The sequence below is a fragment of the Prosopis cineraria genome, unplaced genomic scaffold (assembly GCF_029017545.1).
Source record: "Prosopis cineraria cultivar Desert tree isolate PC_DT_omini unplaced genomic scaffold, ASM2901754v1 PC4, whole genome shotgun sequence".
Classification (NCBI taxonomy): Eukaryota; Viridiplantae; Streptophyta; class Magnoliopsida; order Fabales; family Fabaceae; genus Prosopis; species Prosopis cineraria.
Window position 1 is genome coordinate 39,371,964 of NW_026555335.1, and position 288,358 is coordinate 39,660,321.

Below are 288,358 nucleotides of genomic sequence, written 5' to 3' on the forward strand. Positions count from 1 at the left end.
TCGTGTATTATAAATAGATGGATGCGTAAATTTCTATTTTCTAGTAATAAATTTATTTATACTCACATGATGATTTTCTTATATATCTATATATATAATAGAAGAATAACAAGCACATTTCTATAAATGAAAAGTGCTATTTTTATTTTCAAATACTATAATTTCAAAAAACCACATAAGATTTTACGTACAACATTATTTTTAATTTATGAATATAATTTATTTTTATTCTATTATTTTAATAACTTTTTAATCCATTATCTAATAATTTTTTAATTTCACGATTCCTCTTTTAAATATGGTTAGTTATTTAATATTTTATTATTTTATAACTTTCTTGCTTTACAATTTAGTTTGTAATTTTTTAATTCATGCATATAATTAAATTTAAATATGGATAGTTATTTAGATTATTTATTTCAGTAACTTCTTAACCTATGATCTAATAATTTTCTAACCCTACAATTTCTCTTTTAAATATGGTTAGTTATTTAGTATTCTATCATTCTAATAACTTTCTTATTCTACGATTTAGTTTGTGATTTTTTTAATTCATACATATAATTAAATTTAAATATGAATAGTTATTTAAATTATTCTATCATTTTAATAACTTTTTAGATCCATGATTCACGTAAAATTTGGTGAGAATATAGATATAGATATATATATATATATAAATAATAGATAAATGAAAAATAATTTTTTAAGTTTAACATGTATCAATTTTTTTTAAAATATTACAATTCTATGCTATCCATATCATTATTAATTTTTAAAAATATTTTTTTAATTTATAAGATTGTAATTTGAAAATGTAACTTCTCTCCCATGATCTCAAAATCTCAAATATAATTTTTCAACTAATTTATAATTTAAAATTTTATTTTTAAAAACTTTATCCTTGATATTCTCTCTCATAATCTCAAATATTACTTCTCAAATATTGCCATTCCGTAAATAATTTTGAATTGATATAATAATTTTATGAATAATAATTTTATTACAAATTAAGTCATATAAATGAACAAATAAAAATTGATCACTTTTGTACTAATTTTGGTAACATTATTAGTATTTTTGCTCTTAGCTAATGACTTTGTGAATATTTTTACCCTTTTATTAATTCATATCAGTAAAGACTGACACGTGACATGCACAGTTAATATTAATGGTGTTAGGTCAACGTTAACGGTTTGGTCACTTTTGCACCCACTCATATAATGTTATGAGTATTTTTGTCCTTTTTCTTATTTTAAAATACTCAGTACCCTTAGCAAACCACTTTATGAGTATTTTTGTCACTTTATTCATTATATTATATTATTAAAAAATGGTTTACTATTGTGTCAAGCTGAAGTGAGAATGAAAACTGCGGGAATTAATAATGATAGTATGTTGTGGCATTGGTGAATAAAAATGCTGATTACTTACACACTCGCATCATTAATTATTTTGAGCATATAAGTATAACTTTATCCCGTTCATTTGATTTATAAAGGCATTGATTCATACATAAGCTAAAGCCTATTGACTGAGGAAGAGTTCAATCTGCAAGGAAAGCACGTAAGCTTGTGCTTTTTTAGGATCAGAATTATTTTTGCTGGTTCAATAGAGAAAATCAAACAAAATCTTTCTCACTTTCTTCCAATTCCCCATTCTCCAAATCCATAAGTTGGAGCTGATGCTATCACGCTAGCTTTCGCTTTATTCTCTGCAACCTACATTTTTGGCTGCTTCACTCACCTACACAAAGTAATTTTAAATAGCTTAATAACTTGCAGATTTGGGGAGGTCAACTTCTTGGACAGTGAAATTTATTCTCCCCCAATTTAAAAATGAGTTAAGGGTCAAATATAATTCTCAACGAAATAAAAAAGGTTAGGATTGTCTCTAAACTAAAGAAAGGATCATTTATATTCCTTAATTGTTAAAATTTTTAATTACATTACCCTGTTATTTATTTTATTAAATTTTACTATTAGTATGGCTTACATTTAATTTTTTTTAAATATTTTTATTGGGGTTCATCATTTTTATAAGGTTAAGAGTCTAAAATACTGCTTAACTAAGTGGAAAGAGTCAAGATTGCCCCTAAAGTTAAGAGATGATCATTTATATTCTTCAACTGCTAAAACTTTTTATTCTATCATCTTGTCGTTTATTCCATCAAATTTCACCTTTAATAAGGCTCATATTTAATTTTTTAAATATTTTTAGCGAGTCTTATCATTTTTTTTATATTTTTACTAGGTTTCCTTAGGGCTTAGGCTACACCTTTCAGTGAGTCACTATTCATACTTGTAAAAATTTAAACTTAATGATACAGCTTTTCAATGGCTTTGAACATGATTTTTCTACCATAATTCTTAACATTACCCTCAAATCTGTCATTCCTAAATAGTGTTAGAACTCCACCAACCTTTGCTAGAACATGCTTCAAATGTACTCTTCAGCCTAGCCATTCGCAACGATAACAAGACTATAATCGGTGTGCTAGGAGCTCTATCGCCGCTACTCCACTTGCTTCAATTCAAAAACAAGTGAATGAGAGTGGGAATGAAGGGGGGACAGAGAGAGAAGAGAGGGAGAATAGGGAGAAGAGAGAGGGTTTTTTTTTTTAAATTATAAAAAACATTAAAAATGATGGGACCCATTAAAAATATTTTAAAAAAAATAAATGTGGGCTCCACTAGCTAAGAAAATGGAAAGAATAGACAGGAAGGTGATTAAATTGAAAATCTTAGCAATTGAGAGATAGAAATGATCCTCTCTTAACTATAGCGGTAACTTTGACTCTTTTCGTTTAGATAAGAGGCACTTTAAATCTTTAACCTCAAAAAATATTAAGTGAATCCCACTATTATATTTTATTATTAAAAGAATTGTTTAAAAATTTCACGTGGGCCTCAATAATGTATAATTAACGCTAAGGGCATAGAGGATATAAAATTTTAAGGTTGAGGGATATAATTGACCCTAAGTTAAGTTTAAAGTTATTTGTGAATCTTCATATATAGCTTAGGAACAAAAATTACCCTTCACCCTTTAAAAATCAAGCCCTTGTCATAATCTATATCAATATGTTAAAAATATAAAACTTACAGAAAAATTTTATATGCAAGTCTGAAAATATGTGATTATTTTGCCATCTTTGAAGTACTTTTTATTTTTAAATTTTTCTCTGCACTTATCATTGGAGTTTATATAATTTTTTATTCTTTTAATATCTTTTCTACATGTTTTATTAGTATATATTCTTTAAGAATTCAAATTATCTATCATTATGCATTGCATGAAAAATATATTTTCAACTATACTTGTATAAAACTCAAGACATTTCAACCATACGTTAATTTTCCAGACAGGGTCATGCAAGCACTTTGAATTTGGTTGAAAGATTCTGATAGTACTGCTACCTACGAAGGGGGTGCTGAAGAGACCATCATTTGAAACAAATGCCTTTTTTTTTTTTGAGGGTTCAAAAAGTGTGCTTTCTGTTCCGAATGTAATGAATAAGCTAGGTCATATGTTCATTCTATGTTCGCATTTGAGGGCAGCTTGGTTTGGATCACCGTTAAACACTAAAATGGCAAGCACACCTTAATACTGAGAGTTCATCTGCACCTAAATAGAATCTCTTCTCCCTATAGTACAAGATGCTGTCGTATTGTACTCTTCACCGTAAGGTTTCATAATTTTAAGAAAATTTTCCTTCCCATGAAAACAAAAAATAAAGAATAAAAACGGTGCATTGTTACCACATGCACAGTTCTCAACCCAACTATACAACCAGCGAATTTTACTTCAGCTACGCAATGTACAGACGATAAAGCATTAATCCTCAAAAATACCCTCATCAGACATTCTATAGGATTCAGTTCCATTAACATGAAGCTGATCCGATAGATTTATGCCAAGATTGCTTAGAACGCTAAAGTCAAGGTCATCGTCATCGTCACCATCCTCATCATCGTCTTCACCACTGAGTTGTGTTTTATCTTCATCGTCAGCTTTCTCCCATTGTTCTTGGGGCTGGGCTTCTCTTTTCATCTGTTGCTTGATGCAATCATCATATGACATTTCATACCACACAGTACCCTTTCCCACAATGGATTTGTTATGGGTATCTGTCATCCTCTCTTGCTTGCTCTTCTCAGAGTTCTTGGGTTCTCCCCAGTAATCATATCGATAAAGGGGACTTGAAGGATCATATTGGTCTTTGCCAAAAAAGCTAGCATCCACGTACCTTCCGGGCTCTTCCAATGGCAGACCAAGGGATTTACGACTGCGCAAAGTGGTAACGAGAAAATATCAGGCCATGATATAATGAAAGGATTTAAAGTGACAATATTAAAATAACCGTACCAGCTGATGTCTCTAAGTAGGGCTTCTCTTTCCTCAAATGACCTACGCCAATGCATTAAGTCATACTCATCCATCTCAATATTGCGCCTCAATTTTGTAACTTTGTATTTTTCTCCTTTCTCCATTGCTTCCTTCCTCAGTTTATTATGGTACTGCATCCGAACATGGAATACTTGAATATCCAAAGACTCGTTCCAATTGCAAAATATGGATTAATAAAAAATCTCAACTGTTCACAACGTAAAATCGAATTGAAGAAATATCAACATTCGGAATGTTGATGGATCAAAAAGGATCTGAATGTTGATATTCTGGAAGAGGGTGCTATTTTATTGTGCCTTTCCATGCATTACAGAATATTTATATTCATCCTTCAATTATTCTCCCAAAGACATGCACAAGGTAGGTCAGCTAATCATCAGTCCATATTGAAATAAAGAAAAGACAACGAAAGAAAAAGCTGACCTCACGCTCAGCAAGTGCTGCCTCCAGGTCAAGCTCTTTGACACTTGTTTTCTGCCAAATATTCAAACAGCATGTGAACAAAACAAGCAGATGAGAGCAATTTTAAAGTAATAGTACTCACCAGGATCACTTTTGGTAGTAATGTTTTCTTATAATAAGCTTCTGTATACTCTACAGAGTTTTCTTCGTCAAAGTCATCACTATCAGTCAAGTCTGACAGCCTTTTACCTTCGTATTTTCCAGGATTAATCTCCATATCATCCAAAATCATTTGCTCAGCAACATTGATTTGCCACAACTGCAAAAAATAAATAAATAAATAAATAAATGAATGAAGCTGTAGCTAACGATGATAGCAAGAAATGATATAGCAAGCAACATTGAATGGATGCTCAATGCTGATTATAATAGATTTAGGCCCCATGACAAAATAAAAAATACAAGGCAACTTGCTGCGATGGAGAATAATGTCACATCAAACAGAATTTCATCTGTAATGAATATGTTTGAATTATACAGGGTGAAATTTATTAAAGGAGGTTTCCACTTGAAACATGCAAAGGAATTTACTGATTCTAGGTGGCTGATCAATTAAACAAATGCATATACTTATGAGGAAGTCCAATGGGTAACGACATCATAGATTGAGAACTTGCATCCAGAAAAAAAGGACCTTCGGCTGTTTTTAAAGTATTGAAACCATCTTTGTTTTGAACAATAATGAACAAACCATACTCTAAGCACACATGGGATATCAATGCAGATTGCAGAGTAATACACAACCGAAGACTAGTAGATTTTAAATGAGAATGTTGATATCACTTTCCCAGTCCTATAATAATATATGAACTTGGACTGACATTTTTAAACAACGGAATTTAAAAGTCAAACAGAGGAGTATCCCATGCACAAACTAATCACTCCACCACAATTGTGTCTTGCAACAAAGTCACAAAATATAAATGTTACAAAAATTCACCTTATCAACATATGGGTGATTTGACAAGAGAGGCTCTTCCTCTGGTTTGTCCCCTGGATCTTTTCTAGGAATGGGAGGTCGTCCAGCATCACGCTACAAATTTAAAAAACCTTCTATGAAAGGAATGAATTGACAACCATGACGATGACTTTGACTTTAAGTACATGCTATTTGTCAATTTTTTATTTTAACTTGAAATGAATAACATTTAATAATAAAAGAAACTATAGCTCTATAATAAATTACACCTTGATTGCTACCACCTTCAAAAGCAGAAATTTAAACGGTAAACCTTCTCATAGGAAAAAAAAAAAATAGTAAACATTATGAACCTGGTCATAATCTACAAAGTTAACATTCAGAAAGAATAAAATGCTTCGCATAAGAAACTGAATAACAGCCCAGAGATTTTATATGATGACCCAAGAGCATCAGTATCTGATTATAGACACTGCGTTAAATCATTTGTGGCAGCATTATGGAAACAATCATCTACCTAAGTCTAACCTTGTGAAGATTTGAGAATATATTACAGCAATAAGCCTTATTCCACTAAGTGGGGTTAGCTACATGGATTGCATGACGCCATTATACTCTAGCATTTATCAAGTTTTTAAAAATATTGTTAATTAAGAGGTATCAGTTAACAATTTCTATAAGTATTCTCCTTGGCTTTTCTCTACCTCTCTTAACAAGGTTCAAAATTATCCATTCCAATATATTAATGAAATAAAATTTGCTACAGATGAATTGTAACAGTTACGCTTGACCAAATAGTCATCCATTGAGATTAGTCAGTTTTGATATAAAAATAAAATTTGCTACAGATGAATTCTAACAGTTACACTTGACCCAATTGTCATCCATTGAGGCTAGTCAGTTTCGATATAAAGCATGTGTGTGTGTATTCACATCAAGGATGAGATGATTTGAAGTGTTAAGAAAGAATGCACAAACCCGCATTTCATCTGGGTTATCATCATCATCACGGTGAAATATTGGTGAAAAGTCAAATCTGTTGAAGCTGAAATGTGAAACAGATGTTAATATGAATGCAACACGCAAATGAAGATTGGCCTATTTATAAAGAAAGCTAAATAAAGTATAACATCAGAAAAACAGAATTTCATACATCAGATGATCTATATTTGGATGGACAAAACGAAGTTCAATAGGAAATCGGAAGCGGTAAGGATCACGCTTTGCCTGAAATGTTAAAAGGTACAAGAATCAATAAATAAACATAAACATAAAAAAATTTCACAATGAACCAGAATTTTAGGAACAAAATACAGACTTGGCAGAAATCCGCAATCTACAATATAATGACAAAATTCCACGCGGTAACATTCAGATTTGGTCACTTAATAGTCATGTAACCATGCACATCTCAAGTTTCAAGTAAGATATGAACAAGAGCAGCACAAAACGAAGATATGGCCGCAAAACACAAAAAGTATCATACAAGCAGGCACATGGTTTGACTTTAATCATGAACAAGAATCACCCCTTTACAATTGCGAACAGGTTTCAAACTTTTATTCAAATGACAAAGGACGTGGACAAATTAAAAGGAAGAAAGGGCACAAAACCCGTACACACATTAGGGTGACAGTGGCAGCAACCTAACTTTTTACTATACATATACATATACATACATATATATATTGATGATGCAGCAGAGATCTATGAAGGATCTTGCATTCTCCTCCATGTTCAGTCAAAAATTTCCAATTCACTCCTATGAAAAGTAATAAAGGCTAAATGTTTGATCTCCAGTAATAATATCTGCGAATACTCATAAAAATCTCATAACGTATATTAAGACAATATTGTGTGACAAGAAGGAAAAAGGTGCACAACACTCACCGTAATTTCAACCATGACATGCATACCCACTTTTATATGATGGCGGATCCAATACCAATCATTATTCTTTATAGGAACCCACCTAAAGCACATCAAGGCATAATAATCATGAGGGAGAACACTTTAAGATAAATTAGAAGAACAAACCCAGTAGCTATCGAATAAGCTAATCCAAATCACAGAAAATATAGCCTCCAATTTATGCCTCCTAATTATTGTTGATAGCATAATAAATTTGTCATTAAAACAGCTACAGGTGTCAAATAAAATAATAAATAGTTTAATGTACAGAGCAAAACTATTTTTTTATGTTTCTCGCTTCAGAAAGTAGTGTTGCCATGTTTTCACTAATTTAGACATCCAAGTGATAATGAGGAGACAAGAAAGTTGCCTTCTTTTGTAACCTCGTAAATAAAATACTAAGCCTGTTTTCCAACAAAAACGGGGCAGGCAGAGTGCATAACTGCTTCGGTTTTTAAAGATACTCATAAAGGTATTTTCCTACCTATCAGTATAAGGGAAGGAACTCATTATTACTTGTATGAACAATCCTTCATCAAAACATATCAACCAAGGAAAGTAGCACCTAATAAGAACGAATTTCAGGAACGCAAAAAGAACAACTTTGGGAAATGGATATTTACCCATCATATACCCCACCAATGTCAACAAATGCCCCTTGATAGAGGTGCAAAGTTGTCACCTTCCCTTCACAAATCTGCACAAAAGATTTTTTTTTAACTAGTTCATATGCTATTTATGATAAGAAATTGCATCTGCAGAATGAAAGCCAATCGTTCAAGTGGCATGGCAAAAGGTAACAATTTGTGAGAAGCAGTATGGTTAAGACAGCACACGCTTAGTGCAGACAACTGTAGGCACTCTTGCAATAGGAACAAGAAGTGCAGTTTAAAGGCAACAACAGAATGCTCCATAAAGAGAATAACATGAAATCAATGACTTACTTGGCCAGGATAATAGAACGGAAGCTCGTACTGCACAAGACAGTGAAGAACACATATAATGAGGGCATTGCAACATTGAATTCATTAGCCCAAGAATAATAAATAAATGAACAAATGCAACGTATCTGACCATGCCCTCCTTGTAGTCCTTGCCTCTTTTCCTCCTACCAGGATGGTAGTCTTGATCATACTGTTAGATTCAAAATACATGAACATATTAGTAGCCTAAATAAGCAAGAAAAGGGACAGAAAGCCCAAGCATTCGTCCGAAACCTTGTAAGATTCCTCCTCCAGTTTGTCCCTATTTGCTTCCACCCACTCGGTGTATTGCTTGACAAACATCTTATACCTGTCCAAGCACAAATCATCCGTTTCCGTGCTAACGTCAGCTTCCAACTCCTCCAAAGTGATTCTGTCTCCCTGCAACTTATGTGCCTCGCGTATAAACGCCAATTCCTTTCTATCGACCTCCCACCCTCTAGGTGGCCAATCCCTCGGCGGCACGAGTCGCATAACCATTGGACCAGCCCAATAAGTCTCTAGAGGAGGCGGTATCTCTCCCTTCATCTCAAATTGCTTACGGTAATAGTCGTCTTCAGTCAGCCCCATCTCCTCCATCTTCTTCTTCCTATACTTGGGGCTCAGCATTTTGAACGCCTCGATAGCTTCGGGAGATTGAAGAGGAACCTCTTCGCCTTCATTCAAGCTCTTGCGCGCGAAATCAGCTTCCGGAGTGAGTACCTCCTCCCACGGAGCCCAGCCACGCTCGATCCAATTGCGCCTCCGAGCTTCATCTTCGGTTTCTTTGTCTTTGGGACCGAAGTTCTCCAAGAATGTCTCATCGACGGGGAATTCATCGGAGCTAAAGGACTTGGCTACGAAGTTGATGGAAAGTGGTTGGTTTCCGACAAGTAGAGAACGACGTTGAGAGTGGAAATGGTGAGAGGAAGGGTTTAGGGTTTTAGGGAAACAGAAGGGATAAGAGGTTTGGAGAGTTTGCATTGCTGCAAGTGGAACGTACCACAAGCAAGCCGAAGAGAGTGAAGCATGAGAGTAACGAGTCCCACCTGAAAGCTTCTATTTAGCGGATAGAGCTTATGCTTTAAAATCCTTTTTCTTTTCTTTATCAGAATCAAAATTTCTACTCTTTTATTTACCATCTCCAAATTTCTACTTATGGCACCTTGACATTCACATTAATTATTAATTGTTAATTAATTAAATATATAATCAATATCAATATGAAACTTTCAGAAATATAAATAACTAAACTTTTTTTATCAAAATTTAAATAACTAAACTTATTCAATCAAATTAAAACAGATATTTTTTAATTGGCAGTTATTCTCTTATTTATTTTTTTAATATAAGAAGTAGGTTCTGTGAACAATAAAAATTAGAGAGAATATTAGTTAAGGATCACAGTAGCAACTTAATTACATGTGAACCTAAAAAAAATTTAAAAATTTAAGTTCAATTTAAGGGATAAAAGTCAAAAAAATTTTGACAATAAAAAGATTAAAATACCCTTAACTTGTTATGCAGAATCACTAGTTTTTAATTTTGAGAGAATGACAGTTAGGTCTCAAATAAATGAATTAATGACAATTAAATTTTTGATAAATTTTTTTACAAAATAAATTATAAACATCAATTCAAATAATTAGAAACAGAAATTTCTATTACAATTTAAAATTTATATTTGATATTTAAATATTTATTTATAATTCCTAAATTTGTAATAATTTGGATCAATATTTTCAACTTATTTCTCAAAAACACTTGTTAGGGACTTAACTAGTATTAATTCAGTGTTTTGAGACCTAATTGTTATTCTTCCTTTAATTTTCTTACTTCACTTGTTAATTTATTAATATGAGTTGTAAATTACATGAATCGACATGTCAATAATTATATGAAACTTGACATCAATTGTTTAATCATAAGTAACAATATCAGTTGTTAAATTACTAACTTTACTTATTAATTTATTAACATCATCACAAGACTTGTCAGTAATTTACAAATAATGTTAGTAAATATTTGTAAACTATTGACAGGTCTTACAATGATGTTAGTAAATAAATAAGTAAAGTTAGTAAGTTAATAATTAATATTATTGATTATTTAACAAATGAATGTAATTTACAAGTTATATTGATAAATTAACAAATAAAGTAAAAAAATTAACAATGAGTGATTTTATATAACAAGTGAAGGATATTTTAATTTTTTAACTGTCAAAATTTTTTTGATTTTTTTTCATTAAACTAAATTAAAGTTTTAAAAATTTTTTAAATTCACGCATAATTAAGTAGCTATTATGGCCCTTAACTATAATTCTTTCTAAAAAATATCTTTTTCAAGATAGTGAAATTTCATGACACATTTCCCCCAAGTCCCAACTAAATATTAATTAATAAGTTCAATTCAAGTATTGGATGATACTAAAGATAATAAATGATTTGATGCGTACTTATTTATATGGCAAGACTAGGTGGAAGTGGAAATATGATTTCTTTTAGCAATGTTGTATTGCTTGTGTATTTCTTGTTTGTGTGTGTGTGTGTGTGTTTTTTTTTTTTTTTTTTTTTAAGACAAAAGTCGCCAGCGCTGCAAAATGTGGCCTTGCGTGGCCCGCAGAATCCCCAAGCTGTAACATGCTAAGCTCTTGATGAGGAGTAGCTAGGTGTGAAGTGAAATCCAGCGTCCTAACTATGAACCTTTTTTTTTTTTTTTAATGCAAAGCCAAATCAGATTAGAATTAAAAAAAAGTCCTGCATCCTAGAGACATGCTCATCTACTTCTCTTTATAAATTATTTCTATCAATATCATTAATACTAATATAAAAAAAGTAAAAAGAATAAAAATATAAAATTTTAAATATGCCCCCTATATGACAAATATTAAAAATTATGTCATGTTATTTTTTTCTCTCATAAAAAATAATTTTAAAAATATCTTTTAAATATTAACTAAAAAGTTATACCTTGACTTATAAATAAGATTAAATAGATATTCTAAAATATGCTTTACAAATAAAATGCAGGGAGTATAATATAAAATTGTTGTGTTGATAGTTTCATGATCAACATCACTAGCAAGCCCATCAATGCAACTATTAGTTTTCTTTTTTTTTTTTATCGGGCGATTAAAAGTAGATCTTACATTAATAAATCTCTAATCTTTTTAATGGGACTGTTAAGAGGATGCTATAGGGAGAATTAGTTATGGATGAACATTAAGGTTTCCATCAAATTAGTGAACACAATAATTTTAGAATTATTTTGGCTTCAACAAAGTGTTAACCCTTATAAGATACCTAAAAGTCCTAATGTCGTGCATGCTTAAAATCCAATGCATGTTTTGAAACTCTTTAACTAATTTCTATGTTGGAGACCACCATAAATCCTACCTTCATTAGGAGAGTAAGAGCCATTAATGTCTAACCTAACCCGTCTTTATTATGGCTGAAGTTAGCCAACCAATCACTGATTGCTCCCCATGCATACATGCCGATTCCGTGCTCTGCATGAAATGGTCCATGTATAACTCGTTTGTTTTTTCAGATAAACTCTTGACCATAGAAAGTGAATTACTTCCGAGCTATAGTTATGGATCAACTCCTTACGAATTCATACCCAAAAAATGTATACTTTTTTATTTAAAAATTATACCTTGTTCTTTCTGTCTAGCAAACCATTCCTCACAGAATTACAGTCCAAAAGATTTAAAAACCGATTTAGGATGTTCACAAAGAGAGAGAGAGAGAGAGATTTAAGATGATATGATTTATTAATATGTAATAGCAGTTAGAGAGAGAGAGAGATTTAAGATGATATGATTTATTAATATGTAATAGCAGTTTTAGTTCTAAATTCTGACTGATGAGCAAATAATGCCTATCAACATGATATCTTACTAATACTATGCATATATATATATATATATTGCTAACAGCGAATTAAGCTTATCTGTACATGTAAATTCAGAAACAGAAGGCTAAAATAATCTTAAATTACATAACAGGAGACTGCCTGAATCAATTCTTTGCCGCTGCCTCCACCTCTCAATGAGAAGATCTTCACTTTTTTTGAGTTCAAGGTACTCATCCATATCATAATTCAGTCCTTTAGATGATGCAGTAGACAATGGCTGGCTTTCATAGGATTCGCCAAACTTACTGCTTAAATTCTTCCCCGAGTACTCTGCAATACCTTTAGGGCTCCAGCTTCCATGGCTACTGACAGAATGATTGCTTTGATCCTGTGATTGGGTGATTCCCTATGACAAAAAAAAGGGCAACAATCGTTGGCATGTCGTTGATTTTTCCCCCATCATCCAAAACAAAGGATGTTAAATGTCTTTGATACCTTGAATAGTTAAATTTACTGTTGCACGACACTAAGAATCTGTCATTTGGCGTGGAAGATATTGCACATGCATAACATTATGCAGACATTGTTCTTATTCAAACAAGCACAGAACGTTAATGAAAAATGCAACAGATATGCATCAAATGTATGGCCACATGCTAATGTCCAGATTTTAGGATATGGGTGTGCTGGCCACCTTGTAACTATGTCAACACATTAACATGCATGCATATGATTGTGTGCGTGACTTATGTTTGCTGGACAATCAATGAAAGTGTACTTGACAACTAAATTAAATAAAGTCAATATGAAAAGGCATTCATATGATGCATGATCATGGTGTGATATGCGTAAGCTAGGAAAAAGACAACAACCAACAATTCGATGATAACCTGAATGAAACTGGCAATTTTTGGCGTTACTGGCATCACTGTCTTGTTCAGGTTTGTTGCAGGGGTAGCATCATTACTCGTCTCCCACTGCAACCATGGCAACATGACCCCATCCATTTCAACTGGAAGAGATCTTGCTATTGATGGGCTATTAAATGATTCTGGTTTTATTAGTCCTCCAATGGATGAGCTAGTGTCACTTCTTTCTCCATCAAGTGATGAAATATCAGTATCTTCGACATTTGAAATAAAATCCTCAATATATCTCTCAGCTTCCTCAGTCAAGCGCTTAGACATCCGGTTCCTGTCATTACTTCTCTGGAAAATAAAACAAAAATATTGTTTGAATGATCAGCCAAATATCTCAAGAGCTTCTATTTCATAAAGGAACAATGTAATAGACTTATATGTCCAGTATGTTATAGAAAACTTGTGCTCCTGCACCTGCAGAGGACATAGGACAAAAATACATACACACCTTTCTGGCTCTTAACGGTTTCTGTATAGCATCGTTCTTTTTGTCTGGGAGAAATTCTTTGACAATTTTAGAAAGTTCTCTGCCTCGCTGTTTCTCCAGCACTATTTCAGCCAATAAGTCTTGTTTACGCTTCTCTGACTGTCAGTTAAAAAAAATACAAAACACAAAGAAACATGGTAATTGCCTCTATCAATTAGAAAATGTTCACCAATCAAAAGCATCTGAAATACCAATACTATGCAAAGAAATAAAATAAAATAACAGAAGTTTCACAAGGCATTTTCTCCATCCATCAAGAAGGGAACAATGTAGCTGGTTTCAATTTTAGAATGTTTTAAGAGGACCTTACCCATTGCATTGTTCAAAAAATAGCAGTGTAAGAGTACAAATGATAGAAAATAAAAACAATCGGTTTCCTTATACTAGAATGAAACATTATCAAATACATGCACCAATACTAAAATAAAATAAAATAAAATAAAAGGAAGCCTAAAAAGATGAGTTGGGACAGTTGCATTACATGATTATCAAGCCAGCAATCACTACTCATCAGAAAATTAAGCAAGATACCACGTGCACTTTTAATATTTTTTCACTTCCAAATTCTGATACCTGTTCCAGTTCTGTTTCATAGTTCCTCCTGATACAAGACATGGCATGAAGAACATCAGAATTGTTTGACAGCACGCGATCAACAGTAGCTAGAGTGGAGGCCCTCGGTTTCACCCCAACCTGATTTAGAAGGTGCACGATAAACCAGAAAAATTTTCAGCAGAGATCAGTCAACGCAGCAAATCAGAGCATGCATAAGAAAGAATATTGAATTATAAAAAATTCACACTCAGACTTTTTCATTTTTCATTTTGAAGTCATCCGCAGAATGTCTTAATTCCTTTTGTGTAGCTTTGTGGAATCCACCGTCCATGCCAGAATTCCCTGCCTGAAGAATTGTAAGAGGATGAACATTATAGGTTTTATAATGAAGCAACACTCCTTTCACAAACTGTAACTTCAAAGAAAGTATATCAACCTTCTTCTGTGCATAAATAGTCTGGATATTCTCAGTCGCATTTTTATTGAGCTGAGCACCAGCCCCTTCCTCATCAGTAAGAACTGAAGATTGACTCTGAAAATCCAGAAACAATCTTTCAGATTCAGTCAGCTGGGTTCGGAATATAAGGCAAGAGCATGAGATATGAAAGATGTTGGTACTGTCTTCTGAAAGATAGATACCTAGCTTCAATCAACAGGTCAGAAATTTAGGGTAATTAACCTATTATCAAGCTTCAAGCCTCTTGACAGGAAAATTGCTCATAAAGGCTTTCAGAACAGAGCGATGAATAAGCATCTCAAGAAAAAGAATTCAGGAATTAATCTCACTTACAGAGTAACCATCATATGACCTCATATCTTTTTGGCTAAGGGACCTCCTCAGCACTGGTCTTTGATCAGAAGCAATCGTTTTACGTGTCGGTTTATTTGCAACATCAGTACTTCTGATATTCACGCGACTTTTAGAATTCTGAGAATGGTCCAGATCACTCTGTACGATGCATTATATGAATATGCATAAATATATCAAGTACAAGTGTCTAATAAAAAGTGGTAAAGTGAATCATACCAAATATAGTTTACCCAAATATTACAAGGCATGCTTCAATACAGGCAATGTTTTCAAATAACAAGTTCCGCATTTATAAATAGTTACAAATTAATCACTATTCAGGTCATGCGAGTGAGGATCAAATTGAAGAGAAAGTATTACCTATCAATTTGCCCAAAAACTCTCCCAGGATGAAAATGGGCAAAGGGGGAAATCATAGAACAATGCATGAACAAGAGATTTTCCTTTATCAAATAAAAATATAAAAATCTTCAATTCACCCACTTCATTTAAAATCTTTATAAGGAAATAACAAACTGCATTAAATTAAACAAGACAAAGGGAAGAAGTATTGTAGGAACATCATTAAGTAAGATGTGAATAAACAAACATAATCAACCTATGACGAACTTAGTACTTATTACAAGGATTTGTTAGCCCAAAAAAAAAAATTACTACAAGGATTTCGGTTAAAAAAAAAATGAAATTCAATAATCAAGTGAAACACTGGACGAAAAGTAAAGTCTTCTGGTGCACTTGGCAATATATGATCGTGTTAGTAGTCGGCAAATTCATACAATAAGCAGGGGCAAAATACAGCTAATATTTTCTAACTATCCAGTTCTGAATTTCCTTCTAAGCAAAACTATACTTGAACAGTGAACTCTAAACAAGCAGCTGCAGAACAAGGTAGATCAAGCGAAGAACGAACTTTCCAGTTTGAGACACCACCTGACCCTAAAACTCATATTGGTCCATGTTGCTCTGTCGAAACATACATGCTTGAAAAACACATAACTCGAAGGAGAACGCTTCTTTGTTAGATTTGATGTGGTCCATATTGCTCTATATGGCCTAAGTCGTATTCCCGCATTACATGCTTAGTATCATTCTAAACAGGGGAAACTCCTAGTCAGAATCGGTAAGAGAATATAGGATATATTCCTTGCATTTTTAACATATGATACGATATATGCATCCCTTTGAAGTATGCAAGCAGATAATTACGTCAAATTGACACTTCTATACAAACAAGGCAATGCATCCGAGTCGAAGGAACCAACTCTACGAAGACGAAGCAAATGATTCTCACCTCAGAATCACTAATCTGGTACCGTACCACCGAAAGCGATCTCCTCCTTCTCGCATGATCATCCGACCGTCCACCTCTGTTAGCACTATTATCAGCATTTCCCCTTCCATCATTGCTCACTACAGAGTTCTTCCTCGAAACAGACCTCCCTCGTCTCTGTGACGTAGTGGCTCCATTCGCAGGACTGGGCTCATAGTGTCTCGAAGCGACGCGACCTCGATTCGCAGATTCGAAGAATTCAATGGCAAGATCATCAAGACTGATCTCCGGAAACCCAGAACCCCTAACAGTGTTAACGAATCTCCCTCTTGGCACAGGGAATTCATCAAGGTCATTGACCGAGTCCTGAGGAGTGAGCCGGCGGGGGGCTCGGCTGAGACTTCGAGCACGACGGTAAGCGGAAGAGTTGCGGTTAGAGGAACTGGAATCATCGGTGGAAGAAGCCGATGAAGCTCCTATGGGAGTTCTCTTGGTCGTAGATTTGAATGCAGCCGTCGCCATTGTAGGAAATGAATTATTTACGGAGAGAAATGTCGGATAAGATTGAAACAATTTAGGGTTTGAACATTCAACAAAGAAGATAGTCTACAACGTCGTTGGAAGGAACGAAAGTTGTAAAACTACAAGCGATTCTTGTGAACTTATGGTAGGTGTAACTGTGTAAGAGAGCGTAGAGAAGGAAGGAGAAGGACACTGTTCCGTACTTTGATTATTGTTATTATTGTTTTTCTAGTGTCAGCTGGGCCGCCTGGGCGGAGTGGTCGAAAGGGTACGAGATTCAAATGATGCAGCTGTTGATCGAAGAGGGAACTGGTGATTTTTAAAATTTTTTAATTATATATATTTTTTGGCTGAATTATATATTTGTGGACTGTGTATTTAAATTTGAAGTAATAGTTAGTGAATATTATCATCCAATCAATTTTTTCCGAATGATTCAAAATTCTTGTTATTACATCACATTATAAAGTGCGATGTATCTTTTTTTTTTTTTTAATACACAGTGCGATGTATCTTCTTTAGGCTGAAGTTCTAGGAAGATTGTCTCTTTTTCCCTTGTTAACAACTTTCCAAAGCCTTTTTGTGTGAAAATGATAGTGGTCGGACAAATCCATGTTCTCATGAAATGTTAAAAAATCTGCTCTTTGACTAAAACAATAAAAAGTAAAACACCGTTTAACACAAAAATGAAAAAATCATGGTCACCTTTTTGCGACTTACAATTAATGGATGGGATAAAATAAAAGAATTAAAAAATAAAAATATTTTTATAAATTAATTTTTATTCTTACAAACCAAAGTATCTTAGAACATCCTCCTTTCACTTGGCCATCTTCGTATTTGTTGTCTTTAGATGTCAATTCTTTTACTTACTAGCCAAATTATTAAAAGATCAATTAGTAATGACTTAGCACAACGTGCTCTTCTCAATCTTATTTATAAATATCAGTTTTAATACAAATTTTTTTATAAAATTTAATGAAATATTGATAACAAAGTTTAATTTTTTTTTTTCACTTTTAGTTTTCCATCTTCTTCTCTATCCAGTCTCCCTCAATTGATTGATGAGTTGTTTTGATAAGTTATTAAATTCTTTTATATTTAGCTATTTTTAACGAATTTTATTAATCTCATAAACCTTGTTAACTGTGTTATATAAAATTAAAAAGGACTGAAAGGAAGAGTTTTACTTACCGTGCAAATCATTCAAGAAGATAATTGTGATTATGTCTACGTTTTCATCATTACCAAGTGAAACACGGCGCATTAAAAATATTTTTTTTAGGATGACGATCAGGTCCCAAATAAATGAATGACTAACAATTAAATTTCTGACAATGTTTTTTAAAAAAATAAGTTAAAACTATCAATCTAAATTATTATAAATTTAAGAGTATAAGGATTTAAATATTAAACATAACTCTTAAAATATAACAAAAATGTTTGTTTATAATTGAATTGATATTTATAATTCATTTTTTTTAAAAATTTTTATTAGGGATCAAACTGTTATTAATTTTTTATTTTTAAACGTATCTGTTATCAAATCATCCAAAAAGATAATTGTGATTTTGTCTACGTTTTCATCATTAGCGGGTGAACATGATGCATTAAAAGAATTTTTTTTCTTTTATTTTTTTCCCCCGACATTAGAAGGATCATTTCGTATCGTTCAAATGGCAGAACAGAAACCTCGTATATCTGATTTTAGCATACCGCGAAATAGAGAGATTGAACAAATGATACGGTGAGATTGAACGTTTAATATTTTAACTCATTATAAAGATTATGACAGCAAAATCAACATTAATTCGTGATACGTTTCAAACGGCAAAAAATCCCAAAATAATTGCATCAAGAATAAATAAGAATGACATGAATAAATAAGAACGATGAACTCTCCCCCTGTGATATCAAGAATTTAAGATATTAAAGGCAAAGTTCAGATTTGCTCTCACAGGTTTTTTCCGCAATTTTTTTTCCCCCAATGATCAGTTTTGGTAATTTTGAAAAAAAAAAAAAACGCACGCACGCACACACACACTCTTCAAACGATTGACAGTGTCAAATAGAAAACTTCTAAGCAGTGTACTGTATCAGGACAAGCAAGCAACGTTGAACATTACAATTTATAGTTTATAATATTTGTTCTTGCTTTTGATAGCTGCCTATAGTTTATAACATTAAACATGATTCACTTATTTTCTTTTCACAATTTAATTATTTAATTATTTTATTTTTTTTAATTTATTTTATTCTATTTATTTTTTTTTAACAACCAAACACATTTTTAGAGTGTCCAAGCACCGTGCTTGAAGAATTCAATATATTATTCTTCTCTTAAGAGGCGGTCGAGTGTATTGTTGCAACTAAACCTCTAAAAAAGAAGGGATGTGGAGATGCCCTAGAGCCTAGAAGCATTCTAGCAATTGAGGGTTGTTTATTGAGTTGACTAATAATTAGATTAGAGGGTGGATTGGACAATTCAATTTGGATGAAGATTTGAAGATGACTTACTCATGAACTGATTCTTGTAGAAAGTAAAAACAAAAAACAAAAAAGTTTGGTGGAAAAAACTCATGAAAAGATCAAGGGCTTTTTGTAGAAAGTAGCTTAGGATAGATGGCAAATGAGGTTTCATCACTACTCTCAGCGAAAGTCAGGATTACCATTGCCCTTTTAATTGTAGATAGTGAGAGTCTACCTTACTTATAATCAAAGATTGTTTGAAAGCCAAAAAGTTATATATTAACTTAGTTAAAATTAAATGTTTATGCTCTCTACTCTCACATGATTAGATGTTATGGAATGTGAATACAAAAGCCAGGAGCGAGGAGAGAAGGATGCTATGTTGGAAAAGAATTTATGTGCAGACTTGTTAGTTACTATGGAATAACAAATATAGCAAAAATATTTGACTGATGACCATGAAGAAAGGATAACATGTTCTTAACAACTCAAATCATTGTTGAGAATGTTAGACTCAAAAGGCATAATTAGATGTTGGTTGTGGAAAGTTCATATTGGGGATAAAATGAGTCAGAGAAAATGAAACACAAGTTTGGGTTGGATTAAATGTTGACGGCTCAATTAATCTCAAGGGAGAGGCTTCCTGTGATGAACTTATATGAGATAAATGCAACATTTGGAGAGGTGGATCTATAAGGAAATTAAGTTACTTTCCTAACACGATGGCAAAAGTGATAAGCATTAGAAAAAGTTTAAATCTTTGTTGGAATTTAGGTTTTAGAAAAAGTTAAGTTATATTTAAATATTCAACGAAAGTGACTAAACATTTAAAAGATTCATGAAAAAACACACCTCATCTTTGGAATTGCGGAAGATATAAGAAAAATGCTTATGCAAAACTAGGTATTCTATGATCACACATTTTCAAAGAAGCTAATACTTATGCTTACAAGCTTGCATGTAATGTGCTGTGTGCATATGTCTAAGTCTAACCACGAGAATGAGTTACTGTGGAACCTCAAAAATGTTTAGTTATAATGAGCTATGGGCTGAGCAATGAGCCAATAAATTTGGGTTGATCTCTTGTTTTTCACTCTCCAGGCTTTTTTCCTCTTGTTTTGTTTTAAAGGATTAAAACAAACCCCATCCGTCTGTAATTATCATGTATGCGTTAAAAATTAATAATCATGACTGGATTGCTTTTTAAATTTTTTGATGAATTGTCCCTACTAGTTCAATCAAGGTCCTGAATTTGCCATTGCAGCTACTAAGGAGTAAATGTTATAAATTGGCTTCTTCTCGAGCAATATGGATGAACCTTTGAATAATCTTGAATACATACCATCAGGAAAATCACCTTTCAACGAAGCATTCACTACATTTCTGTGGTTGCTTTGTTGAGTGCCATGTAGCACATTCACAATCACCTGTGTCGTTTGCTTGGTACACATGCTGTGCCTACATTGTACCCTTCGTGTGCTAATAGCAACAAAAATATTTTTTTTAATTTTATTTATAAGTTATTTTCAACATATTTCATCAAAATTAAAAAAAATTTAAACTTGATTAGCTCTATTTTAAAATTTAGTACGTTTATACCTGTACCCTCTAATAAAGATAAAAATAATTATTTTTAATAATTTTTTCTAACATTCAATAAGAGTTAAAAAGAAAAAATGAATACAGAAAACAATAAAGTGCCGTATAAATAAGGTCAAAATTAATATTTTTTTTATCTTATAAATAAGATCAGATGAGTATATAGGAACATTATTGGAAAGTGAAAGAGACAAATAAGTTATATTTTTTTAGGTGAGTTACATGAGCAGCATGTGACCTGTTAGAGTTACAACAATCACCTCTCTTTCTTTTTAAATACATGGTTACAGAAACCTGTGTAGTAAGAAAAAATTATCAAGACATATTAGGGTATATGCTATATCTAGTGGGTGATTCATTGAAGATTATTGTCAATATTATCATTAGATGCATGGTGAGCTAGCACATTGACAATTTGTTTGCTTTCCTGGACACATTGTCGGAAATAATTGCTTAATCTCTTGTAACAAATTCCCTAATATTCTTAACAAATTCTGGGTAACGATATTAGGAGAAATTGTGTTAGATTAACGATTAGTCTCTCTGAATAAACAATGATTGGAATCTTCCATTGATGATAGCTAATAAAGACAATGAAGCCATAAGAGTTCCAGTTACCTCTTGTTTGTACCTGATGGCTAATTGAGCCAATGAAAAAATAACGAGGACATATTTCCTATACCATTGTACCATTGTTCTACCAGTGTAAGGAACAAGTTTGTGAGAGTGAAGTTTTTTTTTTTTTTCTTGGCTACCCTATTTTTTTCATAAATATAAGCACTTCTTTCGATAGAAATTCAAAACTTAATTTCCTACATTGATTCTAATATTCATAAGAAGTAATTGAAAGTAATGATATTCGAGAGTTGAGACATGACCGGGTATTAAATGCAATGAACACCTTTTACAATGTGAATGTAAGCTTTGATTTACCACATTATAAGGAAATAGCTTTATGCTAAATTCGATATCTATCATTTTTTTTTTAACTTATCGATATCCTTCTATTAAAGGCAGTAACTGTTTGAGGTGTTGTCAAGCACTAAATGTGAATATATATCCCAACAAAAATTTAAATCTTAGTTTATAGAAACTAATCTTTCTACTAAATTCAATACTCATTAATCATCCGTTAGTTGATTTTGGATATAATTGTACAAAGGAGCACCCTTGATGTTAAAAGAGCTCTGGGCTTAACGATGCACACATGGCCTCTTCAGAGCCAACGTCAAAAGGCACATGGGCTGAGCTTCCGTGGGCTGCCATGTCACGTGAAGGCCAGTATTGGATTCTTAAAGTACAATGACGAAACAGACAAAAACCTTCGCCACTTTCATTTGCTACCGTTGTTGATTTTTTTTAACATTTATTGTCCTAGTTTTAAACAAATTTAAAAAAAAAATGACTTCATCATGTTTTGAATTAAATGGACTTTAGCAACAGAGGAGGGCATTAGGAATGATGTTGATAACACGTCTCGCTCAGTGTCAGTCTACGAAGCAATTACTGTGCCAGATCACGCGTGTGAGCATATTACTCGTATTTTGTTTTGTTTTGTTCCGCTGGGGATATTGACGCTCATTTAATACTTCCATATTAACTACGTTTTCCATGTTCCCGTATAATGCTCTCAACGTCCATGATAATTAAATGGGAGATCAATACTTCCAAAAATGATTAATTGAACTGTGTACATGAAGTGAGGCAATGAATATTGCAAAGTGAGGCATAGATGCATTTGAGATAAGTGAGGCAAAGTGAGGCTGAGAGAAGGCGTTAGAAGTTACGGTGTGACATTTCTCCCCATTTAAAATGTAGAACATTTTAAACTAACAATAAAAGCATTTAGAAAAGTAGTTTAAAATAATTTTTATCATTGTTAAAATAGTACAAATTTATCACTACTCAATTATCATTTCTTTTTATATCTGTGAAAGAATAGAATTTCATGTTATAGAGTGTCTCACATTTTAAACTAACACTAGCTATATATTATGAAATGTTTAATATTTTAGACCACCAATAGTAATAGATATTTAATTTTATCAAATCATTTAAGAATTCACAATGTGTTGTTGTTAGAATGCCCGACATCCCATTCTCCAAAACTCTCGGTCGGACGATTAATATAATTTGGATGTTTTATGATCACAGTTCACAAATACACTTCCCCCAATTTACAACATAAGACATTTTTACAAGTTATTATTGGCAAAAAAAAATGTAGGATATTTTGTAGTTTTTAAAAAATAACTTTCCTTTTTACCCCATGTTAGTTAATGTGCATTTTATGCATAAAAAAATTGTGAGTATTAGTTTACGGACAAGATTAAAATATAAAATAATAAATCATTTTTTTATAAGATTTTTAAAAAATTGAAAATGAAGGGAGTATGTAGTTAAATATTTATAAAAATATAATTAAATTTCTCGTATATGTTGACATTTGACATGAATAATTATCTATTAGAATAAATAACAAGAATAATTAGTTGAAAAGAATCAGATTTAGTACTTATGAGAGTTCTCAAGTTGAGACTTGAAGACGAAGAAAATACAAGTTGAGTGAGAACTTCTCTTCAATTAGAGTTTGCCTTTCAAATTTAAATCAAATAGGATTATTTGACATTGGATGATTTGTTAGAATGAAAAAAAAAGCATAAATAAATATGATTATAATTGAAGCATAATAATTTAGTTGTGAGAGATTCACCGATTCCTCTCTAACACTTCGAAAGAGCTATATATTCTTTGTTGTTAGTGCAGTCCGTTCCTTTATCCTTATACTTACAAAAAGAATGAATTGTACTCACTTGTTTTCTTTTAATTTTAATCCAATTTAGTATATACCACCATTTATATATAAAAAGATTACATTTTTTTTTTTGAAAAAAAACTTCTATGCATTCTCATGTCTTTAGCATTGTCTTCTTTCTATAATATATATGTCCGTCAATTCTATCGGTGTCGTGGTCATTTAGTTACTTATCGTCCGTTTGAATAAACCCAAGAAACATTTGAGTTATAAATGTTGTCTCCTCTCATTTTCAATGTCTTGAACCACATTTTGTTCCCGGCCCTCAAATAGGATTTCTTTTTTCATTTTTTAAATTGAAGAACTATTATAGACAAGTAACAAAATAGTTACAATCGGTCAATTAATTTATACTTCTTTCATCATCACCCACCTCTAACATAAATTAAAGGATAAAAGAGCTGTTATCAAAGATAAATAAATAAATAAATAAAAGGTAAAAGAGCAGATTGACCCCTAAACTATAGGTTTGATAACGTGTAAGACTTTAAATTCATTTTTATTGTAATAATTTTATTTAATTTTTAAAATTATGCAATCAGATCTTTATCGTTAACGAAAGTTAATTTCAACCATTATTTGACTAAAAAATGAAATAAAAAATTATAAAAAGTACTAGTAATATTTTCTTAATCATTATCTATAATTTTTTATATCATTATCTATAATTTTTGAGTCATTTACTGTAGTTTTTTAGTCTTCTTTTGTACATGTTAGACATACAAAGTGTATGGACGAATCTAGCTGGTAGATTAACAGTGTATATGTTAGACATACAAAGTGTATGGATGAAAAGTACTAATTCAAAATTTTTTTTTTGAGACATATATGTCCATTCGCACGCCCACTATTATTTGTTTACCCGAAACTCCAATTCGCAGCCTTCCTTTCAAGGAGGTATATTGGTGCTACTAGGCCAAAAAAATTCTTAGCCAATGATTCCTCGTTTGATTCAACTAAAAAAGAGAGAATGGTAGAGATTTTGGTTTTAGTATAACTAAACTACAATCTTTCCTTCAAAAGCCTAATTTTGAGGAGACTCTAATTAAACCTAGTTGTTTTTGCTTTAGCTTAGATATCTTAGGTCCTTTATTCAAACTAATCTGATCCGGAGCTTGCAAGCATATTTTTGGAGATATACTTCTTACCAAGCATTTAATTGCTACTACATACACACATTGGCTTGCACCCCTCATTTTAAAAAAAAATTACAAGTAAAAAATTAAGTAAAATTTACAACTTTGCACCTCCCATTCTTGATATTTTGTATCCTTTGAATTAAGTAAAAAATATTTAAGCTTAAAAACTTATTAGATATATAATATTTTGATAATTTAAATAAGATATGAAGAGTATATTTACAATAAAAGATTATATTAATCTATTCAATATAATTTTTTAAAATAAAAAATGATGATAAAACCATATATATTATTATAATTTTAGTTTTAACATAATTATTATTTTTTTAAAAATATTTCACACCTTTTAACTTGGGATCTTAGATTTGCGATTGACTATATACACAAGACTTGAATTTAAGACATCTGGTTAAGCTAGATTAATTTCTTAACCAATTGATCCAAGCAATCAAGCACTTGATGATTATAAATAATAAGTTCAAGAATGATGGATTATATTATTAGATGAGCGCACACCATAGTCATATAAAAAATTTACTTAATGCAAATATGCTTTAGCACCATTTACATGAACATCCATTTTGAATTTCATTCGAACAGTTAATTCAAATTTAGACTATAAAGAATAACAGCTTATAACTTATTACATGTTATCATATTTGAAAAATGAAAGAGAAGCGTTGGGCCAGTGAATGAGAGAAGAGGAGAAGAAGACGAGGAGGGCACATGATCACATGGGTTGGCACATGAAGATCACTCATAATGACGAGACCTTAATTCCACAATGCGACATCTTTGAGAGGCATAAACTTCCATATATTCACTACGTCTTCACATTATTTTATTTCTTCTAATCATTTCTATTTTGACTCTATAGCTACCGTTGTATTTCTTTTATCTGTCATGTGACATATGCTGGTTGTTCAGGATTTTATATTATTTTACGCCTGTTCATCGTCAGCTTTAATATTAATTATATACTTTATTAACTATTAACTAGATCACGAGTATCCTTCTTAAAATTTGATTCCATATGATTAGGCATTAAGAACAAGCTCCTGATGTTCTAATAATGCTGTAAACAAGAAAAAGAAAATTCCTTCGACTGCACCTTCTTCAATTATGATAATCAATTAATCATTGTGAACCAGGATCAAAACAACTACTTAAGAAATAATGATAATTTTTTTTAAACATGCAGGTTTCCTCTTTTTAAAAATAATTTTATTTGAGACATGGTTAAACAGTAAATATTTTTATGGCATTCAAATGTTAGCAAATTTTAACAAACTCGTATAGTTTAAAAAAATTGACTAAATATAATAATTATTTATAAAATTTAAAAGTTGAACTCAAATACCCTTGTAATTAATATTTAGCATGTAAAGGAAAGAAACTCTAACTTTAAGAGGGGCAACTTGAAAAAAGAAGGAAGGAGAAGCAATAAATACTTCTTGAATTTTGTAATTTTATTCATAAAAAATAATAAAATATATGGCAGTTCCTTCAATAATAATAATAAAAAACAGAGGAAGAAAATTGTAAAAGTGTTTTTTTCTTTCCTTTTTCTTTTCTTTTTTCACATAAAGAGAGTTTGAAGTATTCTCTCTCATTCTTTATAAGTCACTTTTAAAAAAAATTGATAATTTTTCTTTTAGGTTAAAATATATAAAAAAATTTTAAATTTTGAGACAATTACATATAACCTTCCTCATTTTTAAAAGTTTAAACTTAACCCCCTCATCTTTAATTTTGTTTTCCAAACCCTCCATTATTAATATGTTATTTTTTATGAGAGTTAAAATGTCATTCAACTAAAAAATATTATTAAATAAAAATATTATATCGTGTAACTATTTATAATAAATTTTTTATATTTTTTGGATAGTTGAGGCATTGATAACAAAAAAATATTTGTTATCACTGTATAAAATTTTAAATATTTATGTTTATATTAGTTTTATCCATTTTTTTGTTATTAATTGTGCATGATTTTATTGTTTTAAAAGATAAATTTTTATTTATATTTTCATGTTAGATTAATGTAATGCACATGCTAAAATATTTAAAATTTTAAATATTATCATGTTAGATTAATTTATCTTTTAATACTAGAAAACTATGCACTATTGATAATAAGAAAAATAAATAAAACTAACACAAAAGTAAATATTTAAAATTTTATATGATGATAATAACATTTATTTTTGCTATTATCAATACCTCAACTATTCAAATAATATAAAAAATTAATTAGTCATAGTTCTATAATATAATATCATGTTTAATAATATTTTTTAGTTGAATGGCAATTTAACCTTTATGAAAAAATAATATAATTAATAATAGGGGTTTTGAAAAATAAAATTAAAAATTAGGGAGGTTAATTTTAAATTTTTAAAGGGTGAGGAGAGTTATATACAACTATCTCAAAATTAATCAGAGTTTTATATATTTTAGTCTTTCTTTAATTAACCCCCTGATATAAAAAATAAATCATTAATTGCTTTTATTTATTTATTGCTAGAATGTTGTTATCTACGACTCTACCCCACTCCAGCTAGATAGAAAGGGTGATGTGGCTACAAACGTTGAGTCATTAATGATGATTTTCACTCTAAACAAAGACTATTATTCCAACCAGGGAAGGGGGCCAAGTCGCAACAAATAGGGAATGAAGGGTTACGTGGCAGAAAGGAATGAACTGAGCCAATTGAACTCTATAAAAGCCGGAGGTGCATGTTCGAGTTTCCCATACATGCACCCTTCTCTGTCTCTGATTTGGAATTTGGTGTTATCAGTTAGAGAGAGAGAGAGAGAGAGAGAGAGAGAGAGAGATGGCGTCAGGAGCAGAAGAAACAACGAAGAAGAAGAAGAGCCAGCAGCAGAAACTACAGCAGATGATGACGATGACGATGATGCAAAGCAACAAAGGCAAGTTCAAGAGAAGCAGCTCTCATCTTCAAGAAGATGGAGCCTCCTCTGCTATCCTCTTCCTTGCTTGCATTGCCTGTGCTCCTCTTTCTTACGCCTAAGCCTTAGCCTGCCATATGTATGCATGTCTGAATCTTAATTATATGTAAAGACTTTTCTCATCTCTTCTTCTTCTTCTTCCCCCCAACATTCTTATTCTATATGCACATCACTCTCTCGTGCTTCACCAACTCACTGCCATTCATTCATGCATTCCATGTAAATGTATGTTCCTCTTACTGATTTATTATATCTCCATCCTATTTATAAGTCCTAACATATTTCAGCAAAATCTTAAAACTTATCAACCCAATCTAAACATTTAATAAATTTTTAACCATACCTCTATTAAATATTCATATAATATATTTTCTCTCACTAACATTTTATAAGATAAAAGAAAAAAATTGTGATATAAATTAACAACATGCCTTGTAGTCAAGACAACAACAACAAAAAATCTTATCAATAAATGGAATAGGAGGGAGTAAATATTATGATTTTAAAAAACATTCACATACATATATACTCACAAATTATCTATTAATGATACCCTCGCATGGCAAATAAAATTGATAGCTATGACATTTTGGACTTTATTAAAGCTGGTTCTGTAGTGTATGATGGGTATAGTTTTTTTTTTTTTATCCTTTAATGAAGACTTGTCAATATTTCCACATTTATAAGTCACAATCATGTGAGACACATTAAAGGGGAAAATATATGATCATGTGAGGGTGCAGTACTGCATGGAACAAAGAGACAAGCTATGGGAATAGTCATTGCTTAAGCTTAAGACCTCATTGGCGGAATGGATCGAGGAAGGGCCCCTCTTCACATGCTGCAAAAGCATCCCACTACCAAAATATGAGACATTTTAGGGACAAGACAGAAAGCACTCCGCTTCGTAATTAATTAAGTTAATATGCCCTCTCACTAGATCCAAGCTTTGGTTTTTTTTAAACGTACAATTAAGAATATACTCTCTCTAATTCTGTACATAACATGTCTTCTAAAAAAATAAAATTAATCTAATTTATAAGATACTATGCAAAATATCAAACGATTTTCCTTTTTTTGTTCATAGAACGTTAATGTACATATATATAGCGGTCTTAGAATTTGAATCAAGATTTTATAATCTCTTTTACGAATATGTTTTTTTTTTCGGGTAAGCATCAAGAGTACCTCTGCCGACAATAAAAAATTTCCTCCCAAATATTAAGAGTGATTGGTAAATCTCTCACAATTAAATTGTTATATATACAAGGTCTAAAATTCAAACTAATGATAACTTACTTAGGAGAAGATGGATCGGAATATAATCGAGATTTTATAATCTCTTTTACAAATAATGATTTTCTTTGTTTTTTTTTTTTTGTGTAAGCATCAAGAGTACCTCTGCCAACAACAAAAAATTTGAGAGCAATTGGTAAACCTCTCCCAATTAAATTGTTTCATATACAAGGACTAAAACTCAAAACTTATGATCCCTTATTTTGGGGAAGATGGATAGGAATATAATCAAGATTTTATAACCTCTCAATAAGAATATGCAACCTCTGCAAAATCCAACCACGACTGACAAACCATCGGAGACTATTGATGAGTTTGGTTGGTGAAATTTTTTTTGATCTGCGTGAAAATGTCTAAAACATTTCATGGGAATATAATTTGAATCAAGATTTTTTGATCTTTTTTACAAAGAACGAAGAAGACGGCTAAGATCTAATATTATTTTATTTTTAAATTTCCAATAATTTATATTTTAAATAATTGCAATAAGTTGACAGGAAATCAAGTATCTAGAAAGTAAAAACTTCCGGTTTTGAAGTTAAAAAAATTATATATATATATATATATATATACAGATTTACATATACCGTTCCACAAGGTAATGCAAATAATCCCCCGTTTTTTTTTTTATCTAACCAAATTACAAGTTAGTTTTCACCAGTCACTCAATTAGGAATCTGGAACCCAAATAATTGAGCCCATTTGGGTATTGACCCCCAGATTATAGCTTCCAATACATTCGTAATGGCGCGCAACCTCGACATTTTTGAAATTCTTTCCATGGGCTAAACAGCCATAATTTGAGAGAAAAAATGGTCAGAATTCAGAAAGACGAAAACCGTCCCATATCATAACAAGAAAGTCAAGTACAGCTATAAAGATTCAGAATCGCCATTTCCTCCACAAAAGAGGCACCCAAAACGACAAAGGCCTTAGAAACAAACGCTTCACACTGCAACACCGGGGATGCAGCAGAAAACCATTTATTCGGGACTCGCAGTTTCCTTGAAAGGAAGCTAGACTAGGCAAAATATATAAGGAAAGCACTGAGCAGGCTACTTGCAGGACCGTCTTAACGAGTTTTAGCCATGTGAGCAATCAAGTCCACAACGCGCGTGCTGCAGCATTACAGACACAGCAAGCATTAGCTATCTATATCTTATAATTAGATATAAATTGGATTGTTGATTTTCCAGATAAAACGCCCCTTAAACCCTGACAACCTTTAAAGATGCTGCTACCACGCATAGTGAGAAATCATATGCCAAAAAGAAACAGAGAACGAAAACAAGAAAGGCGAATTACCTGTAACCCCACTCGTTGTCATACCAAGCAACAAGCTTCACGAAGTTTTCATTCAAGGCAATACCTGCCTTAGCATCAAAAATACTTGACCTGCAGCAAGGAACATTTAAAAATAAAGAGAAGATCGAAAGAATTATCATACAACTCCTAAATCCCAAGGACAAATAGGAGAATATATGGATCTAAAGACAAGCAGGGAAGCTGATGCATCTAACAACTTCCAATAAGATGATAATCCACACCTGTTGTCCCCAACGAAGTCAGTGGAGACCACATCTTCTTCAACGTAACCAAGGATTCCCTTCAACTTGCCCTCGGACTCCTCCCTGAAAGACAGTACTATTGAATCAAACAAGATACAAGCACAGCAATCCCAGAAGCCTTCCAGCTAAAATTGAAGAGTTCAGTGAATCCGAGTCCTCCCAACCTCAACAATCAAATAAAAGTTAAAATCTTACTTGATGGCAGCTTTAATTTGGTCGTAGGAGGCCGGCTTTTCCAGCCTCACAGTAAGATCAACAACAGACACATCCACAGTAGGAACACGGAATGCCATCCCAGTCAATTTTCCATTCAAAGCAGGAAGCACTTTTCCAACAGCCTTGATGCAAAGAGCGTATTAGTGATGGAAACCTGATAAAGGAAACAGTAATAGATAAGTGCAAATTATTCACCTTAGCAGCTCCAGTGCTGCTGGGAATGATGTTGAATGAGGCAGCTCTTCCACCCCTCCAGTCTTTACTGGATGGCCCATCAACAGTCTTCTGGGTAGCTGAGAAGAAATATAGCACAAAGTCATAATCACGCTTAACACACTTAAATGAGGAACAGTAGATGTTACAGTTAATCATACCCACCAGTGATGGAGTGAACAGTGGTCATTAGCCCCTCGACAATGCCAAACCTATCATGAATAACCTACAATTGACAAAAAAAGATTAACAGAACAGAACAACTTAGCATCACAAGTGCAGTGCAATTATCTGAAGGCCTGATAACCTTTGCAAGTGGAGCAAGGCAGTTGGTCGTGCAGCTAGCATTAGAAACAATGTCAAGCTCTGGCTTGTATTCGTGCTCATTAACACCTACAACAAACATGGGAGCATCTTTACTCGGGGCAGATATGACAACCTTCTTTGCACCACCCTGGCTCAAGCAAAACAAAACAGACACGTTATTATTACACAAACCCTCAGAAAACTAAACCATGACAACATAACATCGAAGAAGAAATACTAAGCAAAGTTTTTGTCAGGCGGCATTTTATAGCGTGCTAATAGCTAAGCTACAAGACCCAGTGCAAATCAACCCAAGAGATGTTCTACATGAAAAGATAGCGGTGAAAGCAATATTATTGCGCAGACGTTTAAAATAAAGTTTTCAGACAATATGAGATCGTTAAGAAAAGCAAGCGACTAAGAATAAAGTCACGAGAAGGGGTAGCGCACAAAGGCAAACCTTCAAATGGGCAGCAGCCTTCTCCTTGTCTGTGAAGACACCGGTGGACTCAACAATATACTCAGCTCCAGTCTCAGCCCATGGGATCTCTTCTGGGTTCCTGATGCATGAAGTTACAAGGTCGATAGATAATATCTTCACCTTCGAGACGTAGTGTTAACAATTACAAGCACAACCATGAGAAAATTTCAGGAAAAATACCTGTGTGAAAACACAGTGACTTCCTTGTCACCAAAAAGAAGGGTTTTAGAGTCCTTGACCTTGACATCGTGATGTTTCCACTGCCCGTGAACACTATCGTACTTGAACATGTAGGTCTGCCATGCACCGATAACCAGTTCAGATAAAATTAAAAGAAAAATCTTAGGCCAAGTTCGGAATTGTATTCGTATTTCGTACAGCACAAAACATGTTGAACAAGTCAACAACTAAGACTATCAACTTAAACTGAACACGCATCAAATCTATAGAAAGGCTGAAAGAGAGAACTAGAATCCGATAAGAGAGCCAAGCACAGCTGATCCACTACAAATCTACAAATGCAGTGATGGGACATGAACATAGATAAAAGTAGTTTATACCATGTAATCGGTAGTAATGAAAGGGTCATTGATAGCGCGGATTTCAATATCGTCTCTCTGCAGAGCCACTCTCGCCACCAAGCGACCAATCCTTCCAAATCCTGGAAGCCAAAAAACAAACGCAATGAGGAACTCGAGTTCCTTCCGAAAATAATTGACCACGGGGAAGAAAAAGGCAAACGATCCGATCTGAGCGAACAATCAGTAAAAGAAACAGGAGGATGTAGATCGTAGCAAAAGATCATTTACCATTGATTCCGATCTTGATCTTTACTGATCTCATGCACAAAAAAAAAAAAAGGAAATCAGATCAAAGTAGAGAAAGAAAAATCGTGAGTGAAAAGAAAGTAAAATCCATGAAATAGTTGAGATTACCCATAGTTGGGGAAGGTGGAGGAAGTACTAGGCGGAACCGATAAGGAGAGTAGAGTAGAAATGAGAGAGCAGCGGAAGACAGGAAAGAAAAATAGTGTTAGGGTTGATTAATTTAGGGACCGTAATGACCGGTGCTGGTTGGGGCAGTGCAGAGAGGCCCTCTAGAATCTCCCTCGCACTTATTATTACGCTAAAAAACCGGCGCCTGACCCATGACACTGTCTCGTGATTTTTCGCCGCTTGATTTTCTATTATTTTATTGACTGTTTGCTTAAAAATATAAAATATTTTTAATTAAATTTTAATTTTAATAATATAATTATTTATTTTATTATAAAAAATAATTATTTATTTTTAAATTAACTCTATTTTTTATATTTATTTTTATTAAATATTTTAAAAAATAAAATAATATATTTAATAGGAACATCTTTATTAAAATATTTTATATTTTTTAATTTTTAACTTTTAAAAAATATATTTTTATATTTTTAAATGAAGAGTATAATAATTATTGTAGAGTTTGAAATCTCTGTCTTTTTTAATCTTTTGAAAAATAAAATAAACTTTTTATATAGCACCACATCTATGTGTTATTTTTTTTTAAAGTATTGTTACTTTATTGTTTGATAATTAGATAATCTAAATAATTGTTCTCATTGAAATGTATCAAACTCATATATAAAAAAATCCGTGTGGTTACAAAAATAACTAAAAATGAAAATGCATGTTAGGATAAATATAAGGGAAGAATATAAGTATAGAATTAGATTTGTATTTTTTTATTTAAAAATGTAAGATTTTTTTAATCGAATCTCACTTCTCAATAAAATAGTTACCTACTTTTCAACTAACCTATTTTTCTATATTTACTCCTATTAAATATTTTATAATAAATATAAAGTCATTATCAATAAGAGTATTTTAAAAAAATAATGATTATATTTTAAAAAATTAAAATATTTTATATTTTTAAATATTTAACTTTTTAAAAAATATTTTATATTTTTAAATAAAGAGTATAATAATTATTGTAGAGTTTGAAATCTCTGTCTTTTTTAATCTTTTAAAAAATAAAATAAATTTTTTATATAGCACCACATCTATGTGTTATTTTTTTCAAAAGTATTGTTACTTTATTGTTTGATAATTAGATAATCTAAATAATTGTTCTCATTGAAATGTATCAAACTCATATATAAAAAATCCGTGTGGTTACAAAAATAACTAAAAATGAAAATGCATGTTAGGATAAATATAAGAGAAGAATATAAGTATAGAATTAGATTTGTATTTTTTTATTTAAAAATATAAGATTTTTTTAATCGAATCTCACTTCTTAATAAAATAGTTACCTACTTTTTAACTAACCCTATCTTTTTATATTTATTCCTATTAAATATTTTATAATAAATATAAAGTTATTATCAATAAGAATATTTTAAAAAAATAATGATTATATTTTAAAAAATTAAACTATTTTATATTTTTAAATATTTAATTTTTTAAAAAATATTTTATATTTTTAAATAAAGAAAAATATATTGTTTTGAATTGTTAAAAAAAAATGAAGAGAAGGTGAGAAGGACCTGGAGAATAAGAAATAAAGAAAATGATGATGGGGGGGTGGGGGGAAGGGAGAGAAAGAGGGAATATTCGGTGGACACGTCACGTAGTGGAGACCTGGAGGCTCGTATTGGAAGACACGTTGCCATCGACTTTTAAAAACTTTAGGGGGTTTGAATTCGAAGCAAAAGACATTGGCTAGTTGGCTGTGAGGTCAACAACAAAACCAACCCACAAGTACGAAAAACCGGAATATCGTGGGGTTTATGTTTATGTTTATCCCCGCAATCTGGAATGTTGGATATCAACCATCCATTTATTTTATTGTTAATTGTTAATGCTAATATATCTACTTGCTTCCCTTCAAAATAAATAAATAAATGAAATTTGCTATCACTTTTATACGGGTGTAATTAATCGATAGATTTGCTAATACGTAAAAAGGCAATAGAACTGGTGGTTCTCCTAAGGTCCGTGAACATAAATGCAAGAAACATGCAGAAAGGTCAGATGGCGCTTCAAAGGATGTCCGTGAGCAACAACGCGCCTTGCTCTTTTAATTTCTCATTACATTATTTTGTTAAAGTATTCTTTTCCTTAATAAATTAGTGTTTGAGATCCAACTATCCCTTTAATTTTATGCTCCTAGTTTAGTTCATTTTTTTCAATCGACACCAAATGACCAAAAATATATATCCTTTACTTATATATACTTGAATTGAACCTTACCTTGGTGAGAGTCAGCCTTACACGCACTTCTGGTTGTATTTACTGTAAAACTTGGCACGCTTAGCCATATCAATTCATAATGTTGGATTTCACCATAAATTTAACGCAACTTTGCAAAACAGTTTTTGGTTTGGGGGCACTGATATATAATTATATTAGTGCACTATCGTCCCATGGGCTGGATTTCAGCGGAGGCCCATATTCTGTATACCGCCACATGGCATCAGGCTGGGCCACCAAACTGTAGCTTTATTTTTTTGTTTATCTATCTTGTTCCAACTTTCAACTATAGCCTTTGCTTTTGAAAAAGGAAAAAGAAAAAAAGAAACCTCACAACTATAGCTAAGATCCGAAATCTTAAAAAACAAGGGAAAACGCATGAAAATTTATCCATTGATATCAGGAGGCTCATGGTATAGGATTAAAATCCCAAGTTGGATGGTATTTATTTAGAAGTTAATAAATCCGCTAATTGATTGGTTAAAATGCTCGTAATATTTAAGCAGAATTTTTCACCTTTATTGTCATGCTCGTAAAGTGATAATTAAGATATACAAGTGAGTTTATTTAAGAAAAAGCCCAACTTACAACATTTTAATAGTCAATTTTCTTTTTCATTTTTTTAATACAAAGACGAAACCTCCTAAGCTTTATTCTAAATCTTTTACAAGGTGTAATAAGTTTAAATGGCCATCAAAATTCAATTATTAACTCTTAATTATCTCAATTAACTAATTAAACTACTTAATCAATTAATTTAATCTTCAAATTTATTTGGGGATGTTTAAATCCATAGCCTCAGCTGAATTAGTCTCGAGCTTGATCATGTGGAATCCTGCATCCCACACAAGTCGCAAGCCATGAACACAAACCCATAACTTAGCTGTCAGGAATCACCACCATACAAGAACCTACTATTAGCGTCCCACAGAAGGCCTCCACAAGCCACGTGCAAATTCTGTTGAGAGTAGGCACCATCGACATTGCACTTAATCCAATCAAGTTCAGGTGCTTTCCAGATGTCCTTCCTGAACTGAATCTTGTGATTCCTTTGACCTTTTGCAAGTTTTTGACTAGGCAAACCTCAAGCTGCAAACCATTGCATTTGCACTTGCCAAGGCAGTCTCGTTATTGGTTTTACTACTCTCAAGTCTCAAATGGCAGGAGCTTCCTACGTTTCCAAGTCCACCAACAAACTACCATGAACAGAGAACCCCAATCACCATGATTCATGCACACATTATGAGAAATGCTCAGACATACTTGTTCATTGAATACTCTCTCACTAGTCCCATCCTCTTTGTTCTCTTTTTAAAATTAAGAAAACTTAGGTCATGTTTGATTAATAGATTAAAAAAAATTAAGACAAAAATGAACTAAATTACTCTTAATAAATATAATAAAACTTACTAATCATACTATTCAAAAATCTCATAAATTATGACTCTCAATTTTATGAACTAAATTAATTCTCCCTCTATAAATATGCCCATCTATCTCCTTTGATCATTTTTTTATTTTTTAATCCATTTCATTTCATTTTATGCAATTGTGACCTTAGTAGTTTGTAAATATTGCACTCCTTGAGGTGATTAGAATTTTTACATGTGTCCATAATATCCCTATAGCTAACAATTTCAATCGTACACTTATAACCAACATCCTGTGATTATTTTGACTTATTCGTGTGATACTTTTAGCATCTTAACTAAGCAAACCATGCGAGGCATTGGAACCCTTTTTTTTGGGGGGGGGGGGGGTGAGGGAGAACAGAGAGTGAGAAAGGCACTGTTCCTATATTGCAAGAAAAAGAGGCAGTTATTTTGATATTATCCCATCACTACATGGCGAGCTAGTTAATTTCGATGTACTAAGAATCAAAGAAAATTCCCCCCCTCAATCACATGCTAAAATCCATCGCAAGCCAAACAGTGATGTATAGAAATTCCCTCGCCAACTTGATCCTTAATTTATAATTCATTTTCTACTCTTTGTGCACATAGTGCCCGTCACTATATTTTCAATTAATTGCAAGGGATTTCTCTTATTTTATTAATTAAATTAATTATTTATAATGGGATATATCTTCCAAGATCCATATTAATCAACTGTCAATCTGATTTAATTTAGTAATTATGTACTTATCAAACTCATCTTAAATCATAAAATATGATTATTTATAACCATTTATATTGATATAAAATTTTAAATATATTTTTCAATAAACTACTACTGAAAAAGAAAGAAAGAAAGAAAGCGAGCTGAAATTCACGGAATGAAATATTAATTCGGAATATTCGAGGCTGGCTCAGATGCATTACTAATTGATTCATTCATTTTTTATTTTTTGGACTCTCTTAGATTAGGCAAGACCCAATAAATGAAAGGAAGCCCTCGGACTGATATTAATTGCTTTATCATAGTAGCAATATTTGTGTAATAATGTATCCCATCCAACAAAAATTAAGTGTAATATCAAATATTATTAATCATTAATATTAATATTAATTATTAATTATTAATTCGTAATGTGAACAGAAAACGGCTAGCTATTTTTATCAAACTCCAGCTCAAGGCATGTAAACAAGGCACCTGCAGTCCAGAACGTTTTCCTAGTGTAGTGTTGACATCGAACAAGTCTTTGTATACAATTATTTAATATATACCACTATCTCATTGAAATATTGTCCACATTTGGTGATGAGGACAAAAATAAAAGGTTATAATTTATTATAATTATATATTATTTTTCATATATTATTCTATCATGACAAACAAATAAAAAGGTAGGAAAATGACAAAAAATCCCTCTAGAATATGCAAATAATAATTAGAAACTATAAAATGTGATAAGTCTTCTCAAATTTTGAAGGACCTTTTTAACATTTTTTTTTGGGTATGTCATGACTATATTGTCCGTATTTTAAAGTAAATAATTAACTAGTGGTGACTCTTGTTTTTTTATATTATTTCCCTCTTTATCCCACAGCTTCCTCACCGTATTAATTTAAGTTAGGACCATTATAGTCATTTTATAAAAAGAATTAATGTTGAAAAGATCCCTAAGAGTTTGAGAAGAATTATCACATTTTATGATATTTAATTGTCATTTGTATATTTTATGGGGAGTTTTATGTCATTCTCCCAATAAATTCTTATCTAAAAATAACATTTCATATTCATAGTAATACTATCATATAAACAAAATATATTATCTCTTTTTTTGGACAAAAAATATATTATCTAATTTACGGATGATGGTTAAGTCGAGACAGAGGGGATTAATACTTATTGTCAAGCAAGATTAAGAAGTAAAAATATTGTGTCAAAAATTATAATCTATTTGAGTCTAAAATATTTAAATGTGGATTAATTGTTAGTATCAAATACAGTGCTATATAACTGCATAAATATTATATTCCTTCCGTACAAAAATGTAAGACATTTATAACCGAATCTCACCTCCCAATGAAGTAATTACCTACTTTTCAACTAATACTATCTTTTCATATTTATCTCTATTAAATACCTTATAATAAATACAAAGTCATTATTAATAGGGGCACTTTTAGAAAAAAGGCAATTATTACACCTTGAAATACTAAAATGCTTTACATTTTTTGAACATTCAATTTTTTAAAAAATGTCTTACATTTTTTAACAAAAGGAGTATCTTATATAATTTTCAATTTTAAATAATGGGTTAATGAGCAAAATAGACCCTAAATTTTTACTTGAGAAATGTCCTAAACCTTAAACTTTTAAAATGTGTAAAATAAACCCTAAACTTTTAAATTCATGGCAAATCAAATCCTACCATTATATTTTTTAACATCATTACAATTCACATGGGCTCCAGTTAATTAGCACCACATATTCTAAACTATTATATGAGTGACCTCCTGGATCTTGAACTTTAAAATTTTGAGCAAATTATCTCTATCATTTATGTATAAAATATTGACTATTATGTATATGAAATTAACCTTAGCGTGGTTCACCGAGGTGAATGCATCATTGACCATAGCAAACAATCCATAATGTTGTGAAATGATATTTTTTCCTTTTGTTGCAATATTTTTTAAATGATCGATATCTTATACTTTTGTATAATCTACAAGTCTGATTTAGTCTTATTTTGAATAATGTTTATTTATTTAATGTGAAAATTTGAGACCTCATTTAAAAAAAAGTTTAAGTATCATAGAATTTTATAGACAATAAATGCAAAAATCGACGATTTCATTAACGAATTTAAAACTTAAATTAACTGGTTAATTAAAATTCTCCAATATTTAAACTTTTTTTCAATGGGATCCTAAAATTTCATCATTAAATAAATGAATATTATTTAAATAAGACTAAATCAAAGTTATAGAGCATATGAAAGCATGAGATATCAATCGTTTGAAAAACATTGCAAAAAAGAAGGGGCAAAAAATGTCACTTTACAAAATTATGGGTTGTTCACCGCGGCCAATGATGCATTTATCACGACGAATTAAATTGAGGCTAATTTAGTCTACATAATGGTCGACATTCTATACATAAATGACGGGGATAATTTGCTTGAGATTTTAAAGTTTAGAGTCCAGGATGCTACTCGCATAATAGTTTAGGGTCTATGGTACTAATTAACTGAGACCTATGATGAACAGTAATGACGTTAAAAAAAGATAACGGTAAGGTTTAATTTGCTACAAATTTAAAAGTTTAAAATTTATTTTATATATTTTAAAAATTCAAGGTCTAAGGCATTTTTTGAGCAAGAATTTAAAGTCTATTTTGCTCATTAATCCTAAAATAATATACAATAATTTGGTAAAACTTAGAAGAGCAAAGAAAAAACATTATTTAATTATCACATATTCTCATTTTTAGAATTCGTATTATCTTGAACTCTTATTTTCCTTTCTTTTGCTTCAATTCCTTCTCTTAACTCCTTTTTATTTAATAAAATTTAAGTAAGTTAGGTCTTGAGAGTTTATCAAAGCAGATCTTTGTGTTCAAAAAATATTTACAGAGATAATTACACATCGCTCATTAGAAAATATTCATATTAATAACAAGATTTGAATTCACAATCTCATGAATTACAAACCAAGTGCTTATTGGACCAATCTTTGTTGCTAATCCCTCTCCTTAACTCTTAAACATATCTTAAGAGAACAAAGATTTATTTCAAAATATTCATCTCATGTAACCTTTTTTATTGAAACTTTTTTTTTTTTGTGCATATGTCCTCCTATTAAAAAAATTATATTTGAAGCATTGTTAGACACCAAATATAAGCACACAGGGATTGTAAATGAATTAAAAAATTAAAAGCATATTCTCTCATATCATTAGCATTAATTATGGAAATTTTATTTAAATTCACTTGTTAATCCGTGAGATTCATGCACCATTCATTTCACTGCTATCATAGTTCCCATCTTTTTGTAAGTTCTATGGGTAATTCAAAATTGACTGTTTAGGCGATTCTTGTTAATTCCCAACAATGCAGCGCCCCATAAAAGGATCTGGCCAAGAATAAAATTCCAAGAGGAACTAGACAACAAGAAACAAACACCTAGTACAAGGTTATTCTATTTCATCAACGAAGCAAACATTTTCTTGTGTTTAATCCACCAATTAATGAATGTATGTCCCCCGAGAAACAACTGTGAATCAAGAATTATTCTGCAGAATCACACATCGTTACGTACCTAGGCCACAAAACATAGGAATCATCGAACGCTGGTTTATAAAAAAACCAATCCTTTGTAGTAACAGTCTTTCAGAGCCTTGTTGAAAATCTTTAGAAGAAAAGGCTCAAGATTGTCCACAATGGCTCCTCCGTATAGAGCCCTCACAGGCCATTTAAGTGATAATAATGATCATAATCCTATGATAGGCCTTGGCTTTTATAATTCCTCTGTTGGCTGCGTTGCCTATCCTCATTTACTCCCTGTTTTTGAAACCAGAACTTCTCCTCCGCCTTGGACCCTTCCATTTTCTGATAAAACCAATGGAAACAATAAGAGGTTGAAGAAATCTCCAAGCATCCCAGAAGTTCTTGGAGATTATAGAAGCATTTCTTCAAGCAGTGGAAGTGAAGATTGTTATAGCAGTCTCAGCAGAAGCAACAGTGTGATTAGCCTTCCAAAGCTCCATTTCAGAGACCACATATGGACTATTACTCAGAGATATCTTGCTTCTGAAGAGGCAGCACAGAAAGACATGACCTATCCTGAGGCAACTGAAGCTGAAGAACGAGATGGGAATTGTGCTGATGGGATGAGACTTGTTCAGCTTCTTGTTCATTGTGCTGAAGGTGTGGCTTGTCGTGACAAGTCACATTCTTCAATTTTACTATCTGAACTGAGATCAAATGCATTGGTCTTTGGCTCACCCTTTCAGCGAGTGGCTTCTTGTTTTGTCCAAGGGCTAGCTGATCGGCTCGCAATGGTTGAATCGATTGGGGCTGTGGGGAATATGGAACCGATGATGAATATTATGGACATAGCCTCAGAAGAAACGGAAGAAGCACTTAAATTGGTTTTTGAGATTTGCCCACACATTAAGTTTGGTCACTTTGTAGCTAATGCCACAATATTGGAAGCCTTTGACAACCACAGTTTTGTGCATGTGGTGGACCTTGGGATGACTCTTGGTCTTCCCCATGGTCACCAATGGAGGGGACTAATTCAGAGCCTGGCTAACCGCCCGGGCCAGCCTATTCGGCACCTTCGAATTACAGGGGTTGGCCTTTGTGTTGAGAAACTCAAACTGATTGGTGAGGAACTTGAACTTTATGCTCATAACTTGGGGATTAACCTGGAGTTCTCAGTGGTGGGAAAGAACTTAGAAAAATTGCAAATTGATGACATCAAGGTGAATGATGAGGAGGTTGTTGTGGTTAATAGCATTCTTCAGTTGCATTGTGTTGTAAAAGAGAGTCGTGGGGCTTTAAACTCTGTGCTTCAGATGATTCATAAGCTCTCACCAAAAGTTTTGGTTATGGTTGAGCAGGACTCAAGCCATAATGGACCCTTTTTCCTTGGGAGGTTCATGGAAGCACTTCATTATTACTCTGCCATTTTTGACTCTCTGGATGCTATGTTGCCTAAGTATGACACTAAGAGAGCAAAAATAGAACAGTTCTATTTTGCAGAGGAGATAAAGAACATTGTCAGTTGCGAGGGACCAGCGAGGGTGGAGAGGCACGAGAGGTTAGACCAGTGGCGACGGAGGATGAGTAGGGCTGGGTTTCAAGGTGCACCTGTGAAGATGGTGAGTCAAGCCAAGCAGTGGCTTCAGAAGAATCAGGTTTGTGATGGCTACACTGTTGTGGAGGAGAAAGGTTGCTTGGTCCTTGGGTGGCAATCAAAGCCAATTGTTGCAGCTTCTTGCTGGAAATGCTGAATCTTTTGGTGCCTGATTTGCTAGATATTTGGTGTTAATAACAAGACCAGCTTCGCATATAGGAAGTTTGATGCATGTGTTTCTTGTTTTTGTTTGACTCTACTTCATGTATGATAACCTATGTTTAGTGAACTCAAGCACTGCAAACATGGGTTGAGAATAAGTATCAATAATTTTCCATGTTTGGCTGGTCTTTCAGTATCAATCAGATGAAATAAAGAGGATTTCTGCTGGTTTGGTGTGCATATACACGTGTGGCTATAACTTTGAAGGTAGATTCTAAGACTTTTCAAGATTTTTATACAAAACTAACAGTAATTTTAGCCTATTCTTATTGTAGCCATAAATAAGAAACAAGTGAAATTTGATGATGTATATAATTGTGGTCAATATTCAATAATGCAAAATGACTCATTTCCTTTCTCTCATAAGATTTTCACAGGGGGAAAAAAACAAAGATCTAATACATTGATGAGGTAGACTTAGAGCAGGAAATATAGGCTAACTCAAACCATATGAATTTACCCATATAAATTAGGTTGGGTTCAATTTATTTTCATATGGATTGAAAAATTAAAACCCAACCCAGTTCTCAAGGGTTGGTAAATTAAATGAACTAACCCATCAAATTATTTAATTTTTTTATATGTTCTTTTATATCTAAATAACAAGTTTTAATATGATATTTCATGCAATTGCAAAAAAATTCACATCATATATGTATGAGATTAATCCATTCTATCCTGATTCATTCTAAACATACTTGTCATGTGGGGTTATGATGCCAAAACTCCCTCCATTTTCTATTTCTAAGTTTTTTAATAAAATAATATTGATTAAATGCGTCAATCCTAACCTATCAAAATTGGTCCATTTGGTTCATGAGTTACTTGGTTTGGCTTAGAAAAGGTTCATTTTTATTGGGATAGCTTTTTTTCAACATATCCTGATTCTTATAACAAATTATTCAAACCAACTCAAATAAACTAACTCACGATCGCTGCTCTAGGTAGAGTTATAAGAATGGGGAATATAGTGAATAAAGCTCCTTAAACAGTTGAACAAGCAGCATGTACAAGCGGTCGAGTTAAGCGTCATGAAGTTTAAGATACAATATCGAAGGGCTGTAAGATGTCAAACTACGTATTCTGAAAATTTTACAACATAGAAAGAGAATTGATTCTTGTCCTAACTCAAAACAACATCACGAGGGCAGTAAGAAGTGGCAATCAGGCAGATGTATATATAAACAAAAATGCTTTTGAAATTGTACCTATTCAAAAGATGTATTCGGGATACACCAACAAAGTCACTGTTAATCTTCCAAGAGGCCTAGATTCTCTTCTAGTGGCCATCAATGTCAAATTCATGTACCGTATACAAGAGATAAATGAATTCCCATAGAAATATAAACAAAGAATAGACAAGTTTCTCAACAAACCAGAACAGGCAGGTTGATGCCTCCCCTTTGTCAAGTGTGAAGTTATTAGTCTCTCCTAAACAATCTTTTTAAGAAACCACGTCTTCGTCTTTTGGGCTTAACATCCTTACCTGTGAAAGGATAGCACGTAAAAAAATTGAGCGATTTAGATATAGCTGTTCTAACAGGATAAAGATACACCAAGGTGGATCAGACACAAAAAAGGTATTCATCATGATATGAAGATCAGAAATGATCTGTAAATGTATGGGAGAAGAAAATATGCAGGAATGCTCTTACACACAGGTGATGTTGAGAATCATAATCCATCTGAAGGCTTATATTCCATCTATTTTAATAAGCCTAGAGTTATACTTATACCTTTAAGTCTGCCAGCTTGATACAAAACTTCCTCAGCAATGGGTCTCCACTGTTCTGCACATGAATAGTTGATTCCGAGACCAACACTAAGTCCCCTCAGAAGATGCACTGTTCTAAGTACCGAAAAGAGTTCTTCAGGAAAAGCCTATAACAGACCAGCACAGGAACAGTACAAAGTCAGGGAACGAAAAGTAGCAGTGTGGACAACTCATATGATGCTTGTTCCATCAACAAAAATATCCCTTCTAAAAGAAAACATTTCCATTGTTTGATAACAATTTTCCTCTCCTCAAAGTCAAGCTATTATCACCATATTGAATGCCTGCTCAGATTCTTAAACATACCTTAACAGCAATTTTTTTAATGGAAGAGTCCTCTGAGAAAGGCTGCAGCATTGCCACCCCAGGAGGAAGTTTTGTATCAAACATCGTCTCTGCTAGTTTAAACAGTTCCTGTTGCTCATTTTCACAATTGCTCAAGGTATCTATACCAAGCTCCCTTTAAAATGGAGTAAAACAATTAAATATTCAGATTTGAAAACAGCACCAGTAGAATGAGGATCTTCAATTCACAGTTATGAAGAAAAATAAATCATTCTGGCTGACCATTGATAACAGGAACATCAGAATAAAGATTTATATAAGGAGAGAGTAACAAGTGGATCAAGGAATATACTAACTACTAAGAGAATAATAAGATTTTATGATGTTTACTGAAGTTTTCAATATTTGGTTCATAAAGCTTATATATCAATTCATGGCCCAGTCTTTCATTTTTATTGAAAATGAATTGAGATTCAAGTCAGGGCTTCAGCCTCCAGGTTTCTGGCAAATTAGGATTCATCTGTTAATTTAGGTACCCTTGGACAAGAGGTCTATGAAAAGAAATTGAATGGTTGAGAATTTTCCTCTCCTTCCAAGCTCCACCCTTCCCTTTATGCCCTTCCCCACTCTCTTGCATCTTGCCTATGTCTCTTACCATATACTCCATTACCAGAACTCCTTAACTTCTATTCATTGTTTTTGTTACCGATACCCAGAAGTGCTGAATATGCAGTTAGTTGCCCAGCCTTAACTTTGAATTTTTCTTCCGAGTCTCAACAAATAAGCAAAGAAGTTTTAAATATATAAGACTGTAATGCAGACTTCATAACCTAAAGCTCTCTGATGCTCTTATAGGGTCACCATCAGCAATTGCAAGAACAAGTTTAGCATAACCAAGCTTCAAATTTTCTGGGAGATCCTTCACCTGTCCATAGTCTAGCAAGGCAACCTGACTAGAGGCAAGAAACCAAGATTAGGGTGGTGAAAACAACATACTAAGCATCAAGAGCGAAAGTTAATGTTCAATATTTTGCCTCAGAATTATTTATTCATGAGTAGTGGATCAAACAGCAAAAGTTAAATTCCAACTGCATTTGCTGGTGATTAAAATGTCTTCTTTACAAAGAGGATATTCATAGAATAAAGAAAATGATCAAATTAAAGACTTGCCTCTGAGCCTTTACAAATCAGAATGTTTCCTGGGTGAGGATCTGCATGAAAGAATCCACTCTTCAAAATCATTTGACCATATGCTAGAGTCAAGCTTTCAAGAATTTTCCTGCACTTTTATAAGACAATTAATATTGTAATTTTCACGAGCATACATACAACTGAGCATTTAAGAAGATTCTTATTTTGTACAAGATTTTCAGAAACCTTAAGATGACTCTTGGTAAAGCTAAATATTTCAAGAGACAAGTGAGAGGAATTGAGATACAGAGACAGCTCTATAATTGATAGAACGTCAACAGGAGAGTGTTAGGTGATAATATAATTGTTATGGGCACTGTAATAAACAAATTTATCATGATTGGACCAAACATGTGGAGCTTGACTAGATAATCAAGAAGTTAGACTTCAAAATCATTAATCTTATGTACACTCCCACATAGTTCCAGGTCACCGACAACTTGACCAAGGCTTTATCTAGAGTGAATTTTGAAGACTTAATGACAAGTTGGGACAGAACAATATCCATCTCACCAACCTTAGAGGGTGGTGGTGCCCACGTAATACTGGCTTATGATTTCTGCGATGATTGTGTCTCATGTTTTAGATCCCAGATTTTTGTTTATCTTCGTCATTTATAAGTTTTTATTAGTTGAGCCATGACGCTTGTATCAAGGGACTTGAGATCATATAATCATGGATCTCTCATCTCTCTTCTCATTTATGCTGTTTTGTCGGCCTTACTTAATATATGAAACCAAAAAAAAAAAGACAAAACCAGAGTTATTCAGAAACTCTGGAAATTTCAGAATTTTACAGTTAACAACACCCTGCTTTGAGGGGGAATTTTTTGGCGTAAACATGAAAAGGAAGAAGACTGAGAGAATGAATGGAAAATATGGAAGTAAAAGTAAAAAATACTCCTTAAAGAAGACACTGAACAAGCATAAGATTGTATTGAAGATTCGTAATGGACCAGAGAGTATAAGAGTGTGCTGAAAATCAGAATTTTGTCAATATGTAATTCATTGAATTTAAGAGAGAGGCACCAGTGACATGTGTATCTAACAGCAAGTCTTCTGGTCCAAAAATTCAAAGAATACCTAATACTAAAAGTCTAATACCCTCATTACTCTTGCCAAATTTCCAGTGTATGACACTTCTTCAAAACCAAAAATCCAAGGTTGGACATGGACGCCTAAAAAATATCAAAGCGGTTCAGGAGCTTACTGCTTTGCTGCTGCTGCTATCTTACCACGAGGATCAATGCCTCTTTTTGCTATCTCATCACCAAGGTTCATAATCGGAATCCCGTCAATATATTCCATAACTAGGACTCTCCTGTAATAGAAAAGTACTTGAAAACTAATCACTTAACATTTGAATATAGCAAACAAATTCCTTACCAAACAAAATACATGTCAAACATTTTTATTTTTATTTTTATAAACTTTTTACTTGTTATTATCAATTATAGTGCTTTCCATCACATATTGTGGTTGTTATAACATGAAAAAGATGACCTTAACATGATCCTAGATTTTTACAGTACAGAATTTTAGTCATAGACGGTAACTATGTGCCCAAAGTTGACTGCTCACATTCAAGCTCCGCAAGCATTTCACTGTTTGGTATTTTGTCTGAATAAATATCAGCCGAACTACTGAATTTACAAAACTTTTTCTCAGAAAAAATGGGGGAAAAAAACCCTACAGGATAGCCATAAAGAGATTAGTAAAGCTAGCGCAGAGAAGAATTTAACATTTGGTTTTTGGAGACAAAAGTCAATTTAATTCTCAAATAACCATGCAATCCAAGTCAACCAAACAAATGCCTGCAACTCCAAGGTTAAATTTTGTACTCTAGTCCAAAATTAATGTTGTCATCCAGACAATATAAAGATGCAGTGTTGTATAACATACCTAGAAACCAAGTTTTGTACTACTCGTGGCACCAGAACAGGAGTCCTTTTATTGTTTTCATACAGGAACTTCCTAATCCTTTCCATAGCACTTGCCTCCCTCATGAAATCAAATTCATATCCAATCTGGAATGCCAAAATGACAGAATACTATCAACCGGAAGTTCAAAACCAGCCATGGTATTTAGCCAGAAGGATCCCAATATTAACTTGACCAGTAATGCTACTTACACTGTTGTAACTACTTTCACAGACTGCACAAACAGCTGGTGTGAGTGAATTCAAATACAAAGTTGCCAAACTTAAACTTAACTTAGATGCAGTCACATCAGCATTTTGTGCAGAGCAAGTAAATATTATGTAAGAAGCATTACTCTAACATAATAATATTATTGTTAGCATAAAAAGTAAGGCTAATTCACAAAAATTGTAAGGCAAAAAAGGAAATATACATATAACATTTCTATTAAGAATTGCATTCCAATCCCACCATCCGTCATGTACTCTGTATATAATAAAGTTATACTTCATTGTTGACAATAGGACTTACGCTTGAATCTGTAATTAAAAACCAGACTGAGCAATTATCCCACATATTTGTCCAACTTTGCTTAGGGCACTACAATCAGGTCAGAGCTTAATAAAAAGACCCACAACACAGGAAAACAAGAGAATAAGACATGCAGAATACTAGAACTCAGTAAATAGCCTAGAACAGCACTACTACTTACCTGTTTTTCCATTTCCTTTGTCACTGAATATAGATCAAATTTGATATCGGTCTTTTGCATATATAAAGCAAAAGCTTGCAAATTATGGATATCAGTCATCATAAGATCCTGAACTCCAGGATGTTGAACCTATTAATGCAAACAAAATCAGAAGCTTACATATGTTGTAGACCCCAAGTGCTTGTCAGAAACACTCACCTTGACAACAACGTCATTCTTATCACCTTTCAGTTTTGCTTTATGCACCTAAGACAAGCACATGACATATGTCAACTACTTGGAACGAGGTTCTAATAATCATAATATGACTGTTACGAATCACACTAATGAAGACTTAAACATAATAGGAACATCAATATGAACTGCAGTAAGGGTGATTTATGTATGTAATTTTTTAATAAAAACATAATTCCATTGAATTTTTAAAACTTGAGGACTAAATTATTCTGTTGCCCGATTAAATTACATAAGAATAATAAACAAAATATAAAGCGCAGTAAACGCCCTAAGTAACTTGACATCAACATGAATTACACACTTCAAGAAAATGCGCCCTGATGAGCCAAAAACTTGATCCTTTAGCCAATTTGGCTTCCAATGTAACCATCCACTCTTAATCAGAAATGTACAGGCAAAGAAGCTCTATTGTGCTTCAAATCCATCAGTGACTGCATTAATAATTGTTTGATGCCAAGAACCGAAAAATCATCTTTCAGTAGTGCTCTAGCATACCGGGGAAAGTATTCAATCCATAAATTGAAAAAAAAAAAAAACATAAACATGTGTTCTAAAGAGAGAACAGAAATGCTGCAACTGAAATGATTGGCATGCCTTGTGGGAGTGATTAAATAGCAGGTCAGTTTCACTCAGATGGAAGTACCTGAGCAATTGAAGCAGATCCAAGGGGTTCCACATCAAACATTTCAAACACATCATCAATACTCCGACCCAACTCCTTCTCCAGCACTAGTTTAACAGTGTGAAACGGGGTTGCAGGAGCCTGATCGCAAAGGGTAACAAGTCTTCTCACCCATGCCGCTGGGGCCAAGTCAGGCTTCCCTACAATTTGGGCGACCTGTTTTCATACGACGTCCCAGATATAATATCAGCAATAACAAAAAAGATCAAAACCATGAGTAAAATGGGCAGCAGGGAAATAAAGAAAACTCCAACGGCCACAAAATTGCCTTAAAAATCAAAGTCAGTATAATTTTCTATATAAAGTAGAATGAACACAAGCCACAGAAGTCAGGCCACTTCATCCGCTTGTTCCAAAAAGTAATAATCCAATATAACTATTTTATATACATTAAAAAAAAAAGTAAAACATAAGGGAAAAGAAATCCGTACTTAATTTGGGAGAGGAATAACGATAATCGAAGCAACCATGTCAAGAAATGAAATGGGGCAAGCAAACCCCGTTCCAATTATCTCTAGCTCACTCAGAATCGACATTTACGAGCAAAAGAATAAAACTTCATGACAAGATTCAGGAGGGGAAAATCGAATACCTTGAGAAAGAAACCTCCAAGGTCGGTGCACATAGAGTATATCTTATCCGCAGCAACCTCATGCTGTTTTTCCCACAATGCTTCGTGTTTCAGCTCATCCTTCTCAAAGCTCACTTTAAGTTGGAACACCTACAAGAAATTCCGAAAGAATACCAAATTTCAACTTTCAAGGCGAAGCCAAAACATGCAAAGACAAAGTTGATTGATCTGAAACCTTATATCCAGTGTAAATATCAATGGCCCGAACCCAGAACTGATAGGATCGATGCCAAGGTCTGAAATGGGAGGAGAGCTTCTCCTTAATGTCGTTAACATCGAGACGAGGCAGAGGCAGCATAGCTACTAGTGGCTAATGCTCTGACTCGCTGGAGAGACAAAATCTTAGCTACGTCGTAGGATACGGCATATCATAGAATCATGCCCAAGAAATTGTGGCTCCTGAAGTGTCATTCTCTGCTCTTTTTACTTCAGGTTTAATTTAAGGTTGATGAGTACAGAACCAGTGGCATATATATTAAAAAAAAAATAAAAGAGCATAATCATCGCTTTTTTAGTTTTATTGAATTTTATTTTTAATTTTGATATTTTTTATTATTTTCAATTTCTATAATTTTAAAAAGAATGTGTGATCTTTATTTCTTATATCTCTATATTTTTTTTCAGTATTTTTAGTCTTTATAAGAACTAAAAATGCTAAAAAAAATTATAGAAACCAAAGATTATGTTTTTTTCCAAAAAAAAAAAAACAGAAGAAGAAGAAGAAGGGGAAGAGGAATGAGTGGCATATTTATGTAAGATTCATAATCTTTGTTTGGAAACCCAAAACTGACATGGCTAAGTTAATCTATTAACCAGTGAATCAGTTATTTAGTCAGTCCAATTGATTAAAGAAATCGATCACCTTAGACTCAGCTTCAACCTGGCTAACCCAATGAGTTAATGAGTTGACCTGAATCAGATTTTATTATTTTGTATTTTTCTTTGTTTTTTTATCCTTTCTTGAACCCTAAACGAAATATAAATTTCTTAATTAATAATTTTAATGTTGTTGTGTTTTATTATTGTCAAAAACTTACAATTATTATTTCTATAAAGCATGTATAAGATTTTATGGATAAATTTTTCATTTACTCAAGAATTAAATACTTTTATTTAAATATTATTGTCCTTTACATGAATATTTTTATATCTTTAATCAAATTATATTATTTTAATCGTGAATGGTCTGATTCTTAGTTGATCCCTGATTAGATCACCAATCCTTAAATCACTATCTTGACTAGTTTAATTTTCAATATCTTATTTGTAATTGTTATGCTAATAGTGATAATATCTACCAAGGATATATTATTTAAAGAATTGAAGGTTATTTTTATCCCTAAACTGTATACAAAAAGTCACAAATATATCTAAACTTAACTATAGGTCAATTACATTTCTCAACTTTAAAAATTCCATCTATTATCACCCTAACATTAAAAACACTTAACAATTATTAATCATTAGTGGATCTCACTATTTTTTAATATTTTTTTATCAGGTTAATGGTCATTTTTGCACCTCAGCTTCTATTTGAATGGTCATTTTTGCCCATCAACTCAAATATTTTATAATAAAAAAATATTCAAAATATAATATGGGGCTCACTAACAGTGAGAAAATGACGTGGTAATGAAGAAAGAAATTTTTAAAATTAAGAGACAGAATTGACCCATAATTAAGTTTAGAAGCATTTGTAACCTTTTGCATACAGTTCAGAAACAAAAATGACCTTTAACCCTTATTTAAATGGCTTTAAATTTTTTATATTTATTTCTTAAAATTTTAATTAAAAAATCAGCTTGAGTTCATGTACTTTAATTATTCAAAAATTAATGAACAAATTGTATTATTCCAACTTATGTTGCAGTGGTAAAAAAGCCACGTTTATAAAATTTAATATTGTAATAAATAGATGAAATGATATATAATGACTTCAAACATCTGTTTGATATGTTGGTAAAAAAAAAACACTTGTTAGATATATTTCATTACAAAATTTTAAAATAATTATCACAATTAGAATATTCCTTACATTTCTAAAAGTTTAAAATTTAATATTTTTTAAATATCATATACCAAGATCTCTTATAATTATTTGATTAAATCAAACGGCAAATATCGTGCCACATAGAATACTCATTTGGTGATTGGTTTTGTGGTACTCATTAGATTCAAATATCAGAAGAAGTGATTGACCCCAAAGAAGAAAAAGAAAAAGGTAGCAAGTTATCTTAAGTGAGATACATGATGCACTGAGGAAAGAAATAAAGAATGACGGTAATATAACGATACAGTGCTTAGCACTTTCGAATTCCTCTGATTGATCATTTAATCTTACTCTTTTCTAAATTAATCATATAGATGTTCTATTAAGTAATCCATAGAATAAATAGTAACTTGTCTGCTACTTTTTTTTTTAGGAAGAGTTTATTGATTTGAATAAAACATTAGATGAAAATTTTAAAACTGAAATAAAATGATTAAAAAGTATTTAAATAGTGGATATCAAATCAAAACAATAGTAGCAGTGTGGAAGAAGAAAGAGAGGCGTGGAAGGGAAGAGAGGAAATAATAGGCCATTTGAGTGGGGTAGTGGTATTGGAAGATACTGGCAATTGTTTCTTTTCTTGATTGTCGGGAAAAGTTGTGGTGCCTCTTTAGCCATTTCCCACGTCCTTCTTTTATTTGTGGCTGTTGTTAGTTGTTACACGTTAGTACTTTTGTGGAAAGCTGTTGGTTAAGAGCACTCACTCGTTACCCATTACCATTAGTATACCAATACCAAGGAGAACAACTCTCATTTTTTTTTTTTTTGGGTAAAGCTAAGGCACCCATTATATTGAACAAGTGAGAAGAAAAAGAGAGAAAAATAGAGAGAGAGAGAAAAAACTAGGAAGAAAAGAATTTTTTTTCCTAGTGTTTTTTATCCTCCTATACAAAAATTAATGTTGTGCTTGGCTCAAAAGTCACAAGGGAGAATAGCAAAGAGAGAATGAAAAAGAAGAAAAAAAGTGAAGGGATACAATTTTTTTCTTATTATGTTTGGCTGAGTAAGAAAATAAGAAGGAAAGAAAAGTTGTCAATTTTATATGGACAATAATAACCTTATTATTATAACAAATATTTATATATGATAAAATTTAATATTTTAACATATTATATATACAATAATTTCTATCATATATTATTGATTGAATAAAAACATGCTACAAATTATTTTATCCAATACTGACCAGAAAATTATTTTATCCCATTTATAATTTTATTTATTAAATTTTTAAATATATAATAAATTTAAAATGTTGAAACTACAATCAAATATAAAGAATTTAATTAAAAATTTAGAATTAACATTTTTTAATTAATTTAAAAATTAAATATATAGCTTCTTTAACAAAAGTTTATGATCAAAATATAACTACACTACAAATATAAAATTTAAAATTTCATAGTAAATTTGAAAATGAAATTTTCTATCCAAAACTTCTCCATATTAGGGGAAAAAAGTTGGAGGTAAAAACATGTAAATTTTATATGTTATTTTCCTCTCATTTTTCTCTCCACAGCCAAGCAAGAGAAATATTATTTTCCCCTCACTTTTATCTTTTACCAAGCATAGCACAGAGGTGGCTTGACAAGGACCTAAACTAATTTGTAAAGGGGAATAATCAACTTTTTTTCCCTTCATGTTCGGTGGTGGAGGATTATTATGGTTTTGATCTGAATTTAGACTACTCTCCTATTCCCATCGCGAGGCGTTTACAATATTTTCACACATTGAGAACATGTCAAATTTTTAGAAGGAAAAAAAAAAACAAGGCATTCAAAAGATTTCAGGAAAATTTAATCAGGAGCATGCATCTCACAACACGTCAAACAAGAATAGATGTCAACACCCGACAAGAAAATTGTTTGACATTGAGAGCTCTGCGTCTAAATGAAGAGCTTAGTGAGCAATCCAATCAACATAATTATTTGCTTCTTAAAACATGTGGTTAGAAGTGATAGACCAATCTCGCATATTTAGAATTTTTATCTTAGTGACCATATTAACTAACAAATGTTTAGGAGAGAATTATCTTTACAATTTACATCAAATCAAGTCCTCCACAAAATCAGTACGCTTTAACTTTTCTATAATCCTAGTCCCACTAGAGCTTCAGGCCATCAAGTATACTCGTCAACCCAATTTCCATTATCATCATGAAAAAGGTTTTCCCTATATGATCCATGCGTAAGTCCACGTCAAGTCAAATCCACATATCTTTCAATTTAGTTCGAAAGATAAATTGGAAACTGGATTGAAAAAGCTGAGACCCAGCAAGTTAAACTGTCTACTAGTTAGTAAAACACACAGAATGTAGCGAGTCATGTCCCCTAGTAAAATGCATTAAACAGAAAATCCTCAAATTTATCGGTATCTCTCTTCCTTTTCCACAATTTTTTTGGCTATAACGTTGAATTGCAAATGATGACTTAGCTTCAAAGATCAATCACACGGGACAACTTTTGAATCCGGTTCAATAGGAAGTCCCCTTGCTTGATAGTTGCTTGGTAAAGAGCATTCTTAGCATCAGGGCGGTTAGTCTCAAGAACTCCTGCAACCTTATCAATCTTACAATGAAGTTTCCCAGCTGCAATAAAACGTGAAAGCTCCCTGGAAGCAAATAAATTAAACGAGTTATCAAGGTCAACAGAACGGACAACACAAAAGATTTTTAAATATTTCCAAAAATAAATTAGGGTAACATTTAATCTGTCATAGTTGATCAACTTACAGATCAATGAAATCCACAGTCACACCAAATGCTTTTGCCATCGCCTCAATTGTAACGCTCTTGTAAGACTCCAAAAACTGTGAATAAACAACAGTTCTGACCTCCCTCATGTAATATCGAAAGTGTGGATGCAAATAGCGGTCCAACTTAATTTGTTCCGTTAACCCAGCTGACATAAATTTCAATTGGAACAAAATAAGAACATGAATTCTAATCGTAGATGGAAGAGCAGAAATCGACTACATCCTAGCAATTAGCAACCCTAGCTGAGTGTGCCAGATGATACTTTCAGAATATATTAAGAGGAATGAGATATGGCCGGCATCTACTCACCAAATGCAGAGAAAAATGACTTGTACCGACAATCATATAGGGAGTTTAAGAATTCTGAAAGATAGGGAACTTTGCCAATCACAGTCAAGATCTCAGGAGCATCCACTACCTGATTCAGATTAACTAAAATTAACAATATGGGATATGCAGAACATTTGCCAGGAAACAAATTCTAAAGTAGAATGGAATGGAAAGGCAGACAAAAAAATGGTCCCTGTAAAAATCAGTCACCTTCTGCCTCAGGGAAACCCTATCCAATGATATAATGCCAGTCAAAACTGTGTAAAATATAAAGGTGTCATAGGGGAAAAGTTCGTAAGTTGTAAAAGTAGAGATAGAATCCAAAAACAAATTGGCGGCCTTCTTGAAATTCCGCGTGGACATGCAGTACAGGCCTTCATACACCTTCAACCGATTCTTCCTTTCCCAATCACCACCTTCCTCAAACAAGCTGCCATCATGGTGTAAACAGTTGGAAATACAAGACTGAAATAAAAAATAAAGGAGGGAAGAACTGCAGAGGTGTTTGCAATTCATTACTTTTTAGCTTTGTCAATGCTTTTGGAAATGAGATCAAAATCCATGTCAAAAAACCCTAGCTGCAATGTATGAAACACCAGGTCCATCTTCTGGCCAACTGCAACTGTCTTGCCCTCTGTTAACTTGAGATGTTCCAAGGCTTTCTCCTGGTTTATATAGAGAAATACTGTGAAAAAATTCATTACAGCACCATCCGTCTGGAATGAAGCTGTAAGTTATCATAGGCATATACCTTGTCACCGATCTTGATAAAGAACAAGGATTTTGCCAGGTGAGCCTCTCGAACTTCACTCTCACCTAAGTTTTCTTCAGCATCGGCAATTCTAATATTAAGCAACCATACAGAATATCATAAGTACGAGTACTGCTAAATTTGAAACTTTCCACATAACAGTCAAACAAAGAGAATGCAGTAATTATGAATGTATGATCCATCTGGCCCAGTGGTGAGTTTGCACCTCTTTACTTGGATGAAGAAGCTCTATAGATATAGAGTATACACTATAAAAGGCTATCAGGCATCAACCTAGATGTGCGATTATGAATTTCTACTAGACAACAGGTACAACCACGGTCTAATTTTCAAAAAGCCAAATTTTAAGTTGGGGATGGAAGGAAAGAATACAAAATTGATTTATTCCGTCTTAAATTAGAAAAATAAATAGGCATGAATTATAATCTCAAGATATTTCCTTGATATGACTAAGAAAGAAAGTTCCACAATATAAATATATAATCTATTTTTTACTATTCATTACTCTTTCTCATGTCCCGTCCATCTATAATGTCGAGAAACAATACTTATTTATTTACTTTTTTCTACTCTATTCAATAATATATATATGTATGTATGTATGTATGTATAATAGGAAGATATTGGCACTGTTCATTCCTGTATATTATTGTTCTCGTGGTCAGTTGAAGCAACAATCCTTTTATAGTGTTGTCATTTTTTTTTTTACTTTATTACAGTAAGTTCAATCTCCAAATTTTTGGGCAGGTCATTATTGTTACAGACCGATAAGCCAAATGCATCATTGCTTATAGTCTTATATAACCCAAATCAGTCCCAAGGTCAGATGCAACCACCATATCATTAAACCCATCATTTTTATATTCTATTCAATATAAGCACTTAAAAGGAGCAAGAATAACTTTAGCTTTAACATGACATTAGAGAAATTCCAATCACATAGACCATATGAATGAGCATAGGGATGATTCTAGAGACTCTTAAGTAGGCGGAAAAGAATTCACAGATTCAAACACCATGAAGAGCGAGGCATTTTATTTCCACTTTTCATTTGGCTATTTTCTTTCTTAATAAACCACATAAGGAAAGAATGGCAATATTTAAGCCTATTATATTAAGCTCTAAAAATTTTGGTGCGAGATTAAATATCTCATTATTTCAAAAAAATTCAGCCCTACACCATCCCAATATACTACCAACCATAATACTGACGATCATGATAAAAACCTATTATCATGTAACAAAAAGTAATAATAAGCTTCAGTTGAAAATAGAAGAAGTAATAACAAATTAACAACAGAACAAGAATCAGCTAGGGGCTTAGCCATGGCACTGAATATAAATATTCAAGAACGAAAAAAGCTACAAATGAAATTTAATAATTTAAAAAGTGAATCTCAATAAAATAGTTAGTTGGAAAATAAACTTGAATGAGATGGTATGCTGTTGCCATGGATGTATTAGCATCCTAAATGACATAAATCTCCTTTGCTTTCATTCAATACCGTGTAGATTGCTCATAGAATAAGCAATTAGTAGATCTGAGGCTCTAAAACTAGAACATAAAAAAAAAAAACTTGTAGTAATAAGTAGCACTTCTCCCACATACAAAGATGTGCATGCATTGCAATCAACTTTTCTCCCTTCACAATGGCAATAGCGTCAATAGATAAATAAAAAAAAAAAGAAAGCAATCTAACCCTCTCCATGCATTTGATCTTACACGGCTTACTTTAACATACACCTTTCCCCCTAACTTGTTAGCTTTGTATCATATGCTAGTCAGGATTCTGTATGGTAGCGACCACGCATATCTTACATTTGATTTAAGTGTGGTTGGCATAATAATGAAAGATATTAAGAATCGTCGACATCACATTAGGATAAAGCACCAGCCAGTGGCAGAAACATCCAAGTTTGATCCCTACATTTCCACAAATACTCCAGACATTTTTGCGCCTTTAAGAAAAAGTAGCAAACTTGAAATGATGCAACTGTACAGTACTTGAAATATGCAACCATTTAAAACAGCAAGAATTCCACCAGGGCTGCTGTGGGTAATGTAAACACAAGTGCCAGATGTCAATCCCACTTAATCTCACAGAAGGCGCCGGGCCAAAAAACTTAATGGCTTTTAAATCTCAAACTTCAGGATGTATGAAATTCAATAACCTAAAGCTCTGATCAAAACGCCTAATAGGATTATTTCTATTTTCTGTTAATATATCATCAAAATTCAGTCATTAAAAAGAAATTAACTCACTTTTCGTCAAGCTTCTTTAGCTCCTCATCTATCTTAGCACGCATCAGATCCAAAACGCTTTGGTCCATGTCCAAAACTGAATCAGCGACTAGGGTTTCGTATAAAGGGACCATATCTTCCCATAACAAAAAAAGGATATTTTAGTGAGACGGCAAGAGAACAATGAAGAGTTGAAATTGGAGTGAATAATAAGGAGAATTAAGAGGCTGCGGAGTTACCATTTTCTTTGACATACGTAAACACCTCATCTTTAAGCCGGACCTTCTCAATGTCTAGGACATCACCATGTCTGAGAAGGAAGAGCTTGTGGGCTAGCACCAGCTGTGGCTGCTGAGTCCCCTCTTCTGCTTCCATGGCCGCTTTGTTCTTTGTTCACTGTGGTACGCTTCTGAGCATTCCTTGGCTCGGTGAACGAGCAGCTGCGAAATGCACCTTCGTAATTCGCTTTGGCTGATTTTTTTTTTAAAAATTATTGTTATTCTTTTTTATTTCTCCTGAATAAGTCGCCGGCCTTTTTTTTTTTTTTTTTTTTGGGTTTCTTCGTTCCTTCACAATCACAACCTGCGGTCTGCAATCGAATCATGATTGAGAAAATTTGAGCAAGAACTTTTGATCCAATTTAATTACAATAAAAACTTTTAAAATTTTAAAATTTCATTACACATATAAAAATTAAAATAAAATTAAAAATTTGACTGAAATAATCTTATCATTCAAAATAAATAAATAAATAATATATAAAAAATGAATAAATAATATATGAAAAACGAACCATTAATATGGATAGAATTTGTAATTTTATTAACAAGATAATATTACTATAAATAATTAAATGTGTATGAACGATTTATGTAAAAAAATTAAATAATTAATATATAAAAAATGAACAATAAATGTAGGTGGAACAAAAATTATAAATTCATAACAGTGTTATATTATTAATGACGGTTGTAAATTCTGCTTATATGAGTTATTCATTTTTAACACATCATTATTTATTTTCTTTACACATCAATATTTATTTTTTCTACACAAGTTGTTTATATATTTAGTTTTATCATTGACAATAAAATTATTTTAATCAACTTTTTAATTTCATTTCAATATTCTATATGTACAGTAAAATTTTAAAATACTAAGAGCTTTGACTGAAATTATGTTAAAGGAAGGATATGTCAACTTGGTTTTTCATGTTATAAAGGCAAGTGGGAGTATCCTCAGCGCAATATTAGACACAGATGCAAATTTTATTCATTACGTTAAAAGGTTTTTTTCATGATATGCATAAAATAGTACATAAATTATTTATTAAAAATGCCAAACAATATACTTAAAAATAATTAAAATGAAATTTACTGCTATTTTTCCCCAAAAAATTATTGTTGTTTATCTATTTTTGTTCCATTCCTTTAATAATCAATATTGATATATCAATCAATTTAATATATAATATAAAATCTTTATATGAACGGTGTGACTTATTTTTTAGTTCCAATTTCAATAATGCAATTTACTTCAATTATTTTAAAGGTCCTCTTCTCGTTCAGAGTTTAGAAACTATATTAGAAAAATGCATTAGCGGAAAATCATAATTAATTATGAAAGTACTGCAGTTCTTAATGTGACCTAGCCATAATAGCACTAATACTTAGGGTTTATTTGGTTTCTGTTATTATTTTTTATTTTTAAAAGCTACTTTGTAATACAGTTTTCAAACTTGTTTTAAAATAAAAATCTGTTTGATTATATTAATTAAAAAATAAATTGATAGTAATGATTATAAACAGTTAATGACAGTGATTAATAATAAAAATTAGTTAAGATAATTATAATTTTTAATAATTAAATGTAATGTATTTTAAAAAAAATTAAATAAAATAAAAACAACTTACAGTTGTTTCTATTTTTTTGTTTTTAAAGATAAGAAATAAAAATAGTTTTGAAAACAACTAAATAAAAAATTATTCAAAAAAATTTCAAAAATAAAAAATAGTTTTTAAAACAAGAAACAAACAGCCCTTAATCGTTCATAATTATTTGATTTTTTTTCAAAATATATAGATAATTCAACTCAAATCAAAATTAAAGGACACAGTATGTATAACCCTCTTTACCAATGAGCACGAATGTAAACTGACATAGGGTTATGCTCACTTAATCAATAATTTCAAATTCAAGTCTTGGATATATAGTTACATAAAATATTGGTTGAGAAAACTTCGTCATTAATATGATTCAACCTCACTTGACTTATGAATAATGAATAATTGATCTAAAAATATATATAACCCTCTCCACATGGATAAACACATTGATATTTTAAAATATTTAACTGTAAATACTGGATTGAATTATTTATAATTTTTCTCATTAATTAATAATAAAATATGAGTTGAGATAGGTGTGACATTAATGGCATGCAAAATGAAAATAGATATTAAAATCTAAAATCTCAATGGAAAACGACATAGTTTCAGAGCTGGGTCTAGGACATAAAATGCATGACGGGTTAACGACCTCGTCCTCCATGTTCACACGCGCGTATACATTGGTCTTATGGGCGATATGAGTCCCTTCGATTTTCTCGCACATGAACTTTAACTACCTTCGTTATTCTAGAGCCAACATGTTCAAATCTACCTTCAATCCCATTTTCTGGGAGCTTTTCCCCATCCCCAAATCTCCCAAACTGATACCCCACCATGCAATCACCAACACACTTGCCAGAAGCACACCACATGTTCGACAAAATGTCCCTACGAAATACGCAATCGATATCGCTCCTCACCTAGCTCCCCCTACTTCTGCTTATATTCACCTCCCTTTCTGCCGCAAGCGTTGCCACTATTGTGACTTCCCAATTGTTGCTCTCGGCTCTGCTTCAACCCAAATCGACGATGACCCAGGAGTGAGTAACTACATACAACTGCTCTGCAGAGAAATCAATGCAATGAAGGTGGACATTGATGCTAAAACGCCTCTAGAGACTGTGTTTTTCGGCGGAGGGACACCGTCTCTCGTGCCAGCACGGATGGTTTCGTTGGTCTTGGAAGCGTTGGGTGGGAAATTTGGTGTGTGTGAGGATGCTGAGATTTCAATGGAAATGGATCCTGGGACATTTGATGCTAGGAAGATGGAAGAGATGATGGCGTTAGGAGTGAATAGAGTATCATTGGGAGTTCAAGCATTTCAAGAGAAGTTGTTGAGAGCTTGTGGAAGGGCACATGGGTTGGAAGAGGTTTATGAATCTATTGACACTGTCAAGTCATGTGGGGTTGAGAATTGGAGTATTGATCTTATATCTTCACTGCCTCATCAGACAACTGATATGTGGGAGGAGACTCTGAGGCTTGCTATTGAGGCACAGCCCACTCACGCTTCAGTATATGATTTGCAAATTGAACAGGGCACCAAATTTGGAACACTGTAAGTATTATTCTCATAAGCCAAGTTGTGACTTTATGAACTGTCGTATAACATGTTTACTATTTTAAAGACTAAATTGTGTGTTTACTAATTTTTTGGATCTACAACTGAATGGGTTAAAGCCACAATTCTAAATTTGGAAATCTGTGAGTATTATTATTCTCACAAGCAGTAGTAATAGTTTAGTACCTCAAAATTAGTGAATGCATGAATTAGGCTCTAGCAATAATAAACTAAGCAAGAGTTAGTCCTTTTAGAATCTGTGTTATATGGCGAAAGAACTAGAATAAACTAACAATTTGATTCTCAATTCTCAAAGTGTCTGAGTTCAAAATTAACGAATGCACAAGTTGATTTTTGAAAATATTGAATTTGTTTTTTGAAGAAACAACGTTGAGTTTGTTACTACTTACAAGTGAGTCCTTTTCGCATTTTTGGGTTGCTTGATAGAAGAACTAGTATACACTACAACAAACAAGTTTATTGTTTTTAGATATTAATTCGTCGACTTAGTAATTTTGGGAAAGTAAAACGAAACGAGTCAAACATAATTCAAGCCAAATTGTGACTTCATGAACTAATTTATAACATGTTTACTATTTTAAAGGCTAACTTGTGTGTTTACTAATTTTTTTGATACAACTGAATGGGTTAAATAATTCAAAGATGGAACTATTAGTTATAGCTAATATGAAAATGAAGATTAAAATGCTTGCAGGTATACTCCAGGGGAATTTCCCCTTCCTTCTGAGACTCAATCAGCAGAGTTCTATAAAATGGCTTCAAGAATGCTTTCTGATGCAAATTACAACCACTATGAAATCAGCAGTTATTGCAAGAGTGGATATGAGTGCAAACACAATTATACCTATTGGAAGAACAAACCTTTCTATGGATTCGGTCTCGGCTCTGCAAGTTTCGTAGGTGGATTAAGGTTTTCAAGACCAAAGAAAGTCAATAAGTACGTGACATTCGTGCAGGATCTAGAAAATGGACTGTTAAATTGCTCTTGCAGTGATCAGATTCATGTCAAGGACACGGCCATGGATGTTGTGATGCTGTCCCTGAGAACTTCATTGGGTTTAGACTTAAAGAGTTTTGAAGAATCATTTGGTGGCTCCCTTGTGTTGTCTATTTTGGAGACTTATAGACCTTATGTTGAGAGTGGACACGTCATCTGCTTGGATGAGAATAGAAGAGTCATTGGAGAAGAAGACCTTAGCACTTGTTTGTTCCGTGAGAATAAGAAGGAAAAAAAGGTGGCTTGTCTACGGTTGAGTGACCCACAAGGTTTCCTTTTATCAAATGAACTAATATCTCTTGCTTTTGAGGTCATGGATTCTTATGACTTTTGTTCTCCACACCAAGAGGCTGCTTGAGAGAGTGACCTTTTATCTGTTAAATAATTTGTAATGGGCATAATAATTTTTTTTTGTAATTATTTTGTGATATTTTTTTATTTTTTGCATTATTCTCAAGCAATGGGTTGTGGTATATACGAGTGATTATCTTTCTTCCTCTCAATTCACATGTGACCGTTTCTCTCCGTGTAAACTGATAGCAAGAATATAACTAAAGAAATGATAACAGTAGGAATGAATGATATTATTATTGAACTATTGTTTTAATCGGTTCAATATTTAGTCTAATGATCAAACATTGAAGATAATATGTATTCATACATAGTCCATTAAAAGTGCATCTAAAAAATTAGGGGGAAAGTATTCTAATAAATCATGTCTTTACATGTTATTTATTCCAACTTAAATTAAATACTTATTATTTTCTATGACATACCAAATGTTCTTATTTTATTCCATCAAACCTTATTCATATTCTATTCATACCCTCATTCTCATTAACATTCACATTCTTATTTCCATTCTCTCAAAAACATTCTTTCAACCAACATTGTATATCTTTAACCATGTCACAAATTTTTGAGAAATTCTTAAATGAACTCGATGCACCACATCTTCTGTGATTCATCTAATAAAATTATACCAATTCAATAAAATAAAAATTTATGTATGATTATTTTAAATAAATTTATTTTTATAACAGAAAGCCCATTTAATTTATGGCATTTTCTCTCTATTATTATTAATGTAAAAATTAATTTATATTTAATGTTATCTAAATATCATATTTTTATTAGATGGACCATGAATTAAGTGGTGTACCAGGTACATCGAAGAATTTATCAGTAATTTTCATTATAATTTTATTTTTCAGTTGGATTTTTGGACTAAATACGTTAGTTGCTGCAATATTCTGTAAAATATGACATCAAAGACTATAATTTTTTTAAAACATGCCTTATGATATGTAAGAGAGGTAATACTTTTCTTAATATATCACTACTAATTCTGATAAATCTACTTTGCCAAATTCAATCAACAGCTTTCAATAAAAATCCTGAAATTTAAGAATAATTTGTAATTAATATTTACATATATGATAAACCGTGACCGATCAACAAATAACCAAAGTATAGGATCACATTTGCACTTGCATGATTGATGAAACAATTATGATTTTTGCATGATAACATCATATAGAATATAATTCCTACAATAAACAGTTTTTTTTTTTAATCCACAAAGATGAATATACCATGTTTTTAATTACCTGAATAATATATAATATTCATTTCATCCCATGTCTTATATTGCCTGTATGATAAGCTTTAATAAATAAAGAGTTAACAATTTGTTGTCTATGTATGTCCCTAGGTGAAAAGTAACACAAGGTATGACCACTTCTTCCTCACTAAACGGCTATTTGTGTGCAAACAAGATATAACGTGATTATGGATGACCTCGATTCTGTTGAATATTTTTAAATGACACCTCCAGGTGGTCTTCTAAATATAAAATACAATTGAAAGTTGGCGCAGTACTGATTTTGCTACTTACAAATATTAATAATCAATGAATTATTAGGTTTATGTAATGTTGTGTTCAATCATTTTGATGATTTAAAAGCTCGCTATCAAACTAATGGTTGTCTCAGATACGAACGGTGGAATGAAGGCTTTTATCTGATTAAAGCTAATAGCTTTCAATATGGAAAGAAGGTAAATTTTGTGTTATACTATTATTTGATATAACTGTAAATAATAGATAGGGTCAAACTTCAAATTATATACAATAAGGCACTTTTATCGTTTACATGTAATATGAAAACATTGAATAATTAGATTATATTTTTCATAAAATTTAGGCTAAAATGTATGTAACCTCTCAAATTAAGATCAATTGCACGTAATCTTTTTTATCTTTAAAAGTTTAAATCTCAAACCCTTTATCTTATAGATTTTGACCATAAATCTCTAATGGTTAAAATGATAATTAAAGTTAATAAAATTTATGCCAAATCAGTCTAATCAAGAGTCCTTGATAAATAAGATGGAATTTTGAGATTTCATCAGGGGAGAATCTCATTTAAGGCCTTGAAGCATGAAAATTTTCAATTAGAATTCATTACAAATTAAAAATTCTCTGCAAGCTCAAGAGCCTTCAATAAAAATATATTTGATAGAAATAAGATGCATTTGCCCCCCTCTCTTTATGAATGCACAACATAATATATATAAATTCTTAATACAATATCTTGTAATGTAGAGTTGGTTTAGTAGAAATGATTAAGCCTAAAATTTACAAATTGCACGGGATAAAAGAACAATAGATGTTCATAAATATAGAACACAATATCCTATAATATATTATGTCCATAAATACATAATACAATATTTATAAATTCTCAACACAATGTCATGCAATTGACTGCAAAATATCTATGGACAAATGTGTCCTTTCTCATTAAAACATATTTTTACTTAAAACTCTTTGACATGTGGAGAGATTTTATATTATACTGGGCTATAAATGCAAAATTTTGTGCTACGAAGCCCTAAATGAGATTTTTCCTTTCATCAATTTATTTAAACTCAAAGCACACAGCTTCCTTTTGCAACATCGCTTCTTTTTCTCCTCTATGTTTTAATGTTTTCTATAATTTCTCAAGAGGTCATATTCTTCCTTCAAAATCTCCTCTATATTTTGGAGCTTTTTACCATCAATCCTCTCATATAATATAGGTACGGTGGATCGTAAAATGTAGTAAGTCCTTGATTTTGTACCTTTTGTACCGTGTTTTATTTATAGAACTTATTTTGAGTTCTCACAAAGTATTAAAGTAACATTTTTTTTATAATATTGAAGCTCTTATTTGTATTCAGAATTGAATTTTTGGTTCTCCATGGCTTTGTGGTATAATATTAATATTTTCTCATTTATCTGCTACACTTCTAAATATTAATTTTATTTTCAAGTTTTATTATGTTTTATTTTTTTGTTTGTGGCAAATGAAGCTTTGAAAATGTAACACCCTCAAATTTACAAACCGATTTTTCGCAAGTTATTAATTCAAGAAATCATTTTTTTTTTTCATTGAACCCTTATCATACCCTTATCATGGTAGAAAAATTTCTACCATGATACATCCAAGACAATATACCACAGGTCTTAAAATATCTCAAAAAGCAATTAGAACCATGAGGGACAGACATGATCCTCATAGCATGTTATTTAAATTAGGTCATGAATCAAAAGGGACAGACATAATCCTCTTGGACATATAAATGCATTTAATAAAAAGGATTAGAGTTTACATGCTCCATAGACAAGATATGTCCTAAGTTGGCACAAGATACATTGTATAATCCAAAATAAGAGGCAACGTAAAAGATGGTGTCTCATACACCATAATTACACCTCTGGTGCTTTCTCGGCCGGATTCGCTCCTGTAAAAATATTAACCACGGGGAATGAGACTTAAAAGTCTCAGTAACCAAAAATTAATATGTAATGATGCATGCGGATGTAACTAATCATGCGATTGCTAAGTGGGCACACAAAACATTTAACCGAACAATATTTTCAAACAAACCGAACAAGTATTTAATTGCATGACTGCACCTTATATCCTCCTTTCACCATGCTCGGACGCCAAATCACCCGGCCAAAGGTGAGTTGGACCAAGCGACACGCCACTCATTGGGTCCAATGAGGGCTTACCACGTGGTAATAATTAACCGAACAGAAATTCCCATTAACACCATACATTAAAATACCCTGACAAGTCATGCATCATTCAAATATCCAAACAGGAATATATCCGAACAATAATATCTCATCATGATAAACAAAAATAAATTTTTAACCCACTTGGCAATAATTTCAAACAAGTATATACAGTATTTATTTTCAATAATTCATAATTTTTCCAAACAACAAAACAACACATAACCATTCACAAACACACTCATCACAACACATTAATAATGGTTACCTTGTGTCTTGAATAACAAGTTCCCCTTCACAACTCCTTTTTCACCACTATCTTTGTCAATATAATCTACATAATTATTTCACAATACTATATATTAATTTTACATTAAAATAAATAACTCTAATTTAAAGAGTTAGAAAGTCTTAAATCTATAGTCCATATTAACACTAATTTAAGATTTATGCCTTATTTAACTTCCCAAATTCTTTTCTAAAATTCTCGTACCCTAATGAACTATTTTTTTTTATCCTCAATTCACTTCTAGTATCGCAATTTCATCCTTCTACATTCTAAAAATTCATCTAAAAATAAATTAAAAATTTTAGAATTATCCTGAAGCCTCAAATCACCTTTCTATAACCTCAAAAATACCTATTCATACTTAAATAAATATTTAATAATCATAGATTTATCCCTACATCTCAGATTCCACATAAATTCAACCATATAGATCTAGATTTTAACTCAAAAATTCTTAAACATGAGTTTCAACCTTAAGAAAATATTCTATAATATTTACTATATCCCTAAGAATTTTAACCTATATTTTTAATCCATCATATCATCAGATTAACTATCCTATAGAAAAATCCTAATCAAAATATTTACTCTATCCTACAAAATAATCATATCACTAGAAAGCTAATATTATTTAGAAAATAACTATAAAATTAATTTTGTAATTAAATAAATTTTTAAATGCTAATCTAAACAGGAAAGTTAGAACATACCTGAAGAAAAAAGAAAATAATCCCCCCTTGCGAGAAAACGCCGAGCAACGTGAGAGGAAGAGAGAAAAATAATATAAAAATGGGATTGTGAGTCCCAAAATTATATTAAAAAAAAACTATAGGTTTGAATTTAATTATTCAAACCTTTGGGCCCAAAGTTGCAATTTTCTCTAAATTGCATCTTAGCCTCTCATGCTTCCTAATGCACACACCCCCTCCTTTTTATACATGAAGGCACCTCTTCTCTTCCCTCATCTAACCAATGTGGGACTTAGAAACAACAACCTTCCACCCCCCCTTTTTTTTGTTCCTTCTACCTTCTTTTTTTTTTTTAACACACACATAAAAAAAATTATTTATGTATTATATCTTAACTAAATATTGCTTATGTGATTTTAAATTTAAATTTTTAAATTCATAATTAAATACCTAATCATAATATTATTTCTAAATAACCTCAAATAATATAAATTCCTATTATTATCATTTTTTTTTCTCAAAACCTAAATTCCACAATTTCTTTATTATATAAAAATCAGGATGTTACAATTCTCCCCTCCTTTTAGAAATTTTGTCCTCAAAATTTAATAGATAAGCTTAGAAACTATGTACCTAAGCAAATAAATGTGGATAATCTCGCCTCATACTCTCCTCGGTCTCCCAAGTAGCATCACCTAGGGCTCCACCCTTCCAAATCACCTTCACGAGTCGGATGGTCTTATTGCGTAGTTGTTTGTCCTTAAAGTCCTCAATTCGCTCCGGTTCGGATCTAAAGGTCAAATTCTCCCTCAATTCTACTTCTTCAGGTTCAATAACATGGGAGGGATCCGGGTTGTACTTCTTCAACTGTGATACGTGGAACACATTATGGATACCTGCAATCTGTGGAGGTAATGCAACTCTATATGCAGTAGATCCAATTCGCTCCAAGATCTCATACGGGCCCATAAATCTAGGTGTCAATTTCTTTGCCTTAATGGATCTACCAATGCCTGTCACTGGAGAAACCTTCAAAAATACATGATCTCCTACTTCAAACTCTAACGGCCGTCTCCTCTTATCAGCATAGCTCTTCTGTCGGCTCTGAGCGGTTAGCAATTTTTGCTTAATCATTGCAATCTTCTGGGTGGTTTGCTCTACAATTTCTGGACCAATGATACTCCTCTCACTTAATTCTGTCCAACATAAAGGCGATCTACACTTCCTTCCATACAAGGCCTCATAAGGCGCCATCCCAATACTAGAATGATAGCTGTTATTATAAGCAAATTCAGCTAATGGCAAATGATTATCCCAACTACCTGGTAGTTCAATGGCACAAGCTCTCAACATGTCCTCCAAAGTCTGGATCGTCCTCTCTGTTTGTCCATCTGTTTGGGGGTGGTATGCGGTGCTAAAACTCAGTCTGGTACCCATAGCCTTCTGTAGCGCACCCCAAAAGTTTGAAGTGAACCTTGGGTCACGATCTGACACAATTCTAGAGGGTATACCATGAAGTCTAACTATCTCCTTAATGTATATCTCAGCAAATTTCTCTAATGTAGAGGTAAACTTGATCGCCAAAAAGTGAGCTGATTTGGTGAGTCGGTCTACTATCACCCAAATAGCATCCTTACTCGAGGGTGTTCTTGGCAGTCCAGTGATGAAATCCATAGAAATATCATCCCATTTCCACTTTGGAATATCTAACGGTTGCAGTGTTCCAGCTGGCTTCTGATGTTCTATCTTTATCTTCTGACACGTTAAACATCTAGAAACAAATTCAGTTACATCTTTCTTCATTCCTGGCCACCACCAACCTCGCTTCAAATCATGGTACATTTTAGTTATACCGGGATGAATTGTATATTTGCTCCTATGAGCTTCTTCTAAAAGGATATTCCTCAATCTTGGATCATTAGGTACACAAACTCTACCTTTATACTTCATCACTGTGTCCTCAAAGATGGTAAAATTTGGGGCCTTACCTACCACTATCTCCTTCCTTATATTCCTTAAGTAGTCATCACTTTGCTGTGAGACTCTGAGATCTTCCCAGAATTTGCTCTCAAAGTCTGCTACCTGGAGTGCGGCCATTTGATGTTCAATCACATCTACTGGAACATCATGAAAACTGTTCCATAAATGATATTCATGAACCATCAAATGTGCAGCATGAATAGTCTTTCTACTTAAGGCATCAGCTACCACGTTAGCCTTACCCGGATGGTAATGTAATTCAAAGTCATAATCCTTTAGAAATTCCATCCATCGTCGCTGCCTCATATTAAGCTCTTTTTGATCAAATAAATACTTCAGGCTCTTATGGTCACTGAAGATTTGAAACTTAGATCCATACAAGTAGTGTCTCCATATCTTTAGAGCAAACACAACTGCAGCTAACTCCAAATCATGAGTAGGGTAATTTTCCTCGTGTGGTCTCAACTGTCTGGAGGAATAGGCAACCACTCGGTCATTTTGCATCAAAACACATCCTAAACCCTTTAAAGAAGCATCAGTGTACAGAGTGTACGGCACCACAGGGTCAGGAATAGTCAATACTGGAGTAGTGGTTAACCTCTTTTTCAATTCTTGGAAAGCAGCTTCACATTTGTCAGTCCAAATAAATGGGGCATCCTTCTTAGTTAGCTTAGTTAAGGGCATCGCAATTTGCGAAAATCCCTTAATAAAGCGACGATAATAACCTGCTAGACCTAAAAAGCTTCGTATCTCTGTAACAGATTTTGGCTGTTCCCACTTCATCACTGCATCAATCTTACTAGGATCCACCGCAACTCCATCTCTGGACACAACATGGCCCAAAAACTTTACTTCTTGGAGCCAAAATTCACACTTGCTTAATTTGGCATAAAGCTTATGTTCCCTCAAAACTTGCAAGACGATTCTTAAATGTTCACCATGAGCCTCCTCATCCTTTGAATAAATAAGAATGTCATCAATAAACACTACTACAAACTTATCTAAATAGGGTCGAAAGATCCTATTCATGTAATCCATGAATACCGCAGGAGCATTCGTAAGTCCAAACGGCATCACCATGAATTCATAATGCCCATATCTCGTCCGAAATGCTGTCTTAGGTATATCCTCTGCTCTCACTCTCAATTGGTGGTACCCTGACCTTAAGTCAATCTTTGAGAAAACTGCGGATCCCACAAGCTGATCCAGCAAATCATCGATTCTCGGAAGTGGATATTTGTTCTTGATGGTTACTTTGTTCAATTGTCTATAATCAATGCACAATCGGAGGCTTCCGTCCTTCTTCTTTACAAAAAGGACTGGAGATCCCCAAGGTGAAACACTCGGTCTGATGAAACCCTTCTCAAGTAGCTCTTCGATTTGCCTTTTCAGTTCCGCTAACTCTGAAGGGGACATCCGATAAGGAGCCTTAGAAATTGGCCCTGTACCGGGTACCAATTCAATTGAGAACTCTACCTCGCGCTTTGGGGGTAAACCGGAGACTTCGTCTGGAAATACATCCGCAAATTCTTTGACAATTGGGATATTCTTCACGCCTTCATCAATCTCAGCTTGGATAGAGAAGAAAACCATGTAGGCCTGGCAACCCTTCTTCATACATCTATCAACTTGCGCCGCCGACAAGAAAACATGATCTTGAGTCTCGACTGGGGTCACCGACAAAGAAGATAAAGACACACTCCTCTCTCTACAATCTAGGATAGCACCATTTGCAGCCATCCAATTCATTCCCACAATTACATCCATACCTCTCAGTGGTAGGATAATTAAGTCCATAGTTGTTTTCCTATTTTTAAACTCGACTACTAGGTTAAGGCATGCCTTAGCGGTCCTCACAGATTCTCCCGCAGGAGTAGACACATTCATATCAAACGGTAAAATACACACAGGCAAATCAAGGTTCTTTACACAAGTTTCAGAAATAAAAGAGTGTGTAGCACCCGAATCAAATAGTGCAACAATATCATGATGAAGGATTTTGATGTTACCTCTAATGGCATCTGGGGAGTTCATGGTGTCCTGAGTAAGAGCAAACACACGACCAGAGACAGTAGGATGTTGGGAAGGGTTCTTCATATTTGAGCCCTGGTTGTCCCCACAAAACTTTGCAATGTGACCGGGTTTCCCACAAATGTAACAGATCCAGCACTGTCCGAAATGACGACGCCCGCATTTAGTGCACTGTTGAGAGCTCGCTGTACTCGGGGCAGGGGTAGATACTGTTGGGCTCCTCTGTGACCCGTAATAACTACTATGATAGCTCCTCTGTCCTTGGCCCCTTTGAAATGGACCCTTCTGCCTTCCTTGGTTCCATGAGCTACTCGAACCCTGATGGTTTTTCTTCATAATGCCTCCGGTGGGTCGAGGGTAGGTTGGGGGTCTACTATATGAATAACCCCTCTTCTCTCTCTCAACCTCCTTCTTACTGCGAGCTACTACTTGTAGTTTTATGCACATTTCATCATAATCTCGGATATCTAGATGAGCCAATTGTTCCCTCAATTCTGGTCTAGCCTTCTCCAATAAGCGCTTAGCCTTCCATTCGGAATCATCCCTATACTGCAGGTACGTGGAGTATCTAGATAACTCCTGAAACTTAGCAATGAATGTGTCCTCATCGAGGTTCCCTTGCTTAAAGGCATGGAATTCCGCTTCCTTCTCAGACCTTAACTCTGATGGAAAGTAATGCCTAAATAATTTTTCCTTGAATTCCTCCCAGGTGAGTGTAGAATCATCCCTGGGCCCTGCTGTCTCCCACCAATCTCTTGCTCCTTTCACTAGGAGCACTAATGCTACTTGTACTTTTTGATTGCTGGTGCATGTGACTACTCGAAAGATGGATTCGAGTCTCTTCACCCATTCCTCTACCACGGATGGTTTAAGGTTACCATCAAACGTAGGAGGGTTAAACTTCCTAACAGTTTCCCACACATCAGTAATGGTCGGTGGGGCTCTCTGTTCCTCCTGCCTAATTTCTTTCCTTCTAGACTCATGATCTCTCAGAGTGGCAGGATGTGAGGAACTGCCTTCCCCCACATGACTCTCAACATGAGCCCTATCTCCATTTTCAGTTACCTTTTGCCTCTTTAGCTCCGTCAACTCTTGTTCGTATCCTTGAACCTTGTCTGTTAATGTTTTTACAAGCATTCTTAATTCCGCCAAGTCAGGCTCCTCATTTGGCAGTGGCGGTGGCAGGTGCTCATGTTGGAATCCTGAGTTACCACGAGTAACAGGCATTTTCTCTCCCCTCCTAAAGGATACAAGATATAAATAATAAAATTAGCCTAGCTATATCATGGCCATACAATGAGAAGCACCATAACAATGTATATTGCCAACCGACTATATGCTCTGATACCAATATGTAACACCCTCAAATTTACAAACCGATTTTTCGCAAGTTATTAATTCAAGAAATCATTTTTTTTTTTCATTGAACCCTTATCATACCCTTATCATGGTAGAAAAATTTCTACCATGATACATCCAAGACAATATACCACAGGTCTTAAAATATCTCAAAAAGCAATTAGAACCATGAGGGACAGACATGATCCTCATAGCATGTTATTTAAATTAGGTCATGAATCAAAAGGGACAGACATAATCCTCTTGGACATATAAATGCATTTAATAAAAAGGATTAGAGTTTACATGCTCCATAGACAAGATATGTCCTAAGTTGGCACAAGATACATTGTATAATCCAAAATAAGAGGCAACGTAAAAGATGGTGTCTCATACACCATAATTACACCTCTGGTGCTTTCTCGGCCGGATTCGCTCCTGTAAAAATATTAACCACGGGGAATGAGACTTAAAAGTCTCAGTAACCAAAAATTAATATGTAATGATGCATGCGGATGTAACTAATCATGCGATTGCTAAGTGGGCACACAAAACATTTAACCGAACAATATTTTCAAACAAACCGAACAAGTATTTAATTGCATGACTGCACCTTATATCCTCCTTTCACCATGCTCGGACGCCAAATCACCCGGCCAAAGGTGAGTTGGACCAAGCGACACGCCACTCATTGGGTCCAATGAGGGCTTACCACGTGGTAATAATTAACCGAACAGAAATTCCCATTAACACCATACATTAAAATACCCTGACTAGTCATGCATCATTCAAATATCCAAACAGGAATATATCCGAACAATAATATCTCATCATGATAAACAAAAATAAATTTTTAACCCACTTGGCAATAATTTCAAACAAGTATATACAGTATTTATTTTCAATAATTCATAATTTTTCCAAACAACAAAACAACACATAACCATTCACAAACACACTCATCACAACACATTAATAATGGTTACCTTGTGTCTTGAATAACAAGTTCCCCTTCACAACTCCTTTTTCACCACTATCTTTGTCAATATAATCTACATAATTATTTCACAATACTATATATTAATTTTACATTAAAATAAATAACTCTAATTTAAAGAGTTAGAAAGTCTTAAATCTATAGTCCATATTAACACTAATTTAAGATTTATGCCTTATTTAACTTCCCAAATTCTTTTCTAAAATTCTCGTACCCTAATGAACTATTTTTTTTTATCCTCAATTCACTTCTAGTATCGCAATTTCATCCTTCTACATTCTAAAAATTCATCTAAAAATAAATTAAAAATTTTAGAATTATCCTGAAGCCTCAAATCACCTTTCTATAACCTCAAAAATACCTATTCATACTTAAATAAATATTTAATAATCATAGATTTATCCCTACATCTCAGATTCCACATAAATTCAACCATATAGATCTAGATTTTAACTCAAAAATTCTTAAACATGAGTTTCAACCTTAAGAAAATATTCTATAATATTTACTATATCCCTAAGAATTTTAACCTATATTTTTAATCCATCATATCATCAGATTAACTATCCTATAGAAAAATCCTAATCAAAATATTTACTCTATCCTACAAAATAATCATATCACTAGAAAGCTAATATTATTTAGAAAATAACTATAAAATTAATTTTATAATTAAATAAATTTTTAAATGCTAATCTAAACAGGAAAGTTAGAACATACCTGAAGAAAAAAGAAAATAATCCCCCCTTGCGAGAAAACGCCGAGCAACGTGAGAGGAAGAGAGAAAAATAATATAAAAATGGGATTGTGAGTCCCAAAATTATATTAAAAAAAAACTATAGGTTTGAATTTAATTATTCAAACCTTTGGGCTCAAAGTTGCAATTTTCTCTAAATTGCATCTTAGCCTCTCATGCTTCCTAATGCACACAACCCCTCCTTTTTATACATGAAGGCACCTCTTCTCTTCCCTCATCTAACCAATGTGGGACTTAGAAACAACAACCTTCCACCCCCCCTTTTTTTTGTTCCTTCTACCTTCTTTTTTTTTTTAACACACACATAAAAAAAATTATTTATGTATTATATCTTAACTAAATATTGCTTATGTGATTTTAAATTTAAATTTTTAAATTCATAATTAAATATCTAATCATAATATTATTTCTAAATAACCTCAAATAATATAAATTCCTATTATTATCATTTTTTTTTCTCAAAACCTAAATTCCACAATTTCTTTATTATATAAAAATCAGGATGTTACAGAAAAAATATACTCAAATTAATATTATTGTAACTTCTAATGAAACTTCTAACATTGTGATTGATTAGAAAAAAATTTCAAGGTTTAGGTTGTATTAATATATTTTAATCTTTTAACTTTTTACTTGTTTGTTTGTGATGGATATATTTATTTTAGATTGTATTAATGTATTTTAAAATTTGCATTGTATTTTTTTAATGATTTAAAAAGAGTTTTATTATTATTTGGATGATTAGCTTTTAGGAAGAAAATATAATTTTTTATCCAAACAAAAATGAAAAGGGGTGAATTTGTAATTTTAAAATTAAAAAAATATTATAAAAAATATTTTTTTACTGGTGAGTTAGCTGTTAACTCAATGCGGGTTGGCGGTTAATAGAAATATCACACATGCAGAATGTAAGTTATTTATGTCAATCCATCACACCAAGCTCACAACACACAACGGGTCAGCTCACTACCCATGAGCTAGCCCATACACAAGCACTATATGTATGGGTACCACATTTTCATCCAAAATGTCTCTCATATGTAACCTCTCCCTTGGATACTCACAGTGCCCAGTTTGATTAAACGGTTTTGGCCTTCTGATTATATTCCAGTATCATGCTCATCTTTTATTCAATTTTATCATGTAATAAAAATTGAAAGCAATTCATGTGGTGAAGCAGTAAGATCCAACGATAAAATTTTAAATAAAAAAGTTGATTGCTTAATTCCATCAAAGGAGCGTTCATCATGTGTAGAAGAGAATGACAAAAAAAGCCTGGATTGATTGATTGATGCATAAAACAGAAATTTCTTTAAAAAAAATTTATTACTAACAGGTTTCAAGGGGAAAAACAAATAATGAGGATGGTATGCATAGACATAAAATTTGGAAGGAGGATGAATTTACGACAACTTATAAGTAGATGTTGCAGAAAAGAGAGGAAATCTGGATCGAGATGCCAAAAGGTGCAAGGCAAATACATTATAGATGTTACAAAAAAAAAAAAATGGGGGAATTGGGAATTGTAAGATGACTAAGGCCTATGTAGTTTTTTTTTTTTTACTTATATTTTGCAATATAATTTTTAAAGCTGTATTTTAAAAGAAAATATATTTAGCTGCGTTAATTGGAAAATTAATTTTATAATTAAAAATTAGTTAATAGTAATGGTCGCTAATAATTAATGGTGGTAGCTTGTAATAATAATTGGTATTGTTGTTTTTAATAATTAAATATAATATATTTTGAAAATAAAAAAATAAAATGAAAATAGCTTTAAGATATTTTAATATTTGTTTTTTTTAAAGAGAAAACACTTAAATTTAAAAGGCTTATCTAAATGAGTTTTAAATTTTTTTGGTTTCTAAAAATAAAAATCTGTTTTAAAAAAATAGAAACCGAACAAGCCCAAAATTACCCTTCTAGTAAATTTGTGTTTTTAAGTAAGGTGAAAATAATATAATATTCAAAATTCCATCTCATTTAACAAATACTCTTGATTAGGTTGATGTGGAACAAATTTTGTTAAATTTAACTATCATTTTAATGGAAAAGGTATTTGGTCATGAGGGTATGAGATTTAAATTTTTAAAACTGAAAAATAAAAAATACATGCAATTGACCTTAAGTTGTGAGTGATTACGTGTATTTCAACCTAACATTTACTTAGAGTGTAACTTATTATCGATAAATTAAACGACAAGAAGAATGTCCCATGACCGGTATATTACTAGTTACTAGACAGATTACAAAAAGACACAAAATGAAGTTTACTTTTCTTCTTTTTGTTCATTATTCTTCTCGCTGTTCTACAAATGTACATTTAACACTTACTTTCGTGGAATTAACACAATCCACGAACATCCGGATTACTGATGCGGCATACCTGATACTGACACGCACAAATCACGGACACGACAAAAAGACCTTGATCGGTACTAAAGTCCAGGATTTCACAGTGTATATCGGTCTATCCTATGACTTATATGTCTTTTTTTCTTTTTTTCTTTTTACCAACGTATAGTTGCTTATATGTCATTTCAGTAAATACCAAATCTCATTTATTTAGTGTGAGTGTGTGCGCACATGATAGTGTGTTTATAAACTATGGAGCTTAATTAGAGCTTTTCAACTTTATAAACAGTTCAAATTCAAATGAGTTTGTGAAGACGCTTCGATAATAGAGAAGCAAACATGGGTAGAGGCACGTAAAAAGAAGAGCCTCAAACCCTATATCTTGCTTTTGTCAGACCTTTTTTGGGCAACTCGGTGGCTCCATAAAGCGCTTTTGGGTTGGCGTTTTGACTCACAAAATGGGTTAGAAAATTCAATCTAAATTATTTTTTAATAGATTTGGCTAACCCGTGAAAATATTTCAAAAAAAAATTTATTCTTAAAATAATTTAAAATTTATATAACATAAATATGTGTATTTAGACTATACTTCATGACATATCAACAATTAAAGAACTTATAAATAAATAAAATAAATATAAAATTTAATCCATCAAAGGAAAAATAATGCTGTGAAGAATGAGAGTGTGGGTGTGCGAATGAAGATGAAGAGAGAGTTTGGATGCATTAGTAATAACACCATCATATGTGAGCAAGGCAATGAGCAACTCAACCTTAATACAAAAATAAAAAAGGTAAAAATAAAGAAGAAGTCGGGCTTGACGGGCTGCTCGTTTAAACTCGTTTTAATAAGAGTTTGGGTTTAAAAATTTTGTATTTTTTGGGGTGACTGAGCTTCAAAGCCCAACCCTTTTAAGCCCTAAAAAAAGGGCTCGGGCCCAGGCGGCCTGTGAAGCTCATTTTACTTTTTTTTTCCTTGGCTAACTTAAAATGCATCATATGAAGCACAGACCAAGAAAATTTATAACATTTAGCGTTAGCTCTCATGTTCTCACAAAGTATCATTTTCGCCTCTTTTCAAATAATGTACAAACATTGATTTGTACTCGCAATTGGTTGAATTGTTTTGTGCCATTTTATGGTAATTTTTATATTTTATCTTGTAATATATGTATAGATATATATTTGATAATAACACAATTTAATCGATAATTATTGTAGGTGATGATGAAGAAATTGCAGAAATAATTGATATTGAGCCTTCGCCTCCATCTTTCACAAGTGGACCTATATTTGAGGGTTTTAATATTTTATTTGTGGATGATGATGAGGGGGATCTTAATTAGGATTGATGATGATGTTTGCCTTCATCTTATTTGAACTTTTAAATTTTTTATTTATTTTTTAGATTAAGTGAGACTTTAGTTTGGTGTATGTTAAATTTTAAAATATTGTAAATAAATTTTAATGTTAAATTTTATTTTATTTTATTTTTATCTGGGCTTACGGGCTTAGCCTTGAACCCTTTGAATAAGGGTCGAGTTTTAATTTTAGGATAAAATTGAGGTAATCAGGTTTTAAGGCCTAGGCCTATATGGGTTAGGTCTGCCTGTTTACCAACTTTAGGTGGACTGCCCGTTTAACCCCATAAATTTTTACGGTTTAAACCAACTCAATTTATTTTACAAATGAGCTCATTTTACTGGCTTAACTTGCCAAAATTGGTGGGCTAACTCATTAAGCTAAGCCCATTTGCCTGACTCTACTTTCGTGGACTCACTCTCACCCTTCAAATTTAAGAAAAACTGCTATAAAAATCAACAAGCTTAGATATCTAAACATAAGTCCCAAAATAAGAAATAAAAGTTATAAAAGACTATAGTCCTTAAATGACAATATATTTTTCAATGAAATTATCAAAAACTTTTCTATTTTTCTAAGGCATTCCACCATTTAAATATAAAGTATTTATAATTAAATTTTACTCCTAATAAAAAAGTCACTTATATCAAAAATGATAACATCTTTTTATATTTATCGTTATTTAATAGAGTGTTTTACTTTAATATAAATATAAAGTAATTTATTCATTAAGGATTTTGGAGTACTTTAAAAGAAAAGACAATAATTACACGTTAAAATAATAAAAATGTCTTATATTTTTTAGCATTCAATCGTCTATTATTGAAGATTTATAGATAACTTCAACACATCAATGCAAAAAAAAAAAAAGGATACTTTGTTATTAAAAACAAATTATATCATCACCAAAAAACCATGATTCATTGTTAGCTTTATTTTTGCATTTGGGACTCATGCCCAGATATTTGGGCATTGTGGTCAATTTGACTTGAATTCAATTCAGAATGAAATTTTATAAGTGAACTTACTTTTATATTTATTAAAATGGATAATTCTATCTTACAGTTGTTAAAAAAATATGTAACTGTTAAATTTCAACATTTTTTATAATTCATAATTATAATAAATTATTATCTGAAAATTTAAACAATAATAGAAATGAATAAGGGATAAATTGAAAAAAATATATTAATTACTATAACTTTGTCTTATATTATTAAAGACTAAAAAACTTTTAAAATTTATCTTATATTAAAGATAGGAGGTATATTGTTCTTTATTTTTAAAATTACAGACATTGCATTTACTTCTACATTCTTTTTTTTTTTGGGTAAAATATTTACTTCTACAATCTAATCACTTCCATACATGTACTCACTAGTTTTCATACTCAATTTTTTATAGAACAATAATGTCAAGCCAATAGATTAAAGATGTGAATGATTAATTGAGAACTAGCAAAAGGCAATGATAGAGCCAGGATTTCAAGCCAACGAGTGTGAAATAACTTAATAAAAATTAATATTTAAAAAAAACTCTCTGATCTTATTTATAAAATATTTTTTAAAAGTAATATTTAGTCTAAAATATAAGATATTTTATAATAATTAAATTATTTATTTTAATTTTATTTTTTTATCAGCATAAATGTATTCAATGTAATTGTATTATTATTTAAAGATAAAGGTAGAAAAGGGGAATGAAAATATACTAATCAAAAGTGCAGATAACAATTGAAAATATACACCCCTCCGGTTTCATAATAAGTGTAATTTTCGTATTTCAAGAAGAAATCGAATGTTTTAACTTTTTTTGTCTTTTATTAATGCACCCCAAGTGCCTAAATGATATTTATTTGTTTATATTTTACAAAAATTTAGATTATTTAATAATTGTCTTTATCTACATAAAAAATATTTTCATGACACTTTTTGTGAAATGGAGGGAGCAGGTAATTTGAATGGATTATATTCCTGCTGCTCTTATATACATACAGAAGCCAGAGAAAATAACAAAAATATCTGCTTGAAATCAAATGACAATGAGATGCTACAAAATATAATAATTCTTCACAAGTCTCGTTAGACTTTTTTGATATCAATATCATTTGTGAAGTGACTGTAACATCTTTAATTTAAAATAAAAAAAACACTCATTAATTACTTTAATTTAAGTAATAACTAATTTATTTTAATAATGACTAAAGTAGGATAGTAAATGATAAACTTCACTTTATAAAATTTTTAATTACTGAAATTCAAGTATTGTAAATATTAATAATAACTTTAGTTTAAATAATAACTATTTTTATTCTAGCAATGATTAAAAACAGGATGATAAATAATAAGTTCCACCCATCGTTTATTTTAAATTGAAAGCATTTTAGTTACTTAACAAAAAATATTAAGGTAAAAATGGTTTCAATGGACTTAAAAGAAATTATCATATTTTGTAGAATTTTATTATCATTTATATATTTCAATAAATTTTTTATTTTTTTAAACCTAACTGAAAATTTTATTTTTATTTCAAATGAAAGATCTCGATCTCAAAATCTCATTTGTCTTTTATATTTATTATTGAAAAAATTAATTTTTTTAATCCTTTAACTTTTAATTTACTTGTAACTCAGTCTCTCAATTATAACTCGTTGCGACTCAGTCCCTCAACTTTTGATTTACTTATAATTTGATCCTTATTTTTTAATTTTTTTAAAATTTCTTATCAAATAAGAGGGATAAAAAATGTTCATATATTATTCTAAAATATCCTCCTTTTGCTCATTGATATGAGATATAAGCTAACATGAAAAAAATTAAGAAAAGTTCAAAGACTAATTTATATGTGATTCAAAAGTTGAAGGATTGAATCATAAGTAAGTCATAATTGAGGGACTGAGTTCCAGCGAGTCATAATTAAATGACTGAGTTATAAGTAAATTAAAAGTTGAAAGATTAAAACATCAATTTTTTCTTTATTATTTTACTTTCAAACTACCCAATATCTGTAATCAACAGTAATAGTAATTGTCAATATAAATAATTTAAAAATGATATTTCTACAGATAAGTAATTCACATAATATTTTTAATTTATATAAATTAATTATTTAACTTATTTTCTTCTTTCTAAAATATAATATATTTTTAATTTTTTAAATTATAATTTGTAAAATTTATAAAAATATTTTTAATAAATAAATCATTCAACCCTTTAAAAATAAAATATTTTATTAAATACAAAAATATTAAAAAAATAATGTTAATTTAAAAATAATTAAATTAAAGTGTGGTAGCAAGTGCCAAAATTCAAAGCAGCGTTGCAAAACCGCCTCTTTGGCAGACAAACGTATCTCAAAAGAAGAACCCACCGCAGTTTCAACTTTCAGCATTATCAAGAGTCAAGTCATCACCATCCTTAAAAGCTTATAATCAAAATATAATAATTTAATTTCTTTCACTTTCTCGCATGCATTGCCTACAGTTTTTCCTTACTAAAGCTGCTTAGCTTGTATTAAGAATGTTTTAATTTCTTTCACTCTAATATATTAATATCAATATATATATAAAAAAATGTTTTTAAGTTTAGCCATCACCAGCACGCGCAGCTACCTTGTGTCCCTACCCATGGCCACATGCTAAGTTGAAACAAAATCAAAAACACATATTCTATTTTATTATATTTACATACACACACATTTCAAATTTAAGCATTTATCAAATTTAATTCAAATGATTTTTTTAATATGTATTTTATTCGCTATATTTAAAGAGAATCTGAATCTCTTTTATTTTTTAAAAAACAGCAAACATACTCTATATTTATACTTGTCTTTTTTTAATCAATTTTTAAATAATTACTTGTATAATTATAGATGTAAAAAATTATAAAGTTAACGACAAAAAAAGAAATATCTCGCCATTTATAAATAAGACCGGTTGAGCATATACTATAAGAGATAGTTTATGTAAAAGAGGGCCTAGAGGCTGCACATTCTCGAAATGTTATTTGCTATGGTGGAATCTCACAAGTAACAATAAAGAATATCAGCTTTTGCACTTATTCGAGAGGGAGATATCTATCTTGAATTGAGATTAATTACATTTGAACTCGCTTGATTGACCAGATGGATTATTAATGACTAAAACTGCTTCTGCTTCTGCTTGTTAAAAGCAAGTCCGTGTCATAGACCAAGACCATTGTTCATTATTTTCATACAAAATAAAGAAGAAATAGACAGTGAAATATAATTCAGTTTGTTGAGAAACGAGATTTATAGCCATTAAGAAGAAAGGGAAAGAAATGCTTTGTATAATCCCAAAAATCAAATACTTGATCAAGACAAAAATTAATTATCAGAGTTGATTTCCATAAATAGGCTTCATCCTAGAATTTTGTTCGAATTAGATCCTATTTCCAACATTTTAATGTAGTGTCTTTTTAAATATATATATATATATATATATAATTTTTTATACACATTGTTAAATTTTATAATCAAAACATAAACATATAATTTTTTAATAATAGTATTTTAACTGATAAATTGTATATTTATTATGTTTTTAATTAAATAACTTAATAACAAGGATCTTAAAAAATTGTATACTATATAAGTTTGGTCAATTGTATTCTGTACGCCTCGAACCAATTAGATGAGTTTAATCACACAAATTAAAAAATGCTATCTGATTCTTGAAAATTATGTTCTTTTGGAAACATTCAATTCAAATCTAATAATTATCTACTTATTAGATTGGTCTGTTTTATATCTTCCAATTATTCTTTTTGCACGGGGATATGCCCACTTGATGTAATAATTTTTTTTAGAGTGGAATATATACTCTCCTTCACCTTTCTTCAAAAAATAATTATTGTATAATAATCTTCAAAACATACACTTGTCTTATTTTTGGATAAATTTGGCTCACTTAATACTGCCAAAATAACAAGTGTTTTAAAGATTAAATTGTACATTTTTCACATTTTATGAGCAAACATTAATTGCGGGCGCATGTGCGATGGATAAAAGTTAGTCCTTTAATCTTAGAATTAAGTTTATAAATAGCAGTCCGTAGGTTCTGCCCTTTAAGATAGTTGGGACAAAATTACACATCTATTAATAAAGTTTATTAAATATACTTTATAATTTTTTTTAAAATATAAATATAAAATTTTAAAAATATTTTTATTTAATAACCTTAGAGAACATAAAATAAAAGGAAAATAATAATATTGAAAAAGTAATTTAATAAAACAATCGAACATTGTCTCATATTACCACCTTTAAAATTATCTTATAAATTAAGATGGTGAGAGCAAATACATCAGTTTGGGCAATATCAAAGTACCAAACACAGAATTGTTTAGCATGAGAAGCTTTCCCTTCCTTCCTTCCTCATGAGATCTATTAACATCACATGAATTGAGGAATTCAATTAAAATTAGTATCAATTATTTAAATTTTTTAAAATTACTCCCAGTCAAGCTCTCATCAATTAGCTAGAAGATTTTGTTTTGTCAATTACAAGGCTGTTTAGTTATTAGTCGGGAAACATCAAACCAAATGATATATAGAAAAAAAACTAATACTTTAATCTACACAAATAATATGTGCATGCATATATATTAGGGGAAGGGCCCATACTACGTAGTCTGAATCATAAATTAATAAAAGTCGTGTCAAGACAACTTCATAAGATTCCCATGTAAATGGAGTTATGAACCTCAAAAATTGTATAAGATATTCATATCATCCAAAGTTTTTGGTTTTGGATCTTCCAGGCTATCTATTTCATGGTTGTTAGTAAATGCCTAACAAATCCAACGAAGAATCGTTCAAGCTGGTGGAGTATTTTATTTTTTAAGTGGCTCTAATATTTGTAGGTCTTACACTAAATTTCTTTTAGAATTTTTTCATTGCGTGCCAGCGTTGTTTTAATAATTAGTAAAGATAAATTTGTTTTAGACACGGTGAATATTAAAATCACCGTTTCCCACAGCAACATTTAAACTTGTGTATGTCATAAGGTGAGAAAGCAGTACGTACATTACCCAATTCTTGTTGGTTCTTCTAAAATTTCCTCCAGGCAAGATCGTATTTGAGGAAAATGGACTACATACTATAATTACATATATACGGTCATCACCTATATTTTTTATATATGCAAAAGAGACATCGTTCCAGTTTTAAATTAGATACTTTTGTGTTATGTATCGGATTAAATATACAACAATTTGAAAAAAGTCTCAAACAAGTTGATGGCCATGGCTTTTGATAATATTTTTTTTATGAAGTCCGACGGTTTTATCTAATAAAATATTAAATCACGTACGTTATAATGAGCTTCCCATTTCTCTCCATTTGATAAACAAAATTTAATTGATTGTCTGTATTTTTTGTTTAAACATTTATTATAACTGTTAAAGGCGGTCAATATCTCATGTTTATACATTACAAAACCAGTTTGAAAAGGTTAATCTATCATATAAATTCTGTAGGAGACAACAGCCACTATGACAATGTTACACAACTCAAACTTGGCAAGGAAGCCCACGATTTAGCAAATAAAAATATTAATTAATTTTGGTTTCATGAATATTGTAGTGCGATTTGTGTATAATAATTTTTCGAACTTTTCATTAATTACCTTAATCAGATTTGGTTCGAAATTAATTAAGAATTTAATTACGTTTTTCACCTGCATGGCTTCCATTTGTTCCCAAAGTTATTTTATATTTAATATTAGGGAATAATTATTAAACTGGACAACTATATATATATATATCCGTCTTGCTATATATAGTCATTCTCGTTCCAACAGAGACTCAGAAAGACAATGGGAGGAGATTTGTGTGCAGGAATAAGAGGTGGTAGCTCATGGAAACGCTTCAACGATGCCGTATCAAAAAGCTTCATCGGAAGGTACTTCAAGTTAGAAGCTAGAAAGACCTGTTTCACACAAGAACTTCGTGCCGCAACCGCCACCTTCGTCACCATGGCCTACATCATCTCCGTCAACGCCACCATCCTCACCGCCTCCGGCGGAACCTGCTCCGTCGCAGACTGCTCCCCTCCAGCCACCTCAGACTGCGTCCTCCTGCCAAACGTCGGCTACCAAACCTGCCTTTCCCAGACCAAAAATGATTTCGTTGTGGCCACTATTTTATCAGCCATGATTGGGTCCATGGCTATGGGAGTCTTAGCCAACTTGCCTTTCGGCTTGGCTCCAGGTATGGGACCCAACGCTTATGTTGCTTTTAACTTAGTGGGCTTTCACGGAACGGGACCGTTATCCTACAAAACGGTGTTAGCCGGCGTTTGTGTTGAGGGATGTTCGTTTCTGTTAGCTTCGGCTCTCGGCTTGAGAGGGAAGCTGGCTAAGCTCATACCCCATTCGATTCGGCTCGCTTGTGGGGTTGGGATTGGGCTTTTCATCGCCTTCGTGGGCTTGCAGGCCAACCAAGGTGTTGGGCTTGTTGGGCCGGATCCGTCTACTTTAGTGACTGTCACAGCTTGTGCCAGCACAAACCCAGATACGGGGGAATGCATGGGAGGGAAGATGCAAAACCCAAAATTCTGGCTTGGGCTTGTTGGGTTTCTTATTACGAGTTTTGGGTTAATGAAGAATGTCAAGGGTAGCATGATTTATGGTATTTTGTTTGTGACTTTTGTTTCATGGTTTAGGGGTACTAAACTGTCATATTTTCCTAATACTCAACTGGGTGATGAGAATTACAATTATTTCAAGAAAGTGGTTGATTTTCATAGGATTGAATCCACATTAGGAGTTCTCAGCTTCAATGGTTTTCATAGAAGTGAAGTTTGGGTGGCCATAGCCACACTGTTCTATGTGGACGTGCTTGCCAGCACAGGAACTATATACACCATGGCAGAACTTGGGGGCTTTGTAGATGATGGTGGACACTTTGAAGGTGAATACTTTGCTTACTTGGTTGATGGGGCTGGAACCATTGTGAATTCTGCTTTGGGTGTTACAACCATGGCAACATTTGTTGAATCGTCGGCCGGAATGAGAGAAGGAGGCCGAACCGGGTTAACGGCTGTGATCATTGGTTTGTTCTTTTTCATTTCACTGTTTTTCACTCCTCTGTTGTCCAGTGTTCCTCCGTGGGCTATAGGACCTTCATTGGTCATGGTTGGAGTGATGATGATGAAGATGGTGAAGGAGATAGATTGGAGCAATACAAAAGAGGCGGTCCCTGCTTTTGCCACAATGCTCCTGATGCCTCTTACTTATTCTATAGCAAATGGGATAATTGCTGGGATTGGGCTCTATATTGCTCTTGGTCTGTATGATTATGCTGTTTGTGCAATAAGGTGGTTGATGAAGATGAGAAAAATGGTGGTGGAGGAACACAACCAAGTGTCTGCAACAAATATTGCAGATTCAGCAGTTGAAATCATATGATGTTTTAGTGTGGGATTTTGTCATTTGTTAGTTGTGACAATAGGGAACAACCTGCCATTGAGGCATACATGTAATCTTCATAGTTTAATCCTATATTTAGCATTAATACACATAATTATGCTGCTTTCTCTCCTTTTTTTTTTTAATCTGGCCTAGGAAATTAAAATCTTTAAAAAATGTAAAGCCAAAGAATAGAAGCAACAAGCTAAGAGAACCAACGAACAGGAACAGGACTGATATATTAATTCCACAAAGCTGATGGGAAGAGAAGCATTCATTTTCTCAAAAAGGTTTTGTCCTGCTTTTGAGATACCATGTGTAGATCTAACAAAAGGCTATATACAACACTGATAATATTTTCACAATTTCAGCGCAACAAAATGGTATTTTGCCCCAAAAGAAAACACCCCCATCTACAGCTACACCAAATATGCACAAGAACTCTTTCTTTTGCCCAAAAGTGATCACATCTCCTAGTTGAAAATTACTTGCATGCTGAAAGCTTTACATCAACTTGTCCAGATTTTTTAAGGTAAAGGATTGGCCATTGTCCCCTCCCTGGATCCTGAAGGTGCACCACCAGTTGCATTGTCATCACTGTTTGTCTGTGAGATGATGCAAGCATTCGGGTTCATAGAAGAGTGAATGACAAAATAGCAGAACAAAACTTTCCCATTAAATCAGAGGGTTCGGTTATGTTATGCACAAAAGAGATTTAAATTTCTTCGCTATCTTCATAGAATACGCGTGTGTAATATTTCAGTTTTGTTATGCTTCTGCAAAAAACTTTTATGCAGTTTGTAGAGTAAAATTAATGTACAGTCAATATAGCTATAGTTACTTCAGTCCACAGATGGTTCAGCTTTCACTGAATTGAGACTGCTGCCTTGATCTCCAATGATTGACTGGAGCTGATCATTGTGACTACGCACATCTGGAGTCATGTCCGGAAGGTCTTTTTGAACCATTCTCCCCATTTCCGCTGTAACCATAGTTACAAAGATTAATTAATCAAGGCATATAAATAAAGTTGTCTCCAATCCAAATATTTAGACGCATGCAAATAGAAGAAACACGTGCCATGGCAGATAGGAGCATCCAGGGCCACATGGAACCCAACCATCATGTCTTCTCTGCTTTGACAATTGCCAATGTGCCAAGGATATTCTTCTTTCGATATCGATTGATCGGTCCCTGATAAAGAACCAGATATATATTAACTGCATAGAGCAAACTCAACTTTACATTATTTGATACTTGATAACACATCATCTGAGGAAGACAAAATGAAGCTTCTTCATATGACAGTGTTACCTGAGTTCTCAGCAAATTGGCACTTTTGGTCTTCCCGGTAGGGCTTAATGGCATTGTTCTCTTTGATTTCTTCATGTTTCATGGTATATGCAATCAAAAGATTCTCAGGAATCTTTCTTCCACAATAATGTCTCTCATGGGAGAGTGTACTCTTGTCTAGCTCTTCAAGAAAATGACTTCTAGTTAATTCAACTTCAAATGGATCTTGAGTTGCTCCAATACCCAACATCTCTTCAAGCAAAGGATCTTTGGTATAGATGCTTGCATCAACTATCTCATTGCTGCTTGTAAATTTGCCAGTCGTGTGAATACCTGAATTGTTCACTATTTCATACCTCAACGCATCAAACACGTGACTCCTCTCCTCTCTTTCTTTGTCTCCAAAGTCTCGGTCTGTCAAGTAACAAGGGTCTTCATAGTTATTGACCTCGTATAAAGATCGGATCCTCCCATTACTATTACTGTTCCCTGAAGTGTTCCCTTCGTTAATTTCTGCACTGTTCACTCCGACAACCTCGACATGGCTTTGCATTTTTTCCGTGCCTGACTCCGAGGATAAACCTTGTCTATTCAACAATTCCTCACTACCGTCAAGGTCAATCAGGCAAGTTTTTCTCTTCTTCTGCTTTCTCTGATAGGGAAAATCAATCTTTTCACACCCAGATTTATCAAAAATCTTAACAACAAAGTGCGATCTTCCAATATAATGGAACACCAAAAAGCTTCCAATTTCAAGCCCATGCTTCGACGAAAAACTCTTCCATCCCTCCTGAAAAGCATAAGAATTGTTAACAATTGATACTCGAACCGTCCATTCATGTCCACTTGAATCCTCAATAATGGCTTCTTTATCAACCAAGGCCGAAGCTGTAGGACCAAACTTAGGAGGCAGATACTGCAATTCCACAGCATGTTCAAAGAACAAATCCATGCATGTCAGAACGATATCCTTAAAGATCAAAGAAGCAGAAGAAAAGTAAAATAATGGGGCAGGAGCAGAATGTGAACGACTCGAATCCCTGTAACTACCAGGTAATTTTAATCAATACTCCCTCCGGTCTCATTTATAAATCCAATTTTAGAAGGTGTATTTGGTCTCATTTATAAGTAACGGTGCGTCTTTTTAGGTAATATTTGAGAGGTATTTCCAAAATTACCCTTCATGAGAGAGAAAAAGTAACAGGACATTACTTTTTAGATTTGTTATATAGGGGCATGTTTGGAATTTTACTTACTTTTATTCCTTGTACTTTTATTGTATTGGTATTGATGAGGTTAGTAGAAATGACTTATAAATAGGACCGGAGGGAGTATGTTCCTAGCTTCAAGGTAAGCAATTATTTTTCTCAAATGTCATTACAGAAGCAGAAAAGGCATGCCAAATACAGAATGAAGTTCCTTATAATGCAGTTCAAAGCACAAACTACAGATCAAAGCAATGTATTGTGCGCACGAAGGTTACAACAAAATGAAAAGCATTTTTAAAAATATCCATACAGCAAATGCAATTGTGATAACACCGAACAAGGCAATTAAACTTCTTTTTTGGTGACTACAGCATAACGTTGAGACTCTAAATCATACACGTCTGGTAATCGAGAAATAATCTAAATAATACACATGAAAGGAAGTGGATTACGAAGGCCTTAACTCTGACCACATGCAACGAAAAAACTAATTTGTAAATTACAAATCAAGTGAGAGTCGTACCAAAACTCTAGAAAAATCGCCGCCAATCATGACCTTGAAGAAGGAAGAAGGAACATTTGAATATGTTTTCTCCTTTCCGTGAATCGAAAGACATTTCTGGGCACAGTCCACACACGCTTCTCTCATCCCTGCTTATGCCCCCAGCCAATATCGCAAATCACTTCTGTCAGTGTGTGACAAAAGAAAACCAAAAACAACGAAAAAATGAGGAGGGGGGGTGGGGAAGGGCGCGGAAGATGAACACAGCCTAGTTTGCAAATTGCAGGACTGTATCTCTTCAAAGCATTGGCCGGGATTCAAAGCGCCTTGAGAAGATGGGAAGTCCTTAATGCTTACTGGCTTTAACTCTCTCTTGTTGATATTGAAGAAAGCCTATATGTCATGCAGGAGGCGTCAAATCAAATCAAAAATATTAAGGGAGAATCACAAGGTGTCAGAAAGCCAAGTCGTAAATCTGTAGCTCCCTCTTTTCATTAGATACGTTAGGTAGACCTGATTCGTCATCATTTCTGAGGAGAAGAATTAGCTCACATTTCCTGGGCCAGTAGTAGTTAAATTTCAGAAAAAAATTAATCGTTTTATAGACTTACTTCAATTATAACTTCGTCTTTAAATTTCAATTTATTATAATTTAATTTTTATAATTTTAATTTAATTATAACTCAATTTTTTAATTTAAACTCTTATAATTTAATTTTTATAATTTTAATTATTTAAATATTAGTCTTTATATTTTAAAAAATAAAATTATAAAAATTAAAATTATTTTAAAATGTTAAAAATTAAAAACATTTAGTAATTTAAAATATTAGTCCTAAATTGTAATATAATTTTATTTTTTTAAACACAAGGATTAACATATACATAATTAAAATTATAGAAATTGAGTTGTAAAAGTCAAAGTTAAAAAAAATTGAATTACAATTAAGTTAAAATTATAAAGATTAAATAAAGTTTAAGAATTAAATTATAACTAATTCATAATTTTAAAGATCAAATGATTAATTTTTTTTAAATTTTTATATAAAAATGCATTGTTTTTGTGAGTATAAGACTGTAATACGTCTTATATATAAATGATTTCTAATTTTTAAATTTTAAATAACTCATTAAAATGAAGTAGGACTAGTTAAATGAAAGAGTGAAATTATTGATATCGTTCGAGAAAAAAATTATTAATTTATTATTATTAAACATATTATTTTTAAAAAAACATTTTTCTCTTGTATATTATTTTATTGAGAAAATTAATTCGTTAGTCCTTATAATTTGTGTTGATTTTCAGTGTCTCTATTTTATTTTCTTTTCATTAGATATAGTTTGATTGTTATACAACGCTGTTAATTTTGATAGTTTGGAGGTTGGCCGAATCATAAACATGGATATATGTGTGTGTGTAAACTGATTGCATTCATTTTTAATTCACGTGAGCACATGGAAGTATGGAACAAAACAGCAATTCTAGGAAAGAGCTCTGAACACAATCAATAGCTATGCAACCGAATTCAGTATTCGCTTTGGGGGGGGGGGGGGGGGGTGTTTGTTTCTCTTGTTTTTTTTAAATTTTTTGGGGCCTACGTGGATAACATACATCTCTGGTCACATTCCTTGTTTGGTGTTGAGATCAGAGAGCTTAAATGACAGCAACCCATCATCTTCCTTCTGCCTCAACGTTAATGCCCTCAACTTTGGAGGGTTCAAGCTCACATAAAATCCACTGTCTTTCGTTTGCTTCGACTCTCCTGCGTGAATAAAGATCATGTCATCTCTAAGCTGGAGACTCAAAACTCAAAAGGCTCAGAGAGCAAGACGGCAAGAACAAGAACATGTAATTGGATGACAGATATGGATCGTGATATATGACTACGATTTCATGATTGTTCTGTTGATTTTTGGTTTCAAATTCTTTTCTTTTTATTTTTTCGTGTCCACCCTCTGTGAAGTCCTGTTCTAATCTAGTATAGCATTGTAAAACATCAATTTAAGGTGCAATTATATTTGCTATCTATGGCGTGAGGAAGGAAGAAGACAGGTTCCTTTATGTCACATATAGTGTTGTGAATGCCTGGGAATATGGCTTCTTAGTTGCAGTTGCAGTAGTTTATTTTGTGTATGTTTGGTTTTCAATTTGTAAAAAATTTATTTATTGAAAGTTTATTTAACAAAAATTAATTTAATAAAAATAAGTTATTATAATAAAATTTGTGTTTGGATACGTTTTTTCAAAAGTCAGTTTAATAAACTGAAAGTTACTTTGATTAATAATGATTTATACTTTTAAAATGTATTTTTAAATATACAATAACCAAAAAAGACATTAATTATGATAATTTATAATTTTTGTTACACAAATTAATATATTAAAAATGTTTAAAAATGTGAAAAAAATTTAAAATAACATAAAATTTAATATGTTAAATAATAAGAATAAAAGATATAAATTTTAATATTGGAAAAATTATATAATAAATATTTCAACATTCATTAATATTAAATGATTACATGATTAATAGTTTGATTTATAATGTACAATCTAATCTCTAATAAAATCGTAACCATTGTTTATTTGTCTATCAAAAACCGCACTTGAAATTACACTTAAAAATGATGATGAAAATACATGCTTGTTGATGTCTGACTTGTGGTTTACATTGCACTGAAGGGTAACATGATCAATGATAAAATGAGTTTCAATGCCTTTTTTAAAGCGCTTTTCAAAAGCTTTCAAATTGTAAGTGGCCAAATCCACATTCAATACTTTTTTCAAAGTTTTTTTAAAAAGTTTATTTACACCTATTAAAAGCTACCCAAATAATATCTAGCATTTCAAAAGTGGGGAAGAACTTTTAAAATGTGAAATGTAACAAAACCAAAAAGGCCTGAATCTTGAGCTATGAAATTTCAACCTTTATGGTCATCATCTCGATAGAAGAAGAACAGAGCACAATAATGCTACTAGAAAGAAAACTCCACTTGACCGTCAATTGAATAAGAACAGAGCATAGTAAGATAGATGGCGACAAGATTGACTGTTTAAGAAACTTTGAAAATATGGTGGGAAAGGGAAGATGCCCCCAATAGGTGATGGCACCAGGCAAGGAAGGTCATCAGATATGTATGTGGGGAGCCAAGGCTTTTAATTATAGGAGGCCGAAATCACAAAGTATACACTGTAATTATAGAAAATATGTACACACACACACACACACATAACTAACTAAACATAAATATTTTAACATGCATATTATATTCAATTTCATAATATAGGATTAAAATAAATATGTGCTTTTATTTTTTAAGTTTCGCTCGTCGATTTCTCATAACATAAAAAATCATATATTATCATGCCTACGATAAACTTTTTAGCAATCTCTTGCTGTTTTTTCTTAGACATCGATCTTTCATTCCTAGAAAATATGGATTGTAAAATATGTTATGTAAAATATTGAAGGGAATAAAAAATATAAAAAATCATAACAAAAATTGGACAATATATTAAATACATAAGGCATTGCAAATCATAAAACAAACTGTATAATAAAATAATAAATAGCGAAAAAGCAAGGTTTATTTCTGGCAAAAAAAAAAGCAAGGTATATGGAAATTGGAGTGGCTTACCTTAGCACTGTCTTTTATATTTGCATAATTGATATACCATCAAGGTCATGAGATTACAATCAATGTCATTGATTTAACGGGAAGGAGATAAAAAAAAAAAAAGGAAACCCAAAGACCAAACCATAATTTGATTGATTTATTGATTCACAAATCCAGCCAAGATTATTTCTTAATTGATAATGGGATCATGAGATTGCTTGAATATTTGATAATAAGCGATGGCAATTTGAATTCTCATATGCAGCATATTACATGGCATGTATTCTTCAACTCAAACGAGGGAAACTTACTTGATATAATTTAATATATTTTATTTATATATAAAGAGAAACATAATTGTTTATATATTAATTTTGTCAATTTTTTATATATTAGTTTATATTTACTAAAAAGAAAGTAAATCCTATGTTTAGTGTCAAATACATACAAATATATTTTGGTAGGGTCAAAAATATATGAATCATACATTTTGCTAAGAAAAAATTAAAGGACTTGGGGTTCCACATCTCTGCCTATCTTAATGCCTGTTTGGATAGGATGAAAATTTTATTTCTTGGGCCATAATCACATTTTAAATGAAAATTATCCAAACAGCACCAAATTTTGTTAATCGCTTGATAAGCCTAGAATCACGTTTTAAAATAAGTTGAAAGAGGTAGCTTCTGAATTCAATTTTACTATTATTAATATTAAATATTTGTCAATCAATCTTTCACCCACCTATATTAAGTGTCGCTTCTGAAGGTTAATGTTGTTTGTCTCCAATCTGTTTGAGTGAAGCATCAGTTGGTTAAGCCTCTTGTAAGGTAAATTATGTTCTCTAACCATTATTTTGAAAGATGCAGTGACTCTGTTTTGCTGTGTACAAATTTTTTTGGCTGGCTTACAAATTTTTCTAGTAACCATGTCAAGACTCTGTTTCTAGTTTTTTGTGGTTGCTTGAGACTTTGTTTGGGATAGAAATTAGGCTTCTAGAATCGCCTATTTGCGTTTGGTTGCTTCTGTTAAAAGAGATTTCGTATATTTTGTACATGGTGCATACCATGCTTTTGTTAGTTGTTTAGTGTCGTGCATTGGAGATATTACGTCCATTCATCATTAAAGTTATTCCCTCCCATGCTTTAGTTTTAGACATATTATTTGGAGACATACTATCTGTAATCTCCCTTAGATTAAATCACAATTGACTCCAAATCATGGCAATCTAGGATTTAACCCTCAAATGATTACTAAATTTTAAAATTTTATAGAAGGAATTTTTCAAAATTCTTTCAAAGAAATCCCAATCTCAACAATCAAATCTCAAACATGATTTAATAAGTCTAAATTAGAGTTTTGAAAGGAAAGCAGAAGCTTGAAAATTAATTGAGACCCAACATAATGAGTTTTAAAACTCAAAAATAGATTTTGTGTACAAAGTGTCACGTGCGCCGCGGCTTATGGCATGTGATCCAAAGCGCATTACATGAAATTTGATAGCATCAGTGTTGTCATTTGACAGCATAAGGCACAAACTTTCGGCGTGTTTCAAATCTCCGTCCGACATCCGATTGAGGTGATTTTGGTATCTACACAGAGCTTTCTCCTAGCTCTAGCTAATGGCATCGATTTCATACTCAAACTTATTTTCTATAAAAAGTTAGACACCAAAACCTGTTTTGATCACTTTTTTATAATATAAAATCTCATAAAATGAGGTGTCCCAACTCAACTACACGTGCCAATAGCTTACACCAACCATCCGATCACACTTAATGGACTCTTGCAGACTCGTGCAACATATCACACACAATCAAACATACTTATCTCATAAAATTATCACTCAACCCCAATTTTCACAAAACAAAAAGGGGAAGAAAATGTTGTACAAAATCAACAATTTCGTTCCAAATTTCTCAATACATATGTTTCTACTTGCACAAGTATTTCAGCCCTATCCACAGGCTCACAACCAAAACTCACTAACTGGGGCACAAAATACACTAGTTATACACAAAATCATGCAAGTAGTACATAAATCATGTCAAACAATCCTAGTTGGTAATTACATTAACAAATACACATGACAATAACAAAAGGGAGGCATATAGAGGATTACTCCGCAAATCCTAGGCCTCTGTATGTTTTTCACAACTAAAATCCGATGAGCTAGGTCCTAAAAATATTAAGAATTGCAACCACCAGTAATCAAGTTTCACTTTATCATGTTATTTGATAAAAACATAATACAGGGTTGCAAAAATAATAACCATGCACCCTCAACACATGACAAACCACAAAACTAACAATGATGTGGTTAGACTTATATGCATGATCATATGCCAACCTTATATCCTCCTGTTATCTCCGACACAAAACCAGTGGCTATCATGTGGCTATGTCCTTTACGAACTAACCCAGCCTTTCACTTATAAGGAGCTACAGGGCTAGGATGAACTCACTCATTTATGTAATATGATTTCCCCCAATACTAACAACTATAAGGTATCGTACCCTAATCTAGCCTCCTCATGAATTAGTGGAGACTAATTAGGTTCGAGTCCCTCATAAAACAAGTAAAATAGTCCTGAATCAACCATAGGATAAGGGCCACCTCCCAATTCTAACGGTCACTGCCCATACTACGTGGATTTCAACTAATCTACTCCTCTCGCTAGGCGAACTCCCACCAATGATCATGCTATGCGCATTTCTCACATAATATACATTTGAACAATCAATTCATAATACATGAACTCATATAACTTAATACTCCACAATTCAACACATAATATATCATAATTCTCCACCCATAATAATAAATCATAATCAATTTTATAAAACACCAAGAGTGAAAAAATCAAGGTTTTCTTTCTAAAAAGCATTTCACAAATCAAACACTTTGTCAATATGCATCATTAATTTAACTCATAATTCACATTTCACAAATGCAATTAATATTCAACTATAAATATTAAGTTTCCCCCAGTTATCTTAAACCTTTGAGAGGTTAAAGGTTTAGCCCTCACTATACCAACTTCCCAAAGCTTTAACAAGCTTGAATGGTGCTAAAAATGAAACTCACTACATCTATATCACAAGAATATTATCATTGCCTAATTCTTGAAACTTTATCAACATATAACTCCACACAGTCTACTTTTATCAACTCATAATCACTACCCGTTCATACCCAATGGGTTCATTAAATTTCATTTATGCACATTATCACTAATAATACCTCAAACCATTATTAATGTACATAAACATCTCCCAACTATCATATTTATGATAATTTTCAGATAATAAATGCTTCCATGGACCAACCACTTTCAAAATTATTAATGTGGTGTTTAAACAACTCCCATTATACTTATTTTAACCAATAGAATCATAATCATACTCTTATGGACTGAAAATCCATCTCCCAACTCAAACCTTACCATAAATCATCATTAATGAGGGAGAGAAAGGAAGAAGAAGGCACCATAATCTTACCTTAGGTATTTGGGAGCTTTAAAATGTCAACAATGGAAGCCAATGCCGTGCTTAGCAGAGCCTAAGTTGAGCTCTTCGTTTTCCTTTCCTCCTCTTCTTCTGTTTTTGCACGCAGAACACAACTGATACATCAGAATTTTGGCCGTGCACCGTGGCACACGCTGCCCTCCACCGCGATGCATGGCATAGAGGAGCTTGTTATTCAAATTTATCTCTGTGCACCGTGGCGGACCAACTATGCACTGTGGCATGTGGCACAGAGAACAATGCTTCACTTTTTCTTCCTCTTTCCTTATACGAGTGGTCCGCCATCAATTCGAACCTACTTCTAGGGCTGAAATCACAATGATTATGCCAGGTTAAATCCCTCTGTCCAAACACCTCATTAACTCACTAATTACCCTCATTAGGTTAATAAACTAGGGTTAAATTTCCCCAGATGTTACATTATCTGATGAGCTTTACCATATGAGACTCCCTATCATGCTTAAATATGATTAGAGAGCTCTAACATGTTAATGTGGCTTTATCTTCTATTTTACCTTTCTTATCTTTTACGAGGATGTTCTGTATATCTACTAGAAAGCTAATTCTAATGAGCCGTAAATTAAGTGATCACAGTGCAAAAAAGATAGTATATAAAATTCTTAACAAACAAAATTGAATTTTTGAAAATAAATCATGCCATCTTTTGTTTTTTTTATAGAAGAGAAAGAAGAAATAAGTTGAAGTGAAGAAACCATTATGTTTTAAAATAGGCTTTTAATTATTTGAGAAATTAGAATATTGACATTCAAATGCCACCTTTTTTCAATATGATGTTTTTCTTAACAAGAGTGTTAATCTTTTTGTCAAGACATCATCACACAACTTTCTACTTCTTTCTTAATTTACAGTTGTAAGTCACTCTAAGTTTAAAAAATTTATTTTCTATATAAATGAGGTTATCGAAACTGGAGATTTTCTCTTTATGTTTTTTTTGCCTAATATATATGTACATGCTTCTATCCATTCATATAGACATGCTTCTGTCCATTCATATATAATTATATATTTACAATAAAAAGTAAAGTTGCATTTATTTTCTGGCAGCACAATAAGGTAATGGATAGAACTAACAGTCTAATTTACAATTGACCCAGACATCCTTAGAAATCATAGGGCATTTGAAGTGCTTTGGACCATATAAGAATCTTACGACAATAGGAACTTTAAAATGTTTTGTTAGCTTTAGTTTAAGCCTTATTGTCATTGATTGAGATTTAAGTGACAAATTTTTTGTCTGCTTTCATGAAATATCTATTTGTATAAGAACTTTTAAATATTTTCAATGTGTCGGCCTTTGAAATTGGTACTTGTGATTTTATATTCATCAATATATTCAATCCAAATCTAGAGTTACTATTGATTTTTATACTCTCATACAATTGATTTTTATATAGCATAATGAATAATGATAAGTCAAAAGCTTTATGGGACCTGAGAAATACTAGAATGTTTATTAACATATGTTTGGAACGAGCATGAAAATTACAAATAAATGGGGGTAGATTCACCAAAGCATGATGGCAAAATATAATTTATGGCTTTAATGAAAAGATAGGAAAAATTATGGCAAGTAGTAATTCAAAAAACAAATGAGATAATATGAGAAAAGAATGGCTGTTTTGGGATAACTTGGTTTCGAACGAGATAAGATTGGGATGGGATTATGCAGAGAATACGGTGTATGCTCCAGATAATCGATGGAAGAAAATTTGGTATGATGTTATTATGTGAGGCTATACACTTATGTTATTTTTTTGTGTATTCTGTAATATTATTGGTAATCTATGTGCAAGACAATCTATTATACAAAAAATTCAGAAATAAAGGACTACCCTTTGTCGATGAATTAACCGAATTGTTTAAAGGTACCACAATCGATAGATCTAGAATATGGGCACCTTTAAGTGGAGTCTTGCCTAATTTTTACAATATGAATGTAGGTCAAGACGAAGATGGATATTGTTCAAGTATGGCAAATGAGGGTATTGATGTGGAAGAAGGTTTAGGAGATAGTTAACAATAAGATTTTAGGAACTACTATTGGAGTAAGCAGTGAATTCAATAGAGTAGTTCTAAATATTTCTAAAGGAACCTTAAGTAGAGGCAGTGGTAAGAGGAAGAGTGGTGAAAGCAGTAGTAGTAGGAAAAAGAACAAGGCACTTAGTACAAGTTATATAACAGATGCAATGAGTGTGATAGTTTAAACAACACATGAAGAATCTCAAGAGGCCAAGGAAACATCAATTCCTCAAGTTATGTCTATAATCAAACAAATGGAGGAAGTTGTAATTGACAAATGTTGGCTTTCACAGTACATGTTACTCTTCATGTCCTGAGAGTCAAGGGTGATGTTTTTGACCATGAAGGATGATAGAGAGACTGTGTTAGAGTGGTTGAGATATGAGTGCTATAAAAATGGTTGATTATGAGGAGTTTTAAAACTTGGTATGAACCTATTATCTTACTTGAAGATTAGTTTGACATATTTTATATTATATTGTTAAATTTGACTTATGTAACTTTTTAAACTATTTATGTAATATCTAGAAAAATTTAATCTTAGCTTATTAACCTAATGAAAGTAATTAGTGAGTTAATAAGGTGTGTGACCAGAGGGATCTAATTAGTGTAATTATTATTACGATTTCAGCCGTAAAAGTGGGTCCAGATTGATGGCGGGCCACCCGGGCAAGAAAGAGAAAGAAAAAGTAGAGATTTGATCTCTGTGCCATATGTCGCGGTGCGTGGTCAATCCGCTGCGGTGCACAGAGGCAGATTTAAATGTAACGGACTCCTTTATGCCATGCACCACGACGCACGACAAAAAATATGATATATGAGATTCGTATTAGTGCAAGAAAAATAGAAAAGAAGAAGAGGAAAACTGAAGAACTTGATTTTGGCTTTGTTAAGACTTGTTATTAGAGCATATTGGTGATAGATTGAAATTCCCAAACGCCAAAGTAAGTAAACTAAGCCTTATTCTTCCTTTCTCTCCCTCATTTATGATGATTTATGATAGGGTTTGAGTTGGAGAGTCCATTTTCAGTCCATAAGATTATGGGTTTGATCCTATTGATTAAAATGAGTATAAAGGGAATGGTTTAAGATAGATAAAACCTACATTGATGGTTTTATCAAGAGTTTGTTGGGTAGAGCAATTAATATCTAAAAATCTACATAAATATGATAGTTAGGAGAGATTTATGTTCATTAATAGTGGTTTGAGGTGTTATTAATGATAATGTGCATTAATAAAACCTAAAAAGCCAATTAGATATGAATAGGTAGTGATTTATGGGTTGATAGAATAGTATTTATGGAAATTATATGGTAAAATCCTCCAAATGGGATAATAATGATAATATCATGCTATGATTGTAGTGTGGTTCATTTTGGTACTATTCAAGCTTGTTGAAGCTTTAGAAAATGGTATAGTGAGAGGTAAACTTTTGACTTCTTAAAGGTTTAAGGCAATCAGGGAAAACCTAATTTTTATAGTTGAATGTTAATTGTGTTTATGAAATGTATTGATGTTTTAAATTAATGATGCATGTTGGCAATGTACTTGATTTTTGTAAATTGATTTTGGGATAGGAAAACATTAACTATGCCACCTACTCGCAATTTACGAATTTACTTGTGGCATGTTGTTGTAAAAGTGAAGAATTATGATATGTGATATATTGCATGTGTGGAGTGACTGAATATGAGATTATTTGTTATAAATTAATCTTTAAAATGCATATTATGAGAGAAATGTATATAGTATAATTATTGGTGGGAGTTCACTTAGGGAGAGGAGTAGATTGTTTTAAATCCACGTGGTATTGGCAATGATCATTGGAATTAGGAACTTGCCTTGGTATCGACCGTTGGAATTGAGAGGTAACCCTTGCCCCATGATTGATTCGGGACTATGCTACTTGTTCTACGAGGGACTCGAACCTAACTAGTATCTATCAGTTCATAAGAGACTAAATTAAGGGTACGATACCCTATGGTTGTTAGTATTAGGGGAAACCAGATTACATAAGTGAGTGAGTTTACCCTGGCCCAGTAGCTTCTCATGAGTGAAAGGCAGGATTAGTCCGTGAAGGATGTAGCCACGGGATAGCCACTAGTTTTGTGTCGGAGATAATAGGAGGGTATAAGGTTGGCATATAATCATGCATATAAGTCCAGCCATATAGTTATTAGTTTTGTAGTCCAGCATATGTCAAGGGCGTATGATTGTTATTATTGTGACCTCGTGTTGTGCTTTGCAAAATAACATAATATTATGAGTTGTGGATCCGTTCACATGGTTGTTAGTTTTGTAAGCCATGGCTAAGTATTCATATGTGTTATATATGTATTTGCCTATTTGCATCTATCCATTTACAATTGATATAAAACTATATAGGTTAAGTGAAACTTGGTTACTGAGTGGTTATATTCACCTCTCAATTGTCAATATTTTTAGGACCTAGCTCATCAAATTCGAGTCAAGGAAAAACACATTGAGGCCTATGATTGTGGAATAGTCCTCTATATGCCTCCTTTTTGAGGTTCTATGTGTATATGTTATTGTATTTGCCAACTAGGATCCTTTGACATGATTTATGTACTACTTGCATTATTTTATATATAACTTGTGTATTCTGTGCCTTGGGTTAGTGAGTTTTAGTTGTAAACCGATGGACAGGGCTAAAATACTTGTGTAAGTAGAAATATATATATTTTGAAAGATTTGAAATGAAAGTGATGAATTTGTACAACATTTCTTCTCCCTTTATGTTTTGTGAAAATCAGGATTGAGTGATGATTTTTTGATATAAGTGTTTTTGATTGTATGTGGTACATTGCACGAGTTCGCGAAAGTCCATTAAGTGTAGTCGGATGGTCGGTGTAGGCTATTGGCACATGTGATTAAGTTAAGACACCTTATTTGTGAAATTTTGTAAAAAAAGGTCAAAATGGGTTTTAGTGTTCAACTTTTATAGAGTAAGAGTTTGAGTATGAAATTAGTGTCATTAACTAGAGTTAGGGAAAGCTTTATGTAGACACTGAAACTACCTCAATTGGAGGTCGGACAGAGATTTAGTACCCATTGGACATTCGCTCCCTATGCTGTCAAATGACAGCACTAATGTTGTTAAATTCGTGCAATGCGCCGCGACGCATGGTGTAAAGAAGGCGCATGCATCATTTTTTGCATAAAAATCTATTTTTGAGTCTTAAAACTCATGGTTTTAGGTTTCATTTGATTTTTAAGCTTTCACATGGTTTTCAAACTCTAATTTGAACTTATTAACTAATATTTGAGATTTGAAATGTTAAATTTGGAATTCCCTTCTAAAAGGATTTAAGAAATTTCCTTTATATGATTTTACCAACTTTGGTAACCTTAGAAAATTAATCTCTTGATTACCCCGATTTTGGAGCTAGATTTGGTTAAGTAAGGAGACCTTACAATTTATGTGCTTTTTATATATCCTATTGAAGTATTTTAATATTGTGGAGAAGTTATTGATATTCGCATAGTTAAATTATTTAGAAATATTTATAATTGAAATTAAATGCACATATTATTTATGTGTTTGGGTACAAGTAATAAAGAGTATGGAAGGATCATATAAAAAAAGTTTAAAGAGAGCTCAAAAAGTTATTGCGTTAATTAGGTTGTATGCAGCAAAACATTTGTGTAAAGAGCCATAAAGAAATAGTGAATGCACAGGTCATTTGTAGGTAAATGAAATCTTAGAAAGATACCCATTTCTTTACTATAAAATGTTTAGAATGGAACCATGTGTTTTTCATCAATTATGCAGTCAATTGGTATGGCGTGGACTGAAGGATACTAGGCAAATGAGAGTGCAGAAAGTGCTTGCAATATTTTTAAATACAATTGAACATGGGTTAAGAAATAGGATGGCACAAGAAAGATTTCAACACTCAAGAAAGACTGTTCACATATAATTTCATGAAGTTTTAATGGCTTACTCTAAACGTGCAATAGAATATATCAAACTAAAAGACAAGTCCTTTCGTCACCTATCAAACAAAATACAAAATGATAAGCAATATTGGCCATTTTTTAAAAATGCAATTGGAGCAATTGATAGTACACATATTCCATGTGTAGTCCTAACTAGTGAAAAATCAAAATATACTGAAAGAAAATGAATCCCAACGCAAAATGTAATCACTGTGTGTGAGTGGGATATGTGTTTTACTTTTGTGTTGGCTGTGCGTTAGGGTATTACATATGATGCTCGCATTTTTGAATGTGCTTTAACAACTCGGTCGATGAACTTTCTATATCCGCCTTCAAGTATATTTGTTGGTTTAATTTATTTATGTTAGACTTTTCAACTTATAAACATTGATAATAATCTCTTTTTTACAAGGTAAATATTATTTGGTGGATGCTGGCTATCTAACACCAAATGGATATCTTGGACTGTATAGATGGGAACGCTATCACACTAGTACAAAAGGTAACTTTCACAATAGTTAAGAAGCTATTTTCACAACATAAGAAAGAGTGCAATAGAAGAGAGTGTAGTAGTAAATACAGAGTTTTTGTGACAGTTGATAATGGAACTATCATGAAAAGTCACTAATTATGGTGACAGTTCAAGCTTTGAACTATCGCCGTAATTATTAATTACGATAATAGTTCCCCATTTGAATTGTAGCCGTAGTTGGATTTTTTTTAAAAAAATAATTTGTTATATAATATTAACCTTTGATTTAAAAATTAAAATTTTTATTCTAATTTAAAATGCTTTACACAAAAATGGTAAACAATATATTAATGCTTAATTGAAAATGACATGCAAAAATAATAGGTAAAAATGTATAAAATCTCTCTAAACTTTAAGACAATTGCATGTAACTCCATTCACTTATAAAAGTTTAAAATTAACCCCTTAATCTTTAATTTTGTTTTCAAAACTTCCTATTATTAATTATGTTTTTTTTTATTAGGGATAAAATATCATTCAATTAAAAAATATTATTAAAAATATTATATTGTATAACTATTTATAATAAATTTTTATATTTTTTGGATAGTTGAGGCATTGATAACAAAAAAAATTATTATCACTATATAAAATTTTAAATATTTATGTTTATATTAGTTTATCCATTTTTTTATTATTAATGGTGCATGATTTTATTGTTTTAAAAGATAAATTTTTATTTATATTTTCATGTTAGATTAATGTAATGCACATCGCTAAAATATTTTAAATTTTAAATTTTACCATGTTAGATTAATTTATCTTTTAATGTTAGAAAAATATGCACCATTGATAATAAAAATAGATAAAAATAAAACAAAAGTAAATATTTAAAATTTTATATAATGATAATTACATTTGTTTTAGGCTTTTGGCTATTATCAATGCTTTAACTATTCAAAAAATATAAAAAATTAATTAGCCATAGTTCTACAATATAATATCTTGTTTAATAACATTTTTTAGTTGAATGACTATTTAACCCTCATGAAAAAATAACATAATTAATAATAGAGGGTTTTAAAAAATGAAATTAAAGGTTATGGGGTTAATTTTAAACTTGTAAAGATGAGGGGGTTATATGCAATTGTCTCAAATTTCAATGAGGTTTTATGTATTTTAGCCAAAATAATTTAATTAAAAAACATAACATCCACAAGTTTTGAACAACAAACACGCATATAAGAAAATAAATCACCCTATACAAATTATGAACCTCCCTAAAATAATACTACTGAATTATCATCAGTCATTAGGAATTGTCATCCTTTAGTTATCTAGAGCCTTTGAGTGTAGTTTGAACCCATTAAAACACACAAGGTTTTGTTTGAGCTCAAACAATCAACACGCAAATCAACATGATTCTAAAGCCATTGGGAGATATAGTTGCATAACTTAATTGGATTCCTTTCGAAGAAATTTCTTTGGATAATGAAAAAAAAGAGAAAAAGGAAAGAGAGAGAGAGAGAGAGAATAGGAAAAGTTAGCAATCAAATCTTTTGGACGGTGGAAAATCTAAGAACTGTGATGTTCACTCTCAAATATCGTACCATTCAATTGTCCATACTTGCGTATGTGCGTTCATTACATTATTACTCCTCTATTTTAAGATACATAATTTCATTAGAAGAGAAATTAATTTTGATTTTGATTTCATGCGTGATGAAAGAAAAGATCAAATAAAGCATGAAAATTAGAAAAATCATCATCATAATGATAAATATTTATTCTTACCATCATCCATAATATCTTCATCAGATATGATTCATATCCGTAATTTTATTAGAAATTAACTTGTATATTATCATCTTCATTAGTTGTTATAAAATTGATGTTTGATATTTAATAATTAAATTTTTTTATTTTATTAAATTTATTTAAACTAAGATATATTGAGTTATTTATTTACGTAAATTAAATTATTAATATTAATATAATTTAAATAAAATATTTCACTTCTTAAATAAAATTTATCAAATTTAATAATATTATATACAAATTTATTAATACTTTAGTTTTGAAAAGCAATGTCTTTTATAATAATTTATACAACTAAAATTAATTCTAACTAAATTATTTAAATACCTTCAATTTTGTTAAAATTAATTTCAAAAAAATAATATCTAAACATATTGCATTATAATATAATTAATTATAATTAAAATTAATTATATTAATTACATTAATTATACCCAATTGAAATTCAAATAGGCTTTTAGTGTGCGTTTGGATTAAAAAAATTTCAATTAAGGATGACACTCAATTGAGTTAGGAGAAAAGAAGGTAAATGTAAAGTAATTTATAGTTGGATATTTTTTTTTTGAAGTCGGTTGGACAAACTCAAATTTATTTTGATGATTTGAATTCAAAAGATAGTTTAGATGTAGAATAAAAGAAAAGATATGAATTTAATGATATACTCCCCCTGATTCTATTTATAAGCCACTTTTAACATTTTCGTCGAAATCAAGAAAAATATTAAACCTCATCAACCCTGTCTAAATTTTTCAATAAATTTTTAACTTTATCCTATTAAATATACTTACTCTAAAAATAAAATAATCTAACATTTAATAATATTCCCAATATTGAATACGGATAAAAGAGTAAAGATGTACATAATAATCATTGAGATGCTATATAAAATAGGACTAAAGAAAATTTTCTCTCTTTACCTCATAAATATGACTAAAAGAATATATATTTTGACTCATTTGATATTTTTAGAAAAAAATAGTAACCTTTAAATTATAATTTTTATTAAAAAAAGTTAGAATGAAATGATAAGTTACACAATATTTAATTATTGTGAATACTATATTTTATCTGTATATTTAACAAAAAATAAATAAATATTTTTTTGTTTTTTTAAATAGCCTTTACTTTTAAAGGTATTTGTTTTTATTAAAAAATCTAAAAAATTAATTAAATATAAAAATGAGATTTAATTATTTTTCAAGAATTAATTTAAAAAAAGAGAAAACATAAAAATGAAATATTAATTCTAGCTAATAATTATATTTTAAAAAAATATAATAAATATAAAAAATGAAATACTAATTCTGGTTAAGAATTATATTTCACAAAAAATCTAATGAATATAAAAAATGAAATATTAATTTTGATTAACAATTATATTTCAAAAAATATAATAAATATAAAAAATGAAATATTAATTTTTTTAAGAATTATATTCCAAAAAAATCTAATAAATATGAAAAAACAAAATTAATCCTTTTAAGGATTATTTTTCCAAAAAAATAAATAATAAAGATGATAAATGAATTTAATCTCTCTTCAAAATTAATTTTAAAAATGGATGAAAAAATCATGCTTAAATATTTTAAAATCTCCCTAATAAATTATCTCAATAATTAAAAATTAAGGGAATTAACTTTTTTTAAAAACCTAAATCTTTTAGTTTTTTTTAAATCTGGTTATTTTCCCTATATTTATATATATTCTTGATCTACAAGCATATTTCCTTTCTCAATTTTCTAAAATTAATATTAAAAAAATCCATCAATAAATAAATATTAAAAATATATAATAAAATGGGTTGATTGAAACGCTGAATTATATAAAGAGGTATATTAAAAATATATACCTCTTCAGCATTTCAATTAGCCCTAAAAACACCCCTACCTTAAATCATCCTGGGCCTAAAAAACAAAGGAGCACGCAGAAAGTGTCGCACGCACAAAAGAGAAGAGATGCCGTATAAAAAAGATGAACACGTATAAGAGGAGCAGGGCGACAAGCAAGTGAGAATTGATGAAGGGTTAGGCAAGTGGAGTGATAAAGAAGCCCTTATGGTTAGTGATTCGAGAACAAGAAGGAAAAAGAAGGCTGTCATGTAGATACGTGTGGCAGTAGAGAAGCAGTTGGGCGATGAGTTATTATGATTTTTAAAAATCTACCCCCTCTTCTTCCTATATAAGAGTGACAAAGCATTGAGCGTGGGGGACAAGAGATCATTTTTGGGAGAGATTGAGGGCTAGAGGAAAGCGATTTGGCATTTACAAAAGCAGAGCACGATGCAGCTGAAGAGGTAGGCCAAATATTGAAAGGAAAGAGGACTAATTGAAGACACCTATCTCTATTAAATGGTTTGAAGCTAATTTTGAATTTGATTTAATATAGATTTTGATTTCTATATAGCTTCCATATTCTACTTCTAGACTTTTAATTAGTTTTAGGACATATGAAACTGAACTATAGACATATGGTTTAACTGGAAAAAATTGCTCTCTTTACCTATGAGGTTGATGGCTGTCTTAGTAAAGGTTCAAATAGTATATTTTACTATTAGGTTTTGTTAATATTGTGACGGATTTTGTATATGCCTATATGATATTATAATAGGTTGCTCACTAGGTTTATTTTATACACGAAGAGTATTTGTTTTGCCTTGGTAATTTATGCATGTTTAAAGCTTTTTATATGCATGGAGATGTATTGGCAATGTATTTCTTTTCTTAAAAAATTTTGATTACCGTTTCCATTATGAGGGTATCTAAAATAAGATCTTTAAAAATAAGAACATACTCTCTGCTTTGGAACTTTCAGATAAAAGGTCATGGTTTCAATCATATTTTTTTCCCTTTTCTTTCTAAGCTTTTATGTGGTTGACATATGTTGGTATGGGTCACTAACTTTTTACCTATCAAATCCCACGTGATATTGTGCCTTTTAGTAGTTAAAAGGATAGTTCTGTCAAATTTTAGATACTTGAGAATCAAACACTAGGGTTGCATCCTAAGATCGCATCTTTTGCTTACTTGTGAAGGGTGTTTGTATAAATATACTTAGCATCTCTTGTTGATTGAGACATCACATGCACATGGGTATATATCAAACTTTGATTTCTTGTTCTCATTGTAATCTTAATAGTCTTGAATTCAATTGGATGCTCACTTAATTTTGGTCCTTGTATTAACACAGGTAGCGCATGACTATTTATAATAAGATATTGACTTAAATATTGTGGTTGAGTGGTTTTGGCAAATAGCAATTGCGTAAGCATGGAAGAAGATAACAAAAGATAAAGAATTGTATTTAGGAATAATGTTGCTTTTCAAATACACTTTAAATCATTGATTAAATCCAAAATATATAATGATGATGATGATCTCATACTGTGTGAAATTTCAATAATAATAATAATGATAAGAGATGATATATTTGTATTTTATTTATTGCATGAGGTTTTAAGAATCTTTGTAAGTATTTAGAATGATCTCATATTGTGTAAATCAATAAGATTTTGTAGGTATGGGGGTCAAACTTGTATATATTAAAAATAGGTTTTAATGGCCCATCATTAAAATTAACTCTTTTTTTATAATTTAAATTGATAAAATATTTAAGTCTCATGTGAGATTTTAAAAATTTTTATAAAGACTTAAATTAAGCGCATTATCATGCGAGATAATAAGTCCTCGCAAATGTTACAATATAGATGAATTTTGTAAGCAATAATATACTAAACTTTTTTAATAAAATTAATTAAATTAGTGTATTTAAATTGTAATCACATTCACTAATTAGATCTTTTGGTCATGTTAGATTTTTGAATCTCCATAGACTTCTAAAAGAATCGTATTACCATGTGAGTTAATAAAGCTCCTCGGATATAACAATTAGGATTTTTTATAAAAATATAAATTATACATGTACATGCATAACAAATCAATTAAATTAAAAATATATAAACATTATTTAATCCTTTTGTTATGTAGATTTTTGAATCTTTGCAGACATTTATAATAATTATAATACCGTGTAATGAATAAGATTTTGTATAATACACATTTAAAAATTTAAAAATATATATAAATATATACAGTTAAAGAATTAATAAAGTAAATAAATTAAGCCATTTGATTTTTTTGTCGTGTGAGGTTTTAGATCTCCACAAACATTTTAAATAATCGTATTACTATGTGAGTTAATAAGGCTCTGTAGGTATGACGATTAAAATTTCAAAAATGTTGAAAAAAATGAAACAAATTCTTTTAATCTTTTTCCTTATTTCAAGAATTCAAAAATTGAGAAAATAATTAAGATTAAGTAACTTTTTTACAATTTAAAATATGCATATCCAAATTTTAGATAATTATTTTATTTGCAAAACAGTAATTTATTTTTTAATTAATTTCTCTTCAAAAAATAATAAAATACTAACAAAAAATTTACAACCCCGAATTTCGTGGACTTTGACCCCTACAGTAAGGTATGTAAGCCTTAAGCTTTCATCTTAGGTCAAGTCTGCCTTGTAAATAAATAATAATTTTTATTTTATATTTAAATTTAATTTTCAATTCTCCTTTTTAGGTTTATTTTATTTGGAAAATAATAAAAGAGTAGTTAAAATAATTTTAAAAGGCCATACTAATTACACAATTAACTAAGGTAACTGTTTTATAGAATCGGTGTGTGGGGTGTGTAAAATCTTCCCCACTCACAATCAACTCCTGAACTTATCTCTAGTTATGAAAACTATCTTTATCACTTTTAGTTGGTTTTTCAAGATTTTTCTTCAAAATCTCAGTGGCGAGTCCTTACTCTTGGGACCAGCTCTCGCCCATTGAAAGCTGGCTTCCTTCCTTTTTCCCCTTACAATGAACGACCGACTGCGACGCATGGTAGGCGCGACAATTATAAAAAGCTAAAATAAATTTATAAATTACAAAATATTCAATTCCAAAAGATAAAATAAATTTATGAATTATCTTAATTCAAATTTATACATAAAATTTTAAAAATTATAATATTGCCAATGAATTAATCTAGTCAAATTTAATTGAAAAATAAATTATAATATTTCAAAATAAAGCATATAACTCACCTCTAGTTTCATGTACTTATGGAGGAAAAAAAAGTGCTCTTACGTTGAGAAATGAGCTCCCTTTTTAACATTGTAAAAAAAATTAGGTTAATAAAATTGCGTAACTTAAAATAAAATAAAAAACTCTAATTAATGTATAACATTATCATCTTTATGACTTTCTCTTTCTTCTCTCCTGGTTTTTTTCGACCTTCGCATTTCAAAAGCTATTTTTTATGGTTTCACATCAAAGATCAAACTAGCGTTTGCCTTTTAATGTTGGTTACAATTTTTTTTTATCCAAACAATATTTTTTGGGTTTTAAATATCCAACCTTGGGAAGGGTTGGTGATGTTATCCAAACATATGCTCATCCATGTAGGCCAAACTCAAAGTCATTGACTCTATCCAAAGCATACATAAGAATGTTAAGAATAGGCATTAGATGTGCGTATAGTTGGGACAAACACATAATTCAAATCCATCTAAAGATGCTCGGAAAAAAACACATTGATAGTTTGAAAGGAAGAAGGTCAAGCAATGTTTCTTGTCAATATTGTCCATTGACATTATTTATTTTTAATATCTATCTTGTTTTTTTTTTAAATTTATCTTTAACCTGGCCTTTTTCTATAGGAGAAGGAAATACATACACATTTACGTGCACACAAACATATTAATATTGGGTTTAAACTCATGACCTCTTTCAAGAAAGAAAGGTGACGTTGTTATTAGGACAACTGACCATTGATTAATATCTATCTTGTTATAAGCAACAATTAGATTGATAATACATAGTAATTATTATGAATTTTTATTATAGTAGAAAAATTAGCATGACGTTTTGTTATTCTGAGAAGGAAGTGCATTTTTTTTTTTGGGGAATTTTTTATGTCAGGAGTAACACATTTTCGGGTGAGATTAGAATTGTATTTTTGAGAAAACGCGTAACACATCTTTGTTTACCGTTTAGAATCTCAATCAAAAGGGCGAATTTGTAAATGAAAGTGCGAAATATGATCTGGGACATCGTAAAGCTTAGAGCTTAAGTAATACCAGTAACAACACTCCATTTGGAACATACACAAACACATCCGGTATGAATAAGCTGCTTGGTGAATAAGGAACGTGCTTTTTAGCCAGATGTTCAAGCGAATATATGCATTTTCTTATTTACGGCATGGAGTCTCAAAATGAACGATACAATTCAGTTCATATAAACTTCGCAAACTTTAACCATAAATAAATAAAATAAATGAATGAAAAAAAATTAATTACTTGGTCCATATAATTTTAACTTAATTGTAATTTAATTCCTTAAGGTTGACTCGTTATAATCCAATTCCTAAAGTTTTGACTCGGTTATAAATCAATTTCTGAACTTTATCTCTCATAATTTAATCCTTAAAGTTTCAGCCTTTTAAATATTGATCCATATATTTTAAGAAATGTATTTTTAACTTTATAATTTTATTTTTTAAAATATAGAGATCAATATTTAATAGGTTGAAACTATTAAATTGTAAGAGACAAAGTTCAATAATTGATTTACAACCAAGTCAAAATTTCAAGGATTGGGTTATAATGAGTCAAAATCTAAGAATTGAGTTATAACTAGATCAAAATTATAATGATTAAATGATTAATTTTTTCTAAATAAATTTATAAATTCTATTATATGTACAGTAACTTGTGAAGATAAACTAGCACATAGGAATGGAAACATTACTTTTAGCCTCACGCAATAAAATGCATGTAAATATATAAAAAAACAATGTATATAAATACATAGCTATGGTCCATATCATAAGATATATTTAACCACTCTACTCGAATTAAGAAAATGTGGCTAACTCATTAATTTTATATGCAAATAAAGTAAACTTTTGATTTTACCTATACTAAAATCAGAGATTTTTATACACTATTTGTTCAAAAATATAAGATATTTTACAAGGTAAGATGTTAAGAAATATGAAATATTTGGGATAGTTTAAGGCTAAATTAATGAGGTGTTTTCTAAAATATCTTTAATTAAGGGTGTAATTAATAAGACTTTTTAATTGAGATACCTTATTAAATATGAGTAAATATGAAAATATTGTGTAATTTTAAAGATAATTAATTAATTTATTAAGGTATGTTTTGATCACAAAATATGTTATAATATTAAATGAAGAGAGTATTTACATTAAATTTTTTGTTATAATTAATAATTAATATTCTACCATAATAAGGTTGTTCATGTTCTCTAAAAAGTGCTCCAGCGAATGACTTTGAATAATAAGGACATGAAGTATATTTTATACTCCTTTCATTTAAAAATATAAGATATTTTTAACCGAATTCTACCTCTAATAAAGTAGTTATTTACTTTTAAACTAACCTTATTTTTTTATATTTATTTCTATTAAACACCTTATAATAAATATAAAAGTCACTGTTAATATGGGTACTTTTTTAAAAAAGGCAATGATTACACCTTAAAATACTAAAAATATTTTATATTTTTTAACATCCAACTCCTTAAAAAATGTTATTTATCTTTTAATGGAGAGAGTATCCGGTAACAAGGACATATGAGGGAATATAAATTTATGTGTTATGAATAAACGTCTATTAGTATTCATTGCCATTATTTATTACTCATAAATTTACAGATTATAAATTATAAAGGTTAAATTATACTCTTTTCATTCAAAAATATAAAATATTTTTAACCGAATCTTACCTTTAATAAAATAGTTATCTACTTTCAAATTAATTTTATTTTTTCATATTTATTTCTGTTAAACATCCTACAATAAATATAAAATCATTCATTAATAAGGATACTTTTAAAAAAAAGATAATGATTATACCTAAAAAAACTAAAATTATTTTATATTTTTAAATATTTAACTTATAAAAATATCTTATATTTTTGAATAAAGGGAATACATTTAGTTTTTTAATTCTATACAAGATTTTATTTTAATTTCTTAATTTTATAAAATATTATTTTAGTCTAACTCGAACAGTTTTAGTTTCATTTCATCAATTTTTTATATTAAATTTTTAAATATTAATAAAATATTTTTAAATTCTGACATATTAAATTTATTTTTTTTAAAATAATAGTAATTGATGTAAAAATAATTATTTCAAACTAATAATGTTAGAATTAAAGAATTAAAAAATATTTTATAAAATTAAAAAATTAAATTCAAAATTTATATAAAGTTAAAAAGTTAGAAGGATACTTTAGCTAATTATAATTATAAATTATAGAAATGATGTGATATTAAATAACTTTTAATTTAATTTTAATTTTGATTTTTATATGAGGAGCCATGCCCATGTTTATGACTTCGATTACCATGGGTTTCTAAGATTTTTTATATAAATGTACCGTTTTTGCCGGAAATCTCAGTGCGATTCATTTCATCTCTCCCATGATTTAAGAAACGAGTGGATGAGTGGATTTAGTGCGTTGGTAATGGCATTTCAAAGTAGTTATGTTCACAGGATTCAAACTCCTGTAAGAAAACGGTAGCGGCATATACGAACTAGTCACTGTTCTTCTGACGGAGCAGCGGTGAAATTGTGAAAAAAGGAATTGCCGCGTTTTGGCCGATCTCTGTCACTGCGTTTCTGGCGATACGCGTCTCTTCAATTGTTAACCTTTGCTAAACCTCACCATTTTTCAAGTCCAGTTTTACACGGTCGGGCTAAACTCTCAGCTCGCTTTTCGTTGGAGGGGGAATTGGAAATCCAATTCTGGATCGAGTTCGGGCTTTTAGAAACCACTTTGGGCACCGGTTGCTTCGATCGGTACTGGAGGCAACATGGCTAGGGTTCGTGACAACTGGGAGAGACTGGTTCGAGCGACGTTGAAGAGAGAGCAGCTGAGAACCGCCGGCCAAGGTCATGGGAGAACCTCAAGTGGGATAGCCGGAGCTGTTCCACCTTCCCTTGGGACGACAAATATAGAGGCGATCTTGCAGGCTGCTGATGAGATTCAATCAGTGGACCCAAATGTCGCCCGCATTTGTGAGTGCATTTATTTCATATATCAATTTCTAACCATTTTGGTTTCTGAATTTTTGCTGTTCAGTGGTGGAGCAGCTGATGTTGTTTCTAGTATAAACTCTAGATAGAGAGGACTTAATAGAATTAAGTTGTAAGAGTTTGTGGTGCTATATGCCTTTCCTTTTCGCATGAAATAGTAGTTTAATGGGCGAGGCGTCCTTTTGTCAAGGGAAAGCTCAATGTTCGAGCCCCGCTCAACCAAAGGGATACAGATCCAATACAGTGATTACGATTACTGCCCTCTAGAAGTGGAATTACTGCAGATGTTGCGTGCATAGTCTGAAACTCTTCTCTCTAATTTAGTGTTTGTATTTGGAGGTCCTTTTATGCCACTTACATGTGGTCTATGTGTTGCAGGCTTGGTACGAAGAACTATATTTCTTCAAGAAATGGAAGCATATAAGAATTTCGTTGTTTATGTGCAAAATTCTCAATTCTTTTCCTCCTCATTTTCCCTTTTGCTTTGGTTCTTTGATTTCTATATGACTTTGTATCGTTTGTCCATGAAATGCTTTTTTTGACCCTCGGAAATTTGGAGTTTCACTGGCTTTGAGCCTTCGATATAAAATTATGTGTTTTCAAGTGTTTCAATAGATCATCTACTGACTTAATTTTTCCGATGCTATGTTTGGGGGCACCGGGCACATCTTTTATGCTTTCAACCTTGCATTATTTTTTTGATGAGTGCATTGATAAACCATTTTATTTGAGTGCTTGTTCATTGAATTATCAAAACATCACTTCTTTCGGTATGCTAATATATTTTAATAGGGACCATGTGGGAGACCTTGCGTTATTTTTTCCCCTTTACTAATATATACCAATAAACCTTGTGCTTTTAACTTTAGTGTGCGAGCAAGCGTATAGCATGGCCCAAAATCTTGATCCCAACAGTGGTGGTAGGGGAGTTCTCCAGTTCAAGACCGGTTTAATGTCTGTAATTAAGGTATCAAATTTGAATTCTGAGTGATACGTGATGAATAATTAAGAACCTTATGGTGGCATATGGTTTTCTAACTTCTCTTTCAATTAATATTTTATTGGTCAATAAATTTCACTCTTTTGATTTTGATTTCTCTGTTTTATTAGCAAAAACTTGCTAAAAAGGATGGTGGCCGCATTGATCGCAATCGTGATATTGAAAACCTGTGGGAGTTTTACCAACACTACAAGAGACGCTACAGGGTGGATGACATACAAAGAGAGGAGCAGAGACTGCAAGAATCTGGAACATTCAGCTCTAATGTTGGAGAGTATGTATAACTTACGAGTTGCGATATTGTTATTACCAGTATATATAGATACGTAGTTTCATCATCACTGAGATGGATAAACAATGGATTATCTTTTCCGGTTTCCCCTGCCTAGAAAGGCCTGTTGCTTTATTTAAAAGCATGATCTTGAGTTAGTTTATGGACATGAGGAAATTTTTTGTCAAAAGAAGTTGCTTATGTGTCATCACAATCTGAAGGCTTGGTCTAGCTGCATGGTGTTTTTTTTTTTTTTTTTTTAATCCAACCAAAACCATTGAGTAAGCCTGTGCGCCTTGGTGCCCTTGAATGGCTTTGAACCCATGGAAATTATTCTAAGCCTCATTAGCTGCTAAAGCTGATTGAAGTATATGTGCTTGCCTTTCTGTTTATCCATAATGTTTACTCAGTTTCACAAGTTATTGCATGGTGGAGGTAAATTAAAACGAAGCTCCTGAGAAAAGCTAATAACCTATAATCTGGATACTTTGAATTTTTTTTGTTATAAATTTCTTACACAATTGGTGAGAGATAAACACATGTCGATGGTCCCATATTTTGAAAACAAGCTTCTTTATTTAGAAACTTTTACTCTATCTCCAATCTTATTGGAATTGATGCATCTAAACTTTATGAGGATTCAAAAGGAATAAACTGAGCCCTAAAAGCGAGCCTCTTAGTCATGAAACTGCCCCATTTAATTTTCTCAGTTATCATCAATTGAAATTCAAAAGAAGGTTTTCAGGGAAGTTAATGAAATCCTGAGTGGTATAGCCACTATTTTTTACCCTTATAGAACTGGGCTTAAGACATGCAGGAAAACTGTCTCATTTACTCTTCTTTTGATTAAACCAAAAGTTTATTTTATAAGGTTCATATTTTGCTCTATTCTGAATAATTGTGAATTATTTTGTTGTTGTAGTTTGGAATTGAGATCATCGGGAATGAGAAAGGTAATTGCTACTTTGAGAGCCTTGGTGGAGGTCATGGAGGCACTAAGTAAGGATGCTGATCCTGATGGTGTTGGAGGGCTTATAATGGAGGAGGTACTTGTTTTATATTATTTTTATAATGACTTTAGAGAGGAAAAGTAGCTTCTCTAATTATGATCTAATTACATGTCTTTTGCTATTTACTTTCTCTTCTGTGTTAAATATTGTTTTGGTAATGTTGTTATTAACAACTAAGCCCATCTATCACTCTTTTTGAGACAGTTGACATCTGGTCATGAGAGCTAATAAATCTTACCTTCGAGTTTTCATCTGGATCTTTGAACATTCCATTTGAATTTGGCAAACTTGGAAGCATTCCTTGCATCAAACTGATTATGAATAATTCTTCTTACTCTTCTTTTTTGACCTAGTTGAGGAAAATCAAACAGTCGGGTGCAACATTAGCTGCAGAACTGATACCTTACAACATTGTTCCCTTGGAAGCGCCATCATTGACCAATCCTATCAGAATTTTCCCAGAAGTAAGTTGATGTCCTCAGAAATTAGTGGTGTCACTGATCTGTCATATCCTTTACAGTTTATTAAGTTGCAATATCATTGGTTTGTTAGTTGGTTGCTCCCATGATTACTGTAAGATTATTCTGGAATTGGTACTGTGCTTGAATATTATTATAACTTGTGAGGGTTTATTCTTAATATCAGGTTAAAGGAGCGATAGCTGCAATTAGATATACTGAACAGTTCCCTAGACTTCCAGCTGGCTTTAACATATCTGGACAAAGGGATGCAGACATGTTTGACCTTTTAGAATTTGTCTTTGGTTTCCAGGTTTGCTGTAGTTGCAATGTTCTGTTCATTTTTGGCATTCATCATGGATAATTGTATGGTTGTATACTATCACTTAGTCATTTAGTTTTTGAGTGGTGTCATTGTATTTCATTGTTTCTTGAGCTGATGCATCCCCCCACCCCCAATCTTCATCAATCTTTGGGTCATAGGTGTCTTTTGCCTTATGGATTCGTGCTTGCACGCAGACACATGCGTTATTGTGCATGGACTAGTGAATGTGTTTGTGCTTTTATGCGCCAAGATACTCCTAATAAAATATTTATGCATGGATAAGTTAGCAATGTGCCGAGTTCTTAAAAACTATGTAAAAAGGGTGCTATGCAGGGAATGCTTAGGGCTTGTTTTTTATGCTGTTAGGATTTTTTGAAGGAATGGGAATTGAAAAGAGAAAACAAGTTGGTCCAATGCTATGTTTTGTATGCAAAGGAAAGTAAATGGAATAATGTAAAATTTATTGAAAATTGAAGCTTACATCAAGTGACCAAGAATTTTAAGAGAGAGATAGAGGAGGAGTAGAAGGAAAGGGGAGAGGGGAGAGGGGAGAGGGGAGTGAGGATAGATGATAGAGTGGCACATTAGGGATAAGGGCAAAATGGTCATTGACACTTAGGTTTTATGGGAAGGTTTCTGATTCGTTAGGGGGTTAGGGAGGAAAGAAGATTCCATTAGTTTGGTTGAATTCCACTTCCATAGGAATCAAAATTCTTGCACACTAAACATTGCAACGTATGACTTCCCTTCCCTTTTCATTTTCTAGAGCAAGTTTCCATCATACTAAGGGGGTTTTAAATTCTCTGCTGTTATGATTGAACAACACTGTTTTTTGAATTTTTCCTCCATGTAAGATATTCTGAAGTACACGTTAAAAATTCTTGGCAAGTAATCTAAATTTTTCCTTGTGCAGAAAGACAACGTAAGGAATCAGCGTGAAAATGTTGTTTTGATGATAGCAAATGCACAATCACGACTTGGTATACCTACTGACGCTGATCCAGTGAGTGCTTCTGTCAATGCAAGTTATTGTACTTCTGCTATCTATAGCTTAGCTTTTGGGTTCTAGGTTTTTCTGCTATCTATAGTTATGCCTTTAACAAGATAGTTCAATTAATTTGATTGTTTAACTGGTATGAAAGTGGGCTGTGATATAACTTTAGTAAAAGATCGTCAAAAAAGTGTTGAAGAATCTTTTTTGTTTGCGGTCATTCACTGAAGTTTGTCTAAAATTTGCAATATTATTTATCATCAAAGCCACATATTTTAAGTGGATGTCTTTTTCGTCCATCATTTGTTAAGCATACAATCCGTTTTCCATGTTATAATTGGGATTTCAACTCTTACTTTATTGAGACTTTTATCTGTTTTCTTATATGATTGGGTGGACTTTAGGGAAGGTTAAATTAAAAGGATTGTTTTGGTTGACGGCAGGCTGTTGTAGGTTTAAGTGGTCTATTGCTTTAAAGGTTAGCTTTTTCATAGAAGTGGAAAATCAGTTAGAGACGCAGAAAAGTGTTTTGCACTAATAACTTAGTTTCTTTTAGGGGGTCAACATTGCTTGCTGAAGATATTCACTCATCTTGTAGCTCTTCCTTTAAGGGCCATTTTATTGGTTACTCAACTGTTTAAATTTTGGTGGTCATGTTTGGCATGTGGGCGGGAGACTTTGGAAAGGGCAATGAAGAGGTACTTTCGTTGGTGTCATGTTCGGTATGCATGGATGAGTCTTCTTGTCAACGTTTGGTCCCTTTAAAAGGTGAAATCAGACTTCCATCACTAGCCTGATGGAAAATCCTGATTCCTAAGAAGCCAAAATTTATGATGGTTTTATCCTTGGTGGAAAAAGTAATTGACAAATTTGCCCTATTAGGACCCTGGAGTAGGGAACTGCTTTTCAAGCCTCCATCAGATTATGTTCTTTGTGTATCCTCTTCCATTTTGCAATCACCATCACATCCCCACCATTGCCATTATCACCACTTGTTCCATCTTCTTTGCAGATTCTCTTCTTCTTAGCCATCTTCACACATCTTGACATCTATTTTAGCCGCCATTGCCACCTTCTTGTTCTTGATTTGCTGCCATCGCTATCACTGTTATGTGGTCAAGGTTGCTACATCCCTGTCATTGAAGACTTGGACCATCACCATTTGCTCGTGCTCATGTTGTTTCCTCATCTCCATTATCGAAGCCTCAGCCTGTGCCACCATTGCTGTTGGCTCATGACCGGAGAGAGAAAATTCTTCTATATTTCATCACTGAACCCTTTGAGGGATTATTTACGTTTACAGAGAATCAAAAGCAGTAAAGATAGGCCATAAATCATGGGATAGGCCGAGTTACAGGGAAGATAATGATACAAATGAATCTGGCCAGCTAATAACCTATTTACAATAAATAAATAATATTTACTAATAAATGCGAGGATATCTGCAGCTCGTCTCCACCACCATTACTTTTGTGTCATTTTGAGTAGGCTTTATTTTGTTCTTAATCTTCAAAAGTTTTATTGTTCTCAAATTGCCATTGGCTTATCCTTGGCAAGGAGGATGAACCAAGAACCTATTTTCCTTTTTCCTTTTTTAATTTTTTTTTTAACAATGTGCTTTTGTGTCATTTGAATTTCTTTAATGTTTTCATTATGTTCAAACATTTTTATGTCTTCATTCATACCAGACATAAAAATTGGATCTCTGGTAGGCCCAATTTCTATTTCCATTCTCATTCTTGTTCTCATTCCCATTCCATTAAACAAAGGAGCTACTACCAAACATGACCTTAGTTTCTTTTAGCAGGTGAATGTTTGCCTGCACAAGATATTCACTCTTCCTTCAAGGCCCAGTTTAATGGGCAACGCATCTGTTTAGATTTTAGTGGGCTTTTTAAGAATCCACGTTCTGTATGCAGTTGTCCTGTACAAGGAACAGTGGCTACATTATGAGTATGAAGTAAGGAGATTGTAGCGTTATATGATGAATGCAATGGTAGACTTTCTGCGTGCGTGCATGATTGTCAGCCCTGACATTCTTGCATCAGAACTCTGCTGAATTTCTTATGGACCAGCCAATAGACCCTTCTTTGGCACTTATTCTTTTGTTTGGCGGAATTGTACAGAAAATAGATGAGAAAGCAATCAATGAAGTCTTCTTGAAGGTGCTAGATAACTATATCAAATGGTGCAGATATTTGCGAATCCGACTTGCATGGAACAGGTCATGACTTAGACTATCTCATACAGTGAACAACTTTTCTGTATTGTACTCTGGTTTACTTGATTTTATTTATTCTATGCAGTTTAGAGGCCATTAACAGGGACAGAAAGCTGTTTTTGGTTTCCCTGTACTTTCTTATATGGGGTGAAGCTGCAAATGTCCGTTTTCTTCCGGAATGCATTTGCTATATTTTCCACAATGTGAGTCTCCTATTATGCTTTTTCTAATTTTCTAATTTTTGGTGATGATTACATGTAGTGGCATTATTGATTCAATGTATATTAAGAGCATGCAATCAGGTTGCAATATATTTTTTGTTTGGGGTGGATTTGTTGTCCTCTTATTTTTAGCATCATTATCTCTTTTCTTCAATGTCTTTCTTCATAAAAAATAAAAAGAGACGCACTCTTTTTTTATTTTTAAATATAACGTAATATGCTGGATCTTGAAAGTTGAAATGTAATTTTGTTTGAATTGATGATTGTTCCCCGTACTAGGTTTTTTCATTTATTATTGTTGTATTGTTGTTTTCTTCATTAATGTTATGCTCTCAACTGTGTTGGAGACTAACTTACAACTTAATAGATTGTTGGGGGTCTTTTATGATAATTGCACACTTCTGTGGGATTTTAAGAGGTTTATTTTCTATAAGTTGAAAGTGTTGGCAGAACCAAATGCAAAACTTATTGTAGTTGTTTCCTTGTATTGGAAACTTGCAATTTAATTATTTTTAACTCTCAAAAGACATGCAGCTTAATAAGCGGCCGTTCCAGCCATTTTTTGTATTCTACAAAAAAGTTTTGGGAACAGTCACTATGGTTCTTTCGAAGTATACCGTTTCTTTGTTTTGAATGCAAAAGAGAAGACAGATGAATTATGTAAATTTATTTCTTTTTCAATCTTAATTTATTTTTTTGATGAACTTATTTTTTAATGAAAGGACAGTACAAGAGCTATCTTGCTTTTCAAGTGTACTTGGGCTGCATCAGTTTTGTCCTTTAAAATGTTTGCCTTTTAAAATGCTAAAACCTAATATGCTGAAAGGTAGTTTATTTCATTTCTTTTGCGAAGATGTCATAACTGATTTAATGGTTATCCAGATGGCAAAAGAGTTGGACGCTATTTTGGATCATGGAGAAGCTAGTCCTGCTGTAAGCTGCACCAGCAGTGGTTCTGTTTCCTTTCTTGAGCAAATTATCTGTCCTATGTATGAGATTATGTTGGCGGTTAGTTGGTTTCCCCCCTTTCTATAGTTTTGTTGTTTGCATTTGTTTTTTGTTAGCATCTTTCAAATAAATTTTGCATCTTATCTGCTGGTCTTCTCTAAAGCCATCAAAATGTGTTGTGCCTGTTGGCCCGTTTAACCCACTAATTTGGCAAGTTGAGCTGAGGCTTGCTTTGGAGATATATATATATATATATATATATTTTTGACTATGATCAAATAAACTAGAGATTTTTTTTTTCTTGGAAATTTTTTTTAATCCACTAATTTGGTGGATTAAATGAGCCAACCCAAGAGTTAGATGGGTTGGCCCATTTAACTCACTATATAGTATTAAAATGAAAAAAGCAATTTGATGAGACCCTACTGCTAAACAGATAAATATGCAGAAATAATAGAGATTAATGACCAACAAATCAAGGGAAATGCTGAGGTTTGATAATAATAATTCCAAAAGGCTGAATCAATGTTACAAAAGACACTTCATTGATTTAGAACAAACCTTATTCCCTAGTTACAGCCGGAACACTCAAACAACAACTATGGAACCAGAACATATGCAATGCTATCTAAGCATGCCTTCTGGTTTTTGAGAGCTAGTCTCTCCCTTCAACAAAACCCAAAAGTAATGACCACACCCCAAAATGAAACTAACGGCTACTATAATCCAACAGCAAAGTGCACAGTCTCCCACACCACGTTCTGCTAAAGCAGACCTAAAACCACCTTGAGTCAATACCAGGTTTGACTAGCTTTCTCCTTAAGAGTAAGGAGAGCAAGGTCAACGTTCTGCCCCTTAGAAAGATGCTTTCCCTTTTCTTGTATTTTTCTGAATCTCATCTTGTAGGTTTTTCCAGCAAAACAGAGTCTATCACAATTTAAAGCTCTCTCAAAATCCAAATTAATATATCATAATATTGAATAATTTATTGTAATTAATATCTTAAAAAAACCCTAATGTTTGCCCATCCTTCATCCTTCTCTTGGTCAACATTTTGTGTGCAGCATGCCTTGTGTTCTACATAGTTCATTGGTTCTGCATTCCACTTTGTCTACGTTCTTAATTTGCTTTTTTGTAAGCAAGTTCACTCTCTCCATGTGTCCTGACCTTGTGAAATATATTTTCATAGGACCTTTGCATTTTTGGAAAATTATTTCAGATGACATTGTTATTGATAGCGATACTATATCTAGAAGGCAATTTATATGTTGAAGCTTGAGGTTTTATAATAACATAAGATATTTGAAGATTTTCTTTCTTTCTTTCTTTCTTTTCTTTTGTCATTCTTGTTTTTTATGGTGATGGACATTAGAAGGTTTATTGCTGAAGGATGTATAAAAATTATCTTGGTGGGTTAAGTGCACGGGTTCACTCATTTAACCCACCTAGTGAGCTGGGTTCAATTTTCAACCTACCAAATTAATATATGTTAAATGATGTAGCCTGTTTATCCTGCAACTTGGGAAAGGTTGGCTTGTTTAACTTATTTAACCTGTTTTGATGGCTTCACTCTTCTCCTTTAAATATTATTAGGGATAGGTCCTTTGCCATTATTTATGTAAAGAATTGAAAACGTTATGAGGCATATTAAGGTCAGTATTATGTGGAAAGATGAAGGGTAGGAACTTGATTGGAGCTTATTAGGGATTTATGAAGGTAAGCTTGGGTTTAAAGCAGTCTTGGTTTTGAAGAATGAAATAGCGGTTAAACTTGATGGCTGAACCATTACCCAATGGATCAATATTTTATTGTAGATGGATTCCATGCACATTCTAGAAAGAAACAACTAAGCTAATTTTAATGCTTTCAAGAAATGTAATTGAGTAGAAGTTGAAAATATAAAGAAAATTTGACCTCACATTTTGGATTTTACTGCGTATATCACACTATTAGCAAGAGAACATCCTTGTTGAATAAGTTGGGCCTGGTCGTTGTACAAAAGAAACAATTGCCTATGACTTGTTCTTGAATTTGTAATCATGAAATTGTATCATGAAGCATTTAGTGCTCTTGCCTGTTTAGTTCACTTTAGACAAGCTTCAATAATCTTGTATAATTGCATTGGTAAGAAGGAGATATGTATTTATTTGTTCTAGTGTACCTTTTTCTTTATTTTACATAGCCACAATCCAATAAACAATGCAGGAAGCTTCTAATAACGATAATGGGAAAGCTGCACATTCAGCGTGGAGAAATTATGACGACTTCAATGAATACTTTTGGTTAGTATCATAAATGAGAATTTGGCCAGTGTTTTCTTGTTCAATCTAACCTTGATTTCTATGCAGGTCACCTACTTGTTTTGATTTAGGTTGGCCAATAAAGAGAGAGTCATCATTCTTGTTAAAGCCAAAGAAGTCAAAACGGGTTTGTTTTGTTGCTTTATTCACTCATCCTTCACTTTCAATGGATGATACTTTTCTGGAGTCCTAATTGTTCATGTTTTCTTTTTTAATATGTAAAATATTTCTGAAGCCATTTCGTTAATGTTGGGTATTGTTTATCCTACTCTGTTTTCTCTTTCCCTCTGTACTATTTTCCCCCTCTATTAGTTACTTTTTATTTAATTGCACTACTAAGAAACACTGAGATGTGCTTTTTCCCTGCTTTTAAAAGGTTCTGCTGTGGTTCTCTTTTATTTAATCTTCCATGTCAGAGAAAAATAACAAAAAATACGTAATTGACCTTCTATGCTTGTAACTGAAATAGTTAAAATCCTTCTCCGCTCTTGTAATCCAGATGAAGTTTATGGAGGCTATACTAGCACTTACTATACTTGAGTTTGCCTAGAGCGTTTCTGGCCTAGGTGTGAGAATTGTTATTCCATGGATGTTAGGGATCAGTTAGTTAAGAGACTCTCTGCATGGGAATTAGTATAAATAGAAGGAAGTGTAGATGTAATGATATGAAGAATGAATTGATTTTCTTGTGCCTTCTATTATGCCTAGGATGCAAAAATTGTTAAATAGTTTGAATGATGGAAAAAAGTGGGATGGGGAAGTGGTGGCCAATCATATTCTTGTTCATGCATAAGTTTGTATATTCACTTTATGTGACCACTGTTTTCCCCATTTTTGTTTGGACGTGTGGTGGCAGACTGGTAAAAGCAGTTTTGTTGAGCATAGAACTTTTCTACACCTGTATCGAAGTTTCCATCGTCTATGGATTTTCTTGGCATTAATGTTCCAGGTTACCTTTCTCATTCGTCTATTATTATTATTGTTAGGTTTGAACATGGATAATGAATTTTCAGCGTGAAGTATGTCATCTTGCTTGATGCAGGCTTTAACAATAATAGCTTTCAACCATGGACACATTGACTTGGATACTTTTAAGACAATCCTTAGCATTGGGCCATCATTTGCGATTATGAATTTCATCAAAAGTAAGCTCTTAGTGTTTTCTGCAGCTGTTGGTTTTTTTAATGACAAGTAATTTTAATATTACCTTTTATATGTGGGAAATAGTTTGTCTAGATGTTTTGCTTACTTTTGGAGCATACACAACTGCAAGGGGCATGGCTGTTTCTAGACTAGTTATACAGTTCTTCTGGGGTGGCTTGAGCTCTGTGTTTGTGACATATCTTTATCTGTAAGTTCTTATCTTTAAGATGTTCTTGTGTGAAATAGGATTGTGTCTCAATTTTGCATGATATCATACATGTTGCCATTAGCTTACCATACATCTCATTTGTTTATGGTATCTTACCATATATTTTAATGCAACAATTACAGGAAGGTTTTGCAGGAGAGGAATGATCGTAGTTCAGATAACTCATTCTATTTTCGGATATACATCCTTGTTCTTGGTGTATATGCAGCTCTACGCCTACTCCTTGCACTTTTCCTCAAAGTTCCAGCATGTCATGCAATTTCTGAAATGTCTGATCAATCATTCTTTCAATTTTTTAAGTGGATTTATCAGGTAATGTATTTTAATTAATTAATGGCTAGGGGTAATTTTCAAGTTATTTTTATAACGTTGTTCTTGCTTTTGTGATGACATCAGGAACGGTACTATGTTGGACGTGGCCTTTATGAGAAGATGAGTGATTATTGTAGGTCAGTTGCTACTTAGCTATGAAATCTTGTCCGATTAAAAGTACCCTAGTGGGACAAGATGGTTAATGGCTTTCTTGATGCTTCTATTTGTATTACATTGGTTGATTGAATCAAAATGGTTTTGTATGCTTGTGAACTAGCTGCCTTGGTGCTTCTGTTTGATTACTAGCGATACATGTTTTGAGAACTTTTGAAGGTCTTTTATGTCTTATATTCATTTTTTGTGTTATAAGTGGTGCCTAATGATAATATTCATATTTGCTGGTTAATTCTCAATTCTGTTTTTAACTTCTGCAGGTACGTGCTCTTCTGGCTGGTGATCTTTGCTTGCAAATTCACTTTTGCATACTTTCTTCAGGTAAGTGATTGTGTTTTGATTATAATGTCACAGTAATAACAAGGTTATAATAATCGAGGGGTTTTGCTTTATTTTGCATTTGTTTTCAGTGCAGAAAAGAGTATTTGAAGTGGTTTTATTAGCACAATTTAGTAGTTCTACTCTGTTCCTCATATTGCAGATCAAACCTCTTGTCAGTCCTACCAATATCATTGTGGATCTTCCTTTGTTGAATTACTCATGGCATGATTTGATCTCAAAGAGTAAGTATAAAATTGGTTATGTTATGGTTTAATTGCACTTTAGTATTCTAGTTTGCCTCCTGAAACAAGTTAGGCCCTTGGCTTGAATCAGAGTGATGCTGTCCCTCTAGTTTGCTCGTTAAAGCAATTTAGTTTCTGTTTCATACAATGTTATTTCACTTGTTATTAGTTTAAAGTAGCAAAATTCTGGTAATACATTCAAACCCTATGCCACACTCCACTCCATGTTACATCCATATTAACCCTGCTCTGGATTTGATTAAGTTTACTAGCCATAGAGTTAAAGTACAGTGAGGGTATATCCCATTTTACTTGCATCTTTGCATGACTAACATTTGTAATTATTAAAAGGGGAAGGCATCTTTGATTGAGTCTCTCTTTGGGGGGCCAAGGATAGTCCATGCGATTTTTGGGACATGATTCTTTCCCCTTAGAAGTTGATTTTAAGGCCAATTTCCCCTTATTTGTTGTGGTCTTCATCAATTAGTTCAGAGCTGGGGCAAGCCTCTTTAAAAAGGGCTATTTGTGGAAAGGTGCAACTTGGTGTGCAAGAGTGAGCGTATAAAGGATGTTGGCTCTTCAAATGAGTGCCTACGATGGAGCCCCACATTTCAGAGCCATGGGTGGTCCATAATTCCATATGCTACTTAATGACTGATTCATCCCCTTGGCAAGTCAATTTTTAGCTGTTAGCTAATGATTCCTATGCAGAGACTAATAAATGGTGTTGGAACTTAAATTCTTCAAATCACAATCATATCTGTCAGAGCAATCTGATTTGAGCTTGGAACTGGTTCTGAATCATTGAATAGATTTTTTTTTTTTTTATGGGCGCTGATTTAGAGTCGTCCTTTAAAAGGAATACCAAAATAAGATTGGTGTGTTCATCTATCAATGGCAAAAACCAACGATCACCAACTGTGGTTTGGACTCTAGTTCTGAATCACTGCAATTCCTACACCGATGTTCTATTGTAGTCTGAGCATCAATATGGCAAAATGCTATTTTATTGATCTAAGCTTGCGTTTTTTTTTTTGCAGAGAATAACAATTTTTTGACTGTAGTTAGCTTATGGGCTCCTGTTGTGGCTGTGAGTATTGCTCATTTATTCATCATTTTAATGCTGATCATCTGTGGGATTGCATAATTACTTCTTTTGGATGTCACTTCTTCTAGATTGTGATTCTCATGCATTTCTGTTGGTCTTTTTGTCTATTTAGTGATTTAGTGAAGGTTCTTTTGTTTTTGAGACCAAAGCATATGTCCAAGTTTTATTCTAGTTGATAGGTGCTGTATTTGCCCTCTACTCTTGTAATTGGCGGTATCATGTTGTGCTAATGTTTGATTGCTTTACAGATTTATCTCATGGATATTCACATTTGGTACACAGTCTTGTCAGCAATTGTTGGTGGTGTAATGGGTGCACGGGCACGACTGGGTGAGGTATATGGGAGAAAAACTGATTTTTTTTAATTATTTGTCTTCCTTTTTTTCTTGTCAATATTGTAATACTTATAAATGGTACAATTTTGTTGCTTGGATGAGTAACTCAACTACTAAAGTAATTGATGACTGCCTTTTGCATTGGTTGTAATACCCCGATATTGATAACAAAACTACAAAACAATAGTAAGGACATTGGTCAGCCTGAAATAATAGAATTGCAAATTTTACTTTATCGAAGGCACATCCTACCAGAGCACTCCCTTGCTTGAAAAGCCCTTAAGGGAGCCTTATACTTGTATGTCAAATTACCTACTGAAGAAAATGTATACGTTATTTTGAATGCACATTTCATCCTCTTGTCTTCATGGTTTGTTTTACTTCCCTTGTCAAATTTTGACTTGTAGATACGCTCACTTGAAATGGTGCATAAACGTTTTGAGAGTTTCCCTAAAGCCTTTGCCGACCGTATGATCTCTCCAAAAATGAGAAGGTAGTTTTCTAATCTGGAGCATTTTCCTTTGGAAATATGGCTTGCTTATCATTTATAGATGTTTTAACTGATGCATTGTGAGGTGTTTTTTTTTTCTGAATCACTTCTTTACAGCCTTATTCTTTTGTATATTTTAATTTATGTTGGAATAACACTGGTATTTTGAGAGGGGAAAAATTGTATTTCTCATTCATGTGTATTTTGATGTACAAATTGGTCCTATATATACATATTAGGAGAGATAAAACCTATTAAATAATAATAAAGCCTAATGAATAATGCTAATAAATGCTAATTATTAACAATTATAGCATAATATTCCCACACTTCCCCTCAAGTTGGATCATAGTTGCTAATTATGTCTAACTTGCTTATACAACTCTCAAAGGCAGGCTTAGGTTGTCCCTTGGTTAGCATGTCTACAGCTTGTAACTTCATTGGTAGGTATGTCAAGCATACAATGCCTTCCTTTACTTTCTCTTTAATAAAATGTCTATTCAATTCAACATGTTTAGATCTCTCATGTTGTATAGGTTTCAATGCCATGCTTATGGTAGCTTTGTTATCACAATACAACTTCATTGGTGGATCAATTCTAAACTGCATTTCTTTTATGACCCTTCTTATCCAGAGTTATTCTGTAATTCCTTGAGCTAATGCTCTCAATTTTGATTCAGCATTGCTTTTGGATACAACTTTTCTTTTGACTTTTCCAAGTCACTAAGTTTCCCTACACAAACGAGCAATAGCTAGAGGTGGATCTTTTGTTTCTATAGGTTCCACCCCAATCTGCATCTGTAGAGATCTCAATTGTCCTCTAATCATACTTCTTAAATAGCAATCCCTTACCAGGTGTACCTTTAAGGTATTTAAGAATCCTGTGTACAGCTTTCAGGTGTTTCTTCCTTGGATCACACATGTATTGACTCTCTACACTGATAGCAAAAGCAATATCTGGCCTTGCATGGGATAGATAAATTAGCTTCCCAACCACTCTTCGATACTTGTATCTATCAATAGTTTCTTCTTTTTCCTTATCGTCTTCGTCAACCTCATCATTAGAGTTGTCTTCTCCTTTTGACTCCTCCTTACTATTTGTTCTCAGACTTCTTCTTTCTCAAGATCACAATAGGAGTTTCCTTAGGTTTACAACTTAATATGCCAATTTCCTTTAGAAGATCAAGTATATACTTCCTCTTAGATGCATATATGCCTCGATTTTGACCTTGCAACTTCCATCCTGAGAAAGTATTTCAAGATCCTTGACTTCAAATTCCTTACCAAGGACAATCTTTATCCTTGCTATTTCCTCAACATGATCTCCTATAAAAATTATATCATCTACATACACAATGAGGATGTACTTCTTGGCTCCTTTAGCCTTAACAAACATTGTATGATCTGATAATCCTTGTTTGTAGCCTTCTGACTTTAGAGCCTTTGAGAATCTATCATACCACGCTCTAGGTGACTGTTTCAAGCTAGGGATTTCTTTAGCTGGCATACTTTGTCACTTTTGCCTCGATCAAACCCTGAAGATAGAGTCATGTAGACTTCTTCCTTCAATTCTCCATTTAGAAAGGCATAATTGTTATCTAGTTGATGAAGTGGCCATTCAAGGTTGGCTGCTACTGGCAATAGAATTTTGATAGTGTTTAGTTTTCCTATTGGTGCAAACGTCTCTTTATTCTATACCATATGTCTGGGTGAAACCCCTTGTTACTAGCTGTGCTTTTAACTTGTCAAGTGTGCTATCAGCGTTAATACTTTAGGGTAAAGACCTACTTACAGCTAACCAATTTCTTACCTCTAGGTCTTTCAACAATGTCCCATGTTTCATTTTTTTTCCAAACTTCTCGTTTTCTCCATAACTACATTTATCTATTTTGGTATTCCCAGTGCCTCTTGGATGTTGTTAGGAATAACAACTGTATCCAAATTAGTGATGAAGGCTCGGTAACTAGGAGAGAGAGCCTTGTAGGATACATGCTTTTAAATTGGATGCAAAGTACAATACCGAGGTAGATCAAGATTAGCAGATTCACTTCCTTGTTTTGAATCATCTGGCTCATTGGATGGATCCATCCTTGGTATATCGGCTTCAGGAACTACTTCTGGTTCTGACTCTCTTGGTGCTATAGGTACAAGTTGGTTACTATTTTTTGATTTCTTCTTTTGAGTGTAAACCAACAACTCTCCCTTTTGTGGTCTTTCTACATCTCTCTCTGTTTTCTTGTTTTCCTCAAACTCTGGCATAAGAGAAAAGGTTGATGAGGGTGATGGTTCTGGTACAGGAGGTAATGGCTCAAGAAATACATATTTTGTGTTAGGTTCTGGTTCCCAAGTCTAAGATTTACCTATACTCTCCCCTTGAATTGAAGAATTGGAATAAAAAGGAGTTTCTTCATGGAAGGTAACATCAAGGCTTACAAGGGTGCAGTTAGAAACAGGATCAAAACATTTGTATCCTTTTTGAGTAGGAGAATAGCCAAGAAAGATGCACTTGATAGCTTGAGGATCAAGTTTACAGCTTTGATGGATATGAATTAAGGTTGTGTAACCAAATACGAAGTGGAAGTTTGGTTTCAATATGAGATGTGGGAAAAACACTTTGCAATTTTTTGAGGGGAGTTTCAAAGGATAAGATTCGACTAGGCATTCAATTGATGAGGTAGGTTGCGGTTAAAATGGCATCTCCTCAATAAAACTTTAGTATATTGCAAGTGAACATGAGTGCTCTTGCAACTTCAAGGATATGTCTGTTTTTCCTTTTTGCAACCCTATTTTGTTGGGGTGTTCGGGCACAAGTACTTATATGGACAATACCATGCGTTTGGAGGAAATTACTCATAAAGACTGGTTGAATTACTTATTACCATTATCGGTGTGTAAGACTTGGATGCTAGTATTGAATTGGTTTTTGATCATGGTGTGAAAACTCAATAATGTGGATGCAGCCTCAGGCTTGTTTTTTAAAAGATAAATCCAACAAACATGAGTATGGTCATCAATGGAGGGGATGAACTATTTTGTTTGAGTATGGTTTGGAGTACAAGATGGTCCCCACAAGTCATTGTGAATGGTTGTGGAAGGTTTGGTGCGTGTATATTTGGCTCTTGGAAAGGATGTTCGATGGTGTTTGGCAAGTTCACACACCTCACATCAGATTTCATTATGATTCAGATTTGGGCTTAAGGTTGGAAACAATCGTTGAAAGTAATGGAAATTAGGATGACCCATCCTTTTATCTCATAATGTCAAATCAATAACTTTAGAGGTAGATATAGAATTCCCAACAATAGGTAAGTCACCCACTCGAGTAACAACTTCTAAAGAATGGAGCCCCTTGTACTCCTTGGCACTACTGATTGTCACACCAGATGATAGATCTTGAAATACACAATGTAACGGGAGAAATTTAGCAAAACAATTTGATTGCTTGGTTAATTGACTGACTAAAAGTAAATTGCAATCAAGTCTTGGCACATGGAGGATAGATTCCAAAACAATAGAATTTGATACATGGATACTCCCTTTTCTCGCTACAGGTGCTAAGGAGCCATTTACAATTTTCACTTTAACATTCCTAGTGCATGTGGTGAACAATTGATGACAATTAGTCATATGGTTGGATGCCCCAAAATCCACAATCCACACTACTGTTTAAAGCATGTAGAAAAGACCTTTTTTTTTGGCTACTAATGCCATAGGTGTAGACTTGGAAAAATTAGTCACGACACTGCATAGGAGTATCCATAGTACTACTCATTGCGCTTCAAATAAGGAAAAAAAATGTGATAGACTGAAACTAAAAGCCACAACCCAATATAACTCCAAGCACTGCAAAACAGGGCACTAATGACACCATAAGGACTGATGTGGTTTGAAAACAATGTACCCATACACCGGAGTTGCATGGGTTTGACCAGAGAGAGTGCGCTGTCGCTATCCGACGAGGTCGTGGCTTGAATGAAGTCTTGACCCGCTGCTTGAAGCTTTTTGATGCAGTTAGCTGGGGTGGCGCGTGTGGACTACATGTGCATCCGTTCACCGTTGCTATCTTGGGTTTTGTTGTTCAGAGCCTTCTAAGCACATCTAGGGTGGCAGTGAGAGTCCAAACTTGCCTCACCATTATCCACACGAATGCCCTCATATGCCTAGGAAGTCTCAAGCTAGTTATTCTAGAACGATCTTAATTTGAATTTTGAGTTTTTGAGCTTGATGCTCTGATACCATGTGGTATTTTGAGAGAGGAAAAATTGCACTCTTATTCATGTGCATTTTGATGTACAAACTGGTCCTACATATATACATTAGGAGAGATAAAACGTAATAAATAATAATAAAACCAAATGAATAATGCTAATAAATGATAATTATTAACAAAAATAATGTAATATTCCCTCAAACACATTTATTGGTGGGGACTGAATGTGATGCTTGTTTATATTTAGGGCAGCCTTAAACAGCATGGCATTTTAGCTGTGAAAGAATGGCAGCATTTGCTATGTGCCTTTTTCACTATATGTTTGACATGTTTGAAGACTTGATGCTTGACTGAAATTGGCTTTATTGTAAGCACATATTCCCCCTTTTATTATTTTCCCTTTTTGAAAGTTGCTTTGAATGTGGCTTTTCAGGATGCCTTTCAACAGACAATCATCTCAGGTGAGGTCAAATATCCTTTTTTTTTTTTGGTTGCTGTGGTGTTTCAGATGCCATCTCAAGTTTTATGTTGTCACCTGTTTTATGTTTCAATTAAGCTTTAATTGATCAATGCAGTTTTAAGTTATGAATGGTTCTTTTTTTTTTTTTTGGGTCTTTCTTCTTGTTTGGTTTCAGATCATTGTAAAATTAGTTTATTTGAAATTCAAATTTGTAGGAGGATTTTGCTAAGAGTTGTTGCAAAGCAGGATAATTTTTAGTTCTTGAAAATGTCAATTGCGTTCAGGAGAGCCTTCTATGTCAGTCTTCATATGGCTGCATCTATTACCACTGGCTAATGATTTTATTTTGGTTAAGGCACTTACTAATGAATTAGTGATTGCCTTTTCTTTTTCTTTTCTGTTTTCTTGGCTTTTGAAAGAAAAAATTTCTTATGCCTAATCGTAGGAAAATATTTATTTCCCTTTCAATTTAAGGGGTAAATATTGATTATATATGGCTTGCAGCTTAGTTCTTCAAGCTTGCTTTATGTTTGTCACAACCTTTGTTGGCGAATCAGGAACTCAAAAATTGGTAGGAATTTATGTCAACTCTATTAGACTCCGATACAACCCTATTGATTTAGTGAGCTAAAAACACAAGAAACAGCACAGCAGAGACTGTAAGGGAAATCCTGAGGTGTTAATATTAATAAGATGATGAATTGAGTCAGAGTTACAAAAGACCTCCTTGATTCACAATAAAACCCTATTCCTTGGTTACAATACAGAAATCATAGTAATAAAGATAAATCGCAGCTACACTCAACACAGACACACTCACTGGCTTTTGAGAGGCTAGTCCTCTCCTTACCACATTCAAGATACAAAATACATCACACCCTTCCCTTTACACAAAAGAATGGATTTAAAGAGCCAAAAAGTGGTAATTGCTCTTACCAACACTACCTATATCTTTGGCTATACCTAACCTAACTTGTCCTTTACCCTTTAATCCTATAGATAAAAACCTTGGGAAAAATCTCGACCACTAGTTTTCAGCCTTCTTTAAATCACTTACCCTTCCTAGATTGTCTACCGTAGGTCTTAGGAAATGATATTCAAATCTTTAGGGAATCACCAGCTCTATCATTTTTCAATGTTACAGCCACAAGTCTTTTAGGTAGAACTTACCCCTAAAAGGTGCCTCGTACGGGGAGGATACTCAGCTGACTCATAAACTACATTCCACCAATGTGGCCTCTCGATGTGGGACTCATAACCATCCTTTAAGAGCCAGAGTTCACGATGGATCATTCTCCACAGAACTTCACTTGGCCTTCAGTCGGTCAGCCCTTTTCACAAACAGCAATGCTCAATGAGAGCACCAATGTCACGACCACAAGTACTCCGGGTAGAACTCACCCCTAAAAGGTGCCTCGTAGGGGGGTGCTCAACTAACTTATAAACTACACTCCACTAATGTGGCTTCTCGATATGGGACTCATAACAGACTCTAATCGAGCTTCGCTTTTACAAAATGAAGATAAATTTTCACATGCTTATTCTTATGATGGTGGAAAGGATTTGGGGCAATTCTAGTGGTTGCCATTTTATCACATTATCCTAGGCATTTTTAATTGGATTTTCATTTTTTCATTGACCTTTTTTATCCCCATCTGTCATTATGATGTGGCTCCTAGTTGTTTGTTAGAGGAGCTTTAGCGTTGATTTCCTAATGTTGCCTATAATATCTCCCATTGTTCTTTCCCCCTAATAGAATATTCCTTTAGTCGTTATTATAAGACACTTTTTAGAAGTCTTGCTTGGTCTTTAATATAAGACATGTTATAAAACTTAATGAAGCATTAATGGGTTTTTTCCTAAGACGTCCCTATATTCAATTGGGTGGCATGTTTGACTTTAAAACTTAGAAGTTATTAATTTTAATTAAGGGCAATTTGGGAATTTTATAGAAATTTTTGAAGAAATCAAGGCTCTTAACTAATTTTAATCACCTTTTTTAATCTGTGTTATTTGGTTAAAAGTGTTTTATAAATAGGACTAGAGGGATCATGTTCTTTTAACAGCCTCTTGAATCTCCTTGACATGATGTATTTGTAGAATATGAAGATTATATCCCATATTCTTCTTTGTCATGGTCATATTTTTCATAGAATCAATCAGCCATTACATGGTCATATTCTTATTTGACACCAAAGCCTTGAATTCGGTTTCACTAGTGCTTGGTAGGGTGACATTAGTTGTGATCATGTTGTAAAAAATCGGACTAGATTGGCCGGTGAATCAATTAACTGACCAAATGCAAGAAAACTAGGGAAGTATCAACTTTCGATCAACCTCGTCAACCTGAGATTGACTTGGCTTCGACTAGGAAACATGATGGGTTGATGGGTCATAATAGGTTGAGAAAAAAAAAAAAACATAGGAAAAGGAAAGCTCAGCCCTCATTGATGAAGAAGAAAGAAAGATGAATAAGAAATTTAGCACCCTTCATCTATTTCCCCTTCAATAACATCAAAGGCCAAAAAAAATGTCAAAACAGAGCAACAATAAGCATATGAATTTGTTAACCGTGACTTTTTCTATCTACTCATGAGTCATGACAACTTCAAACTGCAAAGCTGTAGCCTCCTGTCTAGATCCGTTTGAATACTCACTAGTTATGGGGAAGATGATTTGGGAAGGCTTTGTACCTATACTGTTATATGTTTGTAATTTTAGAGTAGATGAGTGTAGAAGAAGATAGGTAGAAAGAAGAAGAGAGATGAGAGGTTGGAGAAGGAAGAGGGAAAGAGGGATGAAGAGTTCTGAATAATCCGATGTCTATTGATCCAACAACAACAATACAATTGAATATAAAAACATTTATAGGATCCTAAATACCCCCAATGGCTCTTAATTAATGGCTGTAACTAACTAATTAATGTCAGAATTATAAAAACGTAACAATACCCCCCTAAAAGAGATCCTTGCCCTCAAGGATCAATGATAACAAAGTCAGGAAACTTTTGCTGAAAGTGGTACAAAGGCATCCAACATGATTCTTTATCTGGCATTTGCTTCCATTTAACTAAAATTTCAGTAATGATTCGACCCCTCTTGTGACCCACTCTTTTCTATATAATCTGTTCAGGTTTGATTGTGGCTGGAATTTTTGGCCAATCAAGTGGAGAATATGTCTTTGCTTCACTTTAGGATCGGAGCACAACTTTAACAAGGACACATGGAAGGTAGGATGAACCCTAGAGTTAGGTGGCAAGTCATGTTTTTTTCCAATACTTTGTAAGGGCCAAAAAATTGTGGTGCTAATTTCTGAGAACTCCTAGCAGCAACAGATAATTGTTTGTAAGGTTGTAGCTTAAGAAAAACCCACTGTTCCACCATAAATTCTTGATCAGATCTATGAGCATCAGCCCTTTACTTCATCATATTGGCAGTATGGTGCAAATGATGCTTTAAAACCTTTATCATCTCTTTCCTGGCTGTGAAGGACTTGTCTAACACATCTAAAACAGAATTGAGGTAAATAAGGACAATGTAGAAGAGGAACCTGACCATATAGAAGTTCAAAAGGAGTGGTCTTAGTTGCTGTATGGAAGGTAGTATTATACCACCATTCAGCTTGTGACAACCATCTATTCCATTCCTGGGGTTGCTCCCAACACATACACTTTAAATAGGTTTCTAGACACCTATACTTTGGATTGGCCATCCGTTTGAGGATGATAGGCTGTAGAAAGATATTGTTAAATACCTAACAACAACAATAACAACAACAAGCCTTTATCCCACTAGGTGGGGTCGGCTACATGGATTGCAAGACGCCATTGTGCTCTATCATTTATCAAGCTTTTAGGAATATTATTAAGTAAGAGATCGCGTTCAACAACTTCTAAGAGTGTTCTCTTAGGCCTTCCTCTACCCCTCTTAATCGGACTCAAAGTTATATGTTCCATTCTTCTCACTGGTGCCTCCCTTGGTCTTCTTTGTACATGTCCAAACCATCTCAACCGATTTTCTACCATTTTTTCCTCAATAGGTGCTACCCTCACTTTTTCACGTATGTGCTCATTTTGAATTTTATCTTTACATGTATGTCCGCACATCCATCGTAACATTCTCATCTTTGCTACTCCAACTTTATGCTCTTGTTGTCCCGTTAGAGCCCAGCATTCACTACTATATAACATTGTCGGTCTGATAGCAGTGCGATAAAACTTTCCTTTAAGTTTATTAGGCACCTTACGGTCGCAAATAACTCCTTTAGCTTTTCTCCAATTAAACCACCCAGCTTGAATCCTATGTGAAATATCTCCACTGATTTCACCATCATTTTGAATAATGGCTCTCAAATATCTAAACTTTTTCACTTGAGGTATAATTTGATCTCCTAATTTCACTTCCAAATTATTGTCAGATAGTCTCTTACCAAATTTACAATATAAATATTCCGTCTTACTCCTACTCAGACGGAAACCTTTCGACTCCAATGTCCTCCTCCATAATTTAAGTTTGCAATTAACCTCTTCTCTTGTCTCTGCTATAAGAACTATATCATCCGCAAAGAGCATACATTTGGGAATTTCTCCTTGAATATATTCTGTCAAAACATTTAGGATCAAGTTGAACAGATAAGGACTCAGAGATGATCCCCGGTGAAGTCCAATCTTTATAGGAAAATCCTTTGTTTGACCACTAGGCGTTCTTATACCAGTTTTTACCCCCTCATACATATCTTGTATGGCTTTAATATAAGCAATCCGTACTCCCTTTTTTTCCAACGCTTTCCAAAGCACTTCTCTTGGTATACGGTCATAAGCTTTTTCCAAATCAATAAAAACCATGTGTAAATCTTTATTTTTACAACGATACTTTTCCATTAATCCTCTTAATAGATAAATCGCTTTTGTAGTTGATCTACCTGGCATAAAACCAAGCTGATTCTCAGAAATACTTGTCTCCGATCTCAACCTGTGCTCAATTACTTTCTCCCACAATTTCATGGTGTGGCTCATGAGTTTAATCCCTCTATAGTTAGTACAATTCTTAATATCTCCTTTATTTTTATAAATAGGAATTGATGTACTTCTTCTCCACTCATCAGGCATTTTCTTGGACCGTAAAATCACATTAAATAACTTAGTTAACCATCTCACCCCTTCTTCACCTAAACATTTCCACACTTCGATAGATATACAATCAGGTCCGTTGGCTCTACCATTTGCCATTTTCTTAAGAGCTTCCCTTACTTCCTTATCACGTATTATTCGATAGAATGACAAATTTTGTTCTCCTTCACCAGTTACTAAATCCTCCAAGTTACTAGATGAACCCTCTCCATCATTGAAAAGTTTGGAAAAGTAAGCCTCCCATCTATTTTTAATTTCATCATCTGTAACTAAAATTTTTCCCTATTCATCCTTAATACACCTTACCTGTTCTAGATCTCTTGATTTTTTTTCCCTACTCTTGGCAATCTTATAAATGTTTCGTTCTCCTTCCTTCGTCTCAAGGCTCTTATAAAATTCTTCAAAAGCTTTAGAACGAGCTTCACCCACAGCTCTCTTAGTTTCCTTCTTAGCCATACGGTACCTCTCCCAATTTTCCTCATTGTTACACAAATGTATGGCTTTAAAACAGTTCTTCTTATACTTGATTTTGTCCTGTACACTATTATTCCACCACCAAGTCTCCTTATCTCTCGGACCAGAACCTTTTGATTCTCCCAAAACTACTTTTGCAACCTCCCGTATCTTTTTAGCCATATCCTCCCACATGATGTTAGCACTTCTCTGAGATTCCCAAATTCCTTTGTCCAAAAGATTTCGCTTGAAAATATCTTGCTTCTCACTTTTTAATTGCCACCACCTAATCCTTGGTGCTACTACTGGTCGACGTTTTTGAATTTTACTCATAATACACACATCAAGGACTAGGACCCTATGTTGTGTCGTTACAGCATCTCCGGGGATCACCTTACAATTTTTACAAAACGTTTTTGAATTTGTGACTTTGAGGCTCCACTTTTGTAAATGATGAGATGCTCCTCTCTCCTCTTGAAACAAGTGTTGGCAATTTTAAAATCATACGCCAATGAGAAATCAAGAAGAGTTTGTCCTTCATTATTTCGCTCTCCAAAACCAAAACCACCATGCACCCTCACATGCTGACCAGCCTCCCTCCTGACATGCCCATTAAAGTCTCCTCCAATAAAAATCTTTTCACTCTGTGGTATGTGTCGAATCAACCCCTTCAGATCCTCCCAAAATAATTCCTTAAGACTGGCTTCTGTCCCGACTTGCGGCGCATAAGCGCTAACAATATTAACAGTCTCACGTCCAATTATCATTTTTAAGGAAATAATTCTGTCTCCAATTCTGCTAACTTCTACAACGTTCTTCTTTCACTCCTTATCCATAATGATGCCTACTCCATTGCGTGCACTTACTTTTCCAGTTTACCAAAGTTTGAAACCTTGAATATCCTTAGCTTCTTCTCCACGCCATTTTGTTTCTTGCAGGCAAAGGATATTGATTTTCCTTTGAATCATAACCCCTACAACCTCTACAGATTTACAATTCAATGTCTCAACATTCCAAGTACTAAATCTAATTTTGTTCTCATGGACTAACCTCTTTAGCCGCGCACGTCCAGAATGATGCGGTAGTCCTTGCTCATTTAACACTACATCCGGGCGCCGATGCAGCGGCTCTAACTCACTTATCACCGTACACGAGCCATGCAGCGCGTTACTTACGGGCAACGACCTAGTATTAACATTATAACGTCTATTGTCCATGTTCATGATAGATTCAACAAAGTTTTACATTGACTGTTGATGGCCTAACACAACCCTCCTCCTTTACCCGAGCTTGGGACCGGCTATAAACATAGGCGGAGTTATTGTTAAATACCTAAAATCTGCAAAAATTCTTTCCAAAACCCACTTACGAAAATTGGATCGCAGTCAGATATAATTTCAGCAGAAGCACCATGTAATTTATAAACAATAACAATAACAACAACAACAAGCCTTTATCCCACTAGGTGGGGTTGGCTACATAAATTGCAAGACGCCATTGTGCTCTATCATTTATCAAGCTTTTAGGAATATTATTAATTAAGAGATCGCGTTCAACAACTTCCAAGAGTGTTCTCTTAGGCCTTCCTCTACCCCTCTTAATTGAATTCAAAGTTATATGTTCTACTCTTCTCACTGGTGCCTCCTTTGGTCTTCTTTGTACATGCTCAAACCATCTCAACTGATTTTCTACCATTTTTTCCTCAATAGGTGCTAATAGTCTCACGTCCAATTATCATTTTTAAGGAAATAATTCTGTCTCCAATTCTGCTAACTTCTACAACGTTCTTCTTCCACTCCTTATCCATAATGATGCCTACTCCATTGCGTGCACTTACTTTTCCAGTTTACCAAAGTTTGAAACCTTGAATATCCTTAGCTTCTTCTCCACGCCATTTTGTTTCTTGCAGGCAAAGGATATTGATTTTCCTTTGAATCATAACCCCTACAACCTCTACAGATTTACAATTCAATGTCTCAACATTCCAAGTACTAAATCTAATTTTGTTCTCATGGACTAACCTCTTTAGCCGCGCACGTCCAGAATGATGCGGTAGTCCTTGCTCATTTAACACTACATCCGGGCGCCGATGCAGCGGCTCTAACTCACTTATCACCGTACACGAGCCATGCAGCGCGTTACTTACGGGCAACGACCTAGCATTAACATTATAACGTCTATTGTCCATGTTCATGATAGATTCAACAAAGTTTTACATTGGCTGTTGATGGCCTAACACAATCCTCCTCCTTTACCCGGGCTTGGGACCGGCTATAAACATAGGCGGAGTTGTAATTTATAAACATAATCCATAAAAATTTGTGCTAAGGAAAATGCTGAATAAGAATGAGTCAAAGGAATGAAATGTGCATACTTACTCATCCTATCTATTAAAACCCAAATCGTGTCCTTACCATTAGATTTAGGAAGTCCCTCAATAAAATCCATAGTAATACTTACCCAAATTCTACTAGGTATAGGCAAAGGTTGTAACAGCCTTGGGGATGCAATAGCTTCATATTTACATCGTGCACAGGTATCACAGTGTTTGATGAAGTCTGAGACATCATTACTAAGCTTTTTCCACCAAAATGATGCCTTAACCCGCTGGTAAGTAGCTTGAATGCCTAAATGATTCCCTTGAGGGCTAGAATGCAACCATTCAAGAATTTGCTATTTCAATACAAGATCATGACCAATTAGCCGCTTCCCTTTTCTCGTTAATAAATCACTATCCTAAGAGAAATGACCCCAAAATCCATTGTTTGCTTGAACCTTTTGCTGGATTTCTATAACTACAGCATCATTTTGACAACCTTTCTTAATTTTCGAAAGCATTTCAGTGGAAGAAGTGTCCAAAATGATCTGTAATAATTGCTGTTTGGGCAATCTAGATAAAGTATCAGCTGCAGAATTTTCATGTCTCTTTTTATACTGAATCTCATATAATCAAATCCGACCAACTTAGCAATCCAAAACATCTGAAAAGATGTTTTTGACTTCTGTCAAATACTTCAAGATTTTTTGGTCTGATCGAATGATAAATCTCTTTTTTTCCAAATACTGATGCCAATGAAGCATAGCCAACATTGTTGCCATCAACTCCTTTTTAAAAATCAATAACCCTTAATGTCTCTCAGCCAATCCCTTGCTAAAATAAGCAATAGGTTGTCCATCTTGCATCAAGATAGCTCCAATTCGTATTCCATAAGCATCTGCCTCAACTACAAATTGCTTTGAAAAATCTGAAAGTGTGAGTATAGGTGCAGAAATCAATGCCTTTTTAAGATTATTAAATGCATCAGTGGCTGTTTGTGACCATACAAACCCATTCTTCCTAAGGAGAAGAGTTAAAAGTTTAGTTAAAATCCCATAACCCTTAGTGAAGCGTCTATAATAACCTGCTAGGCCTAAAAATGCCCTTAATTGCTTGATATTTTGAGGTTCAGGCCAATCAACTACAGCTTGTGTCTTCTTAGGATCAGTTTTGCCTTTACTATCTCCAATTAAATGTCCCAATTATTCCACCTCAGTGGCAGCAAAAGAACATTTACCCTTTTTGACACAATAATGGTTTTCTCTTAGAACCGAGAAAACTTGCTTCAAGTGCTGTGCATGGTCGACAAGGTTAGCACTATAAACCAATATATCATCAAAAAATACAAGAACAAACCTTCTTAAAAATGATCGGAAGGTGTTGTTCATGGCTCCTTGGAATGTTGCCGGAGCATTAGTGAAAGCCAAAAGGCATAACTAATCACTCATAATGCCCAAGTAGGTTCGATGTTGTCCCATGTTTTCTTTACCGCGACATGCCATGACCAAGCCTTCTCGTCTATATGGATGCTTGACATGCAAATCTTGTCATCATTTAGGGCATTATCGAGACCAAAAAATTCTTCACAGCGCATGAGCCAATCTACCACATCGGAGCGTGAGAATTTAGGAAATTTCATCTTTGTAAATTGGGTTGGCCACCTATAGTCTTCTCTGTAGCGTGATCCATCATCTATGTTTTGACGTTCTTCGTGTCTATGTTCGCGATGACCTCATCTATCATGGTTATTTGAGCTTTCTTCTCTATCGCGCATGAGCAACTGTAGTTTGTTAAAGATACCCTCTACCATTTCTGATAAGGTATCTAATTTTTGTATCTTTCTTCTAGTCTTGCAACTTGATCATCCATTTCTTGCTGTTTCTGGGTGCGAGTTTTCACCATATACCATCGAACATGAATAATGGAAGTGCCAAGGATAGTCTAGCTCTGATGCCACTATTATATGTTTGTAATTTTAGAGTAGATGAGTGTAGAAGATAGGTAGAGAGAAGAACAAAGAAGGGTAAAGAGAAGAGAGAAAAGAGGTTGGAGAAGGAAGAGGGAAAGAGAGATGAAGAGTTCTAAATAATCTGACGTTTATTGATCTAACAACAACAATACAATTGAATATAAAAGTATTTATAGGATCTCAAATTCCCCCAATGGCAACTAACTAATGTCTATAACTAACTAATTATTGTCAAAATTATAAAAACAAAACATGTACCATCTAATGGGGGAGGCTCATGAGAAAACGAAAATGTCTTGAGAGTAGAAACATTTAAGAAAAAGAAGAGGTAGTCAATATGAGAGAGAGAAGGAGAGGAGATTAGGGTGTAGGTGAAGTTTTAGGAAAGAGGAAACAATTTTAGAAAAAGAAGACCTAATCTTCCATACTAGCCTTAACTTTATGCCAAAAAGCTTTGGGACCATAGGAAGTACTTTTTGCCATCTAGTCCATGCTTGGGGACCATCTAGGGTGCTTTTATGGACGGTATGGATTAAAGAAAACTTGTGTATGGCATGAACAATCAACATATTGCTTTTCAATTTTGACACCTGCTTATCAATGTCCAAGCTTGAGAGACACGTGTTTTATCACAATTATTGCTGTTAGTTTGTTACTTATTTTAGTTGTTGTCATCAACATCATCTATTATTATTCCTTCTTATGTTAGAGAATTATTAACCCTTAATTACTACCTTAATATCTATTGTTTGAATTGAGGAAACTAGAACTCTTTGGTTATTACATTTCTCTTCTATGCTTCTCCACCTAGCTTGAAGTTCATAATGATTTTGTTTTAGCATTACTTTCCTTTTGTTTGAGTATTGTTCGGTATGCAATATTAGTACATGTGGTCATTTTTGTGCAGGAATCTCAGGATAACAACAAAGAATATGCGGCCATGTTTGCTCCATTTTGGAATGAGATAATTAAAAGCCTGCGAGAAGAAGATTTTATTAGCAACAGGTATATCATAGAGTTTGCTTCTTTATAACAAGTAATACATGCCTGTATTTGCTTCTTTGCCTATGTTTAAGTTGTCTGACTTTGCTCAACAAGTCTTGCTCTAGCGTGGAGCACATTAATTTAGTTTCTTTTGTTTGTCCCAGGGAAATGGACCTGCTTTCTATCCCTAGCAATACAGGGAGTCTAGGATTAGTTCAATGGCCTTTGTTTCTTCTAAGTAGTAAGGTATGGCCTATTGTGCAATATGCATTACTTGGGTCAGATTTTTGAAATGACTTTTGTAATATTCTGGGGCGCTGTCAAATTTTTGGATGATATTGCATTTCCAGATCCTGTTGGCAATTGATTTGGCTGTAGACTGCAAAGATACCCAGGCAGATCTTTGGAACAGAATATGTAGGGATGAATATATGGCATATGCAGTTCAGGAGTGCTATTACAGTATCGAGAAAATTTTGTATTCATTAGTTGATGGCGAAGGAAGGCTTTGGTATGGTTCACCACTCTATCATATTTTCTGATATGTGTGTGTGTGTTTTAGGAGATATGGATCAAGAATTGAAAAATCTCAACTTCATTAATTGATGGCAAGGAAAGAGTTCCAACATGATTTTAACTACTATTATGTTCTCTGAGATTTTATATCTCATTTTTGGGTTAATAGGTAAAAAATGTGAGAGAAATATGAGGAAGAGAAGTTTTAGTTTTATATTAAAGAAAAAGGATTTAGGGCACAAAAGTTTCAAGGGTATTTGGTATCTTAAACTTTTTTTTTTTTGGGAGCAATGTCACCCCAAAACTTTTAAAAGGGGTGCAATTTCACCTAACCATTAACTCATATGGACGTTGACCGTTAAATGTGACTTTGATTGGAAAAAAACTGATGTGTTATGTTGACTGAATTTCTTTTCTCACTCTCTTCTTCCCCCACCTCTTTCACGCCCCCTATGTTTCTTACTTTCTAGTGAGAAAAACAGATGGTAGACACAATTAGAAATTCACAAAAAGAGAGCAGAAAAATTCGGGTGCAAAAATTTTCTGTTTCCTCTTTTACTCAATCTCTTGTTCAGTTTTCCATTGAAGCAAAGAGAAACCTCTCCTCTCTCCCTGTTCTTCTCCTCACCAAAGAGTCTTTTTGCGCTATCCAGTGGATTTCCAATGGAGTTGGAAGCAGAAGCGTTGGAGCCATAACTCTAGTGAAAGCATCTCATGGCTCTTGGTCAAAGAAAAATTCTTAGATAGGAATTTGTAATCTCAGAAATCTGAGGCAAGGAATTAGTTGAACAAAACTTCTGCAGCAGAAATTTATTTTGGGAAAACACTTCCCACTTTGCAGCAGAAATTTATTCGTGTTTTTAAGTGAATTGTGTTAAATTAAGGAAACCAAGCGTCAACTTCATCAGAAAATTGAACTGCATTAGCACAAACCCAAAAATAACCAAAGGCCATAGCAGCTTGCGAACATCACTGATAGTACTGAGAATTATGAATCACCCAGAATGCAAGTTGTGAACTTTTGAAAGAAGAGAGAGAGAGTGAGAGGCAAAAACTAATCAGTTGACAATCCGTCTATGCACTAACACTCCACTGCCGTTATTGTTGCCAATTGCTACCTTTAGAAAAGAAGCTGAGACGGAGGGAATGGAAATAATTGAAGAAAGAAAAGGAGTTAACTTTTATTGGTTCTTTGAAAGAAGGAAGATGGTAGATGTTTGTAATTTTAGATGAATATAGAAGAAGGTAGGTAGAGAGAGGAACAGAAGGGTTGAAGGAGAAGAGATTAAGAGATATTAGAGAGAAAAGAGACACTGAGAACTGAGTTTATTAATCTGTCATGCCTTTACATTCAGACGTGAGGGATTTTATATAAGGACTTATAGGAACCTAGCAGCTAACCTAACGTCTAAATCACCCTAACTAACTAATGTCAACATTATAAAATCATAACAGAAGAAGACCTAAACGGATTAAATCAGCTCACTGGATTAACCACAAATTATATAGTTGGAGTCGACTCTTGATGAAGACACTTCCTTCTAATCTCACAAATTATTTGCAAGTGGAGGGCAGATGGGAAGGCGAAGAGGAAGAGGAGGCTGAGAGGGGTGATCAAGCCCACGAGAGGAAGAGAAAATGGCATCTTTAGGGGTGATCAAGCCAGCTAAGCACAAAACAACATTTCACATGTGCGTTATTGGTCAAACAAAGCTATTTTAACGATCAACGTCCATATGAGTTAATGGTAGGATGAAATTGCACCTTTTTTTAGGATACTAGATACCCCTCATGAAAAAGTTCCAGGGTATTTTTGCCTTTTAACCCTAAAAGAAAAAAGGAAGAGAACTGAGAATAAATGTTGCTTATAGTGTACATATGATATGCTAGATTCAAGGGGAATTACATATGGGTCCTAGATAAGAAAACTAATTACTTACAAGTTCCATCCAGTTGTAAATATTGAAGTTTAACTTATAAATATAGAAGTTTGACTTGTAAATGAACTAAAATAATTAATTTTCTTATTTGGGACCTCATTGTAAATCTCCCTAGACTCTATTTTGTGAACTGCCTTGATTATATTATTCCATAGTATGGCCTCTTGAAACTTTTCTATGTTTGCTTTCTGAGATTAGTGAATGCACGTGGGTTTCAGATTATCTCTGTTTAAAATTTTCTGTTGTGAGAAATTTTTTTATTTTTTTAACATCCATTTCAAAGCAATCTGCTGCCTGCATCTTAGTGTTGTTATCAGTTTGAACCACTTCTTTGAAGGCTGTAAACATCTCTTTCTATGTGTTTTTTCCACATATTCTCTTTCACAGGGTAGAACGGATTTTTCATGAAATCAATAACAGTATAAGGGAGCGTTCACTTGTTATCACTTTATCACTTAAGAAGCTTCAACTGGTTTTATCAAGATTTACAGCATTGACTGGACTCCTGGTATTTATCCTGCGGACCATATGCATGATATAACTCTGTATTATTATGAAGGCTTATTTAGTCTGTCACTGATTGTTCAATCTTAGTAAATTTTCTTTGTGAATAATTTAAACTGAAAAGAGACATTGTGTTTTTTTATACTTTTTACCTTATCAATGTTATGTTGCTACAAATATTTTTGGCGCTGTACTTGCTGTGCTTGTTTTTTTGAATCATTTAATGACTTGGAAGTGATATACTATACCGTTCTCGAGGTCTTGAGTAATTTTTTTTCATCTACAATGATATTTCTTTGGAGAAATGGAAAATCTCTGAAAACACTTCCATGAAAATATGACATTGAAGTTTCAAAATTCAGTAAATTTTTTCTTCCTGCCGTTCTGATTATCCTAATTGATTAAATTGTACTTTTTTTGATGCTAGCATTAGCGCTCTAAGCAGGTAGTGTTGAGTTCATGGTGCTTATTTTTTTTTATCAGGTTTAATTACAGGGTTATTTCAAATATATTTTCATTACTTCGGCAATTTCCCTTGCTTCCAAGTCTTTTCCTTGATTATGTTTAGTCAGTAAAAGATTATAAATTGTAGACCGATATGATTGTAATATGTTGTTATTCTGTGGGTTGGGATGTATATACAAGAGACTAGAGAGGAGCCTTGGGCTTCAATGGCTCATAATGACAGAAAAATCTCCCTTCCTTACAATAAATGTATAATATCTACAATAATGAAATGAATCTTCTATGATCCTAACAGAAACATTTGCCCCCGCCTTTTTTTGAGGTTTGTATTGAAATATTTGGTAGTTGGTGTTGTTAGTAGGCTGTATCTTTTCTTATATTTATGACAGTAATGATCTGTGTTAGATTCGAAATGATCCTGGACTTGAAAGAGGTGCTGTGAAAGCTCTATTTGATCTATATGAAGTTGTTACTCATGATTTGCTTTCATCAGATTTAAGGTACTTCGTTGAATATTTACGATTTTCAAGGCCCTGTGATTTGTATCAATTGTCTAGATTGCCATCTTCTAACATTTTTATTCCCTAGGGAACAAATTGATACATGGAACATTGTAGCTAGAGCTAGGAATGAGGGACGCCTTTTTTCTAGAATACAATGGCCTAATGATCCAGAAATTGTAAGAGCTTTGGAGTGCCTCCTTTTTTATTTTCCTCCAATTCCAATTATTCCTCGTTTTTCTGTTCACATCTCAGGGTAACTGAATAATTTATTTATTTATTTATTTATTTTTTTTGTGTTGTAGAAAGAGCTGGTGAAAAGGTTACACCTTCTCCTTACTGTAAAGGACTCAGCTGCTAATGTTCCTAAAAATCTTGAAGCGAGAAGAAGATTAGAGTTTTTCACTAATTCCTTATTTATGGACATGCCTCCCGCAAAGCCTGTTAGTGAAATGATTCCATTCAGGTATAATAAGCCCGATGTTTAAGCAAATTCCCCCCCAACCCCCCCCCCCCAAAAAAAAATTTCTAGTATGCCACCATATTAACATTTTCCTTTATATCTTTTGTTTAAAATAGTGTCTTCACCCCATACTATAGTGAAACTGTACTTTATAGTACCTCTGAATTGCAAAAGGAGAATGAAGATGGAATATCTATTATTTTCTATCTGCAAAAGATATTTCCAGGTATTGACTTCTCTTTTGAACTCATTATAATAAACACTTGTTTGTTTCTAGACTTTGAAGTCTCAATTTTTTTTTTTTCGTGATCAAGTTTTTTAGTGATTTTTATCTGAAAATATGACGACAATGTTTCTCTTGAGTCTTGTAACAAATGATAATTGTCAGGGGCTCTTTCAACTAAAAAGCTAAAGCAATTAAGTAAAGACTTGGGACTAATTTTATTATAATATTTATCAAAGCCATTTTACCAAAAGTTAGGTTATCAAGTGAAATCCCATCAATAGTTCTATTACGATCTGTTACAATGTCTAATGTGTACCCTCACATTATAGCTATTGGGCTAGAAATGTGAGCAGAGTATAAGACCAGTATAGCTTGAGTGTAATTAAATTATGAGTAATGGATGTTGTGGGAGTTGGACTCTTGACACTGTTCTTTGAAGCTCTTTTACCAAGTGGACAACCCCTGCACTTATAAGTTTTAAGTATTGAGCTTTGTGACATGGTTTTATTGTAACTAAACTCAGTGATTTTGCTACATGGAGTTTAATATTTTAGTCAGAATGGACAAGCATGTGCATAGGAAGGGAAGATGGCAACAATGATAATGTTCTCATAGAATCAGTGAGATGATAATCTCCACCTTTTTTATAATGAAAAATTGATAAATCTCCTGTTGTTCAATCTTTTTGTGATAAACAAGATTTTTAGCAATGTTTATTGATGACATTTTTTCATATATAACTCTTATTTTCCCTTCCAAGAACTCTAGTTCCTCGAGGACTCTAATGGGTACCTAAGTGGGATGAGGGATCCTATCCCAAAAGTTAGTTGTTGAGGTGGGAGAATGATAAGACCCCATCACCTATCATTGTCAAAACTCATAGAAGGAGACATAAAAGAATGGCAAAAGGGCAGAAAAGATGGGACTATTGGTTCAAGCAAGAATACAATGGGTAAGGACCAGATGAGATAGGAAAGTAGGGGAGCAAAACTAGGTAGTCATGATAAAAAGAAAGTAAGGGAAGCAGTTTGAAAGTGGAGGGGGGATATGTAAAGAAAGGAGTTGGGAAGGTTGAGGAGAGAGGAACTCATTTGGTCCTTTAGCATTTGAGTGGAGAAAGCCAATCATTTCGAAAGATTGGCAAACTTGTTATGTTCTAGAGTTTCAATTTTGTTGTGATTAAAGTGCCATGGTTTGTGGTTTGTATCTTGTTTTCTTTCTCTTTGTTACCCTTTTGTGTTAGTATATGAAGTTGGAAGGTGTGATTGTTCTCTGTATTAGTCTATTATATTGTATTTGAAGTAATGCATTTTAGTTTTTATTTTTATCTTTGTGTGTAAATATGTTCTTTGTATAGTTAGAGGTGGTCTAATTTGGAGCCAGGGTCCCATTAGAGAACTAACCTGCCTAAATACCCCATTGAACATCCCATACTACTCAATGTGGGACTTGGTATCCTATACTACCAAGTCTTCATCAATTGGTCCCCTATGAAAAGCCGGCATCCGCATAGTCTATGGCACTTAACTTGGTCTTTTGCTAGTCAGAATCCTCCATGGATAGCCTTTTCCAGAACTGCCAACAACGAAACTTTGATATCAATTAATGGGTACCTAAATGGGATGGGGACCTATCCCGAAAGGTAAATGTTGAGGTGGGAGAATCAATCCACTTAAATATTCCATTGAGTGTTCCATACTATTCAATATGGGACTTGATATCCCATACTAACAAGTTTCCCTCAGATTCTATTCAACTGGATTTTTTTTATATATCTGATGTGCTGCTGCCCTGAACTTAGCTTTGTGCTGCTTCTGGCAACAAGTTTTATCTATTGGCCTTTTAAAGTTGCAAGATTACCCCACTAAATGTGCAATACCCTATGGAGGATCTGTTTAGTTGCTGAACCAGCCCATTTACATCCCTGTATACTTCCAAGTTCTTGTTTGTGCACTTATTGAAGTAAATACCTCGCCAGGTGTCATTTTCAAATATTGACGTGTTTTGTAGACTGCTTTTAAATTTTGTTAAATAGGCTTATTTATAAATGGACTTATTGGTCAAATCAGGTTATTTGACTTATTAGTGAAATCACTAAATACCTTGCCAGGTGTCATTTTCAAATATTGAAGTATTCCGTAGACTGCTTTTAAATTTTGTTTGTTAGGCTTATTTATAAATGGACTTATCAAATTCAACATGTATTTCCTTTGATGCACAATTACGTGACTTTCTGATCTAGTCTCTTCCATACTTAAAAACTATTTTATTCTAAGTCCTTTATGTCTAATTCTTGACTAAGAACACATCTTAGTCCCTTAAGTGCAATTAATTGTAGCTATTAGTGGGCCTCATAACTAATGGGCCTAACCGGTGACTAATTCATGGGCTGTGAGGTGTGTGTGGGCGGGTGAGTGTTTGTGTGTGTGTGTGTGAGAGAGAGAGAGAGAGAGAGAGAGGTGTCGGGAAATATATTGTGGGAATGGGGTCAGAGGGAAGGTAAGGAATCAGTGTGTGAAAGTTGGGAGAGTCTATCCTCTCAAACAGTTAGAGTATTTGCGAGTGTTCTTGTGTGTTTGTTTCTTTGCTTTATGCTTATTTTCGGTATTTCCAGCTGCTTAGATCATACTCTGGCTGATAAAGAATTGTAATTCTGGAAGAGAAAATAGAGAAAGATAGGGAGAGATAGAAGAGAAGGACAGAGAAGAGAGGAGAATTGACAGAGATTGAGAGAGAAGAGTGCAATTGTTTACTGAATAATTTCTTGTATTACATATATAAATGAGGGAGGGAGAGAACAAATCTGATTCGGATCCCTCAATTCTCTCTCTATAAAATCTTATCTAATAATGATAAAACTAATTGCAAAATATGAAAGGAAAAATAACGTTATCAGGTTTTGTGTTTTGTGGGGCTAGGACATGGGGATTTCTGAACAGTACTGAACTGTCATTGATCTAGCATGGGTTTACAATTGAATGACAAAGGTATTTATAGGAATCCAATATAATCCCAACAACTATTCCCCTGTATCTCTAACCTAACAGCTTGTTTTATAACTAATTCTTGTCACAATTATAATTATATAACACTGGCAGTGATTGATACCCTTTGAATATCAATTTAGAGATGGGTTCCATCACACTCCAATTGGGTGTTAAATCAGTTTGGTATGGATGTTATCGTTAGCAAAACCAATAATGTTGGTTGATGTCTTTCTGGAAGCTATCCATCTAGGAAGGGTTTTTATTTTTGTCCCCATTAACACTCTTGAAATAAATGACTATTGCAGATGAATGGAACAACTTTCTTGAAAGAATTGGTCGAGATGTGTCCACTGGTGATGCAGAGCTTCAAGAAAGTTCCAGTGATTCTCTGGAGCTTCGTTTTTGGGCATCTTATCGAGGGCAGACTTTAGCCAGGACAGGTTATAAATGTTTACAATTCCTTGATATCAAATTGTTGATTGTTGATATGCTTTCTGGCTAGTTTTTGACCAATTGACCATGCATATTTTTATGATCATTTAACTTTTATAATGCAGTACGAGGTATGATGTATTATAGGAGGGCTTTGATGTTGCAAAGTTATATGGAGAGTAGATCGATTGGAGGTAGTTATATTAGAGTGTTCCATTTTGGGATGTGATTTTCTGTTTGTTTCATTTTTTTTGTTCAATAATTGTATTGATACTTATTTCCATCTGTTGTCACAATAGTGAATGACTATTATCAAAACAACTTGATCACAAGTCAAGGTTTTGAGTTGTCACGTGAGTCACGGGCTCAAGCAGATTTGAAGTTTACTTATGTAGTATCATGCCAAATTTATGGGCAACAAAAGCAGCGGAAGGCACCTGAAGCTGCTGATATATCTCTGTTATTACAAAGGTATGAAATTTGTGACTTTGTTTCTTGTTTGCTGTTAAATTTCTTTTTGAAGTGGGTGTGACGGGTTTTGAACTTTTTGTACCTGTGCCTTTTAGCAAGGTCTTTTTTTAATTTTTAGTAATGCTCTTTTTCACATCCTGAAGTGTAATCTTTTGGAGAGTTGGCTAATGCTTGAGACAACTAGATATGAATGGCTTTTGAATATTTTGAAGATGTTTAAAGAGTATTCCCTGAGTGAATCATGAATGATGTACATAATTGCGAGCAAAATGATCTGAGAATACTTCATAGTTTCATTGAACAATATGGGTACAGTAAATGCACAAAAATACAGTAACGATCTCTCTCAGATAGGAATAAGGAAGGGAGGATAAAATCCTATCTTTGGCTATTTAAAATCAATATTGAGAAAGATAAGAAGAAATAAATCAAAGACATTAAAGGTAAATATTCTGATTATTTCCACAATAATACTGACAACGGAACCTGTACTTTACATCTGTTGTCTCTTTTTCTTCATTGCTCTCCTTTGTCCGTGTATCTTGCGGTGTTCCTTTCACAATTATTACAAGTATGAGAGCACTGAACTGAAGTGATTATTTTGTTTGAAACCCATGATGTACATGTTCTTGAAAGTATACTGGAAATATCTGATACAAGAAGGAACTGTGAAGAAGAAATATTAATGGTCTGGGAGCAATGGTTAATGACACGTAGATCATAAGATCCAAAGAAGGAAGTAAAATAAAATAAATAATAGTTTGCAATAAGTGCCCAACATCTAGAGAATATTGGGTATAAATGGAATAGAGGTTGCAAATAATTGGGAAAAATTATTTTGGAGATTACATCAGATCTGGAGTTTCTCCAGAATCAGTCGCCCTCCATTAATTTCAAGATTCAGATCATTTACAACAGTTGTAATTGGAGAAATTTACACTGAATTTCATACCCTATAAGATACAAGGTGCTGCGGCACGTTTGGTTGGGGTCAATGTGAAGTGATCTTGTTCTGTCCTGACTGTCCATTTTATTAGCCTGTTCAAAGTATGCTTTTCTTGTTATCAGGAATGAGGCTCTCCGTGTTGCTTTCATTCATGCTGAGGAAAGTGGTGCAAGTGATGGACAGATTTCGAGGGAATTTTATTCAAAGCTTGTAAAAGCTGATATAAATGGAAAAGATCAGGTGAAGAATCGTTTCCTTGCACAATTTCTACTTATTTGGTGATTGACATTGATCACCTATATGCACGTGCTCAAAATATGATAGTGTGTTGTTATGTGTGTGATTTGGTTGATCTTTGCAATCAGTTTAATATTTATTATTTTCTATTTTTTCCTGAGGAAAGGGTAGTTTAATATGGTCATTCCAGGATGGACCGGATTTAACAATTACAATGATAATATACCCTTTTTAGGACCAGTATCATATGCTTTCTCTCTCTTCATGGATTGTTCTGTTTACCAAAAATATAGACATGGTTTTGGTCTGCTTGGTTGTTTTGTTATGATTCCATTAATAGGATAAGAAAATCAATAGTGAGGTCATGCCAATGGTGCTTGGATTTTTTGGTTGTTCATCTTGTTCTTCACATATTCACATTTCTGATTAATTTAATGGTTTTCTGTCTTGAGATAATGATAAATTTTCTGTTGATTGATAGATTATGTGTATGTTTGGCTAACCATTTGGAGTTGCCAAACTGACTTTCAACAAACCCAGTTTTGATTTGTTTGTTTGGGTGAATCAAAACTGACTTTTGCAAATGGAATATTACCCAAAACTGTATGTTTTGCAAATGTAACAAAAAATTGCTTTCAGAAAACTGGGTTTGTTAACTGGAAGCCGAACATGCACTATGTTTATTAATATGTTTGTTCCTGTTTTTTTTTCTTCTATGCTTGGTGCTTCTGTATTGTTTTCCAATTGGCAAATTGCCTAGAAAAATAACCAAGAGGTTTATCCTACGGTCTTTGTACTAGATTGTGTGCAGTAAATTTCTTAAAAGTATAAATTCTTGGTGATTCCTGAATTTTGTATCTTTGGTTTAGTCCTTCATTGATACCCTTTTATTTTCAGAGTATATATTTTTTATTACAATCTGAGAGGGTACTTCCTAGTGGACTTACGAAGGGATTGGCAAACGCTTTCAAGCTATTAATTGTTTTTTAATTCCTTTTCCTCCATGGTTGTAGTGTCTTCACTTATCATGGTTTCTATTGCCAAAAAAAAAAAAAAAACAGAGAATAGTTTGTCAGTAACTGTTCAAGGTCATTGTAATATGACTGCTTTTTCTAGAAGAGTGCTTTTTTGTTGTTTTTTGACGTTTCAGTCCTGTTTAGTCTTGACTATTTCTTGAATTGAGTTGTCAACAATGGTGTTTGTAAGCGTTTCTTCTTGTGCATAGGAAATATATTCTATCAAACTTCCTGGGGATCCGAAGCTTGGTGAAGGAAAGCCTGAAAACCAAAACCATGCTATAATTTTCACTCGTGGTGATGCTGTTCAAACAATTGACATGAACCAGGTACAAATATGTATTCTTGTTATTTATTAATCTGCCACTGAGCTGGTCATTACACAAAAGTGACATTTGTTTATCCGAGTATTGTACAATAATGAACTGTTGAGTAGCATGAAATGGTATTAAAAAAAGAATGATCAACAAGTGGAAAGAAGAAAGGAAAAGTTTTTCTCTGTCGTTTACTTGCCCCCCCTGTTTGGCTCAGGGGGAGGGGAGGGGAGGGTATTATTTTGTTGCATTATGACTAAATTACACATACTGTGATATGATAATCCAAAAATGCCCCTCCCCAAATAAAACCTATTACCTCTTCGCTCCTATCACACCAGACTGTGACTTGCAGTCATGACCACCGTCCACCATCCACGTTGCAGTCGCCAAAACAAGCCCTGCCACGCCTGATGCACGGAAAAGCTCACACTGTAAAAGGGGGAAGAAGAGAAAATACTAGAGATAGATCATGGAACACAGATTAAAATTCCCATGCTTCAAAAGAAACAAATCTTGTGGTGGACTGAGTGCTTACAGATTTAACTGTATTGATGTAGTCTTTTGATGCTGTCTCTGGGGATCAAAGTAGCTTCATTTCTGGGGATGATCCTTCCTTGCTTCTCTTCGGTTGTGGGTTTTGAGGTCTCTGATATTTTGCTGTTTCGCAGGAGAAAAAAAGGAAGTTTGGGTGTGTAAGAGGAGTTGAGGTTTGCAATTGGGAGAAATTAAATTTTTTTTTTGTGATTACGTATTAAACGCCAGAAGGAGAAATTAATGCCGTTTGTAGTTATATAGTTAATTATATATGTTAACTGTATAATTATAGTTACAGTGATATGTTTAAAAAGAAGTATTTTTTTGAACTTCACATGTATATTTTATTAACTATTCATAAAGTTGGAAATGTTTTTTTTTTAATGAAATAAGGGTATACTTGTCCATATATAATTATTTTCCCTTCCCTCCCCTCCTAAACCAAACAAGGTAACATTAAAACATTGAAACCCCTGCCCCCCCCCCCTTAGAGCTTCTTTCATGCTTTGAGATTTTAAAAACTGTGTGTGTGTAATGTAGAGCATTTAAGATTTCAAACTTTTGTTGGGCTCTGAATTGATATAAAATTTTGGAGTTAACTTGCTGATTTTTCTTGTTCATTTATGGAGGAAGTGCAAAGGGAGAGAGGGCAAGAAGTCTAAGCATCCCGCAAAGTCACCTTACTGTAAATTAAAAGACATTAACTTATCAACCAAATAGAAAAGATAACGCTGTGATAGCACTATAACTAAAAGTTAGACAGGTTAGGCACCTGACGAACAATATCTTTGAGAATAACATGTTATCCAGAATCCACATAAATCCCCAAAATATGTGCAATTCTCTCTTGTGAATCTCTCGCTTTCTCATTCACTAACACGTACACACATTTTGCATATAAGGATGCGATTGGAGCCTTTATTGAATGACAGCAACAATCTGGCACAATAACTCCTGCCCAACAGTTGACCACACAGTAAATGATGTAATTACATGACTATGCCTCAACTTCATACTAGTAACTACATATCTTTCCCATTGTAGAAAGAATCCTGGCATTTCTTATAATCTCTTATATCTAGATGTACTAATGAGATTTGGCTCAGAGGATTGGCTTGTATATCCCATGGGGTTGTGCCGTTGTGGCATGATTTTCTTTTTACCAGTTTTGGGGTGGAGAAAGGTCTTCATATTTTTTCCTTTTGTTTTTAGTGTGTTTTGTGGTTAGTGAGTTTTGGGAGTGAGAGTGTGTACTCCTTTCATTTCCAGTAGCTTGTATCCATTGATTATGAGCTCTCACTGAAGAGAATGTTTTGAATATTGATATTATATCAGTGTGTGCTTAGATTTCTAGCCTAGATGTAGGTGCTGTTAGTTTCATATTCGGCTGTTTGGATTCCATCAGTGCATAATTCTCATTGGATTGGTAGCAAAGATCTGGTAATGAAATAAGTAATAAAACGTTAAATCCAAATAACCCAAATCTTCTAGAATCAGTGACATGAGATCAAACCGATAGTTTTCTTATATAATAATCTGAATGATTTCCTCAAATGACTACTACCCTATTTAGTGTTAATTCTTGATGAGAAATCCTGATGTAACTCAAGTATAGTTACTAGCATCCTAGCAGGGGACTCCTGAATTCTCCTTTTACTCACTTATCCTTTAATCTTGCTCTCAGTGTGCGCGCACGTGAATGAATGTCTATTGAAATGAAAATGGAAAATAAATTGGTTTGACCTCTTTTGTTGCACAGGACAATTATCTGGAGGAGGCTATGAAAATGAGAAATCTTCTTGAGGAATTCCTTGGCAACCATGGCTTACGGCCCCCAACTATTCTTGGAGTGAGAGAGCATGTTTTTACTGGAAGGTTTGGGATTGGCCTGCTAAAATTTGGAAATGATGATACCATTATGCTTTTGTTGCTCTAATTGTCCTGCGTACTGATGGCATGTATGATACCCTCTGCAGTGTCTCATCCTTGGCCTGGTTCATGTCAAATCAAGAAACTAGCTTTGTAACTTTGGGCCAGCGTGTTTTAGCAAATCCTCTCAAGTGAGTTGTATTTGATTTAGAGAATCTATAATAGATGAAACATGAAATTCTTTGATGCATACATTTTAACTGCATCTTTCAATGGTCCCTTTCCATGAGGTTTATTTATCCATCTCGTAATTCATCTATGACATGATGTGGGTTGTTTTCCATTGAGACCATTGAACTTTGATCTGGAGTTAGTTTGCATATTCTACCTTTTATGGCATTACTAGGCAATTGCTCTCTTTGCTAGTTTATATATTTCTTCAGTTGCTTTTGATACTTTTGAGATGCCAAAGTTTTGTAAAATGTTTAGTTAGTTTCACAAAGTAAAAATAATTTATTGCGCCTGCAATAATTCTGTGCTATAGAATTTGAAGCAAAAAATTATTAAAACTCAACTAAAAGTTAGAACAATATAAACAGAAATCAAGCCAACTGGGAAATTTGAGTTTTTACTATTTTACTCAACAAATATTATACTATATCAAGTTAACTGATCTGGCCAACGCCCCTATTATGCCCAAAGTTCTCCTCCTCCTCCTCCTCCTCCTCCATTTTCTCAGCTAGTCTCTTTATACCACACACTCTACTTTTAAACTGCTTCCTCCTACCCTTCATCATTACTCACTTTTGTGCCTTCACTTTATATAATTGTTTTTATAGATAAGCTTCTTTGTAATCTGCTGGACCAATAGTCCCCTGTTTTTTGCCATTTTGCCACTCCCGTGTCTTTTTGGGTGTGTTTTTGTGGCAGCAGTTGGTTGGGACCTATCATAATGTTCATTCTGTATCAATGTAAGTTCACATACTTGAAGGTGTGCCTTACCCAAAATTATCACGTTTACAGAGAATTTTTGAGAGAGCCATACAATCAATGGGTAAAAGTAATCCTTCTAAGGCTTGAATAAAACAGCTAAAAGATTGAACAAATATTAGCTCAAAATAGCTTTCTAATCAAGTTGTAAATCCATAAGGAAGCCCTTGTCTTAGTCCAGTTTTCATCGCAATAATTACTGCCTTTGGAAAAGCTGCTTCACTTGTATAGTTAGTAACTGAATCGTTTATCCTTGTTTGTGTTGCCATTGATGCTTTAATGATTTATGTGCTTAGAGGAATAGAACGAGACTAATATTTTTTGGTTAGCTGGTGGAGAACAAGTTTACACTACTTTAAAAGTCAGCATGTGCAAACTTTGTCCAATCATTCTTGAGAAAAAAATATATGGTTTATGTTTTCCAGAATATTAAGCAGATAGTGGGAGCCTTTTTGGTTGAGCAAATGCATTGAGATCCATAGAGACCAAGGCACCAAAATTTTAGTGTATATACATTGGTATGAATGATTAAAAAGTATCTGAAGGAATTGGGCTGCAGCCTATTGCTGGTCAAAGTAATCGGGATCGTCTTCATTCTAAACCAATCAAAACACCTTTTTACTGGTCTAACAAAAATAATTGTTAGAAGAATACTACATGGAATGAGATGACTCATTGTCATGTCATGAAGAATTTAAAGCAAGATTGAATGGCACTGAAATAATAAGACAATCCCAATTAATTACTAAAAATCTGCAAAAAATTTCCTACTAAAAAGCCCATGTAAAAATCCGTATAGAAGTAAAATGATTACCAGCAATAAATAATTTAAATCATGAAATAAAAATAATAGGCTAAAATCACATGATTACCAGCAAATCTAAATTTTAGGTAAAATAATGATTACACATTTCTATAGTTCTTTTCTCTCCTTTGTTTAGGGACTCTGATTTTCTTTTCACGCTCAGGTCATACGGAAGCACAAGTGACATAAACTACGCTTCTGTCATCTCTCACTTCAAAATTTCATGTGCCTGTGCAAATTTTTCAAAATCGCTTGCCCTTAAATGATGCTAATATGATCTTTTATATAGATAAGTCATAACTTGTAGACATTGGTCAATGACTTTTGGTTGGATACAAATCTTGCAGAGTTCGAATGCACTATGGACATCCTGACGTTTTTGACCGAATATTCCACATTACTAGGGGAGGCATTAGTAAGGCATCGCGCGTTATTAATATCAGTGAAGATATATATTCTGGTGAGCAAAGATTGCGATTTGTCATTTGTCTGTAGTTCTTGGAAGTGCTGTGACTTGTTAATCTTTATATTTATTTTATGTTTAGTGAATCTCTGTCATATCCTTTATATTTTTATTCTTTGCTAATAAGAGCTACAAGTAAAGAATAGCAAGATATAAGTTCATATCTAACCTTGTCCATAGGAGTAAGAACCCTTCCATAGTATCTAAGATATGCATTGAAGATATTTGAGGGAAAATACTTCTATATTCATCACTGAACCCTCTGAGGGAATATATACAAATACAGAGAATCAAAACAGTAAATGTGGGCTTACTTAAATCATGGGATAGGCCGAGATACCGGGAGATATATGATACAATGAATCTGACCAGCTAATAACATATTTACAATAAATAAATAATGTATATTTATAACTAGGTTATCGACATGAATACATTAATTAAAGCACACTGTGTGATTGGCATCACTCATTTTAAATCGTGCAACTGATCGTAAGATATTATATGGTGCAACAATGCTATGAACAACAAGTACTTTAATATGGAGCTATGCTAAATTTAACTTGCATTTGTTGAAGGTTTTTGCTCTTTTTTTGGTTATGAAAAGTCCAACTTGTATAGACACCAGATCCTTATGATATTCTTGCTGTTACTGTCATACCTATACCTCTGTATAGAGCTATGAGGGACAGTAAGTCTTCGATTTGTGACTTTATACACTGTGAAGACAATATAGATTTTGGTCCATGCCTTTATATAGATTTTGTATCCATGTTATCTCATTTCTATGCTTTATAGGTTCAATGCCTAGGTCATTTATTATTTAATTGAATATGGCTGTTATAAAAGCTGATAAGCCTCTCATCACTTGCACACGTGGCATAGTCATCTACCAGAAGAATAAAATATATTTGACATGCATTTATCACCAAACATGGAAGTGTTTATGGCATGTCTTTATATTTTTTGGTTCTTAGCTCTGATGCTTAGGAACATAATTTAGTCATCTAGCATACTGAGCTGAGCTTAAATAATATTTGTATCGCAGGTTTCAACTCCACATTGAGGCAGGGGAATGTAACGCACCATGAGTACATTCAGGTTTAATATAACTGGGAATGATGAATAGTGTCAGGTTGCAGGTCTGCATAATCTTCTTTCTCATTTACTTTTTACTGCCTCCTGTAGGTTGGAAAAGGAAGGGATGTTGGATTAAACCAGATTGCTCTCTTCGAAGGCAAAGTGGCAGGTGGTAATGGAGAGCAAGTGCTTAGTAGGGACGTTTATAGACTTGGACAACTTTTTGATTTCTTCAGAATGCTTTCCTTCTTCTACACAACTGTTGGTTATTATGTTTGCACCATGGTATAAACAAACCTTTTTTTAACGTTTTATGAGAAAATGTTCTTGATGAGCAGTGGTCTCATTATTTCTCCAACAAATTTCGAATGCAGATGACAGTCCTCACAGTGTACATATTCTTGTATGGAAGAGTATACCTGGTAAGCTGATAAAAGTTGAAGAACTATCTTTTTAGACTTGCACCATGCTTGTCCAAGGGAATGTTGCCATTTTTGGTTCATTGTCTATTGAGGATGATATACACAAAGAGAACACTCAGAGAAGTTGTTGAGTGAGACCTTTTGTTTAATAATGTATCCAAAGGTTTGATTGTTAGTAGAGCACAATGACGTGGTGCAATCCATGTAGTCAATCCCACTTGTTGGGATAAGTCGTCTTCTTGTTGTTGTCTTATATTGAGGATGATTGTTTTCATGCTGTTTATGATTGCTAATTTGTTTTCATGAAATTGATCGTTGACGTGTGACAGCCCTTTCCACCATTATATTCTTTATTTTTTTTAATCCTCATTGAGCTTAATTAAAAGGAAAATACCCTAATCTGGATTTTCTGAATACTGAATTGTTAATCAATTACACCTGATGTAATTTTAACAAATTTCGAGTAGTCAGTGAATGTCATTGTTTTGGTGATTTAAGTAGTTCATGTTATGTGAAAGTTTCATATATGGTGCAATTCCTTTTTAGATGTCTTTAGTCGTGCACTCTAACATACCTTAGTATGATATTGTATTGTGCCTTGATATTGTAATGCCGTACCGAAGTATAACAATTGCCTCTAGTTCTACCTCTACTCTCGGATTAACATGAGCATGGTATTCTACGTTTACATACCAACCCACAATATTTATCTATCTCTTTCAGGCCTTCTCTGGTCTTGATGAACAGATCTCAAAGCAGGCAAGAGAGCTGGGTAGTACAGCACTCGATGCGGCTTTGAATGCTCAATTTTTGGTCCAGATTGGAGTTTTCACTGCAATCCCAATGATAATGGGTTTTATACTTGAAACTGGATTGCTGAAGGTTAGTCCACCTTCAAATTAATTTCCTCAACAATTTTGATTTTTTTCTTATCCTATAATTACCCTTGTCTTGAAATTATTTCCAGGCTGTTTTTAGTTTCATTACCATGCAACTTCAGCTGTGTTCAGTCTTCTTTACTTTCTCATTGGGAACTCGAACTCATTATTTTGGGCGCACTATACTCCATGGGGGTGCAAAAGTATGTTTTCTAGTCATTTCTTCTAAAAATTGAAAATAGGAAAAATGATAATAAAATCTCTTCAAATTATATAAATGACAATATAATCTCTCAAAATGTCATAATTTCACTGAAGTCCTTTTGAATTGAAAAGATCATTTTACTTTTATTGATAAGTTGCGATTTCTTGTTCAATTCTTATGATTTTTTGAATAAAAGTTGTTATTTCTTAAATAAAAGTTGTGGTTGAGGTTTGTTATTTTAATAATTTTGTCTTTCAATAATAGAAATTACACTTGACAAGTTATGATTTCTTGTTCAACTTTTGCGATTCACAAAAAAAAAGTTATTCCTTAATCAAAAGTTGTGATTGGAGCTTGTTTTTCAATAACAGAAATTATACTTGACAAGTTGTGATTTCTTATACAACTCCTGCGACTCACAAAAATAAAAGTGGTTATTCTTTAAGCAAAAGTTATGATGGGGGTTTGTTATTTTCAATAAGAGTAAAATTGTGTTTTCACTTTGAAATTTATTGACATAGAAGTCCCTAGCGATTTTAGTAGAATTATGGCATTTCGAAAGATCAAATTGTCATTTATATAATTCAGAAAGATTTTATTGTTATTTTCCCTTTGAAGTACTGTGGCTATTTATTTTTATGCAGCTTACAGAAAATTTTCCTCTCTTTTTAAATCAAAGTACCGAGCAACTGGTAGAGGGTTTGTTGTACGTCACATAAAGTTTGCTGAAAATTATAGACTATATTCTCGGAGCCACTTTGTCAAAGCGTGAGTAATATTCATTTCTTCTTTGTAGTTCTTTTTCTCTTGTTTGTGGTTGAAGGAATTGGGGATCTAAAATGAAATTATGTATGATGTGTAACAGTCTTGAAGTAGCATTGCTTCTAATAGTCTACATTGCATATGGGTATACAAGGGGAGGTGCTGTTTCGTTTGTTCTGCTAACCATTAGCAGTTGGTTCCTTGTCATCTCCTGGCTTTTTGCTCCATACATTTTCAATCCCTCTGGTTTTGAGTGGCAAAAGTAAGTTGCTTGTAACATTAATTATTTCCAGCGGTTTATTGTGTCATATTGTCTCCATCTTGATTGGTTCCTGTCTTTGTCATTGACAAAGCTCTTTTTTAAAACAAAAAAGGATTTTGATGTCTCACAAAAATTATGCATTCAACAGGACTGTGGAGGATTTTGATGATTGGACAAATTGGCTTCTTTACAGAGGAGGAGTAGGTGTTAAGGGAGAAAATAGTTGGGAGTCTTGGTGGGATGAAGAGCAGGTTCTCATTTATTTTGCCAGTTGATTATTGTTTTATTCTGGGTCACTTATATTGTGCCAGACAACCACAACAACAACAACTAGCCTTACATTGTGCCTGACGATAGGAAGGGGGAAAACTAATCAGAAGTATGGTATTATTTGAACCAAACAGAGGGGGGAAATGATAATATAATTCTGTCATCTTAATAATCAAGCTGGACAAACATGTAAATAGAAAAACCCAACTAACGTTTCTGTGCACCCCAATCAAATACAAAAAGGAAAGCCTTAAAAATGTGAGAAACGAAGCTTCTGAAGACTGGTTGTTTCTGGCTGCGTGACGTCATTAGTGCGCTATGTATCACAAATATCAGCTGCATTGCCCCTCTTGCTGGCTGGTAAATGTTCTTCAAAGCCATTTTGGGGCTTAATCCTTCAAATTCAGATCTTCTTACTGCCTTTGTTAGCAAGTCATCCATTTGCAGGTTTGCAAGGGCTAGGGATACAAGAGACTTCTATTAATCCTGAATCAACCTTCTCCATAACGTAGTTTATGTCAATCTTAACCTGATTTACCTTATCATGTTGGGTACGATTCTTAACAATACCAATGTACTTCCCATGCTTATCAAGATCATTACCTATTGTTTCTTCACCTTCCCCTTTTTTTCTGCCCTTCCATTCACAATGCTTCATATGAAATGAACGATGGTTGGCATGGTTTCCAACTACCAGCAATTAACTATTCTAGTTGCATTCAAATTTGACATTGCTCCAAGTTCCTCTCCGTGGTCCTTACTCATTAGCTAAGCATTTTCGCAGACGTAAGCTTTGAAATCTTGGTAACTGAGATTGATATCCTTAATTTACCCATCACGATTTTGTTCTAGACATTGATTGAGCTCAAGCATGCAATCTTATGACCATGTCCCCAATGCCAGTGTGATCTGGGAGAGACTGATACAAAAATGTTACCATAAAATACGGAAAAAATTGACGAGTGTGGTATTATTCTACAATCATTCTTGTACGAGGTATCCCCTTATTGAATTAGAAATATCATGCCTTAGTCATTCGCATAGGCAGCTTTGAACACATCATGCACATCACATGCATGTGTCATAAATCTTTACTAAATGTGACATTGGCTACATCAATTTTTTGAAGGTCAGCAATTTTCGATATTTATCTTGTAAATGAATCATATATTTTGACACTAATTGAATCAAACGATGTATTTCGATTTTTCTAAATAATCTGAAACAACTTTTTCCAGTCTAACTAAACAACTTTACTAACTGAATTTATCTCCTGTTAAAATATTTTACTAGCATAAAACTCATAACTGATTCTATATTAATCTATATTGCAGATAAAAGAATTCTGATTGAACCCTCTACCTTATTAAGCTTAAAACAAGCAAGAACTAGAAAAACACCCTTCAAATGGGACTGAAAATACTATTGCTGAATATTTGAGTTGGAATACAAGGGGAACAATGATTCAAGCTAATCTCATCTCACTCAGACACTTAAATTACCGTTACAGAGAAACAGCACAAAATACACCCAAGAACATACAAATATAAGCTAATCACAAAAACACACTAAGCATAAAGATAAAATGATGAAGAAAGATGATCTTCCTCCACCCCAACCTAGCATTCAAGAGGCCAGAATTCTTCCCACCAATCTCAATATTCAAAAGACTCCCCCCTCCTTTTATACAAACATATAGATTTTAAAGAGCCAAAAAGTAGCCATTACCCATACTAAAACACTACCTAGATATACTCCCCTACTTTTGTGTCACATCTGGTCCTTACCCAATGTATTTTGGCCCATCTTTTCTGCCATTTTGCCATTCTTTTTATGTCTCTCTTTGTAAGTTTTGACGGTGACATGGGGTCTTGTTAAATTCACATGTTCTTATCTCGACTTGTCTTGATCTGATTCATCACAACCTATATGTTACCTCATTTCTAATAAAATTTGATTAAATTGATTGTTGTATTTCTCTTTATTGGCATGTATGCCATGTTAGAATTGCCTTTTTTGTCATCATCTTTCTTGTTATGTCTAATGATGGCCACCGTTCCTGCAGATGCATATCCACACTTTGAGGGGCCGTATATTGGAGACTATTTTGAGTTTGAGGTTTTTCGTATTTCAGTATGGTATAGTGTATAAGCTACACCTTACAGGAGCAGATACATCACTTGCGGTAAACTTTCTTCTCTTCCTCCATGGATTAAATTTTTATTACCACTTCATGTCAGTTCTAGGAGTTTAATGTGAAGCGTAATATGAAATTCTTTAACTACTAATACTAATTATATTGTAATCATATAAGAAGGCTTATTTAATATTTTAAATAATGCTCATGTAAAAATTTCTTCTTTATGGGTTCTGATGATTGACTGTTTCATAGGTTTATGGATTCTCCTGGGTCGTCCTGGTTGGCTTAGTCTTGATATTTAAGGTTCGAACTAGTTGCCTAATCTATTCAATTCCTTTTCTTTGTCAAGTACTTCGATATCTTTTTTACATGTTTTTTCACTGGATCACACCTATCTTGCTCTGTTTTCCCTAAAACTTTTTGTCCCATTTCTTGCTCTTCTAATATTCTGTTCCCTGCAGATCTTTACCTACAGCCCAAAGAAATCATCCGACTTTCAGTTAGTGATGCGATTTACACAGGGAGTTGCTGCATTAGGATTTGTTGCCGCCGTGTGCCTTGTTGTTGCTTTTACCAATCTCTCAATAGCTGACCTTTTTGCTAGCATCCTTGCATTTATCCCTACTGGATGGGCAATACTATCCGTAAGTTCAACTCTTGCTTCATTGTTGCTATCAAATGCATTTGATGTGACATCTAGGTCCCACTCAATCTTCCTGTGAGTCGAACCTATGTTAGGCTAACGGCATGCAACCGCTAACAAAAGGACAAGTAATTTTAGTAATTTGTATCAAGTTGTGGTGCCTTGAGGAGAAGTGTCTGAGACTAGAGTTCAAAATAGAGTCAGGAGTCCATGAGCAACTGTTTTATTTGATTTTTAAGAGAACGCATGCATCACTGAAAGTCAATGCATGATTATGCATATCATATCAATGATCAGTTTTTATTCTGTACACAACTCGAAGTATATATGGTCTTGTTGCTGGGTGCATTTAGAATCTGTTCATATCTTCCCCTGCACTATCGATATCATATTAATCGAGTCTTGAGATTTAGTACTTGTCAATTCTGACGTTTAATTCTCCCAAATTTGGCCTGACGTGGAAGAAAGTATGTTATATATTATAATCTATTTCACTTTTCTTGCAGGTGGCTATTACATGGAGGAAGATAGTTTGGAGTCTTGGCTTGTGGGAATCAGTGCGTGAATTTGCTAGACTGTATGATGCTGGGATGGGTATGATTATATTTGCGCCCATAGCGTTTTTGTCATGGTTCCCATTCATTTCCACCTTTCAATCTCGCCTTCTCTTTAATCAAGCATTTAGCCGTGGTCTGGAAATTTCCCTTATCCTTTCTGGCAACAAGGCTAATGTTGAGACCTAACTTGTGTGCCCTCTGAAACTGTTTAGGCTAGTAGGGTGTCTGATTGCCTAATTGGAGTGCATGTTGTTTTGCATACACACTGACTTTTCTGATTGCAGTTATGATTGTATATTTATTGTAGGAATTTGTATTAGGTCTTTCTTTGTATTAGTTTTGCTTGGTTTTCCATTGTAATGTCGCATATCTTGACCCGTTAGTTAATTTGTCCAAATTATTAGGGTTGAGAAGAGGGTGAGAGTGATCATAGACTTGAGCTTGTAAAATTGAACTATTTGAGCTAGTCATGACAACCCCCCCCCCCCCAACTTTTTCCCCGTGTGTCACCTTAGACAACACAAGTAGAGAACTATCTTATTACAGCTCCACCTAATCTTGCAATCCACCAGGGAAAAATCTACAAGCTTGGATGGGAAAACTCAAATGAAACTGATTTATTATTTTTCAAAATATCCTCTCTGCATGTAAAAAGCACCGATGGAAAGTGGGCATCTTTGATAAGGTTGTAAATTATATCGAAGACAAGGAAGGACCTTGGTTAATGTATGCCTGGAGTTTGAACATTACTTGTGAAGTGTACGTACAAGGGAGGAACCAAATGAGAATTTACGTAGATATGCACTTAAATCTCGAACATGAAGTTGATGGTAAGTTTAAATTTAATCCAACTCATCTTTTGAAGTTAGATTTGGATTCGATGAGTGGTCTAAGTTTATTCATTTAATAAGTTTCACATGGCATGATAACAATGATTGAAGGGATTTTGTTATGTAAAACTTAAAAAAGTACTTAATTTTATGCTGTATTTTCACACATGAATTTGGATTTGAATTTGAATTAAATTCATTGTTTGAAAAATAAAAAATGTATGAATTTAAATTTGAGTGTTCTCCTTAATCTTTTTTGTAATTTAAATTGTTTGCTGAACTTCTATTATTTCAAATTTTAACTCAAGCTTTTTTTGTAATTTAACTTAAATGCATAAAGGCTTGATTGACTTACTAACGGTAATTGAATTGAACTGTCAAAGTTATTGAAAACAAGTTGCCACCAATGACAAGGATGGGACAGCAAACTTTCATTAGGATTGGATTGATGGCAACAATTGGGATTGGATAGCTGATTTCTATCGAGACGAATCGACGATGATGATCAGGACCAGACATTTGACTTTCACCAGGATCGAATTAACAACGACAACCGGGACTGAACTAATTGCGACAAATGAGACCAGATGATTGACTTTCATCGGGATTAAATCCTCGTTAACTATTTGATCCTTGTTGTAGCCATCAATTTGGTCCTAATGGAAGTAGGCTATTTGATCTTCGTTGTTGTTGTCAGTCCATTCCTAGTGGTAGTCGGTCGTCCTATCCCTATTGTAGTTGTCGGTCCAGTTTCAATGGAAGTTAGAGGTCTCGTTCCAATCATCCCTAGTGCCACAGTCCTAGTGAGCTTTATTTGTCTGATCCTATTGAAGTTGGCTATTCAAATCGTTAAGTTTGACCAATTTTTTAAGTTTTTTTTAAATTTAAATATAGAATTTAAAATTTTACTTTAAATTCAAATAAAATATTTTAATATTGTAATTTAAAATTTTTTATATCATCTAAATAAAGAATTTAAAATTTATGAATTTTAAATGTGAAATTTTAAATATGAGATTTTGAATTTAAATGTTCAATTTAAATTCATCCATCCAAACACAACCTTAAATTTTTGGAGGGAATGATATATTTGTTAATAATTTTTAAATACTGAAAAATTTTAATGATTGTAATTGAGATACTTATTAAATGAGTTGATTCAAGCTGCATGCTGAATTCAAATTGTTAATTAACTTTTAATCAAATATTATAAGCCTAACTAGTTCCAATAAATTTACAGCTACAAATTAAATTATTATCTACGTCTCTCTCTCTCTCACATATATATAAATTTAATAATACTCCCTCCTATTCTTTCATAAAACCTGGTTAACTATCTTCCCGAGATTAAACAAATTTGTTGTGTGTATATATATATATATATGTTTTACAATTTTTCAAAGTCATCCTCTAGTATATTTGCGAGGAGGTGATATGTGGAAAAGTTATTATTTGAACTTGAGAGTAAAAGAAATAAAACTATTTTTTTAAAGTTTCAAATTATATCATTTTACAGGAGGAATTCATATCGTTCGAATTGCAAGAATTTCTGAAGTTGTGTTAAATTCTTATCTGCTTTACATGAGGGTGTCATGAATAGACGAAATTATTTATTTTTATTCAAAATTACAATTTAGATGTTTCGATAGGTGGTCAAATATATTACTATTAGGCCATAAATTTTTTTTTTTGAATTCTCTATTTTGGCAGAGAATGCACAAATTAAATTGTGTATATATATATATATATATATTGAATTCATCATCAAAAAATCTTCAGAAGTTACAAGTAATTTTTAAAGTTCTTTTATTCATTCCTTAGTTTAAAAAAATATATTTTTTATTAACAGATTTTAAATTATTTAATTCATTTCTTCAGGTGGTAAAAGAAAAGGAAAAAGCTCATTTCTTCTATCATAAGATTTTAAAATTCGTTGTTTTGAATTTTGATGCGACTTTCCCAGAAAAATATAGTTAATAATGTCGTTATAAACTTCAATCTGATGGACCGAATGTAATTGATTTCTTAACCGAAAAACATAGCGCCAGAACGCGGGAAACAAAAACGGTTTCAATCTGCAGACAAAGCGTGCCCCTCGATGCTAACAGTTTCTTCTTTTGTTTCCTTATTTTTCTGGCACTGCCCTCTCTCTCCAACGCATATAACAGTTGGCGTTTGCATCGTTTTCTCCCGATCTCCACCGACTTTCCCGATCCCTGGATTGGAAGCCCCGCGATTCTCATCTATGGCTTCGGTAAATTTTTTCAATTTTTCCTGTATTTGATTATATCAGTGTATTCGAAAAGAAAAAATGTCGACTGCTTAATACATGTTAGTTCATCGACAAGGCTGAGTTCTTTTTGTTGTTCCGGAGGATCACCTTGATGACACGCGTAAGTAAAATTCATAATCAGGTTATCAATTGTTCGTAAAATCTTAATTTGTGCAGGTGATATAATGAATTTTCGCTACATGAAGCTGTTTTTTTCGAATTCTTGGAAATTACAGTTAAACTATTTTAGGAATTCTTAGAATTCTTGGGGAGAATTGACTTGCCATTAGGCCTTTTGTTCTTCATTCCCATGGATAAGGGTCTTTTCAGGTCTCTTTTTCATTTGATATTATATTTATTTGAATGACCTTCATTGTTAATTAGTCTGTCAATTCAGTACTAAAAGATGACATCTCAGCTTAAACATTTTGTTATAAAATCTGAAATCTCCTAAACTTCATGTTTTTATGAAAACTAATAATATATTAATTAATAATAGGTGATTACATGTGTATAACCCCGGGTTTGAAGATTTGGAGGTTCATTGTCAAAGTTTAAATATGAGGATTATTTATGCATGATTTAAAGTTGAGCATGTTCAATACATTTGTCGCCATTTTTTATGTTTGAAGTTTAAGTTCCCTTCACAACGTTTCATTGCTTTTTGAGATGAAGAACGAAGTCAGTGAAAGTGAACAGTAAAAACATCTTAGAATTTTTTATTGTAAAGTTTTTATAGAGTTGAAAGAGGGGAAAAATAGAAGATATATACGTATGAGGTATATATTTTTCCTCTTTTTATTAAGTCCACTCTACAGAATCTTTGAAAATAAAATTAAATTGATGTGTTAAAAACCAACAACTAGTGTCTACATGACAAAATCAATTTCTAGTTCTAAATGTATGAGATGGTTTTTGTTTTACTTCTGCTATCAACTTTTATTTAGAGTTGGACAATCAATAGCTTTTGTCTTAAAAACAAAAAAGAAGAGAAAAAGTTGATATCGCATAGAAGTGAATTGTCAATTTTATAGATTTGAGATATAAAGTTGGGACAAGTTTTGCACAATGTCTTTCAAGATTTTGCACATTTTTGTCTCAAGTGTTGAACCTTTACTTAGGATAAAGGTCGGCCATTGCCAAAATTTGGTGAATGGGACGTGAACAACCCTGCCACATCAGAAGGATTCACCGTTATATTTAACAAGGCCAGAAACGAGAAGAAAACCAACGGTACCGCAGTGACCGTTGTAACCCCACGGAAATCTGATACTGACGATATGGACGAGAAGGATCAAATTCCGAAGAAGGTAAATTTAAACGTTGACACAAATTTCCCTTGCAGTGTTTAGGTCTTGATATACTAAGCTGATTTATTTGCATCCGCCACACGATCTGAATTATGAAATTTCTCCTTCAGTTTGTTCAATCTGTGTCTGAGCTTTATTTAATATTTTGATTGTTAATGCAGAGAAAGTGGCTTTGCTGTGGCGTAGTATAGAGTTTTCTTATAAAGTGATATGCGGTGAAGAAATATACCCCCGTAGACTGATTGGGAGTGAATCCTGGACAAGCAAAAACAAAACCAACTAGTTCTTCCATTATTATTTAATTCTGTTGATCATGGGTTATTTATTTCCACCTTCTTGACGTTTGTGAACTAACACATGAGAAAGAAGTGAAAGTGGTGGCCAGTGGGCACGACCTTAGTTAATTGAAATGTGAGTGTTTGTGATTTGTGACCACTGTTGCTTGCCTTGTCTTTTCGTTGACCGTAGCTTTTGTCTTCGAACAAGGTGAAAACTTTACATTTTTGTTTCTTTTTCTGCGAGAATGTGGAGATTCATCTTACATGATCAGTCTTAAAATGAGACTTTGACCATTCATTTAGTGTAAGATTAAAAGACCAACATTTCATATAACGAGGTGTGTAAGGGGATTTTGTATTATTCCACAGTTTTAAAAGGCGCAGTTGGCTTCGGATTCTTTTAGTTTGATGAGACCTGGCTGCATTATTTCTCTTTGCATATAACTCGTGTGAGAAGGGATTGATGGCTATTGCTTTCTAGAATCACATTAGATCAAGTTGCTTTCATTATATGTTTAAAAAAATTAGCATTGGGTTAACAGTTCTTATTGAAGAATGTGTTGATACAATGACACCAATTTATTTAAAATTTCGTTGCCTCGTCAATGGAAAAACATGAAAAATCAACATAGTTAATACCCAAATGAATTTAATCAATGAAAATCAAATTTTATAATAGTATACCTAAAGGTTATTAAGTATCAAATTTTGAGTTTGAATAACTCGCCATCACCAAATTATAATGTGCAAATGAGTATTAACCCTTGGTGTAAAAATTAATAGTAATCAATGAATTGATTAAAAAATATTAAGCCCTGTCTCAATGCTGGTTAAAAAAGAGAAAAATTTGTTTATGTATGTATGATATTCGTATAATTAATATTGATCAGCAATTTCGATTTGTTTTAAATATTTTAAGAGTAAGAGCATATATTACTCTTTCCATTTCCGTTTCAGTTTGCAAGAATCCTGTAAAAAATCATTTTGCCCTTTCCTTTGTACCATTATGACTTTCGAGTTAGGGAGAATTATACCTAAATTTTTTATAACACAATTAATTATTACAAGATTTATTGATAAATGAACATATCAAAATGACAACTAAAATAGTTGTTAGTTTGCCGTGTTTAATAGTCAACGAAACTTTTGATACTTAATTGTTATAGGGAACCTAAACATCTCCGAAATTGCTCCCTCCGAATCAAAATGTTAGATATTTATAATTAATTTACGGTTTATAAAAAATCTTAATTTTTTAAAAACAATTAAGATTTTTCAATTTTACTCTCATTAATTGCTTGATATAAGTACTTTGATAATGATAATTAAAATTTTAATGCATCATATTTTTAAGGATGAATTACTTCAAGATCTCAATCAAAATAATTAATTACTCCTAAGTACATTAACAATTGAACTTAAGAGAATTGCAACACATTATGAACCTAAAAGTAATTAATTGTTTTTAGTGAAACTTGTGTGTAATTCTCTTTTTTCAAAGAGCAATAAATGAAATAAAGATATTATTAAAAAAACAATTATAAAAATTATTCAATACCCTCTATTTTGAATCAAGCACACTCCTAAAAGATACCTTATATTGTAGTTCAAAATAAATATTATACTCCATGAACAGCTATACTATGTTGTCATTCTCCTATAAACACAATTGTTAATGCATCTACAAGTAATTGTCTTTAATAAGACTTGTGTGTAATTTCCTTTTTTCAAAGAGTAATAAATAAAATAAAAATATAATTAGAAAAACAATTATAAAAATTATCCAACATCCTATGTTTTGAACCAAACAAGGCTTCTAAAAAATACTTTATATTGTGATCTAGAGATAATATTATACTCCATTAGCAGCTAAAATGCAGAGACAAGAAAATCCACATTCACACCTATTAATATCAGCCCCAACCCTGATCCTGGTTAACAAAAACCCACAGAAATAGAGGATAATCTACAAAAGTTAATATTAGCTGTAACAAAACAACTGTTTAACATGTACATTGACATTCTCTGCAATGCTTGTGCCATTAAGCAGGACCCAAAAAAACAAGTCAAATAATTTATGTTAAGAAGAAAATTACAAATTCTGGATCAAACGTATCCTCAAGGCTAAGAAGGCTCCTGACTTTAAATGTTTAGACCGCTAAATTATTGCATTATTTGCCCAGTTGCCCCTCCATTTTCAGCCACTTCAACTCTAGCAGAGTCTGAGTAGGACGATTGCTGATCAAACGGAGACCCTGTAGAGGGCGATGGGTTTATTGGGTGGTCAAACTTACAAGCTGGTCCAAATTTGCAGATTCCGTAGCGACTGTAATGCGTGCAGACATTCTGGTCCTGCATTTTACCACAAATATGATGCTACCATGAGAGAACTTTCAAGCTCCATATGAAAAATCAAACTGAAGGTCTTTTTGTACTCCCAAAATCAGAAACACAAGCACCTCTAAGTAACGTTATCATTCTAATTTAATGCTACAGCATTTAGAATAGCACAACCATGTGTTAACTAAAAGATTCTTTGAACTTTGGAATTATGGAAATTAAGAGAGGATGTGGAATAAGGCACACTATTTACGGCTTGTGAAAAGTGTCGCTACCTATGCTTTTTATACTTGACATGGATATGTAGTTCTTGGATAAAAACGACACATCTTTACACCTCTGTTTTACAAGGCATTTACAAGCCAAAAAATGGCTTCTTTCAAGAGCTTAGTCTCAACTTGTTTGGGTTAGCAATAAATCAAAGAAAAAACTGAGTTACAGTTTTTAACACCAGTAGTCAGGTTTTTAAACAAAAAGATGCATGGGTAAATTTTTTTCAACTCAATACTACATTTTTTTTGGGGGGTTGGGGGGGAGGGGGTTGCGTTCTTCCCAATGTTGACGTAGAAAACTTGATAATAACTACCAAAGGAACTGTTCCCGAGTCTTTTACATAATTTATGAAGTTATGATACAAAATTTCAGTCAAAGCATATTCTCAACCATCGCAAAACTTATTTCTTTCACAATCAACTTCATTTCATGAGTTAAGAATCAATTCTTAAATTTCCAAAGAAATTAATTACAACAATCATGATAATTTCACAATCAAATTCTATGTTTCCAGGGAAGGAACTTCTTTCAACTTCTTGCAAGTAGGAAAAATTGCAGGAAAGAGAATTGGGAATAGGTCAGAACAGCATAGTCTTGATAACTTGTTTAAATATTTCTGCTCAATGTGCACGTTAATTCACTTTAGCGAAGAAAAAGCTTCAAAGCTTATGAAATTCAAATATGAACAAGGAATAGCAGGATGTGAACTTACAGGTCTCAAAGGAAGACCCTTGTCACTGAGGGCGCATGTAGAAGGTAACTTTGTAATCCTATTCCTTGGATGGTGAAATTTACAATTAGATTTGAACTTGCAATCCCCAGTTTTTAAGAAGTAACTGCATTCAGGTTCCCCAGGTCTTTCAGGAAACTCTTCAACCTGCGTCTTCTTTTGATGATGCATATAAATAGTTTTCTCAATCGCTGGGTTGTTCATAACATATGCTGAAGGTGGACGCATACTCCCCTCAGGTAGGTACACAGGTGCCTTTATACAAAACCACAGATGGGACAAAAAGGAGTAAGCAAACACTTCAAAAGTTCAATAGGCAGAATAGTACAGGTGTACTGCTTGTGAATAGAATGGAAATGCATGGAAGCACATAGAATAAGACTACAGCTTATATACTGAAGCTATAGTGATCATCTCAATAGCAATGCACGTGGAAAATAAGCAAACCAAAGATCCATCTAATATAATAATGATATATTATAAGTCCCTTGCTGGATGGTTATGGGTAATGATGTACCTGATACACATTCCATTCAGAACTTTGGGGAGAAACCCCTTGAGTAGGTGACAACATCATTGGCATAAAAGCAGTAGTTTCATTTAATGTTCTTGGAGAAGACCAGGAGGGCAAAGATGGCTGTGAGACACCTTGTAACGATATCGACCCACCATTAACATATCTTGCAGCAAGATCACCTCCTCCGACAGCAGTAGGATCTGGATGATTAAATTTGCAGTTTGCTCCAAACTTACAAGAGCCAGTACGCATGTAATAAGGGCACTCTTTCTCTCCCTATTGTAAATAATAAACTTATTCAAATCTCCGGGAATAAGTAGTCTAAAAAATAGCAAAAAGAGGTAAATGATATCATATATATATAAATATATATTAAACAACAAAAGCAAACAAGTTTAATCATAAATAATAGATAAAAAAAGATATTGAGATTATACCAGACGAATAGGCAGACCAAGAAAATTAAGCTCTAGAACTGTGGCTACTGAACACGTTCCTCTTGAATGGTTATATTTACAAGCTTTTCCAAACTTGCAACCTCCTGAAGATAGATAATACTGTCATAAAATCAAATGAGAAAAAAAAATTGCTGTTAGCATGATTGTCTCAAGAAAGAAATAGAAATAATCAACGGATATAAACACCCCTCCCAACACAACGGTTTCAGAGGTTAGTGATTTTTGAAAAACTGATGCAAATTTGTAGAAGACTTTATTTAGTTATCCTTTCATCTATCCATCCATTTAGCCATAGATATGCAGAAAATTGTCTACCAAAGTTTGGTTAAGTTAATTGTTATTAATATTTATTATTATCAGTCCAAATGAGAGTCATTATTCTTATTATTTGCATCATTATCATTAGTATGCCGGCATGAGGCTCGCAATGACTAAAAATGTAAAACCACTGAAATGAGGTCCCTGAATGATAAAGGAATCATAGTGACAGAAAACTCTCTCTTTACAGAGTCTTGGGTGGTAGATGATATGACAACACAAAAAAATTTAAGGGAAAACATACTTTTTAGTCCCTGCACTTTGCTCGTATTTTATTATAGATCCCTGCACTTTTTTTTCCATGTTCTGGGTCCCTACACTTTTATTTTTTAGTATTCTAGGTCCCTAAATAAACAAAATAAACAAAGTGTAAGGACCTTGGATGAACATAAAACGCTGGAAAATGAAAGTGTAGGGACCCAAAGCACTGAAGCAAAAGTGCAAAACCTATAGCAAAACACCAGCATTGTGCAGGGACCAAAAGGTATGTTTTTCCAAAATTTAACATGTAAAATATCACAGGGGAATGACCAATACTAATTACATGTTAGGTTGATCCTCCTTGAGTTAACCTCACACATGTTATGCACATATTACAGCGGGAACAAATCTTATTACACTTGCTATACATGATCACCATGAAAGCCAAATTGATATTACAATGAGATAATGCAATATGAACATTAGCATGATAAGAAAATAGTTTGAAAATAACCTTGCATTCTGCCTGCGCCAATCTATCTGCTGATTCTTCTCTCTCTCCTGCCTTCTCTTTACCGGCCTTCAATTGAGTTAAAACATAGTGAATATTATTGAATATCAAGGAATTCTGTTATTGAATCTCAATGATCAACACCCAATCTTTTTAAAGATAATGTCTTTTTTTCTCCCAAATAAATAGAGAATGCCACATTCTGTAACCCACTGAAACAGGGAAAATGTTTAAACCTTGCAGAAGTAACTAATCAAAGCTATAAAGGAGAAAGAAACTTCGATTGAAATTTTAAAAACATGATACCCAACTGGTTCTTCAAAAATAACAGGAAGCTACTAAAAATAATTATTAGTCCCTTCAATTCAGCAAAATCAAAATGGCCTCCTAAAGCCAACAATTCACTAATTGCAATGCTTGTAGAAACACACGAGAAATTTGATGCTCAGATTTCGTCAGCACAAGTGAATTATATGGTACATTTTCAAAATGTAATACCCACAGAGATATACTTATATGCAGACAAACGGAAGACAGTAATACCTGATTTTTCCTCCTGGTAACAGGGTGGTTAAATTTGCAATTGAATCCAAACTTGCAAGTTCCAGTCTTAAGATAGAATGCACAATCTTCTGCTTCGGGCCTCACCGGGTACTGGTGGTTGCTACCACCGCTTCTCTCTTCTTTTCTCTCCTCTTCATGGACAGCAAGATCATAATCTCCACCTTCCTCATCATTCCCATTCCCGTTCACATTCGTAGTCCAATTATTGTCCTCAATTCCATTCCAATTATCGTTATATTCACCCCACCCATCTACCTCGTAAGATTCCCCAGCACCGTGTTTATGACACATCTCCTCACCACCATCCAATTTACCATCTTTGTCCACAATCTCGCTCTGTTCATCCTTATCCTTCAAAATCAACTTGCTCTGAAACTCCTCATGAAGTGCATCTACCTCAGCCTGATGATTAAGATCTGATGTTTCCGAAGCATGATTGGAACTAGGGAAAGACGAGGCCGAGCGAAAGCCCAATTCTGGGTTATCGTTAGAATTCGAAACTTCCGTTGATTCGGGTTCAGAAGACTCCATTCTCCCCCCACATTTCAAAACCCTAATAATGGAGAAGATCGTAAAAGAACATAGGAAAGCGCAGAGGAGAAAGGGCGCAAGTGAAAGGAAAAGAGCTTTATGATTTGGGGAAAAGCCAGAAGGGAAGTGTGAGCTAAAAGGTAATGTAATGGAAAACAAAAGGGCTTTACTTTCCCGTCTCGCGTATTTCTACGGCTTGTCCTTGTACGTATTTCTACACGTTGTATTTGTTTGTGTAACCGTATTGGATTGCCAAGAAAATTTTCGAACTAAGCTGGAAAATTGAATTTTTTTTTTTTTTTAACCGATTCCTTGCCTTAGCTGGAGAAGACCTTCGGTCCCCTTTAGTTTTTAGGAAAAAATGAAATACAATGAGTTAAAAAAATTTATATAAAAATAAAATTAAATCATTCTTTTTTTTTTTTAATAAGTATGATAAAACTTAGGAAAAACATATATTTAGTCTTTGAACTTTGCTGGAGTTTTGTTACAGGTTGCACTTTTTTTTGTGTTTTGAATTTTTACATTTTTATTTTTGAATATTTTATGTTCATTCAAGATCCTTATACTTTGTTCATTTTGTTCATTTAAGAACTTATAATATTAAAAAATAAAAGTGCAAGGACTCAAAACACCGAAAAAAAATATAGAAATATATCACAAAATATGAGTAAAATGTAGGGATAAAAAAATATTTTTCTTAAAACTTATTAATATAGACTACAGATGTAAAAATTATCACACCTTTTAAAAATCTTAATAAATCATTATTCTCAATCTCATAGACTAAATTAGCTATCTCTTTTATAGCTGTGGTTCAATATTTTTTTTAATCATCTCATTTTTATTTTTATTTTTATTTTTATTTTTTCAATCAATTTCATTTTATTTCTTTATAATAACCAAAACAAGACCTTCATTTTGTTGATGGCCGAGTTTCACATGACCAGATCCGGAAAACATACCACTTGTTCTGACCATTCAGCATAGAATCATCTTAAAAGTTAATTTAATTTGAAGATGATGACGGCAAATTGTTAAAGAGAATAATTTTAGAAAAGATTAATGATATTTTAAAAAACTTATATAATTAATCTTATATACTTAATGTGTTTGTTTTTAATTAAATTAAGATATGTGTGGATTTTTTAAGGGGCTTTAGCATATTTAACCAATATTATATAGCTAAATAAAACTAATAACTCATCATTTTCTAAATTAAGAGAATGGCCGATCTATTAATTTCCCTCAAGACCAAAAGACGAAATAATCCTTAAAGACTACAATAGCTTAATTGCCTTTCTCAAACCGAAAACTTGGAGACCTGGAGACAGCATTTCGCTTGCACCACACGAAGACCTGGAGGCAGTGCTATGCGTTTGGACTATAGGCGAAGAAATTGACAACAGGCAACGAAATAGCTGTCGTCGATGGACAAACGAAGTTAAAGATTTAGCAAGGACACCACACAAGTGCTAGGTGAGGCAGACTGAAGCTCTGCATTCATTTGGGAAAACACACGAACGCAAGGCAAGGTGAAGCAAGGCAGACTTGCTGCTACAAATTCGGTGTCAAAAATCAAAAATGTTGCTAAGATGAGAAATAACTACTGCTACAGCTTTAGGGTGAGGAAGTCCGGTGACACTATGTTACTCAAGCCAGAGTTTAAGCGAGGATTTTGCAGATATTCTGTCAATGGCGCCAAAGAGGAAAAATCATCCTGCTTCACCAGGTATTTTCACAGAATCCTTGATGTAGGGCTATATATCATATGCTTAGACCTCTTGATTTTTCTATTATTCAGAGCTGAAAACACCCTACCCTGTATTGAAGTAACGGTTGTTCAAATTTTATTTTTCATCATAAGAAATTATGACATTAAGCATATCCATATCTACAAGATGACATAGTGTTGGTAAGTTATCACTGATATTACTTATCAATGAGATACTATAGTATATCAATGATATACTAACGTTAATTAGAAACACGAAAACGTCATCAATGAGATACTATAGTATATCAATGATATACTAACGTTAATTAGAAACATGAAAATGCCATATTCCTTCACCCAAATCAGATCAAACTAGATTCGAAAAAAATTACAGACGCCTTAGCTGATCATAGAAAATCAAATACTCAAAATAAAAAATAAAAAATCATGAACAATGAGAAGATAATATGTTTTGTGTTTGAAATTCGAGCATATTACATGATCAATGACAACAAAAAATAGATTAGGAACAGATGATTTACTGATTCAATGGATATATTACCTAAATATATGAAGATGATGGAAATTTGATTATGGATGATTCTCTTCAACCTCTAGAAAAATGAATACAAGACAATTTCTATTCGATAATACAGTTTCCTGTTCAATGTGATGACAATGTCTGGAAAAAACACAGAAGATAAACAGAGAGAGGCAAGCACTGTACGATAAGATACGTTTTGCAATCCCTGATGAAGATGGTGAAAATAACCGTCTAGATAAAGAAATAAAATCAAAGAAAATTATATAAAAATAACATCAGTTATTAAAAATAACCGAACAGATTTGAAGACAAAGGAGTAAAAACACATCTAATTTATTTTTGAATGGGTCATATTCCAAAATATTCAAAAACTTCTTCCATAATTTATAGAAGTTGTATTTTTTGAGGCCATTGAGCAAATTTTCTCATTTTTTAATTTAATTTTAATACTTAGTCTTAGTCTTAGTCTTAATATACTTTTTTTTGGTTAAATAATATACTTAATAAATTAAGGATAATTTTAATATTGAGTCTTAATATTTAGTCTATAATAAATTCTTGTTATAATTTAATTAACATATTAAAATTCACATGTTATGATTTAATTGGAATAAGTATATACTCCTTCCATTAAAAAATTTAAAGAATTTTTAAAGGGTTGGATGTGCAAAAATATAAGGTATTTTTAATATTTCAAAATGTAATTATTACCTTCTTTCTAAAAGTGTTCCTATTAAAAAATTATTTTATATTTATTTTAGAATGAAACATCATGTTAAATAAGGATAAATATAAAAATATATAATTAGTTTAAAGATAATTAACTACTTTATTAAGAGGTGAGATTCAATTAAGAATGTTTTACATTTTTTAACGAAGGAAGTAAATCTTATCTTTTTAAAAATCATTAAGGTTCACTGGATTAATAATAAATGTAAGAAGAAGACTTACATAATCAATGTGCTTATTTTCATTAAATCATGACACATGGATTTCAATTTAAAATAATTTAAAAAACATTGATAATGAAAATTAATTAGAGGATGAGTAATGAATAAAAATATCCACCTGTTTTGATTTGATTAAAACCAAGTATGATATTTAATTCAATCCAAACATGCAAGAATGCTCGAAGACTAGAGAGAGCCTTCTAGTTTGGTCAAAATTGTGACAAATGATAAGCTTTACACTTGTTTAGATACGTTTTTTCTTATTTTAATACGTACAAATATTACTTTATTAAAATCAATTTTATTCAAAAAATAATTGAATACGAAATATAAATGTCTTTTCCATTTCCTGTTGGTCATAACTAGTTTGGTTTATAGTTGGTTTCAGTCCCTAAAAACAAAAGTACATTAAAATAATACAAAGGATTTTTTTTTATATATACATACGAAGGTCAATTTTTTTTTAAATTGAATACAAAGGTCAATTTTATTAAAAAGTAAAACGACTCAGAATCCCAATTATGCGAGGACTAGAATTAATCAGGACTTGAGACACAAACCATAGACCCGCAGACCAACAAACAAGGTTTTTCTTTTAGGCGATCCCAAGCAAGAATTCATATATATTACAACTTGGGCCTTACATTAATAAAAAATTACAAAAGATAATGATAATTTTTTTTTCAATTTTGCATTTACCTTTCTAATATTTAAAGAGTCTTGAAACTTATAAAAAAATAAAAGAAAAAAAGAAAAAAATAAATAAAGTAACAAAGGACTTGAAAATGTGTGAAAAGTGAGGATGTACCTAAATAAAAAACAACTCGTTTCCTATCTTCTAATAATAACAGCAGAAAAACTATAAAGACTTTTGGTATTAAATAACGGTACTAAAAAGGTGACTATTTGATAATAGGGCTCAACGTTCAATAATTGAACTATGACCTCGACAAATTTACTTAAGAACAAAATTAGGTCGTTCGATTTAGTTTAATGAATCAATTCAATTCAAGATTTGACTCATCTAGCTCATACTTCTAGCGTGTCAGGATACCAACAAAATATTGGAACGTGGGAATTCTAATCACTCATTGTTACCTAAAATAAAGAAAACAAAAGGATAACACCCCTTTCATCAATGGATATTATGAGAGATCGTCCCTTTAAAAACATTTCATAAAATTAAAACGAAAGAGAGAAGATTAATATAATCCTGTACAAGAATGACAGGCACAAATCGAAAAATGGGTGTTATGAAAGATCAAGTACAGCATCTCTGAATACGGCCTTGCTGAAGCATGCATCATGAATGATTGTTGCATGAAATTCATCATAACACAAACGTGGGGCTCGCATCTGCACGGGGTACGAATTTAGATGAGAATCATGTTTCCAGATCCTGGCAATTGCTCTACTTGAAATAAACAAATGGGTACAATACACAGAGCAAACACAATTAGTAATTACTACAAATGGAATTGCAGGGATATTCTAATTCTAAACCTAGTCCTAACCCTGTCAATTGAACAATTTGGACTCGTAAATTCATAATCCATGTTAAAGTAACATCTACTCCATTTGCTATTAACGGCTCTTCTTTGCTGAATGACCGGTCTTTCGCTTGTGGCGACTGAAATCAGAAACAAATCTGAATGTTTGCCCACACCCCGGCTCAGCGCAAACGTATGGACGAGCCCCTGTATGCACTCGAATATGTTCAGTACGTGCCCATGCCCACTTGAAGGTCATCTTGCAGCCCTTCCAAGGGCACCTCAGAGGGCGGTCATCCTCGTGAACCCGACGATGCTGTACCAGATATTTATGTGAGAAAAATTTCTTTCCACATCCCTTTACAGGACAAATGTTCCTCTTGTGAACTAATAGCTCCTGTTTTGAGCCAAAGCTCATAGTGCAACCATCAATATCACACTCATATTCTGCTTCCTCATCCTTCGTTTTGGAAACCTTCAAAGCTGTAGCATTGTTCACCTTCTTCCTTTGGGTTACCTTTTCTTTGGGTTTTGCTTCAGGCTCCTCAACTTTTGGTACTCTCTTCCTAAGGCGTGTGCTAGGTCCACCTTCTTCCTCCTCTTCCGAACATAGGTTAAAATCTCTAAAGTTATTAGGTTGATTTCTCTGCACTCGAGGTGGCTGCTTCATTTTCTGAGAAGTCTTCGGTTTTACAAGCAGCTGAGCACCTCGTTTTCGAGGCCGGGATGCATGTTCTTTCACACGGCAAGAGTTAGATTGTTTCGATTCTTGCTGTGTCTCTAATTTAGATTGCTGGCTTCGAAGAATCCTCCTTCGCTGCTGATGAGATGAATCCTCCATTTGATCATCGGAATTGATATCTTCTTCACCCATGCTTTTCACTTTCCTCTTAGGAGTTCTATGCATCAAACGAGAATAGTTATCAGATGAGTCAACAGTAACTCTATTTTTGCGTTTATTGTGCCTGCTCTTTGGAATAGTCCCACGTGGCTTCTGAAAGTGATCGTCCAATTGATCATCAGACACTACATCTTCCTGAACTAGGCATTTACCTTGTCTGCTTTTAGGAAACCTTCTATGACACTTGCCAGAATGGTCCTCCAGTAGGTCATCAGATGTAATGTCCTCGCCAGCAAGGTATTTGGTTCGCCTGCCTTTAGATCGTTGCTGCTTATGTATGTGATGCTCCAGTTCGTCATCAGATACCATGATATCTTCTCCATCAAGGTATTTCGCTTGTCTGCTTTTAGGAATCCTTCTTTGCTGCTTCTGAAAATGGTCCTCCATTTGGTCATCAGAAATTACATCTTTAGCAACATATTTGGCTGGCTTGCTTTTACGATTCTTCCTCTGCCGCTTAAGAGAACTACCACCCATTGAATCCTCTGAAATTCCATCTCTTTCTGAGTCTTCAATTTGTTTCTTGCTAAGCCCTCTCCTAAGCTGTGAATCAGAATCATATCCCATTGTATCATCTGAGGCAACATCACTGTCACTAAATTTAGTTTCTCTGACTTTGAAATTCCTTCCATGCTGCATATGAGAATTATCATCCATTGAATCATCTGAAACTTCATCACTGTCGATGTATTTGGCTTGCTTTCTTGTAGGTTTTCCGTACTGCTGCAAAGGAGAATAATCCTCTTCTGATGCTGCATCATCTCTCTCAAAATATTTGGCTTGTTTGCTTCTAGAATATGTCTTCTGCTGTGGGTTGTATTTCTCTTCAATAGAATTGTCTGAAACATATTCTCTCCCAGTGAAACTGGCTTTCCTGGCTTTTCTACTCTCTACAGTCATTTTCCTTTTCTTAGCAGATTTTCTAGTAGTAAAATTGTCTGTGTGGGTACTTTCTGATCTCTCAATTTTCGTGTCAGGCAATGACCACCCATGCAAGATCTTCTCATCATCATCCTCAGAATCTCTTTTAGCTAAAAGGGGGTGGACCTGATTGGACATCCAAACTTTACCACACCATTTTCCAGCAACCACCTTTTTCTGCTTGCTGGCCCTTCTTTGGTAAACCTTGGGTTCTGTGGGCGAGCCTGCCAGAGAACTACGGCCAAATGCATAATATATGACAGAATTATAAGGCATCTGCTTACTGTAGAGAGGAGAGCGGCTAAGATTGGCACTGTAGAAGAGATTGATTCCCAGCTTGACAGCCCAGTCTCCATTTCCAGGAATAGCTTCCTCACTATCCAGAGCCGACTGGATCCTTTCCTCATCTTCAGGGGTGGCATTTCTGTAAGCAAGATTCTTCCATATGCCATCAATACCAAGTTCTTCGGCCACAATTTTCGCTTCAGCCTCCACCTTGGGATAATCTGTAGAGAAAAAAATCATAATAACTAGCAAAAGAAGGGAAAACTAGTGACTACACATGATGAATCATAATTCAGTAAAAAAAAAATTACTTGTAAAAAAAATTCCCTCCATTAAAAAATACAAGGCTTTTTTTTAGGTAAAATGTTAAAAAATATAAGGCATTTTAGGACCTTCAAGGTGCAATTAATGATGTTTTTCCAAAAATATCCTTAATTAAGGGTGCAATTAATAAAGTTTTCTAATTGAGACATTCAATTAAATAGGGGTAAACATGAAAAGAGTGTATAATTTTGAAGACAATCAAAAACTTATTGGAGGGTGTGATTTGATTAAAAATACCTCATAATATTGAACAGAGAGAGTAGAGGTTAATAAGCAGTAATGAGTTGATTTAACTAATTCATATAGAAGAATTAAAACAACATGAATATGCTACAATTCAGAAGGAAACATTTTCAAAAAGAACTTTAGAGATGAGACAAACTATATGGTATTATATGTATTTTATTTATCTGAATTAAATGAACTAGCTGAAATGGTTAATCCACCAAACACCGCACCTGGATGACAAAGGAGTAAAATGTCTGCTCCTCCTATTGGGTGAAGTTGCTGCTCCACTTCAGCAGCATGCTCTAGACAGAAGACATGCAATCTAGATGAATCTTCATCAGAATGTGGCAACAATGAACCACTTCTATTATCAACGGGACATCCAGTGTTACGAAGCATTGATGTTTCAGCCTCACAAACATCTTGAGAATAATTTAAGGTACAACTCGTATTCTTAAATGCAGTCCCTGAAGTGGTACCACGACCTTCTGAGTTTGCTTTTTGCCCATGATCATCATGAACCCTGACTGCACTTGCCTTGCAGTCTTCGAAATGAGAAGGCAAGCAAGACATATTCTGAGATACACTCCCTGATGGACAGTTCATAATATTAGATTCATTATGATGAACGGCAATATCTGAGTCAACATGATCTTCCTCTGAATCAGATGAATTTCCATATGCTGATGCCAATAACCCAAGGGCTGATGTTTCCTTTCGTCCCTTAGTACATAAAGCTTCCTCATGTGATTGATCTTCCGCCTGTATCTGATATCCTACAGATTGAACAGGAATATCATAGTCTGGGGCTTTTTCAACCTTCCATCCTGCATGAAGAGACAGAAATAAGTAAGTAGTTTCCCTGCATCTTTGTCAAGGAAGATTGAAAATGAGAACTCATAAACAGAACCTGCTAAAGTCAAAGCTAAGGCAATCTAAAATAAAAGCTAAATTAGTTACTTATAAGGCAAGACACTCTTGTAGAGCTTCACGTTTAAATATACAACAAAAATATTCAATTAGTTTCTGATTTAGAATAACAATATAAGATCAAAATCAGCCTTCTCGAACTCAGCTAAGTCCCAAAAGACAAATATAGAATATTGAAAACTGGTGGAAACTAAAATAACATGAGAAGCCTAAGCCCCACACTGAACAATATAGGATGCTTAATGGGATATTTAAGTGAATTGGTTCTCCCACATTGATAGGTAGCTTTTGGGCAACAATTACCCACCCACTTCAATGCCCACAATTAGTATCAAATTTTGATGGTTGGTGACACCTTGGAAAGGGCTGCCTGAAGAGGGGCTTTGAGCAGTGAAAGGTTCTGACTGCTGAGAAAGCTAACTGAAGTGTCACCATGTGCAGTTTTGGAGAGGGTTGCCATAGGAACATCAACTCTTCATGGGGTCAATTGATGAAGACTAAGATGGTATGAAATACTTAATGGAGCATTTAAGTCAGTTGGCTCTCCTACCTCAAAAGCTAGCTTGTTTCCCCTTAAAGACAAGATCAACAAAGATGATTGCAAACTGAAGTCTGAGATAATAAATAATTTTTCTGCAATTAACATTTCTTAAAATGACAATGAATCTAAGACAACTTTGGAGGGTGTAGTGTTCCTATATTTAAGAGAATTGACAAACCTTTAGGAGTAATTAATATTTTTCCCTAAACATGCCCCTAATCAACGATAAGAAAAGTTAAGAAAACAAAGAGCATTAATTAAGGGTAGAAGTGGAAAGATGGAACAAGAAATTAAGACATAAATTAGTTAAATTGTTTTATCGGTATGTGTAAGTTAGGTAATTTGTCTTGTAAAAAGAACGAGGGAGTATTAGCAAAATGCCAAGAATTTAAAGTGGAATAGCAACGATCGAGAGTAATCAAATTGTAGCATCTAAGAGCAAAACAAGAAATGTTTTGGAGAACATATCCCAAAAACCAACTTATTAAGTTAGAAAATCCAAGGTCTCTATAAACCATCTGTTTTTCTGGCCTGAATTACAGTTAGATAATCACATTCAACATAATCCATAGCCTTGTCTTATATACCTGTGTTACATGATTACTGTTGAGACCTACTGGAAGGCCAAAATACCAATTAATAAAGTATCTGGGAAAACTATAGCCAAAAAGCCAGCCCATGAGATTAAAGAGCTTAAGATCTCCTTCAACCCCCATCAAAATCACATGCTTTCGATTTGGGACCAGAGTTCAATACCTTGCAAGTTACAATCAATTACTAATGGTATCCACATCTCTCTCGTATCAAAACCTAGGAAGGATCCCCTCTAGCCCATTCCCTATTCCTCAAAACTTGAACTAAATCAAAGATTTTTTGGACTCACGCCTACTAAGCTAAAAAGGTAAAGAAATCTATGACATGTTGTAGCCTACAAAGCATTTGATTTCTTCTCAATGCTAGGAATTTTTCAGGACAAATAGTTGGCTATGCAGCCTTTATACCAAGACATTGGCAAAACAAATAATGTCTTCTGATGGGTGCACGACAGAGTCCTGGAAAAAACCCAGAACAAGGCTGAACAGTCATTACTGTCAATATATGAAAAAAGCCAGGACTGTAACGGCAATCTGAGATCAAATAAGCATAAATATTAGAAACAGAAGTCACAAATAATCCTACCTGCAAAGATGTTTTTTTCAGTAGTTGCATCTCCCTGAACATGAGTAAACTTATTGAAGCTTACTCCAGAACCAACAACCCAATCATTAAAGAAGCTACAATCAGCTGACATAAGGTATCTAGCCGCTGGTTCCCTAGGCTGCACAATAGCAACACAAGCAAAGCTTAATATGCCACAAGTGACACATGAAAATAGTCTCTGGTCTGACAACCCATCCCCTTGGCTTGTCTCTCTTTCAGTGTCTCTTTGAAGTGGCACAGAACTTGAAGAGCATATGTTATCATTTGCACTTAACGAGGACAGTCTGTTCCTCTCACACAAAGAAGCAAACTTCTCTTTTACTGAATAAAATCCTTTCATTTGTGTGGTTCTGCTGAAAACCAGGTCTTCAGAAACAAAACCTTTTGAGGAATTCACTCCCTCAGAATTACATGCACCAGGAGAATACCCAGGGTTCACCTTAAATTGCTGGGAACCAACACGTAATTTTGAGCAAACAGAAATATCTGAAGAGCTCCGTGGAAGCAGTACTATAGAAGATCCTTTACCAAGACCATGAAGCAAGTCATTGTTCTGTAACACATCTTGGACAAATAGTTCTTTAATTACAATTTCCCCTTCACTTTTCCTCTTATCTCTAAGCCGAGAACTCCGTGGTTCAGAACTGATGCCCCCAGGAATTCTGCATGAGCAGGTCAAATTAGCTCTTGCCAAATAAAACCAAAACGTGTAAATTGCTCTTATAAAAACATTTAATCATAACTTGAAAATACACATAAGTTTGTATATAGAGTGGTCAACCCAAAGCTTTCTAATATCAAATATCTTTTCCTAAATGTATTTGCTTAATACCAGTATCAATCTTCTATAATGTCCTATGACCATGAGAGAAAATGAACAAAAAATTTCTTTCAAGATTTTGGCTTGAGGGGAGGGACAAACCTTGAACACAAGGCCAAGGCAAGATCATAAAGTAACTGGAAATGTGAAACCATGGGCGGATAATTTATTGAAGCCCTCCTAATAGCAGCATCTTTAGCAACCCTCAACCATTCAGGTGTTGCAATATTGGCAGCCTCCCCGCAATTAAATCCTATACAGCACATTATCCCAAAGGATTAAAGCCAATAATATTAAAATAAGTGGCAATCACAAATAGCCCCACAAAATGGAGCTTAAAAGGTTAAGTGCTCCACCATGACTAAATCCCGTGTGATAGGCTCTTGGAAATGTGACAACAAATTCTCCAGCATTTTGCACTAACCTATAAGCAATTGAGAAAAGAAAATCATGAAAAATGCTTCATACAGGATTAATCATGCATCAATTCGGAGCTAGTAGCATCACCAAAACCAAAATGGAGAATAAGGTACCAAAATGGAGAATAAGGTAGTAGGCTTTTTTTACCAAGATATTACTAGCCACAATAGAGATTTAGCAAGGCAGAGGTGTTACAAGATATTGAAGGGTATTAATATAACATAGTACCTGCAACATGGAACCCCTGCACTAAGAAATACTTCTGGTGACATCACTGTCGTTTTCTCACCAAGTACAGCAAAAGTAACTGATTGAATAAAAACAAGATCTTTGTAAGTTTAACAATAAAATGGGGGTGAATTTATGAACACAGCCAAATATCGTTCTCTCTATTATTGATACTAATTAATCTCAGTGAACCAAAAGGACTTAAGCAATACCTATAATTCTCCATACATTGCCAAAATAAAACACAATGAATCAAAGGTGAAAGAAATGATGAAAAGGAATAAGAGGATTAAGGAAAAGGGGAAAAAGTAGAAAACCAGAACAAAGAAAAAACTGAGAGCAACAAACCCAAGGATCAGGAGTGAAAGACCATGTTTAGGTGCTTGGTTGACAGACTAATGGAAAAAGGAGAAGGGCATGTCCTAAAAGAAGGAGCAATCTACTCAAACAAAGGAAAGACTTCAAATTTCAACAAGTGGAAGTTCTTTAATTTGAGTCCAATTATTAGACTCGCAAAATCAGTACCATTAAATTAATTATTAAAATCCTTAAATTAGCCAATTGTATGATTATGATAGGTACCTAAGTGGGATGAGGATCCCTATCTAAAAAGTTCACAATCGAAGTGGGAGAACAGAGTCACTTAAGTTTTCATAAAGCAACTCATACTAGGCATCTCAAATTACCTAGTATCCATCAGTTGGTCATCCTTAGAAAGCCACTGTCCCCAACAATTATTGGTGGGCACCCATGCAAGATGGGAAACCCCCCCTAAAAGCTAACCATCAAGGTGGCAGAATCAACCCACTCAAATACCCATAGAGCATATCATGCTATTCTTGGACTAATAATCCCATACTACCTTGGTCTTCATCACATTACAAAAAAGAGTTTCATTAAATTTAGACAGAACAATGTTTTTACAGGAATTTGATTCAGTAAAATACGAAAATATCAATACTAAATCTCACTTTTGACAATCATAACTTGATACAAAACTTATCAGTTTGAGAGAGCATGATGTTAGCTAACCTCAATGGTGTACACGCACACCAAGCCCAAAAAGAAGAAAAAACTTATGATCTTTGGTCAATAGGTACATATAGCATTAAGTGCATGTTTCCAATCACATTGGTTGAGACCAAAACATGGTTTTGACAAAAGCAACCTCATGGTTCTAACGCTACCTTTTTCTAACAAAGGTTTTAACCCTACCTAATATGATTCCAAACACACTTTAAATCATATAGAAGAATCTAACCAATAATCCATATCTTGGTTATGACAGCACAAGTGGCAGTAGGAGAGGACCCCTAAGAAAACGAATTTAGAAAAAATGACGTATGTTTTTTTTTTCATAATGACCTTTTCTCTCTAGACTTTATGTCTTAAAGACTTTTTAGCAGTCTCCAACCATCCGACAAAACATCATCTGTAAGTTTGAAAAAAATCCGAGAATATTGGTTAACGCATATTAACCCTGAGCACACTAGCTACTCCATATTCACCACGGACTTATGCCCTAAACCTTATCTTCCATATTCATCAATATGTCTAAAAAGCTGGCAAAAAGAGCCATGTTGAAATACAAGTGAGAACAGAAAACGCATACAAGAGCAAGTACAGATTTATCCAGCCATCATTGTACACATGTATCGCTTGTACATGCCACCAAAGTTCTTCCTCAAAGTTCACAAGTAAATGTCATGGTGTTCGACTGTGGAGATAACTAACATGGCGAATGTGAAAATTTCATAGTTCTTTACATAATATAAAAGCAACACATCAAAATAGTGCCGAAAAAAAATTTCAGTTCACATTAAACAGAACCGGGAAACAGGGACGTTTGCTCTGATTTAGCGCCACTTTAAGTTACTTACCAAGAGGATTTATTTCTCCTCCATACCCATGTACTCTGACCACTTCCTCAAATGCAACAGCTGCATCCCGCGGCACGCCATACCAAGTCTTGCCTGCCCCCATATGAAGGTAATTCAAGCTATGCAGGTCATGATCCTCTACATGCCAAGCAAACCAGCTGAACAGCATAGCTACGTACACCATCGGTGATGTAACACCTGGAATCTCCTCCTTCATAAACTTCAACAGAGAGCCATTTGTCCGCGACACCCCCCTCATGTTCCATGCAGTCTCAGCAAGAGTCAATCCCTCCCCTGCCTCTCTATATTTTCTCCCATTCACGGGAACAAAAGCCGAACCAGGCATATCATTTGCGTACTCCACCGAAAAGGGTTTGTCTACTGTCGCCTTCCAGTAAAGTGTTTCTATCTCCAGGGGCGAGAGCCCACCTTTCTTAGCCCATTTCTTCAGATAATTCTTCTCAAAAGCCTTGGCCTTAGCTTCAAATTCCTGAAACGTGTAGTATTCCCCACTCTGCCACACAGGACGCTGCACGGGCCGTTGCTTCCGAGGGCAGAACCCGATCTGCTGCTGCCTTGTGGTGAATGTAGGCTGAGACTTCGAATTGGAAGAGTCAGAAGAAGCAGCTCGTGCCGCCAGCGAGCGATTAAAATTCGCAATTGCTGTCTTTTTGGAAGAAGGCGGCACGGGGGGAACAATTTTGCAGATTCCATACTTGGAAGCTTCCTTCTCGATCTTAAAAATGTATGAAATCGGATCTTGGAACTCAGCCAAGCTAGGTCGGTACTCTGGAGCGAGAGGAAGAGATTTTAGCCACGAAAATACCTCTGCGTTTGGCTCTGGTGCCAGAGCTGCCGAACCCGCCATTATTATTACTAGCTGAAAACTCGATGAAGGAGATTTGGGTTTCTCATTGCACACTCACTCAGAGGAAAGAGAAAACCCAAGTTGTGCAGATTCCATGCTCCATCCTCCCCTTTTCCCTTTGCCTTTCGGGTTAATTTACTCTCTCTCTTTTTATCTTCCTCTGTTTCCCCCGTTACAGAGGAATGAAAGAAGAAACGGTGAAAAACAAAAAATAGCAGAGCAAGTGAGGAGCGAACTTGACATGTGAGTGGGGTTTTATTCTAGGTTTGGGGTGCTTCGTAAATGCCATTTCTTTTCCTTTTATTTACAGAAAATGCCACTGCATCATTTATTCCCTTACTTTTTTATTTAATTTTAAATTATCTTTTTGGCGTTTTCTATTTGAAGGATAAATATGAAAATAATTTCGCGAACCGAACCAATGATTCTGTTTTAAAAAAATTATATACAGGTCTTGTAAAATTAATTTATTTATACATAAGTTACATAAAATTTAAAAGTCATGAGTAAATCTCTTGAGATTTAAGTATAAGTTAAAATTGAGATAAAAAATAAAAATATCCCTATTTAATACATATATATTATATTAGTTAAATAATTTGTAACTATTTCATTAACAATTTATAATTATAATTTCAATTCTGTAACCTTATATATCTAATAACCAAATTGATCAATTTAACTATTGGATATATGAAGTTATAATTATAAAAAATTAAAATTATAGTTATAAATTATTAATAAAATAGTTGTAAATAATTAATATTAAATTTTATAAATAATGCATGATTGTTTGACTATTAAATATGTAAAGTTACAATTATAAAAATTTAAAATTATAGTTATAAATTGATGATGAAATGATTGTAAATTAATTATTTGATTAATGAAATGTATGTTTTATAAAGGTTTTATTGTCTTTATATTTTAATTTTAAATTACACTTAGGTTTTAAGAAACTTCACTGTAATTTTAAAATTTAAAAAGATTTTTTATAAATAAGTTTGTTTTATGAGATCTACATCTAATTTGCCTACTTTTTTCTTGCAATCGGATGGTCAATGCGTTTCTGCCGCTTGCACAATGCATAAATACAGCTTTTATCTTCCTATTCTTATTTTTAATAAATTATTTTTAAAAAATGTTCCTCCAATTACATAGTTTTTAGTTGTTAAATCTAGACAAATTATTGTGGCCAAAAAGATGAAGATAAATTATTAAAATAAAAATCACATTATAATAAATCTAAATTATTAATTTATTCATTTGTATAATTAGACTATTGATCTTATAGTTTGCACGCATGGATATTAATGTCTTGAAAAAAGATGTCTTACATTATTTTGCATGGAAATGATGAGAACATGAGACAGTGCGAACGTAAGATATATCTTTATTAATTAAGTTTATTCTATACATAATTTTTTCTTAAACCTCTGAAACTGCAGTGTTCTATTATCTGACTCAATGAGGGGCCTGGGGCGGGTTCGATGGAGTCAAATTCGACCAACCAATTGATGACACATCAGCACAGGTTGCCTTACGTGTCGTGATATGATTGGAAAGAGCTCAATCGACGAATAAAGGCGGCCGTGATGCAGCCATAGCATGAAATTACTGTGTGCGGACAATATTTTAATCATGCAAATGATCCCAGCAACAACCATCAACGGATAATCCGACCACAGATTGAAGGTCAAAATTTTTTTCCTCTAACTTCACAGTATTCTCAATTAAATATTTACTTCCTCTATTTGTTAATATAAAATAAAATTAACAAGTTTGGCATTTATTAAAAAAATAATATTTATATTTTTAAGGTGATAAAAAATGTAATTTTTTTTTTAAATTTTGCCTTTCTTTACACTTAATAATTAATAAACCATTGTCTTAGAACCGTTGTCTAAGAATTCAAATCACATAAACAAGAGTGAAATTAAAAATAATTACTCTAACTTTGTCGGTATTAAAGGAAAAAAATTAAAATTTACCTTGTATAATGATTGAAGGAGGTACTTTTATGTGAATATTCTTGTAAAATATAAAAAAGTGTGTGTGTGTGTGTGTGTGTCCATACTCATTTTCTAAGAATTTTTGGATATATCATTATGTAAATTGTAGGAAATAATGTATTTTTTTCTTTTTTAAGTCTTTTTTTAAATTTGAAGGCTGATGGTAGTTAATAATTATCCAATTCTATTTATAAGGCACTTTTAACACGTTTTACCAAAACCAATAAAAATATTAAAATTTATTAATTCTATTTAAAAATTTAATAATTTATCAACTTTATCTTTATTAAATATACATATTTTAACAATATATTTTTTCTCTTCAATATTCAACAAAGGTCAAATGAAAAAAATTTAAAATGAAGATTTAATAATGTGACTTATAAATAAGATAAAAAAATATTCTACCTTTACCCTATAAATAGGACCATAACGAGTATGCTTGATAATGATTTTAGGAGAAGTGACAAAAAAATACCTCCAAAATATGCAAATGACAATTAGATACAGTGAAATGTGATTATTACTACCTCCATCTTAAATTGTAAGACAACTTTGGAGGTATTTTATTTTTTCAAAATATAATATAATTTGATAAAAATAAAGTTTCATTAATAATGATTTTCTAATATAACACTTCAAATGGAAAAAGAATTAAAATGATGATAGATTTAAAGTTACATTAAATGAAATATATTGTTGAAAATTTATATTCTTATTTTAAAAAAGTAAATTTGTAAAATATCATTATTAGATTTTATTAGTACATATAGTCTCTTATCTCAAATTGTTTTATAATTTGAGATAGAGAGAATATTATTTTGTCCCTAGAGAGTTATATGGCATTTTGATTTTTGATAAAATAACATACTTGCCTTTAATCACTATTATGCATTATATTAACTATAACAAAATAGAAAGTTACTGTAAAGTTGAACCAATTCATATCTCACAAAAGCTAGAAGGTAGGAAAGGGAGGCTAAATATCATTCTCGTATGACAAATGGTACCCCCTTCCTAAACCCCTCGTTGAATATGCATCTCCCAAGGTAGACTCTATTCTCTATGCTAAAGTTTTTGATTTCTATTCTACTTAAGATAGTTGAAAGGTTGATCAATTATATAGATATCTTCACCAAGACGTCATTAATTACATCATTGTTGTTCAACCTCCTAATGCCAATGCCAACAATGATATTATTTGTTGAAGGCCTTCTAATGATGACAACTTCACTATCAAATCTGCTTATAAGGTTATTGATAATCATTATGACAACTCCAACTCTAAGATTTGGTCTAAAATTTAAAAATGGCCAACATATAAGAAGATTAAGACCTTTCTTTGGAAAGCGGCTTAAGATCATCTTCAACCTAAATTTGCTTACTTTAGTGATGGCAATACCTATCTTAGGCCATGCCCCTTTGGCTGCAACTCCTTAAACTCTACCGCTCATATCCTGAGAGATTGCAAGAATTATAGAAAGGTTTAGATAAAATTAATTAAATAATTTAAACTTAACACTTTTTTCCTCTCTCTCTTAAGGAATGGATACTTTAAAGTGCTAATTATGATGTAAGCAATGCTTGTTCAAGAAAGATCCATTGGCAAAAACTGTTCACACACGTGTATTGGAACATCTAAAAAGATAGATGCACAAACATTTATTCCACAAAAGATAATCCTAATAGAGACATATTACATTTATCAGCATTTAGGATATACTCAATGATCAATATCTTCAATCAAAAATCAACTTTTTAAATCAACAGGGTGATAGATCAAATGTTAAATGGTTATGCCCTAAAGATGGACGGATTAGACTTAATATAGATTATTCAGTCAACAATCAAGGTGTTACTTCCTGTAATGGACTCATATGAGATAAGCATTAATTGGATCAAAGGCTTCTCCAAGTATCTTAGTTATCACCCATGTACGAGAGCCGAACTTTTAGGCATCTTGAAAGGACTAAGCATTTGTTGGGCTAAAAAAATTGACAAAGTTAATGTCTATTATCACTCTATAGAAGCTCTTACGTTAATACACGATGAGTTTTCTACAAATCACCCTTTAACTGCAACTATAAACAAAATTAAAGATTTTGTTATGAAAAATTGAACAGTCACCTTCAATCATGTCTATAGGGAGGCCAACAAATGTACAAATTGGTTGGCACGTCAGGCTTTTATCAATGATCTTAATGTTCATATTTTTGACACTTCACCACTTAGGTGTAGAATTTTTTCATACACTAATATGACACAACATGTCATCTAGCATGGTATCTTCGTGGCCTTTTATTAAAAAAAAAAAAAGAGAAAGTTACTACTCTTTTCTACGCATTTTGTTTATCAATCAAGTACGATACTAAAAACCAATAACTATTTTAGTTAGGTTATTAACTAAAATGGAATAGAAAATAACTATTTCCTTTATGCCAATTTGTCATTTATAAATGGATTAAAAAATGAAAATGACTACTTCCTTTTTTAAAATTATTATTCTAGTTGTGCTTGATTGATAAAAAAATTTACATAAGAAAAACTCATTCTCTAATTCGTTATAGTGAATAGTGCCACTAAAATAGTCTTTTTTCAATGTATAATTGTTATTGAAAACAAATATGTCATTTCGTCAAAAATAAAAATAACAAACAAGTTCCAGAGATACAATGTAATAATTATCACGATTTGTGATATTAATATCATTTCCATATTTTAAGAATATTTTTTGTCATTTTCCCATAACTTTATCTTACTATACAACAAATATCTAATCTTACTAGACAAGCTGTTAGATGTGGTTTGATTGCCTAACAATTTTTTGCAGAGAGAGTTGCTCAAAATTTCTCACCAGCAAATTTATTGCTCTATGGTACCTAGAATTTGTATAAGGATTTAGGTCCTTTTGAAGAATAAAGAAAGATGGTTAGATTACCGAAATTCACATGCTTAATATTCTAAGGATGTATAATTTTTTATAATATCTAATTGTATTTTAATAAAAATTGAAGGTATATTTGAACATCATGAATGTTATCTTGTAAATTGACATGCATAATCAATACAATGCAAAATGTTATTTTGTCATGTAAATACTTATTCACGCATGTAAATTTCTTTCATATTACAAAGGAAGTTACCATTAGATGTAAAATACTGGCATGATGTTGCACATTTCATTAGGTGCAATAAATCTACTATAAAATGCAACTTTCTTCCTTCATATGCAAATATTTTTTGTTGGTGCACATTTTCTTTATCCACATGCAAGATCCTTCCATGATATGCAATATTTTCTAATTAGGTTCAAACTTCTATCATAAATTGTCCTTGGGTGCAACACATCTTCCATGATATTCAAATACCTTCCCTCATATACAAAGACCTTTTCTGTACATTTTATTCCATAAAGAAATTTAACATTCTCAAATATTGACATCGAAGGACTTTGGTCCTTTAAGGTTCACAAATATTGACACTAGAAGACCTTGGTCATTTTTTGTTTTATTTCATTAAAGGAATCTAAGTTGTTTATTGTATTTGAATATTGACAACGAAGAACCTTGATCTTTCGTAGATTCCAGATACTTTAGAATAATAAATTTGTTGGTGAGAGATTTTTAGCCAATTTTTTCTTTTTAGTGTTCTCATTACTCCATTTTCATGTATACAATGTTATAAATCCCAATTTTTTTCATAGATTCTACTTCTCTATCTCTTTTTACTTCCATTTTCCCACCACAAAAAAAAAAGATAAAATTAGGAATGATTTGGATTTAATATTTTATAATATACTTTTTTTCTCAGAATAGATTTAAATTGTTAAGAATTTTACAGTTGTTATTGACTTCACTTGTGACCTTCTAGTTGTAATTTTATTGAGCTAAATCAGCTGGTTGCAATTCGAATCCATGAATTGTAAAGATTTTTAATTCAAATTTAACCGTTTAAATTTTCTATTTTTTATTTTTTATTTCATAGTTTAATAATAAATATTTGTGCAATATTAATTTTAATCCGCTCAAATTTAATCTGGTAGTTGACGTGAAAAGTAGGGAAAAAAACTAGATCCCTTGTCCACCTCATCAATTACTTCAAATACCAACACTTTCTAAAAAATATATAAATAATAGAAGTACAAATGTATCTTGCAATTTGGAAGAGTCGTCTTATTTAACAAAATATATATATATATATATATAAAGAGTGTATATATAAAGAGTGGGAGATATTCCCTATAATCATTATTATAAAATATTTTTAATCATTTTATCCATTTTAAAAAAATTAATTTTTTTATAATATAAAAAGTTGAGAAGTACTTTCATTTTTATCTTTAATTTTAAATAATAATAAAACTATATTAAATATCTTTATGCTAATCAAGAAGTGATAAAATTAAAAAAAGTGATTTAATTATTTTAAAGTATCTTATATTTTAAATTAAAAATTACTTTTAAAAAATATCTTATAAATAAAATCGAAGGAGTAATTAGATTACGTAAGCACAGGAAAAAAAAAAAAAACAAAGAAAGCCATCCCATCCGTGATCATTCCTTCTATAATTCACAAGTCGACTTTCCTATATCTATACTTTGCAACAATTTACTCAATTTTTTATAATAAGAAAACTTTACATATGACTTGTTTTAAACTTATCAATCACTAAGCTTTCATAATAAATAATGAATATCTAAATCGAAAGATAAATATTCGCTCAAAAATTAGATGTTAAAGTTCTTTTGGGACATAAAATTGGAATGATAGAGAAGATAAAAACTGCTCTTGCACAATGATGACATGCACAAATGACAAAAAAAAAAAAAAGATATCAAAATGAAAGAGTCAACTAATTTAACCCATGTTACTCAATCTTGTCCATTAAGAAAGTCCTTTATTATTGAGGGATACTTCGTTCAATTAGTTAAGAAAATTGAATTAATTTATTTAAAAGTTTTTATGTTTGGGTCATGAAATATGCAGCCTTGTTACTTGTGAGATTGTTGTTAATAATAATAATCCCATATAACAAATGTTTAGATTAATTTAGGTAAATAGTAGTAATACACATAAGTTTTTTAAAATATCCGGCAATGGAAATATATATATATATATATATATAAAGGATATCCTTTGATGATCATCAACTTAATATTGATATGTAGATCTTTCTTACTCCAAATACCCCCTAACTTTTAAATAGGTTGCGGTATAAATTTATGCTTGAAGTTTTTACACAAACTTCATGTCCTTTAAGTTTTTTATGGTTTAATATCGCCCCAATAATTTTTAATTTAACATAATACCACCCTAAAATGTAGGTTGACTCTAATTATTTAGTTGGTAGTCACTTCGCATATTTTAAAAATAAAAAATAAAAGAAATCAAATCCATGTCTTCTCCCCCTTCCTCTTCATCACTTCCCCTTTCTCCTCACAACCCAGCTTGCTTCCACCGATGCCAAGGTGGTTCACTTTGTCGTTGGTAGTTCATCCTCTTCATACCTTCTTCTCCCCTATGCTTCTTCAGTCTTCTTCTACAAAACCAACCAAAACCCGAATCTCATGCCCCTTGAGTTCGTCGACATCCTCACACGATGTAAGAGCCAGAGCATAGCCTTGAGTTCGAGAGGGGAATGGAATTCGAAGCCTTGATTTATGCTTGTAGAGTGGCATGGGTTTGGAAGGGAAGGAAAAGCTCGAGCAAGATTTGGTTTTGTCAATCAATCTCATAGGGCTTGATTCTGAGACCCTTGGTTTGTATTGTATTGTAAATATGAGATTATGGTTTTCTGATTTGTCTTTGGGATTGAGATTAGTTTGTTACTACATGTGATGCTTTTGTTCATCTCCTTCTTGATATCCTTCTTTTGAGACCTGCATGCTTTCAATGTGGCATTCATAGCTTTCTTCATTGAGTTGGAGATTATGTCTAATTGGTCGTTGATTGCTATTCTAATAATCTCCATGCTTGTAAATGTTGTTGATATTTCTTTCTGAATCTGCAACTTCACACTTGTAAATCTAGTTCTTTAGGTTTGATTCCATGATTTTGGTTTTTGCCGTCATCGTCTCTTTTCTTCCTTTCTCTTCATTTTTCAATCTCTGCATATACCCTTGATTTCCTGTTGTTTAATTTCTTTCCTGTTAAGTGGTAAAACTTTCTTTAATTGATGGGTTCTTGATTTGTTGGGTACTATTGTTTCTTGACTTTGGATTTGTTAGATCGAAAAAGTTTTCTTCAATAAAGAATGGATTTTATATTCTTCTTATTTGGTTCGTTGATTTTTATTTTGGTTCTTCATTTGTTGTTCTCGTTTTTTCTTTCTTCCTCTCTGCTTCTTGTTCTCTCTCATTGATGGTAGAGGAGAGAAGTTTTTATGGTGTTGCCTTTGATGAGCCTGAATTGAAGTTGTAACTTGAGGGCACAAATCAGTGGCGACGTGGGAGGAAATCACTAGCGAACCCAACTCAATGGTGGCATGGGAAGAGATGAACAGAAGGTAAGGTCTGAGCTGAAGAAGGGGATGAAGCTGGTGAGGCAAAGGGAAGACGATGAACTACGTGGCTGTGAAGATAATTGAATGAAAAATGGGGCACATCTGACATGGACTCCCACGTGGCATTTAATGATCAAAATTAGTAAGTTGACTGTCAACACTAACAATAATACTACATTGTACCTATTTGAAAAATACTGGGGGTGATATTACACAAAAAAAAAACTTAAAAATATTATGTGTGTGCGCGTGTAAATTTAAACCCTATCTAAATTGATCCCTAATGATAAATCTTTGTTTGCATAAAAACACATTATTTAACCTAGCCAATAGAACTTAAATAAAATTTTAAAAAATACCATAAAATTGCACTATTTATAAATAATAGATAATGAGATCCATCTGACACTGCTGCGATATTTGGCTGTGGCTTTTGGCTTTTCCAATGCTAGAGGAGCAACCAAGGTTCATTAAATTTATGGCACTTAAATGTAAAAACACATTTCGTTTATGGTTCATTTGTTTTTTTTTTAAATGGAAATGGAAGTGATATAAAAAAAAAATTACAAGCTAGTCAGTCTCAAACATTTTTCCTTCATGGGATTGATCAAAGATACTAAAATTCCCAATTCCATCATACTTGCATGGCCAAAAAATGGACACCAAAAGTAGCAATTTTGTACATAAAGTTCAAGCAAACAGTCCAATCTCTATACAAAAGCATTCTGACCTGATTAATAATGTCCCTAAAAGGATGGTAAACTAAATCGCATCTAGTAATCAAGTTAATAGATTCCACATAACCTTTAAAGATTTAAACATTGTACAAATTCCTGTCCCAACGCCACTATAATTATAAGTCCATAGGCTGTACCAATGACTTCAATGATAGTTGGAGGACAATTAATTGCCCACATTTGCATTGAAACCAAAGATCAAATTTGCCTCATAATCTCTCACTACTCCTCCACATTTACTAAGACAATCCTTGTAAGACCCATCAACATCAAGCCTCGCCTCAGCTCTGTCTGGTCTCACCCAACATTCTTGCTTGTACCTTATTTGTCGTTGCAACGTGTAGTACTGTTTCAAATTATTCAGATCCGTCGACCTTTTGGAGTGCTGCAATACCCATGTCCATCCTCTCTACTTTTTCTTTAAGAAAGCTTGTTTGCATTGAGAGCACCATATGTCCCAAAAGACATAATCAAAGAGTACATCTCAAGGAACTTTTTTGTGATACAAGGCAAGGCAAGGCAAGATTGAAAGAAAGAAATAAAACTAGATGGGATAGTTCCCAACAGACAAGAGCAGGTTTCTACAGTTAGTGGAGCAAAACCAAATCAACTGTCCACCTCAGCTCCATGAACATTTCGCACAATGTAGTTCGCACATCTGATGATCTCTTTAAGTATATTCAATATGGAAACATCCCATCCCTTATAAATAATTTCACGGACATCTTTGACTAATTGCCTATGGAGGTGGCAAGGGCCACAATCTTAGAAGATGAGGTTCTAAACTTCAAATGAATCTGAATATACTTGAATTGCTTCAAGTCTATGTATGTGTGTTTTATGGAAAGAGGAATGGAATTAATGTGACAAAAGTATTACCGAGTTAAGGTATATTTTTATTTTTGAATTTTTTTTTAAAAGTGTGGACTATTCTAAAATAAAGAGTGGTATAATGTCATCCCTTAAATATTAAAAATTAGTGCAATATTACTTCTTTATTAAACTATCATTATTCTAATAGTTAGTTAGCCAAAAAAATTACAAAAAATGTCCAACAAAATTATAAATAAATACCTTATAAAAATTTATACTAGTTAAAACCTCAAAATTATAAATAAATATTAGGGAACTAATGTTATATTTTGCCAATGTATTTTGACCTTTTATATGGCTAAAAATAACATTAGTCCTTTGATATTTGTTATTAATTTTGACAATTTAATTGGTATTAATTTTTGTACATGGTAACTTTGAGTAATATTTTTTTTTCTTTTGAATTGCAAGGAAGCAAAGTCTTTGAGTAAGTTGTTTTGTCTTGGAAATTAGCCTCAAACTTTAGCTACGGAAAACGACCCCATCCTCAACTTTTATATGTGAAATAAAAGAACACACCAGACAACATTCATTTTCATTGGTTAAAAAAATCCATAAATTTAATATCACAATATGCAAAAGATAAACAAATCTCTATAGCACATCACTGCTATCACAATCTTCAACATGAAGAAAATCCTCTTTGCTGAAGATGAAGCGAAAGCCCAATCATGAATAGAGATTCAACTTCCAAATGTGCATTTTTTTTATTTAAAAAAAAAAATCACATTACTCGGAGACTATCACCTTACATAGTTTTCTTCTCCCATCAATGTTAGGTCCCCCAAAAAAAAAAAAAAATCTGACACCTGAATTTACGAGCCTAATAAATGGCCTGTGAATTCCAAATCGTAAATGCAGTCAGATCATTATCAGCAGGTTTCTGTTTTGTAAAGCAACTAAATACATACTGTGATTGTTCTTTTTAAGCATTTGAAGATGGTTCAACTCGGAGAAGTATAATGAAGAATGGCATTTCATATTAACAAAATAGTCAGAGTCCAGACACTAGAGATTTAGAAAAAGGAAAAGTACGGCTCAACAAAAAAAAAGGAGGAAAAAAAAAAGGACAGATTTTTTCATTTGTTTAAGTTGGATCCACATTTGGGGAGCTAGGGCTCGGGGAGAGCTCTAGGGTAACAGGGCAGTGATCACTTCCAATGAAACCTGAAGACATGACGAGCATGATCAGTGGTTTACAGAAATAACATAATTCAGGCAGCTTTAAGAGTTTGGCTCAAAAAAAAAAAAAAAAAGAGACAGAGAGAGAGAGAGAGAGTGATTTATTAAATATCAGTAAAATTTAGGCACCAAGAGTCCCACAGATAGGAAAATGTTGGGGAGAATGATAATTAAGTTTTAATAGAAGAAATTAATGATAAATAGATCCTTGATAATTTTTTTTGAAGTTATAAATATATATTTACATAATTATAAATAAAATATTTAAATTCTAAATATAACCCACTTTGCAATTAAAATTTCTATTTGTAACGGTTTAAATTAATATTTGCAAATTATTTTTTTTTTAAATTGTTAGAGACTTCAACTGTCATTAATTCCTTCTTTTGAGACTTTATTGTCCTTTTTCCAAAATGTTGTGGCAGATCCAACTATCATTACAAAATGGAGAGAAAACCAGGGGGAAAATTTCAACCTTCCCTTTCTTGTTAGTAAAATAATAACATTGAGAACTTTTTTACAGTTAAGTAAAAATATTTACGTGTCATGTTTTCATTGGATAATCATTTAGTAAGCAATTAAAAACTCCACATAAATTATCTTTAAACTAATGCTTAAAAAAACAGTCGAGAAAAGAAAAAGGATTATTCTTGGTGACCCATTTAAATTAGTAAAGGATCCAGCAGTGCCATTTACAAAATAAGCTAATGGAGGATTTTTGACTCAGAAAAATAAGCTAGTGGAGGGTTCAATACTCAACAATGTAAATATTTCAATTTCAAATTTCAAATTTTACAAAATAAGAAAACAAAAAGGGATTATCATTATCAGTGCATGAATAAGAAACTCACCGTCTAACTCTATCCCCCGTCCACGCATTTCACATGCAACAATCCTGTCTGTTAATTTCTCTGAAACTACGAAATAATCTATTCTCATCCTTTTCCCACGATACCTATTAAAGAAACAAACATCAGGACTAAAGCAGGAGATGCTAATTAGATTATTCATCCGACACTCAAAAGTAGCAAAAGTAAATAACAACAACAATAACAACAAGCTTTATTTCACTAGGAAATATTGACTACATGAATTGCATGATGCTATTATACTCTATTATCAACCAAGCCTTTGAGAATATTGATCACCAAGAGGTCTCAGTCAAAGTAACAAAAATAAACATTTACAAAAAAAATCCCATGTTCTAAATTTTCAACTCACAACAAATCACTTGCAGAGACGTATTTCCGTAAAGACAAAGGAAAGAAGAAAATGACCAAGAGACAAAAGGACCTTTTCAATTATTTTGATGCATTGCTTCAGCAGTACAACATAATATTTAATCCAGGTTTAATTTTGATAACCAAATTTTAGGGTGTAATTCCGGACAAGAAATAGTAATCTTACTTTCCAACTGGATTTCCAGACCATGAGAAACCCTGCTCCATGTCCTTCTCTTTGTGCAGAAATCTATAGGCATCCACCAGTTTCCCCCTGAAGCATGCTCCAAAATCTCAGCTATTATTTTTGAAAAAAAAATAAAGAATAATATCAAGTTGAAAACAAAGGAATAAAAGAAGCTGTTGCCAAAGAGAAGGGGGGGAAGGGGAGATTATTATCAGCAGAGAGAAGTTGGCCGTAATTCACAGTTCCATTTCTTTTATTATTTATTAATTTTTCCTTGTTATGTGTTGTCATACTCAGCAGAAGTAGGCTTGATAATCTAGTCTGGAACTCGAGGAAAATATTTTTAAAATTCACAAAGGTAGGTGCAACTTCTCCTATTCTACCAGAGATAGTTGTACATACTCCCCACATCTTTTTTCCCTTAAATTGTTTTTGCTAGCATTTTCTTGCCCCTAACATAAAACTCATCTCACCTATTAGGATTCATTGTATGGTACGTGACTTGAGTCTCGTGGTAGAAGATTGGGTTTCTGATGTAGGGTCTATCTACAAAGACCCTTGTCTCTCCAATGAGATTGATATCATTTCTTCACATGCCAAAAATGAAAAGAGATATCGAAATCTTGGAGAGTTGTGACAGCCACCATGGCCAAGTACACTACCAAGAGTCCAAGAGTGGAGCACAAAAAGGGCTCCCTGGGAGGGCTGCAACTGACAAGATGATAAGATGAGCTGTCTAGAATGGAGCCACTATGGGTATCAGCTGTGAAGGGCTTGGCATTGTTAGGATCAATTGCAAGGCATAGGACTTGAATCCCATATTGGAAGTATGAAATTCAGGTGCAAGGTTTCTACAGGCCTTGTGATCTCGAACCTCATGAGCCAGCTCTTGGGATATGGCTATCCTAAAAATTCCTAACACCGTTTTATTTTCATTGGATCTCCACGTTTAATTATGGTAGTTCAACTATGTAACATACCCTTGGGGTGATGCCATACGCATTCTCACGAGAAACAGCTCATTGAAATGAATCGTTTAAGAACCATTTTTAGTTGCTAGATGAGAGATAGCTCCATTGCTAGAAATCATAATAAGTTTTAAATTCAAGCCTTTTCAATACCTTTTTGATCTAAAAATTGTTTCGAAACATTATGGTCAATTCTATAAAGGAAAATATTGATATGCTTTTAATCAAGGTCGAAAATATTAGGCACTAAATGAATCCAAAAGAACTTGTCATAAAGTTATAAGGCTATCAGCGACAGAAAAATGAAGGCAACAAGCCACCCACATCACAGTTTTAAGTGTTGGTAGGAGACGATATGCCAGGAAATGTTGAATTATGTACCAATTTATGCCTAAGAACAAAATCAGGTGATGAGGAGCCCCCTCTCTCTAACACACGCAAAATAGAGAGAGAACGATGAGAAAGAATGGAGGAAAAGACATCTTCAATAACACTCTTCCATTCACCAAAAAACACAAAGACAACACTCTTTGATCAAGGAACGACAGATATCTTTGATGAGATCACTCACTCTCGTAAGATAGTAGCAAATCGCTTTCTTTCAGACAAGGTAAATCCAGGCTGCCCACAATCCTGCATAGAGATTATCATCAGATGATTAACTGCTATCAGTAGAACAGAGAATTATAATACACTATTTGATGTAAAAAGGCAAAAATTGAAAACAAATGTAAGAGCCAATTGTTGTAATTAGAACTTGACAAGAAAACTCATTACTCAAATAGTGACCTCACAAGTCACAACAGCAGACATGAGGCGAATAATCTTTAGTTTTTTCCGAAGTGTGAAATATACATACAAAAAGTTTAGGTGGTTCAAATTGATGTCTCATTCTGAAACATCAATACATTTTTAATTCTTTAGTTTCAGTCATCAAGAAAAATATGACAATAATTTTAAATTAAAAGAGATAAATTTACACTAAAGAGAGCTTTGAGAGTGAACTGCAAAGACCTCTTTATTTGGTGGAACATAGCCATTTTGTTTTGCTGCGCTAAAAAATTCTGGATGACTCACATCAATCTCTTCATGACTGCAGACAATGAATTAATGAGAGGGAAGAGAAGGGAAATAAAGAAATCTGATCTTTAAAAGTATGATGATTCACTAAACGACAGAGAATAATCTGGACCAAACAACTTCCATAAAAGTATAAAATAGGCCTCCAAAATAAGATAGCTTCACCAGATAAGGCCAAAAAATATTCATTTGTTTGTTTCAATAAAATATATAGCATGCTCATGACTGAGAGAAAAATTATATTGCTTTTGTGTCAGAAGGAACTAACTATATTTGAAAGAACATTAAAAGCCAAATGTAGGCAGACAGATGAGTTGATAAAATGCATTCAGCTCCCTCAAATTAAACTTAAAACATCACAAAACTCTCCAAACTCCACACCCTTAGATGTCCACCATGTTCATGGAGTGAATGGTCAAACTGAAAGACAGAAAGAAAATGTGCAACCAACAGCTAAGCTCGAACTATAGCAACCAAAATTCTACCGCTATGCAAAGACGATAGACTAATTGCTACAAGACAGCCAAACTGAATATGAGAAGCTGGAAGAATGAAAAATAGAGATTTGCCCACCTGACATTGAGATCGCCACACCATATTAAAGGCTTATCAGAATACTGTGTAACAAATTCCAGAAGCCTTTTGTCCCATTTTCTTCTCCTTTGAAAAGAGTTCTCCTCCTCTTTCCATCCATTGTTTGGTGCATATGTATTCAATATCCGAAGTGTCTCAAATTCAGCCAAGATTACTCGGCCATCTGGTTCATGCTTTGAAGCTAACCAACACACACAAGAGTATGATTCTATAAGCAGTAAAGGAAAACACATACCTCAAATTCCATCATAAAAGTTGGAAATATATATCAGTAACTATGCCAACTCTATTTTTAATATATGAAACAATCATTTCAAATCATTTTTAAAAATCAAGTTGAGTTGCTCACTCTGAATGAGAAGTGACTAAAAGTGTAAAAAGACAAAAGATTATTAGAACCAAATTACTATAATAATATGCCCACAACAAATTATATCCAGCATTAGATTCTTTTTAAACCACCCACAAGCATATTCTAATCATCGCATGGCTCAGATCTAACAAAATTCATATCTAACTTTTGAATGCTTGACATATCCGTACATGAAAGCTAGAAAAGAATTGTGTCATTAAGAAAAACTGAAGCAAATACCTTTTCTATCAAGATTGAAAAAGACACTTTTTGGCTTGAAGCACTTTTTTATGAAGAGTGCTGTCCCTGCATACTTGGAGTCTGCAAGAGACCACCATGCACGATAGTTTCCAAAAGGCGGACTAGAAAGTGCACGCATCAATATCTGCAAAGTTTGAGCAAATATATGTTCTAGAACATTGTAAAGTAATGCCATGAATACATCAATATAATATTATATGAGAATATTGATTTACAAATATTCTGCAGTATCAATGACGCTCATGCACAGCATTGCATACATGTTGTTTAGAAAACCAGTCAATGAATATTAATGAGGAAATTTTCTTTATTATAATTACAAGTAACCAATTTATGTTCAACTTCGACCAAAAAACACTTAAGATGACTATGCTTTTTGCAGGATATCACAAAGACATAATAATAGGAACAAATAAATGCACTGAAAAAGACTCTGCTTAACATTCTGACTGAGGTGAAAGAAGCAACGAATATTATGATAAGAGAAACCCCAGATAAAACTAGGCCCTTGAATGAGTTAGATATAATTGCCACAACAAAAATTCCAAACTATTCATGGAAAGAGAAGAAATATGAGGCTATATGGTTATGACCACGGTAGCACAGTTCAACATTACTTCATTAACTTTCAAGACATACATAGATCAGCTGCATACTTTTACCGTACTACTTCATATTCACATAAGAACTAAGACATGCTCTGATGCAGGACAAAGGATGGAAATCCATTCTTCATAGCGGTGAAAATCAGTTAGAAATTGGGAGAATAGAGAACAAAACTTGATAGGAGAAAAAAATTCATCGGTGCCCAGCCCAATATTTCATCATTAATCAATTCTACCAATTATTTACCAACCAAAACTGACTAGAATAAGTTAGTAGGTCAATAAGAATAACATTTACTGATATCAACAAAAAAAACTTGCATAATAATTCCAGAATATAATTAGGCACAAAAAGAAACGTTTTATAAGCATAATTTGCAGCAAAATAACCTGCTTTTCTTCCCTGGAGGAGCTTGTATCATCTTTCAACTCTCCTGGATTTTTTGGAGCACTCTTTGAACCAGCAGCAGGCATCCTCACTTCCTAATGATAAACTGCTTTTAGAGAATTCTTATATGATAGTTAATAAGTTTAGAAGCATGAATACGATGTTCAACAAAGCAAAGTAGTATCTAGCACGTTTACGATGGCTGATGACCTCTGGTAAATCAACTGCAAGCTAGCATCTGCTGGATCATTAAACAACATACTAAAGCTGGATCACATTCATGCTTGAGAGTGTTTGCAATAAAGTTATCAACTTCCAAAGGACTACGACGCTATTTCAATCACATTACAACAAAACAGACATCTCTTACAAATTAAACGAAAAGCATTGCTGTTTTTAGCGCCAAACATAAGAGATCACAAACTTCTTGCTGATCCAGAAGCTAGAATACCTATTTTCTTGCTAAATAACAAAGGCAATGACAATCATCATTTTTTTTTTCGAGTTCTAGACAATATTACAAGGGGAAATTTTCGATATCCCGCGTATGATGAGTGTTAGAGAAAGAGACACCTGTATTGCAATGACATCAGGGTCAAAACTCGTGACTAACTTGGTGAATTCGGGCCAATTGTTCTTCACACGAAGCAAAAGGCTATTAGCATTCCAAGTCAAGAACTTTAATGGCTCTTTCTTCTCCTCCCCAGATGTTTCTGTACTTTCACCATCGCCCCCTGAAAACGAAAGAGAAGGCTTCTTCGAAGTGCCATCCTTCTGCACTGGTTGAAAGAATCGCTTCATCCTCTCTACTTTTCACTATGCCTGTGTCTGTGAGACAGGTACGAGCTCCTGAATAAATAGCTATTGTCAAGTGTGATTTTTTTAGATAGCTTTTCTCTACTGCTTTTTTAGTGAAAATTTAATTGTTCAAATTAAATTTATATTTTTAAAAATTATCAAATTTAAGTTATTAAATTTAATTTAACATTTTAAGGTTATAATGATTCTTCCTCTGCACTCTTTTAGAGAGGAGAAAAGACAATTCTCTCCCCCCCTCCCTGTTTCTTTTTCAAGAATCTTGAATTCCACTATTTTATTATCTTGGGGTCAAACTATGCCCCATTGATTTTGTTACATTCCCCGTTTCAAAAGTTTTTCCCTACTTTTCAAATACTAAATATTATTTAGGCAGTTATAACAAATATAAATAAACTTTCTAAAAAAACTTTGAAAAAAATATTAAATGTGAATTTGACAACTTACAATTTGAGAGCTTTTAAAAGCACTTTGAAAAAGATATTAAAACTCATTTTATTATTAACCATGTTGTCCTTCAATGCAATGCAAACCATAGGTTAAATATCAATGAACATACATTTTTATCATTAATTTTAAGTATAATTTCAAGTGTGACGTCTAAGAGAAAAATAAATAATGTTTTTAATTCTATTAGACATCAGATGATATATTATAGATCAAACCATTAATCATGTAATCATTTAATATTAATAAATATTGAACTATTTATTATATAATTTTTCCAATATTAAATTTATATCTTTTATTCTTATTATTTAACATATTAAATTTTATGTTATTTTAAAAATTTTTACATTTTTTAAACATTTTTAATATATTACATTTGTATAAAAAAATTATAAATTATCATAAATTAATATCTTTTTTAGTCATTGTATATTTAAAATTACATTTCAAAAGCATAAATTATCATTAATTTAAATAATTTTTAGTTTATCAAACTGACTTTTAAAAAAATTATTCAAACACAAATTTTATTATAACAACTAACTTTTATTAAATAAATTTTTAACAAAGTAAAAATCAAATACACACTACACATTTTTTAGGCTACAGAGAAAGCAAAATATTTTAGGTCACAGTAAATGACAGGATTTCCATCGCCTGACTTCTTTCCTGAAAGACCCCAAAATTTTCTAAACGGTGAGGAAACCCTTGCCATTTCTAATGGTGCTGGTTGAGCGCACAGAGGCTCATGCATAATCTGTAGCCCAATTAAGTGTTATTTGTGAAGAACTGTTTATGGTTTTTGGTGAAATATAGCCCAGTACAGTTCTAACAGAGTTTTAAGTGTATTTTGGGCCAAGAAAACTTGTGCTTTTAGATATTTCGATGCCGCCGCCGCCACCACCACGACGTCAACAGTAAAGTATTATCTCTTATTGGAATCTTCCCCCCCCCGAAGCATTATTTAATGCATATATTAAATATTAATTCACGGCAAAAAAATTATTTATTTTTTAAAAAATAACCATAGTTCTTAATTCTACTGTTTAAAAAAACTCAGTGTAAATTTAACTTGTTAATTATTATTTTATTTCTGTAATTATATAAGATGGCCGTTTTGTATTAGATTAACTTTTTGTCATAAAATTTCTCAGTATGAATGCACATTTAGAATCACAATCACTTATATTTTGCCAAGAATTTATTTATTTTCCTGAGAGAATGTCTCGTAATTTCACTAAAAGTTATGATTGACCAGGATTCCAAATGTTAGATAAAAATCTTTTATGATTCGAAAGATGAATAGTGATTGTAATGAGATTATAATGGTAAATAAATATTTTTTTCCATGTCGATACTAATACCTTTGAGCTTATTTATTTAAAAAAAAAACGATAACATGTTACAAATATATCTAGAAGTAAGAGTACAAAATACTAATCACATCTCAAAATTTACCAGTGTCTAAGCCTTTTATCATACCATGCCTTCCAATAGTTATTGGTTTTTAAGAGTCAACAGAAATATGGAGTAGCAATTATTTTTGCTTGTTTTTGTTCCACACGCAGGAATTCTTGCACAAGGATAATATAGTGTTTACAAGATCTTGAGAAACTAGGAAGCCTCTTTACAGGGTAAATCATGAGCTCATCATATCTGACTTAAATGTTGTAATGAAAAGGTAATATGAAGGGCGAGTCACATTAATATTAAAATAAACAAAGAGCCCGTTTGAATTTCAATCCAATATAATTGATTAATATAATTACTTTTAATTATAATTAATTATGTTATAACGTAATTTATTTAAATATTATTTTTTAAAAATTAATTTTAATATAATTGAAGATGTTTAAATAATTTAGTGAGAATTAATTTTAACTATACAAATTATCATAAAAGATATTGCTTTTTAAAATTAAATTATTAATAAAATTGTATATAATATTAAATTTGTTAAACTTTAATTAAGAAATAAAATATATTATTTAACTTATATTTAATTAATTATAGAAACTTAAATTATATTAGTATTAATACTTCACGCTTTATCCGTCCACTTCAATCTCTCCTCATACGTGCCGTCTATCCCTACCAAAATTAAATTATATTTACAAATCATATTAAAAATAGAAAAATCTTTTATAATTTTAGTACTAAATATTATAATATCATATTTTATTTAAGAGGTGGGATCTTGGAATTATCTTATAAGACCCCAAATTGTTGCAGGAGGCTTAAAAATGAGAGTCTGAAGGCGGAACAATAGCAAGAGATGGGAGGAGGGCGAGCAATGCACCCATTCGCTGTAGAGAAATTATCAAATGGGAGGACGGCGAGCCAAATGCATTGTGGGATTTAGAGAGAAGTTAAGAGCGCACACGTGTACATTTGGGAAATGAAGATTCGGACACATAATAAATGAGGCTAACAGAAACAATCAAAAGCTACTCCATGCTGCTTAGCAGAAAACGGCGCTTTAGGATGGAAAATCGATTTAGGGACACAATTGATTATAAGTGCCTATCCAAACAGGCACAAAGGACGCAAATTGCTAGTCCGAGGACACTTTTGTTAGCTCACATACTGCTTCTCAAGAAGACTTCCGCAGAATGCCAAGTCAAATCGCTCCTCAGGAGGGTCCCCAATGAAGTCAAATACAGCATCAGCGCTTAGGAAATCTTCATCTGCTGTGTAGCTGCACTCACAGGGTAAGCAAGCTTTAGCATGGAATTCAACGTGATATGGTAGTATCATTTAGAAGGAAGGATAAGAATTTTCATGTAACGCACTATGCGTAACAATCCTATATAGTGAAATAAGACTTATTATTGCTATTGCTGCAAAGTAGAAATTTAAATAACTGTAAACATGGTTGCTTCTAGTATCATAATAAAATAGTACTCTACCCGCTCTTTGTTACTATGCACTTCATCCCTGCTGCTTTGGCAGCTGCTAGGCCTATGGCACTGTCCTCCACCACAACACATCTGAGGAAAATGCATGTCATTTTACATTCCAATGTGACACACTGATGTACAAGAAGCCACTATAAGCTAACAAGGTGTTGTGGATGCACAAGGCATGCCTAAAAAGGTGAAAGGTCAATAAGGACTATTTGCATCCAGCTTGCAGACATCAGTTACATTTATTTATTTATTTTTTATTTGCATATGAATTTACCAGAACGAGAAGCATCAGTAGTATTTCAACGTTACCAGAAACCGTAGAATTTGAGTGATGATAATAAACTAGAAAGTGAAGCAGAAGTTATCACTTAGGTACTCCTATGAGATACCTTGAAGGGTCAACACCCAAAGTGCTGGCTGCCAATAGATAGATGGCCTGCCAGAAAGAACGAAATGCAATTAGTCTCTGAGAATATCCCATAAAGTACATCCAATCACTCAGAACAACAATGCACAGAATATATCAGTAATATAGTAAGAGGTTTGTATACCAAATAAAGCTGCATCAGACAACATTACTGAAAAATTCCAAACTATATTATAGAGATATGCAGTACTCATGCACGGGGCACTGGGCTTAAGAAACCAAAGTTCCACTTTTTATTCACTTCAAATTAAATAGACGTTGGATTTTATATGTCTAAATGTTATGTACCACTGTCTTATGCGAAATTAAGGGGACGAAAACCTTACAGGATCAGGTTTTTTGCGAGGAACCACATCTCCCGCAAAAATCTGGATTTTTTCTGCTCTTTCAGGACCCAGCAAGTTTGATACTATTGCAGAAACCTAAAATCAACGTACAGATTAGGTCTCAAAATAGTAATAATCAATAAATAATTTGAACATATGTTAATATGATATGTAGATCCAATCACTCGTATCGTATGGTTCACTCAATAACTAATGTAAACAACGGGAAGGTTATAAATTATTGATTCTAGCAAAACATGCTCTTCATAACTATATTCTACATATAGTACCTGATACAAAAATCTGCTAGACCCCTGAGGCTACTTAAGCAATTTCAACTGAACCGTATAAGAAGGATTAAGGGACCAGCATTCCCTTCAGTCATAAAGGATTTATCATATAGGAGATTATGGACCTGATTATGCATACCGCCTTCTCATTAGAAGTGCTGCAAACAGCTACATTGACTCCTTGAGCTAAAGCCTGATCAATCAACCTGTATGTTTGATAAAAGAAACACCCAGTAAGATATGACAAAGAGTAATTTTTTTCTCGATGATAAATCTGGGACATCTTTATCTTACAACATAAAACATGAAAATATGATATCTAAAACAATGGTGACTAGTGTCATGACTGATAAGGCAGCACGATAAGTTCTAACCAAACCAAGGATTTTCTGATTAACTTCTAAATTCCAAATTCGAAGGAATTAAAAATAAATAAATAAGTTACAGAAGGGGACCAACTTTGCAACACCCGGACGCAGGGGCAACAATCTTTTCTCAATAAGGGCCATGAAAAGTTCCGTCTTCCTCTTATGGAGAGAAGCTATAAATTGTTTTCTTTCTTCTCCACTGCTTGGAGCTTTTGCTGGCCAACCTGTCTGGTTGAAGTACGCTGTCATCCTACAAAGAACAGAAACCATCAACTTTTGTTTCAGCTCAACATGTCAGGTCTTAAACTCAGTAATTGCATTGACCTATCCAGAGATAAAGGGAAGGTATGACTTTTTAAGGAAAGATACCTTTCTTTTCCACCTCCAATTTTGAGCAGCTCCCCATACAAATCCACATCCCAGGTAACGCCTAGTTCCCTCTGTGTCGTCAATTGAATTAGCACAAGTGATTCGCATGATTGAGCCAGGCCCAATTTCCAACTTCTTGTCAAAGATGAAGCATGCACCTCTTTCACCGTATTAACAAACACAACAATTTCACATGTACGAGTATAGTTTTTAAATAAAAAATTTAGTTCTTAGGAAGAAGGCCGAGTGCAACTTAAGAAGTGTTGACATGCCAACAAATGAATTATCCTTTCTAGTTTCCCGAAGTTTCTGTAATCTTGTAAATTGAAACACCCCTCAGACTTACGTTTTGAAAGTAGCAACAAATGAAAACATCATTCTCTCTAGCCTAATCATTGCTCTACCGCAGAGGATCAATAAGCCAAGAGCCCAAGACTCATTGAAAATGTAATATGAGTCGTCATTTTTTATGCTAATGGTACATTGACTTATCCATCAAAATGAAGACCCAAGTTAAAACAGCAACGAAAGCGGAAAGAGAAGAACAATAAGGCAAGCACTCAGTTTGTACCTCTTGGAAAGTTTCATTAAAAGATATCCTGTGGCCATCTTTCTCAGTGTCCACTAGGACTCCATCACAGTCGAAAAGAAGAGCCGCGGGAAAGGTAGAAGAGGAAGATGCTGCAGCACAATTGACACGAGAAGGAAGACGTCTCAGTGCCATTGGGGTCGTCGTTGGGCTTGACAATTTAAGAGGAAATGCAGTCGGGTCCAAGAAAGACGATGTCAGAATCTGTTCATGGTCCCTGTGCTTAAGGTTTGTGAGTGAGGATTTTGGGTGAGGTTTTGGACAGGAGGAGGAAGCTGAGGAGATGAAAATGGTGGTGGTGGACGCCATTGAGGAAGAGATCGATAGGATGGGACTGTTAAGGGACTGTGATCTTTTGCATAACCCCAAGGCAACTTGTCCAGTGTAACGCTCATGTGCATTTTCAGGGCAAGCAGGGATTGGAATTGCGAGGTGGGACCTCTGGATTAATGGTCCGAAGAACTCAGACGAAGATTAGGTTGGGACTCAGAATTCTACACGTGGAGACCTGACCTGATCCTCAGATATCATTTACCCAATTCTCCGACTCGTTTCCTCTCTCTAGTCTTATCAACACTCCCTATAGACCAACTAACTAGCAGTGGGAAAAATATATATTAAATACAGTATTTGGAAGTACTTTTTTTTTTATTTTTTTTACCAGTAGTATGTGGGAGTCCTACGAACCCTTACCAATAAGGACAATATAAATTGAATGAATAACAAATATTTTGGGAGTGTAAAATTTTAAAAAGAGTTGCAAATATTAATCAAATAATAACAAAGAAGAACTTCGAGATAAATTTGAAATTTAATCGTTCAATTATCAATTTAATCTATAAACTTACACTCAACATAAATCCAGAGATAAATAATTATAAAGATTGATTCTAAAAATTATATTTCCTTTTAAATATTTTATTTGTAATTAACATTTCTGATTTTACAATTATTTAAACCAATATTTAAAATTTAATTTTTTTAAAAAAATTATTACAAATTTAATTGTCATTAATTTCTTCTTTTAAAAAATTAAAACTTATTTTTAACTATTTTAAGGGAAGGGGGGGGGGGGACCTGGGACCTAGTTTAGCATTTGAATTTATCAGTGAGGATCGATCGACATCAGGGTCATGGAGAAGCGAGTAGAGAATCCTCAGAAATCACAAGATATCGCATGACGGTGAATTGATCCTCTTCATAATCCGTTCGGCAGGAATTCTACTCCCACGAAGCCATAGTTTTCAAGCCTGAGAAGAGGTTAATGAGGAACAATTGAGATTGAGACTGAGACAGATGAATGAAAATCCAACAAGGCAACTACGCAGAAAAATACAATACAATACTATCTAAAATACTCGTTGATGCATTGTCATCCTAAAACGCTGTCAATGGAATACAGGATCAACTTTATACAACAACTAAGATCCGAATCTCTGCGGATAAGAGACAAGAAAACAAAGGAAGGAAACAGCTAACAAGGAACATCAGGGGTCTGCCACTTTCTTTTTGGCTTGAATCATCAGGAGCCTGTTTAACCATCCCGAAATTTATACAACTACGCGTTGGCACCTTTCCAAAAGTAGGAGAACCTAACGAGCAGCATACAACATGAGAGAAGCATTAAAAATAATTGTCCTGCTCACAAGGCTTGCTGCAACTTGGGGCGATCAGGCATCTGGAGAATCAAATGAAGGCAGGAGCCAGCCCTTCTTCAGTGCGTGATCCACATAGAAGCTGAATTTCTCCCTTGCATTTGGAATGTCCAGAGCCAGATCATCCAGACCATCCTTGATACGGGTGAACCCTTTGGTCATCTGATTGATGGTGATCAGACCTTCACTGAAGCACTCCTGCAGTAGATCCAGCATCCTATCATTCTTCTTCTCCATAGCCATGACCAAAGCTTTCTTCACAACCTCATGGTTAAAGAAAGGCATTCCGAGGTCACGAATGCACTGGCATGCCTCACTCACCACACCCCCACTTTCATACTCCTCCAAGAGCTTCATTATCTTGTCCTTGGCATCCTCCACAGCCCATCCAGTACCCCCGCCCCAACATCTCAACAGCCTCTCACCTGCATGACGAGCTGCAATGAGTGACCGAGCCATGCGCACAGTTTCACTGCCACTGCATTTTGGTGGCAACCTGCTGCCTATTTCTTCTAAATTCAGAGGGGCCAACACATCATCAATCACAGCCCGAGCTAAAAACAGGGCCAGTTCATTGGAAGCATCCAATATATCCAGTGCAGTATCTTCAGCACTTTCCAGAAGCATGACAAAACCATTAACTATATCCTCCGTCGAGAATATTTCTATATGAAGAGCAGATAGTAGTACTGATGCCATTTCCTTTTCTCTGTTTTTTCTGTCCATAGCAAGAGTAATTAGCTTCTTTAAAAATATAGGGTTATACTCAGGTGCTCCAAGATCTTCAAGACTCCGAATGAGTTCAGGAATGTCATCAGAGAGAAAATACTCATGAATTATTGTTACTGCCTCTTTCTTGTAGTTTCTTACCTTTTCATCTTCAACTGGGATATCCCCATCTTCACCAGAGGGTTTCAAAAATGAAGCATCAAGCCATCCTTCAGATATTGCCCTGGGCACCAATGATTGAAACAAAGTTTTAGCTGATGGAATATCGAGAGCAAGATCATCGAGACCTTCTGCCAAACGGGAAAAACCCTTCACCATTTGGCTGGAACTAATGAGCCCTTCTTCTGCTGCTTCTTTTAGCAGCTTCAACATTAAAGATTCTGCTGAATGGATCTCCATGGCAAGTACCAGAGTCCTCTTCACAACCTCATGATGAAAGAATGAGACCCCCAGTTCCCTTATGCACCTGCAGGCTTCAACTGTATCACCACTGTCAACATATTCTCTTAATAAATCAGCAATTTTCTTCTTTACCTCTTCAACAGTAATGTGAGTGCTGCCGCCCCACCGCCTCTCTACAAGCTCTGCATGATGTGGAGCTGAGAGATAACTCTTCTCTGCAGTCTGGATAATCTGAACCCCCTTGGATGACTCAGGAAGTGCCTTTCTCGCCCTGGCAAGAAAGGCTGGAGGAAGGATATCATCAACAACAGCACGAGCCAGAAACAAAGCAAGGATGTCAACTGCATCCAGTATGTCCACTGCAAGATCATCAGCAGATTCGAGAAGCATAAAAAATCCATCCCTAATCTGTGCAGGACTAATTACATCAGCATACAATGCTGAAAGCAAAACAGAAGCCATTTCTTTCTCTTTATCATGCCTATCCATGGCCATAGACACAAGACGCTTGATGAAGTATGGATAGTATTCACTTGAACCAAGTTCTCTGAGATCAGAGGCAGCTAATTCCACATCACCAGTGCTGAAATATTCCTCAATGGTGGAAACAACTGCCTTCTTGAATTCATCTAAGGGGTCAGTGACAGTAGACCCAACCAGTTGATAGGGTTCCTATAAATGGAAAGAGTATTCAAACGAATAATGTTATATGCTTATTTATGCAACCCACTAGAAACCCTAAAGAAAATAGAACCCAGGAAAAAAAAATACATATATATATATATATATCCACAAGCAACAATCATGAATTAAAAGAAATTTAAGGAATAAAAGAATATATTAACTACAAAAAGAAGACTTTCAGTGTTATAAATTTACCAACAAAAGCAGAAACAACAATTACCTCACCGCTATCATAATTTGGGTCTTTCCTGTCTATATGAGATTCACCATCAGTATCAAGCAATTTTCCCCAGGTTCCCTTACCTCCAGCACCATCTGCATTCACAATACGGAAAGGATCAACATTTGAAGCTCAAAATAAATTCAATATCATATACTGATAATGAAAGTCAAAACCGATTATTAAAAGAGCATATCTGTAAGAAATAACACGATGATAACAATCATCAACCCAACTTGAAAAACATTAATAAATGCTAAGAAGTCTGAAGCACTCAAAGATTATTCTGGTTGTGTTATGGATATCAATTTACTCCCAGCCAGTTAATGGAATCACATATCGACAGGAAATACCCAAATTATAATAGTGGTTAAAAAAAATTGTTTATCAACTTCCTAAAGAATGGAGAGGCTAGTTCATAGGAATTATATTGTAACAACGTAACACTTCCAATCTACGGCTATGGTCCCAAAATTTTCACCAAACTAATGAGCAACTAACTATCTAGAGTTAAAAAAAGAAAACCCCATAAGCTCCATCTAACAAGTTCAAAATTAATCATATATAGCCGGAAAACTCAATCTCACTGGACTTTGGAAGATCCAAAGATTCATCTTTTGGCCAAGTGCATACCGCCTCTACAACATCTTAAAGTTCCCTCCCTAGATATTCAAGATCTTAAACATCTATATTGCGCATGAAATAAATAAATAAATAAGGAGCTCAAGAGGCCAGGAACTCACCCTTCTTCACCCGCACAAGCTTTCCAGAGTGTGATCGCCGCACATGCCTCACAGCAATCCCAGCAGTTTGGGCCTTACTACCAGCAGGAGCTTTTATGTGATGGTCAGCAACAAAGGATGTGGGAGATTTTGGAGATGAAGATAGATTTTCCACATTATGGCTGGCCACTTTTAGCATTTCTCTCTGCTCATCAGTCAGAAATCCCTCACCTGAAGCCATTTTTAGGAAAAGGAATGCCCAAGCCTGCACAGGTATCGACGAATCACTCTTATTAATTTATCAGGAACCAAAATAGCAGCGTACGAGTGGACAACGAAAAATGATGTTTTATTTTTTCCAATGGAAATCTTGAATAATCCAATTTCGCAATGAATCAAATCGTCTTAATTTGATAAAATTGTAAAAATATTATTGACCTTTTTTCTCCGCAAAGAAACTGAAAAAGAAAAAAAGTATAGTAAACGCTAACATAAACTCTCGCACATGCACCGCCTTGGTTTTCAAGAAAGTTAACGGCAAATAATTACCCTCAAAGAAACCATGTGCAGGCCGTGTGTTTCTGCACTTCTTATCAGTAAACAAGTGTTCATGACACTAAACGGTGGGTTCATTTCACTTTCCCCAAAGAATCACTGATAGCAACCAAACAGCATATCACCGCAAACCAAAACAAGAAAGGAAGGAGCAGAAACGAGTAAAAAGGGAGAGGCCGACATGAACCTGTCTGCGAGTGGTTGAAGATTGTCAAACGCAAATCTGAATCTGATTCTTCTGTGCTTGGCCCGGATCTCGAGCCAAGACAGGAGAAGCAACAGGATTTCCAAATCGGGCCCTCCTAGTACAACACAAATAACGCCCCTCCCCTCAACAAGAAGAAACACCAGGGAAGAAGATCCAAGAAAACAAGCTCCTGAAGAACCCAGACAAAAATCAACGCACACGATAACCGAACCAGAAGGGATCCAAATTGAGAGGGTTTTGGTAGTCTAATACTGGTGCTGAGGCAGTTTGCCCAATCGGTGTTGGCGTGACAAAGAGAGAGTAGAGTGAGAGCGAGAGAGGGAGGAGGTCAGGAGGGAGAAGAGAGGGAGGGAGTGAGATGGATGAGAACGAAAAGAAAAAGAACCAGAAGACGAGGGTTTATATATGGAGGCTACGGTTACGTGTGCACGTCACCGTTGGGAAGGTTTTGGGTTTGGGCCTATTAATTCTTATTGTGTCCCCGTGGCATCTTCGCTAAAGCCAGAGTTAACGAGCTGGCCTGTCCTTAGCGGCCACGTGCCCCTGCGCCAACTGATATAGCTTTGCTTCACAAACTGCGCCTAAACCCTAAAGCGCCGGATATACATGAGCTCCCCTTCATATTATCCTGTTTTTTTTTCCCCTTGCGTCTCTCTCTGAAAACTTCTAGAAATGATATATCTTTATTTCCTTTTCCTTATACTTAATCTTATAGTTTTAATATATTTATATTTAATTAAATTATGATAAGTAAATTTTAAAGTAATAATAAAATTAATATTAAAAAATTATTATAAAATAAATAATTTATAAAATATCCACATGCTTTGATTTAATTAAAAACAAATATATTAAGAATATAACAAATTTTTTATTTTTGAATTTAAAGAATTAAAATCAAGATTTTGAGGTAAAAAAATCAAGAGTTCAATCATATAAAATATAGTATTTTCTGTGGTTTATTTTTTTAAGTTTTAAAGTAGTAGCTTTAGAATTTAAAAAAATTGTAATGAACATATTTAGTTTATCATTTACGTTTGAAAATGTGATTGTTTCTTCATTTTAGTTTAGAAATTGCGGGGGTGAGGGTAATGCAAAGACAGGTTTGGGTGGTCTTTTTCTTTTTTTTCTTTGAAAAAATCATGACCCTCGCAAGAAAACTGATATAAAGCAAGAAAAAGAGAGAAAACTGACAAAATGAAAAAGTATGTAGAAATCAAAAATTATCCTTAATTTTTTTTTCTTACGAGATCGTGTTAACTTTATATCTTAATTCATGTATTAAATGAGATTGAGTGGTGCGTACCTGAAAAATCTATGATCACTTGTTGGAGACACCACGATTATCTTGAGTACAGACAGACGTACAATTTATTGAACCCTCATAGTTTTCAAAAAGTGTAGAGATAATGGAGTAGATGAAAACTATCGTGTGTGTCTAGTGATTATCGACTGATCAACTTATAAGAATCAGATCAGTAACTCCTTTAATAAATAAATAAATAAATTATATTACTTTATCTTTGACTAAATTAGTTGAGAGATAAGAAATAACTGATGAATACTGGATTGTAGGTTGGGCCTCTATCCGTTGGGCTCACTTATATAATTCACTTATCACAGTCCACACAAGATCATAAAGATCAATCTATTTAAGCTTATTAATTAATGTACATCTATATATAAATATTCCAACAACCTCTCACTTAGATTGCATTAATTAAACAATTTGTATAAATAAGCCATAAACAAAATTTAAAAAATAAAACTTCATAAAATCACTTGATCTTATAGGAAAATAAGTGATATAATATCTCGTAATTTGAATAAAATATGAAATTTTATTCCAACATAACTTAGTAAGATAACAACATAAATCACTAATTTCTATAGGAAAACAAGTAACATATATAGTGTATCACAATAGAATCATTGAATCCTATAAGAATACAAATGATATAGATGCATCTAACTGAAATGAACATAACTCATAGAAGAAAATAAATCCTAAAGAGAAATTACAACACAAAAAATTCTCAGACTCCAATTAAACCAGGGTATCAAAAGAATTTACAATACCCATACAAGTTACGTGATTTTGAAAAAATTCTACGAGTAAGCCCTTGGTTAGCGAATCTACAAGCATATGCGTGCCAGGAATGCGTACCACACGAGTTTAGGACTCAACAATTTTCTCTTTCACAAACATAAGTTTGATATCAAAATACTTTGTACGACTGGAATTTCTGTGGTTATTAGCATAGTATACTGCAGATTTGTTATCACAGTAAATAGTTAGAGGACGTGATATTGACTCAATTAAACGCATGCCAGACATCAACTTCCTCAGCTATCTAGCTTGACGTGTATTTCCAAAACAAATAATATACTCAGCTTCCATAGATAAAACTGTTGTAAGTGTCTGTTTCACACTTTTTCAAGAAATAACTCCTCTAGACATTATGAAAATGTAGCTGGTCGTGGACTTATAATCATCCATACAGGAGCCAAAATCTGAATCTAAAAAGCTAACAATTTCAAGATCTTCTAATCTTTTAAAGTTATAGTTAAAATACCCAACAATCCCAAGAGAATCTGATCTTCTGTAGGTCAACATATAATTCTTTATACTTTAGAGATACCTCATAACTTTCTTAGTAGCCTTCCAATGATCCGGACCTAGATCATTTAAGTATCAACCTAGCACTCCAATGGCAAAGGCTATATCTAGTCGAGTACATACTTTACCATATATAAGGCTGCCAACAGCAGAAGCGTATGGTATCTTTCTTATTTTAGCCCTCTTCTTATCATCCTTAGGACATTGTAATTCTAATAATAGTTCACCTTTCTGAACAGGAGCAGGTGAGGGAGAACATGAATCCATTCTAAATTTCTTCAATACCCGCTCAATATAGGTGGTTTGTGATAAACCAAAAACACCATGAGATATATCACGATGAACCTGTATCTCAAGAATGAAGGAGGCTTTACCTATATCCTTCATGTCAAAATGGTTGACAATAAGTGTTTTATCTCATTGAAGAAATCCATTGAATTGCTAGCTAATAAGATATTATCAACATAGAGAATAAAAATGGAAAAATTATTCCTATCAAACTTCTGATAGATACACTGACCTGAGACATTCTCAACAAAGCCAAGATTAACTTTATCAAACTTCAGATACCATTGCTTAGAGGCGTATTTTAATCCATAGATGGATCTTTTTAATTTACACACCAGATGTTCTTTACTAGATTCAACAAAACCGTTAGGTTGTGTCATGTAAACTTCTTCATACAAGTTGCCATTCAAGAACATAGTCTTCACATCCATCTGGTAAAGACTAAGATTAAATTGTGCAACTAAAGCTATTACTACTCTAAAAACATCTTTAGTGGATACTGGAGAGAATGTCTCTATGTAATCAATACCTTCTTTTTGGTTATAGCCTTTAGCTACAAGTTTAGCTTTGCATCTAAAGCCGAGAATAAGGGCCGGGCTTGGAGGCCCTGTTTAAATAAGGGTTTGGGTTTTGAAAATTATTTTTTTAAAGTAACTGGGCTTGAAGGCTTGGCCTTGATAAGCTTTATAAAAAAATGCTCAGGCCCAAGCAAGCCCTCTAAGCCTGGTTAATTTTTTTTAAGTAATATAGAATGATGGTGTAAAAGTAAAATGTGATTTTTTGTCCTGTCCAAACCTCACCCTTATGTTAATGACTTAATGTAAAGCATGTCTGCATTTTTATTATTAATTTAAAAAAATTTGGTCTGATGAGTAGTTGAGTACGGTAAACCCTTCTTGTCTTAGGTAAAAACATTTTTAAACGTCACTTAGTTCTTAACTACCTACCTCAGTCCTCACACAACTCTCACACAGTGAACATTAAGTCCTGAACTTGCGAGCTTAGAGCTTCTCCCTCAGCCTCACGCTATCACCATCGCTCCTCTGCCTCATGCCAACGCCGGATCCCTCACCCTTGCCCTCATTCTTCTGCCTCACAGAGTCACAGTCTCACACCTCTTATTCTCGTCCGCCTAAATCTACTCAGCTTTTCTTCTCTCTTTCTTCTCTGTCACAGCTCGTCACAGCTCCCTCACTTGTCTGAATCTCCGTCTCCTTTTCCATCCTGCTCGTCTATGGACAGCAACTTCCTGCGATTACTCTGCTCTCTTTTAGACTTCACGCCTCACATCTCTACTTCTGGAATCTTGTCTCTTCCATTCGATGTCTCTGCTTCTTGAATCTTGTCTATCCCAATCACTCCTCTTGGCTTTCACGGGTTAGTCAATTTCCAACATATCATAGTTTTTTTTAATTACACATAACCGTGACTTCAGTTAATCGCTCACCTAATTAACTTTGTTTAATTTGTTAACTTGGATTATGTCATAGAAAATAATTTGTTCACCTGATTAAATAACAATGTTGTCTATCTTTGCTTTGATGTTGTGTCCTGATTTTTTTGTAAAATGGTGATATGATACTATTGGTCTGAGTTTTGATGTGTGGTTTTTAATTTTGATAATGTGGTTTATGCTTATTTGCATAGTATGTCATCCTTTAGTGCCAAGAGTAATGAAACAAGTAAGAAGTCAGTTGAAGGGGATGGTAAAAGAGAATTAACTCTCACCCAATTTACTACATGTAGTCTAAAACCACCTAAGAAAGCAAAAGGTTTGACTTCAAATGTTTAGAAATCTTTCTCTAGAGTAGTTAATGAAGAGGGGGTAGCAAAGGCAAAGTGTAATGGTTGTGGTACTTTGTTAATATATGGTGGAAATTATGACACTTCACATTTGAGTTATCATATTAAGCAATGTGTAGCTCTTCTAAAGTTTCACAATGTGGGCTTGATGATGTTAGATAATGAAGGCAATGTAAGATCTAGATAAATCAATAATCCACGTATAAGGGAGTTGTTAGGGATGTTGATTGTTGCACATGATTTACCATATTCTTTTGTTTAATTTCCTCTTCTTAGGGAGTTGCTTGTGAAATGTAATCCTGATGTTAAGCTTATGAGTAGAAAGACTGCTGTGTCAAATGTTAAAAGATTGTATGAGGTACAAAAAGATAAGTTAAAAGTGATGTTATTAAAGTGTCCTAGTAGAATATGTTTGGCCTCTAATTGTTGGACTTCTGTAATATCTGACGATTATATTTGCTTAACAACACATTCTGTGGATGAAAATTGTCAGCTTAATAGTAGGATACTTTCTTTTTGTAAAATGGAGCTTCCACATAAATTAGCCAGTAAAGTTTTGGAGAGCTTAAGTGATTGGGGGATTGAAAAGAAATTTTTACAACTACTTTGGATCATCTGCAAATGATTGTATGGCTGAGATCTTGAAAGAGAGATTGATTTTGCAAAATAATTTGATTTGTGATGGGGAATTCTTTCATGTGAGGTGTTGTGTACATATATTGAACTTGATAGTTCAAGAAGGTTTAAAGGTGATAAATGTTGCAATAAATAAAATATGAGACCCATTAAATATGTTAAGATGTCTAAGTCCAGGATGAAAATTTTCAAGCGATGTGTTGAGCAAATTGGTGGTATTGACATCTCAATGAGATTGCGATTAGATGTACCTACTAGATGGAATTCTACTTATGACATGCTTGAAAGTAGAATTAGATATAAAAGAGATTTTGTTTGCATGTCTTGTCGTGACACTAGTTTTAAGCATTCCTTATCAAATGAAGAGTGGAGGAGAGCAGAGGAAATGTGCATTTTTTTACAACCATTCGTAATGATTACAGCTTCAATTTCTAGCACATCCTATCCAACCTTAAATATGTATTTTGGACAAATAGCAAAAGTTGAGATTTTGTTGAATGATGCCATTAGCAATCATGATCCTGTGATTTCTAGTATGGCAACTAGAATGAAGGATAAATTTGACAAGTATTGGAGTGATTATAGTGTGATCCTTTCAATTAGAAGTGTTTTTGATCCACAAGCAAAGCTTGAAGAAATCAAGTATTCTTTCTCTTTGATTGATCCTGTGAATTACTACATGAAAGTTAATAATATCAAACAAAAGTTGTATTATATCTTTGATCAATACAAAGAGATAGGTGAATCTTTCATTAATGTCACATCAAGTTCAACTCCAATACAAAGTCAACCAAGCTCAAGCACAAGTAGAAGGATGGTAGAGAAGAAGAAGGAACCAACCATATCTTCGACTCAACTTTATGGTGTAAGTTCTTATTTATCTAATGCATATTATCTCATTACTATTGGTTTAAAACCCTTTGGTAGCTTTGCAAGCTCCCATACATAAATGCGGTACATAAATGTTATTTCTTCACTTATAAACTCCACCATTCAGAAGAATGCGAGCTAGAAATAACCTCTTGTAAGATATCGAGTTTAAACTATCAATAGCATCTAAATCAAATTCCTACAAATATACTATGTAATCATCTGGAATAGCAGACCTACGAATTGGGACCATCTTGGTTCAACAATCAAATCCTTATCACCTTCTAAAGGTAGTTCGTCTTTAGCTTCATCTTGATCCACGGTATTATTTCTTTCAATATGAGGGGTTGTCACGGTAGGCATAGGCAAAATATTACTTTTGTCATGTAAAGTGATATGCCTAAGAATAGATCTCTCACTGTCTAAGGCATCTTTAAAGAAATAATCTCAGTCAGATTCAATAACTCTGATAGTGTGATTTAGACAATAAAATTTATACCCACGAGATCTTATAGGGTATGTTCATTACCAATGCTACAAGATTCTAAGTATCACTAATAATTTACAAAGTCATAAATTTTATGACCTTAAGACAAAACAAAATAATTTTAAAAGTCCTTAAAGTGTTTTGGGAATTAAAAAACAAATTTAGGACTAATATAGAATTTTAAAAGGTGTCTAGGGGTAAACAGGTAATTTTGGGAGAGATTTGGGTCCAAAAACGTAATTCTAGAAGTTAAGAGACTTAATTATAATTTTCAAAAATTTCCTGGTAGTGTAAATCCTAAAAATTATAAGCCAAACACAATTAACAAAATTTTTCTTTTTTAATGATATGGGCCCAAATGGGATTTGGGCCTAGAATCTATCTACAACACTAGCGAAACGTGCATTTCACTAGCCCAAAAGTCTTTCCTTCCTTTTTAATTTTTTTAATATCTAGGCCCAAACAAAATTTAAGCCTAGCACTTATGAAACCAAATCCTTAGGATCTGATTTCCAATCGGCTTTCTTCTTGCCCTTCCAGCCACTCCTAACCAGAAGCCATTGGAGGACCACAATATGTGCTATGCACCTGAATAGGGGATGTGAACCAAAAGTTGCTACCACCATGATGCCAACGATGTGAACCAGAAGCCATCTTTAACAGTATGAAGTTCTTTCCGACGGCAGAGTTGGAGTAAGGAGAATGATGCCTATAACCATGAAGACTCAATCTTCGTCCGACAGCATACCCGCAGCAAATCGCAGAGAGGTGTTCCGACAACTAAAAAAATATGTCTAGCAATGGCACAGCAACAACTTTTACAAAATCCAAACAGCTGTTTCTGATGTTGTTTAGCGAAGAAGATAATGATGCATATATGAATACATTTAAATCTTATATTCATACTCATCTTCAATAACATGGATATAAGAAAATTATCAACATATAAGCATGAATCTCTATCAATATATCATTATATGTATTAAAAGAATTGAGATATATAAATTTAAAATTCATAATTAGGCTCTGATACCACATGTTAACTTTATATTTCAATTCATGTATTAAATAAGATTGAGTGGTGCGTACTTGAAGAATCCATGATCACTTGCTAAAGTCACCTCGATTATCTTGAGTATAGATAAATGCACAACCTACTGGATCCCCATAATCTTTAGAGAGTGCAAAGATAATGGAGTAGATGAAAGCTACCGTGTGTGTCTAGTGGTTATCAACTGATCGGCTTATAAGTACTAGATCAGTAACTGCTTTAGTAAATAAATAAATTAATTATATTACATTATCTTTGACTCAAAGAGATAGGGAATAACTGACGGCTATTAGGTTGTAAGTTGGGTCTCTATCCATTGAGCTCACTTATGTGATTCACTTATTATGGTCCACATAAGATCATAAAGACCAATCCGTTTAGGCTTATTAATTAATGTACATCCATATATAAATGTTCCAATAGATCGGTCATTTAAAACACCACAAAAATCCACCATAACTCAATCTTGTATTCTAATATATGTATGTATATATATATATATATATATTTATAGATTTGAAATATTTATATTAAAAATGTTGACATGTAAATCTATTTTTAAAATGCCTAGATTATAGACCAGTGCTGTCAATGAAATTTAAAATGAGTCCAACTATTTCTACATGTGTCAATATGTTATAGATGCCTATAAATTTTATACTCCCTCCATCCTAAATTGTAAGACACTTTTAGATAAAATTTTACATATCAATAAACCTCATTAAATACACTTAACAACCTTATCTTTCTAAAACAAAAATATAAACTTTTAAAAATACCCATCATTTAATATATTGAAAAGAAAAGAGATGAAAATTAATTTTAGAGAGAGGCAGGATAATATTGAAATTGGTATATTTAACACAATCTTAGTCTACTCAAAGTGTCTTATATTTTGAGACGGAGTTAGTACTATGTATAGTTTATAATGCTTCTATGTACTATAGTATATAAAAACTATACATATATTTTAAGCAAGACTTGTGATATTTTGTGTTATTAAGTAAGAATATTTTGTTTTAATTATTGTTCATAATATTTGAATTATTGTTATTTTTAATTTATTATTATTATCTTGTTTAAAAAATTTCCCTACATTTATTTATAGGATTAAGTTAATGCTTGTAAATAGTGCCTTAACTCATTTGCTTTTTAGATATACCTATTATTAAATAAAAGTTGTTATCGTGTTATGACTATTGTCTCTCTTTTAAGTTTTTCTATTCCCTGTTTATTTTATCTACTCTCTCTTTCTACCTCTTTCTTTATTCTTCTTTCTTCTCTAATTTCTTATTTTGCATCAATTAATATCAAAACAAGCTTCTTACCCCAACTCTATTGCCAAACTCTCCTTGAAAGAAATTTTTCAATTAATAAGACAAAACATCTTCAATCTTCAAATCTCCTCAAATCTTTAATATTTTTTAATTATTTATTTTTCTTTCTATCATTTTTTATTCCAATAACCTCCCTTGAAGAACTCTCCTCTAAAGAGTAAAATTGCGGGTGAGCTCAAGAAGTATGATGAGATTAAGAGATTTTAAGTTGTGTCTCTCTTTGGAAATTCTTTCTACCAAATCAAATACCAGTAAATTGTATCAAATGGACGAGAAACAATTTGAGAATGCAGAAGCATAACATGTAAATTTGAAAATTATTTCCAACAAACAAGATAATTTTGGAGGGGACCATGTGGTTTAAGGACAATTTGTTCTTCCACATTTGCAATAATGTCAGCACCAGATTGTCTTAAAATTGAATATCATCATTAATTGTCTTAAAATTCTTAGTTACCATGGGTAGAATTTGCTTTCATAATTTCTCTTCTTCTTTATTAAGAGTTGCCTCATGAGTTTCAACAATGCTTATATCTAGGATAAGAGCAAGAACTTTACTATGATTTGATTGGAATTCTTTAATTTCTATATTGTCACATGCCTTAATTTCAAGATCATCAATGCTATTACTCTCTAGCGCCACTGATATAAGTATATGGTCTTCGTTAAGCATATTATCTCTTTCAGAAGTCAAAATATTATGGTCCTTATAAGGTTTAATTAGGACACTATCAATAAGATTAGTTGTTGTTTCCTTTGAATATGACTTCTCTTTCTCAACTTGATGGCATTGCCCTTTTTTTTAATGTTGGTTGAAGGGAGCTTTAGAGTTTATCAATTTTATCTCTTATATTTTTGAGATGTGAACTTATAAAATCTAAATCTGCTTGGTCAATCGAATCATACTTATATTGACACTAATGATGATTGATATAATTATACTAGCGATGATCAATATAATCATATTGACAATGGTCATTATAATCAAATTGATAATTGAATAAGCCCATAACATGATGATTGAAAGTGGTTTCTTTTTTTTCTTTTTTAAATTCTAGGTAACAAAATTGAGATGGTAAAGGAAGGTCTACTATCATGTTTGAAAAAAAGGTTCTCAAGTTGCCCTCACTTGTAAGGTGGAAACCTTATTCAATGAATTTAACCTTCTAGGATCTTAAAAATTCCTCAAGGATCATACATGATAAATGAGTAACAATGTGAGTGAAGTTTTTACAATGACCTCTAAGGGCCTAGAAACCCTTTAGGGAAATCAATAGAAATTTAAACTAACCTAGATAGATTTTTGACTCAATATAGAGCCAAACTGTATGTAAGATGGATGTGTCTAAGATTATAAGAGAGAGGAAGGATTAAAAGATATTAAGTTTTTAGAGTCAAATCAAAAGGAAAAACTAAAGGTAAAATCATCAAGAGGGAGTAAGGACTTTCAAAAGAAACTAGAAAAAGCGAGGGGTAGCATAATAACTACCTTTGCAACAATCAAAAGCTCCAAAATTTTAGGATCACTAAGTAATTTAAGGAGTTTAAGTTAGAAACTTTATCTTAAAACAAACTTTTATATGATGATTTTTGGCTCTAGAAAGGCTTTAAACAAATAAAAAAAATAATGAAAATAGTGTGAAAGTGTTAGAGAAAAGCTTTGAAATGAAAGGTTGAGTTTTGGCAATAGAAGTAGAGTGGAAACCTAATTTTGATACCAAATAATGTAGAACGAAAAAGAGGAGAAGGAAACTATAAGAGAAAAGAATAGAGTAGATAGAATATAGAGAGAAAAAAGAAACTTACAAGAAAGGCAACACAATAGCAATTCTAATTTAATAATAAGCGCGCCTACCAAGTAAATGAAGTAAGATGCTATTTATAAGTGTCAATTTAAGCCTAGAAATATATGTGAGAAAATTTTAGAACCCTAAAATTAAAAGAAAAGATAACAATAAATACTAAAAGATAACAATAATTCAAATATTAAGACAATTAAAATAAAATATTAATAATTAATAAGACAAAATATCTTTAATTTTTAAATCTCCTTGAATCTTTAATATTTTTAATTATTTCTTTTTCTTTACATCATTTTTCATTCCCATACTTGGCCTTATGTATTTAATATATTTTTATCTAATAAAATCAAGACAAGTAGATTTTAATGTGTTAATAATATTAATAATAAGAATTTATTGTAAAATAAATAATATATAAAAAGTTACATATCTTGATTTAATTGAAAATAAGCACCTTAAATCTATAAGACTAATTATACAAGTTTTCCTCTAAAATTTTTAATTGATTTTCTTAAATGATAGTGATTTTTTTTATTTATTCAATGAATCTTTTTCTTGAACCATTTTGATTTAAAATAATTTTAAAATCCAAGAATTTTAGCATGAAACACTTTTACCCTAGATATTAGATCTATACACAATCTACCTATTAAGACTGAAAAGATAAGATATATGAAGCCCCCTTTAAATTTTAAGGTAACCAAGTTCTAGAATACAAATCTCATTTCTCATTAAAGTTTAGATGATTTCTATTTTAACTTATATTATATCTCTAGGTAAAGCTGGAAATTTATCCCTAAAATAGTACGTGAGGGGTGTCAGGTACCTTAGAGTAAGGAAAAGTGCAATGTCGCTCCTAATTTATTGAAAAAGAGAGCACTATTACCCAATTTTAACAAGCTTCAAATGTTGATTGTTAAGTTAACTTATTATGCTTAGTTGGCATGCACATGTGGCATCTACCACTTTAGATTGAGACTTTGTACTTGTCTGATTCCTTATTTTAACCTCCTCATTCTCAACCTCCTCCTTCTCTTCTTGTACCAAGTGGTCCACCATCGATCGTTTGGTGAATCTACCCTTGATTTTGGTTCTTGTTTCCACATGCGCTTCCTAAAAGTGTATCAAATAGTCTTCTTGAACTTGTGGTTCTTCCTCTTCTTAGTGTACCTCAATACCCTCACTTCCCTATCAACTATTGATATCTATAATGTTTGATTCTCACTCCCCATCATCATCTTTACTATAACTGTTCGATACCACATACCCATCTGGAACCATCCTGACTTTCGTGGCAAAAGATGATACCCAAACTCTTTCGTGTTAGCTAAAATCAAGGCTACAATGTAATGAATTGAAACTATAGGTGAAATTCTTATACCTAGTCAATTCCATGTTGTAGTAATAGTTGTTGAGGGATGGAATCTATGCACTCTTGCTCTATTCTAGCATAACATTGTCGATGTAAGTACTGTTATGCTCTTAAGCTTCCTACTTTGAATCCACCAACTTAAAATCCAAATCCAAGCAAGGCTCTTTTTTGATAAACAAGTACTCACTATTTAGATATGGGCTCTCCACGAGCTTTAGATTGCAAGGCTTTGGCAACAACCAAAGTTATTTCCACCCCTTCCCTGTAAACATTAGTATCTTCTTCAACATTAGAGAAGTAATGATTGTTGAGGAAGCTGAGTGAGTTAGATATATGCCATGTAAAACTCAATTCATACAAGCGGTAGGAGCCAATTCAAGAAAAAATAAAACTCAAAAAGTAAAAACTAATATTCATAAAAAGGAAAACAAGAAATACCAAAAATTTTCTTCTTAAAAGTTGTCCTATTTTAAAATTTCTATACTAACTATGACAAATTGCAATGATTTACATTTGAAATATATCCAAATTAAATTATGATATTTTATTTTTTAATTCTTTAATCATATTCTGTTAACGGTCTTTTATTCATAGAGGTAAATTTTTATAAGTTTATAATCCAAATTTATATTCTTGTCACAAGTTTATTTAAACTTGTGAGTTTAACAGATTCATCTTGGGCGCTCATCATCCTAATGATCGCCATGGTATTCATTAGGGTGATGAGATCTAGACATCCAGATTTTAATCTCAATGGTCTAGATTTAATGGATTATTTTATATTTATTAAAATAAAAATTAGTAAAAATTATAATAAATCTTTTTATCATCAATTGGGTCTAAATTTGATTTAAAGAGTCTAATTTAATATTAAAATTTTTGTATATTGATTGTTCAGATGTACTCTGGATAGTTTAAATTTAAAAATTTTAACTTGTAATTTTTTAAAAAAATATTTTATATTTTTATTAAATTTAGACTATGCATATTACATTTGAGTAATCAAAATATAAAAATTTAGTTGGTAAAAAAATCAAAATATAAAAATTGAAATATTAAATTAGACTATGTAGAGTACATATGGGAAATTAATATATAAAAAATTTTAATATTAAATTAAACCTTTCTAATTAAATCTAGACCAAATTGATGATAAAAATATTTATTAAAATTTTTTATAATTTTTATAAGTTTTATAAATTTTATATTTGAATAAATATAAAATAAAATTTTCAAATAATACATTAAATTTGGACCATTCAAATCTCATAACCCTAAATGAATCTTTGTTTTTTGGATATAGAAGTGCATTTTTTTGGAATTGGCATTCCAAATTTAGACTAGTTTGTTTATCTCAATAGTTGCATGTAAAAGATATCTGTTTTTCAAATAAATATTTCATTTTTTTTATATTAACAATTTGAAGATGAGGATTAATAAAATATATTTTCATCTATTTATTAAATATATTATTTTTAATTCTAGGATTGGACACCATATAAAAGATCTTTTAAAAGTGCACATTCTCCTGGGGTGTAGATTGGGGCATGGACATAAAGGTCTTTAAGACACAATCAATAATTCAATGCTTTAGCTTTTTTAGAACTTATTACTTTACTATATCTGGTTATCTTATCCATCTCTCCCTAAAAATAGATATCTCTAGAAAAAATTTTAAATTCAATCCTTGTTTTTTCTTCTCTACTCGAATGAAAAATTTTTAAAAATAGGTTCTTTGAGTGATGAACAAATATATTTGCATTCATTAATATAAAGATACAAACATCCATGTAAAATATAGTCAACCCCTCCCTCTGTAGATGCTAAGAATTTAGAATCAATGAAATCTCATCCCTTTCTCTTGCTTGCTTCTATTAGGGAAAAAAATTATCAAGTTTCAGATCAACAAAATGGAATAAACTATTGGGTGATGAGCTCCCAAGATGAACCCGAGTTTAACAACCATGCTCTCGATAATGGATTATATCTACTCCTTTCGTTCAAAAATATAAGACATTTTTTGAAGGATCAGATGTTAAAAAAATATAAGGTATTTTTAATTTTTTAAAGTGTAATCATTGCACTTTTTTCAAAAATATCCTTATTAAATAAATCACTTTAGCTTTATTATACGGTGAAACACGCTTTTAAATAGAGGTAAATATGAAAAAATATAGTTTGTTTGAAAATAAGTAATTGCTTTATTAGGAAAGAAATTCGGTTCAAAATACCTTATATTTTTTAATGGAAGGAGCATGTATCAAATTCCCTCTTGTCTTTTTTATCAGAGACTTTTAGAGTGTATTCTTTGTTCTTTTTTATAAAAGGTTTTATGTATTTTTGGAAGTATTAACTATCTGTTTTTTTTTTCAAATACCCTTAATTATTTAGAAAGAAGCAGCAGTACAGTACACTAATATGAGAAAAATTATTAAAAATGCGAAAATATTTAATCAAAGTAACTAATTTTAATTTTAAATAATTTTATTAATTTGTGTCAAAGTTTTTAAACATCTCTTAGTAAAATGCATTCAGGGTGGTACTACTATTTATAACGTACTTTTAAACATTTCTAATTAATGAAATATGATAATTATAAAAAACTATAATAATTCCATTATTTATAATTCAAGACAGATAAATTCAAATTGTAATGTATCGTTGATGAATTACATATAGTAAGAATAAGAGAGTTAAACTTCATAAGATGGGACCCACAATAATTTTCATAGAAAAATCATCAAATGAGATTAAATATATTGAGTGCCAAACACTACTAATAATAATGTCAAGATTAAATGGAATCGATGATATTCAAATCGGACACTTGTATCATGCGCGAGATAATATTAATGACGAATTAATGCTTCCAAAATGGGCAGCAATAAAACCAACTCGAGTAAAATATGCAATGATTGTACGGAATCGCATCATCAAGTGCATTAATAAATCTTTGGTTGTAATTTCTCTCTTAAGTATAATAAACTTTTATATTTTTAAGAAAAAATTAAAATGAATCTGATTTCATGGGTTGCATCCCTATCTTTTGAGTTTTGATCTTATCTTCTTGGTTTCTACCATGATGAAGGGAAGGCATGAAGCTAGCACACGTTGTATCTGGTCTATACCGGAATTTTCTGCAACCTTATTTCATATTTCCACTACTTTATCAAAAAATATTTCCATCATGCATGTTCACACATCACCCTTTCAGTCAGAGAGAAAATAATTTTTTTATCATAAATTTTTTCTTTTACTTCAATTAAATGTTAGTGAGAAAAATATTAAAAATATGTACATTTAATATGAATAAAATTAAAAGCTTATTAATTTCTAAAACAGATATAATGAATTTTAAGACTTTCTTTAATTTTAAAAAATATGTTGAAAATTAATGGAATTGGGTCTGATGAAATAGGCTAAAGTCTCATAACTTAGTGAAACAAGATTTCAAATCTTACTAAAAGAGATATTTATACTTAATACTTGATCATGTCTTGAATACGATTATTTTTTATAAAAGAATATCTATAAACAATCAAAAAATAAAATATGTTGAAAGTATTCCTTTAGTTCTCAAATATAAAAAAATTTTAATTGATTTACACAATTTAATAAAATCTATTAATCTCAATAATTATATCTAAAATTAAAAAATTTGGATTAGAATGTCCTTGTGACTAATGAGACAAGTTTTTTTTTGTGGAAATAAAATTTAACTTTTTGAGGGGCAATTTGAAAAAAAAATTAATAAATGTTTCTTGAATTTTATATTTTCTCTTATACTAAAAACAATAAAATGTATTGTAGTTTATCTTATAATAAAAAAACAGATGGAGCATAAACCAAACTTTCATGTGGTTTTTCTGTTTTTTTTTTTTCATATAAGCAAAACAATTTTCAAGAAGTATTTATCAGATCGTTCTTTAACTGTTGTTCATTAAATTATATTATCATTAAATTAAAGGGAAAATACAGGATTTATTACAAGGACGTTTTAGTTTAAACTTTTTAATTTTAGACATAATTATTAGATAGGATTAATTTTTTTAAACCGTGCGAGTTGATTTGAAAAAACAGGTAAAAAAAAAACTGCATAAATTAATTAAAATTTAGTTATATTTAAACAGAGAGAATAAGTAATAGGATGTAGACATGCCAAATGTAGTACTTGTTTGAATTTTAATTTACATTTGATAAAAATATAAAAGGAAGATTCAATTATTTATTGAATTTGACAAAAACATATTTTAAAAGTAATTTAAATGTATTTTTAAAGGTGATCCAAATAGACTTATAGTAACTATTTTGGTCTTTTAATTTATCATTTTCAGTCCTTTTTTAAAAGACACTTCAGCTCTTTAACTTTAACTTATTTATATCCATTCCTCAATTAGTCTCATAAAAAATTTGATAAATAATCTTTAACAATAAATCCCAACAAATGATAAATGTCCCAACTCTCAATCACTCATTAATTCATTCCTCATCATTATTTTTTTAATTTATTTTTATTATTTATGTTTTCATTAAATCATTCATTTCATCTATTTTTCTTAAACTATTAATTATTTAAATTAATAAAAGTATAATTTCTAGGTGAGTTCGACACCTGAAATACTTCGAGTAATTTATTATTGCAATCTCATACACTTGTGAGAGTGATCATATATCTTAATTTTTTTTAAAAAAAAAACATGAACTTAATTTTTAAATGGAAAACCTATATAGTTCGAGCATAAGAGAGAAGCTTAATAATTCAAACTATGTAAGACTATTTTTTCCTTTACTTATAAAGCGAGGGAGGGAGGGAGAGATGCATAGCCCAACTCCAACTTCACTGCCCCACCCATTGGAAGAAGGAAAGGTCACAAGCCCAAATCGAACTGATTCGGCCCATTCTCACAAACCCAAATACATAAAATTTCTGGTCCCGCACTAGGAACTAGGAATTCATTTAATTAGGGACAAAATCAGTAAGTCACAGGAGTGAAACTAGTAACACTAAGTTGCAGGTTGCAGCTAACTCAAAAACACCAACAAGAACATCACTTTTTGGCACGGGCTGGATGATGGCATACCTGGTACCTATCTTCAAACTTAAAATCATGAAGATCCTCATATTGGCATTATAACAGAGAAATCAGTAGTGAGGCAAAATTGAACTTACAATGTTACAGGGGGATTTCAATGTTTCCCTCGCGGCACGCTGGGACCAAACTGGGATGTCTTGGTATGTTTTTTCTTGTATTTCCAGAACTCATCTTTCTTCTTTTTATCTTTAACCATGCCCATCTTACTGTTAATAATCCCCAGTATAGCACTCCTATCCTTCCTGTTTTTAGTGGCAACTTTTACATCCAGAATCGCCCTAAGCTTCTTGTAAGAGATGGGATCCGGGACTTGTCCACTTTTGACCATCTTCTTGTGATAGAAAAATGCCCTTTTAAAATCTCTTACGCGAACATAGGCATATATCATTGTTGAATAAGTTACTGAATCGGGTTTTAGATTCAGAACTGCCATCTCTTTCAACAACTGTGGCAACTTTGAGTGTTGCCCTCCTCTTGCATAGGCGTTCATCAGCATATTATATGTCATCACTGTTGGGTGCAGTCCAATCTTACCAAATTCAGATATTACGTCCCTTGCTTCGACGTAGTGGCCTTGTTTAGCAAATCCATCAAGAAGAGTATTAAATGTAACCCGCGTTCCTTCAATTTTGTCACTGATCATCAACTTCCATATTTTCATCAATGTTTGGGTATCCCCGGCCCGCCTATATGCATCAAGGAGAGCAGTGTAGGTTTCTATGGAGGGTTTGAGGCCCTCTTTTTGCATGTTTTCAAACGCCATGTAAGCTTTCTCATGCCAACCGCTTACTGAATAAGCATGAATTAGAGCTGTGTAAGAATGTGAAGTGGGTTTTATACCAGCTTTCTTCATCTTCAAGAATGCATCAGCAGCCACGTCACTCATTTTCTTCTGCTTCCCATATGCATTGATTAGGCAAGTATATGATTTGGCATCTGGATTCAGGCCAGCATCCTCCATTTCTGCCATCAGCTTCTCCACAACCTGAGGCTGCATTCTTCTACTGTATGCATACATTAAAATGTTAAATGTAGCTGCAGTGGGCTTAATCCCTTTAGCTTTCATCTCAACAAAAAGACCTTCAGCTTCCTCTATGTAGTTGGATTTAATAAATGCATCCATCAGCGTGTTGTACACAATTGCATTTGAAGAGACTCCTTTTGTTTCCATTTCTGATTGGATGATCAGAGCTTCCTTAATCAATCTCTCATCACAAAATGATTTGATTAATGCACCAAAGACTTCCTCGCTCCATCTGACTCCTTTTCTGTTCATTTTCTCAAAAAATTGCCACGCATCCTTTGCACTATGGCCAAGTTTTCTAATTATTGTAATCACAATAGAGCATGTCACGTGATCTGGACGTATATTATCATGTTCCATTGACTCATACAGCTTCCAGGCATCTTCATACCTAGGATAGCGAGGCAAGCATCAATAAAAAGTCTTGAGATATGAAGATTTGAAAGGAAATGCTACCCAAGTCATATTTTAAAATATCAAGTTCCAAGAAACGAATTGAATGCAATAATTCAAATTATTTTCTCTAAAATTGCACATTGCTTGAAGTTTGGAAGCGGCACTGGATCCTTACACAGATGAGATTATCTGCAATATCTTAATTCTACAACAAGAAATTGCACGAGATAGTTAAGAGAGAGAAATTAACACAAATATCAGGAAAGGTTCCACAATCTATCTACAGACATGATGACCCACCACAAAATGCACCAAAACGAAATGCGTAGAAAAGTTAACTTCTAGACAAGTAGAACACGTAAAAGCTCCAAGAATTTCATACCTCCCACTATATAAAAGACCTGAAGTAGCAGCATTATAAACACGAACATCTCTGAACTCCTTGCTGGACGGTAAGTTTCTGAAGAGAACCATCAACTTATCACCCATGCCTGCTCTTCCTAACACTGGAAACAACACACTACATGCCCGAGGCGTAACAAGCGATGGTTCCTGCAATCTCATCCACTCGAAGAAATACATACAGTCAAATAGACGACCTTCCTCCCCAAGAAATCCCAACACCTCGAGGCACTTTGTCTTATCAACGCGTCCCTCGTAAACGTTCAAAACCTCCCCTAATGTCAGATTTTCCGGCAAGTTTCTTGCAATTTGAACAATCTCCCCAACCACACCCCCAGGCGATTCCTTCCTCTCCAGTAACTCCTCCTGTTCCTCAACAAACGAGTAGTCGGGATTCAAATCAATTTCAGTTTCTTCAACAGACTCGGCATCCGAAGCAAGATGCCATGAAACGCGACGGTTCTTCTGGAGGGTTAATTTTCCTTCGTGTTGAGGGTCTTGGTCAGAGGTTGAAGCGCGAGACTTGAAGAATCTGTAAATAGGATCATCTGGGTCCTCTACTTGTTCTCGCATTGCCACTGCGTCTATTTCCTCCTCCTCCTCCTCATCCCTTTGTTCTTCTTCGAGTAACGGAAGAAAAATGGGGCCTGAAGAATGAGGAGCACAAAGCGAGAGCAAGTTTGGGGTTTTATAGCACAAAAACAGGGAGGGTTTTGAAAATTTGTGAGGTGAATTAAAACGGCGAACGAAGATGCGGGAAGGTAGGAATTGGTGATGGATGAGAGCCATGGCTCTACACAGATTATCTTCCCATTTGATTTTTGGAGTTGAGCGTTCTTGTTAAGTCCATTTGCGGTTATTTAAATTATTATTTTAGGCAAGTTTTAGTTGGGGAAAAAAATATTTGAGTGGATTTTCTTTAATCTTTAGCCGTTTATTATACATACATCCACATTTTATAGTACTAACAGACATGGTGAAATTTTTTCGACCGAAAACAAAAAAAGAAAATACATGGTGAAATTTGATCAGTCAGAGAACTTATCCAAAAGATTTTTTACCAGAGATTTTTTTTAATTTAAAAATTACTTTTTTCTCTTCCTTTTTTTTTTCCAAATATAGAAGGCAAGCTGACGTTTGAAAAGAAGGAAATCATACAAAACTAACCACCACATAAACTCTTTCCCCGATCAACTTTTCTCTCGATTTATGCTTGTCATCTAGCGTAGCAGATGGCCATGCTGATTTAATATAAAATTAGTATCATCAATTAATAATTTTTTTCTACAAAAAAAAAACTGAATTCAAACGGATCTTATCAAAATTAAAAATTAAAAAATAAATGGTATACCACTGTGATGAAAATTTTTTTTTTTTGGACAACAAAAAAGATACGATAATAAATTAACAAAGATTATAACGTTTCTTTTTTAACAATCATTTTCAAGAGACCTTGTATAGTAAGAGATTTTGTCAACATAAATCAATTCACATAACAAAGAGTCATTATTATTGGCCGTAAAGTCCAACGGTTTAGCTTACGCTTTTCTCCATAATGTTTTCATTCTGGCAATGGTCCTTGATCCTTGTTGATCATGACCAATAACAAAATAGTTTCGCATAAATCCAGCAGCAGGATCAGCCAGTTCATCTGATGCCTGAGTTTCGCATTAATGTCAAATAGTTTCGAGAAACAACATGTGCAAACTACTCCAACTTGGAGGACCGGAAAAAAAAAAAAAAAAACTGCAGATGAAAACAAGGGCATCATTGAAGGGGGAACCTGTTTTCATATAAACTTCCAGTACCTGGGAAAACATCAAGAGGAATGGATTAACATACCAAAGCAAGAGGTGGGCACTTCAGATGCTTGATGAGGTACTATTGTTTATGGTCCACTCCTATGACATTGAATAACCACAAGTGTCCAGACGGAAAATATCTGAAGCAGCTTTCCAGGTCTCCAATTGGGGATATCTTGCTTTCTTCAGGCTGAGGTGGATAAGGGTTTGCCTACATCCTTGACGTATCAAAGTGAATCCCACAAAATCCGACTCGATATGAGAGCAATACATTTTACTAAAGATGCAGAAACTGAATTATGGAACATCACTAACTCAAAATTGAGGCATCTAATTTACTCTATTCCCAATCACATTTAACTTAACTATCTGAAATGTTAATCGTCTGCTGCAAAATAAATATTACAGATGAGGAATTAGTTCTCATGAATATCTGTCAAACCATGTTGGGCCTCTGCGGCAGCAGTAGATTATAGAACTTATCATGCAAGAAGAAACTCTTTCCCTTGTTATCTACAGCTTTTTTCCACCCACACCAGCCCGCGTTCACTATTTTCTTCAGATCATCCGTGCCTGTGTAGTGTGGATCAAGAATTAAAAAAGCGCAGTCTCCACTTGCTTCATTGTAATCCACTCCCAACAGTGTATAAGCAAGTACACCGCCACCTGCATTTTAAATTCAAGTGCTGAGAAAGACATATCTTTTGTTCCTCCCCCCTTCCAAAAATTTTCCGGGAGCAGCTGAGGCAAATAATTACTTTTGTAGTGATCATAACCAGAAAACGTGATTAATGATACCTCAAGTCTCCCCACATCAAAAGTAACATATACATAGATGGCGGATGAAACACAGAGTACATCGTCTACTAACCAATCATAACAGGAGTTCCTTGGGTCTCAAAGTGCAATGCCAACTCCCGACATTTTTCTGGAAGCTCGGCTCCAGATCTAACATTGATTACTTTGCAAGTAACCTGATAAAGAGAGAGCCCAGGCAAACCACAAAGAATACATTGTTCATTATGTAATCTAAAATAATGAGCAAACCTTTTTCCATGCTACAGGTCAAAGCATTCTCATATAACCACTGGAAATTTTCTGATGCATATACTTTTTATGAAATAGATCAATGTTTATGCACCCTGTTTTGCATTAAAGAGTACATCTAAATTCTAGGTGGAGGCAATGTCCAATTGAGCCAACCCCAAGAACCCAACCTCATCCGTGTGACTATAATATTGTAACACTACAGCTCAAATTTTACAAGCAGTTGAAACAATGGTATACTTACACCCAGAAGTTTCTCTAAAACAAAGCTCAACTCAATGGCACCAATCCATTCTCTTGAACCAATAAAAGAGGGATCCTTATCACCAATCTCAACAAGTGACTGCTGTATTTCCCTGAAAAGTCGTAGATCAGGCTGATAGAACTGATAAAGTTACAAAAACATATAGGAGGAAATCAAGGGGAACAAAAGGGGTGGAAGAACAAAACTCTGCTGGATCATGCATTGGTCCTACGGATCCTGAGTGCAAGGGAAAGTAAGTACTGTTGTAATGATGTTTTTGGGGCTGCCTAGGGGTTTAGCCTATGTTGGGAGTGGTGCATGTTATTTTTTTGGGTTTTATTAGTCTCTCTGCTGGTAAGGAGGGGTATTATGGATTATTTTGCATTGTGAGTGTGGTTAGGAGAGTCTGGCCTCTCGAATGCCAATGGTTCAGCGTTAGTGTTTCTCTGTGAATCAGTTCTTGAGTTGTCTGTTTTGATTTCAGTTTGGTTGTAACGGGAATAGGGTTTTGCCAGAATCAGTGGGCTCATATAACACTAATTCGGTTCATTTTGATTTATAATAGAAAAACATCAGCATTTCCCCTCATTTATTTCTTCTGCTGTCTCTTTTCTGGCTTTATTTACTGTTATATCGGCAGGGTTCTATCACAGGCTTAATGACACGTGATTATATAAAGCCATTAGTTGACAAGTAAACATTGAACAAGAATGACCACACTGTTTAGTTTGAATTAGAAACTATGAAGTATTTGAATAATCAATTGCACACAGAACCAGAACACAACAGAGCCTCAAGCTCAAGGAATAAAGAGCCAACAACTGAAAATAAGATAAACTTGAGAAATATCACAAGAAATTATCACATTCCACACCACCACCATTCCAAAAACAAAATAAAATCATTAGAGGTAAATACCTATGAGAAGGCACATCTATAGATGTGTAATTCTGTAGTCTGAACCAAGAGATAATAGTCTGTAGAGAGCGATAAGCACAACCCCAACCCTACAAAGTTGAGTGATTAATTTTGTGACAATGATGATCTTGCAATCATTTATCCAAGCAGTAATATGTGATATCCCTATTGGGACTTGGGAGCATACAAAGCTGACTATCTAAAATATCTCAACAATGACTAATGGAGTGTGTGCTTTGCATAAATACCTACCAGAGATAAACATGTAATTTTGACATGCTAAAATCATTAGAATGCAGCAGGGTCGAAATTACCGAATCATTAAAACCATCCTGAAGATAATGGTGGTATTCATAGGAACCTTGTACAAGGGAAACAATCCCTCCAGCAACTGCATAAAAAATCACAAAATCACAAGGCAAGGAATAATTATATTAATATAGAAAACAGGCAACTTACCTCCACCGCTAGGTATTCCAATATGTACATCCCTGAGCAATGTAGAACCTGATGTTGCCCCCAAAAGAAATGCCAAGGTTTATGCATGGTTAATGAAATAAGTGATGCTATGATTAAAAAACTTAACTGGAAAGCAGCAGATGCAGCCATAATTAACATCACCTAGAGCATAAAGAAGTTTTTATTTGCACATTATTATTACCCTTCAGCAGGGACTCACTCCCACTGCTTTTCAATCTTGAAAAATCCAAGGCATTAGCAATTCTTAGAAGGGGCCGATCATAAGGCAATCCTAGCCTTGAGTGTAAGGATCTTCTAACTTCAACTTCAGAAAGCAAAAATGAATTCACAAATCAGTATCATTCACACATATCAGAAATGGAAGAAAAGGAAGCAAAAGCAAAAGCATTTAAACAGATATATATTCCTCTCTGCAAACCTCCATGCCAAACACAGCATACTCCTTATTCAGTTATTTTCCAATCAAGATAATGAATAGTATAACAATGCAAGAAACTTCGATGTCTGGAATTAGAAAGTGCAACAGCATACCTTGCTTTAATTCTGTCTCCCCAAAACTTAGTTCATAGAAAACAGTAATTGGATGCAAAACCCCAGGAGGGTCAAAGTGATAAGGAAGTAGCTGCAAATAAAATAAGTTGCTAATTAAATTTGCTAATTAATCAGAAGAATAATAGTTTGTAAGCATGCTGTGAGTGAGGTAAAAAACTAATATGAAAAAAATGAAACAAAATAGATCTCGAGAACAAAACAAAGCAAAGGTTAGGTAGAAAAGAATAAATAAATTATTGAAAGACCCAGTTGCTGTACGTTAAAAACTGACCCAATATCCTTTATTTATACTCATTCTACTCCAACCTCACAACTATACCTCACACTTTGGGTGCACTACAACTACAAGAAGTTGGACATCTGTTAACAGGGTAACTCTTTTTTGACCTACAAGACTTGTCTAACTTCTATAGACACTTCTTATAATTAAAAAAGCACAAAAAATAGATATCAGCAGGAAACAGTATTCACTAAAACGAAGATCTTTTCTCTTTCACCTCACTAACTGAAATAGATCACACTAACATTCTGTTGGAAGTGGGCTTGCTGTCTCTTGAGCCTATTAGAAAAGTCTGCCCTAGTTACCTAATATAATCTGGTTATTAGAATATTTGCTATTTATTTCTATATCCCCAAATATATGGGATTTTTCCTGCTTTAGTTTTTTGCCTGATACGATCAGATTTGATCATTCCTGTAGAATCTATATATGTACCATATTTTGAGTGAATAAACCACAAAATACAAACACAAATAATTTCATGGTATCACAGCTTTCAATGGTGTGATGGACTATCGTTCAGCATTGGGTTTTCTGGCACAGGTCCTCGCCACAAAACGTGGATTCTTCTCTGCGATCGAACTCGACAAGGGCGAACTCGTCACCTCTACGAACGCATTCGATTGGGGAAGGTCTATCGTCTACCACGATGGGCTAGTCCGACTTCGCTCTACATCCTGTCTTGCACTGTCTCATTGAGCACAACTATCTCCAGTGGTCTTGCAGCATGCTGATGATCATATGTGGTCGACAAATGGAACATTACCTAACGTGGGTTCCTCCACCACCGAATCCTTCCGAGCCTACATACGACAAGTGGTGTGCCAAGAATAATTTGGTGATGGCCTGGCTGATTCACGTGATGATGCCAAAAATTAGTGAGAATTATCTTCTTTCTACTTTTGCTAAAGAGATATGGGACTCATCCAAAACTACTTACTCTGTTAGAGAGAACACAGCAGCCATTTTTCAAGTCAAGCATCAACTACAGCCACTAGTTCAAGGTGATTTCGCTGTTACTCAATTTTTTAGTGCACTGAAACGCTTATGGCAGCAAATCGACCTATATGAGGTTCACACCTAGTCGTGCACTAAAGATGAGTTATACTACAAGCAACTGGTTGACCAATAATGTTGTTATGAGTTTCTTTTGCGCCTTAAAGGCTCATTTGAAGATGCTCGTGGCCAAATTATGAGTGTTAAACCACTGCCAACATTGGAAGAAGCCTTCAACATGATTAAATGTGAAGAAAGCCGGAAGGTACTCACTAAATCTCTAATAGGATCTTCTTTTATCTCTACTTCTCCTCTTCCTCAAGAAGTCTCGGCCTTGGCTGTTCGTGGAACACAAGAAGGTTCCAAAGGGAATGAAGCTGCTCAATGGTGTGATCATTGCAATGAAAAGGGTCACACTCGGGAAGTTTGTTGGAAATTACACAGTAAGCCCTCTAACAAACAGAAACCGAGAAGTGACAATAAAGGCATGATGGTGGGACTAGCTATAGTAGATAATGAGTCTTTAAGTACAGAAGGGCTTCTGGTCCTTCGAAAAATCTTAGACAAACATGGCAATCAACCTGCTCCTGCTTCTGGTGAGACACATATCCCTTTGATTACTCTAGCCCAAGTAGGTATTACCCTTACTTAAGCACTTAGTGGTGCTTCTTCTTCTAACCACTTTTGGATAGTAGACTCTGGAGCTACAGATCATATCACCGGTTACAAGGAGCTTTTTTTTGAATTTACTGAATTCAAAGAACATGATGTGGTGGAAGTAGCTAATAGGCAGTTTGCTAAGGTTATGGGAACAGGCATAATGATCATTTCTGAAAGAATAATATTAAGAAATGTTTTCTATGTCCCTGACATTAAGTGCAGCTTGCTATCTGTGCATAGAATTGTACATCATATTAATTGTCTTGTTGTTTTTGACAAATCTGGGTGTGTTTTTCAGGATTTGGCCTTAGGGGAGATGATTGGCAATGCTAAGGAGTGGCACGGACTCTATTATCTTCAAGGAACCGTATCAAAAGCACATATTTCTCATGTCTTTACTTCTATGTCTATGAATGATGTTCATTCGTGGTGTTCTAGGTTAGGCTACCCTAGTCTAAGCTACTTGCAAGCTTTGTTTCCCAATATTAGTAATAAAATTATTGCTGACTTCCATTGTGAAACTTGCCACTTTGCTAAACAAACTCGCAATTCTTATCCTAGTCTTTCTTACAATCCCACTAAGCCATTTACTCTCATCCACAGTGATGTATAGGGTCCATCTAAAATTGAAACTAATTCTAAAGCTCAAAGTTTTCTCATTTATTGATGATCACACTTGGTTAACATGGATCTTTCTTATGAGGAATAAGTCCAAAGTTTTCTCTATTTTCAAAAATTTCTACATGTTAGTCGAAACTCAATTTCAAACTTAAATTTAGATTCTTAGGAGTGATAATGGAAAGGAGTATTTGAATTCTCTATTTACAAAATTTTGTAACTTACATGGTGTTCATCACCAAACGTCTTGCGCATATTCTCCACAACAAAATGGTGTTTCTAAAAGAAAAAGTAGGCACCTTCTTGAAGTTGCTTGTGCACTCATGATGCACAACAATGTGCCTAATAGATTTTGGGGAGATGCCATTCTTACCACTGCATATTTAATCAATCGTATGCCTTCTAAACCTTTAAATCTTTCCACTCCTCTTAAGAAATTTCTTGAACATTTTCCTAATTCTCCTTTAATTTTATCCATTTCTCCTAAAGTGTTTGGCTGCACTGCTTTTATTTACACTTAGGGAGGAAGTAAACTTGACTCCCATGCCTTAAAATGCATTTTTCTGGGATATTCTTCATCCCAAAAGGGCTACAAATGTTTTTCTCCTTCTACTAATAAGGTTTATGTGACTATGAATGTCAAATTTCTTGAAAATCAGTTTTTTTTTTCCAAATCACCCATTCAGGGGGAGAAGACTTCTGAGATCTCTAAGTATGAATGGATCATTTGTGAAACCGAGCAAGCTTATTCCACTAATTTTGATCAGCATGAGCCCCATACTTCAATACCTCATTCCCAATCAGACTTATCTTTTCCTTCTGAAAACAGCCCAGAAAATTCTCTCTCACTATCTACCAGCACTGAATCTTTATCCACCAGGTCCAGATTTCAAGATATTAATCCATTTGAGCCTTTGAATCTTGTTTCTGAAACAAATTCAGCTGAGATTATGGTGGAATAGCCTTTAAATGCCTCTGAACAGCAACATGGTGGGTATGAGTCCATTGCTACAACAAGGCAAAGTCAAGAGTCTGCACCTGAACCAAGTCTGGAAGATGTACACTGGCTGATTGCCTTAAGAAAAGCGAAAAGGAGTTGCACTCAACATCCCATTGGCAGGTATGTTTCATACAAGAAGTTGTCTCCTCATCTAAGAACCTTTGTTGCTAATGTTGAGAAGCTCAAAATACCCAAAAGTTATGATGAAGCTGTAGCAAATCCAAAATGAAGGGAAGCAATTAATGAGGAACTACAAGCTCTTCACAAGAATAAAACCTAGAGGCTTACAGAGCTACCTAAGGGAAAATCAATTGTGAGTAGCAAGTGGGTCTTCACAATCAAGTAGAACCCAGATGGGACGATCAATAAATACAAAGCTCGTCTGATTGCTCGAAAGTTCACACAAACCTACGGTATTGATTACCAAGAAACCTTTGCTCCAGTAGCTAAACTTAACACTATTAATGTCCTGTTATCCATTGCTACAAATTTAGATTGGCCATTACATGAATTGGATGTTAAAAATGCATTCCTAAATGGTGATCTCAAGAAGGAAGTATATATGGAGGTACCTCTAGGCTTGAGGAACACGGGAAACTCAAATAAAATTTGCCGACTTTTCAAATCTCTCTATGGACTAAAACAGTCTCCAAGGGCTTGGTTCGACAAGTTCAATCAAGCAATAAAGAAACAAGGATATACTCAATGCCAAGCAGATGATACCTTATCTGTGAAACAATGTAGTTCAAAAATTACTGCTCTTATTGTATATGTGAATGACATTGTTCTCGCAAGAAATGATGCTGAGGAGATTGTCAACTTAAAAAAGAAACTTGCTGTTGAATTTGACATCAAGGATCTTGGAAATCTAAGATACTTCTTGGGCATGGAGGTAGCCAGGACCAAGAAAGGGATTAGCATGTCTCAACACAAGTATGTTATTGACTTGCCAAAAGAAACCGGAATGTTGGGGGCTCGACCAGTACACACACTTATGGAGCTTATTCAAAAATTGATGATTAGGCCAGATGATAAAGCAATTGACAAAGAAAGATACCAAAAATTGGCAGGAAAATTAATCTATTTGTCCTACACAAGACCTGACATTTGCCATCCTATAAGTGTAGTAGGTCAGTTTTCTAGTAGTCCTCAAACAGAACATATGACAGCTGTGTATCGGACTCTCAAATACCTAAAGAAAATGCTAGGACAAGGCTTGTTCTTTGAGAAAGGTAACTCTAGAAGTATAGAGATGTTCACTCATGCAGATTGGGGAGGTTCAAAAAGTGATAAACACTCTACTATTGGGTATTTCTCCCATGTGTGGGGTAATCTTGTGACATGGAGAAGTAAAAAACAGCCTTTTGCATAAAGAAGCTCGGCAGAATCTGAATATCGAGCATTATCCTTAGGGGTATGTGAAGGAATGTGAATTATCAGACTTCTAAGGGAGCTGAAGATGGATGTGAATTCTCCAATCAAGGTTTGGTGTGATACATGTCAGCCATAAAAATTGCCAAAAATCCAATTCAACGTGATCAAATGAAACATGTAGAAATTGATCAGCACTTCATCAGAGAAAAAATTGAGAGAAAAATAATTGACCTAGCATATATTCCTTTAGGCCAACAGATTGCTGATGTAATGATAAAATCATTGACTCAAGACAAGTTCAAAGGATTTAGAAGCAAGCTAAGAAAGATCAATATCTACTCACCAGCTTGAGGGGGAGTGTTGAAAGTGGGCTTGTTGTCTCTTGGGCCCATTAGAAAAGTCTGCCCTAGTTACCTAATATAACCTGGTTATTAGAATATTGCTATTTATTTTTATATCCCCAAATATATGGGATTTTTCCTGTTTTAGTTTTTTTGCTCGATACGATCAGATTTGGTCATTCCTGTAGCATCTATATATGTACCCTGTTTTGAGTGAATAAAGCATGAAATACAAACACAAATAATTTCTTATTCATAGGGACATCTATAAATATTATTTTTTTGAAAATTAATGACATGCACACCCAAGGCTGATACTTCTCATCTCGTTCTCTTTGCTAGGAGACTGTATTATAAGGATAGGTTCCAAAAGGTTTTGTATCCAGTAGCATTTACACTCTCATAAGTCATAATCCTTAGCAAACAAAGGTACCATGGATCTGATTCTTTTCACTAAATAGTTTTGGTTATTGCTTAATTACTCTATGGAGAAAGGCTAAAGAAGTTATTTACGATCGTAAGATATCTAATAAACTTAAAGGAAAGTTTTATTGAATTACCATAAGACCAACTATGTTATATGATAGTGAATGTTGGGCTTTAACGGGACAACAAAAGTATAAAATTGAAATAGCAAAGATGATAATGTTGAAATGGATGTGCAAGCATATATGTAAAGATAAAATCCGAATTGAGCACATATGAAGAAAAGAGAGCATGGCACCTATTGAGGGAGAAATGGTAGAAAACCGTTTGAGATAATTTAGACATGTACAAAAAAGACCACGAGAGGCACCGGTAAGGAAAGTGGAAAAAATAATTGAGCCCTGTTAAGAGAAGTAGAGGAAGGCCAAAAAGAACATTTATGGAAGTTGTTGATCGAAACCTCTTAGTTAACAACATTCCTAAAAACTTGATAAATGATAGAGTACAATAATATTATACAATCCATGTAGCCAACCCCACCTAATGGGATAAGGCTAGTAGTTGTTGTGGTTGCTGTTGTTGTATTACTTAATTACTCTTTGAACTTGATATGTAAAGAAATAAAGAATGAATAGTTTTAGTTAGTTAGGAAGTTAATAGTTAGGATTTGCTAGAATAATTAGTAAAGAAGCCTATATAAAGGGATCCTAAATGTGAGTCAATGCTATGCTAAATTGAAAATCCCAGAAATATAGTTGGTTCCTCTCTCTTCTCTCTCATCTCTTATCTCTCTTTTCTATTTCCCTACTCTGTTTCTCTCTCTCTCTCCTTCTACCTTATCAGAACTGTTCTACAACAATTCAACAGATCTCAAAATGAAATATATTTCTAAGTTCATGGCATACTATTATATGTAACCACTCTGGTCCTGCCTATGGACCATTGAGAAGTCCAAAAAAACAAAAATGGTTCAGAAATATTCATATAAGATCACCCTATCTCCAGGAGCATGTAAAGAAACATGGAGACAGGTCCATAGTAGCTCCCTTTGTTAGATTAGGACCTTGTTCTAAACTGAAACGTGAAAGCATAGAACCATGAAAAGCTTTTGTAACAGAATGAGAATGCACTGCCTCACCTGAGGGTGTTTTTCCAAAAGGTTGGGCAAGAATAAGTTCATTAGTGTATTTATCTGGTCTACTAAACCAGGGATGACTAAACATGAAACTGCATAACTAAGTGAGAGCTCCTTTGCTGCATAGCAGAGTATATCAAGTTTAATGTCTACTACGAGTAGTCTGGCTTCTTCCTCGACTGAAAGCAATGATTTAATATTCAATTAGAAAGTTAAGAAACAAATTCAAAACTAAATCCATATATTCAATGAACAGATATTTGACAGGAGGTATGGCCCTCAAATCCTGACCTGGAAGATACTCGGCAAAAGGGGCAGCAGGACTTGAGGACTTCTCTAAGCTATTAAAGAGAACACTAACTTGGATGCTATCTGCATTCTAAGCAGAAAAAAGTCTCACAAAATGGATACAATAGCCATTTGACTATTTATGAAGCACGTACAAAAGCAAACAAACAAGCAACAGCATCATCAAGTTCCACCAGATAATATTAGGAAAAATATTAAAAGGAAGGAAAATTTGAAAAAGAAGAAAAAGCCAATCATTTTTCTTACCTCCACGGAAAATATGGGTATGCCTGCTTTACTTTTCAAGGAAAAGTAAGAACATGACAACGAATTTGAATCATAGTCATCATCTCCTACAGCCAAAGGCCAGGCCTTGGAGAGATCTGTGTTAAAGTCTAATTGTACACCTCGGATAATGGCTGGTGGAGGTTGGTCCACGGAGGCTTTGCTTGATGTCTCTAACATGTACACCGCTCGTGGATCTCTTAACTTGGCAATAACAGCTTCAGTTGCACGAGAAAATGCTTTCTCAATATCTGTGCAACAAAATTTATCCATTAAATACTGTCTGTACAATGTGGTAAAATATAGACCAAAAATAAGTTTACCAATGTTTTCATATTACTCAGGTATAGTTGCAAAATTTGAAACACAATTTCTTTCTGTTAAACCATCAAAACTACTGCTAGCCTTTTTATGGCTAACAATTATTATCATTTTCACCAACCAACATCCCTAGCAACAAATTCCCGCAGTTTCCCTCCTTCAATAGCATCGCAAACTACACCTCAAGCATTTTCCAGTAAGATCATCACCAATCTCCCATTGATATGAAGTAGCTGATCAATGGATTCCAAAGAGGAAGGCTATCGTATAGTATCTAATTATCTAAATACAATATAAAGCTCAATCACTAGACTGCTCAATTACAGGTTAGAGTAATCAAAACAAATTGGTGATGCCAGGAAACCTACCACGGGGATTGTTTACGGCGTAATACACCGGCAACTTAACTGGAAGTTCGCACCGAATCAAACAGCCCTTCTCCCATACATACTTCTCTGGATGATCTTCGTATGCAACTGATGTAACAGATTCAAGGCTTGTTTCATGTCCGCTCCCGGAGACAAAAAACCGTATGTCACTGGCATCTAAACCTGCAACTGCTCCTACCACTGGTTGATTTTCACATTGGCCTTCTCCATAAAGAAGCTTCCTTAATCCACGAGCAGCATCGATGGATTTATGAGCATTTTTCTCGAAACCGAAGTTTCCAAAGGTTAAGGCTCCAATGATCTCAAATCCTTTTATTATCAAAGTCCGAAGTTCTTCTGCTCAGAATACGAAAATTATGTGATCTTCTGAAATCGTTCCCCACCCCCCCCTCCGGAAATAAACGAATTTGAAAAATGCTAGAAATGAGCAAGCAGGAAAGTTGAGTGGTTCCCAACGAAAGCGAGGAGTGATGATGAATTACAGAAAATAGTGACCTGATTCTTGGCGTAAATCTGGAGAAGTGGAGTCGGAGGAAGGAAGTGCGTGGATGCATCTGAGAGAGGAGACGATGGTGAGTGGCGGGAGAAATGGAGATCCGACGAGCCAGTGGATTCCGGGACCAGATTCAGCGTTGTGGAAGACGATCGTTGGGCAGAGAATTTTGACGGCCCCCATCTATTCAGATTCCGTAGATACTTCTCTGCGATGCTTTCTAGTAACACCCAAGGAGAGATCATCGGTTCATTTCGACGGCGGTTTGTTCTTGTCTGATTTTTGTTATATAGCTAATGAAAAATGGTGTTTCGTAAAACATAAAATGAAAAATAATAATAATAAATTCATGTATTTTTTTTATATTCTCTCTTATTTTTAAAAAATAATAATTTCAAAACATTTAAAAAATATTTTTATTTTTTTATTTTTTAAAATGATATTTAAGTTTTTTAAATATGTTACTATCACTCTATCAGAACAGATTATTAAATGAACCCTTGTTTCGATTCTTCTCTTTTTCTTTTTTTAATCTTTTACTTATTTAATCTTCTCTTGGAATTTTATTTTTGTGTCAGAACTCACAACTCTCCTCTTGTCTCTTGTTTGAACTTTGAACCAGAGTCTTTTTTTTTTAATAAACTTTGAATCCCAGTTTTTTTTTTTTTTTGCGATTGTTACTGTTATATTTGTCAAACCTTTTTTGTGATTTTAAACAATTTGAAATTTCTATACGATACTCGACCTTTTTTATTAATAAAAATAGTAAAATTCAAAAAATAAGCAAAAAAGTTTAGCCCCCTATAACTATCCACTTGTAGTGGCCATTGCCCTTAGTATTTAAAGAAAATTAGCCGCAGATCAGTAAAATTCACTTATAATACTTCAAAAAATTTATAGCATGTAGTGCGCATGGGTCAAGCTTCACCCCAAACTGATGTCCCTGCCCAAGGTGTATGTTTAGGTATCAGCTTGCCTGAAATTCGGGATAAGTTTTGGCCCAACTCGAAAATAATTTTAAAAATATAAAAATAACTTTATTAATCAATAAAAAATAAAATTATATTTATTTAAAATATCTTTTATAAAATTAATATTAGAATTGCAAATAATAATTTTTGTGATTATATGGTTTTAGATATATATAACCACTATGTTTATGAAACGTTGTGAATATATTAAAATGTATGATTACCTAAAAGTTTACTTGTTAAATGTGTAAATGAATATATAACTAGTGATGTTATTGTAAATTTTGATTGCCTCTAATGTTTTTGAATTGGAGCTAGAGGTCGTAAATAAAATCACTTAAGGTTAATTAAGAATAAATATTGCTAATATGAACTCAATCGATTACTTATAAAATATTGGAACTATTAATTAATGGAAGATGAAAATATATTACTCGTAAATTTCATAATAAGACTTATGTAGGCATGTGCTGCCAGAGTTGAGAGTGGCGTCATTGGACAACTTGTAGGTTAAAATTACAAGGGTTTAAATGAGGAATGAGGTTGTAATTCACAAGACTTTAATATAACTTATAATTTTAGCACCACTGTAGGTGGTTATGGAGAGAATATTGTGTATGAAAAATCTTAAACCCTTATAATGTAGTATAAATTTGAAAAGGTGGAAGATGTGAGTTAAGGAGAAATTTGATCCACCAGATAGAACAAAAGGGGATTAAAGATGTAAAGTATAGACAATTTGAGAACTAGAACTATCCTCCAAGTCAACATATTATGAGAGGAGAAAAATTTCGATATTGAGGTTGGGGTAAGGAAAGATGGAGTAGTGATACTCGTGCCTATTCCAAACATGTGCATTGCTTGGATATTTGAATTTTGAAGATAAAATTCCTATTAGGAGGAGAGTATTGTAACATCCCACTCCCTCCGATCTTATTTATAAAATACTTTCTAAAAGTAATTTTTGGTCCACAATATAGGATATCTTGTAATAATTGAACAAACTTTTCTAATTTTACCCTTCTTGATTAGTGTGAAGGCATTTAATGTAGTTGTATTATTACTCAAAATCAAGAGTAAAAATGAAAGTACACCTCATTTTTTATAATACTAAAAAAATTAATTTTTCTTAATATGCGTGAAATAGTTGAAAGTTTTCTATAGTGAGAAACGGAGGGAGTATTTTTATTTGAGAATTTTATTTAAGGAAATTAAAAGGTGTAATTGATGATTAAATTGTATTTTGAGAAAATTTAAGGTTAATGAGTTTGGGCACCCTTCTTATGTGGTGGAGAAAGGCCAAATACTGAAGCTTATCATGAGTTTCACTAAATAGAGAAAAGAGGAGTCAGACTAGATCATATTATATTAGGATAAAGTTATAGCCATTCGAGAGAAAAGCAGAGAGAAAACTATTTTCGCATCTATACAAAGTAGTTTTGATAAATTAGCCTTTACAAATTCATTCACCATTAGATCGAGCTTAAATTCAGTCATAAGGTTTGTAACATCCAAATCGTTCTTTTTAATGGTTAAATCATTGATTAATTTCTTGATTAGATAATTATTAACTTCATCATTCATGACAGCTGTCTTCGCATCTTCATAAAGTAATCTCAATAAATTGATGCCTTTGAATTTGTTTACCGTTGGGTTGAGGTTAAATTTAGTCATCAGGTTCGAGAAATCCATTTCATCATTTTCAACAGTTGGACATTGATTAGTTATTTGATTAAAGGGTTATAAATTTTATCATTTGTAATAGCCGTTTTTGCATTATCACAAAGTAGTCTCAATAACTTTTCGTTTGTGTATTTGTTCACCATTGGATCTATATGAAATTTCATCAAAAGGTTCATGACATCCAAATTGATATTTTCAATGGTTGGATCTTTAATTCATTTTCTTATATAAAATTTATTAACTTTTCTTTTATATAAGATTGAACCCGAAATCCTATACCTAATAAAGAATTCTTACAATAAAATAATGGATTATGAAGACCTGAAGTAGGTTTAGTTAGAATTTTAGGGATCTAATGAATTTAATAAAGTTAATGAAAACTCTAAACTAATTAATGGAATGAGTTTAGAGCGTTATGTTAGGTTATGGGTAATGTTGGGTATATATCTATGCTTGGCAATAATAAATTCTATGATGTTAATTGCAGATTAATGTTTTTTGACTGTTGTGCATGAATAGAGATCTTGTAGAAGCGTGTTTTGAGAGCCCTTTTGATCAACTCAAAGGACAAAGGTAATCGAAAACCTAAATTCTCTCATATATTAATTATAGCATTTATTGTATATTTTTTAATAAATGATGCTCTTGGAGAAAAATTGTGTAAACATGAACTATAAATATGTATATACACACACACACACACACACACACATAAGAATGTGCGAAAGATATATGTCAGTATGTGTATGTAATTTATGTATTACAAATTTGAGCAATGAACTAGAGTACTGAATGTGATATATGATGAATTATTATGTACTTATGAATTATTGTGCAATCATGAATTGTTGTGGGATCATCATTAGTTGTTATTGTAAAATTATGAATTACAGAGGAATATGTGATTTGCACATGGTAAAAATGTTAAGAATATGATATTAGCATGATCATAAATGTGATGTATATGTGTGACATAGATGGGGCAAGAGTTCACCCTATGATTTGGGAGAGTATATTTAAGTTCACTTAGCATGGACAATATTTAGGTAGCGCCTAGAGTTGTTTAAACGTGACACTAACTCTAAGATGTGATTTCAGCTTAGCCTATGATACTTACTCTAAGAGTGGGTATGTGTATTGACAATTATATGATCCGATGATACTCATTGAAGTGAGTTTGTGTATTAGCAATTATATGATACCTTGTGGATGGGAGAGTTCATGGTCCACGTTTAGGGAGCGGTAACCTTTGGTTGAGTTATCCCTCAAATATTAGAAAGCTTAGGGTAAGTCAGGATATCTAAATTCATTCTTGTTACTTGGTAGCTCATGGATTTAGATAGAAGTTATAAGGAGGTTATAAGGTGGTGGATGATAACACATGCATATTTATCTGAATATGTGGTATCATATGTAAATTTGTGATATTATATGGAAATAGGTGTCATTATATGTGATTTTGTGGTTTAAGGTGTGTAACTGTTATACTTACACAACTTTAAATGCTATTTGAATATATGTTAGAAGTTAGAAATTTCTATTACTAAAATGTTTATATCACTTCCCATTGCTAATGTGTTTAAAAGTGATGCTTTGTACGTGTAAAGGAAAAAGGAAACCAAAAACACATAATCAATAATTGTTTGTATTGCCTTAATATATATGTGTAGTGATTTTATACAATATATATTTATATATTGCTAGCTAGAACTGTCAATATATATTAATTGTAAGTACGTGTTTTGATGAATTAAATAAGCCAACTTTTTGAGTACAAGCTTATAAGAGCCATGGTTAGTTAATTGAATAAAAGGTGAATTTATAATTATATTTGCTAATGAAAAATATGACAGGATTATACTTAGATGTGAGATAAGTGGTGAGTGTTAATAGGCTAATTATTAAGCAAGAGCTTACAATGACCGCTGAATAAATCTGGTGAAATAAAACCACTGATAAACAGGTGTCATTATTTTTTTTTTTTTTGGGTAATAAACGGGTGTCATTATTAATGGACACATTAAAATCACATGTGCCAAGTGGAAATAGCAATTGGCAAACCTCGCACTTTACAAGTCCATTGGGCATTAATATGATCAGTTCAGCGACAGAATAACAGAGTTCAGTCTGCGGTAAGATACATTCCGATGCTAGTAATATCAACAGAGTGATTGACCACAAAAATATATATGGTCAAAGCTAAAAACTTGATGTTCCAAACGTCAAAACCAGGAAATAACTCGGTTATTATCGTGTTTTTATACGCTTGTTTTTTGACGATAAAAAAATTCATATACTACCTGCTTAAAACTTTCCATACAGACATAAATGATATAGAATTTTTTTTAACGTTGTCTTCTGAACAACCGGGGTTAAAAAATTGCAACAGAATCTAAAATCATCAGCATCTGCACCATGTCATATTGACTTGAACAAAGTTCCATAAAAATCATGTCATCTGGGCTTCTCGTAAAATACATGCACTTGAAAAATTGTGCCAAAAGTATTAAATATTCACCACTGAACACCTGCCACTGAGGCCACCATTAAGTCTTGCAGTGGCTATTTAGCAGCGGCACAGGAAACAAACCTCCCAGCCGGATGGGCCTTATGTTGCTGGAGCCCCACATGCCATGACTGCAAGGCCAAATCACTTGTGGTCAGAGAAAATGGTTTGGATGACAGTGTTGCACGTATGGTGCGTTAAGGAGGCCATTATAGTTCTCAGCCCAGAGCAAGTTCCTTTAGTTCACTAATCATAACCAAGATTATATCAAAAGTTTACCGCAAATCCCGCAACGTAATCCTTATTCTATTGGAATAATTTCATAGAGTAATTGATCTGTGAATTGCATTAAGTAATTATTTAGTAAATCATGTAATTAAGCGCGAATTGGTTTAGTGAATTTAAAATTAAGCCTGAACAGATTGACCTTACTTGTGGCAAATCACATACATTGGTTTATTGGATAGAAGCTCAACCTACATCACTTTAAAAGAAGTGTTTTGCCAATACAGACAAAGTAGACTGGGTTTCACAGAAGATGAAACTTCAAAGCTTAAAATCTGATTTGGGGTAAGTGTTCTGCTAATATTAGATAGTTTCTTTATCTCCTACATCTAATTATACTAGAGTCACTCTCACGGAGCTGTGTAACGTTGGAGCAGGCCTACCTTCCTCAAGGGAGATTTTGGGGTTCTCCAACAAAGCAAATCCGAGTCCAACTTCGGGCTGCAACAAGGACTATAGACGTTCAGTTTACAATTAAGAAAAGCTAGCCGGAAGAAACAAAGCAATAGATTCATTTCAACTGTATTAAATTTAACGGCATCAAAATTGAACCATCAGTAACATGTTGAAGTTTGCAGTTTCTTGACATGGCAACAACACCCCACTTCGTCTATGCATATATTTTTTAAAAACTCTTAAGGCTAGGAACTTTGTTAAAGTTAGGTTTATTAGTAAAGTATTTAGAAAAGAATGATTGTTTAAAAATGGATTTAACAGACGAAATTTAACATCTCAATGGCCTAAGACATAACGTTGCTATCAAAACATTCATTTCGTGGATGATTGAGTCAATTTATGTTCCATCGTCACCACACCCTCAGTAGTTAAGAAAGAAAAAAGAAAAGAAAAATCTTCCTCCATTTATTTACATCAGATAGGAAGCTACGATTGAGCTTGGCAGCAGATCTTTCCAGCCATGGATTCAAGGATATTCATTTTCAGAAGATCGCTATAAGCAAGAACTTGATGGGATGCATTGGAATAAAATATCCAACTCAAGTATAACGTCTATAAGTTGAGGTTTCTGACCTACAATACATGGTTATATCTTCATATTAAGAAGCAAAGTAGATAATAATGAATCAATGACCAAAAAAGCAAAGATAATGATAAGAGGCAAAAGTAGGCTACCTCTTCTGACTTTGGGCATGTTTGGTACAGTTGTTAGGGCTAGCGGAGAAAACACAGGGTTCACTAGCGTAGCTATATGTCTCGGAACAGGTGTAATTTGGGATAGATAGAACAAATTCTTTCTCTTGTTGAGTGCCCTGGAAAACAACCGGAGATAGATCCGGAGAAGGTGACTTCTTCTTATGAATCCAGAAAGTTCGAGGGAAACATTTTGATTGATAGTCTGAATCTGGGTTTGATGAAACTAGGTGTGCATAATCAAATCCCTCTTCCTTAGAGGAATCAACCCCAGAACTCGAGGTCCTTGAAGTCTCTTGACATGAACTATTCAACAAACTCTTCCTTGAGCTCAGCAAATTTCCTTCACCATCTCTCAATGCTGTTACAACCTCCATTCCATGATAAGTCTCAGGTTGCTGCATCTGAGATCCACAATCAGATGTACAAGTCAAAGTTCTATCCTTCATCATGGCTTTCTGTGAGGTGTGATCAGTATGGCCTGGTTCACTTCCTTGTTCATTATCTGAAAGTGCTTTACGATGGATTCTACGGGAACAACTGAAAAAACTGAAAGATGACCTCTTCAATTTGGCATATTTAGAATGAGAAGTACAAGGGACATGATTGATCCTGAGCTCTATGTTACAACCCAATATGAGCTGCAGGGAACTGGCTATCAATTTCCATGCCTTCTCAGCCCTACATACGTAGTTGCGATGCTGGAAATCCAACTCAGCTATTGCTAGACCTAGAAATTGAGTAATTTTCATTCATTAGAACAGAGGAATAGATTATACTATTACTATGATATGGTAAATTTTGAGGACGAATCAAAAATGATAAACGAGATGTGATAAAGAGACTGTAAGACATACCGTGATTAACACAGAGTGAAGACAACTTCCCCTGTTTCCTAAGAAAAGTCTTGAGTCTGTTAGATTGACATGACTCCGTCGCTTTATGCCATATGGAACTCAATGTGTGATCTTGTTGTCCTAATCTAAACAATTTGTTATCATACAAAGGAGAGGCTAGATGCTTCCTGCTTTCGCCTGTAGATGATGTACTGCAGAAATCACCAGCTGCGACCATTTGAAGGCAAGGTCAGAAGAGAAATTTTGCACCTTGTAAAACTATTTTAACTATACAACTCATCCGCCTCACACTCGATAAGGAGAAAGAAAATAAAAACGCAACCAGCCATCAAAACAAATCAAGCCCACAACACACCTCCGTTGCAAGCATCTCTCAATTTAGCATTTGCTTCGACAGAAGAATGTTCTACAGAGCTTAACTGTAGAAGAGCTACCGTGAACCATGTTGTTTGATTCTTGGAAATTCGTAATTGCTTCTCCGTTTCAGAAAGTATTCTCAATGCATGATTTAGTTTTTGAAGTTCCAGTTCAGCTATGATGGCAAAAATGTAAAGTCAGACAACTAGGCAAGCGTAGTCTGCAATAAACATCAAACAGCCAACTTAAACTGATAAAAACTTAATTGGATACTAATGTAAGAGGCACTTACATTTATGTCTAATTGAAAACTTCATTCGGACTTCAGAACCACCATCATTACATTTCCCTGCAAGAATGTCCATAATGAGATTTGCCAGATGTGATGTAAGTTGCAGAGGATCCACCCTTGATCTCATTAGCTCTCGCGCTCTTTTAACTGTATTTGAAGTGTCAGAAGACAAAGCTAGATCCAGTAATTCAAGCAAGTCATCATCAGAAATGATCCCAGTCTGCCAAACAACAAAGAACAAGCCTGAATACCAGGGAATATATATATATATATATATATATATTTTTGGGTGGTTTGTGTCAGAATAATAGCAGAATACTTACAAGCTCATAGGCTAAGGAAATTGTGATTTTTTTACCAAGCAAGCTCAGCTGATCAAGCATGATTTCTGCATCCCTAAGTGAACCACAGGATTTTGCAGCGATGAAGTCCAAAGCGTCCTGTTCAAAATCAAGACCTTCTTCCATGCAAATTTTTTCCAATCTGCATGCAATGTCAGCATCTTTTATCTTAGGGAAGTGATACTTCTGGGCCCTGGAAACTGCACTTCGGGGAAGTTTGTCTAAGTCTGGAGTGATCATAATAAAAACAACATATTGAGAAAAACTCTCTAGGCTATTCAAAAGACTTGCCCATGTCTCCCCGAGGATCAACTGGCACTCATCAACTATAAATATCTTAAAACGTGAAGAAACTGGACGGATACTCGCATTCTTAACAAGGGATTTTACTTTGTCAATGCGATTGATTCTTGCAGAATCAACTTCTTTAACATCTTTACTTCTACCAGAAAAGAACAAAACACACTCTCTGCACAGACCACATGGCCTTTCCTCCTCAAAGGAGAGACAATTCAGTGCAGCAGCAAAAATCCTAGATGCAGATGTCTTGCCAGTACCACGAGGACCATGAAAGAGATAGAATGAGGTTACCCTTCCCTTAGAGATGGCACCCAAAAGAGACCTCGCTACCACATTTTGTCCAACCAAATCATTAAAAGATTTAGGCCTGAATTTCATACATAAACTTCTAGGAGTTCCAAAATTTGGACTAATTTCACCACCAATGTGTCTCAAGTTTTTATTTCCATAAAGAGCTGTCTCATCCGTGTGCCAGGATATCAGGGGACGGTCTTCTATATCAGAATATATATTTGCTTCTCTAAGCCTTGGTGATTTCGACCAACAGCAGCTTATTCCACATCCATGGTGATCATTATCTACAACATCAACATCTTGATTCATATTCGCCGATGAACTATAAGCTGAGAGAGCTTCACCGACTGAAAGGCATGGACTACTAAGACCACCAATATCGCCCAGAACTTCAGATGATTTCACTTGGCTCTTGCATAGAGTTTTTTTAGTCAACTTAGAATGATCAACTATCCCTAACTTTGATGATCCAGAAGTTGCCTCGTTACTAGGAGGCATAATAGATTCTACATCTAATTCCTTGCGTCTATGGTTGCTATGGCAGCAATCACTTGTTGACTTGACACCAGAATTGCCTTCGTGATTCAAATTAGAGTAAGCTAGTACTTCATCCTGCTGCCCTTCAGGACAAGACTTCAGTTTAGAGTTGAAATGAGCACAGTTCAATTCAAAATCAGTAGCATCGTGCTCTCTGCGAATGCTGCAACTTAAATTCTTTGACCTTGATGTACCATTATCATCAGAATCACAAGCCCGAGGAGCGTCCACGAACTGCAGAGAAATCCCATGGCCCGAATTGTTCTCCCAGTGCAGATTATCAATCGAAGAACAGAGTTTGCTCATAGAATTTGTAGATGGATCTCTCAATGACCTGACCCTCCTCAACGCTATAAGAGTTTTCGAAATAGGAATATCAACCGAATGCCGCCTTCCATCCATTATCGTCTCGAATATGTATATACTATATAATCAACGCCTGCTTTAAACAACGCAATCCAAACCTAAAAGAAAAGAGCGTGGTCAAAAACATCGAAAGCGAAAAACCATCAAATGAAACACGGAATCAAACAATCATATTCCAGATAAGCTTAAAATCGCGAAGAGGAATTTCATTCAAAATTGCATTGTAGCTCAGAATATCGGGAATGAAAAGACGTTTCCTTTTCTCACTCTTTCTTACAGCCATTTAGTTCCATTTCTCACTGCGAGCTTCAAATACCATTCAAGGGAGACATGGACATCGGATACTGACTAAAGAAGGAAGCATAAGAAAATGCAGTATACCTTTGATCAGAGCAAAGCGCAGTACAAAGCCAATAATATATTTTCTGACCTCCAGAGCAATCTATACTGTTCCCATTGCACCCCAGCATAGAGCGAAAAACAAGAGAGACAACCGGCGGGGGGGGGGAGAGAAGGAGAGAATCTGCGGTTCAAATTTTAATGATATTAAATACGGGAGATGAGAACAAACAATGCGAAACGACAAAAATTGAAAAAACCCACACCTGCAAAATAGAAAAAATATCAAAACAACTATATTCTTCGAAACTGGCGAAGAAAACAATGGAAGTGAGGTAGCGTAGAAAGCGGGACAATGCTTGAGAAATCCTTAGTCGGAAATAGAGATCTTGGTGGTGTAGCCTGTTTGGCATTGGACAGTAGGAGCTTAGAGAATGAAATGCAGGAATAGATAGACATAGAGATGAAGAGAAGGGACGAGTGGCAAAGCAGTAAATTTGAGAAACAAAAATGGGTATTTAGGGAATGCATTGTTTGGGGGACGTGTCCAGAATTTAAGAGAGGGGAAGACTGAAGAGTTTGTTTGTTCCTTTGTTGCAGAAGGGAGGCAGAAGGGGGGTCTTGGCCAGCGAGCCTCTCAGAGAAAGGAGGGAGGGAGAGGCATTTCGGTAATTTGGGTGAAAGCGTTTCAGTTAGTTTAGTTTGAAGCGTTTGTAGGAAGTGGAAAAGGTGTGAGTGTGTGAGTATGGGTCCATCGGTTTCAACAGAGTCTATGGGTCTACCTCTCTATGCATCTTGCGGTTTTCGAGGGACAGTTGGAGGCTCGTGAAAAGCTGGTTTTGTTGTTTATTTAAATTTTAATTAAAGGATTAAAAATTGATTTAATTTGTATTTTTCTTAAAAAATAGATATGAACTCGTGGGTCAGAAAATATATTTTTTAAACTCAACTTCAATCGAAGGGATAAATTAATCTCCCACACTATGATAAATTAATATTTAATTTTTTTAAAAAAATATTCACATTTAATATTTAATTATATTTTAAATTGGATTATATTAAAGTTCAATTAAGCCGATGCACTAATTTCATTTCTTGTTCATAGTTTGGGATGTCTGAGTTGGATTTTATCCTGGGGTATGACATTTAAGGCACTTTTGGGAATTTATTTTAATAAAGCTCATCTTTTTTTATTGAATATTATCTTACACGTATATATTATTTTTAAGAACTGAATCTTAACTTATTAAATTTAAAAAAAAAACTTAATAAAAGATATAAGTTAAGGTTTAGTTTTAAGAACAATATACATATTTTTATAAATTAATATTTAATATAAAATTAATGGGCTTTTACTGTAATAAATTGTTTTGATAGGATGTTTGATATCATCCTCCTTTTTATATTTTTCCCTTGCTTAACGGCAATGTATTGAGTTGAATCTGGTTTAATTACAGTCAAATTATTGACCTTTGAACAAATACCTTCAAGGATTTAAATAGCCAGCCTAATTTTCGGCACATCGTTTTTTTATCCCTTTGCGGGCAGGGTGCGTGACCTGACTAAAGTGCTTCAATTATTGGGTGTGTTTCTTAATTTTACATTTATTTTTGTTTGAATTAGGATGGGAACCAAACCAATAAACAGTTTGAGAGAGTTCAAAGTTGTAATTATCTGATGCAATGATCTCATTCTCATCCCATTGAATTTGATCGACCAATTTCTTCTGGTGCAGCTACCCCACAGTCATTGGCTCATTGCAACGAAGTCTGCATTGATGAAAAAGGCCGATCAGATTTTCTCAGCTGCATTTTCACTCGGGCCACTTGCCATTATTTTCTCACACACTACATCATTGATCATCGTTAACATATATTTTTAATATCAATAACAATAATTACCCAACCTCACTCTATATATATATATATAACATAACATAACATGGAGGAGATGTCTCTTACAAATAACAATTTCAGGAAAAAGATTTCCTATAACATGAACACACATTTAAAAATGTTATTGTAAAAAAAAACCCGCATGGTTACTTTTGCTGGTTTTCTCATAATTATTGATTGAAGTAGTTGGTAAGGAAAAGATGGAGGGTGGTCCCGAGGAGAGAAATAAGGATACAGTTGAGTCAGCGTAGGAGACAAGGGAGGGGGAAATGAGAAGGACGTTGAGTGTTTAGAGTGGTGAATAGGATAGCACACAAGCCCCTGCCTCCCTCCCTATCCATCTATGCTTATCAGAATCTGACCGTCGAAGCGGCGCCGTTTGGTTCTCATCTTTTCATGCATCGCCGTTAAATTTACTCCCTCGCATGCTCCTATCCTATCCTGCTGCTACAAGTACTACTCTTTTCTCTTAATCAGATCCATTGATAATCTTCTCATCATTACCTTAAACCTCCGCTAATCATTCTTCATTAGCTCCCAAATTTTGGTTTGTTATTATCCTCACCTACCCTCTCACCCTGGATTTCAATTATGTTCTCCTTTTGTTTATTTAATTTAGATTAAATTAGATTTGCCTACAGTGTAACCCTCTTCTCTGCCTTGCACGTGATCTGCCTGGCTTGCTCCCATCCCCTCCTCCCCCATCACCCCAAGTCCAAGGTCAATGTTCATCTCTTCCTTTTTAAACATAAATATAAAACAAGACAGACATGATTTATTCAAACTCTAATTGACCTATTTAATAAAAATATGTAGAGTAATTTTTTGAAAAAGTTTTAAAAATAAAAAATGACTAAAGAAATCAGCTCGAACCATCATCATAAAAAATATATATAAAGTACTAAAATAAAGTGTAAAAAATTATTTTTAAAATTAAATTATTTTATTTTAATATGAGATGATGTGATAAGATATAAAATATTAGATATAGAGTGAAGGGTCAGGATTTTCTCGCCAGTGAGAGATGTTGAGAGATGAGAATATGAGAGGATCCAATTGAGATGCTCATCCCTTCCTTTTTTTTTTCCCCCTAATTTCTCATTGGTGCCTGTCATATTTTTTTCTTATTTTAACACGATAATTAATGAAATATTAGTTTCTCTATTTCAATTTATAAGGTATTCTTACCTATTTAAAATATAAGCAATTTTCAACTATGATTCTTTAATTAATAAAATTTTTATTTTCATGCAAATATATATTATTTTATTTTTTACTCTTAATCTCGATTTATGATGAGTAAAAAAAATCATAAATTCAAGATTGAAAAAAAAAACATAAAAACTCAGGTTGATAAATATAATGGATAAAATGAAAAAATTTATACAAATACTAAACTGCTTATGTTTTGCACCCAATCGTATATTTTAATTAAAAACACACACTTATAACAATAGATTTTATTAAATATAATTTATAATTTTATTTTTTTACTAAATTTTAAAAATACTCTTCATTATTAAAAGAGAAGGAAAATTTATTTAGGCAATAAAATAATAAATAATAATATTAAAATAATTATTATTAATAAAAAAATTTTCAGCAAGTCTTATATTTTAAGACATGAAATTACCTTTAAAAATATCTCACAAAATGGGACAAAAAGAGTACTATGCTAATTAGAGGATAAAATTAATTAATTTCCCAAACGTTAAAAGTGGCGGTCGATACTTTAAACTTGTAAAAAAAAAAATATTTGCCATTCATTGTGGTCAAAAAACTGTCGCATATAAATTGAAAGTATGACAACTTTGTCATTCAGGTGAGTTTTAAAACTTCGTTTTATAATTAATACCGAAGAGAGTATTTATTTTCTCATTTTGCCGTGTATTCATGTTATTTTGTAAAACATAAAAATATATACTTATTAAACAAAATTATAAATTCCTTTTTTATGCATCAAAATTATAAATCTCTATTTAATATTATATATATATATATATATATAATATAATGTTTTTCTACTTCGTGTAACGCTACCACGGTCAAGAGTTTAAAAACTTTTCACTTTCAGTTTTCACCATGTGCCGTTCAATTTGGGTTATTCTTTTTAAATTTTTTTTCACCCTGTCTCCTTTAATGTGGCAGGCTACTGGAGTTACTATCACATCTGAAACAAAGCTCCCACATGTTCTTTTATCGTGGAACAAAAGATTGCAGCCGAGCATGGTAATGGCGGAGGATATTGCGAAATGACAAAGTGGTCCTTGCTAACTATGATATTAACAGGAAGGTCCCATGAATTTTATTTTTATTTTTTGGGCCGGGGGGGTAAGGAGAGAAAAACAGCGAAAAGGGCTTATGTATTTAACTTTACCAAAATTGCATTTTTCTAAAGCAAATGTAACGATGAATTTATTACCAGAGAAATTATATCTGATTATATTACCCAAGCATTGTTGAGTTTGATTGAAAATAGTTTTTTTAAAAATATTTTTACATTCTCACAGTCATAAACTTGAAATCTGATACTTAAATACTCATGATTCTTGACATTGGGATTAATGTTTATTTTTTTTTTTATTTTTTCTGTCTCACTTTTTCTTGCTCCATTTTAAGTGCCGAGTCGCAGACCACTATCAGAAGAAATAAAACTTTTCATATACTCTTTTCGTTTAAAAATATAAAGTATTTTTTAAAAAATTAAATGTTAAAAAATATAAAATATTTTTAATCTTTTAATGTATAATCATAACTTTTTTTAAAAGTGTTCTTATTGATGAATGACTTTATATTTATTATAAAATATTTAATAAGGATAAATATAAAAAGATAAATTTAGTTTAAAAATATGTAATTATTTTATTGAGGGTGAGATTCAGTTAAAAATATTTTATATTTTTAAATAAAGAGAATATCTTTTTTTCTCCAAAAAATTTGTTAAAAAAAACACTTCAGAAGATTTGTAAATTCCACGTGTAAAGACAAGCAAAGAGAGTTATGAACTTGGAAGGAGGAGCTGTAAGTCCAGTTGTGACAACAGTCCAACCAGCATGGTCAACAATGATAAATTGGTAAGTATGGGAGCTAGGGAGGGAGAAAACAAAATGAAATGACAATTTTGTCCTTACACATCCTTTAAAGATGACATCCAATCCCAAATGACTAGGTAGTAGGGACCAATATTAGTATTCCACGCACTTGCGAAACTTTTTCTGCTAATATGTTTCTTTTTTGGTAACATGCTCATAGGCATCCATTTGTCATTCGCCCAATAAATAAGCACTCTACCAACTCCGTGATATGAGACGCTGGTTGATAACCTGTCAAAGTAATCAACATTTTGTAGATTTAATTCATGTATGTGTTATTAAAGTTTTAAAGAGCCACATTAAATGCTGCGCAGCTGGAGGGAGTCCCATCACCATCACCAACAATGAATTTGTCTTTTTTTCACCCACTCATTCGAAAATTATTCATCTAACTTTATAGCTTTGAGTTTTGATTTAATTTTAGACCCTAACTCATTGTATTTCTATCCTTGTTATTGAATTGCAACTCGATTTTTTAATTTTAAATTATATATTTCAGTCTCTGTAATTTAATTTTAACTTTGACTTTGAGAATCATATAATTAACTTTTCCTTTATTCATTTAGTTGTTAATTTTACAAAAGCCCGCTTTAGAAAATTTAGTTTAATTTCAAAATGTTTGCCACTTTTAAATTTCACCAAAGCATTCGAAATATTGTATTTAATATGATGATATTTTTGTTAAATATAATACTCCTTTCATTAAAAAATATAATATGTTTTTTGAAAAATTAGATATTAAAAAATATAAGATATTTTAAAATTTCAAAGCATAATCATTACATTTTTTCAAAAGTATCCCTATTAAATAATTATTTTATATTTATTTTAAAATAAAACACCTTATTACATAGAGTTAAATATAAAAAGATAGTATTAATTTAAAAATAAATAATTATTTTATTGGGATAAAATTTACATAAAATTGCTTTATATTTTTCAATGAGAGGAGTAGTTTTTTCATATGGATATGCAAAATATTTCTTCTAAGCCATAACATAAGACATTAATAATTACTCCATGATTATAAAAAAAATGAGATGAAGCCTATTTTTTTAAGAAACCATACTCAAATCCCGTATGCCTGGGTACTAATCAATGCATCTATTTGTATAGTGCCATTATGTATGTAATGGTTGATATATTGGGGATTGGTTAAAAAAATGTATTTCAATGTAGTGATATTTGATTTATTCAATCATGCATGAGTTTTCTTAAGAAATTATATATATTTTTAATTATATTCTTATTAAATATTTTATATAAATGTGTCAACAACGATTTCAATCCAAGAAATTTTTCAAAAGAGTAATAAACAAGAGGTTGAAACATGTTGAAATGAAAACTCATTAAAATTAAATACAAAGTTAATGAATTTTAAAACTTTCTTTAATTTTAATAGAATATATTAAAAGTAATTTATAAATATGATTTGAATAAATAAATAAGAGGTTGAAATCAGAACAATTAACCTCGAGCAAGAGAAACGTGAGATTTTTAAAGCTGAATCTTAAAGCAAGAAAAGAAATAACAAGTGAGAGTACCTAAGATGGCATGAGATTAAAAAAAAAAAAAATATTATGGGACTAACATTACTACTACTATTATTATTATGACCTTCAAATAATGACATTCATTAACTGAGCCCGAGGGCTAAGGCAGGCAAGCAAAAGCAAAAGCAAGAGGAAAACAAAGTAATAGACAAAAAGCAAAACAAAACACTGAAACAGAAGCTGTATCAGTTTGCTGCCGCAAAAACCAGCAGGGCAATTATTTCTTTAAATTTTCTTTTTAGTGATGCTTCTTAGTCTTCCGTGAGCTTGTCAGGTCTACTTCATCATCACGCCTTCGCTCTTCGCTTAGGCCTGTGTTCTATTGTGTTGTATTTTTGAATGTTTATTTCAGGGACAGTTTTGTCATTTCACTTGCACATTTATTCCCCTCAAGGACCCTAGTCCTTGTAATATTCCAGATCCTTTTGCACAATAAATTTTTGTTAATATTTTGCACAATAAATTTGCTAAACAGGCAAATACGCAATAATTTAATGGGCTCAAACGAACAAAAACCAGTGGACTGAATCTCCCGTATACGTTGTGAGGACTCAGGACTTTGAACACAGAGTCCAAAAACTCAAGGGTTAAGGTCGAGACAAAATTTCTTTATAGCGGGCTTCTTCATTCTTTTCCATCATAAGCTGGATCGATACCTTTGATTTTAATGGAACACTTCAATTGGGCCGCTATTGTCAATGTTATCCATATAATTTGGGTCTACCATGATTAATTTTTTTTCTTTAATAAATAATTTATTCAACTTGGTTGTTCAGTCATTGAAATTATGGGGACGTAGTGCAGAAAAAGGTAAAAGTAAAAGAGAAAAAGGAAGGAGACAAGGCGCAGTGAAAGGGTTATTGAGTTGGAATGCAGAGAACACAATGATGGGGAGGGATAATTCTGGAAGGTTGATTAATTAGTGGGATTATATGATTAAAGCTAGCACTTAGATTCTGAGTTATTATCATAGACATATCACATGCCTCTAAATCATTGTTAATTCATTACTCACACGTCTTTCCCATCCCTCTCTTTTATTCTTAATTAATCATTCTTCTTCTTCTTCTTCATATCAATCAACTGTGACTTTCACATGGTCCTCACCAAATTTCCCACTGTGTCAAGAGATAAAAACAAAGGGCTTTATCCAAATTTTTAAAAAAATAAAGAAAGAAAAGGAAAAGGAAAAAAGAGGAATGTTGTTGCTTTTCATTATCATCTAGCTTTGTCAAAGCCAATAGAAATTTCACATAAACTACTTGATATTCAATGAACTAGTAAGAAGTTGTAATAATTTAACTAGAAATTTTGAAATCGAGCTATAAAAATACTGTAATATTAATGGTAGAGCTCCACCTCAAAAAGATTCAAACTCAGTTTGATTCAGATGAATCTACCCCTTTGTTAACTGCCCTTAGTTAAATGTACGTCGAGTGCCTCACCAAATATATATATATATATATATATATATTTCATATACACATCATAAACAAAATAATATAATTTAATCTTAGGTGAATCAAATTAAAATGCAAAAAAAAATCTTGAACTAGAAAATTCAAAAATAATAATAAAAACACGCACAACTATAATGGAGCCTATGCATTTGAATGAAGGATAAAATTGGTCAAACAAAACACAATTTATAAATAGTTTGACTTCCGGCGGCGCCAATCTCAATTTTTACTTTTTGTAAAGGGTTCTTCAATGATATTGTCCCCTTTTTTTAAGCTAACGCTGTGTTTCATTCAAAATATCATAATAAATGATGAAAATTTAAAATAGCAATAGATAATAAAAATAAATTTGAAAATTCAGATATAAATCTCTAAAAGGAAAATATGATCACAAAGGTCACATTGTTAAGAAGATAAGTCCTTGGCATTAATGGAGGTAGAAAATTCAAATTCCTGGTGTGAACCAATTCATATTTAGAATTTCATTGATCATAAATGCTTATGATGTACTATTTTGATAGCAAAACATGATAATAGATAAGTTAATTTGCTAGTCCGTGTTTGGGAAAGATATTGACATGAGACCTAATTTTGTCTTTAAATGAGAATAGCTTCATTAAGAAATTGTATGCGACCAAATGGTTCATGCTTGATTGTGAAAATGTGATATCAGTGATCGGATAATCCATGTGGTCTAACATCATTTTAATTTAGTGGTGAGAGGTTGTTGGGGATTTATTTAAATAATAATAATGATAATTAATGAACATAATGAGTGAATAGTACTTAGAAAAGCAAAACCCAATTTTATTTTCGGTGTAAAAATTTTAGCTTTAATTTTAAATGTATTTCCATTTTATTAAATACCCGTCCCATAATCAGAACAATTTAGCTAACCTGTCATAGTCACAATTACACGGTGATACTAATTTGTGGCCAGCAACACGATTTTAATTTTTTTTTCATGGTCAGTGATGATAATTTTTATCTAGTTGTAAATTTAGTTCATGAATTATTAAGCTCATGTTACTATTTTCATCTTGGATTTGATTGTCATCGGCTCCAAATATGTTCGTTTTTTGTCCACTTACATGGAGTATATTGCAAACTACACACATGTGTGTGTGTTTACCAAAAAAAAAAAAGAAGTGATCGAGGAAATAGCCTCAAGATTTTTTTACACTAAAGTTAGTTTTTTAGGTAATAGCAACTAGTCTTTCGGCCAAAAAGAAAAAATTAACAACTAGTTTTCAAAATTCGATTAGTCCATAAATCATGAACAGCACGAGCCAAATTTAGATTTCATCCATATATATCTGGTCTACTCTAGTTTTCAAAATTCCTTTAATTAAAATTAATAATTTTTATCTTTAACTCTTAAAATCAATCATTCCACTTCACTCAAACGAACCAATTATACATGCGGACACAGTTTCAAATAATTGAAATTTTTTTTACTAAATTATATAAAGCATTTTATATTGAGGACCAGGCAAAAGTGTTAGAAAATTAGAGTACTTTATTATATATATGTATAAGGCATTTTTTTTAGAGGTTTGGTGTTAAAAAAATGTAATATTATTTTGTTGTTTTAAAGTGTAACTTATGCATGTGTTTTCCCAAAAAAAATTCATAATAAGTAAATTCTTTAATATTTATTTTTTAGTAAAATATCTTATTAAATAAAAATAAATATAAAAAAGATAATAATAATTGAAAAACAGTTAGCTTATTTATTAATAAACGAGACTCGTTTAAAATTGTCTTTAAATTTTAAAGAGTGAGAAATTATTAAATTATTGATTGAATTTTTTGTTACCCTTGTAATTTTTTAGAGGACCGAGGACGCAGTGATCCATGTATGATAGTTATACATGGAACACAAGGGATGCCTTGTGCTATTGAACTCGACAACAAGAGGGGCCTCATATGGCCCTAGCAATTCTCCCAATTGGCTCAAAACCTCTTTTTAATCCAATTATTATTTTTGATCCAAGAAATATTCAATTGTTATTTCAGACAATAAATGGCATTTCCCCCCCAAAAATCATCAAATCCATTTCAACTCTGTTTATCATTATTATTGATGATGGTCCATTTGGATACCCTCAATTATTATTCCATGGTCCCTACTTCATCATCACCCAATCAATCTTCTTTTGTTATTATCCAATTCTTCTTCTTCATGCCTAGTAATCCAAATTCTCATATATACTATTCATATGTCAAAACATTTTATAAGAACCAAAAAGGTCAAATTGAGTTCCAACGAAAATACCAGAAGCGTGTGTGCATGCAATATATGTATTGATTCTTTTGCTTTATTCGAGGGCGCAAACTTCAACTCAAGCATCTAGAGTCCTAGCTATACAGGAATTAATTGAGGCTTGAATTTATGAAATTGAAAAATTGACCACAAAATAAGGATCCTGAAGAAAAACATAGAAGAGCTTTGATTTGATGCGAAGCAGCATGTGCTCTTGCATGTGCACGAGAGAAAAAACCACCACTTGAGAAAGACCTCTCCACCGCAAAGAAGCAACGAACACCAGGAGCTTCTTCGTGCATGTGAGCGCGTGCAAATGAATATAAATAAATAATTAAATAATATATGTCTTGTCAGATTTTTTTTTGTTTTTATTTGTGAAATTTTAGGTGAATTGAGTTCGAAAATTCACTAAAATTAAATCATGTCTCTAAATTTAAAAAACATTTATAAATAAGCTTGCAAATCGTCTATCAACATGATGCTTTTATTAATAATAGCATTTGAATCAACGACTTTGTAAACTATATAATAAATTATTTACTAATCAGATAAACATTTATTCATACAAATGTGTTGTACAACATAGGTTGGTGCGTAGTTTTCAACAGTCACAAACCGAAGACCTTCCTCCCTCGCTATGAGTTATGGTGATCCTGATCCAATATAAGCCAACTAACATGGCCATGCCTCTATCTGAACCCTACCACTCACTGTTCAATGGAGACTTCTCATGTTGCGTTTGTCCTACTAAATTCATTATAACTTGCATTGCCTAACACCGTTTCGGAGTTGGATTGCAACATTTTTTTTTATTTTTGAATAATAATTTATAATTTTATTGTTTTAATAACACGTAAACAAGAACATGCTATCATCGAACTTCCATCATGGAGAGTACTGGTTTGGGGAAAAAAGATCATGTTTATTTTGTGCTTTGCCCTTTTTTCCCCCTTTATTTTTATATAAAGGCAGATTATATATATATATATATATATATAGTGAAAAGGGAAATATCATTAGCTTGAAAACAGAGCTGTAAAAAGGCAAATTATGTTAAATAAAGGAAAACGATTACAAATAAAAGCCCAAGAAGAATAGTTGGACCATTCTCCCAGGCTTAGAAAACTAAAAATAACATTAAAAGGTAAGTGTTATTAAAACAATAGGCTGTCATTAAAACTAAAAAAGATCATGACTTGGGGGGCAAATAAAAACAACAACAAAGAAAAAAACATAACAACGATAACAAGGACGGCAACCTCATAATTCATCCACCAAATTAAGCTGACATTAGAAAAACCCCATTTGCTTGATCGATAAACAAACCCATCGAAGATTTGAAGTTTCGTAAAAGGCCATGTAAGTGTAAAAATGCCTCTAAACCTCCATGCATTGAAGTTCCACATAGGAATTGGAGTATATGAATTATGAGGTTCAATTAAGAGATAATTGAGAATCTTACAATTAAAAAGATTGATTTCAATTTTTTTAAAATATTCCTTCCACTCTTTCTAGTGGGATATATAATGATTTATTGATAGTAACGAATACCATCTGACAGGATAAAGTTTGTCGCCGTTATTGTTGTACTCCTTGCCCTCCTTGTTTCATTTCAACTCCTAAACATGCCTGACTTTGAAACATATTTTAAGACGTAAATTTTTGTTTCCATTTATTTATCTATATATTAATTAACGCGTCATTAATAATAAGGTCAATACATTGTGATTTTTGTTTGGTTGTAGTCCTAAACCTTGGGGCTGGTTTGATTGCTAAAATGCATGAGAATAAACTGGATAAAGGAATTATTAAAACAAAAATTAAATGAACTAAATCACTCTCTCTCTCTCTCTCTCTCATTATGAGCATAATAAAATCCAACACCACATATCATAAATGTGAGAATTAGTATTACACTCTTCACAAATTTTAAGAATTATAACTTTCAATTTCATGGATTAAATTACCATTCCCTCTTATGAACATAACTGATTTATCTTCCTTCCACATTTTGATCATTTTATTATTGTCTTTATTTTTTATTCCATTCTATTCTCATCATTTTTAGTAACCAAACATGCCTTTAGTGAATACAAAATTAATCTCATAAAAAATTGTGGTACATTAATACTCCCATGGCAATTTTTGAAATAATGGCTTAAAGAAAGAGAGAAGAGATCGAAATGCATCAAAAAATGCATTTGCCAAAACATATGTAGTAGTATGTCACATCAATAATTGATTCATACAGATTAACTTTAGGAAATTAAAGATGAAATTAAAAATTTAATAATACAGCTGTTAATTAATTTTGTTGCTTTAAACTTGTCTAAAGTTAGATGCTGGTTTCCAGTCGTTCCACTACTAAAAAAAACAAAAAAAAAATCAAAGGTGTGGGCTTTATTTAAAAATGCACAACGAACGGCTGGGATGGAGCAAAACGACAAGCGTATCGTTAGAGGCGAAAAAGAATCCCCAAACGTCCCGACGCCTTGGCAGGTGGATGCTCCAAGGAGCTTTTTAACGGATGCCAGCGCCAACACCGTAGGACCGAGTGTTGAAAGAAGTGCCATATGCTCACGTGGCACCACGATGAGTTCTCTTGATGCCATGTCAGCATCGTACACGGAATTTTTGTCCGTTTGGTGGCTTGAAATTCCGGCGAGGTTTGCGGTTCAGAGGTTGGAAGGCACGTTGGTGGTGGGATAACGGTGGACCTACATTTAGCCTTCCAAGTTTGATTTTTCAGGGCCAGCCATGTGCTAGTGTCACGAGACTTTTTCATCATATTTATTTTATCTTTTTTTTTTTTGGGCGGTATCTGTCTTGTCAACTATTACTATTTTTTGCCAGCATCTTATCAATTATTAATTAAAACTAGCGCATCCTCGTGTTTTATATAACAGTTAGCGTTATTTCAATATATATATAATATTAATATTAATATTAATTACATGGATTGCACAGTTTTGTCCTACGAAATCTTTGGACAAATTATTAACGAAAGGATATTTTTCAAAAAATTCATTAGATGTTTTTTTTAATCATCTTCTACCCCCAATAACAAAGCCACGTGATATTGAGAGGGCAGAGAGGCAAATGCACAAAATTGTTCGTTCCACCTTTCTCTATTTTTAAATATCGCGGTTTACTAAATTTTTATATTATCTTTATAGACATGTAGTTGTGACATAAAATCTTGATATTACTCCCTCTGATCCTGTCTATGTGTGTCATCATGTCATAAAAGAAATTTATTGTTACGTTTATAATTCACTCTCTGCATAGAAATGGATCATTAGTTTTTTTCTCCCGATTGTACTCTTTTAATTTTCTGTAGTTAGAGTAAGAGATTACATGCGAGGAGGAAATTGTTTTTAAATGTGTTGCATTCAATGAGGATAAAGTAAAAAATTCTCATTTTTAATATAAAAAATTTAATTTTTGTCAAACATTAAAAATAATTTTACTTCCTTTAATTCTTATAAAAGAGCGTCTCCTAGAAAGATTATTTAATAAGACATTAGATGAGTTATTTATTATGTTTTTTTTAATATTACCTTTATTTAAACGCAGTGATAAAAAAAATGTAATATAAATTTGAAAAACTTTTATTTAAATAGGAGAAAATTAGAAATTGGAAGTTTATTTTATTTTAGACAAAGTTAATGACTTATCATATTTCTTTTTAGTTCTAGTAAGATAGTGAAAGGTATCATGTAATAAGAATTGGATGGAGTATATATATATATATACATGATTTTATTATTAAAAAATTACCGTTATCCTAATTTATAAGATACTTTTTAGAGAAAAAAATTTAAAAGTAAATTGAGTGCATCACATCATTTATAATTTATTCAATTAGAATGCCTCAAGTTATCTAAATAAAATTTTAGATGACATTATTTTAATTAATTTTATTTTTATAATAGAATGCATATTTAATTTATTATCTTTTTTCTCTCTACTATCATTAATGTTAGAATCAATTTATATTTAATACTATCTCAATGTCATGTTTTTGTTAGATAGACTATAAATAATGTGATGCACTCAATTTAATTAAGAATTTATCTTTCGAAGGAAATTCAGTGTTCTAAAATTTAATAAAAATAAAATTTTATTAATGATGTTTTTTAAATGTTGTCATTCCCATTATATTCTCTTTTTTTAAATGAAATTTTAAGTGAATGACATTTTTAAAATTTATATTTTTATTTTGAAAGCATTAGACTGTAAAGTATATTTATTAAATTCTATTAATATGTATGCTTTTATTTAAAATTATTTTAAAAATTGAGAATAAAAGAGTACTGAATTAGTTATAATTTTTTAATGTAATAATGTCAGAAACTTATGGATTCATGATGAGAGCCTGCAAGTGTGAAATTGATTAAATATTTGCACTAATCAAGAACCAAATGTCTTGTTCCGTCCATAAGTTGCTCGTTAAAAGATGAACCGAGGTTGGAAAATGCAAGAGTTATCCCTTGCGTGCCACATGTAGTGCATCAATAAGTAACGCAATATTAATGTGAGAACAGGTCCAAGTGTGCCCCATTTTCATGTTACTTCCCCTTAAATTAATACCACATGCCCGCCAATCATTACACAAAATACACGTGAACTGTCAACAACTGTAATTTAGTTAATTTCCTTTCAAAATCTCAACATGTTGGCAGAAGTGATCAACAATTTAACACTTCGTTCTCATGTACTCCCTCTGTTTTTTTAGCATCCACTACCCCGTTTTTGTTATTGTCCTTTTTTATATTTTTTTATCTCAAATTATAAAATAGTTTTAAATAAAATCTTACATATTAATAAGTTTTATTAAATATACTTAACAATTTTATTTTTTTAAAATAAAAATATAAACTTTTAAAAATACCCATCATTTAATATATTAAAAAAAAGATAAAAATTAATTATAGAGAGAGAAAGAATAATATTAAAATTGGTGTATGTCATAAAACTCTAATTTACTTAAAATGTTTTATATTTGAATATGAAAAAACTCTTTTAAAAGTGTCCTATAATTTGGGATGGAGTGAGTAACATCTTTTCAAATATACCGCTAATTAATGATCTTTTTCTAACTCTTAATAAATTATTTAACTGTATTAGTACATTTAATTAGGGGTAGATTTGAAAAGGGGTAGAAAACTAGATAAACAATTGCCTTGGTCTCCATGAATTTGACATTTGGATACAATATTAACGGACGGGGATTATATGTTACATTTTTTGCATTTTCCACACAGACTATGCATTAATAAGTGTTAAAATCATTTAGTATGAGTGAACTACAGAAAATTTTGTACTGAATAAAATCATTGTTGATGAAGTAACATGTTTAAATATGTGAATCACATTAAAAGACAATATTACTCATAAGAATTAGCCAATTCAAGCCCCAACTAAACCAAATATGCCAACAAGTCTTCGCCTGTGCTCTTCAACTAGCTAGACACGCGCTCGCGACTCGTCTTATTATTCTGGAATTTTTGAAATATTTTCATATAAGCTCCCAACAAAATATATTTTGATATGAAGTTAACTCCATGTGGTATATTATGTATCAAAATCTCGTGACTGCTCTAACCACAGGGAAAGAATGAAGAAATTCAACACACACCCAAAAAAAAAAAAACAAGGGAATATACTATAATAGTTAATTATAGATTTGTGTTTGAAGTAGTGGATTGCAGGACGTCGTTGAATTAAATTGTTTCGGTTATCCCTTCACACATACGCAAAGCAAGTTTTATGGGGGCCCCATGTAATCCAGAAAATAATTGAGGTGAACCAATTCAATTCCCATAAGCTTGAAATTAAAATTTATATTTTTGTGATTCCCCTGCCAAGACGTCCCCGTCTTACCATCAATGTAGATCCCCGTGACCCCTTAAAACATTTCAATTTAGAAAATTTTTATTGTATAATCATATATCTTTTTTTTAACCAACTTATAATCATATAAATTGCATAAGTAAACATGCATCGAGATATTAATTATTTTATATACACGAGGGGGGAAAAAAATACCCAGGCCTGGTATCACTGTACACTACACCGTCCTATATGCTAGTCATTTTTAAAAAATAAAATTGTCTTAAGATTAAATTTCTTAATTTTTACCCATAAATTTAATAAAAGGGATTTGAAATGTGGAAAAAATTTTCTTGATGTTGCCCTTTTTTAAGAATATAAAGGAGGGTATTTGTAGAATTATAAATCAAAGATCGCACAAAATAAGGGAGATTGTGAGATTATTTGGTTTTGTTCTCATTTTTTATTTTTTAAAATTGTTTTTTATAACAAAATAAAATAAAAATGTTTAACTATTTTGATTTGAAAAAAATTTTAAAGTTAAAAATGGCCAATAATAATGATCACTAATAATTAATGATAATGGTTTATAGTAAAAGTAATTGATTATAGCCAAAAATAATTTACAATGTGTTTTGAAAATAAAAAAAGTCATTCTTAAATATTTTTACTTTTTTAAAAAAGAGAAAAATTTAAAAATATTTAAATATAATTCAAAACATTTATCTAAATATTTTTATATTTTTTATTTTTAAAAATGGAAAACAGTTTTTTAGAAACAGGTTTTTTTAATACAAAAATCATTGCGATCTTTTCAGAACATGACTAGTAACAAATGGGACCCGAGAGGGCATTTTGTGTCCCGAGACTAAAACTAATAATCACATAACGAACTCATAGCCATGGGGCTGCGTGTAACCACGCCGTGTTTAAAAAGGTGTATTTACTGTCAGTGCATGCTTGCGTTATTTATCATTATTGCCATGCTCTCGCGTATTCTTCTTTTCCATACATCTACAAAGCTCATCACATTTCATTTCATTTTATTTAAATTCACTATACACACTCAGTGACTCTTATATATGAGTCTACTCTACGTATCAAATGCAAAGTACACTGAACTAATAATGAATGTTAGTTCATATGTTATAACTTCTACGTATTTGCGTTAGCTGAAAAATAAAATACATTAAAGCTATTAAGAAATTTATAATATGATATTAAGCTATATGGCCCGGACAGTTGTACAACCACAAGCTTAGAACAGGATGAAGAAAGAAAATGTCTCGACAAAATATGGGTGTGAAAAAGTTTACATGTCAGGACAAAAAAATTGTTGCCGGCCAGCTCAGCAACATCGGTTCTACTTATAGTTCATTGATTGATAAGTTAAGGGATAATTTCGAATAAGGACCATGACTTAATTATTAGTAGATTCTAAGAAAATATAAAATTTGAGTTGAGTTCAAAAAATTTAAAATGAAAATAATTTTAACAGTAAAAAGATTAAAATACCATTTACTTATTAATTTTTTATGAGATGTAGAATTATTAATTGTTAATTTTTTACTTCACTTATTTATTTATCCATATAAATTATAAATTATATCAGTTTATCAGACAAGTAGTAATATTTGCTAACTTTATTTGTTAACTTACTAATATCAGTTGTAAATTACAAGACTTATTAGTGATTTATAATTGATGTTCGTAAATTAATAAGTAAAGTTAATAAATCAATAATTGATGTTGCTACTTGTAATTGAACAATTAATATTCAAGTTTTGTATGATTATTGATAAATCAAGTAATGTAATTTATAGCTCATATCAATAAATTAACAAATGAAGTAGGAAACTAACAACTAATAATTTTACATCTTGAATAAAATTAACAAGTGAAGGATATTTTAATTTTTTTATTATTAAAATTATTTTTACTTTAATCCTCCTGAGTTGAATTGAGATTTCAAATTTTGTTGGGATCCATTAATGATTGAGTCACATTTTTGATCTTTAGTTGAAATTTCCCATAAGTTAAACTCAACTTTTTAAGTGTGGGAGCAGAAAACGTAATTTTCATACATTGTTTCACTAAATTATTTTTAATTCCAAAAAAAAAATATTTGATTTGATTGTATCTTTTCCTTCAAGGCATGGCATTATATTGGTCATGCATGCTAGTGAGTCTCCCTCATATCCCCAATGAAAACAGAGTGACGTACAGCGATTGGAATGGCCCCATGAGAGCAAGCAAGTCAGCCAACACATGCTTTCTGATTAACCAATTTACAAACAATTTGATTTTTTTTATTGGTATGATTATTTAATTTAATCAAATTCAAGCATTGTCATGCTCAATCTCTCAAAAACACTTTTTACATTCTCACTGACTTAAAATCTTATGTATAAACAATCATAATTCTTTTCATAAAAATCAATGCTTGTTAATATTTTCAAACAATTTGATATGAATATATAGTTAGCTGGCATGTTTGATTTTTCATGATGCAATTCTAAATAGACTTGTTTAGAAGCAACAATTTGTTACTCCTCTCGTAAGGTGATTTTCAAATTAATGCACTGATCCTTGAATGTGTATTAGATACACTTAAAATGTTGCTTTGATGTCTATTGTATGCACAAGTGATTATCACATTCCTACCACACAAAGCAGTAGTCGTATTTTATGTAAAAAAAATAATAATAGTAATATTGGTGCAACATTTTGGAAAGCCGTCGTCAATGAAATCGTATCAATTTAGATATGAGAAATATTACTTCAACTGCCATTATATAATTAAATATTTTAATCACGCATAGTGGCCATTCATTTTGCTTTTATACTGCGTGATGCTCTGCTTTGATTATTCTCAAATTAAAGCGCCAATGAATCATGCAAGATTAAGTGGAGAGAGAGCTTGGTTAATTAAATTAATCTTAATATATTTCCGCTGCCATATATTATTAGTTACCATAACGGAGCTCAGTGGGACGGTAGGGCCCTCGCGTGCCCGTACAATTACTTTCTTTTTCCATGAAGTCATGAACCATCTTTGTTAGTTGATACGGTCGGTAAAACCTAATTAACTACCCTTTAACTAAATTTTATTGGCCACCACGTACATACTATTGCATAAGCAAAATTAGTCTTTTTTTGCCCAAAAAAAAAAAACAACGTCAGACTCAAGTATCACCATAATTGAGCATTTTCTTATATTGACCATTGCATAAATCTCATAAATATCCCAAGTCCTCTCTCATGCGTCCAGTAAACGTTCATAGTGCAGCTGTTAGATTTCATTAACATTTGAAAATTCATAATTAAAAATAAATAAGACAGTAATTTTTATGAGAATATTTTTCAACTATTTATATGCATCTATGTGAATGGTTAGATTAGAGTATGTGGTATAAGAAAAGGTAAGAATTGATTTGGTATTCTCTTTGTACTTTGTCCTAACATCTCCAACAAGTGTTGGATTGAAGTTAAGTGAGGCACTCTCCGGGTAAAAAGATTTGAGACAATCAGTCAATCACTATATCTGAATAACATAGGCAGCGAAGATGAAACTATCCTTGAAATATTTAAATGTGAAAAGATTTTATCAAGTTTAGACTTGCTATGAACTGTGTGATGTTCTACCATCATTTAGGCCTCGTTCACCGGTCAGAATATTTTTTTCCCCTCCTCATAGCCGAAACTACCCAATTAAATCCCGTAAAACCAGCAATCACATAGCATCATGGTCCCATCTTTTTATTTATTCAATTACTTTTTTGGTACATATTTGTTTATTAATTGTTTTATTTAAATCATGCTGTTTAGCGGTTCCCTCTCTCCTCTTTATATACCCCCTTCCCTCCTTCACATTTCTCACAACAATCTCCACCTTATACAACACAGACACACTTCTCTGTTTCAACATGACTTCCTTCTTCTTCTTCCTCTGTATTCTCCTCATCCCAACCCTCATTTGCTCTTCCCCTTTCCACGACCCTGAATCCATCGTCCAAGAAGTGAACAGGTAACTATCAATTCTGTTTTGGCATCCTCTATTCACAACTTCATCGAACATTTTCTTGTTTGGTAAGTAACAATCAATGTGCCACATTCTGTGTTTTTTTTTTTCCTGCTTTTCTAGGAAAATCAATGCCTCTGTCGCTAGGCGGAATTTGGGCTACCTCTCGTGTGGAACTGGCAACCCTATCGACGATTGCTGGAGGTGCGATCCTAATTGGGAGAAGAACAGGCAGAGGCTAGCCGATTGTGCGATAGGGTTCGGGAAGAACGCCATTGGCGGGAGAAATGGAAGAATTTACGTGGTGACGGACGCCGGCGATGATGATCCGGTGAATCCCCGGCCGGGCACTCTCCGATACGCCGTGATTCAGGACGAACCGTTGTGGATTACATTCGCGAGGGACATGGTGATTCAGTTGAAGGAGGAGCTTATCATGAATTCCTTAAAGACCATCGACGGACGAGGCGCGAGCGTGCACATTGCGGGCGGGCCCTGCATAACGATCCAGTACGTAACCAACATTATAATCCATGGAATCCACATACACGACTGTAAGCAGGGAGGGAACGCCATGGTGAGGAGCTCCCCACGGCACTACGGGTGGAGAACCGTATCGGACGGCGACGGCGTGTCCATCTTCGGAGGCAGCCACGTGTGGGTGGATCACTGCTCGCTGTCGAACTGTAAAGATGGTCTGGTCGACGCGATTATGGGGTCCACCGCGATAACCATTTCTAACAATTACATGACGCACCATGACAAGGTCATGTTACTGGGTCACAGCGATTCTCATACACAAGACAAGAACATGCAAGTCACCATCGCTTTTAATCACTTCGGAGAAGGCCTCGTCCAAAGAATGCCGAGGTATATTATCATCAACCATCTTACACACCCACATATAGGGTTTTGGCTGTGTTTCTTTCACATAAATATTCAGTCACAATCGTTTTCATATAACAATTTGTTCAAGGAACCATTATAGATGTCATTAAGAGGGTGAAAAGGAATTGGGGTAATGGATGGGAGCACAGGGAAAGTGAAAAGGTGAGGGAGGATAAAGAAAGGAATGAAGGTTGTTAATTTTGTATGAGACATGATGTTACTGAGCTTGAAAGAGACTGAAATGATGGTTGGTCATATGTATTGGACAGATGTAGGCTTGGATATTTCCATGTGGTGAACAATGACTACACTCATTGGGAAATGTATGCCATTGGAGGAAGTGCTAGCCCAACCATCAATAGCCAAGGCAACAGATTCATGGCACCCAATGACAGATTTAGCAAAGAGGTACTTATTTATTTGTAATTTTTTCCCTAAATCGATGTGTTTGACAGGATGACGCTAATTGTAAATGGTGGGAAACATTGCAAATGGGACATAGGTGACAAAGCACGAGGATGCTCCAGAGAGTGAATGGAGGGGCTGGAATTGGAGATCAGAAGGAGACTTGTTGCTGAACGGTGCGTTTTTCAGGGCATCAGGTGCGGGAGCCTCCTCTAGCTATGCAAGGGCTTCTAGCTTGAGTGCCAGGCCTTCTTCTCTGGTGGGTTCGCTCACCTCAGGCGCCGGCACACTCAGCTGCAGGAAAGGTTCTCGCTGCTGATCGTTACTATCAGCTAATGTCAAAAGAAGAAAAGAGAGGGAAATCAAAAACAAGTTACACGTCTCTCTAGGATTGACTCCAATTCCTTCCGTTCTTTCTTTTCTCATGTTTGTTTGCTTTTTTACTTATTAATTTTCCCCCTGATTTGCTGTAATGTCTAAAGATTACAACCTCGCCTTTGACTCTTAGATCCAAGCCACGTGGGGGATGTGAATGGTCTAAGAGGAAACGAGTGCAGAAGAGTTGATGCTACTGATATGTGTTTGTACTAATATACGAAATTACATATGCCGAGATTGAAATCTCTGTTGGGTTTCAGCTTTTCACTCTAGCTGTGGTATGTCACCGACACCAGCGCAGGCACAAAAGCAGAGGCCTTGACTGGGCCGGTAAAAGGGGAGTTCCATGATGGGGAAAAATCTAATGGAAAAAACAAAATAAATCTTGGAATCCCGTCCGGCCATCCCATCCCCCCATCAATCAAAGTTAAATAAATTATTTACAAAAAAAAAAAAGAGGAAAAAGGCCAACTACCTAAATAACAGTTAACGAATGGGACAGGAGAAGAGGGAACACAAGTCCACGTCTGATTTGTGAATGCTATATCTCGTAACAGAGAATGCAATCGGGGAAAGAAAAAGCCCCCCACCACAACATATTGTGCATTGAAAAAGCTAGGGGATGGGTGTCGTTATTGTATAGAGGAACGCAATATATATCTTTAAGGCTTTTAGGTAGTGGTTTGACCCAGATCAGCATCCTGCCATTGTTCGAAGCAGTAATGATACAAATTGGTCTGCTCCCAAAGATAACATGGAAAAAATATTTACTTTTTAATTCTTATCCTTAAACAAAATTTATTTTCCCCAAGACATGCGGAAAACACGAAAGAGTTGGTGAAGCCTTCAAGTAAAGGTTAGCCCTGAAATCTACAATAGGAATCTTTATAAAAAAATTATTTCAAAAAAAATATTTGTAAAAATAACAACTATGCACGCTTTTCAAAACACATGTATTAAAATTAAAAGTATCTGTCTTAGGTTAATGTGTGCACATATATAAAGTCAGGAACAGCCAATACAGGGAATTCACACAGGTAGAGATGTTTTAGATTTCAGTTGTATTTTATCGTTCAGGAGAAACACAAAGAAAATGTTATTATATTTTAATGAAAATAAAATGAACAGATGATTCAAATAAAAAATTAATTGAAAATAATTTAGATTAAGAAAAATGAGATTGACAATGGGGTGGTGTTAAAAAAAAGAGGGAAAGCGAAAGTGGGATGCTCCAGGAGTTTGGGGTTAAGAAGGTGGGGAGAGGAAAGAGGGACCCACAAGGGAAAAGAAAAGAAGGGGAAGGCACATGGGGGTGTTGGAGTGCCATCTTGCCCTTTAAGTGATTCACTGAAAGAGTTTCCATTTCAATTGCGTTACACCAAACCCCGGCAACTCAGCACTCACATTTCATCTTCTTACTTAACCTGATCTTGTCAAACCATGTTACCCGTATCATCATTTTTAATTTTTTTTATATAGTCGGAGGGATAAAAAATGGATACAAAATTCCAATAACACCCCGAGGATAAGGTTGATGTCTGGAGGGATTGTTCAATTTCAAAGCTTTTGCAAACTCAGCACACTCTTGCCGAAACCTATCTCCCTTTGTCTTTTACAAAATTGAATTTTCATGTGTATGTTTTGTGCCTTGCAAATTCAACTTCAAAATTAGCTGCACGCTTGTTAAAGCAAAAGCCCATTCTTCAAAATCCTAACATAATCTGCACCATTTAGTTGCTTCCTAACAAGAGTGGAGAGATCAAACATCTAATTTTTGTTTCGACAATTTACAAGTTCTGTAGATGATGATTTCACATGACATTCTTGACTCACTTTCATCCAAATCATTTTATTCTTGCCTAAAGATTCAGCTGAAAGATCCCAAAAATATAATATATTAATATATCACAGTACATCAAAGTAAAAAGAAATCAACTGATAACTTCCAGTCAAGTTCATTACAAATGTACGAGAAATATTAGCAAAGTTAGATCCCCAAAAAACAAAGGAAGGATGGAAGATTAAGATCCGTTATCAAAGCATACATCATGCCATTACAAACATTGGCAAGCAATTTAGCTGCGTCCTTAAAAGAATTCAAGA

The 288,358-nt window shown here is 33.1% G+C and overlaps 21 protein-coding genes and 1 long non-coding RNA gene across 39 annotated transcripts; 7 read left to right on the forward strand and 15 right to left on the reverse strand.

Moving 5' to 3' along the window:
- Positions 1-3,577: 3,577 nt before the first annotated feature.
- LOC129309794 (protein PLASTID TRANSCRIPTIONALLY ACTIVE 10) lies at positions 3,578-9,704 on the reverse strand. The gene is made up of 12 exons (XM_054951512.1): positions 8,920-9,704; positions 8,777-8,836; positions 8,647-8,676; positions 8,326-8,399; positions 7,682-7,763; positions 6,945-7,018; positions 6,770-6,836; positions 5,813-5,905; positions 4,955-5,131; positions 4,834-4,884; positions 4,369-4,520; positions 3,578-4,288 (listed from the first exon to the last, which is right to left on the reverse strand). Exons 1-12 carry the CDS (start codon positions 9,646-9,648, stop codon positions 3,838-3,840), a joined length of 2,040 nt encoding a protein of 679 aa, XP_054807487.1. The 5' UTR covers positions 9,649-9,704; the 3' UTR covers positions 3,578-3,837.
- A 2,861-nt stretch (positions 9,705-12,565) lies between these two features.
- LOC129309304 (uncharacterized) lies at positions 12,566-17,356 on the reverse strand. The gene is made up of 8 exons (XM_054950821.1): positions 16,590-17,356; positions 15,278-15,436; positions 14,924-15,019; positions 14,741-14,833; positions 14,506-14,625; positions 13,894-14,031; positions 13,416-13,733; positions 12,566-12,931 (listed from the first exon to the last, which is right to left on the reverse strand). The coding sequence occupies exons 1-8, from the start codon at positions 17,088-17,090 to the stop codon at positions 12,650-12,652; spliced, it is 1,707 nt and encodes a 568-aa protein (XP_054806796.1). The 5' UTR covers positions 17,091-17,356; the 3' UTR covers positions 12,566-12,649.
- A 12,850-nt stretch (positions 17,357-30,206) lies between these two features.
- LOC129309082 (glyceraldehyde-3-phosphate dehydrogenase 2, cytosolic) lies at positions 30,207-33,011 on the reverse strand. The gene is made up of 11 exons (XM_054950442.1): positions 32,978-33,011; positions 32,729-32,829; positions 32,349-32,464; positions 32,148-32,247; positions 31,689-31,835; positions 31,547-31,607; positions 31,364-31,461; positions 31,148-31,290; positions 30,932-31,015; positions 30,690-30,779; positions 30,207-30,502 (listed from the first exon to the last, which is right to left on the reverse strand). Exons 1-11 carry the CDS (start codon positions 33,009-33,011, stop codon positions 30,457-30,459), a joined length of 1,020 nt encoding a protein of 339 aa, XP_054806417.1. The 3' UTR covers positions 30,207-30,456.
- An 8,216-nt stretch (positions 33,012-41,227) lies between these two features.
- Positions 41,228-43,063, forward strand: LOC129309018 (GRAS family protein RAD1-like). The gene is made up of 2 exons (XM_054950366.1): positions 41,228-42,913; positions 43,005-43,063. The coding sequence occupies exon 1, from the start codon at positions 41,228-41,230 to the stop codon at positions 42,803-42,805; it is 1,578 nt and encodes a 525-aa protein (XP_054806341.1). The 3' UTR covers positions 42,806-42,913; positions 43,005-43,063.
- A 988-nt stretch (positions 43,064-44,051) lies between these two features.
- On the reverse strand, positions 44,052-50,727 carry LOC129309548 (uncharacterized). 2 transcript variants are annotated; one of them, XM_054951158.1, is made up of 13 exons: positions 50,477-50,727; positions 50,263-50,391; positions 49,632-49,826; positions 48,950-48,997; positions 48,752-48,880; positions 48,571-48,639; positions 48,022-48,146; positions 47,330-47,440; positions 46,100-46,208; positions 45,760-45,878; positions 44,951-45,104; positions 44,607-44,751; positions 44,052-44,356 (listed from the first exon to the last, which is right to left on the reverse strand). In XM_054951158.1, the coding sequence occupies exons 1-13, from the start codon at positions 50,597-50,599 to the stop codon at positions 44,292-44,294; spliced, it is 1,521 nt and encodes a 506-aa protein (XP_054807133.1). In that variant the 5' UTR covers positions 50,600-50,727; the 3' UTR covers positions 44,052-44,291. The 2 variants fall into 2 exon arrangements, with proteins under 2 accessions (XP_054807133.1, XP_054807134.1); XM_054951159.1 differs by lacking the exon at positions 48,571-48,639.
- Positions 50,728-54,476: 3,749 nt separating this feature from the next.
- On the reverse strand, positions 54,477-58,926 carry LOC129310071 (26S proteasome non-ATPase regulatory subunit 6 homolog). Its single transcript, XM_054951911.1, has 8 exons — positions 58,690-58,926; positions 58,472-58,586; positions 56,188-56,278; positions 55,956-56,101; positions 55,647-55,866; positions 55,416-55,524; positions 55,083-55,251; positions 54,477-54,961 (listed from the first exon to the last, which is right to left on the reverse strand). Exons 1-8 carry the CDS (start codon positions 58,823-58,825, stop codon positions 54,787-54,789), a joined length of 1,161 nt encoding a protein of 386 aa, XP_054807886.1. The 5' UTR covers positions 58,826-58,926; the 3' UTR covers positions 54,477-54,786.
- Positions 58,927-60,984: 2,058 nt separating this feature from the next.
- LOC129309581 (uncharacterized) lies at positions 60,985-63,421 on the forward strand. Its single transcript, XM_054951204.1, has 2 exons — positions 60,985-61,897; positions 62,616-63,421. The coding sequence occupies exons 1-2, from the start codon at positions 61,062-61,064 to the stop codon at positions 63,274-63,276; spliced, it is 1,497 nt and encodes a 498-aa protein (XP_054807179.1). The 5' UTR covers positions 60,985-61,061; the 3' UTR covers positions 63,277-63,421.
- Positions 63,422-66,592: 3,171 nt separating this feature from the next.
- Positions 66,593-73,551, reverse strand: LOC129308439 (uncharacterized). Of its 3 annotated transcripts, XM_054949548.1 has the most exons (3): positions 71,952-73,551; positions 67,253-67,318; positions 66,602-66,704 (listed from the first exon to the last, which is right to left on the reverse strand). In XM_054949548.1, the coding sequence occupies exons 1-3, from the start codon at positions 73,198-73,200 to the stop codon at positions 66,670-66,672; spliced, it is 1,350 nt and encodes a 449-aa protein (XP_054805523.1). In that variant the 5' UTR covers positions 73,201-73,551; the 3' UTR covers positions 66,602-66,669. The 3 variants fall into 3 exon arrangements, 2 of the variants coding, with proteins under 2 accessions (XP_054805524.1, XP_054805523.1); XM_054949549.1 differs by lacking the exon at positions 67,253-67,318 and having other exon boundaries at positions 66,593-66,704; XR_008592616.1 differs by lacking the exons at positions 66,602-66,704; positions 71,952-73,551 and adding an exon at positions 67,984-68,163 and having other exon boundaries at positions 67,258-67,318.
- A 12,050-nt stretch (positions 73,552-85,601) lies between these two features.
- LOC129308261 (adenine/guanine permease AZG2) lies at positions 85,602-87,328 on the forward strand. The gene has a single exon (XM_054949323.1). The coding sequence runs from the start codon at positions 85,621-85,623 to the stop codon at positions 87,211-87,213; it is 1,593 nt and encodes a 530-aa protein (XP_054805298.1). The 5' UTR covers positions 85,602-85,620; the 3' UTR covers positions 87,214-87,328.
- Positions 87,329-87,413: 85 nt separating this feature from the next.
- Positions 87,414-90,733, reverse strand: LOC129308262 (uncharacterized). 3 transcript variants are annotated; one of them, XM_054949326.1, is made up of 5 exons: positions 90,238-90,733; positions 88,528-89,422; positions 88,294-88,407; positions 88,055-88,195; positions 87,414-87,778 (listed from the first exon to the last, which is right to left on the reverse strand). In XM_054949326.1, the coding sequence occupies exons 1-4, from the start codon at positions 90,361-90,363 to the stop codon at positions 88,056-88,058; spliced, it is 1,275 nt and encodes a 424-aa protein (XP_054805301.1). In that variant the 5' UTR covers positions 90,364-90,733; the 3' UTR covers positions 87,414-87,778; position 88,055. The 3 variants fall into 3 exon arrangements, with proteins under 3 accessions (XP_054805301.1, XP_054805300.1, XP_054805299.1); XM_054949325.1 differs by having other exon boundaries at positions 87,415-87,818; XM_054949324.1 differs by having other exon boundaries at positions 87,415-88,195.
- Positions 90,734-114,134: 23,401 nt separating this feature from the next.
- Positions 114,135-167,801, forward strand: LOC129308386 (callose synthase 10). 3 transcript variants are annotated; one of them, XM_054949496.1, is made up of 51 exons: positions 114,144-114,753; positions 115,641-115,738; positions 115,882-116,045; positions 116,965-117,088; positions 117,406-117,516; positions 117,698-117,823; positions 118,749-118,838; positions 120,953-121,050; positions 121,133-121,250; positions 122,151-122,276; positions 124,422-124,498; positions 124,565-124,643; positions 125,373-125,465; positions 125,559-125,661; positions 125,744-125,867; positions 126,011-126,200; positions 126,285-126,337; positions 126,635-126,695; positions 126,856-126,937; positions 127,978-128,027; positions 128,294-128,380; positions 128,788-128,873; positions 133,514-133,541; positions 144,316-144,413; positions 144,557-144,638; positions 144,743-144,903; positions 147,236-147,356; positions 148,223-148,317; positions 148,406-148,496; positions 148,623-148,783; positions 148,897-149,006; positions 152,299-152,433; positions 152,551-152,619; positions 152,725-152,896; positions 153,965-154,082; positions 155,305-155,424; positions 157,706-157,821; positions 157,923-158,006; positions 159,958-160,070; positions 161,122-161,174; positions 161,262-161,438; positions 161,528-161,575; positions 162,299-162,457; positions 162,543-162,656; positions 163,338-163,426; positions 163,524-163,682; positions 163,831-163,933; positions 166,018-166,137; positions 166,345-166,395; positions 166,554-166,736; positions 167,242-167,801. In XM_054949496.1, the coding sequence occupies exons 1-51, from the start codon at positions 114,549-114,551 to the stop codon at positions 167,476-167,478; spliced, it is 5,712 nt and encodes a 1,903-aa protein (XP_054805471.1). In that variant the 5' UTR covers positions 114,144-114,548; the 3' UTR covers positions 167,479-167,801. The 3 variants fall into 3 exon arrangements, with proteins under 3 accessions (XP_054805473.1, XP_054805472.1, XP_054805471.1); XM_054949497.1 differs by lacking the exons at positions 163,831-163,933; positions 166,018-166,137; positions 166,345-166,395; positions 166,554-166,736; positions 167,242-167,801 and having other exon boundaries at positions 114,136-114,753; positions 163,303-163,426; positions 163,524-163,665; XM_054949498.1 differs by lacking the exons at positions 162,543-162,656; positions 163,831-163,933; positions 166,018-166,137; ... (1 more) ...; positions 166,554-166,736; positions 167,242-167,801 and having other exon boundaries at positions 114,135-114,753; positions 163,303-163,426; positions 163,524-163,665.
- Positions 167,802-170,149: 2,348 nt separating this feature from the next.
- Positions 170,150-172,139, forward strand: LOC129310102 (protein NOI4). Its single transcript, XM_054951955.1, has 3 exons — positions 170,150-170,376; positions 171,516-171,704; positions 171,866-172,139. The coding sequence occupies exons 1-3, from the start codon at positions 170,221-170,223 to the stop codon at positions 171,893-171,895; spliced, it is 375 nt and encodes a 124-aa protein (XP_054807930.1). The 5' UTR covers positions 170,150-170,220; the 3' UTR covers positions 171,896-172,139.
- A 1,798-nt stretch (positions 172,140-173,937) lies between these two features.
- LOC129307929 (zinc finger CCCH domain-containing protein 67-like) lies at positions 173,938-178,559 on the reverse strand. The gene is made up of 6 exons (XM_054948884.1): positions 177,874-178,559; positions 177,334-177,399; positions 176,280-176,399; positions 175,843-176,118; positions 175,308-175,580; positions 173,938-174,334 (listed from the first exon to the last, which is right to left on the reverse strand). Exons 1-6 carry the CDS (start codon positions 178,423-178,425, stop codon positions 174,146-174,148), a joined length of 1,476 nt encoding a protein of 491 aa, XP_054804859.1. The 5' UTR covers positions 178,426-178,559; the 3' UTR covers positions 173,938-174,145.
- A 4,449-nt stretch (positions 178,560-183,008) lies between these two features.
- LOC129308251 (lysine-specific demethylase REF6) lies at positions 183,009-192,880 on the reverse strand. The gene is made up of 7 exons (XM_054949314.1): positions 191,805-192,880; positions 189,925-190,003; positions 189,633-189,700; positions 189,379-189,529; positions 188,436-189,118; positions 186,016-186,612; positions 183,009-185,454 (listed from the first exon to the last, which is right to left on the reverse strand). Exons 1-7 carry the CDS (start codon positions 192,670-192,672, stop codon positions 183,221-183,223), a joined length of 4,680 nt encoding a protein of 1,559 aa, XP_054805289.1. The 5' UTR covers positions 192,673-192,880; the 3' UTR covers positions 183,009-183,220.
- Positions 192,881-200,062: 7,182 nt separating this feature from the next.
- Positions 200,063-201,421, forward strand: LOC129310054 (uncharacterized). Its single transcript, XR_008593009.1, has 2 exons — positions 200,063-200,442; positions 201,052-201,421. It is a non-coding gene; the product is annotated as an uncharacterized LOC129310054 (long non-coding RNA).
- Positions 201,422-203,754: 2,333 nt separating this feature from the next.
- LOC129308106 (DNA-(apurinic or apyrimidinic site) endonuclease) lies at positions 203,755-210,500 on the reverse strand. Of its 4 annotated transcripts, none has more exons than XM_054949111.1 (9): positions 210,207-210,493; positions 209,636-209,728; positions 208,620-208,764; positions 208,007-208,235; positions 207,368-207,446; positions 206,925-206,986; positions 205,386-205,472; positions 204,830-204,933; positions 203,755-203,963 (listed from the first exon to the last, which is right to left on the reverse strand). In XM_054949111.1, the coding sequence occupies exons 1-9, from the start codon at positions 210,432-210,434 to the stop codon at positions 203,884-203,886; spliced, it is 1,107 nt and encodes a 368-aa protein (XP_054805086.1). In that variant the 5' UTR covers positions 210,435-210,493; the 3' UTR covers positions 203,755-203,883. The 4 variants fall into 4 exon arrangements, 3 of the variants coding, with proteins under 3 accessions (XP_054805086.1, XP_054805087.1, XP_054805088.1); XM_054949112.1 differs by having other exon boundaries at positions 208,007-208,208; positions 210,207-210,490; XM_054949113.1 differs by having other exon boundaries at positions 209,636-209,724; positions 210,207-210,347.
- A 2,736-nt stretch (positions 210,501-213,236) lies between these two features.
- On the reverse strand, positions 213,237-216,610 carry LOC129308315 (CBBY-like protein). The gene is made up of 8 exons (XM_054949394.1): positions 216,160-216,610; positions 215,589-215,659; positions 215,311-215,469; positions 214,991-215,057; positions 214,562-214,657; positions 214,198-214,244; positions 213,809-213,889; positions 213,237-213,597 (listed from the first exon to the last, which is right to left on the reverse strand). The coding sequence occupies exons 1-8, from the start codon at positions 216,484-216,486 to the stop codon at positions 213,474-213,476; spliced, it is 972 nt and encodes a 323-aa protein (XP_054805369.1). The 5' UTR covers positions 216,487-216,610; the 3' UTR covers positions 213,237-213,473.
- An 868-nt stretch (positions 216,611-217,478) lies between these two features.
- Positions 217,479-221,722, reverse strand: LOC129308314 (MA3 DOMAIN-CONTAINING TRANSLATION REGULATORY FACTOR 1-like). 3 transcript variants are annotated; one of them, XM_054949390.1, is made up of 5 exons: positions 221,332-221,722; positions 221,139-221,243; positions 220,611-220,854; positions 219,868-219,962; positions 217,479-219,635 (listed from the first exon to the last, which is right to left on the reverse strand). In XM_054949390.1, exons 2-5 carry the CDS (start codon positions 221,220-221,222, stop codon positions 217,848-217,850), a joined length of 2,211 nt encoding a protein of 736 aa, XP_054805365.1. In that variant the 5' UTR covers positions 221,223-221,243; positions 221,332-221,722; the 3' UTR covers positions 217,479-217,847. The 3 variants fall into 3 exon arrangements, with proteins under 3 accessions (XP_054805365.1, XP_054805366.1, XP_054805367.1); XM_054949391.1 differs by lacking the exon at positions 221,139-221,243; XM_054949392.1 differs by lacking the exons at positions 221,139-221,243; positions 221,332-221,722 and having other exon boundaries at positions 219,873-219,962; positions 220,611-220,670.
- A 16,651-nt stretch (positions 221,723-238,373) lies between these two features.
- LOC129310135 (pentatricopeptide repeat-containing protein At5g50280, chloroplastic) lies at positions 238,374-241,370 on the reverse strand. Of its 3 annotated transcripts, none has more exons than XM_054952001.1 (3): positions 240,514-241,370; positions 238,789-240,126; positions 238,374-238,706 (listed from the first exon to the last, which is right to left on the reverse strand). In XM_054952001.1, exons 1-2 carry the CDS (start codon positions 241,320-241,322, stop codon positions 238,806-238,808), a joined length of 2,130 nt encoding a protein of 709 aa, XP_054807976.1. In that variant the 5' UTR covers positions 241,323-241,370; the 3' UTR covers positions 238,374-238,706; positions 238,789-238,805. The 3 variants fall into 3 exon arrangements, with proteins under 3 accessions (XP_054807976.1, XP_054807977.1, XP_054807975.1); XM_054952002.1 differs by having other exon boundaries at positions 238,374-238,710; XM_054952000.1 differs by having other exon boundaries at positions 238,374-240,126.
- Positions 241,371-242,300: 930 nt separating this feature from the next.
- LOC129308365 (probable Ufm1-specific protease) lies at positions 242,301-254,478 on the reverse strand. 2 transcript variants are annotated; one of them, XM_054949445.1, is made up of 13 exons: positions 254,185-254,478; positions 253,669-254,025; positions 252,962-253,230; positions 252,698-252,785; positions 252,410-252,585; positions 245,556-245,646; positions 245,206-245,328; positions 245,004-245,051; positions 244,859-244,935; positions 244,545-244,633; positions 243,627-243,738; positions 243,207-243,309; positions 242,301-243,001 (listed from the first exon to the last, which is right to left on the reverse strand). In XM_054949445.1, the coding sequence occupies exons 1-13, from the start codon at positions 254,363-254,365 to the stop codon at positions 242,772-242,774; spliced, it is 1,944 nt and encodes a 647-aa protein (XP_054805420.1). In that variant the 5' UTR covers positions 254,366-254,478; the 3' UTR covers positions 242,301-242,771. The 2 variants fall into 2 exon arrangements, with proteins under 2 accessions (XP_054805420.1, XP_054805421.1); XM_054949446.1 differs by lacking the exons at positions 252,410-252,585; positions 252,698-252,785.
- Positions 254,479-259,259: 4,781 nt separating this feature from the next.
- On the reverse strand, positions 259,260-265,120 carry LOC129308301 (protein STICHEL-like 2). 3 transcript variants are annotated; one of them, XM_054949378.1, is made up of 9 exons: positions 264,726-265,120; positions 264,502-264,643; positions 262,606-264,218; positions 262,283-262,502; positions 261,989-262,165; positions 261,634-261,840; positions 260,759-261,506; positions 260,011-260,068; positions 259,260-259,473 (listed from the first exon to the last, which is right to left on the reverse strand). In XM_054949378.1, exons 3-9 carry the CDS (start codon positions 264,154-264,156, stop codon positions 259,399-259,401), a joined length of 3,036 nt encoding a protein of 1,011 aa, XP_054805353.1. In that variant the 5' UTR covers positions 264,157-264,218; positions 264,502-264,643; positions 264,726-265,120; the 3' UTR covers positions 259,260-259,398. The 3 variants fall into 3 exon arrangements, 2 of the variants coding, with proteins under 2 accessions (XP_054805353.1, XP_054805354.1); XR_008592581.1 differs by lacking the exon at positions 259,260-259,473 and adding an exon at positions 260,497-260,656 and having other exon boundaries at positions 259,947-260,068; XM_054949379.1 differs by lacking the exons at positions 259,260-259,473; positions 260,011-260,068 and adding an exon at positions 260,075-260,656.
- A 19,327-nt stretch (positions 265,121-284,447) lies between these two features.
- LOC129307934 (probable pectate lyase 18) lies at positions 284,448-286,500 on the forward strand. Its single transcript, XM_054948888.1, has 4 exons — positions 284,448-284,590; positions 284,708-285,454; positions 285,742-285,880; positions 285,975-286,500. Exons 1-4 carry the CDS (start codon positions 284,490-284,492, stop codon positions 286,194-286,196), a joined length of 1,209 nt encoding a protein of 402 aa, XP_054804863.1. The 5' UTR covers positions 284,448-284,489; the 3' UTR covers positions 286,197-286,500.
- The last annotated feature ends 1,858 nt before the right edge of the window (positions 286,501-288,358 follow it).

Excerpts from the sequence above, each read along its gene's own strand:
- LOC129308301 (XM_054949378.1), bottom strand. The coding sequence starts at position 264,156 with ATGGATGGAAGGCGGCATTCGGTTGATATTCCTATTTCGAAAACTCTT. Across the intron at positions 262,503-262,605 it reads TTTCCTTAGCCTATGAGCTT|ACTGGGATCATTTCTGATGA; the intron begins GTAAGTATTCTG and ends GTTGTTTGGCAG. Across the intron at positions 259,474-260,010 it reads CAAAATCTCCCTTGAGGAAG|TCATGGCATGTGGGGCTCCA; the intron begins GTAGGCCTGCTC and ends TTGGCCTTGCAG.
- LOC129310071 (XM_054951911.1), bottom strand. The coding sequence starts at position 58,825 with ATGGAAGCAGAAGAGGGGACTCAGCAGCCACAGCTGGTGCTAGCCCAC. Across the intron at positions 56,279-58,471 it reads CTAAAGAAGCTTGACGAAAA|AATTGCCGATGCTGAAGAAA; the intron begins GTGAGTTAATTT and ends GCTTAATATTAG. Across the intron at positions 55,867-55,955 it reads AGCATTGACAAAGCTAAAAA|CTTGTTTGAGGAAGGTGGTG; the intron begins GTAATGAATTGC and ends CCATGATGGCAG.
- LOC129310102 (XM_054951955.1), top strand. The coding sequence starts at position 170,221 with ATGCTAACAGTTTCTTCTTTTGTTTCCTTATTTTTCTGGCACTGCCCT. Across the intron at positions 170,377-171,515 it reads GATTCTCATCTATGGCTTCG|GATAAAGGTCGGCCATTGCC; the intron begins GTAAATTTTTTC and ends ACCTTTACTTAG. Across the intron at positions 171,705-171,865 it reads AGGATCAAATTCCGAAGAAG|AGAAAGTGGCTTTGCTGTGG; the intron begins GTAAATTTAAAC and ends TTGTTAATGCAG.
- LOC129307929 (XM_054948884.1), bottom strand. The coding sequence starts at position 178,425 with ATGGAGTCTTCTGAACCCGAATCAACGGAAGTTTCGAATTCTAACGAT. Across the intron at positions 176,119-176,279 it reads TTGGTCTGCCTATTCGTCTG|GGAGAGAAAGAGTGCCCTTA; the intron begins GTATAATCTCAA and ends TATTTACAATAG. Across the intron at positions 174,335-175,307 it reads AGGGTCTTCCTTTGAGACCT|GACCAGAATGTCTGCACGCA; the intron begins GTAAGTTCACAT and ends GGTAAAATGCAG.
- LOC129308439 (XM_054949548.1), bottom strand. The coding sequence starts at position 73,200 with ATGCCTGTTACTCGTGGTAACTCAGGATTCCAACATGAGCACCTGCCA. Across the intron at positions 67,319-71,951 it reads CTCCCCAGATGCCATTAGAG|ATTATATTGACAAAGATAGT; the intron begins GTAACATCAAAA and ends ATAATTATGTAG. Across the intron at positions 66,705-67,252 it reads CTTGTTATTCAAGACACAAG|GAGCGAATCCGGCCGAGAAA; the intron begins GTAACCATTATT and ends ATATTTTTACAG.
- LOC129309018 (XM_054950366.1), top strand. The coding sequence starts at position 41,228 with ATGGCTCCTCCGTATAGAGCCCTCACAGGCCATTTAAGTGATAATAAT.
- LOC129308365 (XM_054949445.1), bottom strand. The coding sequence starts at position 254,365 with ATGGGGGCCGTCAAAATTCTCTGCCCAACGATCGTCTTCCACAACGCT. Across the intron at positions 252,786-252,961 it reads TACCCATATTTTCCGTGGAG|AATGCAGATAGCATCCAAGT; the intron begins GTAAGAAAAATG and ends TTTTCTGCTTAG. Across the intron at positions 252,586-252,697 it reads TTTTGCCGAGTATCTTCCAG|TCGAGGAAGAAGCCAGACTA; the intron begins GTCAGGATTTGA and ends CATTGCTTTCAG.
- LOC129308314 (XM_054949390.1), bottom strand. The coding sequence starts at position 221,222 with ATGAACCCACCGTTTAGTGTCATGAACACTTGTTTACTGATAAGAAGT. Across the intron at positions 219,963-220,610 it reads GCTTGTGCGGGTGAAGAAGG|ATGGTGCTGGAGGTAAGGGA; the intron begins GTGAGTTCCTGG and ends TTGTGAATGCAG. Across the intron at positions 219,636-219,867 it reads CAAATTATGATAGCGGTGAG|GAACCCTATCAACTGGTTGG; the intron begins GTAATTGTTGTT and ends TTCCATTTATAG.
- LOC129310135 (XM_054952001.1), bottom strand. The coding sequence starts at position 241,322 with ATGGCTCTCATCCATCACCAATTCCTACCTTCCCGCATCTTCGTTCGC. Across the intron at positions 240,127-240,513 it reads GGTCTTTTATATAGTGGGAG|GTATGAAGATGCCTGGAAGC; the intron begins GTATGAAATTCT and ends TCGCTATCCTAG.
- LOC129308251 (XM_054949314.1), bottom strand. The coding sequence starts at position 192,672 with ATGGCGGGTTCGGCAGCTCTGGCACCAGAGCCAAACGCAGAGGTATTT. Across the intron at positions 189,701-189,924 it reads GCAGGGGTTCCATGTTGCAG|GTTAGTGCAAAATGCTGGAG; the intron begins GTACTATGTTAT and ends AATTGCTTATAG. Across the intron at positions 185,455-186,015 it reads TTTACTCCTTTGTCATCCAG|ATTATCCCAAGGTGGAGGCT; the intron begins GTGCGGTGTTTG and ends TTTTCTCTACAG.
- LOC129307934 (XM_054948888.1), top strand. The coding sequence starts at position 284,490 with ATGACTTCCTTCTTCTTCTTCCTCTGTATTCTCCTCATCCCAACCCTC. Across the intron at positions 285,455-285,741 it reads CTCGTCCAAAGAATGCCGAG|ATGTAGGCTTGGATATTTCC; the intron begins GTATATTATCAT and ends TGTATTGGACAG. Across the intron at positions 285,881-285,974 it reads ATGACAGATTTAGCAAAGAG|GTGACAAAGCACGAGGATGC; the intron begins GTACTTATTTAT and ends AATGGGACATAG.
- LOC129308386 (XM_054949496.1), top strand. The coding sequence starts at position 114,549 with ATGGCTAGGGTTCGTGACAACTGGGAGAGACTGGTTCGAGCGACGTTG. Across the intron at positions 155,425-157,705 it reads AAACAATTGACATGAACCAG|GACAATTATCTGGAGGAGGC; the intron begins GTACAAATATGT and ends TTTGTTGCACAG. Across the intron at positions 166,396-166,553 it reads GCTTAGTCTTGATATTTAAG|ATCTTTACCTACAGCCCAAA; the intron begins GTTCGAACTAGT and ends TGTTCCCTGCAG.
- LOC129309581 (XM_054951204.1), top strand. The coding sequence starts at position 61,062 with ATGAACTTTAACTACCTTCGTTATTCTAGAGCCAACATGTTCAAATCT. Across the intron at positions 61,898-62,615 it reads GGCACCAAATTTGGAACACT|GTATACTCCAGGGGAATTTC; the intron begins GTAAGTATTATT and ends AAATGCTTGCAG.
- LOC129309548 (XM_054951158.1), bottom strand. The coding sequence starts at position 50,599 with ATGCTGCCTCTGCCTCGTCTCGATGTTAACGACATTAAGGAGAAGCTC. Across the intron at positions 47,441-48,021 it reads GTACAAAACTTGGTTTCTAG|GAGAGTCCTAGTTATGGAAT; the intron begins GTATGTTATACA and ends TTTCTATTACAG. Across the intron at positions 45,105-45,759 it reads AGAGCATCAGAGAGCTTTAG|GGAGCTTGGTATAGATACCT; the intron begins GTTATGAAGTCT and ends TCCATTTTAAAG.
- LOC129309794 (XM_054951512.1), bottom strand. The coding sequence starts at position 9,648 with ATGCAAACTCTCCAAACCTCTTATCCCTTCTGTTTCCCTAAAACCCTA. Across the intron at positions 8,400-8,646 it reads CGTTCTATTATCCTGGCCAA|ATTTGTGAAGGGAAGGTGAC; the intron begins GTAAGTCATTGA and ends TCTTTTGTGCAG. Across the intron at positions 7,764-8,325 it reads ATTGGTGGGGTATATGATGG|GTGGGTTCCTATAAAGAATA; the intron begins GTAAATATCCAT and ends GATGTGCTTTAG.
- LOC129308315 (XM_054949394.1), bottom strand. The coding sequence starts at position 216,486 with ATGGCGTCCACCACCACCATTTTCATCTCCTCAGCTTCCTCCTCCTGT. Across the intron at positions 215,058-215,310 it reads CTGCGTCCGGGTGTTGCAAA|GTTGATTGATCAGGCTTTAG; the intron begins GTTGGTCCCCTT and ends TCAAACATACAG. Across the intron at positions 213,890-214,197 it reads TTGGGTGTTGACCCTTCAAG|ATGTGTTGTGGTGGAGGACA; the intron begins GTATCTCATAGG and ends CATTTTCCTCAG.
- LOC129308261 (XM_054949323.1), top strand. The coding sequence starts at position 85,621 with ATGGGAGGAGATTTGTGTGCAGGAATAAGAGGTGGTAGCTCATGGAAA.
- LOC129309082 (XM_054950442.1), bottom strand. The coding sequence starts at position 33,011 with ATGAGATCAGTAAAGATCAAGATCGGAATCAATG. Across the intron at positions 32,830-32,977 it reads GATCAAGATCGGAATCAATG|GATTTGGAAGGATTGGTCGC; the intron begins GTAAATGATCTT and ends TTTGGCTTCCAG. Across the intron at positions 31,608-31,688 it reads GCCTTGCTCCACTTGCAAAG|GTTATTCATGATAGGTTTGG; the intron begins GTTATCAGGCCT and ends TGTCAATTGTAG.
- LOC129308106 (XM_054949111.1), bottom strand. The coding sequence starts at position 210,434 with ATGAAGCGATTCTTTCAACCAGTGCAGAAGGATGGCACTTCGAAGAAG. Across the intron at positions 207,447-208,006 it reads TGTGGCGATCTCAATGTCAG|TCATGAAGAGATTGATGTGA; the intron begins GTGGGCAAATCT and ends CATTGTCTGCAG. Across the intron at positions 204,934-205,385 it reads TCTGGAAATCCAGTTGGAAA|GTATCGTGGGAAAAGGATGA; the intron begins GTAAGATTACTA and ends TTTCTTTAATAG.
- LOC129308262 (XM_054949326.1), bottom strand. The coding sequence starts at position 90,363 with ATGAGAGAAGCGTGTGTGGACTGTGCCCAGAAATGTCTTTCGATTCAC. Across the intron at positions 88,408-88,527 it reads CCAATTTGCTGAGAACTCAG|GGACCGATCAATCGATATCG; the intron begins GTAACACTGTCA and ends GTTCTTTATCAG. Across the intron at positions 88,196-88,293 it reads GGATGCTCCTATCTGCCATG|CGGAAATGGGGAGAATGGTT; the intron begins GCACGTGTTTCT and ends CTATGGTTACAG.
- LOC129309304 (XM_054950821.1), bottom strand. The coding sequence starts at position 17,090 with ATGGCGACGGCTGCATTCAAATCTACGACCAAGAGAACTCCCATAGGA. Across the intron at positions 15,437-16,589 it reads ACCAGATTAGTGATTCTGAG|AGTGATCTGGACCATTCTCA; the intron begins GTGAGAATCATT and ends TGCATCGTACAG. Across the intron at positions 13,734-13,893 it reads AACCGTTAAGAGCCAGAAAG|AGAAGTAATGACAGGAACCG; the intron begins GTGTGTATGTAT and ends TTTATTTTCCAG.